The sequence below is a fragment of the Haemaphysalis longicornis genome, unplaced genomic scaffold (assembly GCF_048455015.1).
Source record: "Haemaphysalis longicornis isolate Haplotype H1 unplaced genomic scaffold, Haemaphysalis longicornis Haplotype H1 scaffold_3, whole genome shotgun sequence".
Classification (NCBI taxonomy): domain Eukaryota; kingdom Metazoa; phylum Arthropoda; class Arachnida; order Ixodida; family Ixodidae; genus Haemaphysalis; species Haemaphysalis longicornis.
This window is the reverse complement of record NW_027526335.1, coordinates 67,148,416-67,414,002: the sequence shown is the minus strand read 5'-3', so window position 1 is coordinate 67,414,002 and position 265,587 is coordinate 67,148,416. Positions and strand designations below refer to the sequence as shown.

At 47.5% G+C, this 265,587-nt stretch overlaps 3 protein-coding genes and 1 pseudogene across 5 annotated transcripts in view; 3 read left to right on the top strand and 1 right to left on the bottom strand.

Annotated features, from left to right (window-relative positions):
* Positions 1-9,106, top strand: part of LOC144174570 (monocarboxylate transporter 12-like) — a 33,984-nt pseudogene extending 24,878 nt beyond the window's left edge. Inside the window, exons 3-5 of the transcript XR_013323494.1 lie at positions 3,910-4,053; positions 5,320-6,640; positions 8,952-9,106. The product of XR_013323494.1 is annotated as a monocarboxylate transporter 12-like (transcript). The remainder of the gene's footprint in view (positions 1-3,909; positions 4,054-5,319; positions 6,641-8,951) is intronic.
* Positions 9,107-53,500: 44,394 nt separating this feature from the next.
* LOC144174569 (monocarboxylate transporter 12-B-like) lies at positions 53,501-111,528 on the top strand. Of its 2 annotated transcripts, XM_077703341.1 has the most exons (5): positions 53,501-53,689; positions 60,336-60,479; positions 63,543-63,564; positions 109,672-110,690; positions 111,118-111,528. In XM_077703341.1, the coding sequence occupies exons 1-5, from the start codon at positions 53,512-53,514 to the stop codon at positions 111,282-111,284; spliced, it is 1,530 nt and encodes a 509-aa protein (XP_077559467.1). In that variant the 5' UTR covers positions 53,501-53,511; the 3' UTR covers positions 111,285-111,528. The 2 variants fall into 2 exon arrangements, with proteins under 2 accessions (XP_077559467.1, XP_077559466.1); XM_077703340.1 differs by lacking the exons at positions 53,501-53,689; positions 60,336-60,479; positions 63,543-63,564 and adding exons at positions 93,289-93,512; positions 106,844-106,987 and having other exon boundaries at positions 109,650-110,690.
* Positions 63,874-65,189, top strand: LOC144173281 (monocarboxylate transporter 12-B-like). The gene is made up of 2 exons (XM_077701768.1): positions 63,874-64,583; positions 65,018-65,189. Exons 1-2 carry the CDS (start codon positions 64,133-64,135, stop codon positions 65,182-65,184), a joined length of 618 nt encoding a protein of 205 aa, XP_077557894.1. The 5' UTR covers positions 63,874-64,132; the 3' UTR covers positions 65,185-65,189.
* Positions 111,529-117,694: 6,166 nt separating the features above from the next.
* LOC144174567 (vascular endothelial growth factor receptor 1-like) lies at positions 117,695-220,308 on the bottom strand. The gene is made up of 17 exons (XM_077703339.1): positions 220,078-220,308; positions 159,342-159,481; positions 143,516-143,699; positions 142,152-142,463; positions 141,616-141,758; positions 140,085-140,277; positions 134,896-135,017; positions 134,657-134,804; positions 131,361-131,465; positions 131,129-131,248; positions 130,354-130,546; positions 129,004-129,280; positions 127,559-127,681; positions 126,426-126,496; positions 125,793-125,933; positions 125,588-125,693; positions 117,695-123,478 (listed from the first exon to the last, which is right to left on the bottom strand). The coding sequence occupies exons 1-17, from the start codon at positions 220,157-220,159 to the stop codon at positions 122,969-122,971; spliced, it is 2,970 nt and encodes a 989-aa protein (XP_077559465.1). The 5' UTR covers positions 220,160-220,308; the 3' UTR covers positions 117,695-122,968.
* Positions 220,309-265,587: the final 45,279 nt, after the last annotated feature.

Below are 265,587 nucleotides of genomic sequence, written 5' to 3'. Positions count from 1 at the left end.
CTGAATTTGGACACAACGATAGTTAAGCGCCCCCTCCCCCGCGTCATGTCCTGCGAAATAGGAGGGAATTTCGCATCCATTTGGGTCTAGTGGTCTAGTGAGTTCTACTTGGTTTAAGTTTAGATGAACGTCTCTAGCACTTCCGAAGCTGCACTGGTTTTTTTCTGTTTTTTCTATTCTGTTTTTTTTTTCGGACTTGCAGACCATTTATTTTTCTGTGGTTTCATTAACTGTCCTTGGTTCTTGCTATAAGTCGTGAATGTACACATATTTAAGGACCCTTGCCACTATGCTTAACATTTTCGCGGCGCCTATATTACTTTAAAAGACAAGTGTGGTTGTCAGGTATTGGGGTAGTCACATCCCCGAGACATTTTTCTGCGACGTATATATTCGAGGCGAAACCGCATTCGTTGTACGTGCTGCAAGACGAACCCAACCCCTCCCTCTGCCAGTATCACGTCTAAACGAGGCGAAAAAAGAATTACCTTGTGCCCGACGTGTTCGGGGGTGACAGTGGTGATATGCTGCTGCCGTCGATGACCCCTACATGCGAGAGCAGTAAGGAAGCGCGCAGAACCGCATCCCCCGATAGCTTTTTTTGCTAGCGTTCGAGCACTCTACCAAGCCCGCAGATGTTTTTTGAAGTACCCTAAACAGACTATTCGCTTACAGATGTGACAATAACACGTTGTGTAGGGCGCAGAGAGGCAAAAAAGAAGGACCAAAACATTGCACCCAGCCACCAAAACATTGTAAATCAGCCACCCAGCGCTCATGCTGTATACGCCGCGGAGGAGCGGCGGCAGGCGGCGCAGCCATCGCGAAGCTCGAGACGTTTACACCGAAATTTCTCGAAGAGGCTGTGGTACGCGTATTTCCGAGCTCGAAAGGCTGTGCTTCTGCTGTCAGTAACCCCATTCAACAAACCTTGGGCATAAACATTTAGGGTATTCTTTGCAAATTACTCAGTTATTCGCATGCCTGGACCTATGTTTTTACCGAAACGTCCGTGCACCAAGACGTCCACGTGCGGAAAGGATCGTGTGCTCAAAATACTCTACCGAAACGCCTTGTACCGAAAAGACGGTAGGCGAGAACGAGGCTTTTAGTGTATGACAGCTTTTAGGTCCAGAAAGCTTTCTCAAATACCTCTAGAAAAACAAAGAAAATGAATTGAAATGAAATCAAATGCTGCCAATCATACACGGCGAGGCTGCCCGTTCATCCCTGCCTTTCACGAGTTTATTACATTCCGTAGGCAGATGAGGTTGAGGTCCCGGCCGTAGGTTTTCGACGCCAACATGGGCAGCAGCTTGGTTTAACGGCGCCCCTGAAAGCTGTGGGCGCGGGGCTGCAGCAGCTCCTACCTTAATCCGGCACTGCCCGGATTAAGGTGGGGGCTGCCACAATGCCACAATGCCATAATGCCCAACTGCCATCAAACGAGAGATCTGATTGTAGGGTTTAACGCGCCGACTCAACGCAGGCGATGAGGAGCGCCGTAGTGGAGGGCTCCGGATTAATTTTGACCACGTGGGGATCTTTGCCGTGCGTCGAAATCTCGCACACACGGGCGTTTTTGCTTTTCGCTTGCATCAGAACAGCGGCCGCCGCGGCCAGGAATCGAACCAGGGAGATTTCCTGCACACTATGTGGTACTGCACACAAAATACCATCATAAAGAACATAACACCGAACAACATACCCACGGCACAATGGGAGGCCACCCTGCTTAACCCGCAAGCTTGCCAGAATAGGCTACCGGACCGGGCTGCGAGAGCAACTCGTCGGCCAACGGAAGTCCCGGACGAGAGGGCCCGGCCTTCCTCACTCAATAAGAAGCACAACGAAAATAAAGCTTCTCTCCCTCCCCCCCCCCCCCCCCCCCCTCTCTCTCTCTCTCTCTCCTCTCTCTCTCTCTCTCTCTCTCTCTCTCTCTCTCTCTCTCTCTCTCTCTCTCTCTCTCTCTCTCTCTCTCTCTCTCTCTCTCTCTCTCTCTCTCTCGGTCCTTCTTGCGCACACGTCGTCCTAATCGCCTTCGGGGATTCCCCCTTGAACTATTACAGTGATAGCGTGTTCAGAAGTTTTGTTTGCGGAGTATAGTTCAAGGTAGCATCGACGGGGCCTAAACAAAGACTACGCGATGGACCTTATATCTAGTGGTTCGCTAAAAGAAGATCTGTATTTCATTATTTGAAACCGTAAATAGACCGGAAATTCTGGTAAACGCTTCCGGTTGCATAGTTTCGCATTTGTTAGGAGATGGTACATATTCATGTATTGTTGCATTAGATATCAAATATGTATTTTAAAATGTATCAATGGAATTCATTCGTAAGGGGAAAACTTCGTTCGCTTGAGCTGATAGAAATTTCCTTCCTCCCTCAAACACTACTTGGAGCGAGTTATTGTGGCATCTAACGCAGCACACTAACGTCAGGAAACACTTAGTGGAGTCTTTTAACAGCAGAGCGGTTTAGTCCAACCCAAATCCGTCCGGCGGATACAGCAAACCCCGAGTGCACGTGAGCACGTGCCTCGCAGCGACTGCCAGGCGTCGTCCAGTCTTGTGCTTGGGCTTACGCCACATGAGGAGCTCCCGCCTTCGTCGTCGTCGTCGTGCAGCGACTGAAGCGCCATGGGTCTGCCTCGCCGAAGACGATGACGACAAATCTGTCAAGCCATCCCTTCACAATACATACATGGAGACGGCTACGTGATCAGCTGGCAAAGAAGTGGAGGTCTACCGAGGCGAGCACGCGCTACGAAAAGTTTTGCCCTACCCGGCTGCGTATTTACAAACGCTCCGCTGCACAGAGCACCTACGTGACATGTCTGTTTGCGCGATTGAGAAAGGTAATTAAACGTGGTCATTAGCTGCGTCCCAAACCTAAAGCGACATAAAACATATCAAATCACAATTATTAACAAAAACAACACGTAGATTTGAGTTAAGAGAAAAAAATTAATTTAGAAAAACATTAAGCAATAAAAAAAAACAAAGATATACACCTGCTGGGGCTGGAACCCAAGCCGTCTGGGCCAGTACTCAGTAATTTACATCGAGGCTACAGAGCCAAGACGGTGGGCTCGCTTTAGCAGGTGCTCAAAACAATAGCGGGCGCAGTGACATCACACATATCACGTGGTTGCTCTGTGCAGCGAAACATTTGGAAGCACACACCCTACCCGGCTGTGCCATCGGAAGATGACGACGAAAGGGATGGCGACGATTGATACTGAATAAAACACTGCTTACATACTTTAATGGTATTTGCTTTACAGTGCCGTCCAAAACGGTTTTCCTCTGCTTAGGTCCGGCTGCTCCCTCTCTCCTGGGATCCGCTGTCAGTGTGGGGAGAAGCTAGGTCGAACCCCAGCTCTGCTGTTTTTCGATCTTTACACCCCTAGTGCAAGCTGCGCGAATTTCTTTACGTGCACGTAGCTGACATACCATATGGGGCAAGTTGCAAGACTGGGTTTGAGTAGAAACCAGAGCACGGAATAGGAACAATTGAAAGAGACGATCGATAGTCGTTCTGTTGTCACCTCCGTTCCTAAGTGCACAGCCGGTTTCGTTTGTAGCCCAGGATTTTGAATTAATGCGTCGTTCAAAAGGTAAAAAGGTAAAAACAAAAAAGCAGTGTTTTTAATGCTGGCCTGGCGATACTTAGCAAGTGTTTATACAGGTAGACGGCAAGGAATTCAGAGAACTAAAACAGCTCTGCTAGCTATGATTCAACCCGACGTCTGGTCCATTAAAAGATTAATGGTCCAGACATTAAAGGTACGCTGCACCGAAGAACGCTTCCGTAAGACACGCGCTCTTATCAGGTTTAAGCCCATCTGGGCTGGAAGTTGTACAAAGTGTTTTTTATCAACACGACGACCTCCGTTTGCTTGCAGCTCTTGTCGGGGGAATTCTCGCGAGACACTTCCCCGTCTGGAAGATCACATTCACCGCTTGCATCGTCGCCGCCGTCGCGGTTTGTTCGTGCTACTTCGCCACCGGGGTCACCTACTTGGCCCTCGTCTACGGAATCGTCCAGGGTACGTGTACGTCAGCACGGGCTCTTCTACGGGCACTGCCCCAACAAGTTCGCACTGAAATGCCTAATATAGCGGCTGGAAAAATAATACATGAAGTGACCCAAGAGTTGGGTGTGGTAAGGTTAGCGACACACACACAAAACGAAGAGAAAACAAAAATTCTGTGAGACAGACAGACAGGTACGTAGGTGCTGACTAACTAACTGATTGAGTGACTGAGAAAGAGAGATACTTTTTAAGATGTTAGCCTTTCTTGGGCTGCTTAAACGCGAAAATTTCGGTCTGTATATCGCCCTGCCGGCCCATTCAGTAGCCCGGCCATATCAAATCAGGTCAAATGAAATATTTCTTAGGACATAAATACATAAGCCCACGAGGCAAGGCAAATGGAGATCCATACGTCTCCTGACGGGGCCAACGCCTCCGTTTGCCCATAGGACAGCAGTGTACAAAGTTGTTGTCAATAAACACGATACATCAATCTCGGCAACAGTAATAATCAATACGCAGAGATGAACAACTTGAACATGAACAATTTGGAAGAATTCTTGAACGAGACGTTTATATAGAAAAAAACATTGCCAAACAACTTAGCCTGGTGGGGATCTTTATAAATATCAACATTGCTGAGCAAAAAGAAAAGAAAGGGCAAATTTGAGGCAATATAGAGGCATATTTGTTCCGTTTATTAAAATGCATGGGTGCTTGATTCTTGCGACAGAAAATAGAAAATAAGCATTGGAAAAAGTTTTGATCTCATAATAATGATGATGATGATCAGTGGCTCTCCCTTTGAAACGGGGCGTCGGTTGTCAGCAACCGACTTACCTGTTTTATTACGCTTACTTGCCCTACTCCCGGCTAACCTAATAGATTTGCTTCCTTCCTCCCATCTCCCCCTCCTCCCTGTTTTAAACTCATCGCCCCCACCCCCCCTCTTTTCTCCCCTCGCTGTTCTAAATTCTCATCCGCTGTCCCGAATTCTCATCCGTAATACACAGAGGCTCGCGGCGCCCCCTTGTGGCAATGTTCCAAGTTCAACAGTAAGAAGAAAGGGTTCCAGCTGATGGCACGAACAGCGCAAGGTGGCAAAACTAAATTGGCTTGAGAGACCCTCTACTTTCTTTATCGTGGGAGGTCTTTCGACGACATTTGCAACGAAGTGAGCAGATACGCGGCCAATCTCGTTTTTATTTTAACACGTTTACCGTCCGTCGTTGGTCCCGTTGCGTTTGTCCTGCTCATCAGAGCCTTTTCGTTTTGCAGGGCTTGGCGTCGGCCACCTTACCTTGTCGAGCACGGTGATCAATCAGCATTTTACCAAGTACCGCGCCGTGGCATCGGGAATCAACATGGCGGGCTACTCCATCAGCGGCCTTGTTTTCCCTCCCACGATGCAGTTTTTCTTCGACGAGTACGGCTTCCGAGGCGCTTTTCTACTTTCCGGAGGCACCATGCTGAACGCCGCCGCAGGGACGCTTCTGCAACGCATCCCACCACCTGTGCAATCGGAGACGATTATTAGGCAGACTGCGCAGGCTTGCGATGAAAGGGACTACAGTGGAGACCGTAGGGTATCTGCGCGGGACCTTTCAGAGAGGAACCGTGTGCCGGCGTGCTTAAACGACACTGATATCCATAAACCGCAGGACTCGCGTGTTTGCGAGATTAATGACGTTGAGAAGCCAAGTAGTTCCAGGCTTGTTGACACCCACTATCGTGGATACAGTGGCGTGGATGGTGTGGTGAACGAGGGGTTCGAACCCACTGAGCATACAGATGGAAACCCGACACTAAAGCATCTTAGCGAGCTTTCATGCAAGGGAGGCTTTGTGGGGCTTATGAAAGATCGGGTCACCCACAAAAGAAGACGAGCATTGTCAACACCGGAAGCCGTTTTTTCCTATTCGAGAAGCCGTTCGCGTGGAAGACACTGTTTGCAAAGCAAGAGCATCCCAACATCCTGCGGAGCATGGACCCACAACAACCATACAAGCAGGCGCCATGTTTGAGCAGCAGTCGTCTCGTTGCGAAGACTCGGAAACGTGTGCTCAAGTTTCGGTTGAGAAGATAGCACGAAGAACGGCAGGAGGAATGAAGCGAAGGCTACAAGCCACCAAAGAGCTGTTGAGCTTCCTCGGAATCATTCAATACTACGCCGTCCTATTCTCTAAGCTGGTGATTGTCACAAACTCGGCATTTTATATGACGGTGATCATCGACTTTGCTCTCGACTGCGGCATAGACAGGTGGAAAGCGCTCACTCTCATTTCGGCGTACGCAGCTCTGGACCTGACGGCCAGGTTTAGCACAGGGTGGATAACGGACAGAGAGTTAATCTCCAGAAGCACGTTGATGGCCTTCTGCTTGACAGTGTGGACGGCCGCTGACTTTTGCTTAGCTTTTTTCAGCCCATACGCTGTGCTGCTAGCAGTGTCCGCCGTGGCAGGATGGTGCAATGGTTCGACGTTGCCAATGATCCCTGTCCTGTACATGGAAATAATGGACATCAGCCATTTCAGCGTCGCGTATGGGCTGGGCTCTTTTATTGCTGGCCTCACAGGACTGGCAAGGCCGGCCCTAACAGGTAAGTGATGCTAATGTCTAAGGTTCCTACTAACGCGAGCTTTCCGAACGGACGCCAAAAATCGGCCTGTCATTTACCCCTTGATTCTTTGTGTCTTTCATGCCTTATTCGCCTGCATCCGTCAGGATCTGACACGAACCTGATTCCTGAGTGTTTCCTCGCAATTATTTCTTGAGATCTTCCGCTTCTCGGTTATTTCTGTTTGTCACACTCAAAGGGATTCGCTTTCAACTACCAAGGACGCATATAAAATGGGTGTGGCTTTTTTTAGCTGCAACATATTTATTGTATCATGCATGCCGTAACGGGGCTTGAACTTGAGCGAGTTGGTCAGAACCGAACAGTGCCGGTGGAGAGAAAAGTCTCCAGGAGAGAAAAGTTTCTTACGTGCTTTGAAAGCGAAAGTCTGGGGTATTACTTTGGCGGGTGCCTTTCACATGCACGGGCGTGCGTCGAAACAGCAGCTACGCTATTTTAACGTCGTTCATCCATTTTAATCTACCATACTTCATCTTAATCTATCTTAATCCACCGTAATTCCCCTTAATCTACTTTATCTCTTTTAGTGGACGAAAATGTCTACCTTAGCTCATCTTAATTTCCCCTTACAAATTAATGTTATCAATCACGGATTAATCATTAATTAACTTTGGTAATCATTAATTGTCACTTTACACGACAGACATGCATTTGTTCTCTTCTGGACTTGCTTGCTTCAGTTTAGTTTTTGCATCATTTGTGTCAACGCTGAGGTCCTTCGAGGCCATCTTTATAATGAGACATAAGTGTTTTGCCTTTTAATAAGCACCAACGTACCACACTTCTGTTCTTCTGCACAGCTTATTGTGCCACATCGCGACCTCAACAAGCGGTGTGAAGGAATGTTGCACCGAGTGCGCCTGAATGTGGCCTTTACTCGGAGTTTTAAGTTTAAAATATGTTAGGACAATTCCCCCCTGTGCCGTACATGCGCTGTGAGTGAGACTGTATATCACTTATTGTGCGTCTGCCCTCGATTTGCTGCTGTGCGAAAAACTGCAGTAGGCTCCCTGTCTACTGTACGTCATGGAGGCAGGCTCGAACATCGTCATTTTCTTGGACCCTGGGCCAATAGCCCTGACAGTACCTTCGGTATAAAAGTTCTTCTCCAGTTCCTACGATACTCTAAACTGGACCAATCTCTCTAGATCATAGACAGCGCAAGTCTCTCACGATATGTACTGTTTGGCGCTGTGGTGTTCATATATTTATTTTTCTTGGGTTGGTGTTATTTTTTTTTTGCGACGTTTACTTTGAATTTTGATTCGGCGTTTACATTAACGATTTTCTTTTCTATTGCATTTGTCATGTAAGGACTCTGCTAGCGGCGTTCCCTTGTGTCTTTTATTTAACGTTTATTGTTTGGCTTCCTCCTTTCATACCCCTAATGTCCAAAATTCCCCACACCCCCCATCTGGCGTAGCAAGCCTTGTACCTAGCCTTGTCCAGTTTCCATTGAATAGCCCCCCCCCCCCTCCCCTCCCCCCCCCTCTCTCTCTCCCTCCCTCTCTCTCTCTCTCTCTCTCTCTCTCTCTCTCTCTCTCTCTCTCTCTCTCTCTATCTATCTATCTATCTATCTATCTATCTATCTATCTATCTATCTATCTATCTATCTATCTATCTATCTATCTATCTATCTATCTATCTATCTATCTATCTATCTATCTATCTATCTATCTATCTATCTATCTATCTATCTATCTATCTATCTATCTATCTATCTATCTATCTATCTATCTATCTATCTATCTATCTCGTCTGACTCGCATGCGTGCTGTCACCGGCTTCTTTTTCAGTCGCAGCCTCTTCCTTCTTGTCATCTTACTTTACCACTACACGTAACGGATAAAGAGGGGAATAGACGATTTTAGGGGAATCGCTGGTGGGGGGTAACAGGAGGATGATACAAGGGAAAGGGGGGGGGGGATGATGGAGGAAGCAGCATAGACAGGGCAGAGGGAATGTTACAACGAAGAAGGTTGAGAGGTATTCAGTGTGTTGGAGAGGTTTGAAAGGGGAGTGCGGCAGGGCAGAGAAAAGGGAGGAGTAGCAGCAGGACAAAGGGAAATAGATGGAGAGGGTTGGGAAGCGAGGGGGAAAAGGCAGAAAAGAAGAAAATACGTACAAGGAAAGGGTAAAAGGGTGAAGGTGTGAGGGGTAGAAGTTATGGAAAAGGACCGCCTATCGTTTTTTAACGCCATTTGAAGCATAGCAAGTGAATACGCGGCGAATATTTATTTTTTGCTAACCTGGTTGTCTTTTCCATCTGCAGGTTACTTCAGAGACATGCTCGGTAGCTACGCCGGCCTATTTATTCTTGTCGGTACCTGCACCGCCATTTCTGCAGTACGTTGGATCTGCGCTGCCTTGCAGGAGAAATGTTCACGGCACCGGCAGAAATAATAAACGAAAAACCCAGATTCTTGAAAACCGTGCTTGTGATCGCTGTTGTAAACAGATTCCTTTTATCCAAAACGGGTCTTGAGGCCTGAGGCTGATGCGTCATGACTTTGGACGTTGGAAAAGAATAAAGACTAGCCTGGGACCGCAAGTACGAAACTTGGTGAACACTGCGAGAACTCAGTTTGTTTCAGATGTCGCGGAGTCAAAAAGGTGTCGGTCTCACGGTAACAGGACAGATTCAGAAAGTTAAGAGGAATATTGGCCAGTTACCTCGTGAGAGAAGGCGTACGTTAGTTGAATAACTCGGCGCAGTATCGGGCAAACATTGTACGGTTGTTTTCACGCACATAAATAGTAACCACATCACATAGACTATTTCGTTTAATGCCAATGCGGCAAACGTACGTTCACACAAACGCACACAACGTCGCTTGGGCTCCGCTGAAGGCATTTCATGCCTAACCAAAATAAGGGTGAGGAGATAAATGCAGCAGAGCTCCGCTAACCCTGGGCTGCCCTGGCCGGCGAAAAGGGTGGGCATGGGGACCACGGACAGATCGCGGAGCCCGAGATAAGAAAAAAAGGTGTGGATGGCAATTGGTGCCTCACTTTGGAAACAAGAACAGGCAAAGAACGCGTCCTCCGACATCGTTCGGTTGGAAAATATATAAGACGATGTTGTCTCTAACAGGGATAGAATGTAACAACAAACAGCTGTACTCTTTGGAAGTGCAAAAAATGGCAAGGCTTGAGTTATACCAGGCACACTTTTTTCCTGTTACACGCTGTTACCTGTTACACGCTTACCTGTTACACGCTGCGAGCACAGTGTAATGAGGCATTTAGTTGAATTACTCGGAGCTCCGTCGTTTCGGAGAGAGAGAGATAACGATCTCTAATGAAGTCTGGCGATGTTAGCCGGGCTAAAATGCCTAACTTGCTGCGCCAGTTGATGACGTGATGAAGATGATGGCGATAGCCTTCGAGCGCACGGAGACGGTGAGTGATTCACCACGACTGGTCTAGACCTGTGTGTTGCAGGTACTCTGTCAGAGCTTTTGTAGCCCGTAAAGCGCGTTTGGGGCAAGCCCATGGTCCTAACACGTCCTTTAGCTGAACGTCCACGGGAAGCGGCAGTCCCAAAGACACTGCGAGGGACACTCTTTGAGCACTGAATCGAGCACATTCACAGAGCAGGTGCTGAAGGGTTTCTCGCACATCACAGTGCGGGCAGAGTGGCGACGTAGCTGCTTTCGGATAGCCTCAAGGCTGGAAAGGGAAACTTCTTTAGCGCGGGTAATTTATGCGTATCCCCTACTCAAGCCTTTTGCCTCAGTGCAAGGGTTGTAAGAAAGCAATTCTAACTTCTCCAAAGCACCCATTTTTTCTTGGAGGAATATTGCATTACGACGTGATTAAGGCTACGATCGAGTTTGAATAGTGTCGTCCTATCTTATGCGCAGCAACTATACTTTTGGGTTGTAGATACTTGTAAAAAAAAGCACTGCCTGACTGATAAGATGTCTGGTGAAGTAGCAGGGGAGCATGGTTGTCCTGCATCACAATTTCTTTATAGTCTTAATAAGCCCTCTAGGTTTAAGCGTGGCGAATGGTTTAAAACATCCCGACGAGCTCGTTAAAATTCATATTATCTTCGGAGCATATTATCGATTCATTTTGCTATCATATCTTGCACATGTGGGGTACACCGATCTGCGTGAACCGTCGCTAGGGCTCCGCAACAAACCACCGATGGCACAAGATGATGTGGGCCTAGTTTATAGGCTTTGTGAGGCTTTAGAAGGACCATGAAGACAAAATAACAGTTTGTTTTATTCACACGATTTGGTGTTTTATAGTGCCACCAACGCTTGTCCGGCCGCAAACGATGCTTTATTCACTGAAAAATTCAACATTTTAAGCCAAATTTTAATCTGTGTGTTTCTTGGCGTCATCGACTAAGTCCTATGGGATTGCGCCTAAAATGAACGTTAATATATTGAGTAAGGCTGCTGCGAACAACAAAACGCCTAGATTGCACCTTATGCCTTCATAGATGGCGCGGCGATACCGCTCAACGACCGCTGCCCGCACTTGCTCTGTTTCTGACCGGATTTGTGCCTGGGGCACTTTTGTTACGGTTGTTAATACTCGTTAAGGCGAACTCGGTTGTCACGAATTTTATGCTTGAGAAAAACAACACTTTTACTCTCTTAACGAACAAAATGCAAGAAACGTACGCTTAAGACGAATTTCTGATAACATGAACAAATTTTGACGGACCCTTTGAGTTCGCCCGAACAGGAGTTTACTGAAACCATTCATGAAAAATTGGGCATGCTCGCCAAATAGGGTCACGTAAATGGCGATGTTGCTTATGCCAGTTGGCCACTGTCCTGTCAGACAAGCCCAACGTGCTCCCGACGGCTGTGCCGCTTTGGCCAAGCACAGTGCGCGCAGTACGCACTGGTGCTTCCATTTTTTCGTGTTAGTTCGTTACTTTCATTGTTTTAATCTACCATCCTTACTGCTATAAAAAGAATGTGCCCTAAATTAAGCGCAAATAGCTTCTTCTGCAAGCTTATAATCACTGCTTAATTTGCGCTTGATTTTGCCAGCGTTAACCAATCGCAAGGAGCTGCCCATAATATGTCACGAGTGCAGTGCGGAAAAGTAGCTCGCGTTCCTATCCTATATTTTTCTCATTATACAGCTTATTTGAGTGAAGTTTGTGTTACGATTGGTGTCAGGGTTATTCCAACGAGGCAATCTTTCTAATGCACAAAACTTGCATTTTATCTCTACGGCCCCTTTCACACATGAAAACAAAGTTTTAGGGCCAGATGTGTCATGTATAACCACTGCATGCAAAGTGCCGCGTCGTTCTTTTATTCGGAGGTGTCTTTCTCTGCCAGCAAAAATTCGCCAGTGGCTATTGCTGTTTTGTTCAGGAGCTAGAAGTACCCACGTAGATGAACTGCTACAGCAGCAGGTTTCTTTTTGGCATAATATCGACGTTACGCATATTTGGACATAAAGCTTTGCGGTTGCAACATGGACATTTTCTTGCGATAACGGTCTCTGTTAGCACAATTCTTGTTTGGAACATTTAGATGAATTTCACTGACAGATCAATCAATAAGAAACAATTTAACTATCCTCAATGAACCAACACTCATCAAATTAATGCCTAATTTTAGGAATTGTGAACTGCTCAGTATACGTGGTAATAATGCTTTCAAGGAGAACCTAAGGGGAGTAGTAGACAGAAATTCATAAAGAACACAGAAGAACCGGACGAGAATCAGTGCGAACATCATAAAAAGTAGCAAAGGGTCAGGTATGGCTATAAAGACGGAAACGGCTAGTAGTATGCCGGTAAGGAATTTAATCACTTTTATCAGTGCGACTTTGCCAGACAGAATCGCAGCAGCGCATGGGTGTTTTAATCAACAAAGCAAAGTCAAGGACCGCCGGTTATAGCTTTGTATCTCTACGCTCAGAGACAACGACATGGCTGTACTTCAACAGTAGTGCGAAAGGCGTATCCTTAAATTCTTTTAGCCTCTTACCGAGTACGTGCATTGTTTTACGGCATTTGCTCCGATCTTTTACTTGGCCTTGTACAGACAAAAGGGACATGACTGATGTTTGCGTCGAGTGTCACTATATAGAGCTTGATTCTTGAGCCAGCCACGTCATACCGGCTGTGACAAGTTGAATCTCTGAGCCTACCTGTAAACCAAATTCTCGAGCGCTATACGCCGACGAGTACAGCCGAAATGTTTCGCCAATGTTGAACGTATGCGAGAAATTGACGTCATTTGACAAAAAAAAAACTGATCTCTCTTACTTTGACCTCTACATCCTCTGGACGCCGCACCCCTGGCCTCTCGTCCCTCGGGCAAAATGAGGCAGCTCACGCCGCCGCCCGCGTTGTTCCACAACGGGAATTTCCCTCAGAGACAGAACCCACGGTCCGGCCTCCTACACCTCCCGCTGTTTCATCACGCTGCCACGACATCCTTCATCATTAACGCAACCTTCGCCTTACCATGCCCCAACCTCACCCTCAACTAGCCAAGGAGGAAGCACTCATCTGGCGTCGTTTACAAACAAACACCTATTACAAAGCACCCAGCCTCCACCCTATTTCTCCTATCAATGCCTCCTCACCTGTCACTTTTATGTACCTACCACATGAAGTGGCCTTGTAAAAACACCCCATTGCTCACTACCAATCCCAGCCCTTCTCCCGAGCAGTGAGAAGTCCTGCTGACCGGAGCTCACCACTCTGGCCAGGTCATTCTGGTCACCCGCGCCAGGGCTGCAACCAAGCCGCAATTGTAACTGGGTAACTGTCAGTTCAAAGAGATGTGCAAATGACGTGTAGTTGCCAACTGCCCGGTTTTACTTTTTTGGTTACCTGGTTTCAAGTTGTCAAAATATAACCAAACGCCTCAAGAACACAATTAACATGTAGGAGATTCTTAACAAAAATCCCCACACTACTCACATTACCTACGCGCTCGAAGGGGTAGCAGACTGCTTTTTATTTTCCAAGCACCCTCAGGAAACTCCTAAAGCGACTCAGTAGAGCGAAGAATTGCTCGCACTGGCACTCAGCATCCCACTTTTAAGTCAAAGCGGCTTACTTTTTTCTTCGCAGTAGCATCACCAGATGTAGTGGAGTAGCCATCCCGCTCCAACTTCGCGCGGTTCGATCTCTGAGGGTTTGAAGTCACTCTTGAATATCACTCATTATTGCTTGGGCGATAGGCGTATATATGCTAGGCGTTATGGACACGTAATCACACGCACGTGTTCTTAGGAGGGCATCCAGGAAGGGTCTGCATGCAGCCGTTTCGGAGAATACAAGCCGCGACGACAATGGCCACAACGCGGCTGTACGCCGAAGTGCGCCCGCCTATTCCTGTCCACTATCAGGGCACAAAACGACTTCAGAGATAAGAGTGTTTTTGCAGGTTTTTGCCCTGGAGGAATTGTACGCCTTAGTACACGCGCCGGTGCCGTTCAGCGTCGCGAGCCATAGATTCGACGCGAAGCTGGGTTGTCGCGGGAGCCTGTTTCTGGATAAACGTGTTCGCCATACCGATGCTTGGAGCCTCCGGGGTCATCTACGTGAACATCCTGAAGACCTTTGACGTGACTAGGGAACAGGCCTCGTGGCCCGTAAGCCTCACCTCTACGTTCTACTTAATATCAGGTATGGGCACGGTTTGCATGGCAAAGCGATATACTTCTTTGGTCTTCGTGTTACATTTGACAGGGTAGGCTGACATGTCAGGCACTCTTGCAAACACCGATTTGATCTTCGTCTTGGCATTATCTTGGCCACGTACTCAACTGTCCCTTCCAAGAAAGAGTTGTGAAGGGGCTGCCTTGTCGCCATAATTCCTCAGACAAAACAATGTTCTCAGAAGGGGTAACTTAAGGAAGACGCTACACAGAGAGAGGTACACAAAGACACTTTGCGTCAGTGTAGCGTCTTCCTTAGCGCAGTTTACCCCTTCTGAGAAAATGCACCAACTCGCCCAACAACAAGTCCTTCTAGACAAAACAATGGTGGATCCGACGCATTGGCGGGAATCGACGTAAAGCGAAGCAGTGGCGAGGGCTCAGAGAAATTTGAAATGAAGCGAGCGAGTAACGTTCAGCGTCTTAATCGCCCTCGCGAACCCGTGATCAATCGCACCGCGACTTCTTCAAGTGCTCAGTGATGAGTAGGAATTGTGACAGCTAAGACGTTGTCCGCCCTAGAGAACTTTTCAGAGCATATGAGGGGCTCGCCTTGTTGTCGTAGCTCGTTCGCTGTCACAATGTTTAGCGACTGCCGAAATCAGGCGGTGTAGCGAGAAAACGTACCCAAGTGGAGCCCCACGGCGTTACGGCGTAACGTACCCAAACAAAGGCTTCGAAAAACAAGCGGTTTATATAGTCATAACCATTGGGAACTCATGAACCACTAGCGCTTGCCATACATCTACCTGTTGTTTAGCGCGAAGAAAACTGCAGGTACATCTGAGGCAAAGTCTGGGTATGTAACCGGCAGCCCCCGCGTCCTTTAGTTAAGAAGGCGCGTTGGGTTGGTGTTGACTAAGGTAAGCGAAAAAAGTGGCAGCCAAAAAACGACGCGGTCAAAACTGCGCAATAGGGCGCCGTCATGTGCGGGATGAAAGCAAGCACAACAACAACAGAACTCCCGCTCGCGCTGTTCCAGGAAGGGGGCGCGCAAGCACTGGGAAGGTAGGAAATTTGAATTGCATTGAACAAACCTCCGTTCTATTCATCAACAGAGGAGTGAGACAGAGAGGCGAAGAGCGTGATAGGTGGTAGCAGTGAGCGGATAATGGCGCTGCAGCCAATTATGGCGAATCACTGCTCTGCACTCCCGACAGCTTTCACGTTGAGTGGAACGGTTCTAATGTTTTTTTTATGTTGGCCTGTAACCACCTGTTTGCCGAATTTTTAAGGGCGGCGTTAAAAAATCCAATAAAAGCCAACGGTGTCATCTTGTCGTGGCTGTTGTAACAACTAATCACAGCCCCTGGTGCTTTGCACGAATCGCAGGTCGAGGATGTCCACAGATTTGTGTTTGCGATGCTGTTAAATTGATGTAAATAGCTGCCAAAGCGGCGTCCGCGTAGCCACACTTGACTCACGCAACGCACGCATGGCCTACAGCGTCGGAGGAAATGAATTCGACCTATCAGTTGGCTGGCTGCAACAAATTACTGCGCTGACTGCGAGATGTGCGGCAGTTTATTTCAAACGCTGGTATGGTGGCGAGGTGCCGGGACCCGTATGGTGCCTCCAGGGAGCGGCGGCGAAGGCATCGAGGTCATCTAAGGAGGTGTAAATTTCCTGTGTATTTATCCCATGTACAGTAACTCAAGGAGACCACAGCAGCAGCAGCACTTGAAAGGCTAGCGAAGAGGCAATAAAACGGTACAGTGAAAACAGACGAAGGACCGATGAAGGAAGCCAAGGACAGGCGCTGAATAGCAACGTCAGCACCTTTCCCGTGCTTCCTTCCGCCCTCCCTGGGCTGCCATCCTCTGTCCTTCGTCTGTGTTCACTGTGCCACTTTGCCACTTCAACGAGAACACCCACAAACCTGTCCGACTATCCACTTCGAGGCAATGAAAGCTTCGCTGTAAAAGGCCGCTGTTATTTCTCACAACCACCTGCGCACCCATAGCTGGCAGCAGTTTGGCGGCGGAGAGCCCGTGCCTGCTGCAGTGTGTACGTCACCGGTATCACGGTGAATGCACTGCCGAGCACCGATATAAATACTGTTGTCAACAAAGGACGCTTATTCTGTCTGTTGCTCCTTCTAGCTGCTTCATTAGGCTACTTTCCTGCTTGTTCCGGCTACTTCCCTAGTTCAGCTGCTTCCTTAGCTGGTTCAATGAACATCATCACGGATGATGATTCATGCATCGGCTATCCAAGTTATTAGTGCTCGCCATTAAACGCGATTTTTCTCTAATTTTTGCTCGTTAATTAGCTGAGCTGAAAATAAATTGCGCGGCGCGTTAGGTACTTGTGTAGCCTCGTAAACACATTCCCCATTATCCACTTGCCACCGCAATTCTAAGCTCCTTACACATGCAGGTATCCTGGGCGGAATGCTGAACAAGTATATCACCCTTCGAGCCATCGTGATCATTTCCTGTGCCCTCAGCGCTCTCCTCATGTCAGCCTGCTTTTTTGCTACGGGCATATTGTTCTTGATCATAATCTTGGGCGTCTTCATTGGTACGTGTCGTTTCGTTCAATACGTTTTCATAAACAAGGTGTGAAGGCACGCATAACACGACTGTAAAGAGTTTGTACAACACGAGCAAAAACGATTGATTGATTGCGGCGTTTAACGCGCCGACGCAACGCAGGCGATGAGGCGCGCCGTAGTTGATGGCTCCGGATTAATTTTGACCACCTGGGGATCTTTAACGTGTGCCGAAATCTCGAACACACGGGCGTTTCTGCTTCTCGCCTCCATCTTAAATGGCTTTCATCTTAATTATTTGAAAGTTAATAACTATAGAGAAGTACATAATGTCGTGTATCCGCCGTAAGAACACCAAAAGGCGCGTTCGGGCAGAGTTTCTTCTGGTCAGTCCTTGCTTACTCACCAGAAAAAGAAACAAGCGCGCATTGGAAGAAGAATGGAGTACGAGCTATTTTAGAAACAGGCACTGGTAATTAAATTATGAATATAAGGCGGACGCTTGTATGGTTGCCGGAGCTTGCCACACTGTATCGCCTATTTTCGCTGGTCTCTTTGTCACCCCTTAGCTGTCGTTTGTTTCGATGCTAGGTAACTTCATGGCTAACAGCAGCACATTTTCATTATTTCCTCTGATGCGAGCGACCCTTCAAAATTAGTTTTGTAAGTACCAGCGCAACGAGTTCTACCTCTATAGGAAGAATTAACAAGCATAATTTCTTTTGGTAAGACAGCTGTTTTTCCTAAAGTTCGAGTTATAAATAAATACTGCAACCTTCTAGACGTGCATATTTGAATATCTGCGCTACCCCGTACGCTCAGGCCGCTGCTGAGTGATAAAGCTTGCTAAAGAGCATGGAACTAATTTTAAGTGTGTGTCGGCGGCGTCACGTAGACGGAACGACGCAAGTTAAAAACCGCAAGTCATTCTGCTTGCAGCGCAACGGAGGCGGTGCGTTACCAAGCCAGACGAAATGAACGACGGGAAATTAGAGGGATTAGCTCTTCCCCGAGATTTGGCTCCACAGTGTGTAAACGTATAAACATTTGTACCTTAAAGACAGCGCGGCCCGGACTTCGTCAAACCGGCCCCCTCCTTTGCGCCTACAACGCCACTAGCGGTTTTACTCTTGCGCCGAGCCGTCAAAATATTCCCACCGCCAATCAATACCCACCGAAATAAAACAGCTGTTAGCTCGGCTTTTACGTTGCGTCCACGTTCACTGGGGGGCACCTCAACCGCCACAGGGGCTAGATATTTTGCTCTAAAACAACATACGTGGTCTAGGTTTCCAAGTGGCCTCCATAAGTTGCTGTCTCATAAGGGATCTCTAAAACAGATTTTTAGTTGCTACTAGAAAGTAACCAGTCATTTATGCAGATAGAATACTTGTGAAAGATTGAGCCCGCGTAAATATCTAACGCAACCACAACATCTAGGTTTTACCAGTTTTAACAATGTTTTATAACGCAAAACACAGAAGATCAAAATACTTGTAGGTACAGGAAGTGCTTGAGCAATGCTAGTACTATTCTGTCCTTCAACTGACCTCTCTAGGCACATAATGTGAAGGGCAGCCTACCAATGCACAAAAATAGACTTTCATTGCCTTTTCTTTTTTTCTTTCACAGGCATAGCGGTTGGCGGCATCAGGTTGACGTGTGTAGTCGTCAACAAGCACTTCCTGAGGTATCGAAGCAGTGCCTCGGGCATCAACTTAGCTGGTCTGTCTGTTGGGGGATTCCTTTTTTCCCCGCTGTTGCAATTTCTCTTCGACCAGTACGGCTTCAGAGGAGGGCTGCTCATCTGTGGCGGAATTTCACTCAACTCCGTGGCAGCAGCTCTGCTATGCGGTGATCCCGAGGAGCCGAAACCTCCGACTGAAACGGCTGTGGGTAATGGCACTTCATTCGATGAGGCGACAAATGGCATCCTGTACAATGGACACACCTCTGGTCTCCACGAAAAAGCGGAAGACGCAATAGATAACCACTGTAAAAGCGTTACTAAATCCGACTATTTTTCGCTGGAATTGGGGGGACGCACCTATTGCGAGCTTGGACGACCCACGAGCACTGCCGGAATTAGAAACGGGGTGTCCCCAATTACCACGACATTAAACAGACGCCAGGATCCAGAGGAAGACAACTCGATGACCACCGAACGCACATTTGCGTTTATGCTGAAGCCGCGCTTCTACCTCGTAGTGCTAACTCCCTTGGCAATATTCAACAACATGACTACGTGCCTTACAGTGCTTGTAGACTTTGCCGTAGACTTCGGTTTCCCCAAGTGGAACGCCGTGCTCCTGATGACCGCGTATTCCAGTGCCGATTTCGTGTCGCGGCTCTGTTCCGGTTGGGTGACGGACAGAGGGTGCATGTCCCGGAGCTCATGGACCGCCCTATGCCTGCTCTGCTGGGCCCTCGCCTTGGCAGCGATGCCGCTGGGACGCTCCTACTATGCCCTGTTCGTGTGCGTAGTTGTATCTGGCTGGTGCAACGGCTCCACCCTTTCGCTCGTCCCCGTCCTCTTTGCGAAGGGGTCCACATTCAACACTACGCCGTTTGCTTCGGAGCGGGTTCCACGCTGGTCGGCCTAGGAGGCCTCTTGAGGCCTTTGCTGATAGGTAAGAGACGACTGCTTCAGTTACAAATCTTCTTTTAGGGGCGAAGCACCTTAAGGCCTAGGCTTGTCCGGCGTCCGTGCTCACGGCACAGCACCGTGTAAATGGAAACATCTGTGAACAAAAGCTTCACAAAAGGTTAACAAGAACAAAATAAAAGGTTCGCAAAAAGTTAGAGAGAGAGAGGGATGGAGGGAGAGAGAGAGACGCACATCCCCATGTAAATCAAAACATCTGTGAACAAAAGGTTCACAAAAGGTTAACAAGAACAAAATAAAAGGTTCACAAAAGGTTAGAGAGAGAGAGAGAGAGAGAGAGAGAGAGAGAGAGAGAGAGAGAGAGAGAGAGAGAGAGAGAGAGAGAGAGACGCACAGCACCGTGTAAATCGGAACATCTGTGAACAAAAGGTTCACAAAAGGTGTGTGAGTGAGAGAGAGAGAGAGAGAGAGAGAGAGAGAGAGAGAGAGAGAGAGAGAGAGAGAGAGAGAGAGAGAGAGAGAGAGAAAGAGAGAGGGGGGGAGAGGGGGGGGAGCAGTTTCGCGTGGCTCCTGGAGAGCTGTGCGGCGCATGCGCGAGAAGCATTGGATAGGATACGATTGGACTGGATTGAATTGAATTGGATTTGGATTGGATTGAAAGGGATCGGATTGGATTGAATTAAATTGTATTGTATTGTATTCGAATTGTATATACTGTACACACGCGTTGTCACTTATTTACATGCGCGAGGGGCCAATGTCACGGGTGATTTACGGTAAGAACGATCCCCAGTGCTTCGCCCACTCGCCATAATTCACTGCGTGGAGATGCGTGAATTTTCCACTTCGTGGCGCGCACCTTACGACTATGACCCGGTTGCTGTTGTCCTTCTTTTACGACAGTATAAGCTCTTTGACTGAACCGAAACCAGGAATTTTGTTCGGGGAAGGGGGGGGGGGGGGGGGGGGGGGGGGCACTCGCTCTATAGGCCTTGACTATTTGAAGAAAGTACCAATTTTCAGTAATTATTTTCCGTAAAAATAGCACTATGTAAATTATTTGAGTTTTTAAGTACTATTCTACTCTTTTATGTCTTTAGTTTGGAATGTAATCTATACCAAATAGTACAATATTTTCATACGGACAATAAGTCTCAACAAATTCCGCTAATAAAAATAAAACTACGTTACTCTGGGCCAAAAATAAAACGACGAATAGCCGAAATATTTCTGTACGTTTTTTTATTTCTGCGTATAACCGGTTAAAACCACTGCGGCAGAAATGAAGTGGGTTGAGGTGGTGGAAAACGGGGACCGGTGTCCACTTCTTGGAGGTGGGGCGGTCTTGAGGCCGGCTCTGCGAAGAAGTGGCCAGGTCCTTCTTCCTTAAAGCACTGAAGAAAGGCCAGCCAGAGCCGAATTGCGTACGATGGGCCGATGTGCGATCGCGGATCGATGTGCGATCGCGGAGCAAACTCGACATAAGAAATGCTGATGCATTGTATATGCGTTCTATTACGCTCTCGCACTTACGTAAAATTGCACAAATCTAGAAAGCTTGCCTTCGGAAGCTTGTTGAAGTAGTTCATCAGTGTTGAAACTTGCGCCTCTTTTTTGTGCTCATAATGACGAACGCAGAGAACGCCACACATAAGAGGGCAAACACGCCATATATTCCGTCCCAAACACGGGCTGAACTGCAGTGCGTCTTGGCCTCCACTGCAAAGGACCTCGCCACTGAATTTGAGCCGGGGGCGCCCTGTGTCGCACCGTGTCGCAGATTTTGCTTGTTGGGGGCGGAGAGAGAGACAGAGAGAACAACATTGTTTAAGCTCAGGGATCAGGGGAAGGGGAGGGGCGGGCCAGAAGGCCGCTGCGATTGCCAGGGCCTGCACAGATGGGTGGTCACTGTTGTGAACCGGGGTAGCATGGTCGCGGTTGGTGTCGTGCCGGAGCACTCATGAGGACCAAGTAAAGGGAGAAAGAAAACTTTATGTAAAAGTATTTACATTCTTGACCAGCGTGAACAGGCAGCGCCGTAGTTCCGTCCACTTCCTCCCGCTGTTATTCCGAACGCACCAATCACAAAAATCCATGGCGCTCATACCCTCGCCCACACTCTCACACAGAGAGGGCACGTTTCCCTCTCGCACACGTGAAGGTCGGGTTGACTCCGGTGAGGCAATCTGCCTAAGGTCGAAGCCCTTCGGACCACCGATGTTGAAGCGTCGGGAGGACATCTGAAATCCATTCTGGTATTCTGGCATTGGTAGCTCATTGAACAACTGCCTTTACAGAGTCATCAGCCACACCGCAAAGTGCAGGAGAACGATGCGCGGCACGTCCCCAAAGAAGCAGACAGGAACGTCAAGCCTGCCGCCAAAAGTGAAGCGCCGCATGAAGCCTTTGTCGCCACCTCTTCGGAACGTTTCCGGTCATTAAGGCGGAATTCGGGAGCGCTTGGGTGGCCGATAGTGCCGCCGAAAGCGGATTATGTCCAGCAGCCGCGGCACGGGTCGCAGAAGTGTCATTGTGTAGACGACGGGATGTTCCTCGTCGATGAGTGGGGTGAGGGAAGGGGGCACTCGGTCGACGGCAGGCTTGGGTGGTCGACCCCAGGACGGCGAAGACGGCTTTCGCGACATCACCTAGACCTGGCTTGAGGCCTCCGGGTCGCTCAGCGCCGGCTGCCAGATGGATTGGGAGGGAAGGGGTCTGCTGCGCTCTCGCACAGAGAGTGAAGTGCTCGTCGAGGAGGGCGCCGCAGGCAGGACATGTTTGGGGGTGAAATTAATGGTGTGGGTGGTCCGAGCGGAAGAGCCGCTGTAGCGGCAAAGTCGGTATCGCAGCCGCCCTACTCTGTTTATCGGGCGCCGGCTGTCGCGTGCGGCTTCCTGTACTCTTTTTTGATGCTCCATGTTGCTTACGCGGCGTAGGACACCGGCAAGGAAAGATATGCTCAGTTTTGCACATGGTCATCTGCTGTAGACAAATTTCTTGACGCAGCGGGGTGCCGAAAGCCCTGCTGCTGAAGAAAACCCTCTCCCCCCTCCCTTCATAAAATTTTTTTTTGGGGGGGGCGGGCCCCTAGGGCCTAATTTGGAACGTGTCCTCCACACACACACACACACACACACACACACACACACACACACACACACACACACACACACACACACACACACACACACACGCGCGCGCACACACACTCGCACGCATGCACGCACGCACACGCACACCCACACGCACACACACACACACACACACACACACACACACACACACACACACACACGCGCGCGCGCACGCGCACGCACAAGAACTCGCGAACGCGCGCACACGCACACGCGCACGTCAACACACTCGCACGCCAACACTCGCGCACGCACACGCGCACGCACGCGCGCACGCACGCACGCACGCACGCACGCACACACACACACACACACACACACACACACTTATTGCGCGATTCGCTGTTTACACAGTGAACTGTGCCCAGAAAAGTGAGCTCTTAAAATCCGGAAACGGAAAAAATGGTCCCGGAAAAATGGTTCCGAAAAAATGGTCCCGGAGAAAATGGCGCCGGAAAAAATGGTCCCGGAATAAATGGTCCCACTGACCAACTAGAAAAAAATGGTCCCATGGCCAAGCCAACGTGTTTCTCTTCAAGTTAGTCGGATGAACTTTTTCGCGGTTTTATTTTGTCCCTTTGCGTTTTAGCTGAAGGGTTTGAGAAAGAGTTGGAATGCTTTAATATTTCTATAAGGGGCCGAATTAACGCCTTTGGAGGCTAAAATCTAACAAAGAAAATTGGGTAGACAGACAGACGGACGGACGGATGGTTTGATGGATGGATGGATGGATGGATGGATGGATGGATGGATGGATGGATGGATGGATGGATGGATGGTAGAGCTGAGCATGGATTAAAAAAAATTAATGCAAGTAGTTGGATTAAAACGGCACAAACAACTGCCAGGCCTGGAACCGTCCATACACACGTTAGCAAGATTTAAGAAAGATAGAAACTGCAGCTGTCTTCAAAAAGGCCCATTCTTCCTTCACGACGATATTCTAAACTCAAGAAAGATAGAAACTGCAGCTGTCTTCAAAAAGGCCCATTCTTCCTTTACGACGATATTGTAAACTCAGTAAGAAATTTACAGCTACCGACAACAGTATTTTCATGTTTATTTTACCGTCACAGCGCTGCCGGCATGAAACACGTCATATTTTCTGCATTTTGGGAGCAACATAATGTTTGTAAAGGTGCTGTCTTGCGATAGTGGGAGTCTGCCTTTTATTTAAAGAAAATTACTTTCAAAGTACATCGTAAACATCGGCTGATTTCCTTAGCTGATGTGTATGCGGCAAAAAAGAGCGAATATACATTATAAAGTGCTGCAGTAAATAAAAGGGTCTGCGAAAGAATTTAATTAGTTGGCTGCGTAATAAATGTTTCCTGAACAGAGTATAAACAAAAATATTGAAATGCTCAATTTTTGAAATAACTGGCGCAATAAAAATGGCATCAATGTAAATGTTAAAGCACTGCAGTAGATTATTGGGCTCCATAACCCAAGTTACGCGGAAATATAGAATGACTTTAAAACAAGTGAGCACGAGACAGTCGTTTCCCGGAAAGCTTGCGCACCGAAACGTGCATGCACCGAAATGTCCGTGCACCGAAATGTCCTAGACCCGAGCGGAGAGGGAAGGGGGGGGGGATAGCGTTTACCGCCATCGTATTTTGAACCCTCATCGAAATTATCGCAGCTAAGGGAAGAAGGAATAAAGCCCAGTGCTACTTCGCGAAAGCGGCAGACCCAATCTTCTTCTTGAAAAGATCGTCCAACTTTACTTTACTCTAATTAAAAAAAATTATATTCACTGAAAAGAAAAATTTCCCCGCATTTCCCCGAGGGGAAGAATGTGAAAGTGCGAATGCAGGAGTTGAATTTGCGCGGTTCGGTAATGTTCGCGAAAGAGAGATCACACACACACACACAACTACAAAGAAAGAAAGATGCATTTATTCACAGACACCTATTTGTGTTGTCGTTGTACTTGATTGCTAGAGCGGATCTCAGCTTTGAAATTTCGTGTCAGTACTCCTTTAAGTGGGTGCATTAGCCCTTCTCACGCCCGATTCCTGGCCAATCCCCCACGTGGGTATGTGGCATGTCAGCGGCCAGGCAGCGCGCGCCCATCTCCCCCCGTTGCGAAGGAAGACGAGGAGATTCCTGGCAAATCCCCCTCGTGGATATGTGCCATGTCAGCGGCCAGGCAGCGCGCGCCCATCTCCCCCCGTTGCCAAAGAAGACAAGGAGCGCGCGCACCCGCAGCTGTTGCTATGTGGACGGATGGCGGTCAACGGAATTCAGGGTCGCTTATAAAGTGCATTCGCACTTAAAATGACGCGCCGTAATATCCCCCCGGGAGAATGGGTCGGGGAAACTGGCATCAGGGCAAATGTCACGCGAGGATACTGCACGCGGGGCAAATGAGACACGGGACTAACGTCACGGGGTTTTCGCGGCGGGGATTCTGCGCGTGGGGTAATCGTGATACACCCCCTAAGAACATCCTGCTCATTAGTACAATAAATGTTTGTCTTTCTCTCTCTCTCTCTCTCTCTCTCTCTCTCTTCCTACGTTGGCTTTAAGACCATTTTTATGCGGGACTCATTTTTCCCGGGCCAATTTTTCCCGGACCATTTTTTCCTGGACCATTTTTTTCCTACCTTGGCTTTGGGACCATTTTTTCCGAGACCAATTTTTCCGAGACCATTTTTTCCGGGACCGTTTTTTCCTATGGTCCCGGAACAAATGGTCCAGGAACTAATGGTCCCGGAACAAATGGTTCCAACTTCAAACTAGGAAGAAATGGTCCCACCACTACTGCTCCTATGCAAGAGCGCCTGTATGAGGGAAGAAAGGGGGTCAATGTATTTATGTTTATATGTTTGTATTTGTGCACAATGTATTTTGCATCTGCTGACATATAATATATTTGCTAAGGTTGAATTTACTTGAGTGAAATGCGGTATACAAATTTTTTGTCGTACGTCCTCGCGTGCTTCCTTTGCTCGCCTTTTTTTGTTATTCCGAATACCAGGCAAACCAGTTGCAGACATTTAAATCAAAATCAGCGTGTACTGTGCAGCCCCCAGCGGGTGTAGGAAAAAATGGTCCCGGAAAAATTGGTCCCGGAAAAAATGGTCCTGGAAGAAATGGTCCCGGAAGAAATGGTCCCGGAAAAAATGGTCCAAAATCCAAGGTAGGAAAAAATGGTCCCGGAAAAATTGGTCCCGAAGCCAAGGCACAAAAAAGCCTTGTTCGAGTAAAGCCGGTTAATCGAACCAAGAACGTTTGTCTTGCTAAAATGAACGAGGTATTAAAGAAAAATATAGAAATGTTTAGTTTCTAAAAATACTCGGAAAAAATTGAAGATGGCACCAATCTAAAAATGCAAGCGCTGCGCTAGATTATTGTCTATAACCCATGTTAAGCGAAAATAAAAATATTGCCGCGAACCATACATTGGGTTTGTTTATTTGTGTTTTGCTTTTACCGCCCGGCTGCGCCGGTCTGTGTTATCTCTGCGCCAAGGGAAGCGCGTGTTCCATTCTTTCTTTCTGTGCCGCATCTGTTATCTGTCGTGATAGGGAGAGCATTCCGATCTAACGTGAACAGCCCAGAATAATCTTCTTGGATCTACTATGTTCTCGATGTGAATCGACGTTTCGAGAACCACGCGCACCGAAAGATAAAAAGCCTGCAGTGCGGACGCCGGGGCATTCGATTCTGCGACGCTCGCTGACGCAAGTCACTTTGTTGACCGCTGCTTCGCCGCCTCTGTATTCTTTTGAGTTGTTAGGGGAGCACAAGTTCGCTCCAATAAACTTGTTTCTCCTGCAAGACAACTGCGTCGTCCTTGGCTTCGTGACAATATAATGGCTGTTTCGATCAAGCAAGCACACGATAATTCGGTCGCCGAAATGTTTGCGCACGGAGGTGTCCGTTCAGCGAAACGGTATCCATACACCGATATGTACGTACACTGAAATATCCGTACACCGAAGTGTCTGCACCGAAGCGTCCTGCACCGATATGCCTTGCACCGAAATGTCCTAGACCCGGCACGGCGCTGTGCGCTTCTTTGATGGAGCTCCCACGGCTTCTTGTGCAATTTTCACCGATACTGACGAAACCTCGCAGCGTAGAGCTTCTATGACCTTCCAGACACTGAGGTGGCTGTGTTCGACTAAGCTACTAAACCGACGGTTCCAGGCCTCCCAGTTGCTTGTGCGGTTTTAATCCAATTACTTGCATTAAAATGTTTAATCCATGCTCAGCCCTACCATCCATCCATCCATCCATCCATCCATCCATCCATCCATCCATCCATCCATCCATCCATCCATCCATCCATCCATCCATCCATCCATCCATCCATCCCTCCATCCATCCATCCATCCATCCATCTATCCATCCATCCATCCATCCATCCATCCATCCATCCATCCATCCATCCATCCATCCATCCATCCATCCATCCATCCATCCATCCATCAAAGCGTCCGTCCGTCCGTCTGTCTGTCTACCCAATTTTCTTTGTTAGATTTTAGCCTCCAAAGGCGTTAATTTCGACCCCTTTTAGGAATATTAAAGCGTTCCATCTTTCTCAAACCTTTAGCTAAAACGCAAAGGGACAAAATCAAACCGCAACAAAGTTCAGATCGGACTAACTTGAAGGGAAACACGTTGGCTGGGCCATGGGACCATTTTTTCCTAGATGGTCACAGGGACCATTTTTTCCGGGACCATTTTCTCCGGGACCATTTTCTCCGGGACCATTTTTTCCGGGACCATTTTTTCCGTTTCCGGCCCCCAGCCGGTGTTTGAAGCGAATACAACAACGGGCTGCCATAATTTTCTTATTTAGTGGCTCTAAGTGAACTCGCTTCGGTAACATATTTTTTTGCTTGAGATGGCCGTCATTGCCCTCTTTAGAAGAAAATGGCCATGGTGCTGACTGTCGCGACAGCCTGGCTTGACCAGTGGCTCATCCGATGCTCGCGATCAGACGTCTGCATGTCTCGAGACTGTGCCTGTCATCAACCTCGCTTACTAGTGGCGTCCCGCGACAGGTGCGGCTTTCTGGGACCCGGCCGGACCACGACCGGCTTTATAAAGCCGGTCGTGGGCCGGACTCACAAACTCTCTTGAACGGGAAGGGAGCGTGGGGTCTGGCCGTGCGTGAAAATAGTTGCGGTGACAGAAAACTTCCGAGGGGAAGAGAGAGGGCAGAGAACTCACTACGCACGCACCCGTAAAGGGCTTGCTCACAAGAAACTAATGGCGCTTCTTTCTGAGGCATGCCTCTACGTATTCTGTAAATCATGGATGGAGCCGCATGTTTCCCACGTGGCTTCTTTTTTTCCCTGTGTTTGCAAGTAGCACATTCACTGATTATTTAGTGACAGGGCAGATAATTGAAATAAGGATATTTTAATAAACCAAAAGGTCGAAAACAGAATAAATGAAAACATTACAAAAATTCAATAACGAAAGAGAGAAGGAAGTAGTAAATATAAAAAACGCGAAGACAAAAATAAAAAAGGCCGGAGAAAAACTGCGGAAATATGAATAAAAAATTCCCCAAACGGGCCAATCGTGTAATGCCCTGCACTAGCACAAAATCCATGGTTTGCCGAAATACCGCATTTAATCGTTATAATGGCGTAAATTGAGATAACCGGTTTTGCTGAATCTGAAAAACAAAGAAAACAAAAATAAAGAACTAAAGAAATTATAAACTGTACTCCATCAAGATACAACAAATTTAAACAGAGAACCCACGTGGAGTTTTATAGAATCATTTTGCCCGGAGAGGTGCGTGGGACCATTTGTTCCGGGACCATTTGTTCCTTCTTTCGAGTTGGGACCATTTGTTCCGCGACCATAAGTTCCGGGACTATAAGTTCCTGGGCCATTTCTTCCGGGACCATTTGTTCCTATACCCACTTTCGCCCTTTGCTCCCAAATACAACGAGACGAGGAATTAAAAAAAAACTATTAGTGAAAGTAACGGCACTGGTAGTCTTTATTATTACAAAAGTTTCTTGTGCTAAAAAAAGCAACATCTTACTTTTAGAGGAGTTATTTTAGCCTGAACGCAGAAAATTTACTTTTCTGGCGATCCATGTTTATCTACGCCGTAGAAGCAGCGTTGTTGTGCGTTCGCATGATAGGTTTGGCCGTCTTAGCATTTCGCGGTTTGCCTCGGCTGCGAAACTAGAACGCATTGCCACGACAGCGGTACCGCAACACCTATTTCGCAGGTAAATTCGCTACCGTCATTTGTGTTTTCATGCTCGTTTTGCCGTCAATGAATTGACAACAACCTGCCCGAATCCAGTTCGAATGTAAATCATTTGCACTCAGCGCAGCACCAGCGCGCGTGCGACGCCTAGTTAAAAAGCAAACGTATTTTCGAACACCTTTTCCCAAGACGCCGCATAATGCGCCCACTAGTAAAGACGTACAAAAGAGATCACGGCGAGAACGAAACTGTCTGCGTGATCCAATCCTTAGTACTTTCCCCAAGGAACTAAGTGCCAATCCGAATATGCATCACGTCCGTTGCGGCGGGCGATTGCAGCGCCAGGATCCTCTCTAGGTGCAATTATATGAAACTCTATGGTCAGCACAGCAGGTTGAGCCAGTAAAAAGAAATCCATGCAAAGAATTGGGCGGAGCTGCTGCTGGAGTAATCAAAAGTATGTCATTTTTGAAATGAAGAATCCGACCACGTGCTCCCCCCCCCTTTTTTTTTGCAAAATAAAGATTACTCTCTCTCTCTCTCACTCTTCCTCTCTCTCAGTAAGCACCAACCACGAGTATTAGCCACTGGTTTTCACCGTAGGCAACAAACAACACTGAAAGAGTATAATTAAACTGCCCGCTGGTAAGAAAACATTGAACCATACTAGGCGCAGAACTGGGCCCATCGTATGAAGTATAATAATTTAGAAGGCGTCCATTTTACTGCGAAAGCATTGTTTATAACCCTACTTTTGGTGGCTTTCGGCAAATTCGTGAGGCCTGTTTTGTGAAACTTGTTTCGTGAAGCCTCATTCATGAATTCTCTTTCGTGTAGACTTCCGCACATTCCGATCTATAACTAGCGTGCGCGAAGGTTGCGGAGCAGGGAGACGCTGGTAAGGTGGCTACAACACCGGCATGCAACGGTACTACAGGTTAGGCCTAACGTCGCAGCTTGACGTCAGAGTCGTCCACCGGAACCAGCAGCTCGGCGTAAAATTAACTCTTAAATTAACAGGCGTTAAGCCCAAACGTAGGACGTACGGCATAACGTCAAACTTTAAGTTCTGACGCCGTCAGTAAGTAGGCATTCAAAAAAGTAAAACTGCGCACATGGACGGGACAGTGAAAACGAAGAGAGGACAAGCGCTGTCCCGTCTGTGTGATCAACTTAACGCCTAAGTATGAACAAACAAGTTGCCCGCCCAACAACATTCCTTATTGAAAAAAAAAGGACGGGCCATCTGCAGTAGTGTGAAACCTGGGCAGGGCGAAGCATGTAGTGTATAAGTGTATGCTGGCGCATTGGCGTTTTTGCCAACGGAGATGAAACCGTTGGTGGAGGGGGGGTAGAGGTATACAGCTCTGCTGTAAAAGTCTCGTGTGTCTGAAGCACGAAACATCCTAGCGCGAGGCGTTGGAAAACGAATGTCCCTGTGCTTTGGTACCACGACTACATGAAACGACGACGATGACGACGACGACAGGAGACGCCGGCAGCCCGCGTTCCTTGGGGCTTCGCCCCTAAAAAGGGCTCATTTTACTCACTCTACGTCATGGTGCGGGTGGCAGTTGATGTTGCAAGACGTAAAGTCCAAACGTTGGGCACATGCCCACGCATCTCTAATAGCTGTTGCAATCATTCTGGCAAAGTCATCAATGCCGACAAAGTGACGTCACACTCTCCCAGGGGGGGATCGGCCAATGCGTTATAAGAAATACGCGCCGTGCGTACGGCGAGGCCGTTTAAAGCGTTGTACAGAGTAGCACGTGACATATCGCTGTGGCGTACTGGATCACACTTTACAAGCAGGTATGCATGCTTCTTTCCCACGGTACTCCGTGGTTGGCGCAGCCGAATCATCTCTCCATTTCTTTGTTGTTTTCGGTTCGATAACTTCGTGCTCCCGATGTTTCCCTGCAGGTTACTTTCGCGACCAAGTGGGCGGCTACGGAGGCCTTTTCTACTTCTCCGCCGCATGCACAATGGCGGCGTCAGTCTTGTGGTTTTGGCTGGCTCTGCGCAGCTGTCAGTGCTATAAAACGCACAGGCCATTAGGAACTTCGGATGACTGCACCGATACGCGTTGAACTTTGCACAAAGAAAACCGGTGAAGTAAAATGGCTCTGGGCAGAAGCCGAACGACTCGCACGTGAGGTGCTTGTGGATTGTCCTTGCAGCGATACGCCGAAGCATCAGCAAGGATTTCAACGCCTAAAGGGCCAGACGAATGTGCGGGGAGCGACGCCTATCCGCACGCTTTTTTCCTCCCGGGAAACCGGTCCGGCGACCGCCAGGAGGAGGCATGAAGGCTGCAGAATCGTTTTCGAGGGAAAAAAAAGCACGTGCCGCAGCGCGTCGCTCTCCGCAGATGTGTCTGAAGCCCTTAACGGGGAACTGAAGTGAATTTGCCAAGCTCCCGCTTTTGCTTGCACTGCGTAGACTGGCTCAAATAAGCACACTTTTCATCGTTTATCCGGGCGATAAGGTGGTATATATTTTATAAAGACTGAAAGAAGAAAACCTACCACGCGCTGTTTGCGGCGGCTGCCCCAACTAACCGCAATGGCGTCAGGTAAAGGTGCTACGTGATTGGACGATGTCCAATTCAAGATTAGCAGGTAAACAAGTTTCGGTTTTGGTTCTGTGATACAACACGCTTGGCATCCGACGTTATCGTTGGATGGGTATTCTAGATATCTAAGTAATCACCATAACGCTGTTCTGCCATGTTGTCGGTGAAATGACTCATATTAACCTACCAGGACGGCTTGGAATCGTGGCAATCACTAGCCAAGGCCTACGCAGAGGATGAACGCCCTCCGCGTCACTACAGACGCTCCAATGCCATGCGCTTCCCCCCCCCCCCCCCCCTTCCCCATCTTTTGAGCTTGCCTCACTCATTCTTGTATCGTAAAAAGCGTCTGCGCACCAGGCCAAGGGTCTGCTGATTATGGCCTGTGCCCACTGCCCGCAAGAAGTCGGTGCTTATGGCAACAGCACGCCAACGAGCACTCGCTAGCGCGTCAGTGACAGTCTTCGCGCGTTCTGCGAAGTTGTTCGTGGAGCAATGAGCGTTACAGCGCAAAAATGTGAATTCAGTATAGAAAACATAGGCCGAAATAAAGGCATCAACTTACAAAATAAAGGGGGAGGGGGGTGTACGCTGGGGATTAGAAATTGCGACTTGCAAAATAACATACCTAGCGCTCCAGACCACTCGGCCAGTGATGTTCCGTACTGAGGAGAAAAATTCCCATTAGGATGTACGGAAATTCCCTATTTTTAGCATGTTTTCTCCGCAGGTTTGTCGAGAATTCCCTGCAAAATTCTCTTCTTTTTCTTTTGGCAGCTGATAGGTCTTCCTTGGTTTCCTGTTCGGCTGATGATGATGATGATGCTTAGTGGCTTCCCCTTTGTAACGGGGTGGCGTTGCACAGCGCCCTTAGTCGCAAAGCCACTGTACAATCACCTCGCCAAAAAAATACAAACAAAATAAATAAAAAATAATGTCAAAATAAAAAGAAAATACTTTTATGAAATTTTTGTGCTTGTCTGACTTCTTGGTTCGCACGTCTTCCCAGATTGTTCTCTGCTCTTTTCCCACCAACATTCTAACCTTCTTTTACCAACCTCTACTGCTGTCCAGTTCACTTTTCCGCTAACCTTAAAGCCAGGGGCTTCCGGAAGCTGGATGGCTCCATCACTGAGGACTGGACGGATACTTTTGCACTCCGTTACAATATGTCGCATGGTTTCTGGCTCATTTCCGCAGCCTGCGCATAGTTCTTTCTGTACCGGCTCGCGGATAAGCGTTTTTGTCCGCAAGCAACCCGCTCGGGCTTCTAAAAGCAATGCAATCCCTTTGGTATTATCGAATAATTTTTCCCTTGTGATCTCCTGCTTCCCGATCCTGTAGATATCTAAGGACTTCTTTGCATCCATCCTCTTTTTCCAGGTCGTTGTCTCTGTTTCTTTCACATCATTTTTTATTGCCTTGGTCGTTTCGCCTGCACTTCCAGGTTTCATATACTTTGTCCTGAGCTTTCTGGTTCTTTTCCTCCATTGTGTGTCCACGCTTTTCATGTAAAGATACCGTAACACTTTGGCCGCCCATCTCGGATCATCCATATTTCTAAGTCGTTCTTCAAGACATATTTTGCTCAGTGCTTCTCTCACTTCGAAGGATGCCCGTCCTATGCCTCCCTGCACTGCCTCATTTGTTGTTTTACTGTGTGCTCCTAATGCCAATCGACGTACGGCCCTCTGATTTACTTGTAGCCCTGATTGAATCTCTGATGTGACACACACTACTGCGTTTGAAAAGTTGAGTGCTGGTACCATTACTCCTTTACAGATTCCTCTCACTACTTCATATCTGTTATATCCCCACAGTGCTCTGTGCTTCATGATAGAGGCGTTTCTTCTGCCTTTCATTCTTAAATGCTCCTCGTGAGTTTTTAGTTACGCCTGACCTTCGTTTAACCATATGCCCAGATATTTGTATTCCGTTACCCACGGTATTGCTGCTTTTTGAACGAATACCGATTCGTTACGGGCGTTGTCATTAAAAACTAGAACTCCCGACTTTGCTGTGCTAAACTCTAACCCCAGTTCAGTGGCTTCTTCCCCGCAGATATCTGTGAGCTGTTGCAGACACTGTTTGCTATCTGCTAGTAGTACTATGTCATCTGTATATATCAGTCCCGGGATATCTTGTTCCACTACCTGTCCTTTGCGGCTATAACATAGATTGAAACCTATTTTACTGCCTTCAAGCTTTCTTTCTAGTCTAGCCATGTACAGCATGAACAGTAAGGGCGCCAGCCAGCGCCACCCGTGTCTACTTTACGTAGCGTTCCGGGCGCAGACGCCGTTCAGAGAATCAGAGTTCCAGCGGGAACGAAATTCTACTAAATTCTTCGCGCAGCAGTATTTGACTATGCACTTCACGTTTTATACCAAGAGAAAAAGATAACAACGCTCAGATTGCATGCTAGAGTGCCAAGTTAAAACTGCCCGTATGAAAAAGAACATGTTGGGAAATTGAGATAATTTTAGCTCAGCGCCGGGACTGCTGGCGTGATCTCTCGTTGACAGCACGCGGACTAAGGCGCACCCGAAATGCTTTTTGTATATTGCACAGGAATACATGCAAACAGGCTTCAGAACTGCAGCCGCTGCCGCTTCACGCATTACTAGCTCGTTGTCATGGGGTATTCGTTCCTCTGTGCTTTCTCCTGTTTTATTTACGCGATTGGAATAAGTCATTGATGCTTGATGATCGACACGAAACCGACGAATTGTTAAGGGATGCTTTTAAAAGAAAACAAAGTAATAAATAATGTGAGGTCCGGTTTACAGACATTATTTTTCCTTTTGCCTCCATGACGCCTAAAAATTCCCTACATCAATTAAAGATTCCTTTTTTCCCTTTTGTCTAAAATTACAGTCGGCAATCCCCCGTAAAAGGGAAAATTCCCCGCGCGGAACATCACTGCAATCGGCCAGGAGCCTCTTCTTTCTATAATGCATGAAAATTAAAAAAAAAACTCAGGCGAGACAATCAACACACAATACAAACACTAACAGACAGGAAATGGTAAGGACGTCAGTATAAAAAGATCTGCACCATTTCAAATCTCAGGCAAGCAAACACACGCATCCAAAAGAGGCAGCCACTCGGGTGGATCACTCTCCGCAGCATAAACCCTCCGCACAAGCGCCGCCTATTCCCTAAAAATGCACTTGGTCGGCCTAGGAGGTTCCGCATGCCGATCAGCCATGCGGCATTTCCACAAGCTAAACAATCCTAGGATAACAAAAAGGTAATATGGCACCCGGTTAACATCTTCAAATGTAAAGAAGCGAATGGTGTACGGGGTGATGTCAATGTCCGTTTTTAGTGTCTGTAGCAAAACGTCGCAGAAAAACATTGGACACACCAAATAACCTGCTGTACTGAGCATGGAATGCACCGGCAATATAAGTTGCTTTAGTATACGTAGTACCATTATATTGAATCTCAATATAATGGCGCTAGGCAAACACACACAGCGTACGGCTAGTGGAATAACTGTCAAAAAACCTTCGTGTTCTGGACCGAATTAAAGCCCCTTGGTATTTTTTGAGTAACACATTGCTGCAATTTCATCTATACTTGATCCCGGCATTACTGCCACCAGTTCATAAAGTTGCACCAATGTGCGGGAAAGTTCACGTACGTGAAAGCGTTTTAGAAACGCATGACAAGCTGACTGCATGGAAATATAAACCATAGTTCATGACTTCGCTAGCGTTCTTGATAAAACTGGTCAAGTTGATGTTATTTTTCTAGATTCCTAGAAAGCTTTTGATTTAGTTTCCTATGTTCATTTAATGCACAAGTTAAAAGTGATTGGTCTTCCATCATTTGTAACTAATTGGATCTCTTCCTACTTGTCGAACAACTTCCAATATGATTGCATCGATGAACTACTCGGTCGATGAACGATTCTCTACTCGGCTTCCTGTTCTTTCGGGTGTTCCACAAGGAAGCGTATTAGGCCCGTTATTATTTCTAATTTATATTAACGATCTTGTAACCCTTTTTAGTGATCCCGTGAAAATTAAATCATTTGCTGATGACTGTATCCTATACAAGAAAATAACATGCCCTGAAGATCAACAAATACTGATCACAAACCTTCATTATGTTCAGGCGTGGTGCGAGAAATGGGGAATGAAGCTGAATGCCAAGAAATCCGTTTTTATGAACACAAGTAAAAAAAGAATAAACTGTCCTTCCCTTACAATCGTCCGTCACAACCCTTAGTACAAGTATCAGATTACAAATATCTTGGCGTCACTATAACAAATACCTTGAGCTGGAACAAACACGTATCAAACACATGTGCAGCTTCATTCCGAAAACTTTGCTTCCTTAGACACAAGCTTAAAAAGGCCCCAGCAAACGTTAAGCTGCTCGCCTATACATCCATAATTAGATCGCGACTGGATTACGCCTGCACTGTCTGGGATCCTCACACAAAAAGTAATATTAATGCTCTTGAAATAATACAGCGTAAATCGCTCCGATTCATTTTTTCGAAATATCGTCCCAGTGACTCGCCGACAAGATTAATGGAAGGTCATGGCATTCCAACACTTCAAGCACGCTGTCATATTCAAAGGTTAAAATTTCTATTCTTGCTTAAAAATAACAAACTTTCACTTAAACCCAAGGAATTCCTTCAGCCACTACCCGACAAACACGGCATAGGCACCTCGAATCTCTGACTCCGTACAGTGTTCGAACTAACATTTTTAAGTTTTCTTTTTCCCGCGTACAATTACATATTGGAATAAACTAACTGAATCGGCTGTGACCAATATTCACTCCCTTGAACAATTGGAATTCTGAATGGCATTGTTTTTGCGACTTCGATGCGTTCTTGTGTACGTGTACAATCTATTTCCAACAGTGTGCCGCGTGTATTGCGGATGTTTGTAACTTTGGTGGATTCCTGTATTTGTTCAAACCAATTTGATCAGTGTACCATGTGTATTGTGCCTAATTTTTTTTCCTTGTGATGCCCCTCCTGCTTGGGTCCTTCAATGGGCTTGCAGTATGTTTTAATAAAAAAAAAATAAATATAATGTATAACCAGTTTACATTCTTATTTAGGTTCAGCATTTCAAGCAGCTTATATGAGCATTTGTTTTTAGTGGTCGTGCAGTCACCGTCCCTCAAATTTCCACAATATCTCATGTCTCGCAATTGCATTACTTAGACGGAAAATTTTCGCAGATGTGTGGTCGTGCTGCTGACCGCTGTATTTGTTCACCCAGCGCAAAAAAGTGCTTCCTGCACTTTATTTTTAAGCTGTACGGTAAAATTTTCGATTGATTTTATTTACTGAGTACACATATTAACCTCGTTGACTCTTCTCCCGCCTTCAATTGGCTTTAGATTTTCCTACTAGCGTACCAGTCAGAGAAGCGTCGCATGTGCGCTTGTGCAGCGCTTGTGTTGATCGACCAGGACTTGGAGTTTGATAAAGTGTACAAAATAACAAACTAAAGAAAGGCACATTCTTCCATTCACAAACCTGTCGTGGCTTAATTTCAACTGAGCGAACGAATTGAGACGACCCGTCGGCGGCCGGCGGACTAATCGCTGGGCCGACTGACTTTGTCGGAAGGTCGGCAAGCCGTGGAGTAGCGCAGTCAAGCTAAGCCATTTTTTTCCGACGGGATACAAAACGCCACCGAAAATGGGCGAGGATGAAGAGAAAAGGACAGCATTTTCGAATTGATTTTGGTGGGGAATAAAGTCACATAAAGGCAGCGACAGCGGCCGAAACATGGCCAACAGACTCCAGACTACAATTTGCGCTCGTAATCCCGCAATGTAATTTCCCAAGCTACAATCCCGCTCGTAATTCCCAAGCCCCAGTGTCCTTTCGTTGTCAATTTTGAACTGCGTAAACGTTGTGAAGTTGTTACTGCTGTGTGGGGATGTTGAACTAAATCCTGGGCCCAATAGCGATTGTAGCGACCTACCTGTTGACCTGTTGGCTGCTGTGAAAGCAATCACGCAGCACGTTGATGCCCGTCATGATGAGCTGAAGAGAATTCTGGACGATGTCAAATCTACACTCTAATCCTGGTAACCCATAATGTAACTTCTAAAGGGATGTAACCTATAAAATAAAGGTTACAATGGATCCATTTTGATGTTTTCTTCATCCCAGTCCATTCTAAGGGTTACAAGCGGGAAGTTAAAAGCGGTTTATAGGTTACATTAATGATTTATAGGTTACATCAACAAAATCTGTCATGTAACCTTTACGTTGTAACCTATAAAACGCCCTGTAACCTATAAGAGATGCTCGTCGCGCCTTCTCTCCAGGCGGCCGTTGATTTCTCTGTTGCATGACGGGATATAGAGAAATGGCGGCGCCCGCAGGTCCGGTGGCCGCGTTTTCGCGCCACTCGAGCCTTTTTACCGCTGTGATACCCCTACGATGAAGCGAGGATGGCTGTTACAAGACTTATTTGTCAGCGTGAGTCGCGGAGGCTGCGGCGAGCCCATTTGTGACTGGCAGCGCTACACGGCCCGTTCTTCTACGACCAGCGTCAAGTTCGCATGTTGGACCGATGCCCCGGCGCCAGTGAAAGCGAACTCGGTGAGTATACTCCCGTAACGGTTTCCGTGTTTTCATTGGATGTATCTTTTCGCTGGGGGCTTTTCAATTTGAAATTGCAGCATTCGAGAGGGATTTTCGTTACCCGACTGGTTGCTTCGCTGGACGTTTTCTGTTTCCCGCGACGGCAATTGAATGAAATCACGGGCTTGCGTTCGCTGCGTCAGATTAGAGCGGACGATCGTGAAAGCCCGTACATTATAACAGATAACGGCGCTCGTGGCCTGCTTTCTGCTCTGCGCGCCTTCGTCATGTGTTGAGCGTTTTGTTTACGCTGTTGGCTGCATCGGGCGCACCTTTTTCCCAATAAAGTCTTATATTATCGCGCTATTCTCTGGGTATTATCATTTTGTTTCAGCCATCGGGAAATATTCATTTTTCTCGCTGCATATATTCGGAATGGTGTCTAGTTTATTGGTCTTGTAGTAACACATCCGGATAAACACAAGGTGTGTGCTGCAGAAAAGTAGTCCACTAAATGCTGCCCGAAATTTCTAAACTCACTTCTGTCCAGCGCAAGCCTCTTTTTTTTTGTGAAAGTTTGCCTTACCGCACAATAAAAAGTTTTTATATCTATAACATTCTTCATTTTTGTCATTCTTTTCCTTGAGTGGGTAAATTTGGTGTTAGTCATTTTGAGGTAGCGGGGCATTGTCACCATGTTAAGTGGGTTTATTATTCCCATTCGCACAAAGCAGTCGTTTATTTATTCGCGTGGTATTGCAGGGCAAATGGTTGTCTCGCGTTATACTAGTGTAGTGCAGTAAAGCGATTTACAGAATGGTGGTATGTATGAGCCAGCATGCAGGCTGCTTGATTGTTGTTGTTTTTTGATGATACAGAAATTGTGACGAATCACACAGAGACAAGTGCAGGTGTAAAAATGGGTGCTGCACCCTAATCGGTTCCTGGCTGTTGGAAAAGTGTGGTTGCATCTGGCTACCTATGCTATGACTTATGAGCACTATTGTTTTTCTTGCAGGCAGTGTTCCTTGAGCTGACAACCAGAACTCCCCTGCACATGAGACAACTTGAAATGCAGTCTGATTTCCGTGGAAACAACGGTATGAAAATGCAATAACTAAAACTCATTCATTCAAATATTCTTTGTAAAGATGGCACCCAGGCCTGCGCAGACAAAAATATGATTCACTTGTAAAAATGCGAGGCCTTACTTCAAGTGTTACGATGTTATATTTCGTATCTTATTTCGCCTCATGTTTAATGACTCTTTCTATCAGTTCGTTACTACATGAACTTTATGAATTCACATAACGATTTCCCCAGCATGGAGCTTTGTAGTTTTTCAGTTTTTGCAGAGCCAACAAGAACTCTTTTCGAAAAGAGCTCTTTAAGAAAGCTCCAGTTGTTAGTGAGGGCTTGTGCTGTGTTCTTTTCTTCGTCTTGTCAAGTTTGGGGTCTTCTTTCATTATGAATGTATACCAACTGCCCAGCTCTAAAGCCTATTAAATTTTAACCCAAGTAACCCTTTGATTCATTACAGGTACAGACATCCCGGGAATGCCACTTGAAGATCGGTGCAAGTTCTAGATGTATCCTATCCCACAACACATTTCAACGAAGAAAAAATGTAAGTTGTCGATTCCTTTTTACGAATAGCCGAGAAAGAAACCACCGTTAGAAGAACACCTTACTGAAGTGAAAAACGTTTCGGCTTCCACGTGGGATCCTCGTTCAAAATGAAACTGCCAGTACAAGGGGGGGGGGGGGGGGGGGGCGGAGGCAGATGTTTAAGTACAGCGAAAAATGTGGCGCAGACGGCGTCAGCATCGTGAAAGCACGTTTCCTGGGTTTAGGGCGACGTTCGCTCTGTTGCGTGTAGTAGTGATTCCACATGAAGGTGCGGAAATGTTTTTGCTTTCTCTTTTGCAAACGTATGTCAGTTTATCTCGTAGCCCAAAGTTTCTGCCTGTTCTGGGTGAGCATGCAGAAACATTTCGCGAGATAAACAGGAACACGGCACGATTAAAATTCGGGAAGGTTGGCCGATATGACTATAGTGGCTTTGCGTTGTTGTGAACAATGAGGCCAAATTACTCTGTGTAACGATTACTGAAATGATGTGAAATTATTTTAAAGGCCCTAAATCACTCCTTCTCTGGTGTGGCCTTTCATTTCATTCTCTGGTCTCCGTCTTCATTTTCGTGCAATATAGTTTTCGTACTTCACATGCCTGTGATTTGGTTGAGGGGCTTATGGTACACTGGATTTTGTTCTTTTTCTGAAATTTTCTGTAGATGGCTCTTCAAGGTGGGGAAATCCAAGTGACGGCCCCTCACATATATACCTCCATCTGCGGCAGCAGGGAACAAGTCATTCAGATGACCTCGGGGAAATCTTCAGCGTGCCCTGATTTTGTGCCTGCTTGTGTACTACGTAAATTGCGAAGCTTATCTCTGAATGTTTCCAAGCGCCTTTTTTCATGCAGGAAATTATAGATCCCATTTAAAGTTTGTCCAAAAGACAGATTGCAATTGGCCTAGAAAGTTGTTAGTGCTGCATAAAAACCCATAACTTGGCGTGGGAATCACAACTCAGGTGGAACTGTAAAGAGGTACCTAAGAGGGAAGTGTAAAGATGGATTCGTAAAGACAAGTGAATTCCAGTGTAATATTAGACTCTCAGTGAAACAGAGAATGCAGGGAACATAGCCATAAACACTGCTTTGTATAAACAGTGAATTTGTAATAAATGTTCTTTCTACTTTCCCACATTCTGTGTTTTTTCTGTGGGGAACCATGACAATAACGCTGTACTGGGAAAGTGCACCTCTGAGAACCATCTTATATACGTAGCTCAAACTCGAATTCGTCTGAAATTGTTGAATTGCAGTACCAAACAATTTGAAATACTTTGCATACATCAAATATTGAGGTAAAGAATCTGTATATTTGGCCATGTTTGTGAAGCTGTTCACGTAACATTTATTAAATAGGTTAAATAAGGATATATGAATAAACCGAGTTTTACCTGGAAGTCTAAAGCAATATAGGAAACACCAGTTCGCCCAGGAATCCGCACTCGTCTAATATTCATTAAGGAACGATAATTACATTACGGTGGTTCGCAGCTTTGCTTTTTAATAAATAGCCCACAGGTGTTTCATAATAATAAATGTGAATGTTCAAAACTACTGATGCCAAACTTTTTAAAATGTGCTCCTGTTAAATGCGCAAATATGTGTGCATGTACTGCAATTCTCTTTTGATAATCATGGCCTAAGTTGTCAGACAAGAATTTTGGGCTTAAGGCTATGTTATAACTTTGGCGTCCTTTTGAAGTATGCTATCAAGTGCATGTTTCCACTAAAGCTTGGTTTCACTAAAGCCTGATGTTGTTTAACTAAAGCTAAAATTCATACCCGCAATTTATTAAAAGACCTATCATGCATGTTTGATTCTGGTTTCTTAAACGGCACAAAGCTGATGCGAACATTAAATTTAGTTATGCCTGTTTATAAGACTTAAGCGTTGCCAATACTCACAAAGATTTTTGGGTGACAACCTTGGTAACGATTATCGAACAGGTAATGCAATGCATATATATTAAGACAACATTTTCCAGCTTTTTAGTACCGCAATTTTAGGAATTATAAAAGTAACCTCTCTTTTAGCCGCAGCAGTGTGGCCGGCAGTTTGTTCAAGGGACGGACAAAAGACACCCGACGCAAAAGTTTAGACGGCGCAATGGACAGCATGGTCGCACATATCGTCTTCCACTAACGCGATATTTGTTTACCACGCGGGAAAAAGGCGCCTTTGGGGCGTCGCCGCAGCGGCGCCGGCGAAAGCGCTCCTGGCGCGCAACATGACACCTTCCAGGTGTGTGACCTTGAACGGCGGTAGATGTAACTTATATAAAGGTATACATGCTGAAAGCGGCAAAGTAACCGATAACTGAGTAACCCTTACGTGTATACGTATATAAGGGTTACGAAGATATAGGTTACATTTGTACCTTATAAATTATAGGTTACAAAAATTCGAAAATGTATACCTCTATTAAGGGCTACCCAGCTTAGAGTGTAGCCAAGAAACGCTAGAAAGGACAGTCGTAGACATCACAGCTAGGCTTGTGGCAGTCGAAACTAAGATCGCCTCACTAGACATTTCGTCAGGCCCTATAATGCAACAAGCAGTTGCTGACGCAGTCCACAGTGAGAATGCTGAATTGCGTTCTCGCCTTAATGACCTTGAAGACCGATCACGTAGGGAAAATTTACTATTTTACGGGATGACAGATTGTAGAACGGAAACATGGGCTCAGGCAGAGGAAGGTATTTCTGCGTTCCTGTCATCAACCTTCGAACTTAGTGTTCCTGAAAATGGAATCACGAGAGCGCATAGATTGGGTAGTTTTGTTCCGAATAAGTGTCGGCCAATAATTGTCAAGTTTCACTCTTCTAAACTGAAAGATTCCATCCTTGCTAATAGAAAGAAATTAAAAAACTCTGGAGTATCAGTAGCAGAAGAATTCTGTAAAGAAACGCGCCATTCACGTAAAAAACTAATAGAATTCGGGAAAGCCAGTGGGGAGCAGCATTCGTTACGCTACAACAAGTTATTAATCGATAAGAAATGCTTCGTATACTGCGCACAAACAGATGGGGTTTGTGAAATCAATCTTTCAGTGGACACTGTTTCCACGAGCGCGACGCCTCCTCATTCACCCCGTGCAAACGCATCATTATAGCAATCTGTGAATAATAAATATGCTTCCTGTGCCGATAATATCTCGTTTCTTTTTACGAATATTCGTAGCCTAATGAAAAAACGTGACGAGTTATCCTCTGCTATAGATGACTGTGCCGCTGATGTGGTTGTACTCACAGAGACTTGGTTATCAAGTAAAATACGCGACAGAGAAATTTTTCACTCCGACAAAGATTACAAAATTTACAGATCTGATCGCGAAGAAAGGGTGGGCGGGGGCGTGTTGATCGCAATATCAGCAGAATTTCACTCGCACGCAATTTCAATCAACAGCTCTTTGGAACTTGTTTGCGCATGCGTTCGATTTAACTATAAAGACACCATCATATGCGCTTGCTATCGCCCGCCCAGTTCACCGTCAACATACTGTGATAATCTTTATGATGCCTTGCACTACATTCTCACACGCTTTCCGTCATCTCCTATTTTCGTTTTAGGCGACTTTAACTTTTCGGATATAATCTGGGGCGATGGCAACACCAAGCCCTCGGCCCTACTCTCTGAAAGCTTGTTATTTCTTGACTTGTGCAATGACCTTAATTTAACTCAGATGGTAACACAACCCACGCGCGTCACCCCTTCTTCGTCGAACTTGTTAGACCTGGTACTTCCGACTAACCCTTCCATGATATCATCCATGACTCATCTACCAGGACTAAGCGATCATTCTATTCTCAACTTTCTTTAAAATGTGAAACCTCCCCGTCATGGGCAAAGCTCTAAACTATTTAGAGACTACAAAAACGCCGATTTCAATTCTGTGAACTCACAGCTTGAACTTTTTTGCGAGACCTATTTCAACTCTTTCTCACTGAGAACGGTAGAAGAAAATTGGAAAATATTCAAAAATAAGGTAGAAGAGCTAACCGACAGATTTACTCCTCTTAAAACAATTCGTTGTAGTTTCAGATCCCCTTGGTTCACGTCAGCAGTTAATAAGCTCCGCAATAAGAAAAAACGATTATACCGTTCTGCCTTGAAATTTGACAACAGCATAAGGTGGTCAGCTTATCACAAATCAGCGTCCGAGTACAAGCATGCGCTTAAGGAAGCAAAGCAAGCGTTCTTCTCTAACACCCTTCCTTCCTTGTTACGGACTAACCGTCGGAAATTTTGGAAAACTGTGAACGGACCCACAACGCAAAAGATCAAGCTACTTGATGAACAAGGTGGTGTAGTGCCAGAAAATGACTGTTGTGTTGTACTGCAAGACTACTTCACTCTTTCCTTTTCCAAGGACGTTTTATCAGCGGAACCTAACACCAGTGATAGTTCGTTGCCCCCCATGGACCAGATAACCATCGATTGGGTTGGCATTTGCAAATTAATTGAGAACCTAAAACCCACTTCGCCTGGCATCGATGGAATTACATCCCAATTTTTAAAATGCACTGCAACATGCTCGTCAATAATCTTGTCTTCAATTTTTTCGCAGTCTCTGGAGTTCTCTGTATTGCCATCTGACTGGAAGGCGGGGAGGGTGGTACCAGTGCCCAAGCAGAGCAATCCAAGTCAGCCACCCCACTACAGACCGATCACCCTCACAAGTATTTCATGCAAACTGCTTGAACATGTTATTTACTCCAGTTTAATTACATTCCTTGAATCTAACAATTTTTTTTATAAACTTCAGCATGGTTTCAGGAAAAACTACTCTTGCGAAACACAACTCTTGCAGTTTACTAACGACCTATTTTCGGCCATTGATCGGGGTTCCTATATTGACTGCGTTTTTCTAGATTTCAAAAAAGCTTTTGACACAGTCTCTCATCGCTTACTCTCATCGCTTACAAATTAACATTGATCCCCAAATTCTTAAATGGATTGAGTGTTTTCTAACCAACCGTACCCAATTTGTTAGAGCTAATGAGTGCGACTCACCCACTTCCGTGGTAACTTCTGGTGTACCACAAGGTTCTGTGTTGGGCCCACTACTTTTTCTTATATATATTAACGACCTTCCTAATCATATTTGTTCCTCAATTCGGCTTTTTGCAGACGATTGTGTTATCTACCGCGAAATATCTAGTACTAACGATTGCTTGCAACTACAAACTGATCTGGACAAAGTTTCAGCATGGTGTTTTGACTGGTCCATGCAGCTTAACATTTCTAAGTGCAAACTAATGCAAGTTTCTCTAAGTCGCCACCCCCCTTCTTTTTATCCATATGTAATTAGCAATACTCCGCTCACAAACGTTAACACCTACAAATACCTGGGCGTTCACATCAGTAGCAACCTTTCTTGGCAAGCGCACGTAGATTATGTAACTAACAATGCTAATCGCATTCTTGGCTACTTACGTCGTAACTTTCCCTTAGCTCCTGTTTCCTTGAAATTACTGCTTTATAAAACACTAGTTAGGACTAAACTCGAATACGCTTCAGCTATCTGGGATCCACACTTACTATCGCTCTCCTCATCGCTTGAATCAATCCAGAACCGCGCCTCTCGTTTCATTGTTTCCAACTACTCTCGGGCAGCTAGCGTTTCATCAATGAAAGCAAACCTTAACCTTTCCCTTTTAACAACTCGCAGGAAAATTGCACGTTTAAGCTTTTTTCACAAAATATTCTACACTAACCCAGATATTAAAACTGACATTGTTTCACCTCCATCTTACATTTCCCCACGCTTTGACCACAGATTAAAAGTTGCAGTCCCCAATTGCCAGACGAATTTGCGTTTCAATTCGTTCTTACCGAAGACAGCATCGGACTGGAACAGCTTCCCCGCCTCCATTGCCAGCAACCCTGATCCTGTTTCCTATAAGACGGCCATAACTTGCATTGTATAAACCTTCCCACTCCTCTCTGTAACGCCTTTCGGGGCTTTGAGAGTATTGAAATAAATAAATAAATAAATAAATAAATAAATAAATAAATAAATAAATAAATAAATAAATAAATAAATAAATAAATAAATAGATAAATAAATGTCCACCAATCGCTTCAGTGCCTCTTTAAGGGCGCCATGTGCCAGCACTTATTCGGAGAACCGTCGCCCACTCCTCTATCAGAGTTAAGTGACATGCCAGGCACATGACGGTCGAGTCTCACGCGATGGCTCTGTATAACCGCTATCGTGAATATAGGCGCTATATTATATAGGGTTGCGTGACACTATATGATATCTTTATTTTCACTCGGGCACTCGTACAGCTTGTCCAGCACAGCGGGTCCGACTGATGATCCAGTACAAGGCCACCTAGTTATTTAGTCGGTTGCTCATGCTGCGCGAGAGTTTTTATGGAGAATGGAAAGGGGCCATTTTATACACCCTTTTATGACAGCCTTCCGAGTTTCGCTACGCTGTTGTCGACAGAAAAACAAAAGAATTCAGCCACATTCGCAATTGAGGTGTTCTCACTAGCTTTAACATGGCTTTTTCTATAGCTGCGACTTTCAAATTTCTATAATTTAAACTTTGCTTTTCCATAGCTTTAGCTTCCCGCTTCCCTCGCCGACACTCCACTTCTTCCTCGAGAAAGAGCACTTCCTTAGGTCCGTCCACCTTACCCGCCGCGTTGGCACAGTGGCTAAGGCGTTGTGTTGCTGAGCATAGGGACGCGAGTTCAATTCCCGGCCGCGGCGGCAGCTTTTCTGATGGACGCGAAAAGCAAAAATGCCCGTGTGCATGAGATTTCCGCGCACGTTAAAGATCCCCAGGTGGTCCAAATTAATTCGGACACCTAGACTATGGCGCGCCTCATCGCCTGCGTTGCGTCGGTGTGTTAAACCCTACAATCAATCAATCCGTCCACCTTATCGTTGGATCGGACACTGAATCCTCCGAGCGCACACCATCCCGCTTAACTAAAACAGCTCACGTCAGTGCTTACGTCATAACTAGGCACAGCCAATCGCCGACGCGCGCCTCCGCCCCCGAACTTCTCCGCCGCGAAGCCCATTCCCCACCCCTGCTTGTCGGTTCCTTGCCTCCTCGCGACTTCCCCTCATTTTTCTCGGCCGAGAATTTTCCTCGTCTCCACTTTGTTGAGCGTATTTCTTGGCGACGATAAGAGTGTCTAGAAGTTTCTTCGAATTCCTGAAAAGAGAACTTACGTGGTGTTACATTGGTGAAGGCGTCTCCGTACCGAGCTCCGTCGCCTCCGTCATGTAGAGGTAGCGTGGTGGACGAGATGCGAAGAGCAGGGTTGCCTTGGTGTAGACGACAAAAAGCCTGGAGCAAAATTAACTGGTATAGTGCATGTCGAGAGATAAACAGCGACGGTAAAGGAACAGCATGAAGCGGACGGGTAGAGCGGCGCTCTTTGTTTAGCCCAAAATATGGGCTGACTGAGCCACCCAGAGGTTGGAATATATATATATATACAGAAGCGGAAATTGTTTCGCCTTCTTTCCACGGCTTTTGCACATGGCCCGAAAAGAGTACGGACGCACAAGAACACTCCCGCGTTTCTGAGAGCAGGTGCACGTTGAGTCTGAGATCTGAGAGAGGCGGGAAAGGACATCTCGGCGAGCGTAGTCTGCTCGCAAATTCAAGTCTCTACACGCCCCCGCTCGTCACCACTTCTTCGAGGGGGACAGGCTTTCCTGCAGCACACAAAGCTTCCCCGCACTACAGCAAACTTGCAGCACGCGCGCACAGGGTAGCGGTGAGCTGAATCGTAACAATTAACAGTCAATGCGGTGAAGAAATAGGCGTGTATTAAAAAACACAGCTCCGCCAGGTACTGTCCATTGAGTTCGGTGAAAAAGGAGGATCAGAAAGGGAGATTTGCAGGAATATAGTGTTGTTTTATTCGTAAACTTGCCCTGCACTAGAATACGGTGTCTATAGAACTGCGGGTAAATGTAGTCAGACTAGTTGCTTTAAGGAATACATTGTACGAGGCTGCAATGATAAGGCAAAGTAATGAAGTCGGGTGGACTGCCTCAAAGCAGTCCTACACTTGTTAATAATCGCTATTGGCAAAAAAATGCTCGTAAATTTTTTTCGAAACAGACGGGGCGCCCGAATTACAAGCCATCGACACCACAACAGCTAAAACACTAGATGTTCTCGCGGATCCCGTGGTCCCCAAGAGAATGTTGGTACTGCGATCGCCGCAAAGGCGGCACCCCGAGAGGGCCAAATAAATGTTGTGTATAGCCTGTGTGAGGCCTTAAGTCTAGGAAGCCGCACGAGGTCGCGGGTTCGATTCCCGGCCGCGGCGGCCACTTTTCTGATGGAGGCGAAAAGCAAAAACGCCCGTGTGTACGAGATTTCGGCGCACGATAAAGATCCCCAGGTGGTCAAAATTAATCCGGAGCCCTCCACTACGGCGCGCTTCATCGCCTGCGTTGCGTCGGCGCGTTAAACCCCACAATCAATCAAGTCTAGGAAGCCAAAGTCGTAAGCTGGCTACACCACCTACGCATAGTGCGCAGAGACACCCCATTAGCTTTATTGCGCAGCCATGGATGGGACTCGTCGGCGAAAATTTGCATCGACAAACCGCCGACACACAGCGACAGAAGTATGAACGACTGATCAAGTGCGGGGAGGGACGACGTTAGCCTGGACGGCTGTTTTCGGCTGGCCGGGTGCGAACGGAGAACTCATAAGGCGCCTAAGAAGGGCGGAATGGGAACGATGGCGACGATACCGACACTGGTGGACAACAAAAGGAGCGGCAGGCAGCCAATGCCACGGCTACAGCGAGCAAACACAACCACCGAGAAGGTTGGCACTGAAGCACGGTTAGCATCGTGTGCAAAGACCATGTGAGAAGTTCCGTGTTGCGGGTTTTCAAAGCTGCCGGTAGGCAGGTGCGTTAGCCAAGCATCATGTTATCGAGAGGGAAGGAGCGGGTCCTCAGGCATTCTTAAACATCCACCAGTCGATGTTTCCATAACTTTTATATGAAGTGCCTTTCTCAGTCACCAAAAGTTCAGTCATAGCTATTGTTCGTTGTGATATATTCCAGAAGCCGGCCGAATTCGCTTTTACGGACTACTGCGACAGCACCATTTTCGTGACATCGGTGGCGTTCTGCGTATTTAAGCTGAAAGCACAGTAGTTTTTACATGCATATTTACGTGCGACTATGCCTTCTCTGCCGTGACTGTCGCACGAGCGCATGGAGAATCATTCCAGCAAGGGTGGAGATTTAAAGAAGTCTCTACACTTCGTGAATGTGGCAATGAGGCTTTCATCCTTGTTTAGGCGATGGGTGAGAACTTTTCTTGCCACCCTTAATGCACCTGGTGTCAGTTCGATCCTGGGAGCCTGCCGCAGTAAATCATTTTGACTCCGGCGAATTTATTCGGCGAGCTTATTTCTAGCCAATATTATTGTGGGGTATATCATAAGTAGCAATCTCTGGACGTTAGCAACCAGCTCCTTATATGCCCCCGCCCTGGATACTACCACCCATTAAAAATCGTGGCCACGGTGCGCGCAAGGGGCACATTTTGGCTGTGCACCCTAAGGTTTGCAGCTCTTCATTACATCTCACACAAATGCAAAGTCCACACTAAAAAGTATACGCTAACAGGCGTGTGTCAGCCAAATTATCCACATTTGGGGTGTAGACGCCTTCACCACGCACCACCTTCACTGCTATGTTAATCTGCTGGACATCTACTGCTACAGAACTTGCGGCTTTGCGGGTGCCATCCACCTACATATTCGAGCAGCCCACAGGTGAGTAAGTTGTGTTCATGGATACTGGGGCAACAATTCAATGTATCGCAAGCCTTTCTTCCCTAAGGGCCAGTTGTGCTTGGTAGGTATCTATGCTCGGCATCTCTAACGTCCACACGCGCAGCATCATGCGCCTTTGAATGCTAGACGTTAGACACTTAAGTGGCTAACTATCCATTGTGGTGTGGCAAGTACCATCAAGGTTGACTTTGCCGCATCGATGACACATGACTTCCATGTTCTGGAGATACCGATACTATTCACAAGAAAATATGTTCCCGCCATTGTATCCAGGGTCGCATGGAACATGCAGCCGAGCATGCCACCACATACATATGCACTAGCGAGCGAAGCCCCTTAGCTCGGCTTATATCGCCAGTCATGTTAAAAATATATCTCTTTGTAGCCTATGCTGAAAGTGTACCACACATCGACGTCACTCACGCTAATAATAACTAAAACTCCTCGGTTGGAGGAATTTAGGTATTTTTTTCGTTCTTTTCTGTCTGCGATTGAATCGAGAATAATGAACTACCTCAAAAAATTCAGTGTTTTAACACCGCAACAGTTTGGCTTCAGGTCTAATTATTCAATGGTACTTACACTTATTGAATATATCAAGCAAAGTTTAGATAATCGCCTTTTCGAGGTAGCCGTATTCACTGATCTCACAAAACCATTCGACACCATCAATCATAATATCTTGTTGACAAAACTAGAATCACTCGGTGTATGTAGCCCGCCCCCTTTACTCATACAAAATTACTTAAGCCAGTCTGTGAAATTCCGCAGCGCCATGTCTGACCCAAGAATCGTTAACTTTGGTGATCCTCAGGGTTCTATCTTAGGACCCCTACTATTCCTTATATATATCAATGACCTCCCTACCTGCCTGTACAACAGTAGCTGTATCCTCTATGCTGACGACACGACAATGTTTTTTTGCGACAACGATATCCCAAATCTAACATCAAAGTTCACGACCGAACTTGAAAGGATTCACTACTGGTGCCACAATAGCCTGTTACAAATTAACAGGCTGAAAACCACTTTCATGATCTGTCATTCCGCTCACAAATAACTTACGAACACACCATATATCATTTTTCTTGGTGGAAAACAAATTATCATTTTTGACAATCACGTCACCTATTCATCAGATTCTACTACGTTTCTTGGAGTTATCCTATACAAAAAATCACAAATTTGACAAACACATAAGATCGATTACATCGAAAATTGCTTCCGCATTCGCGCCCTCATTAAAACCCGTTATTTATGCCAATTGTCCCTTCTACGATCGTTATATTTCTCGTTCATTCACAGCCACCTTACGTATTGTTTGTCGTTTTGGGGCAACACGTATAATACCCATCTTGCACCACTGCGCCATCTTCAAAATCAAGCGGTTCGTTTAGTCACATGCAGTGATTGCCGATCCACTGTAAAACCCATTTTCCACCACCTCGGCTTCCTTCTACTCTCTCTCGAACTAGAGCTTAAGTTATGTGTTCTTATTTCCCGTTTACGAGATAATCCTGAATTTCTCCCGTCCTTTGAAAGAACTTGTTTACTAAACACAAACAACAGCAGATTTTCAGTGCAACATAATATATTACTTCCAACTGTCCGATCCAACTATGGAAAACAAACACTGCTATTTTCTGCTGCAACTATCTGGAATTCTTTACCCTCTTCCCTTAAAGGAGCCGTGAAGACAAAACACAAGTTTGATTCATTCGAAAGGTTGTCTCGTTAGAATCATACTAACACCACTTTTAACGTAAACTTCACTCAAATAAGCAACATAGTTAGAAAAAAAGGGAATGGCCATGCGACCCACTAGCGCATTTCCCGCAACAAAACCTATGATGTCATATGAGCCCAGCTGTGCGATTGGCTGAAGCCAGCAAAAGCAGGCGCAATTTAGGCAGAGCTTATAAGCTTCTCGAACGAGCTATTTGCGCCAAAATTCAATGAATTTTCATTTTACAGCAGCAAGAATCATGCGGTAAACAACAAAAGTTACGAAAATGCACGTAAACATAGAAGTACCAATGCGCAATGCTGTCGGTACTAGGCGCACTATGCTTGTTTTAGCTACACAACCGTCCGACGCTTTGGAGTTGTCTTATACCACGATAGCCGATTGGCGTAAGCGACATTGCCTTACGTGACCCTGTTTGTTAAGCATACCCCATGTTTCACGAAGCGATTACTTTCTACCGTAACAAAAACAAGCCAGGTGTACATACGGTCAAAAACAAAGCAACAGCGGAGTGCTGAGTATGCTAACGCCACCTGGGAGGTTTGACGGCAAGCAAGGCTGCATAGCCTAATGGCGAAGTGGAAGTTTGTTTGTATACGCGCCGTTATGAATTCATTGTAGACGTCACCAAAACACACGACGTTGCGGGGGAATCAAAATTTCAACCTAAATTGATTAATTTCTGAGTCAATACGGCATCATTTTCTGCCGCGCGAGTGCTGGAGACGCTATAAAACACGAAATCCATGGAATAAAACAAACTTGTATTTTGTCTTCATGGCTCCTTTAAATCGTACCCGTCCCAGTACTCTTTTTATATGTCTGTATGAAAACACATATACTTGGTGCACTGTCGTAATCAAACTCTGATCGCCTGTTTCTTTCCCCGCTCAATCTCATGTATAGATGGTGCCTCGTGCTAACGGTACAAGAAATAAAAATATACATGATAACTTTACTTTTGGAACTACCTACTGCGCACATGCGCAGTACTCGAATTTACTACCAGTGTATACCTGTTTATATGAATTTGTTCCTTTGTGTGCTTTTTTTTATCACTGCGTATACCGCCTCCCTATTGATGTTTTTGTTTTCGTTATGGAAAGGGAGGTCCCACTGCCGGGTTTTTTTTTCATGGGACCCCCTTCTGTAAAACCTTGATTTTGTAAAAACTGTACTGAACTACTTAACAAAACAATGTCAATGTCAATGTCAGTGCGTAACCCGGCTGTTCAAAATGACGTGTTAAATACGCTTGCACTTCCATTTGGCCCGGTTTTATTTGAGTTGGTTATTTCAACAGCGAAGCTGTTCTTTCACGAAGCTTTCATGAGACAAAATGTGGTAACGCGGTCGCAGCGATGTGCAGGGCGCATGGTATAGCAAAGAGGAGAGCAACAGCCAACCACATGTGGAGCAAGTTAAAGAATGCTTAAAAAAGACCAACTGGCAAATACTTCCTAAACTACGAAATCTGGCGACAATGTGTTCACTTGCTAACATTGTTGAGCAAACAGAAAATGTTAAGCATACTTGAGGAAAGACATTAATGAATAAGTGATACCTACATTGTTCTTTTCAGTAAAAGACACATGGATGCTTGATTTTTGCAATAGTAAATAAAAATACGCCGTGAAAAACAATAAAAGCGATCGCGGCGTCCGCTGGTGGCAGTGTTCCAAGTCACAAACATAACAAAAAAGTCCAGTAGATGGCGTGAGCAGTTGAGCACGGCAAAATTGAATTGACTCGAACGGGAATTGGTTTGCTGACGAGAAGTTGCATGAAGTTTTTTTTTTTGTGACTAGGGAACGCCAACCAGCTTCGCTGTTAACATCCGCATTCGGTTCATGAGATTAGGTCAGTGAATCTGGGCTAACTTTTTTCTATCCGAAGCCATTAAAACATAAACTACAGCTTCATTCAGGAATATCATTATTATGTCGTCGATCCTTAATATATTCGGGTTACAAAAGCGTCTACTTAAAACGTTGATGACGTTTTTATTTTCCGAGCCTCCTAGGAACACTCAGAAACCTACTCTGGGAAATGGAGTACAGCTTGCAACTTTAAAACCCTATTGGCTGTCTTTTTCTTCGCGATAGTATCCCCACCTCAGTTGCATGTGCTAGCCAGGCGGGTGTCGTCCAAACTGGACGGTGTGACAGGTAATAACACAAGCACGTGTTCTAAGGAGTGCGTATACAGAAAGGCTCGGTATGAAGCCGGATCTACAACAAGGACACGCAAACTCAGGGAAAGGGAGCCTGCAATATACCGACATGGTCACGGCTATTCCTATCCACTATCGTGGCACAGGATCACACCACAGATAAGGAGTTTCTCACGTTTCACCCTGAGGGAATTGTCCGGCGGTGTCCGGCCCCGTTGCCAGCCATGGATTCGACCCGCAGCTGGGTTGTCGCAGGCGCCAGTTTCTGGATCTGCACATTCTCCTACCCGATGCTTGGAGCTTCCGGAGTCATTTATGTCAACATCCTGAAGACATTTGACGTCACTCGGGAACAGGCGTCATGGCCTATAAGCCTCACCTCTACGTTCTACCTGCTCTCAGGTTCGTATATGTACAGTCCTGGACAAAATGAAACGCGAACACGACAATACGAACCGGTACGAGGACTAATAATGGCGTGATATTGGTCAGAAAGCCGCGTTTCAGAACTTTGTTAAGGTAATTAAGTCCCGCGTCAATTCGACTTCAATAAAAACAAACGGCGCTATTTGTATGTTGTGGTTCATGTGTTCCTGATTGTCTTTCATTTGTCCAGGACCGTACGTTTCTAGCTGTAAGCGGTATTGTTCTTTGAGCTTCGTCTTTAATATGGTGGGATTGTCCGGCATACCAGAAACCCTTGCAAACACCAATTTGGTCATTGTCTTGCTATTATCTTAGCTTTGCTCACAACTGCCCGTTTTCCGGTAAGCATGTGTTGGCACTGCCTTGGCGCCCTAATGTTATATACAAAAGAGCTATTTTTTATTTGCTGGCGACGAGTTTAACACAGATGATGGTCGACGGTCAGCGAGGGCTTGGCTTTTTCGACGCAGAGTGTATGTTCGACATTGCGTGCACCATCGAGCACAATTACGAATGCCTTTGCCTCCAAAAGACAGTTACCCTATTTGTTGTTTATTTATTCTACACTTTATTTTGATAAACGTGCACCAACTCGCCAGTTTGTCGGTGTTATTTCGCTCGATGTGGAATTACCGCAATAGGCCAATAATAACTAGAGACCTTAACGAGGGCAATTACTGCATTATTAGTCTGATGGAAAATTACACGTGAAGAATATAAAGTAATACCACAGTCAATCAATCGGTTTATTTCCCAGAAATACATCTGGAGGACTCCATGGGCTAAAAGCAGACTTAACCTCTTGACTGGGCCCATGAACCGTTAAGCAACAGTGTCAGTATGACGGTGAGGAACTTTTATACAAACTCTAACAAAATGGAACATATGGATACACACTGATTTTTACACAATGTAATACACAGGAGGTAACAGTTTCAGTACACAATTTCGAAAAAATGCAATTTCACAAATTCCAACAAAATGCAAATATGCAACATCATAAAGTCCTGAAGTATAAAAACATTAAAATGTATAAAATGTATAAAAATGCACCAAGAAAATAGGTATGGGAGGGGAATGTATAAACAAGAGAAACACCTAAAGAAATGGGGTATCAGCAAAACGATTGACACTACAAGGAGTGATGTTTATCAATCAATAAATGGGTGTTTCCAGTTTACTCTTTGGTGGCAAAAAAGAATTTTAGCTGTCCTAAAGAAAAATTACCTGCGAAATCGTATCTATTTAGAATTAATGGCAAGTTGCCTCTAGTGACTGCAACTTGTAGTTATTGCGGAATTTTCGCTGGTGTCAGTTGTCTGTGTTAAGGGTGTTTATAGGGTGAGTTTGGGCCTGGAGTGATGCCGAATGTATGAGAAAGTTTTTTATTGGTAGTGAAGAAAAGTAGAAGGAGAGGAGAATTCGGAAGTAGTACATGATTTTTTCCTTGATTATGTTGTAACGTCAGAAGAAAGTCCGAGTGTAAGAAGAATAATGAAGGTTTGCGATATGGCGAGCGGCTTTCTTTTGTAAGATAAGTAGTTTATTGATGTTTTGTTTAGTTGTAGTAGTCCATACTAAGCTGCAGTAATTTATATACGATGTTTAGTAGATGTTCAGTAGACATTGTAGATGTTCAGTTTAACTTTTTATGGGAAGAATCGTCGCGTGCGCGCTATGGCGCCGGCTACAGAAGGGAGTTTATTACAGGTGTTATCTACATGTTAATTCCAACAAAGCAGGGATTGTAACGTAACACCGAGGATCTTGTGATCATTCACTAATTTTGCATTATGATTGGCATATTTGAGTGTATATTTTAGTTCAACCCTCCTGTTTTTAGCTCGGAATAAAATTGCTTTTGTTTTCGCCGGATTCACCTTAATTGTATTTGAAGTTGACCAATGAATTAAGTGATCCAAAACCGCGTTACATTTGAGCATTAGACTATTTTTACAGGACCAGAAAGAAGTATAGTACTGTCATCGGCATATATTTCAAATGCTGCATTAAATCAATGTGTGTAATATCATTTATATATAAATTAAAAAGCAGGGGACCTAGCACGCTGCCCTGTGGAACGCCGTTTAAAATCGGTGGAAAAATAGACTGTTCACCAGAAATATACACTGACTGCACTGTTACCTAGATGCGATTTCATAAGTGTTATGGGCTTCCCACGAATTCCTGATTGCGATAACTTTTCAGCTAAAATGTTATAAATTAGAGAGTCGAAGGCTTTACTTAAATCAATAAAAATTGCTAATGCAAACTTATTGTTTTCTCTATTTGACAATATGTGCTCTTTAATAGTTAGCAAGGCTGTTTCAGTGGACCTTCCTTTGCGAAAACCGAATTGTGCATCAGAAATGACGTTTCTTGCTTCAAGATAATTAGACATTTGCGAAAAGATTAATTTTTCTATACATTTGGGGAAGACTGGTATGGCAGATATGTGCCTGTAATTTCTAGGATAATTTTTATCTCCGTGCTTAAAAATTACCGTTATTCTTGCTAGCTTCATTTTGTCAGTAAACACCGCATTCTGAAGAACTAAATTGTAAATATGAGTCAGTATTGGGGTAATAAATTCTAGGACGTACTTGACAGGTTTAACTTGAATGTTGTCTATATCTAATGCTTTGTTTTTTTTTATGCTCACAAAAGTTCTGTATACTTCGAAATCATCAGTAGGCTCCAAAAAAGCGCTTCCAGTAGGACAACTAAGAGGTTTTTGGAGAGCAGTAGTTTCCCCACCTGGTACGTCATCTTTGTAAAGTACCTATTAAGTTTGGTATTTCTTTGTTCTTTAATTGCTTCTTGGTGATGAGGAAAATGCCACCCATGTAGCTAGAACCCATGTTGATTTATTGTATTTGTGTTTGTTTGTCTTCGTATTTTCTGTTTGCCTGTTGTTTTTTGCATAACTTTTTTTCCATACTTTTATTTTTCTGTTCTTTTTCTGTCGTCTTTTTTTGCTTGCTTGTCTTTTTTACCTCCTTATTCAGTTATCACTGTCAATAAGTGCTTTATACGGAAGTGAAGGCCGTTGTTGCCGGGCAACGCCGCACAAGCCCACATGCAGGCTTTGGCGGGCCCATTTTACCTCTGTACGTACTCCTTGATATAAGCAATTTCCAAGGAACACCAGCGTGCCCACGCCGGAGATGAACCCGTATTGATGTTCACTCAGTAACTCATGTTTTCTTACAAAAGTAGTCACGACACCCAATATGTGCTTTTCAAGAATTTGCGAAAAACAAAATGCAACCGAAATAGGGCGGCAGTTTGAAGGGTCCTTTTTTCCGCATTTATATAGGGGAAGCACGCGTGCGCAGTATAAACTGTCTGGCCAAGAGCAATGTGCAATTATGTTGTTCAGTAGAAACAAAATAACACCTTTTAAATACCCAATATTTCTGCAGAGATCGCCGATGTGTATGTTATCAAGGGCGGGTGATTTGTTGCGTTCAGTGACGGTTCTAATGGTATTGCATGTATTCTGGTGATGTGTTTTTTCTTCTATTGTGCCCACAACGTTTTTTTAAGAATGATAGTTTGCTCATTATCATAATCATCATCACCGCCAGGCTGATTATGATAATGGTGAATGGGAACTTACATATGTAGTCTTACAGCGGCAAACATCCAATGGTGAGTAGTTGACCGAGTGTGCACGAAAACAATTGTGGTAGCGCCGCTACTGCTGCGTGAAGGACTTCCACAATCGCGAAGGGCAGCCTGATATCGTTCTGTACAGGTTTCCCGGGCAGCCGTGGGAGAAGGAGCGTTGCAAGAAATGTATTTCGGCAGTACGAAGAGTGAAATAAGTAAGAAGGACACGACATGTTTTTGTCAGTGGAAGGAGTAAAATTATGAGTACGATTACCGTTTATGTGCAGTGCAGAGGCGAAGGGCCGTAATCTTCTGCCCTGTAATCAATCGCGCCTTTTCTTTCCCCCTTTCCTCTTCCCCCACCGAGTAGCATGTTAGTGTCGAAATTCCGGCAAACATCTCGGCTTTCACCTCTAATAAAGAGCCTGCTCTCTCTCTCTCTCTCTCTCTCTCTCTCTCTCTCTCTCTCTCTCTCTCTTTCTACTTTAATGCGTTTTGCGTACTCTGAACGTTGAGGTTTTTATTTTTAACCAGAGGATGGGGGAGGAGGAAATACTTTTATGGAGAATTCTGAACGGCCTGAACAAATTGTAACAATTAGCCGCCAAGACGACTCTAAGATTACTCACAAAAAAGAAGCCCAAACTAAACGTAATCTTCGTAAACAACCCGCAGCTCGATCCGCTGTATCATCAGATTTCACACTGGGTGGAACCGGGTTTTGGTTACTTTGTCATCAGCTGATAACGTTTAGAATGCGTTGTCAATCAGTGACAACACCAACCGAGCTCAGGAAGGGCCACAGAAAAGTAACTGTAGTGTGCTTGCGCGAAGAGAAAAACAACACAAACACGCCCCTGCCGTGGAGCGCCGTTGTATACGCTGGAGTCACTTTATTAGGCCGTGATAGACGAAAAATTGGTACTGACCTGGAGAGAAGCGCTTAGATACGCCCCCTTGCTGAGAATGGCACTTCGCAACGATGTCTGTCCCGTCAATTTCTTTCATGGCGTAGGCGTGCCCAGCAACGTACAATTTCTGTCACGTCTCGCGCACACGAGGCCGACACTAGTAGTACCGCTCCGTAATTGTCCGGAAACCACACAGAAGCACTTGAGACATGGGGAAACTATTCGCTGGAACAGTTTTCGAGCGCAAGACACCTTTTAAAACATTTGCAGAATCGCAAAAGCAAGCAACCAGGAGGTGTCGAACATATGAACGCGCGACGGCCGTCTGGCTCTCACTAACCTAGAGTTTGCTCAAGCTTGCGCGGGGCGGCGCTGGGTGTACTTATTTGTCGCGCCCTCTGAGCAGTGACCAGACTTTATATGCGTTGCTAAAGGCCCCTTGGCCTCGTAAAGCTGTCGTGAAATCTCTTTGCCAGGGAGACCTCTCAGAAAAAAAAAAAAAACTGGACTGAAAATATTCTCTTTTTTCTCGGGGAGACCGCGGATCACCCACAGGTAAATCTACGTATCCACAAAAACGGCTACCGAAAACTATTTTCATGTATCAAGCTACGCAGCAGCCCCATTCAGCTTCGATGTACGCTTTTACTAGAATCACTAGCCATTTTGCAATCTCAAAGGGGAAAAATTCCCCCGCATTTCCCCGAGGGGGAGAATGTGAAAGTGCGAATGCACGGTTGTCGGCCCGCTTGCGGCGCTTGCGCTCGGCCCCCGCAGCCCACCGCCTCGCCGCCTTCTCTTCCATCTCTTCCATCGGGTTTGTAGTATCACGTGTACACCACGCAGTTATCAAGCCGCTATAACGCCGCTGAGTCGCCAACGCACGCCGCTGACGACGTAGTTTGAGTGCGTTAAAGATATAAGGCGCGTTCTGACACCGATATCAGCGTCGCGTCCGTGGCTTATTCGGTAGAGCGTCGGGCTGCGGCCCGCAAAGTCCTCGGATCGAAACCTGGCGCCGGATGCTGTTTCTTTCTTAAATATAGAGGAGCACTGCGGACGCCGACGCCGCCGCCGGCGGTGGATGGTTTGGGGTCGCTTATAAAGAGCATTCGCTCTTAAAAAACTGAAGAGAACCATAGCGTAGTTACGTAGAGTATGGCGTCAGCCCGAAGCTTTTAGACGCAACGCATCTCATGCTCGCCCCTCTGTCCTTCCTGCGTCTGTCCGGCGTTGTCCGCACAGCTGCGCCTCTCCTCCTCTCCTCTCTCCGATAGCGAATACTCTCGCCCAAACAGCTGCGGGTTGGCGCAGCGCGCTGACTCCGTTGCTAGGCGCCGGTGGGCGACGCTGCGCTCGGCGCTGCGCGCACTGCGCATGTGCAGTACTCTCTCTCTCCGCGCTCTCCTCTCCTTCGGGCGCTGCGAATATAAAGCGGCATGCCGCGCTTCGGCGGTCTCAGTCGACGGTCGTCCGGCCACCTCCCCTTCGCGTGAGAATCCCTGCTATAAGCGTAATCAATACGATGGAAAACGCCAATGGAACCCCCATGAGATGCGTTGCATCACACCAGGGTTCCCGCGAGGGGAGGTGGGCGTAATTTTTTTTTCTTCTTTCTTCGTTACTTGTGCTGTTTATTACTTTGGCCCTTTTCATGTGTGGTCTTTTTCGTTTGGGGAGACACTTTTTCTTTGATGGGGACTACGTTTTCTGACACCAATCCCGGTGCTCGGTGGGTTATTCGACGTAATAAAGGGATAGAGGGTTACAAACATAGAATCACACGTTTTTACTTTTTTGTGCTAAAACTGAATAGCACAATTGAAACGTTGTTTCATTACTTTGCACTAGTAATTGGAACTCTAATATAATTATTTCTCAAGGCCAATGTTTGTGGTGTGATTCAATTACTTCTGAGCAGTTTTGAGAAAAGTAATTAGTAATACAATTGGTTACCTCTAAAAAGTAATTTTGCCATCTAAGATCGGTCGTAAACAAATAATGTAGTTAAGCTATTTTCCTCTGCAGCCTTCTGAAAACCTCCCCCGTTTATCCACTGCCCACCACAATTCTAAGCTCCTCACGTACACATTCAGGTCTTCTGGGCGGAATCTTGAACAAGTACATCACCATTCGAACCATCCTGCTCATCTGCTGCTTCTTCAACGGGCTGCTGATGTCCTCCTGCTTTTTCGCTACGGGAATATGGTACTTGATCATAATCCTAGGCGTCTTCAATGGTACGTATCATGTCTTTTGTATGTTTTTTGTAAAGGGGGTTTGTGGACGCCCATAAGAAAAATGTAGAAAGGTAGTTTGTACGACAGCGATAGCTTTTTTGATACATTCCAGTCGTCTTTCCAAAGCGGCGATATCCGCCCTCGGATACAATACTAGTTGGATCTTATAGCGTTCATCAGAAATGTTTGGATAATAAAGCCGCGTAGTACGGAATGTTGCGTAGCTACCGTGAAAGCCTAAAAGAACACATTTGTGTACAGTTTCTTCTGGTCTGTTCCTTGCTTACGTGCCACAAAAAACAAGCGCGTTGGATGAATAATGAAATACCAGCTAGACCTCATTGAAGCACCGATATTGTAAGTACGCCTACCTATTACAGTTTTATCCAAGCGTGGCACATTGCTTGAATTATGTTGCCCACTATTTTTAGATGCGACACATCTCTTGCTCTGGGTCATGTCCCTCCTTCGTCGGCGTCGGCGTCCGCACACCACCTGCGCATGCGCAACTCTCCCCCGTTCTTCTCTCCGACAGCTGTGCGTAACACTCTCACTCCGTCTCATTATCATAACAACAGCTGCGCGTGAGCGCTTCCCTGCTCTGGGTGCGCGCATGTGTGCGCGTGCGCGCGACTCTCCACCCGGATCCTCTCCTTTCAAAAGCGGGAATATAAGCGGGGGAGCGCACGGCGCCGGATCAGTCCAGCGCTGGATCTCGCACTTGACTTTGCTTGACGATACCTCCGTGCAAGATCTTCCGATGAAGACGTGATGGAAGCGACAGTCCCTTCAGCGAGTGGACTGACGCAATCCAATACCAGCGTCAGTACAAACGCTCCCCCCTGATGCGTCGCATCACATCAGGGTTCCCTCGCGGGAAGATGGGCGTAATTTTCTGGCCTGTAATAGATTATTCCTGTCCACTTATACAGGAGTAATGCATTCCACTGCTGGGTAACGTCGTAGCTAACAACGTCCCATTTTTTTTGTAAATATCCCTGAAACTAGCTGCGTAATACCACCGGAACAAGTATCGCGCATAACATATTGTCCAGTTCTACCTCTGTGGGAAGTTCTTATTAAGTACTTTTTGATAAGACAGCTGTTTTCTTTTTTCTGAAATTGTTAGATGAATAGCGCAACCTGCTTGACGTGCTTCTTTATTTCAACATTCTAAGACACTGAGGAATGTCTACGCTTCCTCATAGGATGTCCAAGAGCGAACGCTGCGGAACCTTGCTCAGTTATAGCGGCCGGCAACGGACGTGGACGCAATGCAACGTGGGGGAAAAATTATTACTGGCTCACGCGGCGACGCAACGCAGGTGCTGCACAGCTGCCTCCAGAAGTAACTGGACCACAGGGGCGGTGACTGAACGCTAGCGCAGCGCCATATAGCAGCACAGGATAAAACAAAATGCTGCTCACAGTACATGTGCGGGCGACGGCCCCATGGTCCCACTACACCTATGAGTGCCTTTTCGATCGTGGCTCTGATATATACAGCTGCGTGTTAACGGGTAAAGTGACTGGGGTGATGACATTGACACCAGACTTTCGTCGGTCGGTAAATCACTGATGGTTGTAATATCAGCGCTATCTGAAGCAGGGTACATGTTATTCCGTGCGCGTGTTACACAGCCTGATGCGCTGCTCCACATAGCTTTGATTCCGGCGCCACGCGCAGTTTATGTACGCGAGTTACAGCCCATATACGCGGCTCTGCTATCGTCGCCGCCGCTGCTGCCAGCGTGCTCACTCAAATGCACCAGGAAATGCCGGAAGCCACCGTAAAAGAAAACAGGCGCAGCTGGCGATTGTGTTGCAAGGGTGGAGCAACAGCAGATATATCGGCTCTTCGTCCTTGTTCGGATCCAGACCCAGCTGTTGCACCTCACATGAATTTCCGAACTTGCCGCTGAAACTCCCTCATGACTTACGGGCCGGATCGTTTCGTCAGCAGCTTTTCACATCTTTTAGGCTGCTGGAAATGGCCGCTGCAGCATGGGTCTCCAATGGAGTCCTGGACTGAGGACCCCAACACCTATTGCGATGCTCGTAATAAAGTGTATTCTTTCTCCCTCTCACACGCACGCACGCACGCACGCACGCGCACATACACACACAAACACACACACACACACACACACACACACACACACACACGCACACACGCACGCACGCAGCTCTCTCTCAAAGTGGACTGCACTAGAACCGGCGCGAACGGGCTTCGCGAACTCGCCGCCATTAGCGCGAACTCGGCATCTGTGTCCCCCACTTCAGACGCGAACTCACGTGAACTATTGAGTAGAAGTAAAAGAGCACGCGTGAGATCACGCCATGAACGCTGGGAAGAGTGTTATCGAAGGTCGAGCTGGCCGACGCCGGGCGCTCCCCACGAGGCGCACGCTCACGTGTGCTCGGTATTGTTTTCCGGCATTTTTTGCTGGTAACGTTATGCAGTGGAACTAAAAGCTTAACCAGGTCTCTCTGTTGTTGAGAAGAACACCGGAAGTCTGGTGGGGCCTTGGGTTCGACACGCGCGCAAGCCTCTCATGTTGAGTACACATTCGTTAACAGGCATTGCGATATCAAATGGGCTTTGGGTATTTCCTTTAAAAAACGTACGACGTATAGTTTTACCAGTTATTTCACTATGCTGCCTCGTCGGGAAGCCTTGGAAATGTTTCACAGACAGCTTCAGTCTAATAAATATTTGGCTTCAATAACTACGTCTAAGCTGTATTAAAACATGTCATATAGGGTCGGTAAAATAAGTGCTTAGTTGTGACTACAGAACGCAACCAGTCATCCTCTACATAGACTACTCAGGGAAGATTAATCTCCCTAAATATATATCGCGACCGCAATAGTAACGTCTTGCTAGACTTCGTAACGTTTATATCATAACAAGTGCAAGATCAAAACAACAGCATGTATGTTAAGGTATTTGACAAGTGCCTATCATAAGCTTGAGTTTGTCGTTGTAGATACCTTATCGTGACGTTTGCATGTGAATGAGTAAAAATGAACTTTCATGAACATCTTTCTTTCCTTTAACAGGCATAGCTGTTGGCGGCATCAGGTTGACGTGCGTTATCGTCACTAAGCACTTCCTGAGGTACCGAGCTGCTGCCTCCGGCATCAACCTGGCTGGTCTGTCTGTTGGCGGATTCCTTCTTTCCCCGCTGTTGCAATTTCTCTTCGACCAGTACGGTTTTAGGGGAGCCCTGCTCATCTGCGGCGGAATTTCACTCAACGCCATGGCAGCAGCTCTGCTATGCGATGATCCTGAGCAGGCGAAACCCACGACTGAAACGGCCCAAGAAAATGGCACGAAAATTCTGATACATAACATTAGGTTACAAACGCCATTCGAAGAGGCGGAAAATGGCAGCCTGCACGTCGAATTCACCTGTGGTTTCCACGAAAAAGCAAATAATGCCATCGGTAACCACGTGAAAAATTTTGTTAAATACCACGATTCTTATGTGAAATTTAGGGCATGCAGCTATTGTGAACTTGAACTGCCCACGGATGCTATTCACGCTGACGGAATTAAAAACAGGGACTGTGCAATTTCCGCGCCATTAAAAAGATGCCAAGATCCAGGGCAAGACGACGCGGTGACCGCCGAACATACCTTCGCCTTCATGCTGAAGCCACGCTTTTACCTGGTCACACTAACTCACTTGGCGGTCTTCAACAACATGGCTACGTGCCTTACAGTGCTTGTAGATTTTGCCGTGGACTGCGGTTTCCCCAAGTGGAACGCCGTATTCCTGATGACCGCGTATTCCAGTGCCGATTTCGTGGCTCGACTCTGCTCCGGTTGGGTGACGGACAGAGGGTGCATGTCCCGGAACTCATGGACCGCCCTGTGCCTGCTCTGCTGGACCCTCGCCTTGGCAGCGATGCCGCTGGGACGCTCCTACTACGCCCTGTTTGTATGCGTTACAGTGTCTGGCTGGTGCAATGGCTCCACCCTTTCGCTCATACCCGTCCTCTTCGCGGAAGTGGTCCCCATTCAACACTACGCGGTTTGCTTCGGAGCGGGCTCGACGCTGGTCGGCCTAGGATGCCTCTTGAGGCCTTTGCTGATAGGTAAGAAAAGACTACTTCATGTAAATCTCCGCTTGCCTTTACGGTGCCCACAGCTAGCGATCGTGGCCCAGGTGTTTCTGTCTCTTCTGTGAGGACTGTACAAGCCGTTTGTAGAAAGCCTGGGTCAACATTATACTCTATGACAATAACGAAACAAAACACCTGGAAACGAGAAAGGTTACTCTGCTCCTGGACTAGCAAGATTTTTTGTAAGACAATGTGCTAATAAGGGCAGCTGGTCATTCTTGTTTTCTCCGTATACAGTAAAATTGTCAGGATGACTTTAATAAAGCTACTGGCTGTAAAAAAAGTGCTAAACCTTGATAGGAGTGGTAAAGGGTAAGTGCCATGTGTTATAAGGGTAATAGTATATGGTTATTTGTTTCTTATTGATTTCGGTTCCAGAACTTTGTACTCTCGATGTTTCCCTGCAGGTTACTTCCGCGACCGCCTGGGTGGCTACGGAGGCCTCTTCTACTTCTCCTCCGGATGTACATTTGCGACAGTGGTCTTCTGGGTTTGGCTCGCTGTGCGCAGCCGTCAACGCACCAAAACTCGGAAGCCAATGGGGGCATTGGATGACAGCCCCGGTACGCGTTGAACATTGCAAAGGGAGACCGGTGAAGTAAAAGTGCTTCGGGAATCAGCGGCAGGCTGGCCCATGTGGTGCCCGTGGGTTGATGCTATCTGCACAGGTGCGCTAGACGTCAAAACTAATTTCTATATCGTGCACCTCTCATTGGAAAAAGCCATCGCCCACATTTCCCCTGTCACGTGACCGTCCAAGAACACAGCGTTCGAATCTCGCATTCCAGCGACCTATGACGTCATTGTTACAAAAAATGACATTTCCTGAGCTCTTTCTGTCTCTCTCTCACTCGATGATGGGCGTAAATGCTCTAATCCAAAGGCGTGAAATAGGCGTGCAAATTGTTGAATGCGAAGTGTATATACGCTAGACCATTCCAAGCAACAAAAACTGCTGCCATGGCTCATGACCGCCCACATTATTCAGCGCAAAGAAAACCTCATACTTATATGAAGCAAAATATCAGTACACAAACCAGAAAATCAGCGTTTTTAATTAAGAATGTGAGTTGAATTGACTTGTACGACAGCAAATTTCAGACTGGGAAATTGCGCCAAGGGAAATGAAGCCGTCTGTATGCCCCGTAAGAGGTATACGCGTGGCAGGGTCCAACTATCCACGAGTTTGCGTCCTTAGGTCCCTTGTGTGCTTCCTCTACGCATGTGTGTGCGCCGCCGTACCAGGGCCTGCGCATCTCCGTTGCTAAGGTGACTACGTACGCTCAGGACGTGCGCAGCGCACTCGGCCGCGACTCTTCCGTGTCTGCCGGGCTGACCGAAACGCAGTGTGTTTTCTAGTACAAGGCGTGTTCGAGTGATTCCATAACGTACGGTGCCCGTGCTAACGTTGGTTATGCAAAGAGAGTGCTTGTTCCGTTCGCCGGTGGGGCAACCTTGCGCTGAATTTCAACCCCAACTTAATTACGAGCGAGTACAAGGTGGCAGTGTTGTACGGAACGGCGTTCCAAGCAACTAGGTTCCTGGAACTAGTGCTTTTTTTGGAGTAACAGAGGGACGCTACCGTTCCATTAAGGGTCGATGGAACTGTAACGGTAACTCGTTAGGTTTTTGAAGGAACAGCAGGAATGGCGTTCCTTCTGCAAGCGTCCCATCGCTAGGAATTGGCTGTTTTTTATGCCAAGGCTCCAGTACAAAAATCCACAAGTCGCTATTGTGTTTCTCTTCCTATAAGCTGGCAAATTTGCTTGCCCTGATGCAGAACGTGCTTCCTCGAAGGTCAAAGGCAGAAGAATAACCACGCAGCGCGCCTCAGCTTTTGCTAGCTTTCATGCCGGTTGAGCTTACGTGGCGTTCGATGGGTGAATTGCGCAGCCGCGAAAATTCTTTTCAGCTTTCATCGTTTGTCTGGGGAGGCGATAGAATTGTTCCCTGCCGGAGAAAGGTTCCTACGTCTGAGCGGCGCTGCAGGTACCTTGTGAAACCACCTGTATTGTCAGGGCTAATTACCGCATTAGTGCGTGCGAGCCGCGGGTGCGTTGTTGTCGAGGGAGTAGCTCTCACTGTGAGGTCGTTAGAATGGTCACCGAGATTGCAGGGTCACCGGGTCACCGGGTCACCGGGTCACCGGGAATTGTTCGGGATTGCAGGTTTAGACCCCTCAAAGGAAAGCGCGAGCTCGTTGTCGCCAGTTGCGTAATCCCATGGCTTAAGCTATCACCGATCCCAGACAGTTCTATGCGAGACAAGGTGACCAACAACATAAAGACAGAGCTGGCTGCAGTGACAGAGCCACCCAGTGCAGAATGTGCCACCTCGTCCGCGCCCGAGGATTTCTTTTCCTTTGGGCAGCAAACCGTTCTAGCCGAGGCACAGTATAAGCTGTTGCGGTACCTGCTGGTACCAGTTGACTACCCGCTGTCTCAGATGAAGAACTTCGAGGGACTAAACCAAGTTTTCTTATAGTACAACCCGGCAGTACCCTCAAGCGCTTCCATGGAGCGGCTCTTCAGCATTGCAACCCAGTGACGGGGAGCGGACGACCCCTAGCCGGGTTGGCTACATCTGCGGTGACGACTCCGGCCAAGTCATGAAGACCTAGCTATGGGACTTTATTCGCAGGCCCCAAAGAAGTTTTTCCAATTCAATCGAATTGCCAACGAAGTGTTGAGAAAAAAACGGGTTCGTCTGTGTGACTCCAACATCGAGATGCAATTCTTGCTGAGTTCAGACAAGGGACTCTACTTAGTTGCTTCTATGCATTCGGACATGTTTTCGCACTAATTGTTTTCACATTTTTTCATTTATCCATTTGTTTCTCTTCTGCCATATCGTGTAACTTTGTTATGTACTTAACTTTTTTCTGCTTGAAGAACCAAAGAATCTGTCCTTTCTGTACCACGGAATGTGTTTTCTTGTTTTCTTGTTACTTTTTATTTATATGTGGTTGTTTCTTTCACTTTATAGTATCGCACTTTGTGTCCGACTATATTTTTTGTAGTGAAAATGTTTTTTTACGCACGTGTTTAGGCTACGTGTTATTTCCAGTGCTTTTCCCTTATGCATATTTCTAACCACCGCAACTGATTCGTGCGTCGCGTCTGCATACGTGGCTATCTTTGGTTGTTTCCTTTATCTACTACCCTGATTGTGTTCGGCATACTTTGTAATTCTTGTGCGTAAATTTCGTGTGTGACTGAGCTGTTGGCTTTTATTTTTTTCTTGTTATCGCATTCCGACCTAAACTTGGATTGCGAACCTCGTAGCCATTACTTGTTCTGCTGTGTTTTGTTACACAAACATTTGTGCTGAATGATCCGCAAAGCTTCACTTTTGTAACCCCCTTACTAAATTCCCTGCGAAGGGGCGTGTAAGGTATTTTAAATAAATGGTAATAACAAATCAGGATTCATTGAAAGCCTATGTATTGGTCCTTTTGACGCAGTTTCTAATTCAAGAAATTTAATTACGTTCCTGCATATGAGCAACTTTCGATTAGCATATCTGAAGTGCAGTAACCTTACTGCACATTTGTAAGACCAAAGTGGGAAGAATCATATGTGTTGCACCTACAATACAGGATCACCAAAATCGCAGTCGGGCACGTCTGGAGTTTGTCCGGTGCTCCCTGAAAAAAAAAAACTCCCACCTCCCCTCGCGGGAACCCCTGAGTAGATGCGACGCATAGGGGGTTCACGTTGCAGCGTTGGACAGCGGAAGAACGGCGCTGGAACGATGGAGCGGAGCGGCGCAGGCACCGCGTTTTATAGCGCGCATAACGGTGAGGGGACACGCCGGGGCCAGTGCGTCTGCCGCGGCTATGACGCAACACAACCCAACACAATCCACTTTAATCCAATCCAATCCAAATCCAATCCAAGCCAAGCCAAGCCAAGCCAAGCCAATCGAATCAATCCAATGCCCCTCGCGAGAGAGTGTTCGCTATCGGCGAGGAAAGGGGGTGAGCAGCGGAGAGAGTAGATGGCGCGGCGAGGAGAATGGGGGAGGGGCGGACGCCGACAACAACGCCGACGACGCCGGATGCAGGGACAAGGCGAGTGAATGAGATGCAGTCGCATCTAAACAAAATCGTCTAGGAGCGTTTCTTTGGATTATTTTTATCTACAGATAAACTGCTGCCGGTGGTGTTCATATTCCTATAATATACGTAGTTCGATGTGAGTTTTAAATTTCACACTTTATTTCGCCTCAGGAATCCGACACGACATTTTAATTTAAAAAAGGAAATGTAACGTTAATGTAACGACACGTTCCCATGTTCGGTGTGGAACTAACTGTAGCACGTTCCTTTCGCAACAAAGGAACTTGTAACGGGAACTCGTTTCCAAATTTGGAAGGAATGAAAATAGAGCTTTCGTTCCTGATTTAGAGGAACATGTACAACACTGCAAGGTGGTCGTGGCTCAAAGGCTGCAAAGTGAGCGCCGTCGTAGCGCTGCTTCTCGTATTGAACTGCACTGCCACAGAACTCGCAGTACAATGATTTCTGCCTGTTTACGTAAACCTATGCAAAGGAGATCGTATGTTGAAGTTCTTAATTGGAGGGATAGGGCGTGTTTGAAGGCTTTACGTATGACACTCATCATATGCCGGTAGATGACGTGATCTAGATTAGCGGCATGCTTGCGACATTTGGCGAGAGCTTCTTGTGGCTTCACGGGTTGGCTATCGCGGTTGAGCTTCAGGTTAGGCGTGCCGTTGTAAGGCGGAGGAGGAGAAGGAACATTTGTTTGTAGGAACGTGATGTTTGAGTCCTGCATTCGGGAATCATCGAACGTGCAGGAGCAGTCGCTTAAAAGTGTGGGTCATATTCCGGATATATTCTCCTTTGCTTGTCAGATGATTTATACGGTAGCGGAGGAAATTTCATTTTCTCTGTGTAGTCAGTGCGTTTTGCAGTTTGTGGTAGTGTTAAAGCCCGCTCTCTTCACTTGGGGATGTGGCGTAATTTCCCGCCTGTCGAGAAAGAATAAAAATTCTGCATCAGGGCTTCCAATGATGGCGCTTCCGTTTCCATCTGTGTTCCCATCTATGAGCTTTCGAGATTGATTTGATTTTTCATTTATTGATTGAATGTTTATTAGCATTTGTCACATGAAGTTTACAAACACTGATTGGACCCATAGCCAGAGGCTAGTGCCGGGTCCGATAAGAAAAGTAATGGACAGAAGAGGGAAATATCAATTACACATAATACAGATGTAGCTATACAGACACTGTAAATATATACTTCCACGTAATTATGAGCATACTCATTTCAGAGTAGACAAGTCTTTCTCTCCCTAAACAATCGGGTCACAAAAAACAAAACTACACGTGTGCATACAATAAAAAAGTTATGAAAGATCACTTTGTGGACACACCCAGAAACACCAGTTAAATACAAAAAACACTATAACTATCACGGGTTTTAGGAAGAGTAAAAAAAGGCTAGGTTTACAAGATTCACCAACGTATAATTATACATATATAAGCGTTTAACCACCAAAGAAAAAAAAAGAATCAGTTACAGCCGGATCAAAAATTTATTTTTTAGTTTTACCGCAGCATTGTGTGATTTCTTCAATTCAGTGGGCAAACTATTCCATATCTTTATCCCTGTGAATTGCAATAATCTCTCCCATAAACGTTATTTTTTGGTGCCAAGTTAAAGTTACCGAACGTGATACTTCTAGTAGGGCGAGAAGAGGAATAAAATAACGAGACATCAAATGGGTTATTGTATTTTATAATACTATTAACACAAACAGTCGTCTTGTATTCACGCAAAAGATCGAAGGGTAGTATTTTAGCGATCGAAATAACGGCCGCCTTGGCTCGTTGTGGTTATTGTGACTTATTATACTTATGGCACGCTTTTGTAACCTCCGAAGGGGATCCAGATAAGAATCATAAGTCCAGGCCCACGATTCCATGCAGTAAGTTAAATGGCTATTGATGAATACGAAGTAAAGCGCCCGCAGAATGCTTTCATCGAAATATCCTCTAGCTTGTAAAAGCGCCTGACAGCCGGAAGGCAGCTTTACACCAACGGCATTTATTTGACCTGCCCAGTGAAAGTGATTATCTAGTATAATCCCGGGGTATTTAAACGTGTCCGTACGTTGCAGTATGCAGTTGTAAATTTTAATCTGAATATCTTCGTAACTAATTAATTTCCTGCGGGAATCGAATATAATGTACTTCGTTTTATTGGAATTAACCGTTAACCTGTTAGTAAAAAACCACTGGGAATTTTTTTTCAATTCTGAGTTTACTTGTGTTTGTATTCAAAAACATTGTCGGCCGTACATATTAATGCTCTATCATTGGCATACATAATTTCGGAAGAGCTTAATACATGAGGCAAGTCGTTGATATCAAGTGAAAAGAACAGCGGCCCGCGAACCGGTCCCTGTGGCACCCCTGTGTTCAGATATTGCAGTGTGGAAGTAATATCGGTTATCACGACAGCCTGCTGTCTGTTTTTGATGTAATTAGAAAATAACTCATAGGATGGATTACGTATACCGTAGTGCTTTAATTTATGCAAAAGAATTGAATGATATACCGTATCGAATGCTTTTTGTAAGTCAAGGAAAACAACTCCCACTAGCTTGTTGTTGTTTAGGGCCGTGTTAATCGATTGAGCCTATGTCAACACCGCAGATGACGTAGAATAATTAGACCGAAATCCATGTTGGGGGGGACAAAGCACCATGCACTTGTGTGAAAACTTATTTATGCGGTTTGATAGGATTTTTTTAAAAATGTTATTTACAACGCTAAGAACAGATATCGGTCTGTAACTAGACGGATCGGAAATGTCACCGGTTTTGTAAACTGGGATTACTTTTGTAATTTTAGTATGGATGGGTGAGTTTCGTTTTGTATACAATGATTAAATAGATTGCATAATAAGATTGGGCCTAAAATATCTACGTTTTCTTTTAACAACCGTGCTGTAACTTGGTCTAGTCCAGCAGATTTGTTAGTTGAAAGATTTTTAATAGTGTGAACACCTTCAGAAAGTTCAATATCATACATCACAAACGTATTGACAACTGGTTGTGACGTAATGTAGCTGTCTAAAGATCGGGGAATTTTGTCTGCCAGAGCTTTGCCTATACCAGAAAAGAAGGTGTTGAACGCTTCGACGGTGCTGTTGTCAACGCTGTCTGGAGTAACGCGCTGTGATTGACGGCCCCCAGTAACCTCATTTATGATACCCCATATTTTGCGTGTATCGCGAGATGCCTCCTGGATGCAGCGTGAGTAGTATTGTTTTTTGCGGGCTATGGTTATCATAACGCATTTATCGCGTAGTAGCTTGTACTGACCTAAAAAGTATCTGCTTGTCTTTTGACGTTTCCATTTATTGTACCAGAAATTCTTTGTTTTTAATAGTTGCAAAATCTCTTCATTCATCCAAGGGCAGATTGGTAATTGATATGAACGTGCAGGAAGTACGCGACAGCACTTATTAACTGCGTTTTTAAGAACTCCTATGAGGTTCGAAAACTCAGTATTAACATCATGGTCGTATATATCGCCGAAACTGACTTGCAAGAGGCTCTGTCTTAGCATCGTGTAATCTGTCTTGATAATATGTCGTCGATGTCCCTTCTTATTTTGGATTAAGTTATTAAGTACAATAAAGATTAGAAGGTGATCCGCAATGGGTTGATTGAAAACGCCAGCGTGAACGTCGGTATCTAAATTTGTTAGTGCGTGATCTATAATTGATGAAGATACACTTGTAACACGCGTGGGGGTGGTTATAACATTTCTGAAGTTGAATGACTGCAATAGGAATGAGTAAACCTTATGGGCATCATGACTAGTATCAAGGTTAAAGTCCCCAACTACCACAACGGGATCAGTGTACGCTATTGATATCGTCATGAAAATCATTTCCAGTTTAGCAAGAAAAGCGGGTAGACTAGAATTTGGAGGGTGATAGATGACACCAACAATGAGAGGGAATTCTAACTTTACGAACAAGGCTTCCATAAAGAACAACTGCACGAAAGTGATGGGAAGGATGTGAATGAATGAATGACATTTATTAAGATGGGGGAGGCCACATGGCCGTAGTTGGGGAAGGGGAAGGATGTGAAAGAGAAACTTTTATGAACGAAAAGGGCGACGCCGCCACCGCGATTTTGCGACTCTCTTGGCTGTGAGGTAAACCTATAATCAGCGATTACGACCTCCTCACCTCTTTGCAGCCATGTTTCCGTGATTACAACGACATGAAACGGTTGCACATGCTCAGACAACTGTGCTACAAGTAAATCTAAGTTCTTTCTGATACTTCGAACATAGCAATGAAATATTGACGAGCTCGTTTGGCCAGCAAGTTGTTGAACCTGAACATTATTCATTGTAAAGGTAAGCCTTGGTGCCTTAATAAAGTGTAATAATATGGATGAGTTTGGCGTCAGTACGAGGGGTGTGATAGGTAGTTGCTAATGTTAGAATTTTAGGTGCGAGTTCCTGAGGGAGGTCATTTATCCAGGCAGTAAATGTCTAGGCGGGGTCAGCAGGGCGAACAGTATGGGCCTTACGTAATGACTGCCACTATGTAAGCCTGGACGTCCCTAAACGGGCCTTATATTCTTGACTGCCTACAAGGAGTTGAAAAGTGTCGTGATCTAAGCAAATACTTGGGTAGGTGGAAGACCTCTTAACATCCAGCGGGCCTGTAAGTTGAGAGGTCCAGGGGCGTGTCACAACGTTCGCATGGAAGTGTCATGGCATTCGGTTGGGTAGCTTGTGAGAGGGGTGCTTAATTTCGGAAGGTTAACGAACGAGCTCTGTCGCATCCGTGAAAATCACAAGTTGAGATTGCTCCAGCCTAAGATGTACTATAATCGTCGAAGCGTAACACATTGCTCTCAGTTCATAGAGGATTGATGGGGATCTTTTAGTGACCTTGTAGTAAGTAGTAGGCATGAAAACAGCATGTGTAAGGGATCACGACTGCCGTCTTGACCAGTCAGGACTGGACGCTTGTGTTGACGTAAATGACATTTTGATTAGGACAGGGTGTGTTTCATTGCAGCACGACTAGACCGACCAAGATGCTTGCAGCCAATCAGCAGTATTAGGGCCCACTTAGGGGCTCGAGTGGAAAAATGGGCGGTGTGTTAGACTGAAGGCTTAAAGAGACGCATACGAGCGCTTAAACGACCGTGTCTGCCATCGCTGCTGAGCCAACCCATCTACAGAGCCACCCTATAGTGTAGGAATTGGTGTTCAACAGGATTGCAAGAATGATCATTATCGCTTCTCTATGGATGATCTCTAGATGAGCCCAGACCACCCTTGTCTTACCATGTAAGATGGTGTGAGCGCTGAGTATTTTCATCAAGTCATTGGCCGGATTATTTACCAACAGGCTCCAGCTATCTGTGCTAGAGTTGGGGAAATCAGCTTTAATGAAATTCGCGCCAACTTTTTCTCGTGGTGCTGCCTTCATCCACCCGACACTGAGCAAGAACCGAAAAACGTAACATGCGCTGCGATATGTCGACATCTTCGAGACAACACAGAGCCGACAGGTTAAGTTTTTTTTTCAAAAGCTCCGTCACCCGAGTCTGGTTTTCTCCACAGTAAATATCTAAAAATCTGATCGGTTCCACCACCAGTGGTAAGATGCACACCTTTGAAGGTGTTTTTCGCTGTGCTATTCATATCGGCGGCCTTTGGTGCGCTTACTCCCTCCTTTGTAGGATAGCTGCAAGTGGTAATGGAGCCTTGTCGTTAGGATCCGCTGAAATAAATGACGAGTCGGTTAAGGATGACAGACGATTGCCGTCCTTGTGCGGCATAAAACGCAATGCTCAATTTATACTTGTACTGAGCACACATTAAAAATAAACACCATCACATACACTTGACATTTATTATTAAATTATATATTCTTCATATCGACTCTTTGAAACACATGTGCGTACAGCGTTAAGATTGAAACACCAACGTCGTCGAAGTAGGTACAGGTCTGTCGCTTTGCAACCTGCTGTACTCGTAGTGACTAGCTCACAGCGCGAGAGGAGAAAACACAGTTGAGCATACGGGACAGGTATATGTCATCGCGTTCCCGATGAACGCACAACCACAAGAACGAGCGTGATGACGGAGTGAAATGAAATAAACATATCGGAGGTCGTCATGAATACTGCTGTTGTACTTTGCGCATGTCCACCACACCACATGGATGCACCGATAGCGAACAAAGCTTGAAACAAGGCAACAAATAGCGCCAGGTTCACAAAGATCGTGATTGGTCGGTATCTGGTCTGATTTCACTTTTCTGAGCAGCGATTCCTCAGTTTTATAATTGACGAGGCATGGACAAAACTGGACAGGGCTCATTGACGAAGTCTTTTGAGAATCTGTAACCTATAGTCATTGCTTAAGACGAAACTTATCTCTGTGCCTGGACAGTGCCTGGGATGTCACTGTTAATACCTCTTTTTTAAACGTTTTGGGCGGGTCAGACTGGTGACTGCATTTTTTCAGGGCAAAAAGGACGAAGCACGCTGGCAAAATCACACAGTCTCATAGGGTGCCCGTGAGGAATAACGGCTTTCACTATGCCCACCTCTGAAAGAACCTTTCACTTATGTTTCAGCTTTGCGTAACTGCTGTGCGAACAGCCCTTATTTACGGGTTAAATGCACAACCGGTGTAAGACGTACAGAAATTGGGGCCTTAACGGGCAACACCGACAGATAATTTACCGGACAAAAATGACGCTTTCCGTAACGACACGCACAGGTTTCGTGCAGAGATCCATACACACCTATTGGCACTGTGCAACTGACACTCACATTTTCATGCCATGGACAAAAAACCATACGTACAGAGATAAAGGGGGACGAAAAACATCAACAAAAGACAAAGGAACACGATCTGTAACAATCTTATGTACAGACTCAACAACGGTACCGGATAGAGGTAAGACTCAGAACAGTTCGCATTCACGATGTCGCGCACCCACGAAGCGTGTCCAAGTGTCCAAGACTCGCTTGAGACACATAATGACGAGAATATTCCCAACCAGGTCACATGTAAGTTCATCCACTAGCACGGCTAGCTATGTGTACGACTGCTTCCCTGAAGCCATTTAAAGTGCCACGAATGGCTCAAACCTTCGAAGCACATATGTCTCAGCATACTGCTATCCGATGGCCACCGCAAGTTCGTGTGCATGCAGAACATGATGGAAACTACGTCACACTCCTGCGGAACGGATTTTAGGTGCGCAGCATTCTTTTCCGAGTACCCCCACAGCCAGCAGCGTGAAACGCCCTGCATTTCAACAATATCACAGATTTCACGAAAGTTCCAAATGTAATCGTCAGAATAACGTAAACGGAGATAATTGATCGAGTGAAATTTTGAAAAACTAAAAAATAACAAAAATATAAAAAATATTGAAAATGTGAAAAAGTATACCGTATGGCATTTCCACAATAATGTAGATTTCGCAAAAGTTCCACCTGTCATCGTTATAATAGCGTAAATGAAGACAATTGGTGGAATGAAAATTTCGAAAACTAAAAAAATATTTAAAATATAAAATAATTACGGGAAATGGCGAACCATGTAACACGCTGCATTTCCACAATATTGCAGATTTCACAAAATTCTAAATGTAATCGTTAGAATAACGTAAATTGATGTAATTGGTCAGGCGGAATTTTGAAAAACTAAAATACAAAAAAATATTTAAAAATTGCCGAAAATAAGAAAACGTATAACGCATGGCATTTCTCCAATATTCAAGACTTCGCGAAAGTCTCTTCTGTAATCGTTGTAATAGCGTAATTGAAGATAATTGGTCGGACAGGATTGAGAAAAAAACAAAAATTTGGTTGGAAAGAACTCGCACTCAAGACAAGCGCCAGAAGAATACAACGCATTAGTAGATAATTCTGTGAATTTCCGCAGATTTTTTTGTGAATGCCCAGACATTTGGGCCCATTGGAAACTGCAATGCAGGTTAGAAAAGGCAGTGGACATTGAAATTCAAATTCAAAACCAGAAAAAAAAAACTTTTCGATGGTTTCCCATTATCCTCGGCATGCTCGTTTCGGTTACAATGTGACCATCTGACCGCATCTCTAATTTGTGCAGGAAGTTCATGTATTTGCACACACCACGATAATATACCGCCATATCTTTCACACCGCCATGATACCGCTACCGTCGACGCTCAAAACAGTGTTTGTACGGTGTTGCGCACACATCACTGACGTCGTCTGACGCTCTCGCCTCCCCGGATGGGTTGCCAGGCGGCGGGAAGAGCGGTGCAGGCACGTCTAGGAGTTTGCCCGGTGGGTTGCGCAACTGCAACGTGGGTCCTCCGACGTTCACGCAGCTAGTGGCAGAGTTTGGGGCCGTCGCCTGGACGTCGTTGCCACATGTTTAGTAACTCGGCATGGCGCAATAATTTCAGAACTGTGCCCTTTGGGCCCCCTATAGAAAAGAAGTGTTACTTGGCGTGAGTGTGCTTTAAAATACATACACATCGCTTTTTGTGGTGAAGACTCTGTCCATGATCGACTCAATCGCGGTCCATTCCACAGGCAGGAGGCCCTGCAAAGCAATAAATCGGACAAGTTTGAAAGCTAGCAGGCTTCGAATGTGTTGGTTTAGTGATCATCACACCAGCGCTTCTAGGCCACTTGGCACTAAGCACTTTGCTTATATAACGGACTTATTAGGTGTTAACTGACGCTTACCGTGTGCCCGGCACTAAAAAAGAAACAAAAATACAAACAATGCTGATCAAACGTCTTGTATCACGATGGTAACCAGTAAATTAGGCCACCAAATTAGTCTAGCGACCGTAAACGCAGCAGCACTTTTTACTTATAGAAACTGTACAAACGCTTGTGTTTCCTTGGATTATGAGCGGATGAAACACAAATAAGCAAACCCCAGCCCTAAGAAAAAAAACTAAAAATTCAGTGCCCTTCTACTCTGTGAAGAAGGATGATCAGCGAAGTTGGACGCAGTCCAAGGAGTGCACGAAACAAATCACGTTTGTTTGGGATTCGCGATTAAGCATAGTTCCTAGGTGAACTATGAAACTCAGATGAAACTCGGAAGGACTAGAGTTTTATTCTAGCGGACAAACTTGGGGTCGTCCTTCCACTCATAAACAGGGCAACCGGTGATGTACCCGTGCTTATATGTGAAACACACCGGCCAATACGTCGTACCGGAAGCCCTTCAGGCTGCACCGGAAAAACACCGGCCAAAACGTCCCATCGGGAGCTCTTCAAGAAGGAAACACAAAATACTAGCTCTTCGGCGTACTTGCGCTAATTAGCTTGATACATATACGGCTATATATTGTTAAAGGGACACTGAAGTGAATTTGTCAAGCTCCCGTTTTTGCTTGCACTGTGTAGACTGGCTCAAATTAACACACTATTCATCGTTTATCCGGTTGACAAATCAGTAATTATTTTACAAAGCGCGAAAGAAGAAAAACTACTATGCGCGGTTTGCGGCGGCCGCACCAACTAAAGGCTGTGACGTCAGGAGGGGGGGGAACCGTGATTGGACGATGCCCAAGGTTAGCAATCAAAAGTTTCGGTTTCGGTTTCGGTTCTGTAAATCAACATGCTTGACATCTGATGGCGTTGTTGGATGGGCATTCTCGATTTCTCAATTATCGCCGTACCGCGCTTCTGCCATGTTGTCGGCTGTCAAATGTCGAAGATAAACCTCCAATCACTAGACGAGGCCTACGCAGTGGATGAACGCCCTCCGCGTCACCGCAGACTCTCAAATGCCATGCCCTTTTCCCGCATATTCGGAGCTTGCCTCACTCATGTCTGTTCGTAAAAAGCTAGTTCGCACCAGGCCAAGGGTGTGCTGATTCAGGCCTGGGCCCACTGCCCGCAAGCAGTCGGTGCTTGTGGCAACAGCACGCCAACGAGAACTCGCTAGCGCGTCATTGTCAGTATGCGCGCATTCTGCGATCTCGCTCGTGGAGCAGTGAACGTTACGGCCCAAAAATGGTGAACTCAGTTCAGAAAACATCGGCAGCATACGAAAAAATCAACTTATACATGTACCCTCGGGGATTCGAACTTGCGACTTTCAAAACAAATTCCAGCGCCTCAGACCGCTACGCTACGAGCCGGCGCTGGCCGGTTTGGATATATAAGGTTTATAATGTATGACCAGTTTACACTTTTATTTATTTTAAGCATTTTAAGTACTTTATGTGACTATTTGTTGTATATCACTCCTGCAGTAAGTGTCCCCCAAACTTCCAAAATATCTCACGTCTAGCAATTGGATTTCTTTGACGGAAAAGCGTTCGCAGATGTGCGGTCGTGCTGCTGACCGCTGTGCTTGTTTACCCAGCGCAAAAAGTGCTTCCTGCTCCCTAGTTTTGCGCTGCACGGTAAAAGTATCATTTGATTTTATTTCCTTAGTACCTATATTGACTTCGCTGACTCTTCTCCCGCCTTCAATTGGCCTTAGATTTTCCTACTAGCGTAAAGTCAGCGAAGCGTCGCATGTGCACTTGTGCAGCGCTTGTGTGGAGCGACCCGGACTCTGAGTTTGACACAGTGTACAAACTAACAAAGTAAGGAAAGGCACATTCTTTAATTCACAAAGGTGTTGTGGCTTAGTTTCAATTGAGCGAGCGAATAGCGACGACCCGTCGGCGGCCGGCGGACGAAACGCTGGGCCGACTGACTCGATCGGTAGGTCGGCTGGTCGGCGAACCGTGCAGTAGCGCAGCCATTTTCCAGCTCATCTCCTGCTGACGTCACACGTAAACGCTACAGAAAATGGGCGAGCGTAAAGAGAGGAGGACAGCATTTTCGAATTGATTTTTCTACTTAATAAAATCGTGTAAACGCGGCCAGCGTGGTCGAAACAATGCCTACGGACTCCGAACTACAATTTGCGCTAGTAATCCCGCAATGTTTACAAATCACTTCAGTGTCCCTTTAATGTCCACGGACATATTCTTGTTCGAGAGCCTAGTCACAGACAACTGCCCTTTAAAAGAAGCGGCTTCCGCAAATGGTCGTTTATATTCATTTTTTTCTAAGTAAAACTACAAACTCGATCGCCTCCCTTTTTGCCGATTTTGCGTTCTGAAATGGAGGAAACTGCTTCGGGATTGTTGGAGGTAGAAAAGACGCGAAATATGTAAATAAGTACCTAATTTAAATGTTGTCTAAAGGTTGAATAGCATCAATTGGGCTGTAGTAAAAAGTGACTCACAGTCCCAGCAATCGGGTGAACTCACGTCTACCTTCTTGACGTAGTTGGAGTACTTGTAGCAGTCCCTGGGGAGGCCGAAATCGCATATCTTCTTCACAACGTTCTCCGAACTCAGCAGGACGTTTCTTGCCACCAAATCTCGGTGTATCAACTGAAACGACAAAAAATAAAAACGATGAGGTGAGAAGTAATGCTTGAGGAACTGAAAACTAAGACCTCATTCACACAGCCGTCACCTTCTCCGCCACGGCACCGTCACGTCAAAAAAAAAAAAAAAAAAAGCGACGTAGACGTAGCGGATTAGAGTTCGTACTGAAGTTCTCCGTCAGAGTACATGGTCGTCTGCCTAGTGATCAGTTTAGCCTAGAATTAAGTGTGCTTAAACTGAAAAGTAAATAAAGAAAATCGCTTCGATTTTTACATTTGCTCACTTTTCGCTAAATTTAGCCGTAAAAACTTGTTTTCTGATTGGCTGGTTTACCGCGGGGCGTGGTGCCGTCGTGTTGACGGAACGGAAACGTAGAGCTCGGGCTCCCGTCACCGTCGCACCGTTTTCGGCGAGAAATCGCCTGAGAACCCGTCGCCCATGACGGAAGGCGGTGACGTGACAGCGACGTGATGGGGTGAAAAACGGCTGTGTGAACGATGCCTAACACAATTTGCGTTTACAAGAGTATTGCGAAAGCTTCCCGCGTGCATCCAGGGTATATGCAGTGGTATAGTGAAGCGAATATTTATTACGACTTGAGTGATCGTTAACGCTCAACTGTCAAGATTAGAGGAATAGTTTCGTGCTCCTTTCTGGCTTACTAAGCAAGAAGAAACAATCCTCACCGTCATACAAATGCGCGAACTAACAACAGCATTCATGCATTATTCAACTTTATATCAACAACACAGCCGTGTCCATAGACGATTTTTGTTGCCGAGACAACCCCCCGTTGAATGTTCAGCTTTGCATTTACTGAGCTCAAGCGGCAGCTTAACTATGAAGAGCGCCACAGGGAGGGCTACGGATTAATTAAAAATACCTGCGCCTCTTTAAAGGGGGCATGAACACAAGGTACAAATTCGGTTCACTAAAGAGACCGCCACACAGCTGTGTCGCCTCAAGGCCGCGGGTTTCCCGGAGTCGGTTATGAACGTTGTAGCGGAGACCTTACTGAAGAAGCTTACAGTCAGTGAGAGAGCGGGTACGACAGAGGAGCAGCAGATAGCCAGCAAGCCTCAGGTCATACCTTATGTCCACAGAACCTTCCATAAACTTAAAAAGGTCGCCAACAAGTACGGGATTAAACTGGTAATTTCGGCCCCGGGGAAAATTGCAGTCATGTGCTCACGCATCGCAAAAGAAAAGAAAAAGCGTAAAGGGTGCGGCAAGAAGCACGCCAAACCATATGTGGGCTTCAAATTGGGTGTGGTGTACTAAATACCATTGAAGCGTGCAAAAGTCTACTTAGGCAGACTGGACGCTGCATCAATGATAGTATGCGTGAGCATGACCTCTCTGTCAGAAAAAAGACTAATGCCCCCTTGCCCACTCACTGTCTGGCCTGCACGAGTGGGGAGTGTGAACCACTGTTAAAAGAAGTTAAGGTTCTGCGCAGGTGCAGCGACATGAAGGCACGGGAAATTTTAGAGGCCTACCATATAAGAAAGAAGGGAAAAGAATGCGTGAGTGACAGATCGGTGTTGCTTCATAAACAAAAGATCTTGGCACGTGTATCTAGAGATGTCATGCAGCTGCTTTTAAAAACTGCTGTGGTTGTACGAAATGCGCATGAAGGATCTCATAACAAGTGTACTTATATTTGTGTGATCCGCCCAATAAAATTTAGTTGAGAGTTTGCGCTTGGCCCATCCTTTCCTGTATGTGTTGTCATTCTCGCGCAAATCCCGTGTTTATTCACCAGAGACTGTTTTTTCCCGATAACAATGACGCCAACTTTATCGCCAACTTCAAACAAATAATAGAGCATTGAGGAAACGAGACGAAGCAGTGGCGCCGATCCACAGCTACTTTCCGGTGACGTCTCTACGTCCCGTTCTCCCTGGTGCGAATTTCGCGTGCGAATTCGCAGCTGCGGCGCCGCTCGTGCGGCAAAACGACCTATTTACCTATTTTCCCGGCCGCGACAAATTGCCAACTGCCAAGCGGCGTTCACATGAAAGTTTTACTGTTCCAAACATTTGGCAATTTGCGACAGCAACGATAATACATCGCTTTGCTGCGCGAGCGGCGCAAAACCTGCGAATTTGAGCGCGAAATTCGCACCGTGTAGAACGGGCGTATTTATAACGCCGCAGAATCTTGTTTGTGGTATTGGCAGCCTCAGACCAAAGACACCGCTAACAAACGTGACTGGACGAAAGTAGTTGGGCCTATAGCCTCGTTTATCGTATCAATTGAATGCTGACTTGCAGCTAACAGATTGATAACCTCGTTACAGGTGCTTGCCCGTATTACGCCACGACTGCCCATTTTGCGTCACTGCATGTAGCACGCAATTCGTAAGTTTCCTGGACTCTTTCGGTAAAAAATTATCTTTCGCGGCGGAAATGGAGCTGAGTGATTTACCAAAAGCTAGTTCTTCCGAAGCGATCAAAGTTCTATTTTGTCTTCATGGTCCCTCTAACGACCGCCGAAATCTGGACCCACACGGTCTCTCTCTCATTTATCGGCGCCATCAGAAAAGTGGCCACCGTGGCCAGGATACGACCCCGGTCTTGATGAGTAGGTTTAGCCTCAAGAAATGGCGAAGGTGCGCACCTTTCTCGATGCCAGGTACTCCATTCCGCGGGCACACTGGAAGGCGAAGCAGAGCTGGTCACTTGTGGTGAGCGCCTCGTCGCGGAGCTCCCCGTGGTCGCAAAGAGACGAGCCGCTCATGAGTGCCGCGTGGTTGCCGCTCTCCGGGAAGCCGCCGTCCGTGGCGCTCCCGGTGTCCGAGACGGGAAAGGTGAATTCGTTGCCCTGGCTCGAATGAGTCGCGCTCATGGCCAGGTCGGCGTACTTCAGCGTCGGTGTCCTCTGCTGCCGCTGCCGGCTGTGAAGCAATCGTGGAGGCAGGGTACCGTATGCGCTCCACTTTAACGGTGGAGCGTTTCCGCATGCCGATCAGCCATGCGGCACTTCCACAAGCTAAACAATCGTGCATAACAAAAAGGTCATATGGCACCCGATTAACATCTTCAAATGGAAAGAAGCGAATGGTGTACGGGGTGATGTCAATGTCCTATTTTAGTGTCCACTGCAAAACGTCCCAAAAAACATTAAACCCACCAAATAACCTGCTGTAATGAGCATGGAATGCACCGGCAATATCAGTTGCTTTACTATACCTAGTACCATTATATTGAATCTCAATATAATGGGCACACACACACACGCACACACACAGCGCACGGCTAGTGGGGTAACTGTCAGAACAGCTCCGTGTTCTGGACCGAATTAAAGCCCCGTGGTATTTTTCAGTAACATATTGCGGCAATTGTCCTTCATTTCTGCCAATTTCATCCATACTTGATCCGGGCATTACTGCCTCCAGTTAATAAAGTTGTACCAAGGTACGGGAAAGTTAACGCACATGAAAGTGTTTTAGAAACGCATGACAAGCTGACTGCATGGAAATATAAAGTATATAATTTATAACCAGTTTACATTCTTGTTTAGGTTCAGCATTTCAAGCAGCGTAAATGAGCATTTGTTTTTAGTGCTCGTTCAGTCAGCGTCCTTCAAATTTCCACAATATCTTATGCCTAGCACTTGCATTACTTAGACGGAAAGTGTTCGCAGATGTGTGGTCGTGCTGCTGACCGCTGTGCTTATTCACCCAGCGCAAAAAAGTGCTACCTGCACCCTAGTTTTAAGCTGCACGGTAAAATTTTTGATTGATTTTATTTACTTAGTATCCATTTCTCCCGCCTAGTACACTTCTCCCGCCTCCACTTGGTCTTAGATATTCCTACTAGCGTACCAGTCAGAGAAGCGTCGCATGTGCGCTTGTGCAGCGCGTGTGTTGATCGACCAGGACTTGGAGTTTGATAGAGTGTACAAACTAACAAACTAAAGAAAGGCACATTCTTCTATTCACAAACGTGCCGTTGCTTAATTTCAACTGAGCAAACGAATTGAGACGACCCGTCGGCGGCCGGCAGACTAAACGCTGGGCAGACTGACTGTCGGAAGGTCGGCAAGCCGTGCAGTAGCGCAGTCAAGCCAAGCCATTTTTTTCTGCCTTGATACAAAACGCCACCGAAAATGGGCGAGGATGCAGAGAAGAGGACAGCATTTTGGAATTGATTTTTGTGGTGAATAAAGTCACGTATAGGCAGCGAGAGCGGTCGAAACATGACCTACAGACTCCAGGCTACAATTTCGCTCGTAATTCCGCAATGTCTACCAATCGCTTCAGTGCCCCACAAGGCCTCATGGCCTCTCGTCCTTAATAAAGTATTTCACTCACTCACTTCAGTGCCCCTTTAAGGGCGCCACGTGCCAGCACTTATCCGGAGAACAGTCGCCCACCCCTCTATCTGAGTTAATTGACCACCAGGCACATGCCGGTCGTGTCTCACGCGATGGCGCTATATAAGTGCTATCGTGAATATAGGCGCTTTATTATATAGGGTTGCAAGACACTATATGATATCTTTATTTTAACTCGGGCACAAGTACAGCTGGTCACAGCGGGTCCGACTGATGATCCAGTACAAGGCCACCTCGTTATTTAGTCGGTTGCTCGAGCTGCGCGAGAGTTTTTTATGGAGAATGGAAAGGGGCCATTTTATACAGCCTTTTATGACAGCCCTCCGGGTTTCGCTACGCTGTTGTCGACAGAAAAAACAAAAGAATTCAGCCACATTAGCAATTGAGGTGTTCTCACTAGCTTTAACATGGCTTTTTCTATAGCTGTGACTTTTAAATTTCTGTAGCTTTAGGTTTGCTTTTCCATAGCTTTAGCTTCCCGCTTCCCTCGCCGACACTCCACTTCTTCCTCGAGAGAGAGCCCTTTGTTAGGTCCGTCCATCTTACCCACCGCGGTGGTTCAGGGGCTAAGGCGTTGTGTTGCTGAGCATAAGGACGCGAGTTCGATTCCGGGCCGCGGCGGCCGCTTTTCTGATGGAGGCGAAAAGCAAAAACGCCCGTGTGTACGAGATTTCGGCGCACGTTAAAGATCCCCAGGTGGTCCAAATTAATCCTGAGCCCTACACTACGGCGTGCCTCATCGCCTGCGTTGCGCCGGCGTGTTAAACCCTACAATCAATCAATCAATCAATCAATCAATCAATCAATCAATCAATCAATCAATCAATCAATCAATCAATCAATCAATCAATCAATCAATCAATCAATCAATCAATCAATCAATCAATCAATCTGTCCACCTTATAATTGGATCATACACTGAATCCTCCGAGCGCGCACCATCCCTCTTAACTAAAACAGCTGTACGTCAGTGCTCACGTCATAACTAGGCACAGCCAATCGCCGATGCGCGCCTCCGCCCCGAACTTCTTTCCCGCGACGCCCATTCCCCACACCTGCTCCTCGGTTCCTTGCCTCCTCGCCACTTCCCCTCATCTTTCTCGGCCTAGAATTTTCCCCTTGTCCCCTTTGTTGAGCGCATTTCTTGTCGACTCCCGGCACGACTGACTCTCAAGCCTGAACAGCTACGCTGCAAAAAGATGACTTCTCGTATTCTCTGCGCATGCTCGCAGCACTCTAAGGATAGCGTGCTTGAGCCCGGTTTATTAGTAGTGGGTAGGCTTTTAACCAGTGTTGTGCGATATCATTTGTTTTGTTTACCAGACTCTGGTGGCATTTAACCTGTGCCGTTGGAAACAATGATCTTCTCTTTTGGCGCAATTTGCTGCAGAAGCATTTCATCTTAGTAGCACGTTCAAAGGGGCCATGAGGACAAAATACAAGTTGGTTTTGTTCAAAAGATTTCGCGTTTTGCAGTGCTCCTAGCGCTTGTCCGGCAGCAAATGATGCCGTATTCACTGAAAAATTCATGAATTTAGGTCAAAATTTTGATTCTCCCACCGAATCGTGTGTTTTCGGGATGTCCGCAATGAAGTAATAAGCTCGCGTATACAAACGAACTTGCACTGCGTGATTCGGCTGCAGCGCTCCTTGCCATCAGACTTGCCAGATGGCGCTACCATACTCATGCACGGACCGTTGTCTGCCTTTGCTTTGTTTTTTGACCGTATTTGCACCTGACTTGTTTTTGTTACTGTAAAAAGTAATCGTTTCGTGAAACATGGAATATCCTCAACACACAGGGTCCCGTAAAACAACGCCGCTTACGCCAAGCGGCCAGTGCGTGTAAGACAACTTGTAAGCAGCGGACTGCTGTGCAGCTAAAACAAGCATAATGCGTGCATTACGAACAGTATGCATCGGAACTTCTATGTTGACGTGTGTTTTCCTAACTCCCGCCCCTCTTAATGCTAATAGCTCAACTGTACTTTCTCGAGTTAGAAATATGTCTGCATCGCATTTTCACCACCGATCCTACGATCGGATTTTGCCTGGAAATTCAGGTCTGTTGTTGCAGAAATAATCTGCCGAAAAAGCGGCTGACGTAAGTGTCTTCGAAACAGAACGCTGTAGACGAGCTTAGTAAATTTGAAGTGCCTTCTGTAAAGGGAGGCTTACCATGTGATGTGCCAGACTTTTGCGCCATCATAATTTGTTAATGATCACGAATAGAACAAAAATTGACTGGGACTTGTTTTCTGAATGCTTCCCATGATATGAGTGTCTAGAAGTTTCTTCGAATTCCTGAAAAGAGATCTTACGTGGTGTTACATTGGTGAAGGCGTCTCCGTACCGATCTCCGTCGTATCCGTCATCTAGAGGTAGCGGGGTGGACGAGATGCAAGCGGGAAGGTTGCCTTGGTGTAGATAACAAAGAGCCTGGAGCAAACTTAACAGATATAGTGCATGGCGAGAGATAAACAGCGTCGGTACAGGAACAGCATGAAGCGTACGGGCAGAGCGGCGCTCTTAGTTTAGCCCCAAATATGGACTGAGTGAGCCACCCAGTGGGTGGAATATATACACATAAGCGGAAACGGTTTCGCCTTTTTTCCAGGGCTTTTGCAGATCCCGAGAAGAGTACGGACGCACAAGAACACTTTTTCTCAGAGCCGGCGCACATTGAGTCTGAGATCTGAGAGAGGGGGGAAAGGACATCTCGGCGAGCGGAGTCTGCTCGCAAATTCAAGTCTGTACACGCTGCTTCTCGTAACCACTTCTTTGTGGAGGACGGGCTTTCCTACAGCACACAAAGCTTCCCCGCACTACACCAAACTTGCAGCACGCGCGCAAAGGGTAGCGGCGAGCTGAATCGTATACATAGCTCCGGCCAGGTACTGTCCAATGAGTTCGGTGAAAAAGCAGGAACAGAAAGGGAGATTTGAAGGAATAGAGTGTTGTTTTATTTGTAAGCTTGCCCTTCACTAGAATACGGTGCATATACAACTGAGGTTAAATGTAGTCGGACTAGTTGCTTTCAGAAATAAATTGTACGATAAGGCAAAGAAATGAAGTCGGGTGGAATGCCTCAACGTGGTCCTACACTTGTTAACAATCGCTATTGGCAAAAAAATGCTCGTAACTTTTTTCAAAACAGACGGGGCGCCCGAATTGCAAGCCATCGACACTACAACAGCTAAAACACTAAATGTTCTCGCGGATCCCGTGGTCCCCAAGGGAATGTTGGTACTGCGATCGCCGCAAAGGCGGCACCCGAGTGGGCCAAATAAATCTGGTGTATAGCCTGTGTGAGGCCTTAAGTCTAGGAAGCCAAAGTCGTAAGCTGACTACACCACCTACGCATAGTACGCAGAGTCACACCATTATCTTTATTGCACAGCCATGCATGGGACACGTCGGCGAAAATTTGCATCGACAAACCGCCGACACAGAGCGGCAGAAGAAGTATGAACGACTGATCAAGTGCGGGGAGGGATGACGTTAGCCTGGACGGCTGTATTCGGCTGACCGGCTGCCGGCTGCGAGTCGAGAACTCATAAGGCGCCTAAGAAGGGCGGATTGGGAACGATGGCGACGATGCCGTCACTGGTGGACAACAAAAGGAGCGGCAGGCAACCCATGCCACGGGTAAAGCGAGAAAACACAACCACCGAGACGGTTGGCACCGAAAGCACGGTTGGCACCGTGTGCTGGGACCATGTGAGAAGTTCCGTGTTGCGGGTTTCTAAAGCTGCCAGAAGGCGGGCGCGTTAGCGAAGCATCATGTTGGCGAGAGGGAGGAAGCGGGTCCTCAGGCATTTTTAAAGATCTACCAGTCGATGTTTCCATAACTCTTATATGAAGTGCTTTCCACAGTCACCAAAAGTTCAATAATAGCTATTGTTCGTTGTGACATATTCCAGAAGCCGGAAGAACTCGCTTTTACGGCCTACTGCGACAGCACCATCTTCGTGACATCGGTGGCGTTCTGGGTATTTATGCTGAAAGCACAGGTGTTTATACATGCATATTGGCGTGTGACTATGCTTTCTCTGCCCTGATTGTCGCACGAGCGCATGGAGAGTCATTCCAGCAAGGGTGGAAATTTAAAGAAGTCTTTACACTGCCGTGAGTGTAGCAATGAGGCTTCCATCCTTGTTTAGGCGATGTGTGAGAATTTTTTTTTGCCAGCATTATAGCGCCTCGTGTCCTTATTTCGATCCTTGGAGCCTGCCGCAGTAAATCATTTTTACTCCTGTGAATTTATTCTGCGAGCCTATTCCTAACCAATATTCTTGTGCGGTGTATAAGTAGCACTCTCTGGACGTTAGCAACCGTCTCCTTATATGCCCCCGTCCTGGATACTCCCGCCCATTAAAAATCGTGGCCATGGTGCGCGCAAGGGACACATTTTGGCTGTGCGCCCTAAGGTTTGCAGCTCTTCATTACATCTCACACAAATGAAAAGTCCACACTTAACTGTACGCTGACAGGCGTGTGTCAGCCAAGTTATGCACATTTGGGGTGTAGACACTGTCACGTGAACGGATAGTGGGGTTGTCTTTACTAGTTCAGAGACGGACGCAGGAAAGCCGTTGGCAGGTTTGACATAACACCCATTTAATGCACACTTGAAAAACCCTAACGAAAAGCACTCAAAGTTAAACTACACACAAATGATAAACACTCAAACCTTTTACAATCCAAAAACCCAAAAGTCTACAATAAAGTTCTGCACACCTAGTTTATATACACTCATTACACTGAGTCCTAGTTAATGTCTTTTTCACCACAACTCCTTAGTTGTGCCCTACGACTATGTCCGTAATGGACTGGCCTACCCCGCTGTCGTCGGCGCTGACGTGTCGCACCCACTGCGTGGCCGCGACTCGCTGTTAGACGTCCTCGTCTCGCTTCAGTGCCGACGTTCGATGCGCGCCGTCACTACTTGGACGGCGTGGGCTCCGCGCGTCCCGACTGGTTCACTTGGTGGCCACACCCTGGTAGCCGCTGCCGCTGGAGGTCCTTGATGCCGGCGTTCCGCGCGTGCGGTCATTCCTTGGGTGGCGTGCTTCCTCGGTGGCTACCCCCTGGTAGCCGCTGCCGCTGGAGGTCCCAGGTAGGTCTGGGCACAAACGCAGCCTTTCGGGGCCGTCGAGACGAAGGTGGACGGAGCGTGGAAGTTGGCCGCTGGTGCCCGACCGATGCCGCTGGGGCCACGAAGACACAGGTTCGTGGTGCACTTAGGATGACGGTGCCGATGCGAAGTCGGCCCGCTCCCGTTCAGGCTCGGATGACATGGTCAAATGCCTGGCCGCGTCCCCTGGCTCGTTCCTTGAAGCGCACGTGCTCCTACCGCCTCCTGGTTTCTTCGGTTTCTTGCCTCCCCCTTCTCTTTGTGCGCCCCGCTTTTATCCATATATGGCCATGACGTCACTGGTCTCCTGCGCGGTATTCTCTGATTGGATGACCAGTGCGCTGCCATATTTCCCCATGATGCCTCGGTGTTTCGGCGCTGGCGTTCGCTCATTGGTGGGCTCCAGCGCGCACTCCAATTTCCGTTCCTTTGTTTTTTCCTTTCACTTTTTGGAGGGTTTTGGTGCATCTGCCCTCCGGGGGAGCCCTGACACATGACAGACACCTTCACCACGCGCTACTTTCACTGCTATGTTAGTCCGCTGGACATCTACTGCTACAGAACTTGCGGCTTTGCGGCTGGCATCCACCTATATCATCGAGCAGCCCACAGGTGAGTAAGTTGTGTTCATGGATACTGGGGCAACAATTCAATGGATCGCAAGCCTTTCTTCCCTAAGGACCAGCGTGTCCGTGGTAGGAATCTATACTGGGCATCTCTATTGTCCACACGCACATCATCACGCGCCTGTGAATGCTCTACTCAAGTGGCTAACTATCCATTGTGGTGTGGCAAGTAACGTCAAGGCTGACTTTGCGGCATCGATGACACATGACTTCCATGCTCTGGAGATACCGATACTATTCACAAGAAAATATGTTCCCGCCATCGTATCCAGGGTCGCATAATACATGCAGCACCGAACCTGTGCTGACGCTTCCGGTCACTACGTGCCCCTTTGTGTGACCCATATTGTCACTTCAAGATTCTGCCTAGACTCTCGAGGCACCACAAAGCATTACTATATCGCAAGTGGCTGAATTTCGGCCACAACCGCCGCGGTGGCTCAGTGGCTACGGCGTTGCAGCTGAGCAGAAGGGCGCGGGTTCGATTCCCGACTGTGGAGGCCGTTTTTCTGATGAAGGCCAAAAGCAAAAACGTCTCTGCGTTCGAGGTTTCGGCGCACGTTAAAGATCCCCTGGGAGTCAAAAATAATCCGGAGCCCACCACTACGGCACGCCTCACCGCCTGTGTAACATCGGCGCGTAAACCCTACAATCAATCAATAAATGTCGCCCACACGCGAGACTTCCGCTTCGAGTTAAAGCTGCACGCTACGTCACTCCAACCTAACTGCAATGTACGCAAAAACCACGGTCTTATCTGTGAATGTGCACGATTCCCTGCACAAAGAGCACCTGTCGCAGCATCTTTGGGACGGCCGCTGTCGGTGCGTCTAGATTTGAGAGCATTTTACGACCATGGGTGTGTTCTAAACGTTGCTCACCCGCAACTACTGTCTGATGACGTATTGCGAGACACATCTTGTCCAGACATCGCAAATAACTGAAGGCGTGCGTGCACAGCATCGCCATCACTGTGATCACCATAATCGCCGCCACATACATATGTACTAGCGATCGAAGCCCCTTACCTCGACGTATATCGCCAGTTTGTAAAAATTATATTTCTTTGTTGCCTATGCTGAAAGTGTGCCACAAATCGACATCACTCACGTTAATAATAACCGAAAACTCCTCTGTTGAAGAAATTTATGTATTTTTTCGTTCATCTCTTTCTGCGATTGTATGGAGCTTAATAAGCTACCTAACAAAATTCAGTCTTTTAGCACCGCAACAGTTTGGCTTCAGGCATAATTATTCAATGGAACTCGCACTAATTGACTATACCAAGCAATGTTTAGATAATCGCCTTTTCGCGGGAGCCGTATTCATTGATCTCACAAAAGCCTTCGACACCATCAATCATAATATCTTGTTGCAAAAACTAGAATCACTTGGTGTATGTGGCCCGGCGCTATTACACATACAAAATTACTTAAGTAGCCGAAGCTAGTCTGTGAAATTCGGCAGCGCTATGTCTGTATTTTGTCTTCATGGCTCCTTTAAATCGTACCTGTTCCAGTACTCTTTTTATATGTCTGGGCGAAAACATATACTTGATGCACTGTCGTAATCAAACTCTCATCGCCTGTTTCTTTCTCCACTCAATCTCATGTATAGATGGTGCCTCGTGCTAACGGTACAAGAAATAAAAATATACATGATAACTTTAACTTTTTGAACTACCGACTGCGCACGTGCGCAGTACTTGAATTTACTACCGGTGTATACCTGTTTATATGAATTTGTTCCTTTGTGTGCTATTTTTATCCCTGTGTATACCGCCTCCCTAAAGATATTTTTGTTGTCGTTATGGAAAGGGAGGCCCCCTGTCGGATTTTTTCCATAGGACCCCCTTCTGCAAAACCTTGATTTTGTAAAAACTGTACTGAACTACTTAATAAAACAATGTCAATGTCAATGTCAGCGCGTCACCTGGCTGTTCAAAATGACGTGTCAAATATGCTTGCACTTCCATTTGGCCCGGTTTTATTTGAGTTGGTTATTTCAACCGCGAAGCTGTTCTTGGTCGAGGCTTTCATGAGACGAAACGTGGTAACGCGGCAGCAGCAATGTGCAGAGGGCATGGCCTAGCAAACAGGAAAGCAACAGCCAAGCACATGTGGAGCAAGTTAAAAGAATGCTTTAACGAGACGAATAGGCAAATACTTCCTAAACTACGAAATCTGGCGACAATGTGTTCACTTGCTAACATTGTTGAGCAAACAGAAAATGTTAAGTATACTTGGAGCAAGACATTAATGAATAAGTGATATCTGCATTTTTTATTGAAAACACATGGCTGCTTGATTTTTGCAATAATAAATTAAAATACACCGTTAAAAAACAAGAAAAGCGCACGCGGTGTCCCCTGGTGGCAGTGTTCCATGTCACAAACGTAACAAAAAGGTCCAGTATATGGCGTGAGCAGTTGAACACGGCAAAATTGAATTGACTCGAACGGGAATTGATTTGCTGACGAGAAGCTGCATGAAGTTTTTTTTTGTGACTAGGGAACCCCAAGCAGCTTCGTTGTTAACATCCGCATTACGTTCATGAGATTAGGTCAGTGAACCTGGGCTATTTTTTTTTTGTGTCCGAAGCCGTTAAAACATAACCAACAGCTTCATTCAGGAATATCATTATTATGTCGTCAAACCTTAAGATATTCCAGGATACAAAAGCGTCCACTTTAAAGGCTGATGACGTTTTTCATTTCCGAGCCTTGTAGGGACACTCAGAAACCTACTCTAGGAAATGGAGTACAGCTTCCAACTTTAAAACCCTATTGGCTGTCTTTTTCTTCGCGATAGCATCCCCACCTCAGTTGCATGTGCTAGCCAGGCGGGTACAAGTCTGCGCGATCTCACAACTGAGCCTGCAGTGCATTCGTTTATGGTGCTTGCGTGATGGGCGTCGTCCAAACTGGACGGTGTGACAGGTAATAACGCAAGCACGTGTTCTAAGTAGTACGTATACCGAAAGTCTCGGTATGCAGCCGTATCTAGAACAAGGACACGCAAACTCAGGGACAGGGAGCCTGCAATATACCGACATGCTCACGGCTATTCCTATCTACTATCGGGGCGCAAGACGACACCACAGATAAGGAGTTTCTCACGTTTCACCCTGAGGGAATTGTGTACCTCAGTGTTTGTGCCGGTGTCCGGCCCCGTCGCCAGCCATGGATTCGACCCGCAGCTGGGTTGTCGCAGGCGCCAGTTTCTGGATATGCACATTCTCCTACCCGATGCTTGGAGCTTCCGGAGTCATTTATGTCAACATCCTGAAGACATTTGACGTCACTCGCGAACAGGCGTCATGGCCCATAAGCCTCACCTCTACGTTCTACCTGCTTTCAGGTGCGTATATGTACAGTCCCGGAGAAATGCAAAGCGAACACGACAATACTAACCGGTACGAGGTCTAATCATGGCGTGATATCGGTAAATTTAGAAAGCCGCGTTTAGGAACTTTGTTACGGTAATTAAGCCTCGCGTCAATTCAACTTCAGTGAAAAGAAACGGCGCTATTTGTATGTTCTGGTTCATGTTTTCATCATTGCCCTTCATTTGTGCAGGACTGTACGTTTCATGCGGTAAGCGCTATTGTTCTTTGGGCTTCGTCTCTGATATGGTGGGGTGGTCCGGCATACCAGAAACCCTTGCGAGTACCAATTCGGCCATTGTCTTGCCGTTATCTTGGATGTGCTCACAACTGCCTGTTTTCCGCTAAGGATGTGTTGGCACTGCCCTGGCGTCCTAATGTAATATACAAAAGAGGTATTTTTATTTGCTGGCGACGAGTTTAACACAGACGATGGTCGACGGTCAGCGAGGGCTTTGCTTTTTCGACGAAGAGTGTATGTTCGACATGGCGTGCACCATCGAGCACAATTACGAATGCTTTTGCCTTCAAAAGGCATTGTTACCCTATTTGTTGTTTATTTAATCTACACTTTATTTTGATGAACGTTCACCAACTCGCCGATTTATCGGTGTTATTTCGTTCGATGTGGAATTACCGCAAATTGGGCAATAATAACCAGAGACCTTAACGAGGATAACTACTGCATTATTGGTGTGATGAAAAATTACACGTGAAGAATATAAAGCAATACCACAGTCGCATGTAATATAGGCAAGCTATCTGAGGGCCCTTAACCATTTTTACGATTTGTGCATGCGAGAGCAATAATGTCCAATATTTGAAAGCGCTGAGTGTCAAATTGAATGTCTGAGAACCGAGCTCGGAACACCTGTATGTATTTTTCTTGTACTATGGAATCACTGGGCACACACCACTGTCCGTCGCACACGCTGCACGCAACTTGCAATAAATGTAGGATGCATCATTGATCGTTCAGTTCCCGACCAAAACATCAGAGATACGATAGAAATTAAATATACGCTTAGGAATTACATTGATACATTTTCTCGTAATTTTGACCCCCTGTATTAGTGACCGGACCCAAATTATTACAGTTTTTTAAGTTGGGAAAACACACAGTGCCTGCGTGCCTCTCTCTCTCTCCTCTCACTATGTGTTTCCAATCTGCGAAGCAGTAAGCGATACCATCGACAAGTACGGCGTAGTCCGCTTTCGGAATTCACGTGGTACCGACATTTCAGCCTTTCTTGAACTGTGGAGGTTCTACTTACGGTCCACATTCGTTGAGTATGCTGGGGACCGATACATCCAGAAGGAAGGCGTCTGTATTGGATCGTGCCTGGCTCCTGTATTGAGGGATTTTTTGCTTGCCAGCGTGGACAGGCAGTTGCAGAGTGTCATTCCTCAACATGGTGTTATCAAGACATTTCGCTTTGTTGACGATTTTTTGGTGATGATTGAGGTCGACAAAAAAACGATCAACGAAGGGGCTAGGTTTGAGTCCCATCTGGAGGCTTTTGGGCTAACCATGGAATTACCCTCTGACGCCCAGCTAAGGTTCCTGGACCTTGCGTTGACGTTAAGTAATGAGCACACCTGCTGGGAATATGCGCTATTGTCCCAAAAGGGCCTTTTACCGTTCAGTTCGGCGCACAGCAAGCTCGTCAAGAGGGGAGTTGCCATGGGGGTTCTCGCAAATACTCTCAACAGGTCCTGTCCCCATCAGGGACAACATAGTTTCGACGCTCAGGTCCGCCGCCTCAAGTCTGCCGGCTACCTGAGTAACCTCATGAGCGCTTTGGCTTCGAGGTTGTTGCGCGCGCTTTTCTAAAGGGTTCCAGAAAAGAGCCCTCAGAAGGAGCGACAAAAACAGCGGTGATTCCGTACGTCCACGGTGTCAGCCATGCCCTCAAGAAGATTGTGAGCCAGGCAGATGTTCGGCCCGTGTTCTCTGAGCCTAAAAAACTGGGGCGATTGTGCAAGCGTGTCAATGCTGAAACACCGAAGTCAAGCGCATATGTAAAAAAAGCATATGACATGGTATGTTCACTGTGTGAAAAATGTCCTTTACGAAATTCCATTGTCGCAATGTGGCCGCAATTACGTCGGGCAGACAAGCCGCTGCCTCAATGATCACCTGAGGGAGCATGGCAACAATGTGAGGTCGCCATCAAGTACCACCTTGGCTACGCATTGCGCTTCCTGCGGCTGCGCCCCACTCTTCCATGACTGCGTGATTCTCGCGCCGTATCCAGGACGAAGAGAGCGGGAAATATTTGAGGCGTTCAAAATCAAGAAGAAAGGAGGTGCTTGTAATAGTGAGCCGTCAATTTCACTTCTAGAAAAAAAAAATTCTGTACTTTATCTTGAGCATTTGACTCTGCATCAGCACGTGGCGAATTATGCTTTTTTACGAGACATCGTTTTTTCGATGGGATATATCTCTTAGGTTTTTATCGGCCCCTTTGTTGTTTTAGTTTTTCTGTATACGTTTTCTGCTGCAATAAAGCGCTCAGTTGTTCATCAGCGCCTGTGGCTTGGCCATCCCTTTCTTCGTGCTGTCGTTTGCGCTGTTTTTTGTAGTAGAGATCGATCGAATTGGTCGAACGAAATTTGGAAAAACTGAAGAAATAAGAAAAATATAACATTATTACGGAAAATGTCGAACCGTATAACACCCTGCATTTCCACAATAATGCAGATTCCGCAAAAGTTGCAAATGTGATCATTATCATTACGTAAATGGAAATAATTAGTCGGACGCAATTTTGAACAACTAAAAAATAAGACAAATATTAAGTAATTACGGAAAATTGCAAAACGTATAACGCATAGCATTTCCACACTAATGCAGATTTCGCGGAAGTTCCAAATCTAATCGTGATAATAACGTGAGTGGAGATAATTGGTCGAACGAAAATTTGAAAAATTATAAAATAATAAAAATATAAAATAATCACCAAGAATGGCGAACAATGTGACGCCCTGCATTTGCACAACAACGCAGATTTGGGTAAAGTTCCACCTATGGTCGTTATAATGGAGTAAATGTAGATAATTACTTCAACAAAATTCTGAAAAAAAGCAATAAATAACAAAAATACAAAAATACGGAAAATGGCAAATGCTATAACGGCCTGCATTTCTACAATAATGCAGATTTCGCGAAAGTTACACTTCTAAACGTTATAATTTAATTTATTATTCAGGAGTTCATACAGAGGTAAAATGGGCTCGCCAAAGCCAACAGGTTGGCTTGTGCAGCGTCACCCGGTAGCACCGGCCTTCACTTCTCTAAAAAGCACTCATTGACACCGATAACTGGATAGCGAGGTAAAACAGTCACAAGCAAACAAAAAAGAGAGGAAAAAATAAAATGGGAGGAAAAAAAGAAAGCAAAAAACAAACAAACAGAAAAGCCGAAAAGAAGCAGACATACAAAAATACAATAAATAAACATGGGTTCCAGCTACACGGGTGCCATTTTCCTCATCACCAAGACGCAAATTAGAGAACAAAGAAATAACAAACTGTCACCGCACGCACGTACATACTTCAGCGGAATTGTAATGCTAGAATAGCAGCACGCAAGTGTTTCCACGTAGTTGAAGAGAACTATTCGTCATATAATTCATTGAAGATAGCAGGTACATAATAAGGCCTTGCAGACGTTCCGTAATGGGGGCGGACCGTTGGCGTCATATAGCGAGGTATGTGCCACAGAGGTATAGGAAATATATCTGGTGTACTGGTGTACGGATTACCGAACTCCCAATGTTAAACCTATACCTCTGTAGTAAATACCTCGCTATATGAGGCCAAGGGTCCGTACCCATTACAGAATGGCTGCAAGGCCATATTATGTGCCTGCTATCTTCAACGAATTGCCTGACGAATAGTTCTCTTCAACTACGCGGAAACACCTGCGTTCTGCTGTTCTAGCATTAGAATTATGCGAAAGTATGTATGTGTGTGGTGACAGTTTGTTATTTCTTTGTTCTATAATTGCTTCTTCGTGATGAGGAAAATGCCACCCATGTAGCTAGAACCGATGTTTATTTATTGTATTTGTGTTTTCCTTCGTGTTATCTGTTTGTTGTTTTTTGCTTTATTTTTTTCCCTCCCTTTTATTTTGTTCTGATTCTCTTTTCTTTCTTCTTTTTTTTGTTTGCTTGTCTTTTTTGCCTCCCGATTCAGTTATCACTGTCAATGAGTGCTTTTGACAGAAGTGAAGGCCGTTGCTGCCGGGCGACGCTGCACAAACCCATCTGTCGGCTTTAGCGGGCCAATTTTACCTCTGTATGTACTCCTTGATAATACACAATTTTCAAGTAGCACCTGCATGCCCGCGCCGGACCCGTATTGATGCTCACTCAGTAACTCATGTTTTGTTACAAAAGGAGTCATGACACCAAATATGTGCTTTTCAAGAACTGGCGAAAAACAAGATACCACCGAAATAGGGCGGCAGTTTGAAGGCTCCTTTTTCTGCTTTTAAACAGGGGAACCACGCGTTCGCACTTTTTACTTTCCGGCCAAGAGCAATGTTGACAGGCAGACAGACAGAACATCTTTATTTGGCCACAGCTGGGGAGATTAGGCCGGCGACGTCTTTTCCGTCGTCCGTCGGGCAGCAGGGCCCCTGTTGGGCAGGGGTCCGGTGCCTTCGGCCAAGCGGGCCAGGCCTTCTTGAATTTGGGGGTTTGGGTCACGCAGGGCGGCCTCCCAGCGCGCCTCGCTGGTGATAGTAAGGAGAATGGGATGGGATAGGTGCCTGGATAGTGGGATGCTATCACAGGCCCATATGATATGGGATAACGATGCGGGAGGGACCGAACAATACGGACATGCGTCTACGTAGGTGTCGGGAAAGATCGCAGACATGATGGCAGGGGTGGGGAAGGAGCGGGTCTGGAGCTGCCGATAGATGACCGCCAAGGATCGGGATAGAGATGGGTGAGCAGGAGGAAAAATGGCACGCTCCAAGCGGTAATGGGCGAGGATGTCCCCTTATGTGTGCAGCCTGTCCCGTAGAGTGAATATCTCACTATCATTGGCGGCGCCATCGAGCCCTCTGAAGACCAAAGCTCGAGCAGCTTCGTGGGACGCTGAGTTCCCAGGTAGCGTGGTATGGGCGGGAGCCCAGAGGAGAGTGAAAGAGCGGGATCGAATGTTCTGTGCCTTCAAAAGGACTGATAAAGTTGCTGGGGAAACTCTTGCGTAAAGGAAATTTGGGATGGCTGATTTGGAGTCACTGATAATAGTTGTTTTAAGGTGGGGACTGTGGGTCGTAGCCAACTCGATGGCGATCTCTTCTCCCGCCGGGGGGGATGTCGTAGGCAAGGACGCGGAGACGAGCTGGACTTGTTTCGAGTCAACCACCGTGGCTAGAGCAGCCGCTCTGGTAGGATAGGTTGCTGCATCTGTGTATAGCGTGGGGGAGCCTGGAAGGTGCGCCTTTTCAAGGGCTTTCGCGCGAGCCAGTCTGCGATCCTCATTGTGTACGGGATGCATATTTCGCGGAAGAGGTTTGATTCGGAGCGTCTGGCGGATGGAAGGGGGGATGTCTACCAATTGCTGATAGTTGGAGGTAGGTGGTGAAAGGCCTAAAGAAGCAAGCAAGTGCCGACCGCTGTAACTCTTAGTGAGTCTTTCTAATTGGCGGTGCGTTGCGCCTCAACTATCTCGTCAAGGGAGTTGTGGACACCCAGTGCAAGGAGGCGGTCGTTGGAGGTTTTTGGAGGGAGTCCGAGGGCTACCCTGAAACATTTACGTATCAAGCCGTCAATTTTGATTCGTTCACTTAGCTTCATGGTTAGGAAGGGGGGTCGAGTATGCTATTCGGCACAGGACAAATGCTTGTATGAGTCGAATGAGGTTGCCCTCCTTGACACCCTTATGCTTCGAAGCTATTCGAGATATTAGTCTCGTACTTTGGTATACCCCACGTTCAAGTTATCGGATAGTGTCCAGGCTGTGTCCCTTGCTCTGGAGGCGCAAACCAAGGACCCTGAAGGTGTCGACGGTAGGTATGATGTTGCCTGATTGGGCGGTAATGGAGATGTTGGGGGGGGGGGGGGGGGTAGGGGGGGGGTCATGTGCGTTGGGCCGAAAGAGTAAAAACTCGGACTTTTGTGGTGAGCAGGAGAGGCCGCGGCTAGATGTGTATGTTTCGATCATTTGGGTAGCTGTTTGAAGGGTGTCCTGAATGTGTCCGTCCGAACCCTTGGAAATCCAAAGAGTGATGTCATTTGCGTAAAGGGAATGGTGGAGGTCCGGTAGGGTCGATAGTAAAGGAGGAAGGTCTTTCATGGCGATATTGAAAAGAAAGGGTGATAAAACCGAGCCCTGGGGAGTGCCAGTGCTTCCCAAACAGATTGAGGACGTTTTGATGGGACCCATGTGCACAGTGAGCGTTCTGTCCGATAGAAAAGAACGAATACAGTTGTAATTCCGCTCTCCCAAATGTGAGTTCATTATACCCGCGAGAATTGCCGAATGGGAGATGGTGTCGAATGCTCGTGTAAGGTCCAAGCCGAGGATAGCCTTCGTTGTTCGCTCAGGAGCAAAAGCCGGGTCAATAATATGGTGCTGGAGTTAGAGCATAACATCCTGGGTGGACAAGTTAGGGCGAAAACCAAACATGGAGGGCGGAAAGAGATGTGTCCGTTCGGCAAAACTAGTTAATCTGGAAAGGATAACATGTTCGAAGAGTTTACCCAAACACGATGCCAGTGATATGCGGCGAAGGTGATCTACGTGTGGTTGTTTGCCGGGTTTAGGAATTAGGATCGTTTTGGCAGTACGCCACCGTTCCGGGGATAGAACCAGACTCCCAGCATTCGTTGAAGAGTCGTGTGACATCCTCCCCTGATAAATCGTCTAGATTATGTAACATTTTATTTGTTATAAGGTCTGGTCGAGGGGCCGATCTGGTGTTCAGCCGCTGTATGGCCGCATTTACCTCGTCCTCAGTTATGGGGGAATGCAGTCCGTCGTTTGAGTTGCCTTTGTATTAAGGGTGTTGAATGGGTGGACTCTGTTGGACATATATCTTAGTGATGTAGTTCACAAGGTCTTGCTCTGATCCTTCAAAGTTGTGAATTAGGTATTGTATGGATTGGGATAGAGCTGTTTTAGTGGTACTGGGATCAATTAGATGGCGGAGGATGTTCCAAGTTTTTTTTTCGAATTGAAATTGGCGTCAATAGACTCGCATGTGGCGTCCCAGTTTTGAGCCACAAGTTTAAAAGAGTAATTTTCTATTTCTCGATTGAGTCGGGCGATCCTTCTTCGGAGGTTCCGGTTGTGTTTCTGTTGGGAGAGGTGTTTTTGCATGCTAGATTTAGCTTGCCACATATGACCGAGGCGTGAATCTGGCTGAGACCCGCCGCGGTGGCTCAGTGGCTAAGGCGTTGCGCTGCTGGGCATGAGGTCGCGGGTTCGATTCCCGGCCGCGGCGGTCGCTTTTCTGATGGAGGCGAAAAGCAAAAATGCCAGTGTGTACGAAATTTCGGCGCACGTTAAAGATCCCCAGGTGGTCAAAATTAATCCGGAGCCTTCCACTACGGCGCGCCTCATCGCCTGCGTTGCGTCGGCGCGTTAAACCCTACAATCAATCAATGAATCTGGCTGGGGGAGATCCGCATCGATTTCTAATTCACGTGTGGCCGATTTAACGCGATTGAGCAGACCGTACTCTCACTCAGAAAGGGTGTCCTTAGTGAGACGAGGAGATTGTTCCGTATGTCTAAAGGCGTCCCAATCGACGATGGTGGCAGATTTCACCTGCCGGGACATGTGTTTAAGGGGGACTGTGATATGCAGTATTTTGGGATCACTGCCTAGATCCTGTTGCGTGTTTACCCACTGGGCTAGGGGATTGGCATAAATTCTGAAGGTTAGGTCGGGGGTCGTGTCTCCTTAAGAGACACAGTTCATCAGCGAGTTTTGTTTTGTGTGAGCACAGATTACATTTTTTTGGTTGGTATCAATATGCGATAACGGTAAATGCTCGCACGTATTTCAGTGGCGGTTCTCACGGTATTGCATGTATCCTTGTGATGTCTTTTTCCTTCTATTTTTCCCATAACCTTTTTAATGGTAGTTTGCTCATTATCATCGTCATCATCATCATCACAGCCAGGATGATATTGATAATGGTGAATGGGATCTTACATCTGTAGTCTTACAGTAGGAAACAGGCAACGATGGGTAGTTGACCGAATGTTTATTAGTGTTTCCATGTACCTGTTGTGCAATATTTGTATGTTTCGCTTGAAACGTTTATTTTTGGTTCCGCTCCCTGTCGTCTTACACTGGCCAGTAGAAAGGATTCGGGATGGAGGAAGGGTACGTGCTTAGGTGGAATCGTGGGGAAAGTTGTTCAGTTCGTCGGAATGGAGCACGACGTCAACAAATGCACGAAGTGTCTCCTCCCGCTCACATCGCCCACTACCGGTGTGGTCCACCCACACGGACTGAATGGGCCAAGAGAAAGAAGAATTTGCGATGTTTTTTTGCGCACGCTCATGTATCATCATCATCATCAGCCTATCTACGCCCACTGCAGGGCAAAGGCCTCTCCCATTATTCTCCAATTACCTCGGTCCTGTGCCAACTGTGACCAATTTATCCCCGCAAACTTCTTAATCTCACCCGCCCATCTACCTTTCTGCTGCCCCCTACAACGCTTGCCTTCTCTAGGAATCCACTCTGTTACCCTTAATGACCAGCGGTTATCTTGCCTTCGCATTACATGCCCTGCCCACGTCCATTTCTTTTTCTTAATCTCTACTAATATGTCCTCAACACGTGTTTGTTCCCTGACCCACTCCGCTCTCTTCTTGTCCCTTAATGATACACCTGTCATTTTCCGCTCCATTGCACGCTGAGTCGTTCTCAATTTAAGTTGAACCCTCTTAGTGAGCCTCCAAGTTTCTGCCCCGTAGGTGAGTACCGGTAAGATGCAGCAGTCATACACTTTCTTCTTCAGCGACAATGGTAGGCTGCTATTCATTATCTGAGAATGTCTGCCATATGCACCCCACCCCATTTTGATCCTTCTAATTATCTGTGCCTCATGGTTGGGATCTGGGGTCACAACTTGGCCTAAGTAGATATATTCGCTTACCACTTCCACTGCCTCGCCACCTATCTCAAACCGCTGTGCTGTACCGAGGTTATTGATCATAACTTTAGTTTTCTGCATATTAATTTTCAGGCCCATGGTTCTACTCTGTTCGTCCAGTGCGGAAAGCATGCTTTGCAATTCGTCCCCCGAGTTAATTAGCAAGGCAATGTCATCAGCAAATCTGAGGTTACTGAGGTATTCTCCATTAACCCTTACTCCCACACGTTCCCAATCCAACGTTCTGAATACTTCTTGTAAACATGCTGTGAATGACATTGGAGAGATTGTGTCTCCTTGTGTGACACCCTTTCTTATAGGTATTTTACTGCTCTCCTTATGGTGGACGATGGTAGCTGTGGACCCATTGTAGATATCTTCCAGTATTCTTACATAATGCTCATCTACCCCCTGGTTCCGTAATGCCTGAATGACTGCTAGGGTTTCGACCGAGTCAAATGCTTTCTCATAATCTATGAAGGCTATATATAGGGGTTCAGTATACTCAGCGAACTTCTCTATCACCTGATTGATCGTGTGAATATGGTCCATTGTTGAACAACCTTTACGAAACCCTGCTTGTTCTTTAGGTGGAGTGAAATCTAAGGTTGCAGAAATTCTGTTAGCGATTACCTTGGTAAGTACCTTGTAGACGACTGACAGTAAGCTGATCGGCCTGTAATTATTCCAGTGCTTCATGTCGCCTTTGTTATGGATTAGGATGATGTTCTCGTTCTTCCAAGATTCCTGTACACTTGCGGTCATTAGGCATTGCGTATACAGGTTCGCCAGTTTTTCAAGTAGAATTTCTCCGGCATACTCCAAGAGGTCTGCTGTTATCTGATCCTCACCAGGTGCTTTGCACCCTTTAATTTCTTTCAAAGCCTTCCTTACTTCTTCGGTCGTTACTGGTGGGATGTCTATCTCCTCTGAACTACTGTCTCGTTCGGCATTATCCTGGAGGTCCCGGCTACTGCACAGGTCCCTATAGAACTCATCTGCCACTGTTACTATTTTATCCCTATTTCTAATGAAATTGCCTTGCTTATCTTTAAGTGCATACATCTGATTTTTCCCCGCGCCAAGACGCCTCTTCACTGCTTTCAGGCTACCTCCGTTCTTTACAGCGTATTCGATCCTCTCCATATTATACTTCCGTATGTCAGCTGTCTTAGGCTTATTGATTAACTTCGAAAGCTCCGCTAGTTCTATTCTGTCAGCTGTGGTAGAGATGGTCATGGTTTTCCGTTTCCTAATTAGATCTTTCGTCTCCTGTGAAAGTTTGCCAGTATCCTGTCTAGTCATAGTGCCCCCGACTTCTACTGCACACTCCGTGATAATGAGTGTAAGGTGTTCGCTGGCTTCCTGTGTCGTAAGCTCGCCTTCATCGTTAAGAGCTGAATATCGGTTCTGCAGCGCGATCCTGAATTCTTCTGCTTTACGTCTTACTGTTAGCTCATTTATCGGCTTCTTTCGTACTAGCTTGTTGCGGTCCCTCCTCAAATCTAGCCTAATTCGAGATCTTACCATACGGTGGTCACTACACCTTACCCTTTCGAGCACTTCCACATCCTGCACGACGCCAGGGTTATCGCATAATATGAAAACTATTTCATTTTTATGCTCCCCATTCGGGCTCCTCCAGGTCCACTTTCGACTCTCCCGTTTACAGAAGAAAGTATTCATTATGCGTAGGTTATTCCGTTCTGCAAACCCAACTAGTAGGTCCCCCCTGCTATTTCTACAGCCCAGACTATAGTTCCCAACTGCCTTGTTTCCTGCCTGATTCTTGCCTACTTTAGCATTGAAGTTCCCCATAACTACGGTATACTGTGTTTTTACTTTAGCCATTGCCGATTCCACATCTTCATAGAAGCGTTCCACTACTTGGTCGTCGTGGCTGGATGTGGGTGCGTAGCCCTGCACCACCTTGAGCTTGTACATCTTATTGAGCCTAATTACAAGACCTGCTGCCCTTTCGTTAATGCTATAGTATTCTTCTATGTTGCCAGCTATGCTTTTAGCGACTAGAAATCCCACTCCCAGTTCTCTTCTGTCCTCTAGACCCCGGTAACATAGGACGTGTCCATTTTCAGCACCGTAAATGCTTCGCCTGCCCTCCTAACCTCACTAAGCCCTATTACATCCCATTTAATGCCCTTAATTCCTCGAGCAACACCTCTAGACTCGCTTCGCTAGATAAGGTTCGCGCGTTAAACGTTGCCAGGTTCAGATTCCATTGGCGGCCTGTCCGGATCCAGGGATTCTTAGCACCCTCTACTGCGTCACAGGTCTGACCGCCGCCGTGGTCAGTTGCTTCGCAGCCGCTGGGGACTGAGGGCCGAGGGATAATTGGCGTATTCATGGGAGGTATATGTATATGCGCTCATGTATATGCGCTGCTAATGGCCCCTTGGCCTCGTATAGCTGTCGTGAAATCTTTTTGCCAGGGAGACCTCCCAGAAAAAAAAAAAACTGGACTGAAAATAATCTTCTTTTTCTGCGAGAGTCCGCGGATCACCCCCAGGTAAATCTGCGTGTCGACAAAAACGGCTACACAAAATTATTTTCATGTATCAAGCTACGCAGCAGCCTTATGCAGCTTCTGTTTGCGCTCTCACCGACAAGCCATTATGAAATCTTAATGGGGAAAAAAACGGCCACCATCCCGCCCTGCGAAACTGGATGTCCAGCGAAGCTGTCATAAACCACTACAAATGCTGATGAGGGAGGGTATGAAATGTTCCTCATTGTCTTGGCGGGCTTGCCCCTTGCACTCGGCTTCTCTGGCAGCAAATGCCGGGTCCTGCCTAGCCTGACACATGAGCTCGCCCTCGAATGACATCAACCCCCCTTTTCGAAAGCAAGTGCAAACATAATTTTTTTCAGAACACATTGGAAGGGGGGGGGGGGGGAGGATGGGTCCAATGTTCAGTTCGCAGGCACGTTATCATTTACCATACGGTTTCGATGCTTCATTTGTGTCTTTTTTGCAGAAATACTGAGTTCTTTGTTGTATGCCTGATTAGCCTGACCCATGCACTCAGCGTCTTGGGCTAGAACTTCTGGGTCCTGCCTGGGTTTTTTTTTCTTACGACACGAAATTCTCCGACTAACGAGGGGCTAACTGCTTCGCTGTAAAAATTGAAGACAACCATAGCGAAGTTACGTAGAGCATGGCGTCAGCATGAAGCCTTTTCTTGCTTTTTATTTTGTTACTTGTGCTGTTTATCACTTTTTGTCCTTTTCATGTTCTCCCTTTTGTAGCGTGAGCTACACTCGCCTAGGTTTAACAGTTTCGCGTGGCTCCTGGAGAGCCGTGCTACGCATGCGCGAGGAGTAGTGACGTCACACGGCGCACACAACGTTGCTCGCTGCCCGGCTTCTCTCACACACCCCACGCGCCCAACGTCTTCCCCAAACTCCGTTCCCCACGTGGTGGCCCAGTCATTTGATGAACATGCGAGGGGTAACCGGGTGTGCAACCGATGGCTCGTGCGTCGCACCAACACCGGCGTGCTCCTCTGGAACCAGCTTAGCTCTGGGGCGATTGGTGACGCTGCGCCGGAGCCGCTTGATAAATATACCTGTCACATAATGCGTATACCGTGTTTGTGTCATTGAAGCAGCAGTAAGCATGATAATCAAGCTAATCCTAGACAACCAGGAAAGCTAAGAATAACCGGCTGAACCTTAGCTCACGCTACGTATATCCTGGCATAGCCGAGCTAAGCCACTGCTAATGTTTTCATTTGGGGAGACACTTTTTCTTTGAAGTGGACTACGTTTTTAGACGGCAACAGTGTTGCTCGGTGTGTTGTTCGACGTAATAAAGGGATAGGGGCTGACAAACATAGAATCGCACAATGTTTTCCCTTATTTGTGCTAAAACTGAAAAGCAATTGAAAAGTAATTTCATTAATTTGCACTAGTAATTGAAATTTTATTATAATTATTTCTTAAGGCCAATTTTTGTGCTGTGATTCGATTACTTCTCAGCAGTTTTGAGAAAAGTAATTAGTAATGTAATTTGTTACCTCTATAAAGTAATTTCGCCATCTATGGTCGGGCGTAAAGAAATAATGTACGCTATTTACCTCTGCAGCATTCTAGAAACCTCCCCCATTTATCCATTGCCCGCCACAATTCCAAGCTCCTCACGCATACATTCAGGTCTTCTGGGCGGAATCTTGAACAAGTACATCACCATTCGAACCATCCTGCTCATCTGCTGCTCCTTCAGCGGGCTGCTGATGTCCTCCTGCTTTTTCGCTACGGGAATCTGGTACTTGATCATAATCCTCGGCGTCTTCAACGGTACGTTTCACGTCTTTCATATGTTTTTGTAAAGGGGGTTCGGGGTCACGCGTAACAAAATTGTAGAAAGGTAATTTGTACGACTGCAATAGCTTTTTTTATACATTCCAGTCGTCTTTCAAAGCGGCGACATCCGCCCTCGGATACAATACTAGTTGTTCATCAGAAATGTTTGGATAATAATATCGCGTAGTACGGAAGGTTGAGTATAGCTGCCGTGAAAACCTAAAAAAATACATTCGTGTACAGTTAGTTCTGGTCTCTTCCTTGCTTACGCGTCACGAAAAGCAAGCGCATTGGAAGAAGAAATAAATACCAGCTAGACGTCATTCAAGCAGCAATATTTTAAGAACGCCCACCTATTACAGCTTTATTCGAGCTTGGCACATTGCTTAAATTATGTTGCTCACTATTTTGTCTGGCCTGTAATAGGTTATATCTGTCCACTTATGCAGGAGTCATGCGCTCCACTGCTGGGTAACCTCGTTGCTAACAGCAGCCCATTTTTATGTAAATACCCTTGAAACTAGTCCCACCGAAACAAGTATTGCGAATAACATTTTGCTTAGTTCGGCTTCTGCGGGAAGTTGTTTTAAGTACTTTTTGATAAGACAGATGTTTTCGTTTTTATGAAATTGTTAGATGAATAGCGCAACCTGCTTGACGTGCTTCTTTATTTCAATATTCTAAGACACTGAGGAACGTCTACGTTTCCGCATAGGATGTCCAAGAGCGAACGCTGCGGAACCTTGCTCAGTTATGGCGGCCGGTAACGGACGTGGACGCAACGCCACGTGGGGGAAAAATTGTTACTGGCTCTCGCGGCGACGCAACGCAGGTGGTGCACAGCTGCCGCCAGAAGTAACTGGACCACAGGAGCGGTGACTGAACGCCAGCGCAGCGCCATATAGCAGCACAGGATAAAACAAAATGCTGCTCACAGCACATGTGCGGGCGACGGCCCCATTGTCCCACTGCGTCTATGAGTGCCTTTTTCGATCGTGGCTCGCGACCAAAGTGACTGGAGTGATGACATTGACACCAGACTTTCGTTGGTCTGCAACTCGCTGATGGTTGTAGTATCAGCGCTACCTGAAGCAGGGTACTTGTTATCCCGGGCGCGGGTTACATAGCCTGATGGGATCTTCCACATAGCTTTGATTCCGCCCCCATGAGCAGTTTATGTACGCGAGGTAAAGCCCATATACCCGGCTGTGTAATCGTCGTCGCCGCTTCTGCCAGCGTGGTCGCTCAAACGCAGCAGGAAGTGCCGGAAGCCACCGTAAAAGAAAACTGGCGCAGCTCGCAATTGTGTTGCAAGGCTGGAGCAACAGCAGATATATCGGCTCCTCTTCCTTGTTCCGGATCGTTTGTCAGCAGCTTTTCACATCTTTTAGGCTGGTGGAAAAGGCCGTTGCAGCATGGGTCTCCTATGGAGTCCTGGACTGAGGACCCCAACACCTATTGCGATGCCCGTAATAAAGTGTAATCTCTCTCTCTCTCTCTCACACACACACGCACGCACGCGCACAAACACACACACACACACACACACACACACACACACACACACACACACACACACACACACACACACACACACACACACACACACACACACACACACACACACACACAAACAAACACTCACACACACGCACACGCACGCACACGCACACGCACGCACACACAAAGACACACACACACACACACACAAGCGCGTGCGCGCGCACGCACGCAGCTCTCTCTCAAACTGGACGTGGACTGCACTAGAACCGGCGCAAACGGACTTCGCTAACTCGCCGCCTGTAGCGCGAACTCGGCGTCCGTGCTCCCCACTTCAGGCGCGAACTCACGTGACCTGTTCAGTAGAAGCAGAGTCCTTCAATGTAAAGCATTGAAGGACTCTGGTAGAAGTAAAGGAGCACGCGTGAGATAACGCCATGAACGCTGGGCAGAGTGTTCTCGAAGGTCGAGCTGGCCGACGCCGGGCGCTCTCACGAGGTGCATGATGACGTGCGCTCGGTATTGTTTTCTGGAATGTGTTTCTGGTAACGTTATACACTGGAACTAAAAGCTTAACCAGCTCTGCTGTTAAGAAAAGCACCGGAAGTCTGGTGGGGCCTTGGGTTCGACACGCGCGCACGCCTCTCATGTTGAGTACACATTCGTTAACTGGCATTGCGATGTCAAATGGGCTTTCAGTTTTTTCTTTAAAAAACGTATGATGTATAGTTTTACCAGTTATTTGACTACGCTGTCTCGTCGTGAAGCCTTGGAAAGGTTTCACAGACAGCTTCAGTCTAATAAATAATTTAGCTTCAATAACTACGTCTAAGCTGTATTAAAACATGACATATAGGGCCGGTAAAATCAGTGCTTAGTTGTGACTACAGAACGCAACCAGTCATCCTCTACACATACTACTCGGGGAAGATTAATCTCCCTAAATATATATTGCGACCGCAATAGCAACGTCTCGCTAGATTTCGTAACGTCTATATCATAACAAGTGCAAGATCAAAACAACAGCATGTATGTGAAGTTATTTGACACGTGCTTATCATAAGCTTGAGTTTGTTCTTGTAGATACCTTATCATGACGTTTGCATGTCAGTGATTAAAAATGAACTTTCCTGAACATCTTTCTTCCCTTTAACAGGCATAGCTGTCGGCGGCATCAGGTTGACGTCTGTCATCGTCACCAAGCACTTCCTGAGGTACCGAGCCGCTGCCTCCGGCATCAACATGGCTGGTCTGTCTGTTGGCGGATTCCTTCTTTCCCCGCTGTTGCAATTTCTCTTCGACAGATACGGTTTTAGGGGAGCACTGCTCATCTGTGGCGGAATTTCACTCAACTCCGTGGCAGCAGCTCTGCTATGCGGTGATCCTGAGGAGGCGAAACCCACGACTGAAACGGCCCAAGAAAATGGCACGCCAATTCTCATACATAACATCAGGTTACAAACGCCATTCGAAGAGGCGGAAAATGGCAGCCTGCATGATGAATTCACCGGTGGTTTTCCCGAGAAAGCAAATGATGCCATCGATAAACACGTGAAAAATTTTGGTAAATACCAGGATTCTTATGTGGAATTTAGGGAATGCAGCTATTGTGAACTTGAACAGCCCAGGGACGGTATTCACGCTGATGGAATTAAAAATGGGGAGTCCGCAATTTCCGCGTCATTAAAAAGATGCCAAGATCCAGGGCAAGACGACGCTGTGTCCGCCGAACATATCTTCGCCTTCATGCTGAAGCCACGCTTCTACCTGGTCACGCTAACTCACTTGGCGATCTTCAACAACATGGCTACGTGCCTTACAGTGCTTGTAGACTTTGCCGTGGACTGCGGTTTCCCCAAGTGGAACGCCGTAGTTCTAGTGACAGTGTACTCCAGTGCCGATTTCGTGTCGCGGCTCGGCTCCGGTTGGGTGACGGACAGAGGGTGCATGTCCCGGAACTCATGGACCGCCCTGTGCCTGCTCTGCTGGACCCTCGCCTTGGCAGCGATGCCGCTGGGACGCTCCTACTACGCCCTGTTCGTATGCGTTATAGTGTCTGGCTGGTGCAACGGCTCCACCCTTTCGCTCGTACCCGTCCTCTACGTAGAAGTAGTACACATTCAACACTACGCGGTTTGCTTCGGAGCGGGCTCCACGCTGGTCGGCCTAGGATGCCTCTTGAGGCCTTTGCTGATAGGTAAGAAAAGACTACTTCATGTAAATCCCCGCTTGCCTTTATGGCGCCCACAGCTAGCGATCGTGGCCCAGGTGTTTCTGTCCCTTCTGTTAGGACTGTAGAAGTCGTTTGTAGAAAGCCTGGGTGAACATTATACTTTATGATAATAACGAAAGAAAACACCTGGAAACGAGAACGCTTACTCTGCTCCTGGAATAGCAAGATTTTTTTGTAAGGAAATGTGCAAATAAGGGCAGCTGGTCATTCTTGTTTTCTCCGTATGAAAATCCTAAGGATCACATTAATAATGCTGCTGTAAAGAAAGTTCTAAACCTTGATAGGATCGGTAAAGGGTTAGTGTCAGGTGTCATAAGGGTAATTGCATATGGTTATCCATTTCTTATTGATTTCGGTTCCAAAACTTTGTATTCTCGATGTTTCCCTGCAGGTTACTTCCGCGACCACCTGGGTGGCTACGGAGGCCTCTTCTACTTCTCCTCCGGATGTACATTTGCGACAGTAGTCTTCTGGGTTTGGCTCGCTGTGCGGAGCCGTGAACGCACCAAGACTCGCAAGACATTGGGGAAATTCGATGACAGCCCCGGTACGCGTTGAACATTGCGAAGGGAGACCGGTGAAGTAAAAGTGCTTCGGTAATCTGCTGCAGGTTGGCCCATGTGGTGCCTGTGAGTTGATGCTATCTGCAGAGGTGCGCTACGCCTCAAAACGAATTTCTATATCGCGCAACTCTCACTGAAAAAAATCCATCGCCCACGCCTCCCCTGTCAAGTGACCGCCCAGGAACACAGCATTCGAATCTGGCATTCCAGCGACCTACGACGTCCTTCTTTTTAGAAAAAAAAAATATTTCCTGGGCTCTGTCTATCTCTCTGTCACTCGATGATGGGCGTAAATGCTGTAATCTAAAGGCGTAAAATAGGCGTGCAAATTGTTGAATGCGAAGTGTATATGCGCTAGACCATTCCAAGCAACAAGAACTGCTCCCATGGCTAATGACCACCCACATTATTCAGTGCAAAGAAAACCTCATACATATATGAAGCAAAATTTCAGTACATAACCCAGAAAATAAGCGTGTCTTAATTAACAATTTGTGTTTAATTGGCCTGTACGACAGCAAATTTCCGACTGGGAAATTGCGCCAAGGGAAATGAAGCCGTCCGTATGCCCCGTTAGAGGTATACGCGTCGCAGGGTCCAACTATCCACGAGTTTGCGTCCTTAGGTCCCATGTGTGCTTCCTATACGCATGTGTGTGCGCCGCCGTGCCAGGGCCTGCGCGTCCCCGTTCCTATGACTACGTCTACGTACGCTCAGGACGTGCGAAGCGCACTCCGCCGCGACTCTTCCGTGTCTGCCGGGCTGACCGCGACGCAGTGTGTTTTCTTGTACAAGGCGTGTTCGAGTGATTCCATAATGTACGGTGTGTTGCGTTAACGGTGGTTATGCAAAGAGAGTGCTTGTTCCGTTCGCCGGTGGGACAAGGTTCCAACTGCATTTCTACCCCAGCTTAATTACGAGCGAGTACAAGGTGGTCGTGGCTCAAAGGCTGCAAAATGAGCGCCGTGCAGCGCTGCTTATGCACTGCCACAGAACTAACTGCATGAACTGCACTGCCATGAACTGCACTGCCACAGAACTCACAGTTCAATGAGTTCTGCCTTCTTACGTGAACCTATGCAAAGGAGATAGGATATTGTATGTTGAAGTTCTCAATTGGAGGCATAGGGCGTGTTTGAAGGATTTACGTATGAGACTCATCATATGCCGGTAGATGAAGTGATCTAGATTAGCGGCATGCTTGCGACATTTGGCGAGAGCTTCTTGTGGCTTCACGGGTTGGATATCGCGGTTGAGCTTCACAGTAGGCGTGCCGGTGTAAGGTGGAGGGGGAGAAGGAACATCCGTTTGTAAGAAGTTGATGTTTGAGTCCTGCATTCGGGAATCATCGGACGCGCAGGAGCAGTCGCTTAAAAGTGTGGGCCATATTCCGGATATATTCTCCTTTGCTTGTCAGAGGATTGATGAGGTAGCGGAGGGAATTTCATTTTTTTCTGTGTGGTCAGTGCGTCTTGCAATGTGTGGTAGTGTTAAAACCCGCTCTCTTCATTTGGGGATGTGGCGTAATTTCCCGCCTTTCGAGTAAGAATAAAAATTCTGCATCAGGGCTTCCAATGATGGCACTTCCGTTTCTATCTGTGTTCCCATCTTTGAGCTTTCGAGATACGGAGGAGTTTGGAGTCAGTACAATGGGTGTGATAGGTAGTTGCTAATGTTTGAATTTTAGGTGGGAGTTCCTGAGGGAGGTCATTTATCCAGGTAGTAAATGTCTAGGCGGGGTCAGCAGGGCGAACAGTGGGGGCCTTACGTAATGAGTGCCAGTTTGTAAGCGAGGCCGTCCCTAAACGGGCCTTAATTATACTCTTGACTGCGTGCAAGGAGTTGAAAAGTGTCGTGTTCTGAGCAAATATTTGGGTAGACCGAAGATCATTTAACGTCCAACCGACCGGGAAGTGTAAGAAAAGGTCGAGGGACGTGCCACAACGTTTGCGGGGATGTGCCCCAGCATTCGGTTTCATAGCTTGTGAGAGAGGTGCTTAATTTCCGAAGGTTAACGAACGGCCTCTGTCGAATCCGTGAAAATCACAAGCTGAGATTGTTCCAGCCAAAGATGTACTATAATCATCAAAGCGTAAGCCATTGCTCTCAGTTCATAGAGGATTGACGGAGACCTCTCAGAGGCCTTGTGGTGGTAGGTGTGAGAACAGTATTGGCGGTGAGATGTTTTAGTGGCGCCCCCGGGCTCTGACATCGGCTTAGGGACTCGCGCCGCTGTCGTCTGCTACACTCCGCTTGTGAGGGGCAGCAGTGCCTGTGCTCGAAATCGCCCTCTTTGATGCTTTAGTGCGATAAAAAGCGTATTTTTAGTAATTCAGTTATTTTTGCCAGCTTCTGACACATATGAATAATTTCAAGCTGTATCCCCCACAAGTTTTCCGCACACGAGGAGAGAAAGAACAACTTTCTTCTTGAAGAAAGCTTCTGACCGGTCAGAAGCTCGTGTTAAACCAGTTATTTCTAGCTTATTCGCGAGGTTCAGCGCACAGATAAGTATTCAAAATGCGTTGGCTTCCCTACAATATTTTTAGGTGCTCTTGCGACGATTCAACAGTGCCGCGCTACGTAAACGCACATCGCACAGCAGGAAATAGAGCGGCTGTCTTCTATGTTTTTCGTTGTTGACTTGCATCAGATGAATGTTTTTTTTTCTGTGCCCAACGCATTATACTTAATTAAGAATTAATTTATAATAACCGTCACAAACGTCTTATTAGTAGGTTTGGCGATGTTTGGGAGGCTCACAGAGATCGTGAGGATACTTTCTTCAGGCTGTATGCATGGCATACATTTCCATCTTCACAAATTGGCTTACGTTATGGCTACTTGCAAGAAAGCGCATATCCGCAGCGTTCGTTGTTTATTCACATGCAAATACAATGTGAAGGTTTTTGCTACGCCACCGCGATCGCGCCCCAGGCAACGTGGTCCACAGTACTCGAAGGCGGCTTTTATGCTCCGAATTTATATTGTAACCATTGTTATCATAACGAATCAACCCGGACAATCATGGCATGTTTACGGTGTTTAAGGCTTGATATACTCGCTAACGAGTGCAATAAATAGTATACGTGCATATATATGACAAGAATCGAAACCAATGAATATTTCCAAGGGGCTCTCTTCAACTCTTTTCAACTCTTCCAAGCTTAAAGAACAAACCCGGGAGGGTGAACTTATAATTGGAAGAAATTACTCTTACTCATTTGTCCTGGACTGAGGACCCAGACCACTAACCAGCTCGATTTTACTGTTAGAGTTTTCTGCTCCTCCCGCTCTTCCTTCTCCTCCGCCTCCTCTTGAGTGCAGTTTACCTATAACGCAAATCTGAATACTGGGAAGACATGGCTGTGGGGAATGTACTGAAATATCCCTGCAAGTGTGAACAAACATAGTGTTACTGTATCTTTATCGTAGAAGTGACTCGTTTTCCTCAATAAACCTCCATACTGGTTAGGAGCGTGGTATAAATCCGGAACGCGCCTATGCACACAGTTGGTTATTCGGAACTCAAACTCCAGTTCTTGCAGCTCCATAATGCATGTCGGCATACTTTCATGCCATAACAACGTAACGTGATGTAATACAATACTTTTGAGCGTTCGGAAAGGTTGCAAAAACTCTTACTTTACATACGATTACCGGGAATCGTAATGCCTTCTGCTAAAGCCGATATCCCCGAAGGGCTGGTATTTGTTTTGGTCTTGCAATTTCGCTGTTGTCGGTTATTAGCAGCTGGATGTTCCAAGATTGCTTAATACAGAAGCTGACCCCTAGCTCCGACTCTTCGCGATCCGCACGGGACCGGCTTCCCAAGGAATGGGGCGACGCCGGAAATGTTTCTTCCGTAGCGGTATCCAAAACTGCACTTTAATCACGCCTTGAGCTAGTGTATGCGATTTTATGTCTATTATTATGATAAGTTACGCACATGCCCAATCTGGTGCGGACAAACATCAGAGGTCAACAGACCCCAAGGAAACATCATGGAGAGCGAGCCCGAGTGAAGCAGACGACAATGCGAGAATCCCTAAGCCGACGTCACGGAGGCGCGCGTCGCAGCTCCGCCCGTGGTCGCGCTCACCGCCAATAGGTATGTTCTCACGACTACCGTCTTGACCAGTCAGGACTGGACGCTTTTGTTGACGTAAAGGTCATTTTGATTAGAACAGGGTGCGTTTCATTGCAGCACGACTAGACCGACCAAAATGCTTGCAGCCAATAAGCAGTATTAGGGCCCACTTAGGGGCTCGAGAGGAGAAATTGGCGGTGTTGGACTGAAGGCTTAAAGAGACGCATACGAGCACTTAAACGATCGTTTCTGCCATCGCTGCTGAGCCAGCTCATCTATTGCGTTCAGGACAGAGTCCTCCTATACGCCCCGAGCTTCGCGATAGCTGCGCCGCCCTCCGCCGCTTCTCCGCGGAGTTTGCGGGATGGCCGCTGCTCAGCTGGTAGCGGCTCATGCAGTATTTGCGTTCTCTTTCGCTTCCTTCTGCCTATCGGCGCCCTAAACATTTTGTTATTGTAATGTCTGTAAGCAAATAGTACGTTTAGGGCGCTTCAGAAAACAGCTACTACCTGATAGAGCGCTCGAACGCCAACAAGAGCTATCCGGGGACGCGGTAGTGTGCGCTTCTTCGCCGCTCTTACAGGCGTCGGCGACGGCAGCAGCCTATCACCACTGTCACCGCCGAATACGTCAGGCGCAAGTGAATTCTCTTGTCGCCTCGTTTAGACCTGTTACTGGCACAGTGAGAGGTTGGTTTTGTTTTGCATTGCGGACAACGAATGATGCTTTGTTTCGAATGTATACGTCGTAGAAAAATAGGATTCGGGGATGTGATCAACTAATACCTTACAATAACATGGACCTTTTATGGGAATAGAGGCCACGCGAAAATGTTAAGTCTATTGCAAGGCTCTGCGTCATGAAATATGAGCCCATTCACGCCTTTTAGCAAGAACCAATGTGGGTTAATGAAACCACGAAAAAATGTATGGCCTGCACCTCCACAAGACACAAAATAGCTCGTACGGGAATAAAAAAAAAAAAAACCAGTTTTGCTTCGAAATGCTAAAGAAGTTCGTCTAAACTAAAGCCAGGTAGGACTCACCAGACGACTAGATGCGAAATGCAATGCTATTTCGCAAGACATTGGGGGGTGGGGGGAGTGCTGGAGGAGTAAACGTAATGGTCGTTGTGTGCAAATGCGGAGCGAAATCAAGGAATGGATGCTCTAGTAATCCCTCACACACAAGCTGCACGTTTAATCTTTTGTTTTTCGACTTTAACGAACAGTTGATCACTACGCGGACGAATTTTTCGAAGTATACAGTACGAATATACGTAGTCACAAGCGATAAAAGGTGTCGTTGGAAGAGTGTGGTATCTGATAAGGCCCTCTCATTTCACCTAATTTTTTACTAGATTCTGAAGGATGCCTATGTCATATGACGATGTTTTGAGGAAGCGTTTAGTCGCGGACGCGGCTAGAAGCGGAGGATATATGTGTAGCAGATGATGAATGTTTGCGAGTGCTCACCACACGACAAGACGACCCAGCAGTAAATTCTTTGTTGTGTGCTGATTCCGGCATGTAATTTTGCATTATCCATCGTATTTATTTCGTAGAATGACCATGAAATTTATGCCACGTTCGCTTGTTCAGGGTACGGATCAATATCATGACATATGAAGCGTAACTGGCGAGCTGTGCTCCGTTAGATTATGTAAGCGCAGGAAACCTATTTACCTCGTAGTGTATAGCCGTAGCATGAGTATCTGAACGAATGCTGCGTAGGGAGGTACTGTTAGTAGATTTCAGGGCCGTGTAATTACAATAAGCTTCATGCATATGCCGTTTTGCGAGGCCTGCCTGGGACACATACCTGGCGCTTATGCGGACCGAATGTACCCCACCAACATCGCGTCAGAAGGATTTACACTCTCGTAAATTCACCACATTGGCGAACAGAGTTACTTCTACACATAAATATGGATTTCCAATACATATAAACGAAAAACATCAGCCGCGAATGTGCCGCAAAAACAACGGCGACAGTGGTGAGTGGGCCGGAAACTCCCGCGGCTGCTTTCGATACGGGCCGCTAGGGGGTTGCAGTGGCGCCCCTACAGGCAGCGCTCGAGGCGTTTAGTGTAGGAATTGTTGTTGAACAGGTCTGCAAGAAATGATGATCATCGCTTCTCTATGGATGATCGCTGGATGAGCCCAGACCACCCCGCCTGTCTTACCTTGTAAGATGATGTGATCGGTGAGTGTTTTCATCAAGTCGTGGGCCGGATTATAACCAACCGGCTCCAGATATCTGTGCAAAAGTTAGGGGAATCAGCTTTAATGAAATAAGGGCCAACTTCTTTCCCTTGGTGTTGCCTTCATCCACCCGACACTGAGCAAGAACCGAAAAACGTAACATGCGCTGCGATATCTCGGAATCTTCGAGACGACACAGAGCTGACAGGTTAAGTTTTTTTTCCAAAAGCTCCGTCACCCGAGTCTGGTTTTCCCAAGAGTAAATATCTAAAAATGTGATCACTTCAACCACCAGTGGTTAGATGCACACCTTTGAAGGAGCTTTTCGCTGTGCTATTCATATCGGCGGCCCTTGGTACGCTCACTCACACCTTTGTAGGATAGCTGTAAGTGGTACTTGGGCCTCTTCGTTAGGGCCTGCTCAAATACATGACAAGACGGTTAAGGATGACGAATGGTTGCCGTCCTTGTGAAACAAGAAACGCAATGCTCAATTTTTTTGTACTGAGCACACATACAGAAAAAGCACCATCACACACACTTTATATTTATTATTAAATTATATGTTATTCATGTCGACTTTTTGAAACACATGTGCGTACAGCGTTAAGAACGAAACACCAACGTTGTCGAAGTGGGTACAGGGCCGTGGCTTTCAAACCTGCTGTACTCGTAGTGACTACCTCACAGCGTGAGAAGGGAAAACATAGTTGAGCATACGGGACAGGTATATGTCATCGCGTTCCCGATGAACGCACAACCACAAGAGCGCATGTCCACCACACCCCATGGGTGCACCGATAGCGAACAAAGCTTGAAACAAGGCAAAAAATAGCGCCAGGTTCAGAAAGCTCGTGATTGGTCGGTGTCTGGTCTGATTTCACGTTTCTTAGCAGCGATTCCTCAGTTTTATAATGGAGGAGGCATGGCCAAAACTGGACAGGGCTCATGTACGAAGTGTTTTGAGAATCTGGACCCTGTAGTCATTGCTTAAGACCAATCTTACCTATGGCCTACGTGGAACAAAATATGAGGAAATATACTGATATGCAACACATGACGAGCGAACGAATAACAGTGCCTGGAATGTCATTGTTAATACCTCTCTTTTAAACGTTTAGGCAGGTCAGATTGGTGACTGCGTTTTTTCAGGGCAAAAAGCACGAAGCACAGTGGGAAAATCACGCAGTCGTATGGCGTGCACGTTAGGCATTGCTGTTTTCACTATTGCCACCTCTGAAAGACCCTTTCGCTTATGTTTCGCGCTGTGTAACTGGTGTGCGAACAGCCCTAATTTACGGGTTAAATGCACAACCGGTGTAAGACGTACAGTAATTGGGGCCTTAACGGGCAACACCGGCAGATAATTTACTGGACCAAAAATGACGCATTCCGCAACGGAACGACAGCCACAGCTGCCAGTAAACAACATGCAGAGATCCATACACACCTATAGACCTTATGCAAAAACTGGCGCCCTATTGCGGGAACCGCGTGCGCTTCCGCCATGTTGGGGCATTCCCGGATCTCCGGACACCGCAGTATACATGATAGCCCGGGGTTAGCGACGCGCACGTCGCCGTTTATCTTTATCCAAGATGCTTAAATACTGCCGTGTAACTTGCTGTGCACAAATATGATACGAGGACGACTACGGAAATAGCGTACACATCTTTTTTTTTTATTTCTCAACTGAAGCATCATTCGAGCTCTGCGTGAAGTCGCTTGCGGGTGTCGACTTTCCCTCGCGCAGTAATATTATAGCTAGATCGCATGCATAGTCACGAAACGAATAATATGTGCAGGACTAAAAACGTCCCAAAGTGAGCTTTTTCCCAGCCCTGTATTCACCGCCGAGCACTCCTGCCTGCTGGTAGTTATTAAGGCGCACGGCATCGGTAAGATCGTACTTTGTCGTGTGGGATGAGTTTTGAGTCTGCCGTTCGTGCTTTGCGCGCCCGTGTTTTTTATTTTGCGCGTTCGGTGGGCTTTTATGAAAGTACTACGAATTCTTTCGTTTGCCAAACGTTACAGGAAATAAGGGATCCGCGAGAGTTGAAACCTTCACGTAGCGCCATGAGTAGCGCAAGTAACACACGTAGTAACCCGTGTGTCGGTCATTTACCGCTCGTCGTCTGCTGTTCGACCGTAGCCTATTTTCCCAAGATCAAAATTTTCCAGCGGAATGTTCTAAGCGGTAGTGTGTACCCAGTTTTGTTGTCCAGGGCGCGAGCAGGGGACGCTCCGCGGTCCCCGCTAGGCACGCGCTCACGAGCGTTCGGCATTTTCTCGGTCTTTAAGATTTTCGCAATATTTTGTTTTTTTGCTAAAGCCTTTGCGTGTGCCGGGGACGCTCGACGGTCGCCGCGAGGCACGCGCTCACCAGCGCTCGGCAATTTATTGGTAATTTAGTTATTCACTGGCAAATTATTCGCAATTTATTGTAATGTTTAACTCGTTACACGCCACACGCGTTACGCGCTACACATTACGACCAGCTAAAACAGCTCCGCTTTAAAAAAGGCCAGGTATGCTATTTATTTTAGATGCGACGCATCTCTTGCTCTCGGGTATGTCCCTCCGTTGTCGCGGCGTTGTCCGCACGCTCACTGCACATGCGCAACTCTCCTCCGTTCTTCTCTGCGACAGCTGTGCTCAACACTCTCACTCCGTCTCATTATCATAACAACAGTTGCGCGTGTGCGCTTCGCTGCTCTGGGTGCGCGCATGTGTGCGCATGGGTGCGACTCTCCACCCCCGGCTCCTCTCCTTTCAAAAGCTGGAATATAAGCGGGGGAGCGCACGGCGCCGGATCAGTCCAGCGCCCGCTCTCGCACTTGACTTGACTTTGCTTGACGATACCTCCGTGCAAGATCTTCCGATGAAGACGTGATGGAAGCGACAGTCCCTTCAGCGAGTGGACTGACGCAATCCAATACCAGCGTCAGTCCAAACGCTCCCCCCTGATGCGTCCCATCACATCAGGGTTCCCTCGCGGGAACATGGGCGTATTATTGTTTCTTTTTTGTTTTGGTTTGCAGGTTTCCTCTGTGTCCCAGAGGATCCTAGCGTATAGCTATATCGCAGAGTGCCCCCCCCCCCCCCCCTCCCCATGTCAACCTCAGGGCAACCCATCGGCTCGAAGCGCTTCAGGAACGACCACTTGAGAAACCCGCAGGATGCGAACCAGCACAGATGTACTTTCAATGTTTGCGTTCTCAAAGCCAAAAAAAAAAGAAGAAATGCGACAACCTCCAAAATCTTCCCGTCCGGCGCCTCCTTGACTGCTTTTTCGATGCATACTGCGTATTTACGAAGTCGCTCGCAAATGTGGGCAACAGAGAAAGGTCCACAGATCACTCGTCGCTCATTTTGCTACGCTTAAATTTGAATATAAAAGGGCCGCCAAGCCCAGAAAGCCCATCACACGCGCCGTACCAAGTAATGCCGCGACCGCCATCCCCCAGCATGGCGTCGCGTGCTCGTTTCGTTTTTCTTCCGGTAGATGGCGGCACTTTTGCATAAGGTCTATTGGCACTGGGCAACTGACACGCGCATTTTCCTGCCATGGACACAAAACCACACGTACAGAGAGATAAAGGGGGACGAAAAACGTCAACAAAAGACAAAGGAACACGATCTGTAACAATCTTATGTACAGACTCAACAACGGTACCGGATATAGGTAAGACTAAGAACAGTTCACATCCACGTTGTCGCACACCACCGAAGCGTGTCCAAGTGTCCCAGCCTCGCTTGAGAGGTATAATGACGAGAATCTTCCCAACCAGGTCACATGTAAGTTCATCCACTAGCACGGCTAGCTATTTGTACGACTGCTTCCCTGAAGCCATTTAAAGTGCCACGAATGGCTCAAACCTCCGAAGCACATGTGTCTCAGCATACTGCTGTCAGATGACCACCGCAAGTTCGTGTGCATGCCGAACATGAGGGAAACTACGTCACACTCCTGCGAAACGGATTTTAGGTGCGGAGCACCTTAGGACTGCACAATGTCCGTCCGCGTCGGTGCGCATAGCTTTTACAATCGCAAAACATCACACAGGCACCGCCAGGATTCGAGCCTGTGTGTGGTAGGCCAGACAGAGTTAGTGTCCGTCGTCTTACCCATTGGGCTACGACCGTGAGTTTGTACCCGAGAATCAAACGGCTTACGCCCTCGCCTGTAACGGTGCGGAGTACCTTAGGACCTCCCAATGTCCGTCCGCGTCCATCCCTGCGCACACCACTATAAAGCGAAAATCAAGCGAAATTCGATTTGAGCCGTGAGCTGCAATTTCATTTAGGGAATAATCAAGGTGCAACTCACGGCTCAGATCGAATGACGGTCGGGGCGCAAATCGGATGTCACTCGGGGTGCAACTTGGATGCAGTTTCGAGTCCCCGTACTCCGCACCCTCACCACCATTCACGGAGTGGAGATGCTGACATTTTGTTTAATCCGTATCATTCTTTGCCGAGTACCCCCACGGCCCGGAGCGTGTAACGCCCTGCATTTCCACAATATTGCAGATTTCACGAAAGTTCTAGATGTAATCTTTAGAATAACGAAAAGACAGATAACTGATCGAGCGAAATTTGGAAAATCTAAAAAATAACAAAAATATAAAAAATACGGAAAATTTCAAAACGTATACCCTATGGCATTTCCACAGTAATGTAGATTTCGCGGAAGTTTCACCTGTACTCAGTATAATTGAGTAAATGGAGATGATTGGTTGAACGAAATTTTGAAAAACTAAAAAAATAAGAAAATATAAAATATTTATAGAAAATGGCGAACCGTGTAACGCCCGCGGCATTTCCACAACATTGCATATTTCGCAAAAGTTTTAAATGTCATCGTTAAAATAACGTAAATGGAGATAATTGGTGGGGTGGAATTGCGAAAAACTAAAATATAACAAAAATATTAAAATATTGCGGAAAATAACAAAACGTATAACGCATGGCATTTCCACAATATTCAGGACTTCCGAAAGTTTCACCTGTAATCTTTGTAATAGGGTAATTGGAGATAATTGGTCGGACAGGATTTAGAAAACACCAAAAATTTCGTTGGAAAGAACTCACACTCAAGATAGGCGGCATAAGAATGCAACTTATAAGTAGATAATTCTCTGAAATTCCGCAGAATTTTTTTGTGAATGATCAGAAATTTCGGCCTGTTGGAAACTGCACTGCAGGTTAGAAAAGGTAGCGGACATTGAAATTGAAATTCAAAACCTGAAAAAACCTTTTCGATGGCTTCCCTTTATCCTCGGCATGCTCGTTTCGGTTACAATGTGACCATCTGACCGCATCTGTAATTTGTGCAGGAAGTTCATGTATTCGCGCACACCGCGATAACATACCGCGATATCTTTCACACCGCAATGACACCGCTACCGTCCACGCTCACAACAAGGTTGTACGCGGGGGGCGGTGTTTCGCACTCATCACTGACGTCGTCTGGCGCTCTCGCGTCCCAGGATGGGTTGCCAGGCGGCGGCAAGAGCGGTGCAGGCGCGTCTCGGCGCTTGCCCGGTGGGAGGCGCAATTGCAACATGGGTCCTCCGACGTTCACGTAGCCAGTGGCAGAGTTTGGGGCCGCCGCCTGGACGTCGTCGCCACACTTCATCATGGGCGCCATTTCCATGGAGTCATCCACTGCGGCGCTACCATCGGCAGAGGCTGTGGGGGAGGTCGCCATGTTGGCGTAGTGCGGAGTGGAGGCTGCCTGAGCACCCGCTCGGCTCGTGTTAATGCATTTTTCGTCATCGCACTTCATATCGAGGAAGTCCGGGTCCGGCTTGCCGCCCATGGTCAGGTAGTCCGTGGTGTTCTTCATCAGCATGTTCGCGTTGACGTAAGGGTCGTTCAGCGTTATGTAGTACTGCGTAGGAAGAGTCATACGAAGCTTGTAAGTACCGCAGTCAAGCGGAAAGGCGGGAAGCCACAACACTTGTCTTCTCGTTTGATTTAATATTCGATACAGCAGTACTCTACACCAGTTACGTGAAGAAAAATTCAAATTTTTGGTGTTTAGAGTAACGAAGCTGCACCAGTTACGCGAACAGCAACTACGCCCGCTCTGCTGTGCTCTGTCGCTTCAAGAGACGAACAAGTTATAAACATCGCATAATTACTTCACCACCTTAATGTATAAAGCGTGTAGCCCGTCTGTTCTTTCATTTGAATAAATTTTGATTAAGTTGTGTTTTTAACATGAGCCTCTTAGTGAGCCTCTTAGTGAGGCTCACTAAGAGGGTTCAACTTAAATTGAGAACTACTCAGCGGGCAATGGAGCGGAAAATGATAGGTGTAACATTAAGGGACAAGAAGAGAGCGGAGTGGGTCAGAGAGCAAACTGGTGTTAAAGACATATTAGTAGAAATTAAGAAGAAGAAATGGACGTGGGCAGGGCATGTAATGCGAAGGCAAGATAACCGCTGGTCATTAAGGGTAACAGAGTGGATCCCTAGAGAAGGCAAGCGTTGCAGGGGGCGGCAGAAAGTTAGATGGGCAGATGAGATCAAGAAGTTTGCGGGGATAAATTGGTCACAGTTGGCACAGGACCGAGGTAATTGGAGAATAATGGGAGAGGCCTTTGGCCTGCAGTGGGCGTAGATAGGCTGGTGAAGATGATGATTAACATGATAGGCACATTTGAAAGTGCCTTCTCATATATTTGGTCACGCGACCATGACTCGAGTCTAGCCAGTGATCATGGGATTTATTAGTTCCCAAACGCGTTTCCGCAATATAAACAATGTGCATACATTGTTTGTATTGGGTAAACAGAGGCGCAGCACTCGCTGTACCTCTGAGAGAGTGTTGTACCTCTGTAACAAATAATCAGTATTATACCTTAAATGATTCGATAACACAAATTCTGAAGAGTAGCTTAGGCGAGGCGGTCGCGTCGACGCTCCATGTTGGCTCTGCTTGTTCGCTTTAAAATAAGCTAAGCCCCTGGACTTAACTTCTCGCCTACAGTGGATGGGATGCATGTCATTGTGGCAGTTGACAGATTGTGGTGTGCTGTTTGGCTGGGCAACATCCATCAATGTTCGTTTTAATTTGTGAAGAGCCTTTCGGTTCACTTGGGTTTGTGCGAGGCGAGAGTTTTGGCTGTACACATTAAAAAATACAGCCTACCTCACATGTATTAGACCGATTTTGGAATACGCATGTCCTGTGTGGGACCCGATGCAGGCGAACTTGATTGATAAGCTCGAAAAAATACAGAACAGAGCTGCGCGGTTTGGTTTAGGGCGGTACAAGCAGAGAGACAGCTGCACTGCTATGAAAGCTGAATTGGGTTGGGAATTGCTTTCTTTGCGCAGGAAAAAACTGCGTTTGAAGTTTTTCTTTTCTGTCTTTCATGGGAAGACTGGAATTGACCGTCATGACTATTTCAGCGTACCCAGTTACGTATCTAGTCGACATGACCACCGACACAAAGTGAAAGAGTATCGTGCAAGAACAACCATGTTTTACAATTCCTTTTTCGCGATGTCCATTAGAGATTGGAACCGGCTGTAAGACAAGCAAGTGTGCTGTATGAAAGAAGAATTGTTTTATTCCAGTCTGCAACCCCCCCTGCTGTAACGCCTTCGTTGGCAAAGCGGGGCACTCACCGAATAAAGAATAAAGTACACAAGCGTAACTATTGTTTCATCTAGACGAAATGCTAGCAATGGCCCTGTGATCAGGCCCACAGAATCTGTCTTAATGATTAAGGCTTCAGATAACCACCAATTAATTTGGAAAGAAAAACAATTCTAAATCTTAAATTTTTATGAACTGTAAATTTGGCCAACTGCTAAATGGTGAAATAAATGTTAATGTGTGTTGAACCAGTGCAAATCCAACCGGGCTTCTATTGTTCTGCCTTCTTTGGCGCAACTCGATCTCCTGCCTTGTAGGGATCATTGTCAGAAAGCAGCAAAAGATTCGCCTCAAATGCATCAGCCATGAACAGTAACCGTTTCCAACTTACATCTCTTACTCCGGCCTGCAGAAGGTCACCGAGGCGGCATACCAGAGTTGAGAAGTCCGGTCTCTCCTTAGGCTCGGCTTGCCAGCAGCTTTGCATAACCTCGTACCTGCGCGCGTGGGAGAAGTTCCCGTTATGTTCCTTCGCGTGGTAAGTCTGCAAACGCAACGCAAACGGAGATTTCCGCATCAGTCGTCGGTGTACATACACATCGTCGGGTGCGTAGTCCGGCTTTTCCATGCGGTAGCCGTTCTTGAGTCGCTTGTAAAATGACTCGTCAATCACCGCACCGGGATAAGGGTTTCCTCCAAGGGAAAATATCTCCCACAGCAAAACTCCGTAAGACCATCTGGGAAGAAAACGACGGCGGCACGTAAGCCCTGGGTCAGTGCGAGGCTAAGCTACATTGACTACAGTACAGCCTGCCATTTTTGAACGGCACTGCAGAAAGAGCGCAGAACAAGGAGATACGGGAGCGCCTTATCACCTTTGCCGAGATTAGGCACGTGCGTAGAAAGGTAACTGCACTACGGCCAATCTTCGTGTACACTCTTTTTTAGCTGTGCTTGTATACCCGGGGCAGAAAAGGCGGGCAGATATTTAAGAAATAAATGCAACAATTATAGTAGTAATAGTAAGAGGTAGGCGTTCTGATCCATGTCTCCATTCTAGGCCATGTCGCTGTACCCTCGATGGGTTAACGCATAAAAGCACCTGTCTTCGCACCGTGCAATGCATGTTTAGTAACCCTGCATGGCGCAATAATTTCAGAACTGTCCCCTTTGCTGCGCCTATAGAAAAGAAGGGCTACATGAGCGTCAGGGTGCTTTAGAATACATACACGTCGCTTTTTGTGGTGAAGACTCTGTCCATGATCGACTCAATCGCGGTCCATTTCACAGGCAGGAGGCCCTGCAAAGTAATGAATGGGCGATGTTGGACGGCTTGCAGGCTTCGAATGTGTTGGTTTAGTGTTCATCAGACCAGCGCTTCTAAGGCGCTTAGCACTAAGGCACTTTGCTTATATAGCGAACTTATTAGGTGTGAACTGACGCTTACCGTGTGCCCGGGACTAAAAAAGAAACAAAAATACAAACAATGCTGATCAAACGTCTTTTATCACGATGTTAACCAGTAAATTAGGCCACCAAATTAGTCTAGTGACCGTAAACGCAGCAGCACTTCTTACTTATAGAAACTGTACAAGAGCTTGTGTTTCTTTGGATTCTGAGCGGAGGATTAAAAAATAAGCAATCCCCGGCCCTAATTAAAAAATAAAAATTTAGCGCCCTCTACTCTGTGAACAAGGATGATCAGCAAGATGAATGCAGTCCAAGGAGTGCATGAAACAAAACACGCTTGTTTCTGATTCGCGATTGAGCCTACTTCCTAGCTAATTAGATGAAACTCGGAAGGACTAGAGTTTTATTCCAGCGGACAAACTTGGAGTCGTCCTTCCACTCATAAACAGGGCAACCGGTGATGTACCCGTGCTTATATGTGAAACACACCGGCCAAAACGTCGTACCGGAAGCCCTTCAGGCTGCATCGGAAAAACAGCGGCCAAAACGTCACATCAGGACCTCTTCAAGAAGGAAACACAAAATACTAGCTCTTCGGCGTACTTATGTTAATTAGCATGATACATATCTGGTTGTATAATGCCAACATCCACGGACACCTTTTCTTTCGAGAACACAGCCATAGACAACTTCCCTATAAAAGAAGCGGCTTCCGCAAATGGTTGTTTACCTATATACATAATTTTCAAAGTAAAACGATAAACGCGATTCCCCCCCTTTTTGCCGATATTGCGTTCTGAAATGGAGGAAACTGCTTCGGTATTGTTGGAGGTAGAAAAGACGCGAAATCTGTAAATAAGTACCTAATTGAAATGTTGTTTTAAAGCTTGAATAGCATCAATTGGGCTTTAGTAAACAGTGACTCTCAGTCCCAGATATCGGGTGAACTCACGTCTCCCTTCTTGACGTAGTTGGAGTACTTGTAGCAGTCCTTGGCGAGGCCGAAATCGCAGATCTTCACAACGTTCTCCGCACTAAGGAGGACGTTTCTTGCCGCCAAATCTCGGTGTATCAACTGAAATTGTAGGGAAAAAACGAGGGGATTGGAAGATACGCTTGAGGAACCGCAAACTCACAAAACTTTAGTTTACGAAAGTATCGCGAAAAGTTTCCCGCGTGCCGCCAGGGCGAATGCAGTGGTAGTGACACGAATATTTCTTACGAACTGAATGATCGATAAGACGCAAATGTCAAGATTAGAGGAATAGTTTTACGCTCACTTCTGGCCTGCTAAGCAAGATGAATGAATCCTCACAAGCAGACAAACGCCCAGTCTTACAACAGCATTCAGGCATGATTCAAATTTATATGGACAACATAGCCGTGTCCCTTGCCGATTTTTGTTGCCGAGACAACCCCCGTTAAATGTTCAGCTTTGCATTTACTGAGCTGAAGCGGCAGCTTAACTATAAAGCGTGCTACAGTGAACGGCTACGTATTATTCAAAAACCACCTGTCGCTCTTTAAAGACGCCATGAAGACGAAGTAAAAGTTTGTTTCACTAAAGAGAATGTTGTGTGACGATAACAATGACACCGACTTTATCGCAAACTTAAAAAAAAAAGAATGCAGTAATAAGGAAACCACCCAAAGCGGTGGCGCCGATCCCTAGCTATTTTCCGGCGACACCCGTACGGCCCGTGCGATTTCGCAGCTGCATGCCGCTGTTACGGCAAAACGACCTATTTTGCTACTTTGACTGCTGCGACAAATTGCCAACTGCCAAGCAGCGTTCACAGGAGAATTTTTACTGTTTGAAACATTTGGCAAGTTGCTACAGCAACGAGAACACGTAGTTTTGCTGCACGAGCGGTGCCGAAGCTGCGAATTCGCACGCGAAATTCGCAATATGTAGAGCGGGCTTATTTATAACGTCACAGAATCTTGCTTGTGTGATTGGCAGCCTCCGACAAAAGCCACCGCTAACAAACGTGACTCTGCCAATGTAGTTGGGCCTCTAGTTTCGTTTTATCGCATCGCTTAAATGCTCACTTGCAGCTAGAAGATTGATAGTCTTATTTCAATTGCTTGCCCGTATTAAGCCACTACTGCCCATTTTGCGTCACTGTAGCGCGCAAATCGAAAGTTTCCTGGATTCTTTCGGTAAAAAAATTATCCTTCCTGGCGGAAATGAAGCTGAGTGATTTACCAAAGGCTGGTTCTTTCAAAGCGAACAAAGTTCGCTTTTGCCTCCACGGTCCTTGTAACGTCCGCCGAAATCTTGACCTGCAGGCGCTTTCATTTATCGCCGCCATCAGAAAAACGGCCGCCGTAGCCAGGATACCACTCCGGTCTTGATTAGTAGGTTTAGCCTCAAGAAATGGCGAAGGTGCGCACCTTTCTCGATGCCAGGTACTCCATTCCCCGGGCACACTGGAAGGCGAAGCAGAGCAGGTCGCTTGTGGTGAGCGCCTCGTCGCGGAGCTCCCCGTGGTCGCGCAGAGACGAGCCGCTCATGAGCGCCGCGTGGTTGCCGCTCTCCGGGAAACCGCCGTCCGTGGTGCTCCCGGTGTCCGAGACGGGAAAGGTGAACTCGTTGCCCTGGCTCGAAGGAGTCGCGCTCATGGCCAGGTCGGCGTACTTCAGCGTCGGTGTCCTCTGCTGCCGCTGCTGGCTGTGAAGCGAACGTGGAGGCAGACATCGTATGTGCTTTAATTAGCGATGGAGCGTGTTTCGGTTGTAAAAAAGGCAGCATTTCAGTTCATTGGCGTTTGCAGGCCATAGCACCCAATCCAAGAGTCATTGCACATAGCAGCATATGCGTGGGAGGGGTGGTGAGAAACAAGGGCAGCTTTCTGGGACATCGATCACAGTTTCGCAGTATGTTGATGAATTTGAGTATGCCTGCAGCGTTGGTGGCTCTATGAATGCTCTTCTTTTACACTTTGGCCACTTAAAAACATTTCACTGTGGTGCAATCGGGCGTGGATAGCTTCATTTGGAAGATGAAGCAATGTCATAACCACAATACGGCCTTATGGTTCCTCAGGGTTCCTCGGTCTGGGATTAAAGGCTGATTGGCACGTGTGTAGGTACATATTTTCATTCATTCATTCATTCATTCATTCATTCATTCATTCATTCATTGCTGTTGCATCGGGATAATGACATGCATCATGTCAGCATCGGATCTAACGCATCTGTGTAATACCACGAATCCAATTTTAACGCTGCAGTTAACAGATGCTTAAAAGTCAGTGTTATTTGTAACAGGTGGAAGACATTCTGCGTCATACTCCCTTCAATGCGTTTCCTCACCGAGCATTACGATCTCCTTTTAAACACCATAACGACTTCGTAGTTTACGTTCGGTGTATTAGCTTCAAACCCGAGGGCTTCGGAATGCGGGCGTTTCTCAGACGTGGATGTGTACTATAACATTCCAATATATGCAGTCGTTCCTTCTCTACTTGCTTTAACTTCCTGCTCTAGCTCGATAAAGCCAAACCGTACCGTTAAAGTTATCGTAGGGATTTATCTTCCTGATACTGCCGCCCCCTGGCCTTGCACTCCAATTTCCAGGCTTTCCGCCACCTGGTGGGACAATTGGGGAGCCTGATTGTGCGTGCCAAGGTGCTGCCTTTGCTCAATGCTTGCTGTCTCCATTTCGCCATGCATATGCGATTGTATGGAGTTCAAGCACACCTTCGTTACCCACGTGCTCGGGTTGCCAGTGAAGACGCTCACCTGTAGACGAGGTTGGAGATGGCGAACCGTGGACGGCCACCGGGCGGCAGGGGAGACTTTGGGCTGTAGCACATGTCCGGGTCGACGTTTCCGGTCTCAGGGTTCAGCTGGTTGACGAAGCGCTCGCGGTGCCTCAACAGGTAGTGCCTCAAGTTGCCGAACTTGCAGTACTCCACGATCACCATCAATTTCCCTGTGGTGAGGCAACACAACGTAAGAAGCGCCACCACGGTACTTATGCTCCCGAACAAGCTTGTTTGTCCGGCCATTGTCCCTTTTTTTTATTTCTTTTTCCCCTTATTGCCTTCCTTCCTTCTCTTTCCCTTTTTTTTCTTCCTCTTTCGTCCCCACATAAAAGCCTCAACTGATCCTTACTTGCTCGAGCCGGTGCACCAAAATGTCTAACACCAACGAGGATACAACTGAGCTCCCTCAATCGGGTGCGTTCTAGTAGCCTCAGCGCTGCCACATCAGTTCGGACCGAGCAAAATCAGAGCGACTTGTAATTGTCGTCCCTAGCTACGCTGTACGGTGATGCCTACACCTTAACAAAGGTGTAGGCATCATTTCCTTAAAAGGCATTCCTTTGGAAAAAGCTGCGCGTTAAAGATGCATGCATTAAATAAATATTTAATAAAGTAATAAGGATCTGCTAGCTACAAGAAAAAATACGCGATCTCTTAAATTCAGTGAAGACACTTCGCTGCCATGGAATGACAATGCCCGGGCGCCCACCCGTTCAAATACAACTAAAACGTAACTGCGCAATTCTTACCTTTGGCGACATCCTTCGTTACAGCGCCGAGTATGTTCACGATGTTTAGATGCCGGCCCAGATGAATCAGTATCTTGAGCTCGGCCATCAGGGCTTTGCGTTGCGACACGTCGGATCGCTCTAAGAACACAAATCGAAAAGGTTTTGGTCAGATTTAGGAAAACGATCACGACTTAGTTGCGCTGCGTGCGAAAATGCGATGGAGAATGAAAGCACGTTTTAGGGCGTTTACCTTTAAGCATCTTGACCGCCACAGTAAGGGACTGTCCGCGATCGCCGAGACCGATTGCCTCAGCCTTGACAACCCGCCCGAAAGCTCCTTGTCCCAAAGTCCTTCCTTCACAGGGAGTAAATAAAATAAAATTGTAAAGCATGATAGGTGATTTGTACGCTGTGAATTTGCATTTTGCTGCGTAAGCCGTACAAAGGTGTTCGTCCGGGCAGCGCACAAGCGTGACGGAATACTGCAAGCGTGCTTCACTGAGCGCCCGCACGTAACGCAGCGAAGCTCCGCCCCGAAGTCGATGCAAGGAAGGCTGTATTACAGCGAAGCTTTATTTAACTCTCCTCCTAGCTTTCCAGAAACCTGATCCTGCTGCTTTCTGGCAGAGTGTGCAGCGTGATTTTATCTTACACCAGATAACGATGTCCTCCGCAAGCAGCACCCGTGAGGCCGGAGAACCGACTGATGGGGGACGCCCTGGAAAGTTGCAGCAGATAACGCTGGCCTTCCGAAATTACGTCCGTGGGGCCAGAAGGCGCCTGGCGGTGGGGAAACCCCGATTCGTGCGGGTATCACATTCTCTAGACTTGGAGCTGGTAGCGTCTAAACAGCGTGCTGGCCCACGGGAGGGCATTCGCTCTGCAGACCGCGAATGTAAACTAGACGAGCGTCGTGCATCATATGGGTACGACACTTCTGCGCGACGTTTTGGACAACGAGGAGCTCTACACCTGTTGTAGAAACGTCCAGGCGATGACGTTAGTGTAGAAGTACACGTTTAAAGCTTCCGTTTCACGTCCATCGCCATTTATGACGAGGATCTGCCTTGCTTTTCTGATAGACGCAAAACGCAACAAGAAAAATTGGCTGGCGACCACGTTGACTTGACGCGAATTGACAGTGCTGTTGCGGTTTTGCAAGAAAACCACGTTTGGTTTCTCTTGGTGTCTATTTTTGCTTGTTCTGATCGGTTGCCACGCGCATGTCTAAATTACAGTTGTGTACACCACTACAATTGTCTATGGCGTGCTATCTGTAGCGGTGCTAAATTGTTTCTAGCGTTAATTTGTTGCTTGCATTTTATTATTTATGCCCCAGTATTAAGGCCAGTCGCTGTTGCTGGGCGCGTGAACCCGCAAGATTTATTATATCATTATCTTTCTTACCTTTCCCTTTTCTTGAATGATGACGTCGTGCTCGAGAGCTTACCGCGAATGTACTCTAAAATCAAGCCTCTTAATTGAACGCCGCATGCTTTCCTAGCGAAGGCAACGTTTTAGTGCGCAACCCTTTGGCTCCCGTTACAGCAGTTTTACGGCCCCGTTGGCCTCGTTACTCATCGAACGAAGGAGGAACCGAAGACAGTGGGGTGAAAGTGTGAGGGGGAGGGTTGTATGCCGATCAGGCGCGAAATGCTCCGCGGCGGCGACGTATGGTGAAAGTGTCAGGGGGCGGCAATGACACATGGTGGGCGGTGGCGAAGCGCTGCGAGATGACGCCATAGCAGCGCGTGCCGACGTGCGCTTGACGATGACGCGTTCAGTTCCTGAGACGCAGTTCGCGGTCCCTTCCCGAGACGCAGATTGCGATCACTTTCTGAGACGCAGTTAGCACCGCCGACGCAGAGGATTGCCATCACTGAAATTTGCGCGGGATGTTCAAACACGACTCACAACATGCTTGGCAGCGGCGACGAGCTGCGAGTAGCGAAAGAGGCAGGGTAGCCCGCGCCTACTTGTGTTAGAACCCTGCGGAGGTCTGATTTTAAGGCCCGAGCACGGCCCGAGCCCGCTTTGTGAAACCCGATCCCGACCCGGGCCCGTAACACCGATCCCGGGCCCGGCCTAGGCCCGGGCATTCATAAGTGAACCGGGCCCAGCCCGGGCCTGTCGTCTCAAGCCCAGACCCGGCCCGGGCCCGGTCATTTATGTTTGAGCCTAGGGAGGGCCCACGTGTGTGTGACCAGGCCCGGCCTTAGACGCTGAACAAAATTTGTTTGTTATATTTGGTCCAGTGTCTTCGTAGCAGGCAATCAGATGCCGAATCTATTCTGTACACTGACGTCATGAATTGAAACGCAAAAAATAAGGCTTTAAAAGTGCACGTAGTTTAGCTTACACCGTCTCCAGCTCCCGCCACACCGGCGTAATAGCTCGTATCCATACACGAAACGCCATCACCTTTAATGACCAGACTCTTGGAACTTCACGTGGTTGTCTCGGCCGCAAGTTGGTATCGCTGAATTTTTTTTGCTCCCCATTTGAATCCACGAGTTTGTGCGTGCGTTGAAATATTTTACCTGCAGTGGTTGTTAAGCGGTGGTGTTTCTCTAGCTCGCGAGTTTGATTCCCAGCCACGGCACCCGCATTTAAATTGGTGCGACATCTAAAATACAGGTGTACATAGACATAGGTACACAGCTCCAGGTTGTCTTAATTAATTCCTTCCCCGCTAGGGCATTCCTTGTAACCGTATCTTTGATGTGTTATACACCAAAATATAAAATCTTGATGCAGTAGATGAAATGTCATTAAAATTACATTATTTTGACTATCAGACCTGGCAAAACACGTTTTTAAAACAATGCGTACAACTAACATCAAGAAGCGCGTAAAAATAGAATATTTGAAGCGCGTGAAAATAGAATAAACTCAGAATATTCACTTTTATGCTCTTTTCTACACCACGTCGGAACTATTAACGGACGGGCCTATGAATTCAAGCCCGAGCCCGGCCCGGGCCCGCTGATAATCGACTTAGGGCGGCCCGGCCCGGTCCGCGGCAGGGTCGGGCCCGGGCTTTCTGGCCGGCCCGGGACCGTGCAGTGCTCTACCATGTGTTCGCTCATCATGGGTTCACTTCCTGAGACGCAGCTGCAGCTATGCGCCGTGACCAATAAGACTGCGGCCCCGCTGCGCACAAATTTCGCATTAGGGAGGACAGCAATCGTCAGCAATTTTTTAAATACCTTTTTCATCTTGACATCACAAGCGCTTCGGCTAATATTTCAAGGAAATAACAATAGACTAAAACTAAATAAGATACTACTTCAGTCCGATGAGAAAAGACAAGGACGCCGACCACAAGTTAGTAGAGTTGAACTCCGGTCCGAATCCAGTCCAACTACATGTCTGTCAAATTTAAACACTCCGTACAGGCTTGCGGCAATTCGCGGCAGCAGGGAGAAGTTTCCTGGACTAAGCACGCTCAATCCTTCGCTTTAATAATTTTAGGCAACCAATGAATCACGCAATCTATTTGCACAATGAAGAAGCTCTCCGCGGTGTGCGCTGTGCTCGTCATACCAAGCTTGAGACGGTTCTCCGGGAACTCCCAGCGGTTATCGTAGGGCAGCAACTCGACTTGCTCGCAGAGAGGGAGGTCGGGGTTGACCATCTCCGCCTGACCCTTGTCGAAGAGGGTCTCGCTCCATAGCTTCATGTCATCTTGTTCCTGCACCATGGGAAAAGGAAGTCGTCGGATATTAAACCAGCTTCCCGTGAGTCGTTACGAAAATGCATGGTGCAATGGCGCCGGAGCTCACCATGTCCGCGCGATATCTCTTCCAGTAGAGAAACGATCCGACGAGCAGACAGGTGAATATTACGCAGAAGACGGTGACCAGGACTATCTGGGGTGTGGTCAGCGCAGCTGGCGACATCCCCTCTGAAGAAAAAAAGGAAGAGCGAAGGTGGCTTTGGATACGATACGGTTGAAACCTGGTCGGCGTGGAACTTTGGAAAGTCAAGAATTTCGTTAAATCGTGAAGTACAAGTGTGTCATAAGCCGAATGATTGCAGCACAAGCGTTTTAATCCTCTTACGCATTCTGAAGCGCGAAAGCCAACTAGTATTTGTCTCGTCGCATTTCCCTCGTAGAAACATGGTAGCTGCTGATCAGATAAATGTGGGTGCTAGGGGAAAGCCTACTGCACAAACATTATTTAAGCAATCCTCAGCTTAGCAGCTCAACGTACTGCAATCCAACAAGTAAACAGCAATGTCCGATGTGACGGGGGTAGGCCTCGGCACATATGCTTGTTATTTGTAAGTTTCGTTGCATGTTCTCATATCCTAATATGCCGGTCAGTCATAGTGCCTTTCTGCAAGCTCTACAATCCCACCTAGAAAATATATCATAGGGTACCCTTATAGTATCTCGAAAAGGCAAGAACGGCATTGTGTAAATGATAATGTCATGTGCATTTGAGCAGTTCGTCGCAAAACATCCCAGAAAAACACCGCATCCCGCCACAATACCAAGCAACGATTTTTCTAGTTGATTAAGCGGCAATTGTCAGACCAACAGATAGAGGTTGCTTCTTCTAGCGAGCATGTTTTCATTAAAACTTATGTAGGCAGCTCAAAGACAAACTTTTTTTGCGTCCCCCAAATATCCACAAATATCTTATCACTAGTGACTGTGCTCTTTAGGCAAGAAAAAAAATATCGCAAATGTGAGGTTGTGCTGCTGTCCTCTGTGCTAGCTCATTCTGCGCAAAAAGTGTTCCCCGCGCCTTTGTTTTACTCTTAACAAAAAAAAGTACTTGTCGATTTTTTCTGCTTATACCCTACATTAAATTCGCTGAATCGTCTTCCCCTTTTTATTGGCCTCAGCTTTCTACTAGCGTACCATTTCCACGGAAGAATTCAGCTTACAGCTCCTGTGAAGCCAACTCAGCAAAGCCTCGTAAGCCAATATGCGTATTGCATGTGCGCTAGTATAGACTTCGACTTTTTACAAACTAATAAAACAAAGCCACATTCATCTGATTACAAATCTTGTCGTGGCTCACTTTTACCTGAGCAAATGAATTGCGAGGCCCTGCCGGCTACCGGAGTTTATACTGACTTTGGAGGGCAGGCGAGCCGCGCAGTAGGCGCGTAGTCAAGCTAAGCCTACAAGAGTAAGCGTCATTCGAAACGCCATATAAAATCGGCAAAGAGGATGCAGAGATTACGAAAGCACATTCAAATTGATTTTTCTAATACCTAAAGTCGCGTTTACGCACCCTGAGTGGTGGAAACCTGGCTCAGGGATTCCAGACTACAATTTTCGCAAGTAATTCCGCCAAGTTTACAAATTACTTCATTGTCCTCTTAAAGGGATCCTTCAGACAATATACATGTTTGTTTTATTCGAAAGATTTCGTGTTTCGTAGTGCCCGCAGCGCTTGTCCGAAAGCAAACAAAGCTTCATTCACCGACAAATTAATAAATTTAACTTAAAGTTTTGAATCTCCCGCCAAATCGTGTGTTTTCGTGACGTCTGCATTGGCATCATATGTACTGGTGTTGCTTACCGTTAGTCAATCTAGATGGCACCACCATACCGCTGGTCCGTTTTCTGCCTATGTTTCTGACCGTATTTGTCCTTAACTTGTTTTTGTTAAGGTAGAAAATAATAGTTTCGCGAAGCATGGTGTTTGCTGGGAAAATACGGCCACGTAAGACACCTTCGCTTACGCCAATCGGCCAGTGTTGTCTGAGAAGTACAGTCATGGAGAATTCAAATACAAACCGCGAAGCGCGCGGCTGAAGAAACCGGTGCCGTCACCTGGCAGCGGCCGTTAAAAACGCAAGGACATGCGCAGTAGAGCTGTCGGGTGCGAGGGTGCGTGTCCCACGGCGTTATGACGCTCTCTCCTCTCTCGCATGCTTGCCTTGTCGCCATGCCGCAAGAGCGCCGAAAGCACTGACAGTACTACAGCCGCTGCAGCTGAAGGTGTTGGTCTCGTTGAGAGCAATGCGGCGCGTAATTTCCTGCAGCTGCGGCCAGTGCTTGCGCGTGAAGCGCGTGCACGCTCTCGTAAAGCATACTGTTGAGCTAATCATGCTTTCCCGAACAAAACCAGCGCACAGAAATGGAGACAGAAATAAAGGCATGCCGTTTAACTTCTGATGGCACTGCATTGTTTTGCGTCCGTTGTGCAAAGGCTCGGGAATTGAACAATGAGCTGGCCGCCAAGAATGCGGAGCCATGGCTGAGTCATTCCGCGGGTTCGATGCTTGTAGCAAACAATAGATATACCGCCAGAATTCGTCTCCAATGATATACATTACTGCAAGCATTGTGTGGGCTGGGAAAATTACTGGCAGAATTCTAATGTTCACAAAAATTAAGACAGGCAGGTCCAACCATTGTATAGCCCAGTTGCCCTTGCACGACAATTTCGGCGGCCCGATTTTTTCGTGTTTTTTTTTTTGGCCGGCACCTCAGTGCTTGTAAAAATCTGTGGAGCGGGCAGCAGTATGCATGGTTTGGGCGTGACCCAGGTGTCCATTGTTTTATCCTCAAGTTATCGCACCCCATACGCAAAGCTATGTCGGCAATGTGACTCCGGCACACACGGGGAGCAGGCGCTCGTTTGAGCCGAGCACACAGTGGCCGCAGATACTATCTCGCCAGACATCGCTAACAATTGCTTTCAATGCTCTTGCGGTATGGCGGCAAGGCAAGCATGCGAGCGAGCAGAGGTTAGCATATCGCAGTGGGACAAGCAGCCTCGCTCCCGACACCTCAACTGCGCATGTCCGCGCGTTTTCCACGGCCACTGCCAGGTGACGGCACCGGTATCTTCGGCCGTGCGCTACGCGGTTCGTATTTGAATTGTCCATGACTGTACAACCCCAAAGCGCTGCAGTGCTGTACAGCTAAAACAGCATAGTGCGCGGAGTGCCAACCGCAGCATGCTTCGGTACGTCTATGCTTACGTGTATTTTCTTAACTTTCACTGTTTACCCCACTATTCTTACTGATATAAAAATAATGTGCCCTAAATGTAAGCTCAATTAGCTCGTTCGGCAAGCTTATACGCCCTGCTAATTTGTGTTTGCTTTTGCCGGTCTCAGCCAATCGCACAGCTTGACATATGACATCATAGGTTCTGTTGCGGAAAATGAGCTAGTGGGTCGCATGGGCATTCCCTTTTTTCCTAATTATGTAGCTTATTTGAGCGAAGTTTACGTTAAAAGTGGGGTTAGTATGATTGTAATGAGGCAATCTTCAGAAGGAACCCAACTTTGCTTTGTCTGCACGGCCCCTTTAAGGCATTTTGACTTCCTTACACATGTTGAAGTGTATGGCACGACGTCATAACAGATGGTCCGTATATGTTTATGGTCATTGCTCTTGTTAAGACTGCATGTCCTACTCTCCGAAAAAAACATTCATTTCTGACACATTAGAATGCTTGAAGGATTTGGTGGGTATTCGCAATCCTCGGACAACCCCGTGGCGAACAGAAATCACACAGGTATTGCATACCGCCCGCTAAACCATCGAATACGTGCTAAGACGTGCCACAGACCGCCGCAACCCTACCACAAATATGCGCCTTCGCCTTTTACAAGAAGTGGACAAAAATGAATCGCGAAGCTTCGTCTTGGAGCTGCAATAAAGAACTCGCTAGGCTTCCCCCGAGCCGCCGTCCGAACACCGTAACAGATGGGTGGCATAATTCCACAGCTCTGACGCCCTTCGGGTTAATGTCCCACCCTTATTTAACTTACTCGGTTTTTTAAAAGAATTAAACAATCACCGAAGAACCAAACTGAGACTTCCAGGCTTTATCCATTCACTCTGGTGAGACCGGTATAGCACGCAGTCTTGCGCAGGATCGAAAGGCGGCACAGAAAAATCGGGCAATTTCGGATATTTATAAATAGTTCGGCTCCCTGGCAGAAAGTGTGAAATTATCTGAACGGTATCAAGGTTACTCGTGCACTCCCCATACCCACCTAGATTATAAATGAAAATAGCAAAGTGCACAATTAAGCAAGCAAATGTTTGCAGTTTCCATTTACGCTTGCCGAAGTGCTGCCCGTTTCCATGCGGCGGGAAGGAACTAGAGTTCGTACTTAAGAAAGTGTTATTTATAGATAGGGGGTTGGCGCGTTTTTACTAAGAGGAGTTTAACAAATCTCGCAAACCCGCACACAGGCACAGACAGGCATAAAGGAGAACTCAGCGCATCCGCAAAGAATGCTTGTTGTGGGCGTTCTTCAGTAGATACGACAGTGATAGCATAAATCTCGTGAACTAGTCATTTTATCTTCGTGAAGCTGTTGTTCAGCCATAACGTTCCTGACAACGTGGAAAGGCAAATGCCGGGGGTACATTTCAATTTAAACTATCGTACACATGTATGTAGGCAAAGTGATATATTCGCCCCTGAAACGCAGACGTTCTCGTCATTATTTTCCTGAATTGGGTAGTGAAGGTGATTGTAAAGTGCTTCGGACGTTCGTATAATACGGAAGAGTCTGAATATCCGCCGAGATGAAAGGTCCACCGAGACGGAAGATCCAATCAAACCTAAATAACCACCGAGACGAAAGATCCACCGAGACGGAAGGTCCAATCCAGCCTGAATGTCCAACGAGGTGAAAGATCCACCGAGACGACAGATCCACTGTTGAACCTTCCGTATCGTTGGATGTTTCGTCTCGTTGGACCTTTAGACGCTCAATTACGGCGGCGGCGGATCGGGGGCGGCCCGTACGCGGCCTCATGACGAAGAGGAGGATGTATGCACGCACGTAGGATGTCCGTGAGTTTGTTTAAATGCTACCTTAACACTAAGCATGTCACAATTATCCGGGTCCACAACAGGGGCAAAATATTTTTTTAATGAAATCTGGCGCAAAAACAAATCCCACATCTCTATACTATTCTTGGTTAGCTAAATCCTGCGTGAACGGTAGAAGGCAGGTGTTCCTAGTGCACTCTTACCGTAGAGGGAGATTAAGACGGAGTGGTTGTACATCTTTCCGTCGTAGTCCTGGCAGGAGCACGTGTACCAACCCTCGTCGCTGCTCTCCGTGTCGCTAACAGTCAGCTGTGACGTCCACACGGCCAGCGTGACGTTCCCCTGGACGAAATTCTTGTCCTGGCGGATGGCCTCTGTTTCTTTGATGCGCGAACTCTGAATGGGGAGGGCAGTACAGTAAGATTAGGTTTATACCTTATCGAGCGCTATCAACTTCATTCGAGTTAGTGTCTCCTCAACACAACGACAATTAAGCAGTATCAGTCGGCTAGGTCTACTCAGTCGATATTCCGGCGTTGGCAGACGGCGTTGGCAACGTGGAAAGGCAAATGCCGGGGGTACATTTCAATTTAAACTCGTACACATGTATGTAGGCAAAGTGATATATTCGCCCCTGAAACGCAGACGTTCTCGTCATTATTTTCCTGAATTGGGTAGTGAAGGTGATTGTAAAGTGCTTCGGACGTTCGTATAATACGGAAGAGTCTGCGGTATAGATGAACTTTTAATTTTTACAAAATAAAGTAGGGGGAGCAGACGAGACGGAAGTAATGGGCAAGACAAAAGGCGCTTCGTTTTGTCGTCGTTCATCTCTGTCCTGCCTGAGCGATGTCTGTTGTTCTGTCCAGTGTTTCTTCTCAGTTTACTTGCTTCCCCGTTTATTTGTTTTTTTTTCTGTGTGGTTGTTTGTTTGTTTGTATGATTTGTTGTTACCCCTGTTGCTGTTAAAAATTCCTAATTGGTGCTCCAGAGTACTGAGAGTCTTAATCAAGCTGACGAAGGAAAGCGCTCTGCAGGTGAAGCAACTTGCCTTTTTTTCCACAGTTGGTTGTTTCAGCTTTCGTTGTATGAATTGCTTTGAAAACGTTGGCGCTGCAGGGATAAAGACTCCCCTTAGGTTTCAGCTTCGCGATTCCAAGAAATACTGTAATGAACGCTTGTAAATAAGCCTGAAACTGGATAAACTCACAGCGTAAGATGTCGTACGAAGCCATTACTCTGCTTGCTACAGCGAGTATGAAAACTATCTAAAATGCATTTCCAATACGCTTAAAGGCTGGACCTTGCAGAACACATGAACTAAAATTTTCAGGGAGTAAGCAGTGGCAAAAATTTGTGTGCCCCAGAATAATTGTCGCTTACTCGCCGTTACCTGGTATACGGCGTCACTTACTCGTGGTGCGATTGGGCTCTCTCGATGCTGAAAAACATCCAACAGGTCTTTGAAGAGCTACGAAGAGCTTTCTCTAACCTGCTCCCATTCCCTTGCATTCACGCTGCGCATAATAATTTGGTTGTTGCGTGTGGCTCTGCGCATAAAGCTGCCAAGAGTTGCAACATTCTTCAGCGTCAGAAATGCGCATGGCTGAGCCTTCTTAATCATTCATTATTTCGCACATCATGTCTCCTAAAAATGTGCTAGGGAATTAGCTTAAAATCTACACCAAGAGCTCCAAGTAGGAAGCAGCCACAGGGTACCAAGAGGCAACTTACATTCTTGTTGGGGTAATCCCAGGACGTGCGGAACCTGACGCCTGTTTGCATGGTGACGGTGCAATTTAGGGTGAATTTGTCGTTGAGCACTGGGTGGAAGCTTCTCTCCATTTCGATCGTCACGTTCGGCACCACGTCCGGATCTTTGGATCAAGAGAAAACCAAAAACAAGAGCGAACATTTCCTGTTGTTCGTGAACACAAGAACAGTGATTGTTTGAGAAAACCGCTAACCAAGGCACTCCCGTAGTGTACACTCCCGTAGTATAACTGTAATAAAACGCCGAGAAGTTGACCCTCGCAAGTGTAAAGTGATCGAGTCTCGACCACGCGTGAATTTCACAAATTTTCACAATTTCTGACTCCGACAACATGCTTTGAAGGCGGGTCTTACTGTAAATGAGCAGCAAGGACGTTTTGTAGTGCGTGACTCGCCACAGCCCTCAACGCTGGCATTCGGAATAACATGCTTCCTTGAGGAGAAGGCGAACCACTCTGGCGAGTGGGGCATCCAGAAGACAACGAGCGCGCACTCACACAGGTAGTCCATTTCCACGTCCATGAAGGAGGCGTGGTAGACGCGTCCGGGCACCGTTCCGTTGCAGATGAAGCGTCCGGAGTAGTAGCGGTGCGGTTTGTAGATGATGAAGCCGCGCATGGGGTAGAACTCGACGTCTTGCGGGGCCAGGGCCACCGGCTCCATGTCGTCCACTGCCAGGCGCTTCCAGAGCTGGACCTCGGCGCGTGAGTGCGTCGGCAGGCAAGGCACCACCGACCGCTCTCCGTGCTTCACCAGAACGTCCAGCCACTGGCCCATCTCCTTATCCGGCTGGAACAGGTAGTACTCGTCTGCGCCGCACACAGGAAATGTGCGTGGGAGGAACAGAGAGAGAGAGAGAGCAATTAAAAGGGGTGCGCTCCGGTATCTTCCAAACAGTGGCAAAGCAAGAGAGAAAAGTTTGACATTGTTTTATTATACCTGCCAAATGCTCCTAGAGCCTGGTGAAAAACTGTTTGTTTAAGGATACGACACAGCATTCACTGAACAGCGAATCCTTGTTTAGAGGCCTGGTGTCATCACCACGGGTATACATGAATGGTACAACGCACGTGGTTATGTCACACCGCTAAAACAGCAGACGAAGACGCCACAATAGACAGGCTCCACGGGGTTTCTCTCTGGTTCCGCTTGGGTGGCCCGTTTGTGCTCCTCTGGGTATTTCCTACATCGTTATGTTCTGACACCTGTTTGCTGCAGAGACAAGGTGCCCGGACGTCCTTTTTTTCGTCTCGGTCTGTGGTAGAGTACCAGTTGTGAAATTACCAGGGGTAAGTCACAGTGCGATGCAGTTGGGTTATTTTATGCTCTTCCCATTGTGGGCAGGGCCGCCCCGCATCAATTTGTGATCGGTTTACGAATAGTTTACGATAACACCCGACCATATACCTCTCCGGCCTTAATTGAATAGTTTGCAGATCCCAGCAGACGTGATATAATTAAATTGATTGTGGCTAGGCACCGGGTGGCCTGTTTAGCCCTGCTCATGCTTTTCAAAGGACCACCTACACAAACCCAGTAGGTTATAAAGAGCGTCATATTGCACAGCGGCGCAGTCTACTAGGGCCAGACATTGTTAGCTGTCTTTATGTTTTAGTCATTTGCGTTCGACAAGTAAAACCGTGAAGTTCTTTGTGAGATATAAAGATATTGGGATAGGATGGAATAATCGAAAATAGCGTTAATTGAATGCCCCTCAACCTATCGAAATGGTGGTACCTCCGGAATGTGACCCTGACATTCCCTAAGATGGAAACTACGCAAAAAAAGTATGCTTATCCTCCTCAACTAATGCAGAAATCTCAATACGTGCATGCAGAAGGGGATGAATGGACTGAATTACCATTAACGAAAACGTAGACTGAAGTGGAGTTGCCCGTATTGGTGAGATCAGTTGTGCCGTTGTAGTAGCACGTGTAACGGCCCAGGTCCATGACGTCAGTGGTGTTGAGCTCGAAGACACTTTTGAACGTGCCCAGGGCTTTGCTTTCTTCGTCGTATATAGAAGACCGCAGAGACACGTTGTCCTGCAATTAGATAATGTTCAGCAGCTGTGAGAGTAAATAACACTTCGACAGCGCGTTGTTCCGACATACTAAACAATGGCGCACAGAGAAGAATATTTTTTATAAGAATACATCTCGCTTGAAGCAGCTTTAAGAGTCAAAATTTATTTAGAAATACGTCTGCATACACCCGATGAGGTTAGCACAACGGTCAACGACGTATTTGGCTGTCTATAGCTGCCGTAGTTATAAATCAACTCACTCATTTGTTTTCTTTCGCTGACTCTTGGTAGTCATTTTGTTTAAAGCATTAAAGAGAAGTATTACGAACTTTTGTTAGGTGCGGCTGCAGTGCCATTCACGTCTATATTTTTTAATATGTTCCGAAAATATTCTGCCTTATACGCTGAATGCTCTAGCGCATTATTCTGGCATTCATGTGACCCAGTTGGTTCAAAGTTTTAAGATAAATCTTTAGCTATCTGAAATACTGGCTGATAAAATTGTTGAGTATTCTGAAAACCACGAACAAACATATTCGTAAAATATAATAAGAAATAAGCTCCAGGTATGAGGACATTCTCCCATGTGGAATGGGCACTTTTCAGGCGATTACCCCCTTCCTTGTGATCCGCGCTCCCGTCTTTTAGCCCGGAAATCTCTCCTGAGAAGGGACACACGTGCCCTAATTCCCCCGTGTGTCTGCTCCCTGCCCCCTAATCTTTCCCGGGTGGAGGAAGTTTCTCTCAGGAGGCTTCGGGCTGGGGTGGCCCTCACACCTTCAGTCACTTGGACTTGGGGGCACTCACAAGACGACCCAGGAACGTGTCCCAAGTGTCCGTCTCCGGCGGTTGAAGCTGACGCCAAGCATCTTTTGTGGACGTGCGCGGGAACGAGGACAGCTCGAGACCATGCGCTCAGAAAGGTTGGTCTCCGGTGGGATAAACCGGATGACTACAACCGCTGGGTGCAGGACGATAAATACTGCAGGTCGCTGATGGACTTTCTGCACGCCACTGGACTGCATGCATACCTGTAGATTTGAACACCTGTCGGTTTCGTGACCTTCTGTGCTCTTGGCAGCCCCTCTCTCCCTATTTTCTTCTCTTTCTCTTTCCTTCCTACTTTTTGCTCTACTCCCATTTTTAAAACGCCTCTCTTTCTCTTTCCTTCGTACTTTCTTATCTACCTCTATCTTTAAAACGCCTTCCATATGCCGCGCGGCAAACACTCGTAATAAAAAAAAAAAAAAAAAACAAGTCTCTACATTCCGTTTTTCTTGTTGCTTCGACACTAGATTCTAAACCTATCAAAACTGTTTCAAACACTCCACAGTTACAAGCACGTATATTTAGTCTGGTTGTTCAACAGGGCTAATTAACGCTCAGATGGAAACATAACAGTTAACGCTTTAATAATTGCAGCATTATGTAGCGATCACGTTGACAACTGCAAATAGGAACTCTGAATATAAATGCGATTGGTCGTTGTCCTCGTAATACGTACCCACTTCGAATGAAATCGTGAGATGCCGTGTGCTGGAAAAAAAGTTAGCAGTGGCTTATCTCGGCTATGAGAGGATATACGTAGCGTGAGCTAAGGTTCAGCTGGTTATTCTTAGGTTTCCTGATTGTCTAGGATTAACTGATTATCAGGCTTACTGCTGCTAAAACGATTTCTATTCCAATCCAATACAATTCAACTTAATCCAATCCCATACAAACCAATTTAATCCAAGCCAATCCAGTCCAATCTAATCTAATCCAATCCAGTTCAATCCAATCTAATCCAATCCAGTCGCGGCGGCAGCGGGTCCGGCACGCCAGCCGTGCGCCGTGAGACGTCACTGCTCCACGCGCATGCGCAGCCCGGCTCTCAAGGATCCACGCAAAACTGCTCAACCTCTGCCAGTGTAGCTTATGCTACAAAATGCATGCTTGAGACAGAGGCCTCATGCGGTTTGTAGACTAAATCCACTGAATTTCCTTACTACCAGACATAAGCTCCCGAAGGCCATTTTTGATATCGAAACCAAGAGCCCTAAAAAACCCTAAATTCAGCATCTCATAACAAGAAATACACATAAAAGAACTTTTTAATAAGCTTCAGTACCGCGCCGGATTTTACTCACAAATCAGCCCCGCACCGTATCTGGACTCATTCCGTGGGGGCCGTCACCATCCACGCTTATCCACCAATCGGCACACATTCCAACTTTAAGTGTCTCGCAGTCCCTAAAAGGGCCTAATTTAACATCAATTTAACCGGAAGCAACTCCTAGACAACCGGAACCTACACTCTGGTAAATGAGTGCAGTTTCAGTTGAGATAAATAAATCGCAAGCAGAAGCCTGCCGCGAGCGAACACATTGCGAGATATTTGTGGACCGGGTCCTTGTTTGTCATCAATGAACTTTGCTCAAGTCTGAGCCCTGCTTTTAGGGGATGCATCGAATAGTGAAGCCTGAGTGCGCATCTCAATGTCCTACCCTTTAGTTTCGGCGATTCTCCAATCGCCTGACCAATACCCACAACAGATGCATTTTAACCTTGGACATCAAAGGCGCGTTTGATAACATCCGTCATAAGGCCATCCTCCAAAGTCTAGCTTCCATTGACTGTGGACAGCGCATGTACGACTACGTCGCAGCCTTTCTAACCGACCGTACGGCAAAAATTAGCATCGGACACCTCCGCTCAACAAAATTCAATACCATTTCCCGAGACACTCCCCAAGGCTCAGCTATTTCCCCGCTCTTATTCAATATTACTTTGAAGGACCTTCCTCCCGTACTGAAAGATATCCCACATCTTAGACATGCTCTCTATGCGGACGATCTCATCCCGTGGACACCAACAGGATCAATAGGGGAACAACAAGATGCTCTGCAAGCAGCCATAGATGAAGCCGAGCGTTACCTTCACGATAAAGGGCTCGAATGTGCTCCGGAGAAGTCGGCTCTCCTCACTCTCGCATCGGGACGGCGCACCAACGAAAGCGCAGCTTTCCCGACCCGGAGCTTACCATCAACGACCAGACAGTGCCAAATGTATCTAAACTACGCATCCTAGGTCTTACACTACCAAAAAATGTATCAGGCCTTCATACAGTTGCACCGCTTCAACAGACACTCAATCAGCTAATCCGCCTCATAAGACGCGTGTCAAACCGCCGATTTGGCTTGCAGGAGTCAGACACAGTGCGCATTGTCCAAGCCATACTCATAAGCCGGGTAGCTTACGGAACCCCTTATTTGTCCCTGAAAACATCCGAAAAATCCCGGCTCAATGTCATCATTCGACAAGCATATAAGACAGCCTTACGACTGCACCAAAAAAATCGACGAAAAGATTATTGCATCTTGGACTACATAACACATAGGAGGAAATACAGGAGCGCATCATAGCTCTCAACTGGAACGCTTACGTCTAACACCAACGGGACGAGTGACACTGCGACGGCTGGGATATGACATACCGCCACTGCAAGACCATAAGGAGCGGGTTCCACTCCAACTCAGACAAGCCATCAGGGTAGCCCCCATCCCAAGAAACATGCACCCACTACACAACAAAGCTCGACGCATAACAAGAGTACGAGTCATGAATAATAAATACGGCGACAATCCAACAACAAGGTATACGGACGCGTCTCCATAGATAAACAAGCCAGCCCACGTCGTGTGTGTCGCCATCGCAGCAGGGCAAGTAACAACCGCCCTCACCGTCCGCACAACATCAAAGGAAGCTGCTGAAGAAGCCGCTATTGCCCTGGCCATCACGACGGGAAAAGGTGCAATTACAATTTTGACGGATTCCCAGGCGGCGTGCCGCAGTTACCAACGAGGCCGGATTAGCAAAACGGCACTTCAAATTCTTAAGAATACTGCCCACATACCTGCCCACACACATGAGCCCACATACCGGCTCATCTGGATACCTGGACACGAATCTCTCGAAGGTAATGAGGCGGCTCACGCCGCTGCCCGCGCGCTTATACACCGGGACATTACCATAGAGGGACAAACACCGCTTGCGGCCCCCAAAACAGAACCGCTTGTCAGGTATGCTGAAATTCTCATTTCCTACCGTCAAGGCCGAAAAACTTTCTCGACTCCGCACTCCCAATTAACAAGAGCAGAAGCGACCATCCTTTGAAGACTACAGACAAATACGTACCCCCACAGAACCCTACTCCATGCGATTTACCCCACCCAATACCCATCTACCTGCAATTTCTGTCCTACGCCCGGTACACTGTACCACCAGATTTGGGAGTGCCAGAAGACCCCAGGCCTTGCCCCAATAACCTCCCCCTCCTACAAGCAGTGAGTGAACCGCATGACGATCCCGGACCTTGGGGTCCAGCTTGAACTGGTGAAGATGGCCTGGACAGCCAGCCGAGCTCAGGGTATCCCGGAATAGGGAAGCCCCCCACCGGGCGGGTGCCCTAACATCTGCACCAGCTTGACAAATAAAGATTTATTCATCATCATCATCATCCAACCAGCAGCCCAGTTCGTTTGTCTGCGTCATCATTGCAGATTGAAAAGTGCGGTAGCTCGCGTGCCACCACCGTATTATACCGCAGAGCAAACTTTCGGATAAAAAAAAAAGAGCGAGTTGAGGAAACATTTTGTCAAGCGGTATAGCGGTAGCAGCGAGGCCCTCCCAAGCGCCCGTGACTGTTTTATTACTAAGTATTATTTATTTAATTATACCTAGCGCTGCGTACGCATTGCCAGGCAGCCGTTTTTATTTTTTTATTAAAAAAAAACAGGCCTCTGGACTCTGTTAATGGACTCTGGACTCTGCTAACAGTCCCATACCCCTTTTTTGTGAATGTGAACTTAAAAACTCTAAAGTGAGCTCTAAACATTGTCTAATTGGTTTTTGAGGCTAAAGTCTCTAACTCATAGGGCTTTAGAAGGAAACATACGATGATGACACACCTCGATTTCCAGCAAGACGTACTCGGCTGCACTGTCCTCAGCGGCTCCATGGGCCTGCCCACTTTGCTTTACAGCATAACATACGAGATGCTGGCCTAGCTTCTTGGATATTGTAACCCCGACTAGCTGCACACTCGATAAGCCCCGAGGCCACGAGATAAACGGAACCACAACAACAACAAAACTCGCAGTCCTCGCTATAAGTTTTTACAGCTGATTTACACCCATTCTCTAACGCGAAAAGTTTGTTTGAAAGGGCTGTTTCCCTCGCACCACCGTCCCGGATAATCTGCTGACGTAGGCTATGACGACACACTGACGAATCCGTGGGGCAAGTTGGCTCTGCTGGGAGCAGAGGGAAAAACAGCCTACAAAATAGAGCTTTAAGTGCTGCTCTACAGTTTCTCAGTGTTTCATGGGCTTCGCCGGAATACTCGGCGGGAAATTCAATGGCAGGACAATCGCGATGATTCTCGATGCGATCAAGCCACATGTTATCGCATACGCATAAAGCTTTCAAAGTACGAGCTGCATTACTTACAAGGCTGAAATTAGCAAGGCACAAGAGGCAACAATCACAAGCAACGTCGTTTCTAACGGATGCGAAAAAAAGAAAAAAAGAAACGCCCATGGGCCGAAATTTTGGCGAGAGTTAAAGATCTCCAGGTTCTCAAAATAAATTCTCAGCTTTCCGCTGTGGTGCGCCTGATGCCCTATGTACAGCTTTGGTACGAAAAACTGACAAATTCTAGAAGGAACGTCTGCATGGGAGCGGAAAAAGCAGGAACAGGCGGCTCGACATTTGTACCAGGTCGATACCCAATTCTTCCAATTCTTTTTCCATATTGGCCCCTCCCAAAAATAAAAAGAATAATATGGGGAACAACACCCTCCCCAGAAAGGCTATGGCAGGTTTACAGCCAATCAAAAATAATTGAACAAAGGTTTTAACCCAAACATACTTTTTTCCGAAAAAGCCGATTTGCAGAATGCGAAAATAAATACCCCCACATATTGGTTCACTTTCCGCCAGTTCATAGCCCTTCGGCCAGTTCGTACCCGCACGGCCACGCACGTCCACCTGCCCGTCCACGATGAGAGTACACCATACTAAAATCCACTATTACATGAGAGGGTCACCTATCCGGCCGTGCCCACCCGAATGCACGGGAACACCGCTTTCAAATCGCGAACGGCACGCACTGCTCCACCACACGGCTGCAGGAGCACAGCACTAAGGAGCGGCGTTCAGAAGAACCACGCAGCGGATGACAGTACAAAACACAGCAACCCCACGAACGTCACAAAAGTTGTAGAACATGAGTTCACTCATCACTACAGTCTTTGCCTTTAGGCTTCACTCAAAGGTCGTAGGGGGAGGCAGATGTCATGTGCAAAGCATACAGGTACCGCCTACTTGAAGGCGCTGTCACGAAATGTCCGGCATGCTATTACCGGCAAACTCCACGAGTCCTATCAAAATTTTCACCGCTTAGTCGTTGTCTAGTGCCTGAAGCAAATGAGGGAGAACGACGACGACAAAGAAGGAGCGGTCCGTTTGTGTTCTTCCCCTGCTCGTTGGTTTCGCCTGAACTCGTGTTTATCGGCTGGGTTTTCGCCTGCAGTGACCTCTCGGGTTCCTCCACGGTCCGACGGCAAGCAAAAGGATGGCCCTTCGGGGTTTTCGTCTGCATTAGATCCCGCCCACCGGCCGCTAGGCCTAACCACTCTGTCTCTCAGTCGCTGGCGGGTGCGACGAAGTGCACCTATGTCGCGCACCTGTGCACCTATGCACCTATGTTGTTTCGGCAGTAAACCCCGGAGAGAATGCCGAAGGGTAGAGGAATGGATAGAGGAATCCCGGCCGAAGCCTGACCTTCGACTCTTACAACTATGGGCCCAGCGCAAACAAGCTGAAGAGCCTGCCTCCCGAGATCCATCGTCTGTGGAGGCCTGAATACGCTTACAACGTCAAGCTGCGGCTGCCAGGTGTCACGAGAAGCGTCCGTCAAGGCAGCAATGGCTGAGCTGGTGTGAATCGCTCGGCCCATCAGCGACTACATCATCCATCTGGGGCACCTTTCGTGCGATGGAAAGTGAAGCCCGCAATCCAGATACGGCAGCCAGTGCATGTCTCACATCGGACAAGGATCCTGCTCAATTTACTACCAATGTTCCCCGCGCCTTGTTCCCTGCCTTTGACATTCTTCCAGCCAGCAACCCGTGCCCGTTTCCCCTGCCGAGTCACGTCGGTTCCTATCCTCCTGACGACGCCGTGCGTGGAATTCAATCGTCTTTCACTATAGCCGAGTTTCTTGCTGCGATTGATCACGCCAAACATCGGACCACTCCAGGGCCAGATGGCTTTACGTACGAGGTGTATAAGAACCTCGACGATCCAGCCCTCAGCAATCTCCTTGACTCCGTTAACAAGGTATGGCTCTCTGGTCACATACCAGAATCTTGGCTCCTCGTCCCGATACCGAAGCCTTCTAAGCCACCCGATCAGCTCCCTAATTTGCGTCCAATACCCTTGACGTGCACCCTGTGCAAACTGTTGGAGCGCATTCTGGCAACCTGGTTTCAATGGTTGATTGACACTCTCCGGTGGTATCACCCGGTGCAGATCGGGTTTAGGCACGTTGAGTAAGGAGGATGGGCTTGACCACTTCTCGTCAATGGAGTTAGTTGGCAGCCGATCACGCAAAGTGCGCACAGTGCTTGCCATGGACATACAAAAAGCCTACGACAACGTTACCCATGGAGCCACCTTGGAAATTCTCCAAGGCCTTCTGCTCCCGGACAAGGTTTGCTCATTCCTCCGGAACTTCCTCACAAAAAGATCTTTTCCGGTTCGCGTTGGCGGCACGAGTTACGGTCACTTTACGCCTGTCTGCGGAGTGCCTCAGGGATCGGTAATCTTGCCCTTCCTTTTTAGTATTATTATGTTACCGCTGGCCTCGCATCTCGGCTCTATGCCTGACATGCACTTTCTGATGTACTCGGATGACATCACAGTACACAGTACACTCAGACATGACTCGGCAAACTACGTGCCTCCAACAAGCCTTGTCTGACACGCAGAAATGCTGCGAATATGCTGGACTGACACTTTACGTCTCAAAGAAAGCTATTCTGCCTGTGGCCAGTGCTTGGGGCCGTCGCCGACTGGAGATGTCTCCAATCGCATTACAACTATGCGGCCGACCTGTACGCACTGCCACCTCACTGCACGTGCTGGGATTAGAAATTTATGCGTCTGGGTCAGCGTATATGTGGATACGTTCCGCGCGTCAAAAAAGCTGGACAGATGCTCCACCTCATCCGACGCATCTCACAGAAGTGTGGTAGATCATGTTCCAAAATGGCCCGTCTATTGGTGCGGTCTGTACTCCAGCCTCGGCTTGTTTACCAGGCACAATTCCAACACCTGAACCAGATGGAGTGGGCCCGACTTGAGGCACTTTACCGAGCCGCAATGCGTGCAATTACCTGCCTCCCTAGGATAACACCAATCCCTACTCTTCAGGCTGAAGCTAAAGTTAACACCTTGGATGCGCTTATCCATCAGCGTCGGTACGCCCGCAGGCATACACTAGATTTGTTGCTGAGGCAGTGGCGTTAGGAAATTACATGGGTCGTTCACTATCCACATCTCCAGCCTGCGTCGTTACCAGGCCACCTTGGCTATACCACCAGGTGATCGACAACAGGCCACTAACGCGACTCCACAATCGATGCAACGGACATACTCATACGCTTTTCGCGATCGCTTAAGAACTGGCGGCTCAGTCTCAACCCCAGGTAGTGCAGGAATTTGTGGACGCTGGTGCCAAGGACGACGTGGTGACGACAACACTACGTCCTTCCCACCCAGAGGCATGCCAAACGTGCTTCTACGAAACACACCACACCCTGCGGTCTATGCTGGTTGAGCTTCCGGCCATCCGGGACGCTTGCAAGCACTAACTCCTGCTTTTCATCAAGCCGCTGGAGGTACTACTTTAAAAATTTATACAGATTCCACGGCGGCCATACATGATTTACGTCGAGTGAATAACAAATCGGCTATCTCGAGGAACATTCAAAACATACTGGATACATACCCCTGCTCTCTGCGGCTCTCGTGGGTACGGCGAAATACACTTCCCGCTCACATTGCGGCTGGTGCTGCCTGACACACTGCATTTGTTCCACGACCATTGCCTTTACTCACACTAGATACCCCACGGCACTTCTTACAAAGGAAACAAGATCTTCGTCGCGCCACATGAGCTCTCATTCCACCGTGTGGAACGGACCTCCCTAGCAGATTCGCTCGGTGGGAGGAGGTCTTGCTGCGAAGACTTCGTGTTGGTGTAGCCCTCTCTCCCGCTGTTACCTGGTAGTGGCCACCACGCTACCATGCCCCGTTCGACCAGAACCGCCCCTTTTGCGTGGATCCAGCCGAAGATTCGGACACAGAACATTTGTTGTGGACGTGCGCTTCATTGCAAGCGCCCAGAACAAGACACCTTCGAGGCACAGGCCTCAACCTTGGCAGACCACTTCACGTTCATCGGTGGATATGGGGACCCCACCACCACTCCCTTCTTGCGTTTCTTCGCAAAATGGGAGGTAATCTATACTTGTAGCATAGAATTTACGCCAACGGGCATACTAAAGCAATTAAAAAATGAGGACGCTCCAGTTGGAGGCGAACGACGCGGCTCAATCGGGACACAAGGGGAACTGTTTTTGCACAATCCAGGAGATAGTGACTGACGGAAGGAGCGCTGTGTCCGCAGTAACACGTTTTATTGTACAGCAGGTCAACCCGGTGGAAATATAACGGAAACCGTCCATGTCGGGTTAAAATTTGGGCGAGTCTTCGAGGCGGAGGAAAGAATTGAGGTATGGCCAGAACACTTGGTACCCATCGAAAGGACTCAGAGTCTGTGTTGTCGGAGCTCCACCTACGCTGCCCCTCCAGCCGACCTGCCTTCAAGAGCCGTGATCTTACAATCCGCTTCGAAGTACGCCCCTCCGATTCTTCACCCCTGGCTACCGCACTTGTAGGGACGAGATCGGCGAGCTCGTTGCCCCACACCCCGGAGTGGCTGGGGACGTGGAAGAGGGAGACTGGAACGGAAGAAGCCAGTGATTGATAGCTTACTTGAATTTCATGAAGAGTTTCTGAGGGGTTTAAGGGATCTCCTAAAGCCAAAAGTATGGACAGACAGTCAGAATAAATGAAAACGGTACAGCAGGGCTCGTTGGTGTTGAGGTAGAGGAACAACCGGTGTAAGGCGATAGCTTCTATGCCACAATAGCTGGTCTGTGGCAAAATTCAAAATCTTTGCGTCACCAAAACCTCATCAGACGAGCTGAACAAAACGAACGCTGCACTGGCAGATATCGTGGTACGAGAACCGTCTGTGTACGCATGTAAGCCAGGGCTCAAGATTATCCTCGCAGTTATACGGGAGTCTATCCTGCGGTATGCAATCGCCAAGTGCAGAGCGGGATGACAGCAGGTCCAAAGAAGAGGATGGTCCGCCTCGCCCGGGGAAATTCGTGTTCCATGTAGTTCAATGAACCGCCGCAGGTTAAACAATTCGAAAAGACCTGTCTCGATGTCCAAGGTGATCGACAGGGGAAGGGAGTTTGTCAATACTTCCACCGCCGTGGTTCTGGTTGTGGTGTAAGCTCCAATGACTACAAAAAATAACTAAGGCATCAAAGAGTGAATTTTAGCTTTTAACACATGGTGCTGATGGTCACCCCATCATGCCGCTGCGGCATGAGTTACAGCTGGCAGAATTGCTCTGGGGTAAAGAAGGCGAAGGTGACTGCGGTGCAGAAAGGAATGAAGCCGCGCAAAACCGATGACGGCGGCGGACATCTCAATACGGTTCCGCAAATGATTCTTGTGGGCAACAAAGGTCAAGTGACTATCAAACACAACACCCAAGATCTTCACCTCAGTGACTTGCCGCAGAGGAAGAGGAAGGCGAAGATCGCCATCGTGCAGCGTTCACATCGGTTCCGTTCTTTTTCACAAATTGCGCCGGTTAATTGAACCTCAACTGTTTGAAAACGCATCTACCGGATGTATGAAGTCGTGTGGACCACCAGAAACCCATATTCCGAGGTAGGGAACCACTTCTTTCAAATTTAGAGGACTTTTTTGTGCCCGGGAGGAGCTAAGCCTAACGTCGACTTCGGCCTCGGCCGGGGGAGTGGTACGCCTAGCCCAGGCCTAGGCGAAGCCGCCAGCGGAAAACCGAACCATCGGTGATTACGCATGTGAGCATTGACCTAACATGGCTGCCGCTATGCGTGTAGAGGTGAACAGCGTGGAAATTTCGCCGGAACAGTGCACAAGATCGCATGGCTGGAAAACTGCCGGCGACAGAGTGAGGCAAAACGGCGTGGGCCAGCTAACCCTAACGCCCGTACTTCGAGGTCCACTTTATTCCAAAGCCCGGCAAGGCCCTCACGATAGACAACATGCGGCCCATCTCCCTCACATCTTGCGTGGGGAAGGTGGAGTGCATGGTTCTTCGCCGGCTGCAGAAGCACCTCGAAGAAACAGATGCCGGAGACGATGTACGGCTTCAGACACCATATCAGCACTCAAGACGTGATGGTCCAACTCCACGAGCTGGTGGTCAAGCAGGCAATGAGGCACGCGCCGCGCGGGATACTCGCCCTCGACCTGAAACGAGCGTTTGACAACGTGTCCCACACAAGCGTGTTGCAGAATCTGAACAAGACCAGGTGCGGCCGCAAGACATTCGCCTACATAAAAGATTTTCTGTCAACCCGAACGGCGACCATCAGGATAGGAAACGAGAAGTCGGACCCTGTCGAGCTCGGTGATACGGCACACCTCAGGGGTCGGTCTTGTCGCCCCTGCTCTTAAATCTGGCCCTCCTGCCTCTGGCCGATCTACTCAAGCAAATCGAAGGCGTGGACCATGCGTTCTACGCCGACGACATTATGGTGTGGACGGCCCGAGCGGAGTCCGATGCCTGGGTGGAGGAAGCCTTGCAGCGGGCGGCAACGACCGTGCGCGAGTACGCCAAGTCGTGCGGACTGAGCTGCGCTGCCCAGAAATCGGAGCTTCTCATGATCCAACCGGGGAAAACTAAGAAGGAGCCGCTGCCGAATGTGACCATCACCATCGACGAAACGGCCATCAAGCCAACTCAGCAGATTCGGATTCTCGACCTACTACTTCAGAGCGACTGGAAGGCACACGCCCACGTCACAAAGATCAAGACTACATCCAAACAGATACTCAGTATGATTCAGAGGGTATCTAATAGAAACCGAGGCCTGAAAGAGGACGATGCCATGCGCCTGATACGCGCGTTCGTCGTGTCGCGGGTTACCTACTCCGCCCCGTATCTCCAGATGACGAAGGCGAATAGGGACACCCCAAAACCCGATGCTTCCCAAGGCAACGAACCGAGCACTCGGCATTCCCATATGCTCATCCACGGAAAGACTGCTAGACATGGGCGCCCACAACACGGTGGAGGAGCTCATCGAAGCCCACCTTTCGAATCAGAGAATCCGGCTCAGTCACACGGAGCACGGACGAGCCGTCCTACGCAAGATAGGTTGGCAGATCGAGCCAGTACCCATCAAGGAAGCCCTTCCGGAAGACTGGAAGATAAGCATTCAGACCAAACCCCTTCCGAGGAACATGACGCCGGGCAAGGACGATGAGAGGCGCACCGCGCGGGCAAAAGCAATGGCCCGGAAGCTGGAAGAGAACCCCAGGTTCCTCTACGCGGACGCCTCGCTCCGAAAAAACAGCGACCGTGCAGCGGCAGTAGTTACGTCCAGAGGCCGGCTGATCGTCAGCGCGTCCCTGAAGACAACAGGCCCCGCAGTTGCCGAGGAAGTGGCCGTGGCCCTGGCACTCGCACAGCCGTGCGTGGACACCGTGGTCACCGACTCAAAGACAGCGTACGGAAGCTTCCGCAGGGGGGTAATCTCCACCGCGGCCCGAGCCTTTCTTTCTAAGTTCATGCCACCGGGAAAAGCCATAGAGCTCGTGTGGGTCCCGGCTAACTCGCGGGTAGCAGGCAACACCATCGCCGACTACCATGCACGAGAAATGTCAGTCCGGGCCGCGCACGAGCCGGAAGAGCTACCGCACCTGGTTACCAGCTTTCGGGACATTACCCAGATGTACCGAGACGAGAGGTGCAGACTGCCGGAACCTCACGCCAAACTGACTAGGTAACAACAGACGATTCTGCTTCGAGCGCAGGTGGGATCGCTTGCGCATCCCGTACAGATGAACCGCATGTATCCTGCGGAACACGATACGCTCTGTCCGTTTTGAAAAAGAGAGAGGGGGCACCCGGCCGCACATCTTGGCAGAGTGTACAAAACTCAAGACCCTCCCCCTCCTTCCCTTCCCCACAACACCCCCAATCCCCAACCCCTTGAGCGATGGGAGACCTTGTTGACCAGCCCCGCCCTCTGCCGACTCAGCTCGCACTGACAGACAGGGGCCAGGAGCTGCTGGGAACATATGGATCCCGTAACTAGGGAACCACCCCGTCTGGTGCCAGCGTGCCCCGCCGATTTCTTTTTGGCCTCACTAAAAGTTGATTCCTCCTCCTGCCGCAGAGTCGTGCCGAACAGCTTAATGGTCGACTTCCGCTGTGCCCCAACTGTCCCCCTAATACCAGCAGGCATATACACTTGGTGGGGTTCAATATTAACTTCGCAGCACGCGTTCATTTTAATATTCTCTCTAGGGTGTCGTTGCCGAGCTTCTAAAGCGCCCGCCGTGTACTTCCCTTGATTACGACGACTGTATCTTCCGCGTAGGCCTGGATATGCACATTAGGTGGTACAGGAAGGAACAGTCGGTCACGAATCGCGATGTTCCCCAATAGCGGGCTCAAAGGTGAGGCCTGCGGGCTAACCGTCGTTGTCTGGACACTCACACTCCCCGCATAACTTCTGTAGTGCCCCGACCTTCCATGTAGGAATGATTCAAGCAAGCGGTAAATGTTAGAAGGGCAGCGGTGTGCTTGCAGGAAGTAAAGCAAGAATGGGTGCCAAATGTAGTCAAACGCTCCTTTAAAGTCCAATGAAATGAGCACAGCTAATGATCCCTCATCCCGGCAATCCCGGAGATGCGAGCGCAAGGTGTGCAACGCCGATGTTGCACTCTGTCCCTCAGTAAAACCATACTGGTGTTCATGCAGTAGGCTGGACGTGTGCAGGAAGAAGTAAAGTCGACCATTCAGCATGCGTCCCAGTAGCTTACCGAGTAGAGATGAAATGCAAATGGTGTGGTATGAAGAGGGGTCATGCGGCGGCTGTTTCGGTTTCAGTAGAAAAATAACCCTCGCTCCTTTCCACACCGATGGGAAATGGCCAAGGGATAGGCGTGCATTAAACACGTGCAGCAAAAACGAGAAGCATGCCCAACAAGAAGGTCAACATACCTGCCGCAATTCCATCAGATCCAGGCGCGGAATTTAAATTTAAATTTCTAGCAACCAGTGGGAGTTCATTCATAGTGAATTCGTGATCCGTGGTTGCTTGCGCGTATGCTGTGCGGCGTATCAGCATCCTCTTAGCCCGATGGGCAAGGGTATCGCCTTCAGAATCATCGGTTGGCAGAAGCGTTTGTAGCAGTGACGCTGCCGATTGCAAAGTGGAGGAAGTAGATGAGATGTGAGAGGAGTGAAGCGGGGGAATACGGAAGGAGATGAAAACTTCTGAAAAGCAATTTTGAAGGGAATTGCCAATACATTCTTACGGGAGGCTATAGTGCACTTCTCCTGACGGCTTCATTCTTTGCTGCTTCGACGTGCCTTTTGTACACAACGAGTAACATGTGATACCAAAATCCGAGATCGGCACGGTGGAGGGGATCACGACACATCTGGCATATCCTCCGAAGCGTTTCTCTCACAGACGAGCATTCCCGAGCCAATTCATCGGTCCACCAAGCATTTCCCCTGTGGCCTTTTGGCAGCCGCTCTAATCATTTGTGCAGGCAGTCGACCTTCACATAAAACACATTGACGATGCCTTCCTGACCGTCCAGAGATGTCATGGCAGTAGAAGATACAGTGGGGAGCCAGGGATCCTGTAGCATTTCCTCGACTATATAGACGAGACTCGGAAGCTCTGGTTAACCGCTTCTTTCGCTCAATTGTAACATATTAGATGCCAAAGAGGATGAAACGATGATCCGACAGGGTCGGGGTGTCCCGACCTGTCCAGAAAACCATAGAAGACCCCACTGCTCCGGCAGTCAATGTGACGTCAATCCACGTTTCTGTGTAGTCAGTGACGAACGTAGACAGAGAATCCGGATCATTCAGTGTCCGCAATTGCCGCGAGATAATGCACTGCGTCAACTGCTGCCCCCGTCTGTTCACCCCAACATCACCTCACAACGCGTTCCTCCCATTAAAACCGCACGCAATGACAACATTGTCAGAATGCCGTTTGTGTCAAAACAATAGAGGTTATCGTGACTCGAAAAACGTCGCCCTACGGCGCTATCGATTAATGTATAGGCGGCAAAGCTGCACACACCCAGCTAATAAGGTGTTGGCGAAGTGATCGTAATCTGCATCCGCGCAGTTCCTCTCCGAAGCCCCAGGTAAGTGTTCCGCGCCAAATTTTGAATCGGCGCCTTTGCGGTCTCATTGACCAATTTCGGGGACACCGTCACCTACCCCCAGCGGTGGCAGGGCCCAGGCGAGCGGGTACTTCCCATAGCAGGTAATGCGCAGAGTGCTGTTGGCCGGAATGTCGATGTAGGAGCCGTTGACGTCCAACCACGGCGGCGAGATACGGGACACTCCGGATGTTGGACCTGCGAAGCACGGATGTCGGGTCCTTGAGGGCGCTACACTGATATGAAAGCCCCTGGGAAGCCCGCAATCTCTCCTTCTCCAGTATTCAGCTTTGCGGATTGAAAATCATTCCTAGGAATTTCGAAAGGAGAAAAAAAGAATGTTTTTTATCATTACTGTCTACTATGTACAATCAGACTGCCACTACGGGTGAATTCGCAAACATTTTTTTAATCAACAATAAAAAGTCACAAGCGAATAACAGGGTGGTGTTATCAGGCATACATCAGTGTATAGCAGTGTCATCCCACACATTAAGGGTAGCTTGAAATAAACTGCAAACAGGCCTACTTTATCGAGTTGTCCATAGGCCTACTCTTGTCGTATTTTGCTGTGTAACTATCTATGATATTATGTCATAAAATTCCACAACTTCGTCCCATAGACGAAGCTGTAGCAGCTTAAGAATACTGCCAGTTCAGGTATGTGTTCTGTTGATATTTCTTATTACGTTCCTCTTCTAATTACAGACGATTCGCGTTTGTAAAGCGGGTCACAAATTCGCACTTTCTTCAGAAAGGCATCCACTGGCAATACACATGTTCTACGAATTTACCCATCGTTATCATCATCAACCATTTCCGGTCTACTGCAAAATGAAAGCCTCTCCCAGCGACTTCTAATCATTTAAATCTTGCATGGTTGTGTGTACGCACAGAACCAGTCAACATTTTCGGTTTTATAATGGATAAAAATATATCAATAAATAAATAAATAAATAAATAAATAAATAAATAAATAAATAAATAAATAAATAAATAACAACAATCCGCCTATTTTTCGTAGACCGCAGGACGAATGCGTCTCCGATATGTTTCCCACCAGAAAATCTTTCAATACCCGAATCCATTCTTTCCCTCGAGTTTTCTTAATTCTTGATCCATACATCCCAATTTACATCCAGTTCCTTCTAAAGGGGAATAACCTTGAACTTGTTCTTGCTCTGACCTATACAATGTCCTCCGCCCGCTTTGATATGTGATCAGCAATTATTTTTCGCGCTAAGTCGGCCTCAGCATGGCAACGAGGAAGGCAGAGGATGCACGCGAAGGGCGGGGACCTGGTGATAAAGGATCAGAGAGAGCGAAAGAAGGGTAGCTTTGGGAGAGGAGGAAAGGTGGCAGTAATGCTCTCCCTACCGTTGATGGCGAGAACTTCCGTCCACGATCTTCTTCAGTCACGTCTATAAGCACGCTCACGCGACACGCAGAATGTTCCGACATAAAATGCGCACGAAAATTCCGCGCCTAGACTTTTTGGCATGCTGTACTCAAAATATAAGCCCGTCAGCTGCAACACTTTCCGTTTATAAGCCCCTTTATGCTGAGTCGACTCAGCGTTTGAGTTCTGCTGAGTCCCAATTGATTGGATGAAGTCGAGGCCGGGTCATCCGCTGCGGGAAATAGATTGGCGTCATCGCCAATCGCAATTAGTCAAGCTCCCCGCGGCATAGCTCAGTGCGTCCTCCTGAAGCGCGGGGTGCGTATGAAATTTCCATGAAGGCAACGCAGTCATCCGCAACTCCGCCATTCGCAGTAAGTAAGGAAGGAAAAAGGAAAAGGAAAGGCAGAAATATTAACCAAGCTATACTGCATAGTATGCTATCCTACACGCGGGAAAGGGAACGATGGTGAAAAAAGTGTAAAACAGAAAAAGAAGGGGAAAAGTAAGGACAGAGCGTAAAGTGGTGCGCCCAGTCGTAGGACACTATAGACAAAAAAGTTTAGTGAGTTCACAGAGGGTAGTATTTTGTGCTACAGTCTTCTGTACAAGCCCGTCGTTTTTAGAAAACACATCAGCGCTTTCGTCGCCTTGTGCGCAGATGACGGAGAAGGCCAGTGGCCCAGGATTTTCTCCTCGAAGAACGGCCGACGAGAGTCTAGCTTCCGTAGAGTTCAAGAGAGCTGGCTTATTTCCGATGAAAAACTTTGACACGCGCAGAGGGCATGTCGTATGGTCTCTGGAGTGTCACAGACTTCGCTAGCCTCACTGGCTGCCATTCGGATCAAATAGGAGTAAGCATTTGTGAATGCGACTCAAAGCCTGAGATGACAAAGAATGGTTGCATCAGACCGTGGGAGGCCTAATGGAAGTGGGCGCTGAAGATCCGAGTCCATGGTATTAACACGAGCGCTCGTGAACACTTGGGTAGTCCATTGGATAGCGTGGTCTCTTGGACAAGTTTTCGCAGAGTCCTAGCTGCATCCGTCCTGGATAACGGAATGGATATGGTCTGTTTTTTTATGTGGCGGGCGGGTGGCGGCATCCGCACTTTCGTTTCCGACAATGCCGCAATGACCGTGAAGCCACTATAAGGCAATGTCATGACCCGATTGGGCGGCATGGTCGTACAATAAAGAGTCTAATCTCGGCCATTAGCTGTTGAGGTCCACGGCAAAGGGCTGACTGGAGCGATTGAAGCGTAGACTTTGAGTCGCAGAAGATCGCCCATCTTAGGCATGAAGATTACTCAATGGCCTGAAGGGCGCAATGGATGGCGGTAAGTTCTGTAGCCGTGGAAGTGCTAAGATGGGCTATTTTGAATTCTGTGGACATGGACAGTCGTGGAAAAACAACGGCGCCGGCAGAACCAGATGTTGTTACAGAGCTATCGGTGCAAATATGAGTGCGGTCACTGTATCTCTCGTGTAGATAAATGAGAGGAAGCCGCTGTAGTGCTAGCGTTGGAAAATCTTGGTTCTTCGTTAAGCCTAGAATATTAGGGCATGCTCGAGGCTGCGTCGTACTTAAAAGCGGGAGTGGCGGCATCATCGCAGGCGTATAGCTGGACGGCATACTAGGGATGTGGGCAGCTACAACCTTTGCGAAAGACGCATGGCGGCGTTTACACGGCATACTAGCGAGGTGAGGATCAGGCAGTCTGGCTAAGTACCTAAAGAGCGCCATGAGTGTATCAAATCTCACGTAAGTAGACAAGGGGTGATCACGAGCCACAGCAATGAGTGCAGCTGTTGACGTGCACCGTGGTAGGCCAAGGTAAGTTCGGAGGGCCTGCGCTTGTATGCCTTGAAGTTGCTGAATATTTGTACGGCACGTACCTGAAAGTACAGGCAGGCTGTACCGTAGGGAGCCCAAGAATAGTGCCTTGTATAGCTCCAACATTGACTTTATAGGTGTTCCCCACGTCTTGCCACCAAGAAACTGGAGATTATGTCCCTCTGCAGACAGCCTCTTCTTCAAACAAACGGGGGGGGGGGGGGGGGGGTGACTCCAAGAAAGGTCTCTGTCGAGAACCACGCCGAGAAACTTGTGATATTTCACATAGGACACCCTTTCGCCATTAACTGGCAAAGGGTAGTGTAGCATATATATAGTCGGGATGCACCAAAGTGGGCGCTTTTACTCCGCCCCCGAGGCGGTAGCAATAGGTCCTTCATCGTTTGGGCGGGCAATGCGATTCGTTTGGCCATATAAGAGCGAGGTGGGTGCACAGCAAAGGTAAGCCGTGGAGGCTGAACGACGACTACCCCTTCCCTCGGGGTTTCGATCGTTCCGATCTGCGTCCATCGTTTGAGCGACTCGTCTCGCTCCGGAGGCGGAAGGGGGGGGGGGGGGGAGTATCGGAAGGAGCGGTGGCGGACACAATAACAACTTAGGTTCGGGTCGCCAGCTTCGGCCTACACGATATCAGACCAAGTACGCGGCGGCCCATCGGAAGGCTAAAGAGCTTTACTTCGAAGCACAGCGCGCTTCTTTTTCCTTTTTGTGGTATTTAAGTACAGAATACTATCTTGAAACGGCCGTAACCCTGAGAAAACTGACAGTTAAAGGAGCTGGCAAGGCGGAGCTTTTATAAAGGATGCAAGGGCAAGAACATGGGACAAGAAAATGAGAGAGAGAGAGAGAGAGAGAGAGAGAGAGAGAGAGAGAGAGAGAGAGAGAGAGAGAGAAACGGAAGAGGAAGAAAAAGCGCATGTAACAAGCATACCACCAGCTTATGTGGGCGTTTAGTCTTTCAGACGACTTATTATTCTGGCTGTGTCGTTTGGGGAATTATCTTCTGCCTGACTTCTTCCATCGACCGCTAAATCCTCTGCTTCCTGGGAACTGGACTAGGTTTTAATCCTTTTCTTTTTACCATGAATTTAAGCTCTGGCAATCTACGGTGAAAGCTTCCTGCCGCCTCCCTCCCCCCTCCTTTAGTTTTCTTTCGTATTTGTCGCGTCCTTGAAGAGAATATACAGGCTGCAAGCTACAGAAACCCGAATCTTGATTTTGTATACCCAACACGTTTTTAGTTGTAGTTAAACTGTACCGCGGCGCACAGAACCCGGCTGATATATATCAGAGGAAAATTTACCCTATTTTAATGAAGAGCTTTTTTTTTGCAATTACCGCGACTTTATTGAGCTCGCACAAGTCACTTCACCGAACTGCCTTTCTTTTAGGTTACCATTCATTCACCCGTCCAGTCTTCGTTCTCGGAAGAAGACAGCGAAGCAAGGTCGCATTAGTGGCCCCGTGTATTTCTATCGCTCTATTTTCCTAACGACTACAGTCAGATTGTAGAATTTGGTGACCCAAGTTCAGCATTTGTGAATTTTCTCCTTATTCTCACTTCGGTTGTACCCACTTATCAGTGTATAACATTTTCTCGCTATTTGTTTCAGATAATTTGGAACGTGCTCTACTCAATCGTGTACTTTTCATAACCCAAAGCATATAATCACAGCATCGTAATTGTGCATCTCGTTATCGTGTTATAAGTGCTCCGAATACCGACACAGACTTCATTTCGCAATCATACTTTTTGTAATGTTTGTAGTGGAAGTTCACTTCAAAATACGGCTGTGTATCTGTTTATTCCTCGCGGATAATCCAGCGAGTTCAGTTCAGTAAAACTTTATTGAGGTGGGGGAAGGGATTAAAGGGAGAAACTTGGGTGGAGTCCTCTTTCCAGGGCCCCAGAAGCTTGTGCCCCGGCCCAGGCCCCGTCGATCAGCTGGCGCTGGTCTTCCAAGGCCTCGCTGGCCAGAGTCGCCTCCCACGTTTCTAGTGAATGAGGTGTATTGTTCTGTCTTACGAACCGCAGCGACGAGGACCACTCCTACGCCCTTCCACCATACGAAACCTACGGAGAACGTCTTAAAAGAAAAAGACTTGAAAGGAGAACGCTACCCGCTCCTCACATGGCCCTAAACGCCCACGATGCACAAACACTGAGAAGAATACAAACCAACACATTCCCACACAAATCAAGGCTGGCGCTTATGTTCCCAGACAGATTTAGTGAGGACTGTTATGAATGCAATGAAAAAGCCACCCTTTTCCACACCATATGGAATCCAGCGAGAAAGTATAGGCGCACGAAGCTAGGAGGCTTCCCAATTAACCTTTCAAGAGGCTACCTAGGTCCCAGGATAATATATTAAAACCGCGCCGACGAGCACTCACGCAAACAACCCCACACGCCAACCCCTGGTAAACCTACAACACAACAGAGGCAGGGACACGGCTCAAACGAAAAATGAGGGCTGGCGAAACGAACTGGGAATAGCCAGCGGCGAATGCAGTCGTGTAAACTATTACGCGGAAGCCTGGCTTGCCGACCTCGGTTTTAAATTTCAATGGGCATGCCCTGCTATGGCCCGGTGACGCCGACAATTACTTGGCATGCTACCAATTCACCGCCGACCACACTATCTGCCAGAGCAGATTCATTATTTGGTCGATCCTAAGCCCGAAAGCCAGTAGGCAAGCTCGCTCAGCACGTACGCACATTGGGTTTTGTTGTTGCTTTGTTTTGTTGTTGTTTTTGTTTCTCGCTGTGTTCCTTTTATGCGGTTTACGAAATAAGCGCAGGCAAACTCGGATTGTTCACCAAATAAAACTTTTAAATTAATTTTTTCAACTACATGATCATTGACACAAGTCTTGAAGCGCCCTTTTCCCACACCTGCCTAAACTAATTGGCTGCGCTGCCAGCAAAACGAAAAATAGTAAATCCCGGTGCGTTCGGAAACCAACTCTATCGAGCTGTACTGTACTCGTCACCTGCAACGCGCACCAACGCGGTACGAAAGTGATAAGCCATCAATATGCTGCTGCATTTGTTGTCTACAATGCGCTCCAGCTCGCTCCGCCGTGTTTCCCGGCAGAATACTAGATCGTAGCAAAACTCATTTCTCACGTTTGCGCACGTTGCACCCGCCATTGGTCCTGCGCACCGTGTTCTCTCATCGGATTCCCCCGTACGGGCGCGCATCAACTGGCGATCATTTCAAATGTTCCACCGCGCTTATCTAGCGCTGCCGACGCTCCGAGACCATTTTGTCGTCGCCCCACTCAAGTCGAGTGCGCGACAGCTGCAGCCGTCGCGGAAACATGAGTGCGCCCAACGACTTGTCGAGAGCTGCGCTTGCCGTGAGAGAGCGAGGCCGCCGCCTAAGCCTTGTAGGCGCTCTTGTACTTTCACGTCCTATCTCTTGCCCCCATGTCAACTGTACCTATTTATTTCTGTAACTTATTGTGGAAAAAAAAGCCGCCGTCATCTCTTTCCCGTGGCCGTCGCAAGAGTTCGTGCACCGCGACGGCCGCCAGTGCGCTATCGGTCGGCGGCAGGACGCAGCGACGGGGCAATCCCTGCACATCCGCGGCAGAAACAGCGGCCTAACCAGGAACTGCAATACAGGTGGAGCCCTGGAGACAGCGTGGCGCTGTATAAAAGGGCGCGAGACGAGCGGACCGCCAAAGGATACTCGCTCACTGAACACTCGAAAGGTCACAACTGTCTAGGCGTAACTCTGTATGCCGTAATGATAATAAGCCAAGATCGATCTACTTGTTATGTAGGGGTAACACTCTATACCGCACACTAAACTTTTTTACACCCTATTTGGCCGAAAAGGGTGTAAAAATCTTGTCCCATGGCTAACACCCTTAAAAGGTGTTTTAGCAAAAAAAAAGTGTACGGAAGATAAAGGGGTGTTGAGCTCAACACACTTAGAAAAGGGTGTTGAGGATGCTCAACAATCTAAAAAAAGGGTGTTGAGCCTCACAATTATTTTTAATGTGATGGCATGCGCAGTGGCAATGTGAATCGGCGGAGCGCGCAGCTTTAAACACAAACAGTTAATATGCACAAGTTACAGTTGGAACACAAGTGAATTGAGCAAGAAAACAAACGGGATGCAAGCGGAAAAGGGAGTGCATACTCACTTATTAATACATGTGGTGTTCTTTCTTTTATATCCAGCAGAGGAAAGCCCCCCGATCGAGTCGGTGGGCTTGTCGCAAAGAACAGATGTTTTAGCGCTAATTTTGCAAGTATGCATTTTACTATGAGAATATACAAATCAACACGTAGATTTGCAAAAACGTTTTAATTACGAGGTAGTTTTTGTGTTTCATAACTTATACAATTTCATCAAATACCAAACAAATCTTCCCCGCAACCTCAACCCCCTTCAAAAATTATGTTGATATTTCAACACCCTTTTTCTTAGACGGGTGTAAAGCTACAAATTCGGGTGTTCGAAACTAAGAAAAGCGGCGTAAAGAAAAAAGGGTGTAACAAAAAGGGTGTGAGAAAAGACCGCCAACTAAGAAAAAGGGTGAAGAGACCTCCAACTTTTCAGGCATTTTGTACCTGTTTACACGGGTGGACTGAACATTTTCTACAAGCGGGGGTGTTTTGTACCGCACGATGTTTAAAGCAATATGAATTGGCATAATTTATTACCAGTGAAACTCTTTAAGCTTGAGCTAGTTTTGGTGGCGTTAGCAAAAAATACAAAGAAAAAGGACCGCGGCACCTGTAAAGGGTGCACCACCGCAGAGAGGGTATTATAACAGTGAAGTCGGCTTTCGAGCTTGTTAGAGTGTGAGCACAAGGGGCGTATGCGTATCCGCACCTCTTACCGTACCGTTTCCAAGGTACTAGTCTTCTTTGGAATCTAAAAGGCAAAAAAATTGGCGCAGCTTGCAATAGTGGTACAAGGCTGGAGAAACAGCATAGCTGGGGGTCGACCTAGCTTGTTTCCCCCTTGGGTCCCCTGGCAGGGGGGGGGGGGGGGGGAGACACACACTTGAACAGCCTTGTGAAATCCGGTTAAACTTGGCCTCACCCCTCAGCGGTTATCCTAGCTTAGCAAGAACATTGCAAAGCTTAGCAAACATAAGAAAACTTAGCAACACCGGAAGAAATTAGGTCGAACCCCAGCTCCGCTGTTCTTTTTTACAACTGAACCCCTATTTTACACCGTTTCAACAACCTACAGAAAGCCAAGCGTGTTGCATTCGGTAAACACCCTTATCACCACACGACGATAGTCTTTAAATTTGAGGGTTGAAATTGGTGTTTCACGTGCCAAAGCTAAACTTGGGGCATGAGGTGCACCGCATATGAAAACGAGCGATCATTGCATACGAGCAATTATTTTTTTGCGTTTGAAACTTTTTTGCGAGTAGAGGAGTATATGTGGGGATGTCTTCTTCTTTACAGTGCTATTATGCATCCAAACATGCCCTTATCCAATGAACAGCTGAACACCTTTTCCACACCCTTCCAACACCCTAAGAAAAACCAAGGGTGTTGAAGTTGATCAACCCCCTTTTTTCACACAAAATGGGTGTAGAGCTAGGAAAAGGGTGTTGAGATTCAAGTAAAAAGGGTGTAAGGCCTCCCAACACCTTTTTTCCACTTATGCTACACCCTTTCTGGCTAAAAGGGTGGAAAAATGTTTAGTGTGATGCGGGATGATAATAAGCCAGGATCGATGTACTTGTTATATTACTTCAACAACAATTTGCGGTGGCTCGGCGGGTAAGGTGCTACTGAGAGCAAGGTAGATGGTTGGAGTTCTGGCAGCAGTGGTGGTCTCCTCCTTGCCAAGGCAAATTTATGTTATAAACGTGCATTTTCTGAAAACAACTAGCTCGGACTTGGTCTTTCTCAGTACTAGGTGGTTGTAGGAATACTTCTTTCGTCGTGAAAGGTGTTTCGATGAAACTCAAAAGAAGTACTTCGTTTGTTTGTTCGTTCCTTTATTCTTACACTTCTCGTTGGAGCCCATTCGAGCAGTGTTAACCGAAGAACGACCGAAGCGAGACCTGAGCCATGGCTGCCCGTTACGGGGATCATCACTTTACTCGCACGGTCTATCTCCATGATGATGATGACGATGAATGGCGCGTACCGAGCGGGAGATTTAACATCCTCCCGCGCCCGAGATAATCGATAGGTGCACAATAAATCTGCAATCCTAACATTTTGTTTTTTCAGTCTACAAGGTCAATCTTCGCGACGCGGTCAGGGAATGCTATCCACACTTTCGTTTCCACCAGTGCTTGCGCCGTCGTGCAGACCTCACGACCGCCAAGGGCCGCCAAGGTAATTCGGACGACAACCACTGTGTGTCGAGCTGCCTCAGAAGGTTGCAGTTCTTTCGCCGTGCAGTCATATTGGCGAAATGGATGTCGTACAAGTCCAAATATCTGGGGGAAATAGCTACTGTGGTGCAGGGAATCTAGCAGTGTTCTCCTGCCGGCCTTGCACTTGCCTTCTGTTTGTTTTTCTACTCCTGACGAGGTCGTTTTCTAACTTCTTGCAAGCTCAATGTATGGTTCGGAAGGTACTCCACCATGCCTTGCTGCCTCCTCGCACGCGGCAGACGTGACTGGATAGGGTTTCTCACCTTTCCCAACTTCCCTGAGATGGAGCAACTCAAATTCGTGGCTCGGTACAACCTTTACCAACACTTTGTTGACTAGAGCTGGTCGTCTTTTCATTATTTCCGGTAGGCGTTCGCGCTTCACTGTGTCTGAAACGAAGATACGTTCGATTTCACACGGTGGTGGTTCTGCCTTCTCTTTAAGGTCCTTGGCATCTCCACGGTTTTGGTCGTCTGCTTGGAAGGAAGCAACTGCGTCGTCGTGGCCTGCGACAGGCATAATCTCGTGTTCTCCACGTTCGTCTTCCGTTGGGACGCTCGACGCTGTCTTGTAGCTGGCTCCCAGTTGCATGCCTTCGCGCTCAGCCTCGTCTTTGGCATTTTGAAATGCTGAATCCTGCGGTACAACGACAGCTTGATCCTGTACGGAGACTTGAGAGACGTTTCCAGAAAAAATAGCCTTTATTGCCTTCACTCGTCCTGTTTGGGTCGAGAAGCTCTTCTTATCACACACCCGCCGCGGTGGCTCAGTGGCTAAGGCGTTGCGCTGCTGAGCACGAGGTCGCGGGTTCGATTCCCGGCCGCGGCAGCCGCTTTTCTGATGGAGGCGAAAAGCAAAAACGCCCGTGTGTACGAGATTTCGGCGCACGATAAAGATCACCAGGGGGTCAAAATTAATCCGGAGCCCTCCACTACGGCGCGCCTCATCGCCTGCGTTGCGTCGGCGCATTAAACCCCACAATCAATCAAATCAAATTTTCTTATCACACGTCGCGTTTGGCGGAACTGAATTTGCTTGCATCGCCGACCTAGAGCCGTTGCAGTCCAATGAACGTCCTGTCCTCATGCTATCAGAAGCCGACATTGCAGAAAGCGTGGTAGGCGTGAACGTCGACGTATCTGGCTTCTGCATGTTGTCAGTATGGGGAACGTTCAGGTAGATGTAGGTCGTCGCAATCAACTTCGGCAGTACTACTCGCAAGGTGGACGTGTGCGAGCCGACGTGGCAAGAGTCGTCTGGACGGGGTGAAGTGCCCTTGCTGGTACATTTATAGCCGGGTGCCCGCAGGTCGTTCAACGTCGATCGCAACCGACTGAGGGCCCCGCATATCCTTTCCTGATATTGCATTACATAGTAAAAATCATGTTCAAACTCATCTCCTTCGAGAAGCTCACCTATCGCCATGTTCAGCTCGTTAAGTTCAGTGTCCTTCTTTTCCAGCTCGTTAATAGCCAACTGCAAGTTCAACGCAGACGGTGAGGGAACTTGCCGGAGCTCAGTCGCTGCCTTTAGCCGCCTTGTAACAGCAGCGCGCAGAACCTTCCTCAACGAACGCAGGGCGTCCAGGTCATCACCAGCTTGGTACTCGGGGGAAGTACAGTTGCTCCCAAGCGGGATACCCTGGACGTGACGGAGCGTATTTGCGTCCCGTTAGAGGTTCCGGTCAGTCGTAGGTGGGTGGTCAGGGCCAGCCATGGTGACCTCCGGCTGAGGGTGGGGCAACGGCGGTCAACGGCAGTCATATCACGGGGTTCTACGAACCTCAAGCCGAAGGGGACGTCGGTGGTCTCCTTCGCCGCCCGTGTTCATTCTCCCGGGTTTCGGCCCCAAAATGTTAACCGATGAACGACCGAAGCGAGACCGAAGCCATGGCTGCCCGTTACGGGGATCATAACTTTACTCGCACGGTCTATCTCCATGATGATGATGACGATGAATGGCGCGTACCGAGCGGGAGATTTAACAAGCAGTCTCCAGAGCGATGCTCGTCCGTGAAACCCTCCGACTCGTTTTCGTTTCCTTTCTCACGCCTCGGCGGTCACCAACAGCCGGGCCCCTGCTTCGCTTCCAGGAATTCTCAGAGCGGCCCCCTCCCCCTAGTCCTGGTGTCCCGTTACGGCCAGAGTCGCTTCCACCCCGCCGTTCTATCGCCCCTGCCTTCTCCCTCTCCGCGACAGGACGGAAGGTCCGCGCGCACTTCTAACAGTGGTAGCCACGTCTCCTTATTCCAGATAACCTATCGCTGTGGCTTCCGTCTACGCCCGGCTCACCAGGCTCTTGAAGTAATATAATTTTCAGGGACGACAAACTTGAGATACGGAGAAGCTTAGCGTAAGCGAAATGGCTCGTTTCTGGCGACTCGGCCAATCCCCCAAGAGGACACGTGACTGTTGGTGCAAAGTTTTTGCGTCTATGTTTGCCGATTCCCTGCGGCGAATGCGTCATCTCATCGCTCTTGCGGTCCGGAGGAGAAGCTATAATTTTTTCGTCGGCATTCGACTGCATCCGATGCTCTCTTAAAAATCGCCGCAGCTGGGCTTCACCATAACACTCCAGAGTGACCAATCGTCGCGACCAAATGTGCAAGTTAGGCGAATGACGAGGCCCAGCGTGCGGTTAGAGCAAAATATAGTATCTACATGGTGACAACAGCGCAAGGCGCGCACTACCTGTGCTGCCGTCACAGCACAGATACTATATTTTGCACTAATCGCTTGGTGGGCCTCATCATCCGCCTAACTTGCACATTTGGTCGCGACGATTGCTCACCCTGGATTGTTGTGGTGAAGCCCAGCTGCAGCGATTTTTAACAGTGTACATCACGGACACAGAAATCCAGGCTCTAGCAGCTTGCACTCCAAAACATAAACAATGCCGATAAACGCGACATTTACACCATATTGAAGATTCTTAGGTTTTCTGAGTTCTTCCTTGTTAACGCAGCCACTCGTCAAAGGTGAACGTTAGTTGCCGGTTGTCAGCCGTGGTCACATCACGCATAAATGACTGAATGTCATGGTAAAACAACGCGATTCCACGGATTTCCCTATTTCAATTCACTCAAACAGTAATGCTCCCAGATTAAGTTCTTGTGGAGTACGCTCCGCAGTTTTCTAATAGTTTTCCCAGAGAGCTGGTAAAGTTCACTTTGCAAATGCTCTTTACCACGCCGAGCTCTGACGCACGTAGAAGAAGCACTGCCGAGCCCATAATACGCACACTAAACTTTTTTACACCCTTTTAGCCAAAAAGGGTGTGCAATAAGTGGAAAAAGGGTGTTGGGAGGCCTTTACACCCCTTTTCTTGAATCTCAACACCCTTTTGCTAGCTCTACGCCCTTTTCGTGTGAAAAAAGGGTGTTGATCAACTTCAACACCCTTTGTTTTTCTTAGGGTGTTGAAAGGCTGTGGAAAAGGTTTTCAGCTGTTCATTGAATAAGGCAATGCTTGGATGCATAATAGCACTGTAAAAAACAAGACATCCCCTCATATACTTCTCTCCTCGCAAGAAATTTGTAATCGCAAAGAAATAATTCCTCGTACGCAGTGATCGCTCGTTTCCAGATGCGGTGCACCTCATGCCCCAAGTTCAGCTTTGGCACGTGAAACACCAATTTCAACCTTAAAAATTAAAAAGACTATAGTCGTGTGGCGAAAAGGGTGTTTACCGACTGCAACACACTTAGCTTTCTGTGGGGTGTTGAAACGATGTGAAATTAGTGTTCAGTCGCAAAAAAAAAAGAACAGCGGAGCTGGGGGTCCTCCTCGTTTCTTCCGGTGTTGCTAAGTTTTGTTATGTTTGCTAAGATGTGCAACGTTCTTGCTAAGCTAGGATGACCGCTGAGGGGTAAGGCCAAGTTGAACTGGATTTTACAATTCTGTTCCAGTGCATCATCCCCCCCACTGCGAGAATATCCAAGGGCGAAACAAGCTTGGTCGGCCACAGCTATGCTGTTTCTCCAGCCTTACACCACTATTTTAGAATCTAAAAAAGACTAGTACCTTTGAAATGGTATAGTAAGAGGTGCGCATACGCCCCTTATGCTCACTCTCTAACAAGCTCGAAATCAGACTTCGCTGTTATAATACCCTAGCTTCGGTGGTGCACCCTTTACAGGTCCCGCAGTTCTTTTTCTTTCAATGTTTTTGCTAACGCCACAGAAACTAGCTCTAGCTTAAACAGCTTCACTGGTAATAAATTATGCCAATTCATAGTGCTTTAAACACCGTGAGGTACGAACCCCCCCCCCCCCCCTCGCTTGTAGAATATGTTCAGTCCACCCATGTAAACAGGTACAAAATGCCTGAAAAGTTGGAGGTCTCTTCACCTTTTTTCTTAGTTGGCGGTCTTTTCTTACACCCTTTTTATTACACCCTTTTTTATTTACGCCCCTTTTCTTAGTTTCGAACACCCTAATTTGTAGCTTTACACCCCTCTAAGAAAAAAGGTCTTGAGATAATCAACATCATTTTTGAAGGGTGTTGAGGTTGCGGGAAAGATTTGTTTGGTATTTGATGAAATTGTATAAGTTATGAAACACAAAAACTACCTCGTAATTAAAACGTTTTTGCAAATCTACGTGTTGATTTGTATATTCTCATAGTAAAATGCATACTTGCAAAATTAGCACTAAAACATCTGTTCTTTGCGACAAGCCCACCGACTCGATCGGGGGGCTTTCCTCTGCTGGATATAAAAGAAAGAACACCACATTTATTAATAAGTGAGTATGCACTCCCTTTTCCGCTTGCATCCCGTTTGTTTTCTTGGTCAATTCACTTGTGTTCCAACTGTAACTTGTGCATATTAACTGTTTGTGTTTAAAGCTCCGCGCTCTGCCGATTCACATTGCTACTGCGCATGCCATCCCATTAAAAATAAGTGTGAGGCTCAACACCCTTTTTTTAGGTTGTTGAGCATCCTCAACACCCTTTTATAAGTGTGTTGAGCTCAACACCCCTTTTTCTTCTGTACACTTTTTTTTGCTAAAACACCTTTTAAGGGTATTGGCCATGGGACAAGATTTTTACACCCTTTTCGGCCAAATAGGGTGTAAAAACGTTTAGTGTGTGGTATAGAGTGTAACCCCTAGATAACAAGTATATCGATCTTGGCTTATTATCATTACGGCATACAGAGTTACGCCTAGACAGTTGTGACGTTTGGAGTGTTCAGTGAACGAGTATCCTTTGGCAGTCCGCTCGTCTCGCGCCCTTTTATACAGCGCCACGCTGTCTCCAGGGCTCCCTGTATTGCAGTTCCTGGTTAGGCCGCTGTTTCTGCCGCGGATGTGCAGGGATTCCCCCGTCGCTGCGTCCTGCCGCCGACCGATAGCGCACTGCCGGCCGTCGCGGTGCACGAACTCTTGCGACGGCCACGGGAAAGAGATGACGGCGGCTTTTTTTTTTCCACAATAAGTTACAGAAATAAATAGGTACAGTTGACATGGGGGCAAGAGATAGGACGTGAAAGTACGAGAGCGCCTACAAGGCTTAGGCGGCATCCTCGCTCTCTCGCGGCAAGCGCAGCTTGCGACAAGTCTTCCGCAACGGCTGCAGCTGTCGCGCACTCGACTTGAGTGGGGTGACGACAAAATGGCCCACCGACTCGATCGGGGGGCTTTCCTTTGCTGAATATAAAAGCAAGGAGAGCACATGTATTACTAAATACGTATGCACTCCCTGTACCGCTTGCATCCCGTTGGTTTTCTTGATCAATGCATTTGGGTTCCAAGTGTCACTTGTGCATATTGACTGTTTGTGTTGAATGCTGCGCGCTCCGCCGATTCACATTGCCACGCGTAGCTGCTGGCCTGGCCACACCCTTATTTTAGGGTGTTGAGCAACCTTACACCTCTTTTTAGGGTGTTCACACGAACACCCGTTTTTCATCCGTACAACTTTTTTTTCGCCAAAACACCTTTTAAGGGTGTTCACCATGCGAAAAGATTGTTACACCCTTTTCGGCCAAAAAAGGTGTAACAAAGTTTAGTGTGAGCCCTTACGGACTGCCGAAGCGTTATGGAGCTTGCTTCGATAGTAGTGCTAGCCTGACGAATGTTGCCGTCAATATGTTTCATAAAGTGAGCGTGTTTAACCGTAGGGCACATTAAAACATACGATACACGCTTGAATATACGACTAGTGTATTGGGAGCATTAAATTCCGCTAAACATCACGCGCACCGATTTTGCTACTTCCTGTTCTTTACTAACAGCACAATTAGGCGCGCGTTGGGATTGCGGAATAATAAAAACTCAATAATTATTATGCCTGTTTCCGCACACGCCACATACCCTCCGCGGTGACCCAGTGGCTAAGGCATTGCGCTGCTGAGCACGAGGTCGCGGGTTCGATTTCAGGCCGCGGCAGCCGCTTTTCTGATGGTGGCGAAAAGCAAAAACGCCCGTCTGTACGAGAATTCGGCGCCCGTTAGAGATCCCCAGGTGGTCAAAATTAATCCGGAGCCCTTCACTACTGTGCGCCTCATCGCTTGCGTTGCGTCGGCGCGTTAAACCCTGCACTCAAATCAAATCAAATCACTACGCCACATGGTGGCGACGTTGGAATCACATCACGTTGAATTCTCGTTACTTTAAATGTATTCTGCGCATAATCGGCTACATTGTGCGAAGCATGCGACTACCCGTATTGCAAATAAAGCGGCCTAAATAGGCGTGTACCTTATCGGCATGGATCGTGGGTGCGTGGCTTTGGATTTTGAAAACCACCCCGAAAGCCCACCAGCACAGACCTTCACCAGCACAGATCGAGATTGAAGCTGCGCTCAGCTGAATCCCACTGTCCAGTCGGCAAGCAGGAAGGGGCTCACATCCGCCCCGACCGTGAATAAGGAACCATGCACTCCGACGGAGCTAAAACGGCTCCATCGCAACTCTTTTGCTAACAATAAAGTTTATTCTCTCTCTTGTCATTCAGAATGTCAGCGAAGCGTCTCTTGCACTTATCGTCAGGCAATTTAAGAGCTAATGAGTCATGCTGAGTGGCAAATGAAGTTCGGAGACGGGCACCTCCATACGTAAGCTACTTGCGATAAATCTATGAACCGCGGCAGTACAGGAATAAGACAGGTCATTCGATATAAACAACCAATCTTGCTTCCCCTTCTTCGGAACTTACCACAGGGTACATAACTTTCGAAAAAAAGTGCCCGCCTTTTCGCGTTCATCTTCCTCGTCAGAACATTCACTTCAGTGCTATGCGGTTACTTACTAGTTTTAGTCAATTATTCTCTTCAGGGCTACGATTATCCTGGAGCTTTTTCTCTGAACCTCGTAACATCACGTTCCTGCGGAATCAGTGTTGGCGAAACTCTTATGAATGGTTTAATTAAATAGCTCGCAAAAAACAATTGTGAGAGCCCAGCATTTGTGGTCCGTCGATGGCAGATGTTGTTTACAGGGGCGAGGAAAGCAAAAAAAAAGCAATTAATGCTTAATGTTTGTATTAAACGGTGTTAAAATGCAAAAGAAAATTCTGTCTAACTTATCATGAAAAAATGTCTACCATAGCGTTATTAACGAGAGCACATAACTGCGATCAAGACTGCAAGACTCACGTCTCCTAATCTGACTTGAAGCATGCAACAAAGAAAACTTTAATTTCACGGGTGTGTCAACCACGCCAAAATTCACATTTCCAAGTGAGAGTAACTGCATTACCTTTCAAACTCATCCCACGTTTCCCACGACAGCTCGTCACCATTACTTAAGTTTAATGCTGCTCTTAGCTACCACATGCTTCAGGGAACCCAATGACCGAACGGTACATTGGTGGATTGACGAGGCCAGTAACGCTCGCTTTGGAAACGCTGTTTACCACGCCGAGCTCTGATGTCTGTAAACAAGCACCACGAGCCTACACGCTCGTAAAAGCACACGCGACGCTGTAGGAGGACACTGTCCCGAAACAGGTATTAAAACTCCCCCAGAAAGGTGCGTGATGGGTGCCAACAGCAACCCATCATTACCGGCGCAACTGGCTGTACGAGAAAAAAAAACAGAAAAGCCTTCGCCTCCTCCTACGACGGCCACAAGGCGTTTTCACGGGTCCTCCCCGCTCGTTCAAGGCGATGGGAGGGATTCTCGAAGTGGTGGGCTCTGCGCAATTGATGAACAAGTGGATAAACAAATGAACGAAGAGAAAAACAAACAAACAAAAGAATGTAAAAATTTGTATCATTATTACAAGAAAAATTAAGAACATATCCTCCTGGAAAACAATTACTTTGAAGAATCTTTAGGTACTAGGCTTCTTTATAACGCGCATACACTGGCAGTGAGTCCTATCTTCCTCGATTGTATAGATGCATACTAATAAGTTGTCCAACGTGACATACCCGCGTATCTTGCAGTACAGCTCTTGACTTTTGCCCTGGAGTCTGTTTTTTAACTGTTGTAGACTGCGCCAGCCGAATCCTGCGTTTCCTTGGAGCATTACGCCCTCCCGTACCTCTTAGCTCCTGTCCTACATTAGTGCAACCCGTTCTCGCGGCAACAAAATTTATTCTTCGCCACCACATTACGAGGTGTACAACTACATGTTTTGGGTATCCTCAGAAAATTACCGACCAAAATTAACGATGATGTTTTTATTTTGGCGAAAGCTGTCGAGAAGCACTCGTTTACCATATGCTTCGCGAGGATAACACACACTATAAGTACGGTTACTTACACGGTGATATCACTGCTTGGAAATTTGTCCAGCGTCGTTAGCATGGTTTTATGATCACTACAGGTAACACCCCCAACACCAAGCGCCGTCAGTGCAGGCCAGAAGAAAACTCAATGCACCGAATTCTGGCAAAGGCCGCTCAGGCATTCTTCGCTGATACGAAATCTCGTGGCGGAGCTTGTCCTTTCACCGTGACAACTCCAGCTGTGCTCTGCTCGTTCAACGACGCTATAAAGCTCGCGACAGATGGAGGACCTTCGCTGTAGCAACGTATTTTTGAAATAAAGGAAATGCCGTGACGCTTTTTTGTGCATCTTCGCAATTATTACGGCACATCTCTCGCTCTCCATATATATATATATATATATATATATATATATATATATATATATATATATATATATATATATATATATATATATATATATATATATATATATATATATATATATATATATATATATATATATATATATACATATATATATATATATATATATATATATATATATATATATATATATAGATAGATACACACAAGTAATCGCATCCCCGAAGGGACATCCCAACAACTATGAGACGTACCTCCACCGATAAGGATAAACATCGACGTTACCCCAATACCTCGCAAGATGGGCCCTCTTCTCCACGCAGGAGAGGAGAGGGAAGAGCGCGCGCTTTCGACAAACGACACAGGGACCGAGACTGCACGGTATCCACCGTCGCCGCCCACTATGCCAGACCGGGAGCCATGACCACCGTTGTCGCTTCAAATGTAAAGCTCATCACTACCATCATTTTGCTCTTCACAACCGCTGCACAGTCCGAGGACGCCGCCATCGCTCTGGCCATTTCCCATAAAAAATGCGGATGCCCAAGTAAAAAGGCCCGGTAGAAAGGCCTCGGCTTTTCGAGCCGCATTCCCCGCGTGGGTCGTCTACTGCGGCTGCTCCCGGCCCGTGCTTCCGAGGGCACTTCAGCGTGCACCAGCGTGTCGGACGTTTGAATTGCGTCAATCCTTGCTTTGAATTCGAGTCAAGGCTCCACGCAGCGATACAGCGACTCATGTCGGCGTCTCTGCCGCTCTGTTGGGCAGGACAGATCCTTAACACCCAGCCATCCGCAATGGCTTTTTCTGGCGGCCTGCTGCTAGGTCACGTCATTTTGCAGCATGAAGCGCCCTGCGAAGCCCGAGGCTGGCGACCACCTTGCCGGTGGGGTCAAGCCTCGAGAACCACAACCTTTCCCCTCCGGGATGGATGCGCGATCCCACGCCGCTAGCGATGGAAGAGTGTACGAGCCCATCTCTATGCGCCTATTTATGGACGCCACGAAGACGGCACTGCTGGCCAAGTACCGGAACCTGCTGTCCATGATGGGGGCGTCGGCGCATTGCGCATTATGGTTTGCAGGCCTTCCTGCATGTGGTTCTTCTACATCTGCCCCTCTCCGCCTACTAATTTCCTCAACGTCCTTTTCGCGTTCTCCGCCGAAAGGGTCGCGGTCAGCGTTCCCAAGGCGGCCCATGCACCGACGTTGGCCCCGAGTGAGAACCAGGCGGCAGGGGCGAATTCCGCTTACCCCACGTTTCCCGTCAGGGTTGACCTCGCACGCTCATCGCGGTGGACATTTTCTTTCAAGCTGCCTTTCCTCATGTGCTTTCACTGCGAACGCCGGCAAGGTCCTTATCGGAAGACTCGGAGACTCTCAGGCCGGCGCTACCTTAAGATACGTTGAGTATCATTGTATCCTGTGCATGATTCAAGCCCCAACCTGTTTCAGCTTTGATTTTACTAATGGCGAAAGGCACGGCGGACACATTTCCCCCAATTCAGGCTGCGGGTGTCGAGTTTTACGTTCTTGTTTTCGTTGAAGGAAACATCTTGAAGACATTCATTCCTGTGTTTTCGTGTTCCGTCATTGGGTCTATCCACTCCGAGTTACCCAGCAATATCACGGCGGGGTCATTCTTGCTAGCCGTTGGTTTGAGTAGACTTAAAAGCAACGTACACTTTCCACTACATGCAATACTGTTGCGCGGATAATCATATTACAGTGGAATCTCGTTAATAAAATCCGGCATATTACGTGTTTCGGCCTAACACTTTTTGTTTTCGTTCCCGGCCAAAGTCCCTTAGAAATTATACATTTTCGTGCGCTTCTTACGATCACATTTTTGCCGAAAATTGGATAATACGATCGCGAAAGCGGATCTCTACCGACATTTCTAGTAATCTTACGTTTATTCTTCGCTATATATACCAGCTGAATCCTCACTCCAACAGGCCACGGCCTGCGCGTTGCAGAGACACCGAGGGAGCGGAAGCACCGGTTCTGGGGCAGAAACATTACTGCAATTCGTGGCCGTTCCGTGCAAGGCTGACGATAAGTCAGGCGATGCACCGCGCCATGTAGCAAATCGTATTATTCCAAAGGAAGTAGGTGCGCAGTGCTCGCCGCAGCCGCGACTTCCCTTTCCGACTACTCCCATGGGCCGTGCTTCCCGCGCAGTGCTTTGTTCTCTTTTTGCCTTGCTTCTATGCGAGGTCGTGTTTCCGGGCTTGTGACAACGTCAAAGACATGCAAGACGCAAATGGAAATTGCGCACCAATTCGGAGACAACACAAAGAGTAAGTGCGTAGAACTTTCAAGCGAGCTCTGTTTGCCAGCGTCAACGCTCAACAATATTGTCGGTCAGCAAGAGTAACTTCTACATAAGCTGCAAGTTTTTGGACCTGGTTTAAAACAAAAGCCAGCAGCGAAGCATGAAAAAAAACACCATGCATACATGGTTCAAGGAAGTTTGAGCGACAGCAGTGAACGTCGATGGGTTCTTACGCGAAACAGTTGAGAACGTCACGCTCTCCTTGGGTATTCAATACTTTCAAGCATTCGGAGGCTACCTTCACCGATTTACTGCACGACGCGGATTGTCGTACAAGACAGTGTCTGCCAAAGCAACGAATACCGGCAGCTTCTTTTTGAACGTTTTAGAAGAATTTACTCCTCGGCATTGAAAAGAATAAAGGGCATCACAAATTAAGCAGTCACTTCAATTTTGCTGCATAAAAGTGAGTTGCTGACGGAGCATGCATATTTCCCTTCTTTTTGAACGTATTTGGATAATACGATTTTCGGATAACACGTTTGATTTTCCGGTTCCAGTGAAAAACGTATCAACGAGATTTTACTGTACATAGAAATTCTTTGCCAGACGTGGAAGCGGGGCTTTCGAGAATGATTCTAACAGTCGATGGCTGCCTGTGGAGAAGTTCGATTTCTAGCAGCTTGCTACCAATCTTACAGAAGTAGAGTCGCTGGCAGACACACCAAACTTTCTTACACCCTTCTTTGCCGAGAAGGGTGTAAAAATCTTGTCCCATGGCGCACGCCTTCTAAAGGTGTTTTGGTTAAAAAAAGGGTGTACGGACAAAAAGGTTGTTGGTGTGAACAACCTTTTTCACGCGCTTTCATCACCCTACAGAAAGCCAAGCGTGTTGCAGTCGGCCACCTCCTTTTGGCCACACAAATATAGTCTTTTTTTAATTTCAAAAGTCAAATTAATGGTTCACGTCTCACAGCTAAACATTGGCCATCAGGCGCGTTATGTGGTAACGAGCGATAATCGCAGACGAACAATTTATTCTTTTTCCATCTGGACATACCTCACGGAGTGGAGAGGAGACCATGCGGAGATATCTTGTGCTTCACAGTGCGACTATAAATGCATAAATGGCGTTAATCAATCAAGGGCCGAACACCTTTTTCACACCCTTTAACACCCTACAAAAACCAAGGGTGTTGAAGTTTGTTAACACCCTTTTATACACAAAAAGGGTGTACAGCTATGAAAAGGGTGTTGAGTTTAAAAGCAGGGATGGAAACCTTTTTTCCGCTTATGGTACACCCTTTTTTGGCCAAAAAGGCTGTAAAAAAGTTTAGAGTGCCCCCTTTTTTTGACCCTACTGAAGTGGTGGTACTTACGCATTCGCATTCTTTAGCAGGTGTACAAAGTCCACCGAACTTCCCAGCTTTGCAATCAATAACGCATCTGGAGGTCTCACTGGTAACTTAAAGCATTAGATGCGTGGGAATTAAAGGTGGGTGACTTTGAGGCGTTCGTATTAATATCGCACCGATCAGAAGCGCTGCCCGAACAGCGCACAGCTCAAAGGAGTCGGGCCTGATGACCAGTTTAAGGTTGGCTATATTTAGTCGTCGTCATCTAAGAGGACGAAGTGCCAATAACATTTTGGAAAACGGGTAAAGTAACTGCAGTTCCTTTATTGAGGGATAAACATGCTAGGCCGCGTAACGCAGTCTTGGCAGGAAATAGAGAATTTACAACGTATACAACTGTTAACTTACTTAAGTGAGCAAACTAAGTCGTTCGTGAAGGATGTTGTAAATCGTGTTTAAAGAGGCCATGCAGGCAAAATACAAGTTTGCCTTATTTGAAAGATTTCGTGTTTTATAGTGCACTCAGCGCTTGAACGGCAGGGAACGATGCCGTACTCACTCATTATTTACTTAATTTAGGTTAAAATTGTAATTCTCCCGCCAAGTCTTGTGTTTTCTGGACTTCAGCAGTGAAGTCATAAGTGCGCTTATCAAAATAACTTCCACTGCGTCATTAGGCTCTGCAGCCTTGCTTTACCCCAGTCCTCCCAGGGGGCGCTACCATACCATTGCTTTGTTTTTGACCGTATTAGCACCTGGCTTGTAATAAATAGCTACTGTAAACAGTAATCGCTTCGTGAAAATTGGGTATGCTCGGTATGGTCATGTAAGACACCGTCGCTTACGCCAATCGGCCAGTGTCGTGTAAGGCAGCTAAAACAAGCATACTGCGCGCAGTACCAACAACAGTGCGGATCCGTACTTCTATGTGTACGTGTATTTTCGTAGCTTTCATTGTTTACCCCACCATTCTTACTGCTGTAAAATGAACATGCATTACATGTATGCGTAAATAGCTAGTTCGGCAAGCTTATAAGCCGTGCCTAATTTGCGTTTGTTTTTGCCCGCCTCAGCCAATCGCACAGCTGGGCACATATAACATCATAGGTTCTGTCGCGGGAAATGATCTAGTGGGTCGCATGGCCATTCCTATTTTCGATTAATTATATAGCTTATTTGAGCGAAGTTTACGATAATACTGATTTCGGTATGATATTAATCAGGCCCTCTTTTGAATGAACCAAACTTGTGGTTTGTCTTCATGGCTCCTTTAAGCCTTCCGCTGAAAAGTCGCGTGCTTTTGATTAGTCCTGTCACGCGACGACATAGGGTGTGCGCGCACAACACCGCGGGTGCGGGGGTGTCTGGGGTTTTGTGCGTGTGAGTGTATGAATTTTGGGGAACCACACGCTCACTGACATGGATGCACGCTTTTAATGCGAAAGCATTGCTTAAGTCGATAGGTACAACATACTGACGGCACACGAATGGCCGTCAGCTTAAAGTATAACAAGCAGGGCGACTGACTGAGTTGACTGAAAATTTGGGCAAATGTGGGCCTGGGTGAGATGCGGAAATGGAAAGGGATAAACGTGGACCTATTGCTTGTATTCACTGGCAAGGCGCGCATGAATGCAACCATGTGAGTGCACCGCAATGGTTACATCAGGCTCCGCCGGCTGGCGGTAGTTGTCCGTGCTAAGATGCATAACTGTGTTGGGCGAATGCGCGTTCCTTACTCTACCTCAACAAACGATAAGTAATGCCTTGAGTCCAATGTGAGTGCGATTAATAACACCCCTGTTGACAGCACCGTTTAGAATCGCTTTGAAACGGAGCAGACGACGCATCGCCGGTGTTTTTTTTCTTCGGCGTGCGGGCGCAGTGGCACAAGCCGCGCCATGTCCGTGGCGCATCGGCCATGTCTGTGGCCGTTTCCAGTGTTGCCAAGCGAAGAAATTGACAGCTAAACTTCTCAATGAATACAACTTATAGAGAATGCGTTCTGGCCTTTGACTTAAAGGGGACTCGCCTGATCACATTCCCATGGGACTTTCGAATTCACGGCCCACGGGCTTCAAAGACAGCGTGTACCAATACGAAACGTTTTACAAACCCGTAGAAATGTTCAGAGTGGCCTAGTTCGCTTCTTTTAGAATTATATCTTCTTAAATCAGCTGTAAAAAATAAACAACAAACACATTTTCGTCTATCTAGCGTTCACTTGATGCGCCAGATGTCTAGCAAGCGAGTTTTATTACTTTATTTCACTTCAGAAGGAACATATTTCTAAAATAAGCCATCTAGGCCGTTGTGAACATTTCTTCGTTTTTGTAAAACTTTTCGTATTGGTGCCCAGTTGGTCATGAGTAGTCAGTCCCATGGGAATGTGTACAGGTTAGTCCCCATTGAAGTATCGTGTGTACTGAGGTCGACGCGAGTTTAATATGACCATGCTAATTGCAGATGTAGCAATATAAAGGCGCGGCAAAGTACGTTCTAAGTAAATTTTCACTAAGCGTGGCAATGCAGAAGCGGTTATGCGATGCGACTTGCATAACCCAACAGAAGAAGAAAGAGACGCAATAAAAGGCATTCGCGAAGGATCATCAACAGCAGTCAATCATTCTCGAAAGGATAACGATAATAATGGCAGGATATTTTCGCCCATTAGACACTGATGCTTTCGCGATGCCTACATCATAAGGATTGCTTAAATAACCACGTAATTATTGCGTATCCTTTCTCCGGCCATGTTATAGAAACCGAAGCGCGGTGTCCCTCAACGTTCATGGGAGCTGAACTCGCGGTCTCCGAGTATCGCACGCAGTACGCAGCAGAAACTTCCTTGGGGGCACCGAAGTCTGCAGACAGGCTTTGATTGCGAGAGCGTTATCGATTCCCATGGATAAAGGACTTCCTTACTTCTACATCGTGATTTCATCTATTCCTTCGCTTTGCTTTCTCCGTCTTCATTTCTCAACAGACCGCAGACAATACCGAACTCCGTGCTGAAAAGCCACGAACCTGACACGAGGCGCGGTGCGAATTACTTCGACAGGAAGACTGGTGAACCTTCACGTCACAACTTCCCCAGAATCAAGGTTCTCAGCGAAGAAAACGTTGATTCTGGTGAAGAGTATATGACGCCATGTGAAGAGAAAAACTGTTCTCTCCACATGAATTCACAAGCGCTCTCCGTGTGATGCGCTCCGCGAAGATTTTTTAACAGCACCGCTGTTTAGGCAGACATAGATCGCTCCGGTGCAGACAGAAAAACCCCAGCGCACGTGAGCGCGTGCCTCGCGGCAACCGCCGGGAATCGTCCAGGTTTGCGCTTACGCCCCATGAGGAGCTCGACCGGTGCGCCACAGGTCCACCGCGCCGAAGATGGTGATGACGAATCTGTCGAGCCATCACAATGCACACGTGGAGACGGCCACCGGACCAGCTGACAACGAATTGTAGAGGTCTACCAAGGAGAGGAGGCGCTGCAAGAGGATTTGCCCCGCGCGGCTGTGCAATCGGAAGACGATGACGAAAGTAATGAGGACGATTGCTTCTGAGTAAAACACCTACACACTACAATTGCCTTTGCTTTACAGTGCCATTCAAACCGCTTTTGCACTGCTGGGGATTGGCTGCTCCCTCTCTCCTGGGATCCGCTGGCAGTATGGGGAGAAGCTAGCTCGACCCCCAGCTCTGCTGTTTCTCCGGCAATGCACCACTAGCTGCGCACATTTTTTTTATACCATCTGCTGCTGAGGGCCAACGTATTATTCATGTACTGCTAGGCATGTAAGGCTTCCACCTTATATGCACGCGCGCACACGCTGTCTCTCTCTCCCTCTATCCCTCTCTCTCTCTCTCTCTCTCTCTCTCTCTCTCTCTCTCTCTCTCTCTCTCTCTCTCACACACACACACACAAACGCACACGCACGCACGCACGCACACGCACACTCGCACGCATGCACATGCACATGCACACACACACACACACGCACACTCTCCCGCACGCATATGCGCACACACACGTCCGCACGCACACACACGCACACGCGCACGCACACGCACAGATCAAATAAATCAGTTCGGCTTGCTGCTCTAAAAAGAAATAAGAAAGTGCATCGCAAACAAAAGCAGCAAATAGTGGATATACTGTCAAAAAACATAAAGAAAAATTGGAGGCGTGCTTCCAATCGCCTAGTCACCCACTTACCACGACGCTTGGATTTTCCGCGCAGTACGCCTTTTTGAAGATGCAAACAGCGTGATTAATCGTGTGCCACCCCTTTCGCCACCAAGTGGTTCTACGTGGATGCTTTGTAGCCCGCCTCATTGCAAATAAACAACGACGACCTGCCACAACCAACTTCACGCCGTTGGCCAATGACGACACTAAAGGTGAGACCCTGCTTACAAACTAAGCTCTGCAGCTGCTTACAACGTCGCAGTCCAACAAGCGGTATCCTGCACCAAGTATGTCAGTCAGTCAGTCGGTCGGTCGGTCGGTCGGTCGGTCGGTCGGTCGGTCGGTCGGTCGGTCGGGGTCGGTCGGTCGGTCGGTCGGTCGGTCGGTCGGTCGGTCGGTCGGCCGGCCGGTCGGTCGGTCGGTCGGTCGGTCGGTCGGTCGGTCGGCCAGCCAGCCAGCCAGCCAGCCAGCCAGCCAGCGAGTGAGTGAGTGAGTGAGTGAGCGAGTGAGTCAGTCAGTGAGTGAGTGAGTGAGTGAGTGAGTGAGTGAGTGAGTGACAGTCAGTCATTCAGTCAGTCAGTCAGTCAGTCAGTGAGTGAGTGAGTGAGTGAGTGAGTGAGTGAGTGAGTGAGTGAGTGAGTGAGTGAGTGAGTGAGTGAGTGAGTGAATAAAAACCCAATTTAGACAACTAAAAATGGTCAGAAAAAGTGATGGCAGCGCCCTGCCACCGAAGTTTTGTGTGAAGTGCGATGAAAACAATAGTCCGCTTTTTTACTGCAATTATACACACTTATAGCCAGGTAAGCTTAAGGAATCGTGTTGCACTAAGTAATAGAACAATTACAGCGACGAAAAAAACGTAGAGCGCAAAGTCAAGAAGGCAAGCACCAAGGGCGGCTTCTGCCGCATTCGGCTGATTACCGGAGTCGTTGTAGCTGGTGTTGTGACCAAACGGGTGCGAGATATTAAATGACGATCATTTTGAAATGGCGAATAACACATATTTCTGCGACCTAATGGCCGTAATCCTAGCAGTGTTACATGCGGTTTTGTCCCGGCGTATAACATGCTGTATTTTGTTTTCGTATATTGATATGAAAACTTAATTCATGGTCGCTTTAAGTGGCTTTATATCACTCCGATAAAACTTTCAGTTGCTAATTTTCTTTGGTTGGAAATAAAATGAAAGTCGGTGCGATTGCAGAACCATCCTTGTGGAAATGGTAGACAAAGTTCAGATTTGCACGCATCATAGTGCTAGATAAATACAATTCCGAGTTTTAAGTGCCGAGCACTTACTGGGCTCGCCTTGTCGCCGAAACTCGCTCGCTTGACCAAAGTAGAGCCCCACAGCGTTCTGTTAAAGCGCTGTAGACGCGGCGTCCCACAGAGGCTTCGAAAGACAGGCGGTGTATATAGTCAAAAGCGTTCGAAATTCGTGAACCGCTGGCGCCTGTCATAGGTGTCCCCGTTCTTTATCGCAAAAAAAAAAACTTGAAGAACATTTGACGTAAAATATACGCAATTGACCGGCAGCGCCCGCGATCATTTAGTTAGGAACGTTCATTGAGTTGGTTTTTAAGATAGCAAGCGGGGGAAAAAAGTGGCACTGCAGCGCCGGGCCCCGGCACGTGCGGGAGGAAACGCATGCACAAAAAGAAGAGAACTCGCGCTGGAGCAGTTTCAGGCAGGGGGCGCGCGAGCACTGCCAAAGCGGGAAATTTGATTTGCATTGGGTGGTTGCAGTCAGTGCATAATGGTGCTAGAGTCCATTATGGCGAATCACTGCTCTGCACTTCCGGCAGCTTACACAGTGAGTGGAACAACTTTAATTTATATCCTACTTTTAGCTGTTGTGCATATGAAAGAGTTCACGCGCATTTTACAACCCTGAACTAACCATCGACATAGAAGAAAGTCAGCACAGAAAAAAAAAACAATGTAATTCATTTTAAGGTACTTATGATTGTAAAATTTACAACAGTTTATCGGGACGATACTCCCGCGACTATACAAACCCATGCGAACCATGCCACCGAACCCATCGTAATCTTAATTAGCCTCATCTCCATAAACTCTGCAAAGTGGGGCTCATTCGGTCTCTTCCGTGTCATAAACGACTGCCTGTGGCAAGATATGTGCGCTATTCTGGTGCATAGCTGGAGAAAATGAGGTGCCGGAGAGGGAAGTTTTGATATCCCTCACTGGAGAATAGGATGGTCCAGTTCCACGTTAACAACAAGCGGGAACTTGGGAGCACAGTCTGTTTCCGCGAAATAAACACGTTACATTATTCTGCCGAAATCGATAGCACTGGAGAAAAACAAGTTTGGGATAAAAAAATTAAAACGAGCGCAAAGGACGAGGACACTGAAACACAGTAGACGGGACGAGCGCTCACTACTAACAATTTTATTTCGAACCCTCCTCTGCATATAAACGTCAACACCACAGAGGCGCGCCTGCGCACAGACCACCTGAAGCGCAAGCCACATGCGCGCTACCGATTGCGACATAAAAGGCGGAACTCGCTCTCCCGCAAGCACACCGACGTCGTACTGACACAATCTGTGCCCCTATTTTTGATTAAGTAGGCCTCCAAAAGTTCGCGCGCCACCGTGTCTCTGCTGTGTCCAAGCACCCTCAACTCATGGAACAACGGCACGCGTCTGCATTTTGCGCAGTGCGCACGAAGACTCGCACCGCTATTGCCGCTATCACTTGTGAGTGATAGTTCATGTTCACGGGCCCGGTCGTTGATACACCGGCCGGTTTGTCCTATATAGGACTTGCCGCAGTTTAGTGGCAACTCATAAACAACAGACACTGCACGGTCCACATAGCGCCTGGCGTGCTTGTTACCGCAAGCCGCCCCTTTTCTTGCATCCCCGGGGATGCGCGCACACAACTTTGACAGCTTTCGCTGCGCTGAAAAACGACAGGGACATTGTGCCTGCTCGCCACCTTGTTAAGGTTATGTGTCACCTTGTGGATATATGGAATCACTTCGGGCCTGTCGGTGCTCTTTTGCCTTTCTTTTTCCCTCACCCTGCCTTTTAGTTTCTGTAGCAGGGATTCCGCAGTCACAACCAGAATGGTATTAGGATACCCTGACGAACGCAACCTCTCAATCTGTTGATGAAAACTGGTGGGGGCCGCATGTTCGCGAGACTTTTGGAGGGCGGATTCTAGACAGAGCGTAGCAATTGCTCGTTTTACCGTCTTTTAGTGGGCCGAATTGAATGGCAGCAGTGGTTTGCGGGAGCGTGGGTTGTACGCCTAGCATACATGGGTTTGCAGCACAGAAAGCTTAAGATCTAGAAACTGCAAGTTCCCCTCGGCAGGCAGCTCGTGTGTGAAAGCCAAGCCCTGTCCCATCTCATTAAAAGTGACCAACACGTCTTTCAAACAATCGCTATAGTCATTGAAACCATCACTAAAATCGATAAAATCCAGCTTCTTAAAAACAACTAAAAAATCATCCACATATCTAAACACCTGAAGCACTTTGCTTCCATTGAAAGCACTGTGCAGACGTCTGTCTACAGCCGACAAAAAAAATATTGCACAGTACCGGCGCCACACACTACCCAATGCAGATACCTCGTTTCTGAACACATAAATTGCTGTCAAAGGACACGACCGTGGCACCTAAATAAAACTCCCAGAGTCCATTTTAGGTGCCACGGTCGTGTCTGTTACGGGAGTCAACCGTGTTTGCGGGAGTCGACTGCGTATGCGCAAGAGTTAGCGCGAACGGTAACTGACCGGCACAGGCTTTACCGTCGCCAGCGAGCTTCTTGAACAGACAGAGTGGACTTTCGCATCTTGGTTACAGGAAATGCAGTCTGCTCGGCGCTTGATGCTTGGTACAGCCGATAAAATTAATCTTAGTTGATGTGGTTCATTCCATTTTAGGGGCGAAGCTACTATTACTCGGGCCCTGTCCCTTCCCTCGTTGCTGCTGTATACGGCACGGCACCATGATGATGATTGTGGCAGTATCCCCCTAGGGATTGGCCAACCAAAGATTGGCCGAAGAGGGCAAAACGTTCAACGCATTCGTTGCTACCCAACAAGGAGAACAGGAAGAAGAAGAGGTGGTCGTTTATCGCCTGCGAGCTCAAGACACGTACGGGGGTACACGACACAAGACGGTCTGCAGAAGGCGACAGCCAATGTGGCTAAAATGTCATACACCGAATTCGCCAACTTACCCATGGCGATTCTCATCGTCCAAAACAACCCCTATAACGACCACAAACGTCGACGTCGTCGACGGGCTTATCATGAGAGCGGTGGAAAGCTTAACGTGTCGAGTATGTATATGATGTGCGGGCGATTGTTTCACGGTTTTACCGATACACATATTTGCTGCGCCCCTCTCATCATCATTCACTTCGTGGAGATGGCGGGATTTTGTTTTTCTTGTTAAATGATGCTCAGGAGAAAGAAAAATGACTGTTTCTCTCAGATCGACGCGCAAAATGGCCGCCCCTGCTGGGGCTAAGCCTCGCCCTCCTCAAATAATTTGGAAAACTTTCTGGGCTCGCAGAGTGCTTTTAAGCTTCCAAAATTGTGCGGGGCACGGTAGTGTACGTTATTGAGGTAATTACTACAATATATTTTGTTCATTCCTTGCCGAAATATTTAGTGTGGGTGTAAATTCTAGTTTACCTTGATTTCAATTCTACTCAGTAGGTTGTGACACCAACATCTTTTCTTTTTTTTTAAATCTGTACAGATGACGCCTACAGCATTCTCAAAACAGCTAATGTTATTGTGAACGCTTCATCCGGAAAGTGAAACATTCAAGCTACTTTAAACGAAATCAAATAGATATGTCGAACAAAATTATGCGTGGTCTGCTTTGAGACTAATTCATCAGATGTCGCTACCTGGACAACGGTCGCCGGAATACTCAAACCGTATAGGTGGTATTCAATGAAAAGTTTAGCGGGCGATTTCTCCGCCTGGCAACACTGAAAACCGCCATGTCGGTGGCCACCATGCCAGCGCATCCGCTTGGCGCCCGGATCTCGAAGAAAACAAACACCAGCGTCTACCGCCTGCTGCGTTTCAGCCTGATAATCGGTAGTGGCGTCAACACGTGTAATATTAATCGCACTCACATTAAGTGGTGGTGCTCTACCTACCCTCGCGCACTTCGAATCCACGGAGGATGAAACCGCGGCTGCGAACGGCGCGTATAAGCAGCGTAAGTCCTACGCTTCAGTTGGCTGCCGCCGCGGATGTTGACGAGAGTGCAACCGCACCGCATCCACGACTTCATGTCTGTTAAGTGCCCCCTAATACGTGGTTGAGTGCAAAAACCGAATAATTTATTTATATAAATGGTTCACGCGTACACCGATTGAGCGCTGGCTTTCTCGTGCGCTAAATGTTCACACTCAGCAATACAACTCACGTCTGACGTTAAAGCGCGGCTGGCATTCAGCTGATCTGTACAAGTCCTTGTACGGAGACGTGTCTCGAACGGGAGACGTGGCAACGGCGTGCGATATCAAGTTCCCATACACGTTAGACACGAGACTAACACCGCAGTACTCGCCGTCCTTGCCGCTTCGAGCAAACTAGTACAGCTCGCTTCAAGCGCATGCGTTCGGCATTGAGCGCGGAGAGATAACACCTGCGGGCGCACGCCGACGGAGCACGACAACCCCCGACTAAGGAATGCATTCGCATTTACGACGACGACGACGAAGGCAGAACTACGAGGCGCGCGCTCACGTGCGCTCGCGCTGGAGGAATGCAGGCGCACGCCGCTCGATGGACGCAAGACAACCCCCGACTAATAAATGCATTCGCATTTAAAATTTCTGGGTTTAAGTAGCCCAAGAAAGACTATCGTCTTTAAAACTAGTGAAAGTACGCTGCTTGACGGGCCTTTCTACCATTGCAGGTCAGCAGAAGCCATATCGCGTCTCCGTGCCACTCTCACTGGAATCGCTAGACTACCAATCGATTTGGTGGAAATATAGAGGTCCTGGGATGAAGCATCGGCGAACTTCTCTAAAAATACTTATATATATATATATATATATATATATATATATATATATATATATATATATATATATATATATATATATATATATATATATATATATATATATATATATATATATATAACACTGAACTAGTGTGAGTTGTTGATCCTTAAGTTACTTCTTGAGTAAGCGTATACTGTTTTGCGTGCTTTTTGTTGCCATGTTTTTATTTCGGTTAGCTCTGTTGCTGTGTCGTTCGTGTGCCATTTAAGACCCGCCGTTTTGCTATTGCCTCATTTTTCCGTGTTCATGATGCAACTTCCGTCATACCTTGTGCTTGTTTATTTTTTTATCAACGCATCTCACCAGGTAAAATTTACCTATATTACCATTTTTGACTTCTTACCAGCATGGTGCTTTAGTGTACTTTAGCACGTGTCTGTATTGGAATGTTTTCACGCAGTCCCACGTTTTTATTGCACTTCTTTTAAAGTTCGGTGTGAGCCGATTTGTGCAGCGTACGTCTTAACGCGGAGGTCGCGCTCACGCGCAGTAAAATTATTTTTATTACGCATTTTTTGGCGAAGCACGCTTTCAAAAGCACCTGACCTTTGGCTTTTTGTGCACGTAAGAAGAAAATTCATCCAGAGCGGGGAAAATAAAAACATGGCAGTATGGCAACGCTCACTTTGGCAGCATTAGTACCACCCCTGCTCTATAACCCTCACTTCATTTGTAAGGAGCAGAAGGCATGGTCGTGCATGACTGCGAACCTTTTTGTGGGTGTCGAAGAAAAAGTCTATAGAATTCACGGACGGTATGCAGACCGTCTAGCTTATTTGAGCTGTTTTTATAATGATGAATCATTACTGTGGTGTATGCCAAGGTTTTATCAAATGTCATTGTATTCTATTTAATATCCGCTCACCATCCGGTCCTATCATTTAAATTACAATTCCCTGTGAACCGTATTTTCCGGCGGCTGCTGTTATTCAGGCGTTCCTGCGCCTTCATTTTTCGGTACGCTATGAATTATTCGGAAGCAGGACCACGATTGATTTGATTGATGGTACGGTTTAACGCGCCCAGGCAACGCAGGCGATGAAGCGCGCCGGAGTGCCGGGCTCCGAACTAATTTTGCCTACCTGGCAATCTTTAATGCGCACCGTAATATCGTACACACCGGCATTTTCGCTTTTCGCCTCCATCAGAAAAGCGGCCGCCGTGGCTGGGAATCGAACCCACAATCTCGTGCCCAGCAGCACAACGCTTTATCCACTGAGCCACCACGGCATGTGGAAGCAGGCCCATGGAACATGTACTATCACAACGCACTAGTAAATGATACACACATTTAATAGACGATAGATAGACACGCCCAAAAAAAATGGTGAAGGGGTTGCGAAAATTTGTTTGTAGTCATTCTACCTCTGCGCAAACAAATCGCTCAGTGTGTTTTATGTTATTGATTTCTTTTGTTGCGCTCACGGGCGAGGCCGGAGCACCATGTATCGCATGCAGCAACCTATGCCTCGTCAAATAAATATGGCGGGTTAGTTCCCAATGAAAACTTCTTGAAATTTACAAACTCAGCAAATTATATCGTACCGCCGCGGAAACAAGGAGTATGGCCTCTTCGCAGAACGCCCACAAAACCCAGTTTTGCGAGTGAAAGCGGCCTATAACCGTAAGTGGTTTTGTGGTCGGCATCTGAACACCATTCCTGCCCAGAAAATTCAGGAAACCCCTCCAATAAGACGAACATTCGCTCTTTTCGCCACGTCTTTCGTGGGTGCCCGGCATTAAATCTTCATATATTTGTTTCCCTACGTCTTGAAAGGTCATATGTTAAAGCAGTTATTTGCACCGCTGTCTGAAGCCCAAGAAAACTAACAATCGCGTACTCCGAAGGTTCGTACCCTGACGTTGCGTCCTATAGCGGCCCCGCTTGCGCTGCTGAGCACAAGGTCGCGGGTTCGATTCCCGGCCGCGGCGGCCGCTTTTCTGATGGAGGCGAAAAGCAGAAACGCCCGTGTGTACGAGATTTCGGCGCACGATAAAGATCCCCAGGTGGTCAAAATTAATCCGGAGCCCTCCACTACGGCGCGCCTCATCGCCTGCGTTGTGTCGGCGCGTTAAACCCCACAATCAATCAATTAAAGCGGCCCCGCGACTAAAGTAGGCCCTTAAATCAAATAAAAATGTGCAAGCTAAGCCGTAAAAGCCTTTAACTCTTCGGGACAGGTTTACACTTGGCGTCTCCAGCCTTCATTTCCCAAGTAGCAAAAATAGAAACTCAATGTTTACGACTACCGCAGGAAATTACCCGTGGCTTTAAAGAACTCGCGAGGCTGAAGAACTGGTGGCGAAGCAATCAGTCACCGGAGCTTGTAAACAAACTGCCTCGCTTCCTAACTGCTCCGGGTTCTCTTCCGCGAAATACGCTTTAGGCCTTCTTAGAACAGGACGCAAATCACACATGCGGACTTGCTAGAATCGAACGCGCGCTTCTTACAACAGGACACAAATCACACGTGCGGACTTGCTAGTATCGAACGCGAGTTGAAAAGGAACGTGGTTTGTAGTTTCAAACCTTTGCGTGAATTTTGATGAACCTAGGTATTCTTCAAATGCCCTCATTCAAAACAATTCTTAGAGTGATCCGGTTATCAACACATTCTGGCAGATGCAACTCGAAGCAGAATAAAGAGTCCTAAATACCTTTTCAGCCACTGGTATCGCATTTAGGTGCACACAAACAACCAGCAAAGTCCCTTAATTTTTTACTCTTTACAAATGAACGTGATAATTGGATACCGTGGATTCTATATAAAAGTTCTGTTTTACTAAAATTATCTGCCACTGTATCCCGAATGTTATAAGCAAATCACTCAGACTCGTCAGCATTATAAAAGCGCGATAAAGCGCCACTGAACATGAGATGATAGGAAAAACATACAAAGGTGCACCGGCAACTGCTTTTAAATGGTATTGCTTGACATAAAACGAGTGTGAATTGGGACCACTGAAGCAGGCGGAATTTGGTCACGAGTAAACGTTACCATCAGCCTCGTGAATATACATGCGCATACCTGTTGTCTCTTAACCAAAGCGGGATAGGAAGGGAAAATGGGGCATTAATCCCATACAACAATCTTCGGGCAAGCCGATTACACAATCTGTGAGAATAGGCAATACTTCCACTGGCGCGCTGAATGGGCTTCTTGCAGGTTGTATGAGATTGTACTCAATTGAAACAAGCAATATCACGCTTGAAAGTGAACATTTCGACAGACTTCTGTCTGGTTGGGAAGTTACTGAACTGAGATTTAATTAGGCTCCAACCAATACAATGCAAAAAGGCAAAAAACCCGACGTTTCGAAGCCGGCTCGGCTTCTTCTTCAGGGGTGACAGTGGCCACGCTGCAGCTGCGTCTTATAGTCACATTTGCTGGCCTCGCACAAAGCCCCTCGCTGCGGCACGTAATCCGTGTGTGTACACCGAGGGGAGAGTGACAAGCGAGCGATTAACATTCCCAGGTGTGCGTTGAATATGCCACGATTCGAGGAAAAGCCGCTTCCTCCAGTTCGTTTCCCTTTCGAGGATGGCCGTTCCGGAGAAGTCAATTTTGTGGTCGGCCACTTCGCAGTGTTCGGCGACTGCGCTGCGGACTCTATTTTGTTTCCGGACGTCGTTCTTGTGTTGTCTAATCCTCTCCGGCAGGTTTTTGGTCTCACCGATGTACGAGGCGTTGCACCCCGCGCACGGGATGCGGTAGACGACCCCGGGTGCCTTCTCTATTGTCAGCCGGTCTTTGGGGCGGGGGATTAAGCGGCCTATAGTTGTCGAAGGATTGTGGGCTATTTGTACTCCTACCCCTTTGAAAATGCGGGCCAAGGCCTCGCTTGTTCCTGGGATATACGGCACCGGCACGCGTTTCAGGGGTCCGGCGGTTGAAGTTCTTGGAGAGTTTGTCACCCTCTTCTGCTCTTTGCGGCGGGTCACGGAGTGAATGAACTTTTTCGGGTAGCCGTTTTTCTTGAGGTCCGCAAATACAAGGCTTACTTCTTTCTTACGTTCTGATTCGGACGAGCAAATTGCATCAGCTCTGTTAATTAAAGACGACACAACTGAGGCTTTGTGGTTAGCGGGGTGGGCCGAATTAAAATGAAGGTAGCGGCCGGTGTGCGTAGGCTTCCTGTGAACGGAGAACACCAGGCCCCTGCCTCCTTTTGTCACTTGGGCGTCAAGAAAGGGAATGGAGCCGTCTCGTTCACATTCAACCGTGAACTGGATGGCGGGATGAACTGAATTTAGGCGTTTTTTCAGGCTGTCAACTGCGGAGGTCTTCACTATGCAGAAGCAGTCGTCTACATACCGAAGAAAAAGTTTTGGTTTCGGCCGGAAGGAGCTCAAAGCCTTCCCTTCCACGTGTTCCATCGTCAAGTTCGCCATTGTTACAGAGATGGCGGCCCCCATTGCGGTTCCAGTTTGTTGTTTGAAAATTTGCCCATTATGCGAAAAATATGTGCTGGCCAAGCAGAACTCGAATAGGCGGCATATCTCGTCGGCAGTGAGCGGCGTCCTTTCTTTTAGGGTTGCGTCATTGTCGAGGGCAGTTCGGGCCGCGGATACAGCCAGCGGTACAGGAACACTAGTGAACAATGACACGACGTCGAACGAGACCAGGCTCTCGTCTTCGTCAATGCACACCTGTGACGCAAGTTGCACGAAGTGTCTGGAGTTGCGTACATGAGTCGCGGTCTTCCCGGCGAGGGGGGCGAGGATGCGGTGCAGGAAATTTGAAAGGGCTCGGCACGGGGATGATGTGAAGTCTACGATCGGGCGAAGGGGGGCGCCAGGTTTGTGGATCTTCGGTAATCCGTAGAAACTAGGTGCGGAGCCATTTCGACAGATCAAGCGAAGGTATAGAATTTTTTGTTCCGGGTGGTTCTTGAAAATCGCCGCGAGTAACTTGTTCAGCTGCGTCTGCGTTTGGTTTGTAGGATCCCTCTTTAACTTCGTATACGCGTCTCCGTCCAAGAGAGCCGAAACCTTCCGGTCGTAGTCCTGACGGTCTAACACCACCGTCGAGTTGCCCTTGTCGGCAGGTAGGATGACAATGCTTTCGTCTTTTCGAAGTTCCTGGAGTGCTCGGTTTTCCTCTGCGGTCAAATTTTTTCCCATTTTAAGCGGCAATTTCGATAGGAGGCCAATCGATTTAAGTCTTATTTCATCTCGGGCGTGCGGCTGTACTTGTTGAACGGCTTCCTCTACCGCGGCAACGACCTTTGCAAGGGGGGGGGGGGCTCGTAGCCACATTGTAGCTGTGTCCTTTGGCCAGAACAGAAGTTTGCTCTTGAGTGAGAGTGCGGGATGACAGGTTGGTCACAAAACCTTGATCTTGGGCAATTTGGGGCGAGGGCCTTATCGACAAACAAGAAAGTTTCTTATCTTGCGTGATCCGGTGCTTGTCCGCAGTCGATGCCGCCACGCTGTCAGCAAACTCGTCGACGGAGGCCATCAGTCCGGGGATGCGGTGCTCCAGTTGGCGCTTGGCAAAGAACAGGTCCAGTTCTTTCTTCCTGATGGCGGCGTTGCATTCGTGGAGGCGGGCATTGACGAGTCGATGTTCGGCTTTAGTGATGATATTCAGGCCCTCGGGGGTCGACACGGGCCGTTTCTGGCGCAGGCTCTCAGGGACGACTTTCCTTTCTTTACAGGTGCGGTTGAAGTCAAGATGAGTTTTGAAGACGGAGATTCCTTCCTTGATGCGTATGTAGCGCTTGACGAGCTGCATGGTGTCATGGCCAAAGCCTTGGCTGATAGACTTGAAAGTGAACATTTCGACAGACTTCTGTCTGGTTGGGAAGTTACTGAACTGAGATTTAATTAGGCTCCAACCAATACAATGCAAAAAGGAAAAAAACCCGACGTTTCGAAGCCGGCTCGGCTTCTTCTTCAGGGGTGACAGTGGCCACGCTGCAGCTGCGTCTTATAGTCACATTTGCTGGCCTCGCACAAAGCCCCTCGCTGCGGCACGTAATCCGTGTGTGTACACCGAGGGGAGAGTGCCAAGCGAGCGATTAACATTCCCAGGTGTGCGTTGAATATGCCACGATTCGAGGAAAAGCCGCTTCCTCCAGTTCGTTTCCCTTTCGAGGATGGCCGTTCCGGAGAAGTCAATTTTGTGGTCGGCCACTTCGCAGTGTTCGGCGACTGCGCTGCGGACTCCTGCACCGCATCCTCGCCCCCCTCGCCGGGAAGACCGCGACTCATGTACGCAACTCCAGACACTTCGTGCAACTTGCGTCACAGGTGTGCATTGACGAAGACGAGAGCCTGGTCTCGTTCGACGTCGTGTCATTGTTCACTAGTGTTCCTGTACCGCTGGCTGTATCCGCGGCCCGAACTGCCCTCGACAATGACGCAACCCTAAAAGAAAGGACGCCGCTCACTGCCAACGAGATATGCCGCCTACTCGAGTTCTGCTTGGCCAGCACATATTTTTCGCATAATGGGCAAATTTTCAAACAACAAACTGGAACCGCAATGGGGGCCGCCATCTCTGTAACAATGGCGAACTTGACGATGGAACACGTGGAAGGGAAGGCTTTGAGCTCCTTCCGGCCGAAACCAAAACTTTTCTTCGGTATGTAGACGACTGCTTCTGCATAGTGAAGACCTCCGCAGTTGACAGCCTGAAAAAACGCCTAAATTCAGTTCATCCCGCCATCCAGTTCACGGTTGAATGTGAACGAGACGGCTCCATTCCCTTTCTTGACGCCCAAGTGACAAGAGGAGGCAGGGGCCTGGTGTTCTCCGTTCACAGGAAGCCTACGCACACCGGCCGCTACCTTCATTTTAATTCGGCCCACCCCGCTAACCACAAAGCCTCAGTTGTGTCGTCTTTAATTAACAGAGCTGATGCAATTTGCTCGTCCGAATCAGAACGTAAGAAAGAAGTAAGCCTTGTATTTGCGGACCTCAAGAAAAACGGCTACCCGAAAAAGTTCATTCACTCCGTGACCCGCCGCAAAGAGCAGAAGAGGGTGACAAACTCTCCAAGAACTTCAACCGCCGGACCCCTGAAACGCGTGCCGGTGCCGTATATCCCAGGAACAAGCGAGGCCTTGGCCCGCATTTTCAAAGGGGTAGGAGTACAAATAGCCCACAAGCCTTCGACAACTATAGGCCGCTTAATCCCCCGCCCCAAAGACCGGCTGACAATAGAGAAGGCACCCGGGGTCGTCTACCGCATCCCGTGCGCGGGGTGCAACGCCTCGTACATCGGTGAGACCAAAAACCTGCCGGAGAGGATTAGACAACACAAGAACGACGTCCGGAAACAAAATAGAGTCCGCAGCGCAGTCGCCGAACACTGCGAAGTGGCCGACCACAAAATTGACTTCTCCGGAACGGCCATCCTCGAAAGGGAAACGAACTGGAGGAAGCGGCTTTTCCTCGAATCGTGGCATATTCAACGCACACCTGGGAATGTTAATCGCTCGCTTGGCACTCTCCCCTCGGTGTACACACACGGATTACGTGCCGCAGCGAGGGGCTTTGTGCGAGGCCAGCAAATGTGACTATAAGACGCAGCTGCAGCGTGGCCACTGTCACCCCTGAAGAAGAAACCGAGCCGGCTTCGAAACGTCGGGTTTTTTGCCTTTTTGCATTGTATTGGTTGGAGCCTAATTAAATCTCAGTTCAAATCACGCTTGCGTGTGTATGTATGTATGTATGTATATATACATATATATAACACCGAAATAACAGTTGGCAGTCAAGAAAACCTCGGAAAGCAAAGGGGAGGATGTGGTAGGTAATTGAAACAGATAAAGAATTTGGAAAAAAAGAAAGAAAGTGGAGAAAAAATGCCCGCCAGGCGGGATCCGAACCCCCGACCTCCAGAAATAGCCCCGCCGGTAGCGTAGCGCTTATCGCACCAGGCCGGTATTCTGGAGGTCGTGGGTTCGGATCCCACCTGGCGGGCATTTTTTTCTCCACTTTCTTTCTTTCCGAGGTTTTCTTGACCATCAAACTTTATTTCTGTCATATATATATATATATATATATATATATATATATATATATATATATATATATCATTAGCCTAAGTTAACTTTATAGGTGGATCGGTTGGCCGATGTCGACCATAGAAGAGATGATCCGATGAAACGAGGATTGCTGGCTCGTTGGCCGACGGCACATAGCCGACGACGGTCTACTCCAAGTAAACTCAATATGTACAATATGTACACTTTATTTACACTACGTATTTACATCTTTCGTGGCTCGTGATCGCAAGAAAGAGGTCGTGCAAGGTCCGCGTCGAGCGGGGGCTCCCCGCTCTCTCCTCTCCTCTCTGTCCGATCCCCCCAATGCATCAAACTCCTCGTTTTTACCACTAAAATCCCGCCTACAAACGGGACGCCACAACTTGAGAGTGAGGATGGCTGATTCATTAGCCCATACTAGGCCACTGATTAGCCACCGTGATAACAAAGATACGTGGGTTCAAAATAGTCACGTGACCCCCCTCTCTCCCTCTCATGCGCACACCCAAAGGTATTCCGCAAAACACAAATATAACAGAAATGAAAACCAACCAACAAAAAGCAAACCTAGCGTCGGCCAGCGGTCTTAAAGTATTGTCCATACCGTGCGCGCCAGAAAACTGGGCCCAGGCCGCCCTATTTCCTTTCCTTTGTACACTCATGGAGCGCCTAACAAATCCTGGTCGCCTATCTAATGACGCATACCATTCGCCAAGTTATCAGGTTCAGACGTGTGACAAACGGGAACTTCGCCGAGTAGCTTTGTGCAGTGCATCTGTCGTAGACAAAAAGTCTGGTGTCCTCTTCCTGTGTTTGACCCCTTGACTGACCTACAGCTCCTGTCCGGTTCGGGGATGCTCGTGGCGGTTATCGCGGTCATTAAAATGTCAACGGTCCCCCTCCGCTGGCCTCTCAAACGAATGCAAGGAAATCCTTCTTCGAAAGCTTACATCGCTTTCAGCTAATATGGGGTGACCGACGCGTTTGTATGCGTTGTCTCCGGGCCCGCTCGTCGGGTGGACACAAAATCGGGGCGAATAACAAAGAGGCCTCCGCGGTTTCTCCTTACGTCCCTCGCGCGCAACTCAACTCGGCCTGCGTGAAAACAAACACCCTACAGGTAAACAAGCTAACCCCGGAGAAAGATATCTAGTTGTTGGGTGGTATTGAATAAATAAGTGAGATGCGCGAATTTAACAGCCTATCTACGCACACTGCAGTGCAAATGCCTCTCCTATAGATTGCCAGTTATCCGGGTCCTTTGCCATAGAGTAAATACTACTGACTCTAGAGGAAAAGCTACCCATGCTTAACCCGAGCGCAGTGATGATGCTGATGATGGTGATGATGGCTTGGTGGCTGCCCCTTTGTAGCGGGGGGACACTCCTGAGGGCATATATAATCACTCCAGCGTCGAAGCCTCAAGAGTTTTGTACGTCGTCACCTTTCCTCACGCTAACGGGCGTGTCTTCGCCATTCCTCCAGTCGACGCTTCATAGTGCCGACCGGATTCGGCGCCACGTCACCAGTCACCCACCCCGGTGGCGCTCCACTCGCATCCGTGGTGTCGTCCGTGCCCAGTGTGCTCCCTGTCGGGGGATGCGTAATCAAACCTAGCACATCCGCTGTGGTGGTATCACTAGGGTGGTGGGGATTCAATTGTTCGCAACGCAACACAATGTGTTCTGCCGTCTCCTCTTCCTCACCACACACCGCACACATCACCTCCTCCGCATCATCCCGCTTCCGCCTCCACATCCGCGTCCTCAGCACCCCAGCCCGCGCTTCGAACATCGCACTTCCTGGCAAGTTGTCGTAAAAAGGACCCATCTCCCCGCGAGGGGGACTCGAGTAAATGCGTCGCATAGGGGGTGGGTGTATTGCGTTAACGTTTAGTGTTTGGGGAGTTGGTGGTAGTGAATACGTTGTATCAGCAGCTTCTTGACGTAGTTTGAATGAGTCAAGGATATAAGGCGCATTCGTAGCCTTTCATTCTGTGTCGGTTTTGTGGTGCAGTGGGAAGAGCACCATGTACCTCGCGTTCCGCCTACAGGTAGTGAATGCGTTGTATCAGCAGCTTTTTGACGTAGTTTGAATGAGTCAAGGATATAAGGCGCGTTCGTAGCCTTCAATTCTGTGTCGGCTTTGTGGCGCAGTGGGTAGAGCCCCATGTACCTTGCGTTCCGCCCGCAGGGTCGTGGGATCGAAACCAGGTGCCGGTAAGTATTATTTTTTTATGTAGTGTAGGGGGAGGGGTGCGGACCTGTTGTTGAGAGCGAGGAGGGTGGCGTGATGCGGGAGAGGAGTGGGGGAGACGGCGCACCTGGAACGGCTGTTGCGGACACCAAGGCACGCCAACGCCGGGTGACATCGTGAGTTAAAGAAATGCTCTGCATTTAAAATGCTCCTGTGAAGTGGTGTGTTTGTATGACGCGTACAGACGGAGACATGGTTTCGCCGCGGCCTCTTCCGCCCATCTTCTCCTTTCCGCAGCTACCACTCGCTCCCGCAGCTGTTTCCCGCTCAGGCTGGTCTCCTTGATGTTATTTAAGACAGGTAGGTGCACCTCGTTCTTGTGGGCCAGTGCGCGCACTCTTTTCTTCCACCTTGTGGCGTCACCTGCGAGCAGTATACACCAGCGAACCCGGTGTACCCAGAGCATGTCGCTTAGCGAGCGTGCGCGGATGTCGAAACCGAGCTTGGCCACGGCCTCTCGAGCCTCAATTGAGGACCAGCCTACACCCCCTTGGACTGCATCGTTTGTTGTCGGCCGGTGCCACCCTTACAGCGTTGCCCGCTGTCTTTTCGCCTACTAAAGTTGGCGGCAGTAATGGGTATTAAGCTAGCAACCAACGAATTCCACCATGGCAGCCTCCATTGCAGTGAATGCGCAGGGACAACTTTAGTGTCTAAAAGCATTGTGTGAAATTTTTCCTGTAGGAGGCGGCGAACTTTTGTGCCATGCTAAAGCGTTAGACGCCGTGTTGAATTCTCCGCAACGTAGAAAGGAAGCGCGCGGAGTAGCGCGTACTTCGCACGCTTGGAGGTAGCTTTTGCGGATGCGTCAGGGGAGTTCGGTCGTCACTTCGGAGTTCAGTGGAGGTGTTTTTTCGCGTTCCTCTGCTTCGGAGGGACTTCGTTTCGACGGCCCATTGTCAGCGCGGGCCGTCGCCGTGGATTTAGAGGTCGCCCGGCTTTCGTTCTGCTAGTGTAAGCAGTGAAGTGCCAGCTCCCGCTTCCCAGTAGCCGTCTGTTGGTATGTAAATGCACTCCCAGTATGTAAATGCACACGATTTCAGTGAACTCCGAAGTGGTCGGGACCCTCGCAGACTTCACTCCTCGTCACAGCAAGCTCGCCTATACGCTACACCGTTCCCGTCGAGGCTTCTTGTCTCCCAGACGCAGCCAGGGCAGCTGCAGTGTCCTAAGTGTGTTGTGTGCGACGGAATCAACCACAATGGAACTGCTCTTGTCTACTCTTTCCTTACCTTTCTAATCTTTACGTTTCTCTATCCTATCCTATCCTATTTCAACCACTATTCCCGCCTCCTGGGTTAAGTGCAGGTGAGCTCCCATGAGAGCTCAATGTTATCCCGTCCATTCCTTTTCCTACTAACTTTAAAAACAAATCGCGTCCCTCTAATCGCTTTTTTCCCCCTGATTTTTTGCCGGATTACTTCGCTCGTGTTTGCGCATGCGCGGTTTCTGTAAATTTTATTTCGTGTGTGGTAAAAGAATTCAGCTGATGTCCGGCGCTAGACCTGGGCGGTCTCTTCTTTGTTGTCCCTTTTCGACCGCGCTATTTTAACATGTGTCAAACTCCTCCCCCCCGCCCCGCCCCGCTTCCTGGTTCGTCAGCTGATTGTCTCTCCGCGCTCCGTTGGATGTTGTTTAAAACAGCTTGCGTTCTTAGCCAACACAAGTTTGAACGGGACAGTGATACAAGAAATGCGTGAGCAAATGCTATGCCCCAGTCGCTTTGCTTCGCATGTAATGGTTTTCCCTATCACGGAAGGTCACGGGTGGTGAAAAAAATGGGCCCATCTCCCTGCGAGGGGGACTCGAGTAAATGCGTCGCATAGGGGGTGGGTGTATTGCGTTAACGTTTAGTGTTTGGGGAGTTGGTGGTAGTGAATGCGTTGTATCAGCAGCTTCTTGACGTAGTTTGAATGAGTCAAGGATATAAGGCGCGTTTGTAGCCTCCCACTCTGTGTCGGCTTTGTGGCGCAGTGGGTAGAGCACCATGTACATTGCGTTCCGCCCGCAGGGTCGAGGGATCGAAACCAGGCGCCGGATAGTATTTTTTTTTATATAGTGTAGGTGGAGGGATACGGACTACGACTACGAACGTCAACGCGGGTGACATCGTGAGTTACTGAAATGCTCTGCATTTAAAAAAAGCTTCGTGTTGCGCCAAAAAGTCCGATTTAGCGGATGAATATCGAGCATTTCATGTATGCATGTACAGTGAGGTCCACTGTTAAAGGCAAACTGCGAGCGCGTGGATGCTGCCCTCCGCGAAGCGCCGGTGCCGACAAGTGGCGAGTCAGAGACAGCCGGCACATGCGCACTGACCTCATGAGGCGGCAGAAGCGGCTCTGTCGTCTGCTACGGCGCTCCGCTGCACTTCTCAGCTTGCAACAGCTGCGAGATTTCGCCCTCGAAGGATGTCAGCGGCGCAGAAGAGCGCCGTAGCAGACGACAGAGCAGCTTCTGCCGCATCATGCGGTCAGTGCGCATGTGCCGGCTGTCTCTGATTCTCGCCACTTCTCGGCACCGGCGCTTCGCGGAGCGCCACGCGCTCGCCGTTTCCCTTTAACAGTGGACCCCACTGTAGAATGCACCGATTTGAATGCGCTGGGAAAGATTGGAACCACGTCTTTTTCAAGACCTACTAAAAATATGTGTTGCATTAATCTGGAACAAGTACCATGTTAGTATGTAGTGGCGGGGTTCTTTCAAGATTATACTCATTCTCTTTTTAGTGTGGGCGTTGAAAAAAGAAAAGTTTATGGACTGCATTGAGAAACGGCGCAAGTTTTGGAGAGTGGTATAGATTCTAACATCGGACCCAACAAACAGTGGCGGAATGCAACAAGTTTCAATGTTGTATGGAATATCAGTGTAGAGTAGTATGTTCTACTCCGAATTTTATTCTTTTGTTGACAATAAAACAAGTAACAATAGAACTCTTGTTTTACTTTATGTTCTTCAACCGTAAGGAATCTAGTAAATGTTATTGCACTTCATGATGAACAAATACGCTTTTACAGATAATGTAAATGTTTTCCTCGACGCCCCTGCAAAAGTCAAGTCATTTACTCCAATTTAAATGCTTTTAGCCAGTGGCCCCTAGATTAACTTAGATGCAGTATTCACCAAATGCCCAAGCCTCATACGAGTACTAAGCTATGTGCATCAAGAAACTGACTCAAGTGATTGTTCCTCTATCTATGAAAGCTTAGAAGATTTGGAATTGGTTGTATGTTTGGGGTACGTTATACAAGCCATATTATCACTGTTCCTGGCTTGCTTTAAGTCGAAATTCACGTATTTGATAGCAACTTTAAAAAATCCCAAGAAAAGCAAACCAGAGACTAGAAGGGCATCATGCAAAACATGCAGTACCATTCTGGGGTGGTCGTAAGTATGGCTTTCAGTACTTCCAAACACAAAGAAAGTAGTGCACGTGTTTATTAGTTACACTGCAGGGCTCTGTATCATTTAAAATTCCATGTCCCCCCTCTTCAATAATAAAGATAGAGGCAAATAATGAGGGGAACTAACTTGCTCCAGCAAAGCTACAACAGGTTTAAAGCCGATAAACAGACAGGGCTAAAAGCCAGAAAACCTTTTTGAAGAAAAACAAATTTCAAGATAAAAATACCTTGTACGCTGAAGTACAGCGTAAGAACGAAATAAACTAATACAAATAGAGGCAGAATAATAACGCAGAAAATGAACAAAACAAGTGCAATTTGACGAGCCAGTTAGGCGCAGACACTTTCAACAAAGGAGCAGCTACACTTCAAGAAAAATGAACATGATGTACTCTATTTACATCCTGTACAAAACAAATCTGTCATATTGCAGCTGAAAGATGAAGCTGAAGCAGTCAAATAAATTGCCTTGACGGCGGCTGAAGTGCACCAGAGAGAAAAACACAGAGAGGTGCTTAGCCAGTGTGCAAATTGTTTGCCAATTTTATCGTTTGTCCTGCTTATTTTTATGCCGTTACTTTTCCTTTTGTCCGTGGTATTGTTTTCGTACTTGCCATTTGCACGCCGTATTTTAGATACGACTGCATCTCATTCACTCGCCTTGTCCATGCAGCGTCGCGTTGTTGTTGCCCACCCCTCCCCCATTCTCCTCGCCACGCGAGCTGCGCTCTCCGCCGCTCACCCCTCTCCTCTCCGATGCCCCTCTCTCGTCCACACCCCCCCCCCCTCTACACTATAAAAAAATAATAGTTAGCGGCACCCGGTTTCGATCCCACGACCCTGTGGGCGGAACGCGAGGTACATGGTGCTCTTCTCACTGCGCCACAAAACCGAGACAGAATCAAATGCTACGAACGCGCCCTATATCCTTGACTCATTCAAACTACGTCAAGAAGCTACTGATACAACGCATGATGGGGCAATGATTAACACTTGCAATAAAAGAAAAGAAGCTCCCACTTGCAGTAACAATGATGGAGTAAAGGTCGTTGCGACAGCGAAGACCCAAGCATACCACTTAGAGAGATTGACCAAGATTGGCCAATAAAACATAATAATAATCATAAAACATAATAATCATACCCGTTCCCGACACGTTTCACGCGATTTCAGAATCAATCCAACGGAAACACCAAGTGAACCCCACGATGCGTCGCATCTGCACAGGGTTCCCCTTGCGGGGAGGTGGGCGCAATTTTTTTTATTTTCTCCCCAATTTTCTATCCTTTATTTTATACCAGGCCTTTTTTCCCTTACAAGTCCCTTATGCCCATTTCCATGTGTACCGCAGCCAGCCGTACAGCTCTTTTTCTCCTTTTTCCTTGGTTGACCTATCTACCTTTCTTAAAATGCGTCTTCCTTTCTTTCCACTCGCACACAAAGTCATCTTAGCATTTTTGTTAGACAAACTTTCCTAAAGGCCTGGTGTGATGACTAGCGCTGAGATAAAATTTGTTGGATGAGAATCGCTCGTAGATATGAGCCCCTTGCCTTTTCTGTGTTTCTTTGTGCTTGCTCTCGCAGCCAAAGAGTGATGTGCTATACGTGCTGTACGTATGAAAAGCAATTTAGTGTATGTGTGCAGGATTTATTTGGGTTCAGCTTGCACAAATAACTTCTCATGTCTAAAACAAAACCTGGGGAAGAATGGGAGAGCATGACCGCGAATGCCAAATTTGTCTGTCTTTGTTTCGTTGCTGGAATTGCAACGCGGGATATGTTTTGTGGTGTGAAGTTCATGGTATGCAAGGGCTGATGGCGTTATGAGGCCCCCATTGTTTTTAATGACAATAAGAATGATGGTGGCCTCAACCAGAATGAACGTTTGCCGAAACCTTCATACCCAGCTACAGCTTTAATGGCACCCATCTCTAGTAATGCAACTTCGTCACCATTCTTTTTATGAGCACGCTGGGATGGATGCGTGTAAATTCGTATAAATATGGCATGACATCCCTGTGGCCACCGGTTTGTTTTTGTCATAAATAATAAGGCTGCGCTACGCATTTCGAATGGCGAGGCGGGTGGTTTATTATTCCTTCCTTCTATCTTATGTATGCACCTCAAGAACATCTCCAGGTCGTCCTGCCTGAACCGATACGTGCAGAGGTAACTGTCGCAAACAAAAAAATCAGTTTAATTTATTGACGGCCACCTTAATGAAATCTATATGGAAAACATATTAAGGTCCCTGAATAGTCTACAGGAGCGAATGATGATAGTCCCATGATAAGCAATGGAATTAACTTGCCATAGTCATATATTTAGCAGCTGTTTCAAAATCAATTACTATGATTTAATTTAAAAGTTGCAATTAGTAATTTATAGGTACACTCGTTCATTTACTTGTGAAGAGAGACATACCCTTGTCCGGCTTCCCATTGCACAAAATAAACGAGGGGGGCATCGCGGCCCGAGAACGCGCGTATGGACGTTAGCACAGGAGGCTTCCAAAGTGGTTTTTATAGAGAGTGAGATTTCCGGCCAAACCGCAGGCACTTCAGGCAACACCACCCTTAAAGGGGATGTTCCTGTTTACCGGTCGTGAACGGAAGCGGCCGTTTCCATTAATTAGCGAGGGCACACAGGTAAGGACAGAACATTTTTTTTAAACCCCCATGCGGCATGAGAACCTAGGGCTCGCATGCATGAAGTTTACTCCTCCTTCTCTGTGCAGGTGTATACGTGGGCCGTATAGGTTGTATTCATTGAGAAGTTTAGCTGTCAATTCCTTCGCTTGGCAACACTGTAAATGGCCACAGACATGGCCGATACGCCACGGACATGGCGCGGCTTGCGCCACTGCGCCCGCACGCCGAAGAAGAAAAAAACACCGGCCTGCGTCGTCTGTTCCGTTTCAAACCGATTCTAAACGGTGCTGTCAACAGAGGTGTTATTAATCGCACTCGCATTGGACTCGAGGCATTACTTATCGTTTGGTGAGGTAGAGTAAGGAACGCCCATTCGCGCAACACAGTTATGCATGTGCTTAGCACGGACTACTACCGCCAGCCGGCGGAGCCTGACGTAACCATTACGGTGCACTCACATGGTTGCCTGCATGCGCGCCTTGCCAGTGAATACAAGCAATAGGAGTGAGAGTACAAGTATACGTAAACAAATGTAACTTCGCTGATCCCTCGAGCATCGGTGATGTGTCATGACAATTATCAAGAGGAGTGCATATGGGTGAGTGTGAGAGGGGAAAGAAGTTCCCAGCCTGCACCACATATGTATCGCACGGTGCATATGGGTGAGGTGAGGTGACTGTGAGAGGGAAAGAGGTTCCCAGCCTGCACCACATATGTATCGCAGGGAGAGAAAGGGAATGGGAGGGGGTAGAAATATGGGTTGAGGTAGTGGTACAAAGGGAGTTGCGGCAGGAAAAGGAAGGGGTAATGGGGAAGAGAAGATAGATCAGCGACCACCGCCCGGGAACGGGAAAATTATCACCGGCCTTTTTTTTTTTTTTTGATCATGAAAGGAAAATTTCCTTGTTTGAAACGAAAAATCACAAAACTCGACAAGTATTAAAAGAAAAATAACAAACACTAAACCTTAAGAACACTTCGTTCTAAAAATGGATCTTCACTGTCGACTTGGATCCTTGGTAGACGTCTTGTCTTGGTTGTTCTTGATCTTGAACTTTACTTGATTCTTGATTCTTTGATCTTGGTTTGTTGATCTTGTTCTTCATGATTTGTTCGTGACCTGACTTGACCGGGTATATAGATCTGTTACGCCTGATGGTTTGTGATTATGTGTTGTTGGTGTTCTGCTTGGTTTCCTTGTGTTGTTATGGTGTAAGAAGGGAATGACTGGAGATGTGGGCGGAGGAAGCCTCGCCAACATGGCGTTTCTGCTCCATCCCCGTATCATATCCCATCTTTTATATTGTCGTGATTGATCGTGTTTGTGTTCTGTTATGTTTGGTCTATTCTTATGCTTGTAGAATGAATTCTTAAATTTTTAAGACCATCTCTTCTAAAATTAATCTTGTTTCCTCTTTCTTAATTATTTCCGGTTTTCTGTTCTCTAAGTGCTCTCCTAGTTTTTTAACGAGTCTTTTCCTTTCATTTATTAAGAGTGGGCATTCTGTTAGATAATGATCAAAGTTCTCTATATCCTTGCTACACTTGCATGTAGATGCCTGTGTTATTCTGAATCTTGAAAAATAAAACGGGAATCTACCATGCCCTGTCAGGGCTTGGGAAGAGTAGAAGTTTGTAGGAAAGTGGTCCGGAATTAGATTTACGTTCTTAATCCACCTATAAGTATAACTTGTTTTGCCATCTTTATGCCACACCTTATTCCACTCCTGGTTTAACTTGGTATATAAATGTTTCGAAATGAATGATTTTGTTATTGGAACATAAGTTGGTTCTCCGTTTCTTGCGGCTTCTTTCGCCAATTCATCTGCAAAGTTATTGCCTATTGAGGAGCTGTGTGCATTTACATAACTGAGTTTTATACTGAGTTTTATAACTGTATTCTGGAAGCTTAAATTTTTCCGTTCTTGCTATTTGGTTGTTATTGTTAAATATTACAAACGCTGCTCCCACTTCTTTTTCCGTCTTTGAACCATCCGTATATATACGGTAGTCGACTATTTCTTCTGTGGGAGTGATTTTAATGCCGCTTTTATTTGCTGGGTGATCTGTCCAGAGATCGTATTTTTTCATGATTTGATTACTTGTGTATAGCTGTCGTCACATAAAAATGTTTTGCTCTCTTTTAGTACTCCATATTGTTCAATTTCTTTTTCAATTGTTAGATACACTGGCGGGATTTTTGCCATAATGTTTAAGGACAGGTTTGATGTTGTTTTAAAAGCTTTCGTTATCATTAGTAACGGTAACCTTTGGATCGCCTGTAGTTTCCTTAAAATAGTATATTATTACACCGAGTAACTTCATTTAGTTGACTGTTCTTATTCTGCTTGAACCTATTTGGAGTACAGGTGGATGCGTTCCATACTGTTTTCCTATTATCATTGCTTGTGATTTGTCATTATTTATTGTTATTCCTTTGCTTACAGCCCAGTCATTAGTTATTTTTAATACTCTGTTTTGTCTTCTGCATCTTTTCTTGATTTAAACTGAACGATGATTACTATATCATCTGCGAAAGCTTGTATGTGGGTTTCATATGGGAGTTCTTTACCTAGTAAGTCAGCTATGGTGATATTCCAGTAAAATGGGCTAAGTGGTGAGCCTTGTGGCGAGCCCACGTCTAATGGCTTAATAACCGTAATATTGTCAGATTCGTAGACAATCTTCCTCCTTGTAAGTAGACTATGGGTTAGTTTAATTAAATTACTGTAACATTTGTATTCTTTGAGTTTTTTTTGTTACTATAACTGGGTTAATAGAGTTGAATGCGTTCGTAATGTCCAAAGATACGATTAAGGTGTTGGTTTTGTCTAGTTTCGCCCTTGTAGCCCTCTTTTTTATTTCTTGTAAAGCCTCTATCGTTGATGTATTATCAGTAAAGCCATACTGATATTTATTAAAAAGGTTATTTTTATAGAGGTGGTAATATAGTCGGTCCTTAACTAACTTCTCCAGAACTTTACCTAGGACGGAATTAATAGCTATTGGGTGAAATTTACTTTCCTCGCATGTCTCGTCTGGTCTTGCTTTGGGGATAAGTATTACCTTTGATTCCTTCCATCTTTCTGGAAAATAACCCTTCATAAAGCAGGCATTAGATAAATTAAAAAAAAGCTGCTTGTGTTTCCTGAAGATTGCTTGGATAACAGTGGTTTTAAGCTTGTCCGGTCGTGGTGTTATATCTTTCCTAAGGTTATTCACAGGTAATGTTACTTCTAATTCGGTAAATGGGGTGGCGCTACTTCCAGGATGTTCTCCGTCCCCTGGACATTCCGTTTGACTACTACTAGTATTCTTATCCCCTATTCGTTTCACCGTCTGGTGCTCCTGGACTTGTGGTGTTTGTTCTGGGTACAGTTTCCCTAGTAAGATTCTATTGTCTCTTCGAGAGTTTTTGTTATCTCTCCATCTTCTTTTACTATGATCTTAAAGGTTACTTTAGTCTTTAACTGATTTCGTGCGATTTTGTATGCCAAGTTGAAAGAATATTTTGTTAATTTTGACGTTAGTGCTTTCCAACTATTCTTTTTTGCTAGCTCTATCATGTTGTTATAGCATTCGTGCTCTTTGTAGTATTCCTTCTTATACTTCTCTCTCGTCTTCTCTAGCGTTTTGGTATCTTCTCCTACATGCCCTTACTCTTTTGCGTTCAATCTCTAACTCCATGCTCCACCACGGGTTGGGTTTTTGTTTGGGTGGTTTTTTCTTTTTACTGTACTTCGCTCTCAGTATGTCAAGCTTGTTATAAAATGTATTAATTACGTTTTCTATTTCTTCTGCCGTTCCAATCCTATTTTGTACTTCTTCGAACCATACGTCGTTTCCGATTTCATCTATCATTCTAGCTTCACCTTTTAATGTTAATTCATATACTTCTTCTATTTTGACATTTTCGATTATAGTTCTTATATATCTGTGGTCACTATTATTGAAAGTCTTTAATACCTTCCACTTTTTAATATCTCTCGCTAAAACTGCGTTAACTATTGATAGATCTATCCACCCTCTTGCCCTACTTGTCCTAAATGTGGGGGGGGTCGAATCTTTCTTATTTAGTATTGTTAAAGCATTAGTGACAATAAGCTCTAAAACTCTTTCCCCTCTTTCATCAGTTGTCTGGCTGTCCCAGATTTGATTTCGCGCGTTAAAGTCTCCACCTATTAATACCTCTACTGACATATGTTTGTACTATTTCTTCCATTTTTGAAAGTTCTCTGTTGATGTCTGTGTTTGGTGGGCAGTAACAACTTATTATTAGTATTTCTCTGTTCCCCTTTGTTATTTTAGCTGGTACTAAGTTTTGAGCTATAAAAACTGGGAACACTGAGAGGTTTTTGTGGATTATGATGGCAGATTTTGGGTCTTTGCTGGCTGCGATTATGATATGTTTAGGAGGAAATCCTATTATTTTATTTTTGAGGGTATAAGGTTCTTGTATTAAAGAAATATCTAATTGTTCATCTTGTTGGAAATTAACGAGGGATTGATTTGCTTTGTATGCTCTAGCTAAGTTAACCTGGAGTATGTTGAGTTCCATTTGTGAGTTAGGTACTACGTTTTCAGTTATGCTAGTCATTTTAGCTAAGGCGAGTGATGATCCTCTTACGTTCCTGTTCAATCTTGTCCCGGTAGACCGGACAGTCCCAGGACATCATTTCGTGGTCTCTGCTTTGCTCTCTTCCAGCCAGGTCACAGGCGTGACAGTGGGGGTCCTTCCTGCATTCGTCTCTCTTGTGGCCCCGTTGCCCACACTTAACGCAGCGGATCGGGGCTTCACAATCTATAGCGTTGTGTCCATGTTCTGCACACCTGGTACATCACGGTAAGAAGAAATGATCAAAAACTCGGCATCCGTTTCATCCGATGTACAGGGGTGACCGTTTGTTCAGCGCCTGGTGTCCCTCTTTGTTAAGTGCCAAAATTGCTGTTGTTCCTTGTCTTCCTTTCCAGGTTTTCTTGACCTCGATATCTCTAGTAGTGCAAGGTAAGTTGTTTTGTTCAATAATCGTTTGCACGATCGTTCCTGCTTCCTCTTCTTCGTCAATTCCAATCACCTTTATTGGGTATCTATTTCCCTTAGGTCTCTTGATTTGAAGGTCCTTTGTTTTTTCCTTGGAGGTGCGTCTCAATCTTCGCTGAGCCTTCCTTCGATGTGGTGGTGATTATTACACCTTCCCTCCCAGGTTTGATTTTAGCGTCTCGGAGACCAAGGTCAGGTGGATGGATGCTCTTTTTGATTAACGATGCCACCTCTTGTTTGCCCATTGTCCCTGAGGACACAACCAGGGCGTAGGTTGTCTTCCTCTCTTCTGGTTTATCTGGTTCGTTTTGGAGAGTGTCTTGCTCTCTCTTGCTTTCGTACTGTTTTTCGAGTTCGCTAATTCGTCCTCTTTTGTAGGACAGTTCCTCCCGTTGACCCATAATGATGCTCTTAAGTCTGACCTGCTCGGTTAGGATGACAGCTACCTGTTCTTGCAGCTTCTCATTGTCTCCTAACATACTTGCAATTTGAACGAGGGCCTTTGTGATTGCCTTGTCGGCGCGTGAAAGTTTCGTAAGGGACGACTGCCTGTCCAGTTTCTCTTTCTGAACTTCTTCGTTAGTCTTGGTACCTTCGGAATCTCTTGGTTGTCTTCTGAAAGGTTCCTGCGCTCCTCTGTCACCTTGTTCTTCTTGTTCGTCTTCTGTTGATTCGTCCCAAGAGTCCTTTGTAGCTACTTCCTTTGGTCTGTGCACAATATCTTCGAAAATTTCGGATTGCGTGTTTGAGTGTTCGAAGGAGCATGCATCAATCGAAATCTTGTACCTTCTTGCTTCGCCTTGTTCTCCTCTAGAAAATCATATATTTGGCGAATAAAAGCGTCTTATTATTATTACTTGCCGCTTGTTTTATCTCTCACTCAAAAAAAAAAAAAACAGCGTTCAGTCAGAGTATAACAGTACACGGAAACAAGAACCTATTTATACGCTAGATGTCGAAAAATCTTTCAGACGTTCGTTTGTTCTTAATTTACGAATCCTATACACTCAAAGGGAGCCGATCTGCCCAGTAGTGTCTCACGTAATATGACATTACTGCGTGACGGCTACTGCGTGACGGCAGCAGGCACTCCTGGGCACGTAGGAAACGGTATCCTTGAAGACAGGCGGATGCCGGGCTGCAACACGGGGGCCCGGGGTAGATAAGACAGTTTCCGCAAGCGTCGAAGTGACACAGTACACGACACCATGGTGTGCTCGAGTAACGCTAGATAAGATACTCCCACATAACTGATGCTCCTCAAAAACTTCCAAAACTAAATTTCCCGCCTCAGCCCCCATTTGTTTTTTCTTTATATTTCATTTATTTTTGTTCAACAAACATGAATTCGTTCAAAAAACTTATAAAAGGCACGCAATCCGTAGTATATAGGCTAAGTTTGTCCCATAAAAGTTGCCTACGTGTAGTTTAGGGGCCGGATTTGTGCCTGATTTGTGAAACTTAGGCGTTGCGCTGCTGAGCACGAGGTTGCGGGTTCGATTCCCGGCCGCGGTGGCCGCTTTTATGATAGAGGCGAAAAGCAAAAACGCCCGTGTGTACGAGATTTCGGCGCACGTTAAAGATCCCCAGGTGGTCAAAATTAATCCGGAGCCATCCACTACGGCGCGCCTCATCGCCTGCGTTGCGTCGGCGCGTTAAAACCTACAATCAATCAATCAATCAATCAATCTGATTTGCGAAAAATCGTTAACCGTATCTTCAACTACTGACTTGGCAAGATCAGCGGGGCATCATGGCGGCACCCGTCTTTAGACAGCTTTCAGGGCCAGCGTTACCCCCCTGTCCTCCTGTCCTGTGCTAACTGCGACCACTTTATTCCCGCATATATATATATATATACATATATAGCGAATCAGAATGGGAAATGAGGGGCTCGTTTAAAATAAGACAGAAATAAGAGTTGGCAGTCAAGAAAACCTCGGAAAGCAAAGGGGAGGATGTGGTAGGTCGCTGCATGCATAGCGAGGGCCTCTGTTCTGGCAGTCTTGATGCCACAAGAAGCTTAAGAGGGTTCAACGCTGGTCGACCACTCTTGACATGTCGTAGACACTTGACTCACGGCCCGGGGATTAAAAAGAAGGTCCCCTTCACCCCGTGTAGTCCGAATGGCGCTGGCTACCACCCCCAAGCACAGGAAACAAAAATACCTCAACATAAATACCCCAGAAAGTGGAGGGGAAAATCGCCCCGCTGGTAGCGTAGTGGTTATCGCACCAGACCGGTATTCTGGAGGTCTTGGGTTCGGATCCCACCTGGCGGGCATTTTTTATCCACTTTTTTCCTTTCTTTCCAAATTCTTTATCTGTTTCGATGACCTACCACATCCTCCCCTTTGCTTTCAGAGGTTTCTTACTTTATATATATATATATATATATATATATATATATATATATATATATATATATATATATATATATATATATATATACATATATATATATATATATATATATATATATATATATATATATATATATATATATATATATATATATATATATATATATATATATATATATATATATATATATATATATATATATATATATATATGTATATATATATATATATATATATATATATATATATATATATATATATATATATATATATATATATATATATATATATTGTAACGAGAAGAGTTAACGCTGCACAACAATATTAGATGCCGAAGCGCCATTTGCCCGATCGGGTATGCCCTGAGGATTATCATGAAGACGACGAAGGCCCGACTCGGTCGTTCACGCTCACGAGCTGATACCGGCTGGACCTACGCTCGGCCCGTTGCCTTACGCTACGCCTCAAATAAACCCACACGATCAACTACCATTGTGACTGCTATTCCCCTTTACAAGTGGTGGAGGTCCCATCCTTCTTCTTCACAAGAACCACGGGTGACGCCCAGGGACTCTTGGAGGGACGAATAATGTCACGCTGAAGCATGTCATTCACGTGGTCTTCAATGGTGCGTCGCTCTGCCGGTGATACACGATACGGTCGTTGTCGAAGCGGGGCATGCGAGCCAGTATCGATGGCGTGGCTCACAACGGACGTACGGCCAAGAGAACTTTGCCCACTATCGAAAGACGAAGAAAACTGGCTCAGAAGTGCAGTAAGCTGCGCTCGTTGGGTGGCGTCCAAATTTTCGTCGATTGAGCGGCAGAAAATCTCGGGACATGTTTCGTCCCGTGTGCATGGCGTAGTAGCGCTCAGCTCGTCGACTTGGAGATGGGGCGCATCATCAAGAAGCTCCGTAACAAGACGGGGATCGACCGGCTCTACAAAGCCGAGTGTTTCGCCTTGTAAAAGGGCGTACGAAGTCGTCGACTGGTTCGTAATCATCATTGCACTCGCGCCATTGCGAATCGTCAAAAGGGCGAGGGGTAGCGGAACACATCTGCGGCGGAAGAAAATGTCGGACGGCGTAAAAAGCACCGTGGCCTCAGGAATAGATGTGCAGCAAAGAGGAACAAGAACGGAAGAACGGGGTTGGACGACAGTGTCTTCGGCGATGACCACCTTGGCGTTAGGAGCACAGAAAGAATCTTCCAAGAGAGGCGAAAACTCGACTTCGGCAGGCGCACACCGTATGACGGCATGATGGCGCGACAAAAAGTCCCAACCCAGGATTACATCATGAGAGCAAGACGGCAACACGACAAATTCAACGGTGTAGAGAATATTCTGAATAACGACACGGGCCGTGCATGCTGCTATGGGCATAATCTGTTGTGCACTGGCGGTGCGCAAGGATAGTCCGGAAAGTGGCGTCAGAACCTTTCGAATTGAGCGGCATAGGTCGGCGTGAACGACAGAAACAGCAGCCCCAGTGTCGATTAGGGCAGTAGTGGGGATACCTTCAACAAATACATCAATAACATTTTCGGGCGGAACGTGAGGACTTTTAGCTTTCGAGGGCGACGCAGCTCTTGCCTCGGGAACTGCGGCTGTTAGTTTTCCTCCCCAGTGCTGGCAGAGCGGCGCCGCATAGGCGACAGCGAGCGACGACGTGGAGAAGGAGATCGGCGGTTGGTGGACGTAGTAGAGCGGTCAGGCGGCAGCGACGTCAGCGGCGGATCAGAGGCGACTGGATACATTGGCTGCGGAACAATATACGGCTGGGCGTAAGCGGGGTCGTAGTACGGAGCCTGTTGGAAGGTGTTCGGAGGCGGCGTACGACGGCGGCAGTAGCGAGCTACATGCCCAGCGATTCCGCATACAAAGCATATAGGACGATTGTCCTGCGTACGCCACGTGCGCGTGGGAGGAGGGCTACCCACAGCCGTTTGAAGACGACTCGCCGGCACGACATTCGGAATCAGAGTGGTCTGCAACGGACGCAGTGGCACACCAGGCTGGGCTGGTGGAGCAGGCGGGTGCATCACTCGAGGGTTGACCGAAGCAGCAGGCCGCAGAGGTGACCTCCATGCAGCTTCGGCGTACGTTATGGGACCGGCGACCGGCGCCTGGTAGTGGGCAGTTGGTAGCGCCTCAGCGACCTCTTCTTGTACCACGTGCCTCAGTGCTGGAGCTAGAGGGGACGACAGTTCCGTGGTGTACGGCAGGAGGGACACCTGGCGAGCCACCTCTTCCCGAATAAAATCCTTTATCCGGGTGAACAGCGTCGGGTCGTTTGTGTAGGTCGCAGCCAAACTCGACAGGGGCTCGGCTTGAGCGCAAGCTTGCCGAGTTAGGGCCCGTTGCTTTCGAAGCTCGTCAAAGCTCTGACACAAACGTACGACGTCGGCTATCGTTTGGGGATCCTTGGACAGCAGCATCTGGAACGCGTCATCGTCCACTCCTTTAAGGACGTGCCTGACCTTGTCCGTTTCCGTCATCGACGGGTCGACCCGCTTGCACAAGTCAACCACGTCCTCGATGTAGCTGGTGAATGTTTCCCCAGCTTGTTGGCCGCGTACACGCAACTGCTGCTCGGCATGGAGCTGGCGTACAGCTGGGCGGCCGAATGCTGCCACAAAGCGGGTGCGGAAGGCAGACCAGGTAGAAATGTCTGATTCATTGTTCGCGTACCACCGCCGGGCGAGCTTATCAAGGGCGTAAAACACGTTATGCAGCTTAGTCGGATCATTCCATTTGTTGTAGGCACTCACACGCTCATAGGACGACAGCCAGTCTTCGGCATCAGTGTCGTCCTCTCCAGTGAATATGGTTGGGTCCCGCTGTCGCATCGCGCAAGAGCAGATCACGGGTGCGCCCGACGGCGCAGGGTGCTGGCTGGTCTCTCGGTGGTTCATCTCGGGCAGTGTCCGGTTGCGAAGCTCCAGTGTGGAACCGAGACCCTTGACCTCCACCACTTGTAAAGGGGAATAGCAGTCACAATGGTAGTTGATCGTGTGGGTTTATTTGAGGCGTAGCGTAAGGCAACGGGCCGAGCGTAGGTCCAGCCGGTATCAGCTCGTGAGCGTGAACGTCCGAGTCGGGCCTTCGTCGTCTTCATGATAATCCTCAGGGCATACCCGATCGGGCAAATGGCGCTTCGGCATCTAATATTGTTGTGCAGCGTTAACTCTTCTCGTTACAATATATATATAAATATATATATATATATATATATATATATATATATATATATATATATATATATATATATATATATATATATATATATAGGGTTTGGAAATAAGGGGCTTGTTAGGAAAATACAATACAGAAAGAAATGCCGGCAGTCTACAACGCCAAAAGAAGGCATAGGGGGGAATGGTTAGCCTATTTTTTACCGTTAGTGACGTTACATTATTTTTTTTAATAATTACACGAGAATGAAAGAAAGAAAAACACGCGCCCAGAGTGGGGACCGAACCCACGCCTTTCGATTAGATCTCGAATGCCTACGTAACCACTGAATGCCTCGAATGCCTAGTCTAACCATTCCCCTATGCCTTCTTCGGCGTTGTAGACTGCCGGCATTTCTTTCTGTATATATATATATATATAGATTTCGATGAGATTTCGATGATATATATATATATATATATATATATATATATATATATATATATATATATATATATATATATATATATGGCGCAATTATTTTGTGTCAGGGTTCCCGGTCAATATGCCGCCATAGCATGTCTGGTTACATCGTGTCCTCTATAATGACCATGGGACCTGTTTACGTTACAATGAATGCTTCTTTCTTAGTAACCGACAACATCGCTGGATATCATTTATTTCCCTGCCATATTAGGGCGCACATTTTTCCCCTCATAATCAGTGGAATTTGGAAATATAATCACAAATGCACATATGCCTTCCCTTGAAGTTTGATTTTAATTATAAACAAGAAAACGCTCGCTACATTCATAAGGAGAAAAAAAGGAAAAAAAAAGAGAATTCTAATGCTGCTCAGCTTAACGTTTTACGAGGTGTTTGTCTTCTTTTTTTAACGATAACGGAGCCTGAAAAGAGTGTTTCTTAAGCTTTGCCGAGGTACCCACGTCGGAGGCGTGAAGTGGATACATTCATGGACGGGTTGGTTCTGAGTGGTTTAGTCAAATATAGGCAGCGTACACGGGCTTCCTTAAAGAGCGGTCACCATGAATGGCGAGAAATAAAATGGCTAACGGACGTGGTGTGTGGCTGTGATTAGCAGTGTAGTGATATCGCATATATGGTCAAACAATACAAACCAACATAGCTACGCTTGAGCACATTTCGAGCTGACTGTGTGGCGCATTCTTTTGTAAGGGTGTTGTGAATCGACATGTAAACACGTCAAAAATAATTTTAGAACAAAACATCCTCGCATTCGATCTGCGCTTTGACAGGTGAAGGAACAAACAGACAAAATGGGAGGAAGAAATGTGGAAGATGAGATTACTCACGATCTGTGACATGTGATGCGCGGCACAGCAAGCACAGTTGTATGAAAATCCACGTTTTCGCTGTGCCTGTACATGATGTCATCCTGAAGAAGTGGGACGCTGGCAATCACGGCCGAATACAAACGTTGATTGCGCACTGCGGCTTTGTCGCACCCCGAGACACCGCAACACATACCGCTCCCTCGGAAGCGTAGAGCGCGGACCGCGCGGGCGGAGAACTGTCGTTGAAATGCGGCCGGGATGGAGTAGGGGAGCGCTCGGGCTGCCACCGTGATAGCGGCACTGATTAAACAGAGCGCGCACACCACAAAGAAAACCGACGACACGGACGATTCGTCGTTTAGTCCCATATACTCGATAAGTTTTGGAGGAACGTATGTAAAACTAGCTTTTTTTCACCAATAACATCTGACCGGTGTCACGAAAGGTTCCAGAGCAGAGAAAATTAGCAATAAATCAACCGAAACCGAAACTGCGTCTAGACGGCGCTTTAAAGATCACGTGAGCTTTTATATTTTTTTGCGTATTTTGCCGCCGGCCTTTTTGTCCGAAAGGTGCTTGTACACTACTCGCAGGTGAGGTGTTTATGGACATGTTTGCTACCGTTTAGACGACAATGGGATGCATTTTTTTGTATAGACAAGAGGAGCTCGGAACGTGTTGATTCCAGACGAGTAATGTTCCTGTGCTTGCCGGACTCGTATTCCCGTTGTCATGGGACTCTTTAAACGTTACCTCTCATTTGTTGCTTAATTACTATTAATTCGGGGCGACAGCTTGAGGAGGCAAGTTAGAATTGAAGGTGTCTATACACAAAATTAGATGTGGATGAAAAATAATCTAGGAAACAGTAGTGCCCGGTGTTCGATTCCGTGATTCAGGTCCATTCAAAGCTGGTGTTTGTTGCTGCACGTTACGTCATGTTCGCCTGAGTTAGTTTAGGCCGTAATAAGTGCAGTTTTCAATGCAGTAAAGAAGAGAAAAAAAAAACCGTGCCCGTGGTTAGGCATGAAAAGGTAAAAAGCGCGACTTGGACAACGACAGTAGAGAAGGACGACGGGACAAGCGCTCACTTTCAACTAACATTTATTGAGGCATCGTCTCATATTTATACATGTACCATATCTCATATCTCATATCTCATATACATGTACCATATCCCATCGTCTCATATTTATACATTTATACGTTGTCCAAGTCGCGCTTTTTACCTTTTCAAGCATAATGCACCAACTTGCCCAACAGATTTGTTTAATGAAGTGGTTAGGCATTTTATTTTGCAAGTCGCAAGTTATAATTCCCGAGGGTCATTTTTTTTTTGTAAGTTGATTTTTTTTTTCATTTTTGGCCGATATTTTCTGTACTGAGTTAACATTTTTGGGCCGTAACGTTCACTGCTCCACGAGTGAGTTCGCAGGACGCGCGCAGACTGACACTGACCCGCTAGCGAGTTCTCGTTGGCGTGCTGTTGCCATACGCACCGACTGCTCGCGGGCAGTGGGCACAGGCCAGAATCAGCAGGCCCTTGGCCTGGTGCGAACACGCTTTTTACGATACAGGCATGAGTGAGGCAAGCTCCAAATATGGGGAAAATGCGCATGGCATTTGTGCGTCTGCGGAGATGCGGAAGGCGTTTATCCACTGCGTAGGCCTCGGCTTGTGATTGCAACGATTCCAAGCCGCCCTGGGAGGCTTATCTTAGGCATTTTACATTCGACAATATGGCAGAAGCGCAGTGCGGCGATCATTGAGACATTGAGAATGCCCATCCAACGATAACGTTTGATGTCGAGCATTTTGTTTTACAGAACCGAAACCGAAACTTGTTTGAATGCCAATATTGGAAATCGTCCAATCATGGTGCACCTCCTCCCGACGTCACAGACTTTAGTTGGTACGGCCACTGCAGACCGCGCACGGTAGTTTTCTTCTTTCGGGCTTTATGAAATAATTACCGACTTATCAACTGGATTAACGGTGAAAAGTGTGTTAATTTGAGCCAGTCTACGCAGTACAAGCAACAACGGGAGCTTGACAAATTCACTTCAGTGTCCCTATAATAAATAAGAAGATATGATGTCGATGCCGCCATCAAGTAGGAACAATTAGTACGAAGTAATGCTTTACCAAAATTCACGCCTCCGCTAAATATATCGACATGAAATGAGTATGATGTATTGTAATAATTCCGGATTTACACCTTGCCCAACACGATTTTAAAAGCGCAAAAGAGCTTTGGTAGTTTATAAACGCATCTGAACCATTGGAAGCGTGGGAGGCTGGAGTAAAGGAAGGAGATTTTGCTTGCTGTTCTGAAAAAAAATGTCCTTTTTCGCGCTCCTGATCATCATTTAGCAAGAACGTAATCAACAACATCAGCTAAGATTACTTGTTTGCAGCACCGAGTGCAGTACATTTGCTGTACCGTAAAGTTCCGAAAGAACGTTCCACCAAAAGTTCAGTGATATCAAGAAAAAATTCGAGACGGGCGAACTTTCGGGTCGATCGCGGAAAGGACGAATAAGTGACCGCACTAACACAGGAATAGATGATTCGCATTTACTATGTTCACTCATCGGTTCTACAGCCTTCGATTTTATGGGGTGAGCGATCTTTGGAATCTTTCACTAAATTGAATATTTTACCCGTGAAGGGGGGTTGGCGATGTTTCGGGGGAGGACGTTCTCTGGGGACTTTACGGTAATCTAATGAAGACGCGAGCGTATATTTCGCCCGAGCACGGAGCTCGCTTTACAGTCGCTAGAAATTATACTCACTGTATCACTATGGAGTGCCGGTGAAAGTAAGTTACCGTTCACGCAGTCACTTTCGCGCATGCAAAGTCCACTCCCGCAATCACGGTATACGGAGTAGCTGCTCAAAGTCCGTAAGAACTGGGAAGCTAGCTCAAAAATAAACATTTGCTCCAATCCACGCTGTGAAGGTGGTTGGGAAGCAAAGCTTTAAACGACACCCTCAACGATTTTCCATGCGACGTCACTTGAATTCACACACGTGGCCCTACAAAGAGCGAAACCAGAGATTCTGCGAGCCGTTACCTGAGATTCGCGGGGGCGGAGCCCTGAACGCAGCAGGAGCGCCGGCCACGGCCGGGCTAGAGCGGCGGACGACACCGCCGCTGTAGCCCGGCCGTGAGTCGGAAGAGAAAAAAAAACGGTGAGGAGCGTCTTTCGAAGGGTGAGACAGCGGAACCTACCTATCCTGAAGTGCTAGCTTGGGGCTACACCAACCGCGCGACACAAGCGCAGACACCGAAACAATTCGTCATGTGAACTTAGTGATTCCCATTTATACTGATTCAAACTATAGTTAGTTTAGTAAGTTTGAGAATTGCGAGAAAGCAGAAAGAACTTTAATAATTGCTATAGAACAGAACCAGTTGCTCCTTCAGCCGCCTTTTGTAATACTTTTATTTATTTATTTATTTATTTATTCATACTGTAAGCCTAATTAAAGGCTCATACAGGAGTGGTACAGTGCAAAAAATACGACACTTTAACAAATCTCTTCAAAGGTGTTAGCATACAAGGGCTAGTAATGGCGATGTATGTTTATATTTCATAGGTCAACACACTTTCATTATTATTGAGAGTTATACAATATTTCAACTTTAGCAACAAACATGTCCCCAGAACGCGCTTCAACAATTTCACTAGGTAATTTATTCCATGATTCTATGGTTAGTGGAAAATAGGAAAATTTGAATGTGTTACTACGAGGAACAAAAGGCCTGATATTACAGCTATGGCTGGTTCTACGTGAATGATAAAAAGGACGCCGGATATACGAGTCTTTGTCTATGTTTAGGGCGCCGTGATAAAGAAGATAAAGGAACTTTAAGGATGACACCTGTTTGCGGCATTTTAATGTTGGTATGCAAGCTTGGTTGCGGAGTGCGGTTATGCTATCGTACCGTGAGTATTTCGAGTAAATGAAGCCGAGGGCCATATTTTGTATGTGTTCTATCTTATCAATGAGGTATGCCTGGTGAGGGTTCCATACTACGCTCGCGTATTCAAGAACGGGACGTACTAGCGTTGAGTACGCTGCTAGTTTTGCTTTAGGGTGGGCCGCTGATAGTTTTCGTCGCAAAAATCCTAGTTGTCTCAATGCTTTAGCGCATACATTGTTTACATGTATATTCCACTTTAAGTTTTTAGCAATTTTTACACCTAGGTATTTCACACTGTCCATCTGAGTTAAAATATGACCTTCTAGATCGTAATTAAAGCATAGGGGCTGTTTTTTCTGGGTTATAGTGATACTTTTTGTTTTGGTTGCGTTAATCTGCATCCCCCATTTTGCGCACCAGGTAGAAATGTTCGCTAGGGAAGTGTTTAGTTTCATTTGATCATCAATGGTCCGCAAAGCCGTATAGATTATGCAGTCATCTGCGAATAACCTCAGTGTTACGCAACCTAATTGATATTCACCAATTTAGAAAACGGAGTCCCATTCGTGGCAAGCAGTGCGCAAAAGATAGCGTTTCTCTAGCAGCCAGATGTCTGTATCTGGTCTCTACATTTTGTTTGCCCACCTTGCAAACCATTCCTTAACGTATCTTAGCCGTACGACCACTTAATTGCGTCGGGTGCGGGTTACCCTGGAGGTACTGTCGAGCAAGTCAATCAAGCCGTGCGGAGGAAGCGCGCAATGTACACGAATAACGACAGAACATGCCAAAGAACAAGCGTCCCTAAAGCAGACGACAACGTCCTCCCATAGCGCCCGCCGGTGCGAGCAGGGAGCTGAGCGCGGGGAATGCTGGGTAATAGCGTCCTATCGCCGCCGCGCCATCTGCACTGTGCTCCGGGAGAGAAAACCGCCCTCCTCCTCCTTATCCGTGTTCGGAGTTTGTTGTCCCGCACTCCAGAAGGAATCGTTGGCTGGTAGAGGTAGAAAGCTTTGCTTCAAAAAAAGGGCCTCGTCGTCCCATGTGCGACCCACTCGCTGAAGTAACCATGGTAACAACCAACTACGCTGTAAACCAACGCGGGTAGAACCGCCGCCGTCAAAAATCGCGGACATAGAAGCAAATTCCGGCTGCCAACGAAGAAATGACGGCTTCGCCTCGGACGAGGTCGGACTTCTACGTCACCGGAAGCCGCCGAGCCAACAAATAGCTCGGTCTCGTCGGCGTAATAGGTGTAATAGGCGTAATAATAACTAGCTCACGCTTTTGTTAGCGTGAGCGAGTATGCTTACTATTTTTGGACTTGTTTCTACAAGAACTATAGAGTTGATTTCTGAAACAAACAAAACCACTTTGAAATCCACCTCAGGGCCCCTTTAAGACAGGAACAACAACAACTAAAGGAGTGCAACAGAATCGTGAATGTGGTAAAGGAGCTCTATGAGGCAGATGACGCAAAGGAGCGGAGAAGCCAACAGGACCTCAAAAGGCATCCCCCTTTTTCGCCCATGACCATTTGTCAGAGCTACTCAGCTACAACTGCCGTGCAAGGTAATCGTGGCAATGCATGCCTTTCGCCACCGTCTACAGCACAAAACTCAAAACTACGCGACCGATACAACGGTACAGCAAAACAAAGTATGACTGTATTACGACTCCTTGATAAACAAACATTTCATACGTACACTTACGAAAATAAAATCTGTGACAACGTTGAAAACCGCACATACCCGAGCACTTATCTGAAAGATAACCTAGAGATAGCAAGCTCACAGAGCAATCAACAATTTTCTGTAGCTTCCCTTCTTTACATTCAACTACAAAATTGTGTTGGGGTTACCATTACGCAAGACAACGAAACTGGCCCACACTCATACCTCAAAATTCAAACAGAACGTAAACACGTTGTACTAAACGCGCCCACTTTCGGTGTCTATACAAAAACTTTGTGCACTTCATGAGGGTGAGGCGAAATGAACACCGACACGCATAATACGCCTACCTTACGCTGTATTCGATCACGAACAATAACTCTTCTCCAACGCCAAAAAAAAAGGTTTAACTACGCGGTGTTATATCACGGACATTAAGCACTACTCCAACAAAACGCAAAAATCACGCTTACTTCACGCGGTGTTAAACCACGACAATGGACACACTGCTAACCAAAACAAACGGACGCTTAACTTCACCCCGTCTTACGAAAACACAGTAAACACTTAATTAACAAAACAATGAGTAAAATACGCAATTTTACAAGCGCACGCGGATTCGTCTGAACATCCTAAGCTCCTGTCAAAACAGACCCTTCTGGGTGCAGTTTCCAGAAACGCAGCTGCCACTTAGGCCAACCTGCTCTGCTCATTTGTTGCAAAGTACACCGCAAAGTGTACGGGACACGTCTTCGAAACTTGAGGGGAAAACGCATGCAACGACTGCAGGTAGTCCTGAAGTGAAGGGGCTCAGGGAACAATGGGACATTCGACATCACGAACGTGTTGGCCGTGAACCCACTCTCCCCGAAACGCTTTCCCTTTAGCTCTCCGAGAATTCCTGCGGAACCTAGTCACCCCCTTCTGCCCTTCCTGGCAGAAGGCCCCTCAGCCTTTGTCACGGCTAGAGAGCGGCCTCTTTGTTTCCCTCAGACGTCTGAGTTTTCTGTTTGCTCTGCAGCTTCTGGTCAACTTAGCCTTGAATGTCGCAAAATAAGAGGGTTCGCCATCGTTCTTTGGCTTTTCATGCTGACTGTTTCTCGGCTGCCTCTTTTTGCTTCTGTTGGGTATCGCGGCACATTCTAGCTACAATGCGCCGATCCCAGCAGGCTTAGTCCAATTTGTGTGGCATGTAGCTGCCACTGCTGTCTGGCTACCCGGGCTTACAAACGCTTCTAAGCTGGCATAGCCTAGTTTCCTGTGCTGAGCCGGTGCTCGCACTGAGCATTCCTTGCCGTACGGATCGCTAGGGTCCGCATCTTTTCCGCATTTCTCTGCTGAAAACAGCGGGCCTGGGAATAGCCCCGCTTGGTGATATGGGTCATCCTAAGCTTCCGCTTTCTCCAAAGCCTGGCCTATGCCCACACCGGTGGGTTGTGGTCTAGGTTGTTTCGTCAGCACCCCAAGATCTACGGCACCACTCGCCTTCGTCTTCGGCCCGCCCCTGTCTGAAGCCGCTGAGCCTTCCACATTTTCGTGGAGAGAGCCCCGCGTCAAACAAGTGTTCTGTTTGACGACAAGCGTCGCCTTCTCAGCGTTGCTAAACTGCTGGGATGTTTCTGACGAGGGGGCCAAATCTGCGCTTTCGTCACGGTCCGGACACTTTACGTGTCGGTTAACCGATTCCCTGCTTTTGTCTCGCACATTGCGATCTACCGACACAAGCGGCACGCAGCCAACCTGGCTCGCTACTTATGTGCGCGGCTACGGAGTTGGCTCGCTATTCGCGATCTGCCGACGCGACCGACTCGCTTCTTTCCTGCGCGGCTACGGAGTTAGATCGCGGTTTGCCGACGCAATGGGCTCGCATCTATATCGAATGGCTACGTGTTCAGCTGGCGCTACGCGATCTACCGACACGATCATCTCGCTTCCATCTTGAGCGGTTACGGGTTCGACTCGCATTGCGCGATCTGCCGACACGATCAGCCCGCTTCTATCCTGAGCGGCTACGCGTACAGCTTGGGAATCGCTATCTGTTGACCCGATGGACTCGCTACTACCTTGTGCGGCTACCGGTTCAGCTCGCGCTTCACGACCTGCCGAGACGGTCGGCTCACTACTTTCTTGAGCGGCTACGTTTTCAGCCACTGCACCTTCTGCCTGTTGCATGGGCGGCTCTTGTAATAGCGCGAACTCCGTGTTCTGGGAGAGTAAACACGCCTGCGAGCTCATCGGCACCACGCGAACAGCTTCGCTTGAAAATGAATGGCCTCCTTCTTTAAGAAGTCCAGTATGTTTACTTGAAATAGGGACAAAAACTGCGCATTGCAAGCTTTCCAGCAAGGGTTTCGTCGCCAAATTCGCACTTTGCTCCTCGTTGCTGGATATATAATATCTTTCCTTGTCTGCTGCCTGTCCCTTAAAGGAGCCATGAAGAGAAAACAAAAGTTTGTTTTATTCGAAAGATTAGGTGTTTCATAGTACCCCAAGCGCTTTCCCGGAAGCAAACGATGCTTTATTCACTGAGAAATAAGGCAATTTAAGCCAAAATTTTAAATCTCCCGCTAAAATTGAACATTCCGTGACGTGTACAATGGCGTCATAGAGCCGGTCCATGAAACAGATACTTAGTATGTCGACTTAGTATGGCAACCCAGATACTTAGTATGGCAGATACTTAGTATGGCAACCCAGCGGCGGCGCGGTGGCGGCCACCGTGTCTTCGCTTCATGTAGTTCATCCCGACGAAGATACGGCGTCCTGACGCGGCAGATTTTCCGCCGCGCGAACTTCGTCGTGGAAGATCGCACCATGTATTCTGGCCTTAAAGCGATGAACGGCAGATGAACCTGCAAGTGGCACTATTTATTATTTATTTACACAATACTGTCAATCCCCAAGGGGATTATTACAGGAGTGAGCATATAGATTCAAAGTTACAGAAAAGATGCGCAACTTCCGCAGGCAAATCACCAGGATTATTGCAGTACTACAGTGCACATTCACAGTAGGCACAATCAAAATAATACAGTAAGAAGAAAACAAGTATGCATACTCAAACAATGCACACACCAAGATGCATACAAGCATCACATTACGTAGATTTCAAGGTATTCAGGCAATTCACATAGTAATGACGCACACCAATTGTATACGGTAAGTATGGACACCATCCATCAAGATACACAATCTAGTACACTTTTTTCAGCAAGTTCCGAAAATTTTTCAATGGTTGGTTGTTGAGTAATAACAAGGCCTAATGCATTCCATTCCCGAATGGTGCGTGGAAAAAAAGAATAGCTGAAAGTGTTGTTATTAAATGAATACTCTTCGAATTCCCAAGAATGGCGTTGCCTTCTTGGTCTAACGTCGCGAAAGGTCAAGAAGGAATCAGGGTTTATTTTCAATGATTTGTGGATTATTTGATATAGGAACTTCAGTCGAAGAAGATGTGCGCGACTCGAAAGGGTGGGTATCCCTGCCCGACGTAATAGTTCAGTTGGCGAATCAGTGCGTCCATATCTGTTGTAGATAAAGCGCACTGCTTTGCGTTGAACCCTCTCCAGAGTTGTAATGTTAGACGTGGTGTGAGGGAACCAGACAACAGTTGCATATTCCAAGAGAGGCCGTATGAACGTGACGTATGCGAGAAGTTTGGTTTCGTGGGTGGAAAAATGAAGTGCCCTTTTGATAAAAAATAATTTGTTTAATGCTTTCTTTGTGATGTAGCGGACGTGGTCCGTCCAGCCAAGATCGGAAGATATCGTCATGCCTAGGTATTTATAGTGGTTTACACTTCGAATTTCCATATTGTTAAAACTGTACGAGAAATGTAATTTGAAAGTCTACTTAGTAATGGACATGCACACTGTTTTGTCGATGTTGATCTTCATTTGCCAGTCGTCGCACCACTGAGCTATCTTTTTTAACGAGTTATTTAGTTTCAACTGGTCTTCAGGGTGCTTTACGTGGTTATAGAGAATGCAGTCGTCTGCAAAGAGCCTTATTGGAACGTCGACTTGGTAAGCTAAGTCGTTGATGAAAATTAAAAACAACAAAGGTGCTAACAACAACAGATCCTTGGGGTACTCCTGACACAATTGGAGCCAAATCGGAACGATGGTTGCCGCACTGTACAAATTGGTGGCGATCCGTTTGAAAATTACGTATCCAACGGAGAACCGGGCCATCCACCAGTAAATTATTAAGCTTGAAAAGTAATTTAACGTGCGAGACACGGTCAAACGCCTTAGAGAAATCAATGAAAAGTACATCAGTTTGCGAACGCTCATTTATTCCTAGGGCTAAATCATGCATTGTTTCGACAAGCTGAGTAACTGTGGATAATCTGTATCTAAAACCATGCTGATTTGGGTGGAGAATGTGGTTTGATTCAACAAAATGTGTTAGAAACTTTAGCACAATGTGTTCGAGAATTTTGCTGCAGGTAGAGGTAATCGAATTAGGGCGATAGTTAGCAGGGATCGATTTATCGCCTGATTTGTGCATTGCAGTTATTTTAGCTATTTTCCAGTCAGATGGAAGGCAAGAATCCTTGATTGATTTCGAATATACAAGACACAAGTATTTACTAACAGGTTCTGCGTACCGTTCAAGGAAACCATTTGGAATAGCATCTGGACCGCAGCTTTTCCTTTCGTTTATGCTCAGAAGGAGTGAAAGTACTCCCGCTTCTGATATGACAGGCGCGTTTGGTAGCGTTACATCTTCATTGTACCTGACAATGCATGGCCTGATGACACTGTTATCAGTAGTGAACACTGAGTAAAAATAAGCATTGAAATCCGCTGCCCTGACTTTGTCCTCTAGACCATCTGATAAAACTGGTGAAGTGCTCATTGAATTAATATATTGCCAAAATTTATGTGGTGATTCTGTCATAAACGTCTGTAGCGTATGTTTGCAGAAATGTTGCTTAGCGGAACGAACTTTATTTTTGAGGGATTTAGTCCGAGCGTTTATTTGGGAACGGCAGTTTGGAGCATTCAGGTGTTTATTAGTTTTTCTAAGCCGTTTAAGTTTACGTTTAATATGGATTATTTCACGCGTAATCCAAGGGTTGCACTTTTTTGTTGTTTTTCGCACAGTAGGAACAAAGTTTTCCATACAATACGCAACATGAGACTTGAATTTTAACCAAACCTCGTCAATGCTATGGCTTTCAGAGAGGCACATATCAGAAAATTCGTAGTTCTCATGCGCAAGGTATGTCATTATAGTAGCATCATTAGCTCTATTAAATGCTGGTAGTAGTTTTACTGGACCGTGTGGCCTGGATTGTTTAATCAAAGGCAGTGTGCATAAAACCATTTTGTGGTCAGATAACCCATCGAGTATCTATTTTTGTTTCTTTTTTTTTTTTTGAACATCTTTACTTACAAAGATTAGATCCAGTATTGAAGACGAGGCTCCTTGCACGCGTGTTGGTGCACGAACAAGCTGGTCAAGATTCAGTGTAAGCATTATATCTATTAGAACACTTTGCGTTTTAGTTTCTGTGCTAAGAGAACACCAATCGATTTCGGGAAGGTTAAAGTCACCGGCGAGTACGATTGTCCCCCCCATGAACATTGGAGTGGGTGTAGCCATAAAATGACTAAAGATACGTATTTTCAGCATTGGGTGGCCTATAAACTACACCAACTTTTGCGGTTTTGTCTTTGAGATACACATTACACCACAATGCTACAACATCGGCGACATCGGGCATGACAGAAAAGCGTATTCCTTCTTTTAAAAGGAGCGCAACACCCCCACCACGCGATCCTCGGTCTTTTCGTACAATCGCATAGCCCGGTGGGACAGCGTCATTATCAGAAATACTAGAATGTAGCCTCGTTTCAGTGACAGCAACAATATCAGGCGCTAGACCCAAAAGTATTGCTTCTAACTGGTCTACCTTATTGGCACGACTGCGAGCATTCACGAGGAGGAAACTTGCCGACTTCGGCTTCTCGTAATGCGCACTTCGTTTGCCGGTTGTTTCGCTGCAGCCTCCTTGTTGGCGTTTTTTGTTATCTCTACCATGTCGTTAAGGCTTTCATCCCAACGATAAACATGACCGTTGACATTGACCTTATCGTACACAAGGCGTACTTTTTCATTACGGTCCCGGTTTTCTTTCGTGCGAAGCCACAGCTTTTTTCTGACATCCCGGATAGCCTGTAAAAATTCTTCGCTGACTGAAAACTCAGATCCTTTCAATTTCGGGCAGTTTTTCATGACACGTTCTTTGTTTCGGAAGTCAAGCAACTTCATTATTACAGGCCTGGGTTTGTGATCAGGCCCCTGCTTTGGTCGACCAAGACGGTGAATCCGCTCGACACCCGATATATTTACGCTAAGCACATCCTTAAAGATTTCTTTGATAACAGCTTTCTCGAGATCTTCCGTAGTCTCGTTATCCTGTTGATTGATTGATTGTGGGGTTTAACGCGCCGACGCAACGAAGGCGATGAGGCGCGCCGTAGTGGAGGGCTCCGGATTAAGTTTGACCACCTGGGGGTCTTTACCGTGCGCCGAAATCTCGTACACACGGGCGTTTTTGCTTTTCGCCTCCATCAGAAAAGCGGCCGCCGCGGCCGGGAATCGAACCCGCGACCTCGTGCTCAGCAGCGCAACGCCTTAGCCACTGAGCCACCGCGGCGGGTCGTTATCCTGTTCGTCAACACCATATACTGTAAGGTTCGAACGACGACTCCTGTTTTCAAGGTCGTCAAGTTTTTTAGCCATACTTGCAAGGCTACATTCCAATTCTGATACTTTGTTAACGCAGTGCGTTACTTTTTTCTCGAGTCCAGTAAGTTTTTCTAGTTTTTTATCAATTTCATCCAGTTTTTCATTGGCCGCTGTTTTGCCTTCTTTAATAACCTTGATATCCTCAGCAATTGCTGATCGTTTCTGCGCAAGTTCTTCAAGAGTCGGTCCCGGGTTGGACTCAATGTCACCACCCAGTAAGAGTAAAAATCGCATAGACAGTAATAATCACATAGACTTCACGCAGCCTTCAGTTCTCGCTTGAGAACTGAAGGCTGCGTGAAGTACGACAAAGTCTTCTGAGACAGCTGGCGAGAGTTGGCCTCACGGTTCCAACCTTGCCTAAACTGCACGAGCTCCAGACACAGGCAGCACGCGCTACGGCCGGCGCGCTCACAAACTAAATAACGCGTGAAAAACGGTGCACCGCCTGCTCACCGGAACTCTTCCATAATCACCCCGATTACGGAAACGCAAGCGAAGCTCAGTGCATTTCTGGCGAGATCATGAACACCCGCTGCTCTGACACCGAGCCAATCTACGAGCTATATCACTAGATACCGGAACTTTAGGCAAAATGCCTTTTTTAAGTGCAATGCACTTCTTAAGCGACCCTGAACCTGCGTCCACCGGCGATGTCCGCGCACGTGGAGATGGGCGCGCGCAGCCTGGCCGCTGACATAGCACATACCCACGTGGGGGATTGGCCAGGAATCTCCTCGTCTTCCTTGGCAACGGGGGGAGATGGGCGCGCGCTGCCTGGCCGCTGACATGGCACATACCCACGTGGGGGATTGGCCAAGAATCGGGCGTGAGAAGGGCTAATGCACCTGCTTAAAGGAGTACTGACACGAAATTTCAAAGCTGAGATCCGCTCTAGCAATCAAGTACAACGACAACACAAATAGGTGTCTGTGAATAAATGCATCTTTCTTTCTTTGTAGTTGTGTGTGTGTGTGTGATCTCTCTTTCGCGAACATTACCGAACCGCGCAAATTCAACTCGTGCATTCGCACTTTCACATTCTTCCCCTCGGGGAAATGCGGGGAATTTTTTCCTTGAGTCCGTATCAAGCCTATTTGACATATCAGCATGGACTAAGGGAAGGGGAGCATTTTAAGAAATAGTTTATGGTGCCTGTCGGGCATTTCGACACACCAACTGGTGCGGTCCCTGGGAAGAGAAGCGCGGAAATGAAACGCGCGTGTCGCGCGGCGCCTTGACACGCCGCGCATTCCGAGGAAGGCCACGCCTGCTCGCACCGGATGTACTAACGGCCACCACATGGGGTTGGACCCCCACGAAGGACTCGCTTTTCCCTCTACCCCGGCCCCCAGCGGCAGGATGAAGGGAAGATGAAGACAAAGAGACACCGCAGCTCTCGGGCCGTCGTCTGCGGGCTCCACTCGAGTCCTGTTTCTTAGCCGCCCGTCGGGCTGTAAATAAATGTACAGTTTTTGTATCGGAAGCTCAGTTTGTCGGTTGAAGATACTCGGGGTCAGCAAAAACGCCCGTGTTTACGAGATTTCGGCGCACGATAAAGATCCCCAGGTGGTCAAAATTAATCCGGAGCCCTCCACTACGGCGCGCCTCATCGCCTGCGTTGCGTCGGCGTGTTAAACCCCACAATCAATCAATCAATCAAGATACTCGGGGTCACATCCTCAGCGCTGCTGCGGCTTGGAGGAGAAGCCCCGGGGAAAAGAACATCAGGAAGATAACTGTGCCTATAATTCCTATTTTGACTATATGGGCTTTTTAGCACCTATTTTGACTATATGGGCCTAAATGGGCTCTTTAGCCCCTAAAAATGCTTTTTTTGTGTTATATGTGCTTTCTTTTTTTTTTTTTGAGTCGCTAGTCTGCACGTACTGTTCTCGCTTCAGGAACCCGCAACGAAGTGTTTATCGCACCCCATTCGCAAAAAAAAAAAATAATAAAAAACGCGAGCCGTGTCAATTACACGCCCAGAAACGCAAACCGTGCACAATTCACCGCCACCTAGGCCTCGTCACATCGTCCGAGCTGCCAGAGGTCCGTACGCAGCGAACCACAGCCAGCCTTACCCCAACGTCACCATTGTCCCCACGAGCTCTTTTGTTCTATGTCCTTCTGACTTGCTGTGTCGCCGGACCAACGGCGAGAACTTTTGCCCATGTGCCCCCTCCATTGTTAACGCAATAAAAACCACGGCACAGATGAATCTATGGGATTCAACGGTTCTGTGAAGATCTGGGTAGGTCAGGTCGTATCTGCTCTGTCAACGAATAAATACCTGCAGTTAAGATCTTTCTTCGGTTTGCAGTTGTATCTTCAAGCAGCAGTTACCGATTGTGCCTCTTCCACCACATGTCCTAGCTATTCCTACGACTTAAAAATTCGGCTAAGGGCGGAAATTTACTACAAATACACTCGCCGGTACTAATAACATCATTGCAGACGACAAAAGCGTCGCATCCGAAATTATTTACACCACACTACACTTGAACGTGATTTGGCAAATTTGTGTGCTTATTTCACTTTCTTAGCAGAAATAATTTCCGCAGGTAAGAGATTTTGCGCCACTCTGACTAAGAATGCTGTGCTAATTTCGAAGGTCCAGGACTTACCCGCCACAATCCCCAAAGGACCGGTTTCCGAGAGAGCCATTCCTGTCTGACGATCTGCCATTCTGTCTGACATAAAATTCCTGGATTCCTTGTGCTAAAAGAGCTGCCGACGGTTCTGACCACCAAATATAATTATATTCTAAATAGAATCATGAAGAGTCCCGAAGAACAAGCACGCTCCACCAACTTCAGTGAACGTTGCGTGTTGTTTTTTCGCACACAATTATCGACCAAAATGAGGTACAACTTCAGGCCGCAAATAATTGAGATGGGTGTGCCTTTCCATGGCTTTTAAGCTTTTCTTTTGTTGTCGAATCACCCTGCATTTTACGTAAATCTGTTAAAATAGCAACTCTTGTGTGGCTGATTTTCACGTATAAAATAAAATTACTTTCCCACTGTACAAGACTTAAATTGTCTGCTGTTTTTACTGCAAGTGATAAATTTGTCATAAAATATGCTGCTGAAGTAAATATGAATTGAGCCTATATGTGCCCTAAACAACAGTATTTCGTGCCTATAAATGCCTATATGGCACTTTTCAGCGCCTATTATAGGCGCCTAAAACTGTCATTTTTCGGGCCTAAAGTTCCGTTCTCTATGTAACATCACCCACGCGCACGTCCTTCCAGCGACGCGCAAGGTACGCCGCGCGCACGAGCCAGAACTCAGCATGTGCCTGGCATCCGCTCTTCCGGGCAAGACCTACACGAACGAAACGCTCAGAGCGCGGAACGCAAAGGACCCAGTACAAACGACATTTTCCGCACGTGCTGTCAGTGCCCCAGTCCACGCAACCAACGACATCGGACCCGCATTGGTCGACCTTGCCACGACGAACGAGACGCACGGCGCACGAAACGCATCATACGTGGCGAATGACAGCGCACGAATGTTAGCGGAGTTTCCCATGACAAACGAGACGCACAGCGCACGAAATGCACCAGAGTTGACGAACGACATCCAACCCGGACCGCTGCAGATCCAACCCGGACGAACGACATCCAACCCGGACGCGAGCAAGCCCGCACACACACACACAAAAAAAAAACGCTATTCGCGACATCCTCCGCTCTCGCTGCTGCTATCTGGACTTGACCAGCGAACATCACAACCGCAGAAATCAACCTTGCCACAAGCAACAAAAGACACAGCACACGCGGTTCAAGCCTACCGGCAGACGGAAAACAAGCGCTAAATAAAAACACAGGACGAGGAGTGGACGGGACAAGCGCTATCCCGTCCACTCCTCGTCCTGTGTTTTTATTTAGCGCTTGTTTTCCGTCTGACGATGAACCAACACGCCCAAACCTTTTCCCTTCTCAAGCCTACCGGAACGTACGAGCTTTCCGGCACCCGCTGCTCCAGCCCTAGTCCAGCGAACGAATGGCATCACACTCGTGCAGGTAGGTCTGTAAACAAGCAATGACAGCCAGCGCATGTGGCACATCCGAGCCGGAACGAACGAGATCCCCGGCATCCGCTGCTCCTATCGAGACAAACCAGACAAACACCATGAGAACGCAACCGCTAGCAAGCGGACTCGGAACGAACGGAACGCTTTCGACCCTGCTCGCACGGGAGAGATACTGACCTCAGCATTCTCTAAACAACGGGAGAAAAACCAGAGCTCGAGCGACGACACAGACACGGCAGAAACGACAGCGAATGAACCTGATCCAGACGAAGGCATCGAATGTATTTCTTCGGCTATTTAACGCAGAATTTTTGGTCTGTCTGTCTGTCTGTCTGTGACTCCATTCAGCCACCCGCCCAAAGTAAAGAGAAAGAGCGCAATAGTCTTATATACCCACAGATAAATCTAAACGTCTGCGTCCGATGGCAATCTTCATACTTGTCAACACTGTTGGCCAAGAACAAAACATTACGCAAATGTGAGCCATAAAATCAATACATAAGTGATATTTGCAGTATTCCTTTATTTAAAAAATCATGGGTGCTTGGCTCTTGCGATATCAAATGAAACATTACATCAACTGCAAAACATCGTCGCCCACCGTTGTTAGCGTCACTATAGCTCCTGGCGGAATTTTAAGAAATGAAATTGCAACAGAAACGGAAGGTTCCACTAGATAGGTTGATTGATTGTGGGGTTTAACGCGCCGACGCAACGCAGGCGATGAGGCGCGCCGTAGTGGAGGGCTCCGGATTAATTTTGACCACCCGGGGATCTTTATCGTGCGCCGAAATCTCGTACACACGGGCGTTTTTGCTTTTCGCCTCCATCAGAAAAGCGGCCGCCGCGGCCGGGAATCGAACCCGCGACTAGATAGGTTCCACGTTCCGTTTGTAATGCATGTGAAGCAGGGCAACGTGCTTCTATAAACATCGTAGTAGAGTGCCTCAAAGCACGCGAGTCTCCATCGTACGGCAAGGCTGGCATCGATGCATCCGGCCTGGAGCAGTAAAACGCGGAAAATTTAAATGGCCTTGAGCCAACCTTGAGCGTGTTAGCTTGGGAGGAACGAGACGGGAGAGGAATAGCATGAGAGATGAGAGGAATAGCATGAGAGGCGAGCGGGAAAGAGGAGGGAGGCGTTTACATGGCAGGTGCGCCAGTCGACTATCGTCGTTAGTCGACATTTGCAACGAAAGGAGCAGATACGCCGTATTTTTTTTATTTCCACTCACTCTCGGCTTACGCCGGCCGGTGGAAAGGGTTTGGGGAGGGAGGAAGGGTAGGTGCTTACATGGAAGCGGGGGGGGAAGCATGTGGTCCTGGAAAAATGTAGTTCAGCTAGTCGGAATGGAGAACGACGTGAACAAATGCACGAACTCCCTCCTCCCGCTCACATAGCCTGCTACAGGTGGGGTCCACCCAAAGGGCCTGCAGTGGCCCAAGAGAAAGCAGAATTTTCTATATTTTTTTCGAACGCTCGTGTGTAGGCACTGCTAAAGGCCCCTTGGCCTCGTAGAGCTGTCCTGACATCTCTTTGCCAGGGAGACCTCTCAGAAAAAAAAAAAAAAAAAAAGATTGGATTCAAAATATTCTCCTTTTTCTCTGGGAGGCCGCGGGCCGCGGATCACCTCCAACGAAACAATTTTTTCATCACAGTGCGGGGGGGGGGGGGGGGTGAAGAAGGGGGGGGGGAGGTGGGGGAGTACGTGCGAGACCGGTAAATCTCCGTATCCACAAAAACGGCTACTGAAAATTATTTTCATGTGTCAAGCTACGCAGCAGCCCCATGCAGCTTCGATGTGCGCTCTCACCAGAATGACTAGGCATTTCGCAATCTCAATGGGGAAAAACTGAATGGAACAGTCGCGAAGTTACGCAGAGCATGGTGTCAGCACGAAGCTTCTTTTTTTTTGCTTTTTACTTGGTTACTTGTGCTGATTATCACTACGGCCCTTTCCATGTCTTACCTTTCCCGTTTAGGGAGACACTTTTTCTTTGAAGTGGACTAAGCTTTCTGACGCTGGGTGCTTCGACTAATAAAGGGATAGAGGCTTACAAACATTGATCAGCGCAATGTTTTTTTTTTCCTTTTTGGGCCGAGACTGCATATCAATCGAAAAGTAGTTTCATTACTTCGCCCTAGTAATTGTAACTCTAATGTAATTACTTCCCAAGGCCAGTTGTTTTGCTGTGATTCAATTACTTCTCAGCAGTTTTGAGAAAAGTAATTAGTAATGTAATTTGTTACCTCTAGAAAGTAATATCGCCATCTATGGTCGGGCGTAAACAAATAATGTACGCTATTTACCTATGCAGCGTTCTAAAAACCTCCCCCGTTTATCCACTGCCCACCACAATTCCAAGCTCCTCACGTATACATTCAGGTCTTCTGGGTGGAATCTTGAACAAGTACATCACAATTCGAACCATGCTTCTCATCTGCTGCTCCTTCAGCGGGCTGCTGATGTCCTCCTGCTTTTTCGCTACGGGAATATGGTACTTGATCATAATCCTCGGCGTCTTCAACGGCACGTATAACATCTTTTATATGTTTTTGTAAAGGAGGTTTGGGGTCACGCGTAACAAAATTGTAGAAAGGTAGTTGGTACGACAGCATTAACCTTTTTGATAAATTCCAGTCGCCCTTCCAAGGTGACGATATGCACCCTCGAATACAATACTAGTTGGATCTTATAGCGTTCATCATAAATGTTGTGATAACGTTTTATCGCGTAGTACGGAAGGTAGCGTAGCTGCCGTAAAAACCTAAAAACACACATTCGTGTAGAGTTTGCTTCAGTCTCTTCCTTTCTTGCGCGTCACCAAAAACAAGCGCCGTGGAAGAAGAATGAAATACCAGCTAGACCTCATTCCAACACCGATATTGTAGGTAAGCCGACCTATTCCAGCTTTATCCGAGCTTGGCACATCGCTTGAATTATGTGAACTATTTGCACTATTTTGTCTGGCCTGTAATAGGTTATTCCTGTCCACTTATACAAAAGTCATGCGTTCAACTGCTGGGTTACCTCGTAGCTAACAGCCGCCCATTTCTATGTAAATACCCTTGAAACTAACTGCGTAATACCCTCAAAACTAACGTTGCAAATAACATTTTGTTTAATACGACATCTGTAAGAAGTTGTTATTAAGTGCTTGTTGGTAAGGCAGCTGTTTTCTTTTTCTGAAATGGTTAGATGATTACCGCAACTTACTGCAGGTGCTTCTTTATTTCAACATTCTAAATAATAAAGGAATGTCTACGCTTCCGCATATCATGTCCAAGAGCGAACGCTGCGGAACCTTGCTCAGTTATAGCGGCCGCTAACAACGGAAGGGGACGCAATGCCACGAAGGGGAAAAATCGTTACTCGCTCTCGCAGCGACGCAACTCAGGCGGTGAACAGCTCCCGCTAGAAGTAATTAAACCACAAGAACAGTGACTGAAGGCTACCGCAGCGCCATATAGCAGCACAAGATAGAACAAAATGGAGCTCACGGTGCATGCGCGCGCGACGGGCCGATGGCCCCACCACACCTCTGAGTTCCTTTTAAATGCAGAGCATTTCTTAGCCTCGCCTCTTCCTGCGTTGGACGGCGTCCACAGCTCCGCGTCCGCAGCAGGTGCGCCTCTCCTCCTTCCCTCCTCTCTCTCAACAGCAGCTGGCGCGCGCATGCGTCGTAGTCAGCCCGTTCGCTCCGTCGCGGTCTCGGCGTAACAGGTGCGTGATAGCAGCGCGGTGGGGCGTGGAAGGGCGCGCGCTGCTTGCGCATGCGCGCTCTCCCCCCCGTACTGCTCTCCCTCTACTGCGCGCGCTGCAAATATAAAGCGGCTAGCGGTCGCTCGTGCTTCAGTCACTGCGTTGCTCCTTCCTTCCTTGGTTGACGCTCGCTCCAACGTTTACTCGTGTCTGCTACTCTAGCATCATGGAAGAAGCGATGGAAGCAACACTGCCTTCAACCAGTACTGAGGCCCCAATGCTCTGCATTTACTCGTGTTCCCCTCGCGGGAAGTCGCGGGAATTTTTTTCGATCGTGGCCCTGATATATTCAGCTGCATTTTAGCGGGCAAAGTTACTGGAGTGATGACATCGACAGCAGACATACACCGGCATAGGTGGTAATGAGGCTGCCCACCACCAAGCCCGAGCTTTGACACACCGGGCAGGCGCTTCTTTTACACCTACACCCGGCGTTCCCGAGATGTCCCATTCGGTACTGCTCACATACCGGGACATCACCCAACATTACCGCCTCCTTCGCAGACAACTTCCCCCTCCCCACCCCTCCCTCACCGCCGAGGCTGCCCACATGTGGCGCCTTCTTCAGACTCACTCGTTTCCTCACCGCACTCTATTAATGCATACGCACCCTCACCTCTTTTCCTCTCCCAACTGCCCCTTGTGTGACGCACCGGACACGCTCTATCACTCGCTCTGCGAATGTCCGCGCGATCCTTTCCCACCTCTACCCTCCCCCACCCTCTGGGAACAGGCTCTGGGGTGCTCGGACCGCGACCTCCAAGAACTGGTCACCGGTCGTGCCCTCGACGTCGCGGCGGCCCTATGGGCCACCGCCACTCCCCCACCCTAAAACCAGAGTTTCAATAAAGTGGATTCTCTCTCTCTCTCTCTCTCGGTCTGCAATTCGCTGATGGTTGTAGTATAAACGCTATCTAAAGCAGGGTACATATTAGCGAGTTTTAAATGCAGAGCATTTCTTTAACTCATGATGTCACCCGGCGTTGACGGCGTTGGCGTGCCTCGGCGTCCGCAACAGCCGTTCCAGGTGCGCCCTCTCCCCCACTCCTCCTCTCCCGCATCACGCTACCCTCCTCGCTCTCAACAACAGGTCCACACCCCTCCCCCTACACTATATAAAAAATAATACTTACCGGCGCCTGGTTTCGATCCCACGACCCTGCGGGTGGAACGCAAGGTACATGGTGCTCTACCCACTGCGCCACAAAGCCGACACAGAATGGAAGGCTACGAACGCACCTTATATCCTTGACTCATTCAAACTACGTCAAGAAGCTGCTGATACAACGCAATCACTAACTGTGGGCGGAACGCGAGGTACATGGTGCTCTTCCCACTGCGCCACAAACCCGACACAGAATGAAAGGCTACGAACGCGCCTTATATCCTTGACTCATCCAAACTACGTCAAGAAGCTGCTGATACAACGTATTCACTACCACCAACTCCCCAAACACTAAACGTTATCGCAATACACCCACCCCCTATGCGACGCATTTACTCGAGTCCCCCTCGCGGGGAGATGGGCCCTTTCTTCATTGTGCGTGTCGCAAATTTAGCTGACCGTCTTTCACGGTCCGCTCCGCTCCGATAGCAAGCGGGAACGCCATTGCGCATGCGTGGTGCCCTTGTCCGCGAACGGTATTGGCTCCGGTTGCGCTGAGCGTGCCGCCGATACCGGAGCGGACCGTCGAAAACGGTTCGCTAAAACTCTGCGCGTGTTACACAGCCTGATGCGATGTCCCACATAGATTTGATTCCGCCGCCATGTGCAGTTTATTTACGCGAGGTACAGCCCACATACGCGGTTCTGCTATCGTCGCCGCCGCTCCGGGCAGCGTGCTCGCTCAAACGCAGCAGGAAATCCCGGAAGCCGCCCTAAAAATAAAAAATTGGCGCATCTCGGTGCAACGCTGGAGCAACAGCAGATATATCGGCTCTTCTTCCTTGTTCGGAGATCCGGCTGGTGCATTTCACATAAATTTCCGAACTTGCCACGGAAACGTCTCCATGACTGGCAGGCCCGGATCGTTTTGTCAGCAGCTTTTCACATCTTTTTCTTGTACAAGGCGCGTTCGAGTAATTCCATAACGTACGGTGTGGCACGTTAACGTTCGTTACGCGAAGAGAGTGGTTGTTCCGTTCGCCGGTGGGACAAACTTGCGCTGCATCTTAACCCCAACTTAACTACCATCGAGTACAAGGTGGTCGTGGCTCGAAGGCTGTTGTGCGTCAGCGGTTGTGCGGGCAGCAGCAGCAGCAGTATTGTGTCCCATCGAGCTCAAAAGCATTACCTCGACGTCAAGTACTGCTTCGCGCAGCGTGCTACAGCCTACATGTTGCAAGGCACAAGTGAAGCCGGTGGCACAGGTGAACTGATTGCCAGCCACCGTGTTTTGGTATCGACCACAGATAGCAAGCGCCTCCCCCTGCGGCCGCTCGGCCATGTGGCTAGTCTCCGCGACGGAGTTCACTCGGTTCACTTCAGCTGGCAGGTGGGAAAAGCCATCGGGAGGAGACACGCGGCGCGAGTGGTGGCTTTTTTGGGTGGCCACAGGCCTTTGCGGAAATGACGTAGGCCGGGAGCAAAGGGAGGTAGCTAGATCGGTGAAGATGGGCGCGGGCAAACTAAAGGGGCGACGACGGGGTGTAAAGAAGAGGGGGCAGAACTGAAGATCGTGCACATAAACATGCATGGCGGCAGGAAAAGGGAGAAGTGGATGGAGATTCGTAAGCAGCTAGAAGAGGAAGATATCCGGGTATACGCCGTGACCGAGACGCAACTACGGGACCTAGACGAACCTTCAGTAATCGGAGAGTATGTATGAAAAGGCTGTAACAGGACGGCTTGATGGAGAAAAGGCAGACGAGTGGGTATGCTTATACGGCAGGGAGCGAATCGGAGGAGAGTGAAGGAAGACTGTAAAGAACATGTGCGTGTGAAAAGGATAGTTGGGAGTAGGGAGGTGGCTTTAGGAGTGTTGCTCCTGTGGACGAGTAAGGAGACCAAAGAACAAAATCAAAAACTGGGGGCGCGATTTAAAAAGGAAATTGAGGATTTGAAACGATTCCGCAGGTATTATTTGTAGGGGACATAAACGCCCACATTGAAGATACAGACGGGTACACAGACTGCAACGGAAATATAATGTTAGATATATGCCAGGACCTGAACCTGATCATAGCAAATAGAAAACAAAAATGCGAGGGTCATATCGTGTGGGAGTGTGGTAGGGGGCAGTCGAGTATTGACTACTGCCTTCTCTCAGAGGGGCTTTATGAATGGTTGGATGGAATGAGCATAAATGGGGAAGAGGGTCACAGTCTGGGCAGTGAGGGGCACAGTCTGGGGCACAGTCTGAAGGGCACAGTCTGGGCACAGTCTGGGCAGTCTGGTCACAGTGGGCAGTCTGGGCAGCTTATAAAACTGAGTTTTGGGGAACTGGGGGCGCAAAACTGGACCGACCGGGGCAGTATACAAAGCTAAGCCGTAAAAAAATTGCGGTTTAGCCAAAAGCATTCAGACTGACATAGAAAGAAATCCTGGGGAAGAATGCGAGTATGACACCCTCACCAAAACTATGCAGAAAAAATAGCCAAGGCAGAGAGGGCAAATCTGGGGAGGCGAAATAACGCACCCAGAATCTGGAGGAACAAAGAAATCCAAGAAGCGATAGAGGTGCGTAAACAGGCGTCTAGAGAGCGCCTGCAGGCCAAGAGGGCAGGGAGATATCAGGAGGAGGTGGACCTAAAACAGGAACGATATAAGCAAAGGAAACTGGAAGTGCAGCAATTAGGGCAGGCGAAAATAAAGGGGAACAGCGAGCGATGGGTAGCGCAAGTACTATGGAGGGGTAGAGACGCGCCGAAAAACCTTTTGAATCATGCGCGGACATCAGGGAAATGCACAAGTCCCACCAAAAATGGTACTTTATAAAACGAGCTGGGGCAGATGCTCAAAGGTGAGCAAGCATTGGCATACCTTCATGAAATTATCCCGGAGAAATTCCGTGAGGAGGATACAGAGATGTCACTGTGGGGAGGCCGGAATGTCTGGAGATAGATGGCGACAAGCTTAAATGAAAAAAAAATTCCCCCGCATTTCCCCGAAGGGGAGTATGAGGAAGTGCGAAGCACGGGGTGATGCTATGAGGGGGAGTTTGTTGAAGTTTGGTGGCATTTTGCCCGTTAGTTACATTAACACCCCCTCGTGATCACGTTCGGCTTAACACGCCTCGTTTGTCCCTCTGCGGAAATCTTGGTGAATTAACGTGTATGTTCGAGAGGAGGAGCGCACCGCAGCGCACCGCAGCTGCGAAGCGCCGACCGGAGTGAAGGGAGAGGAGGCGCAGTCACGTGAGAGAATGCAGAACTAGCGGGTTTGTAGTATCACGTGTACACCACGCAGTTATCAAGCCGCTATAACGCCGCTGAGTCGCCAACGCACGCCGCTGACGACGTAGTTTGAATGCGTTAAAGATATAAGGCGCGTTACTAACACTGGTATCAACGTCGCGTCCGTGGCTTAGTCGGTAGAGCGTAGCGCTGCGGCCGCAAAGTCCGCAGATCGAAACCTGGCGCCGGATGCTGTTTTTTTTATATAGTGTAGTGGCCTGGCTGGCGCGCCGAGAGAGGGTGTTGCGAGCTGGAGAGTAGTAAAGGGGCTTTAGGAGAGTAGGCGAGGGGGGAGAGGAGGCGCTATGCGAGCGCGACGATTCAGGCTCGCTTAAGAAGTGCATTCGCACTTATTCCTGGCCAATTTCCCACGTGGGTATGTGCCATGTCAGCGGCCAGGCAGCGCGCGCCCATCTCCCCCCGTTGCCAAGGAAGACGAGGAGATTCCTGGCCAATCCCCCACGTGGGTATGTGCCCTGTCAGCGGCCAGGCAGCGCGCGCCCATCTCCCCCCGTTGCCAAGGAAGACGAGGAGATTCCTGGCCAATCCCCCACGTGGGTATGTGCCATGTCAGCGGCCAGGCAGCGCGCGCCCATCTCCCCCCGTTGCTAAGGAAGACGAAAAGCGCGCGCACCCGCAGCTGTTGCTATGCGGACGGCGGAAGGTTCGGGGTCGCTTATAAAGTGCATTCGCACTTAAAAAAAGCAGAGGAAAATGTCCCCGAAATACCGCTGTAGGCATGGATGGGATACCGGTGGAGTTGATTAAACAATTAGGATCAAAGAGAAAAGGAAAGCTACTACGGGCCATCAGCACAGGGATAGAAAAGAAGGCAATGCCGGACACGTGCACATGAGCCCGATGAACTTGATGTTCAAGGGAAAGTGAGACAGGACTAAACCGAGCTCGTACAGGCTCGTACAGGCCTGTCAGTGCTGTACAGGTTTGGAATGCAGGCAGTGAAGTTTGAACTAGAGCAGTGGGTAGAAGAAGATAGGATACTAGGGGAACTTCAAAATGCGTTTCGAAAGGACAGAAGACTAGATGACAACCTATTTGTACTAAGCCAATGCATAGAGGTGGCGAAGATGCAAAACCGACTTTTGTGGTTAGCCTTTCTGGAAATTAAAGCGCCGTATGATACTGTAGACAAGGATCGGCTATGAAATATCCTGAAGGACGAGGGAGGAGGGGAGAATTTATTAACTTACTGAGGAAGCTTTACCGAAAGTACCTGTGGGTATGGGAGCGGCACTGCTGTACCCATGGTTGACATCTTTTGCCTTCGTCTTATTCAGGTTCTGGCATGGCTTGTTTCCTGCCTGCGCGGTAGCACAGTAGCTGCAGATTCGCCGTTCGCTATCTCGGGGGAGGCCGAAAGCAGCGGAAGTGTCTACCGGAGCGCGCATGCCGAATGCGTTGTCATCAGACCCTTTCTTCAAGTTCCATCAAGAGCCACATCGTTTGAAGCAGCACCTTTCTCTATGGCAGCACCATCGCAACAGGATATAAGCAGCCCCTCGTCTGGCGACACTTCAGTGGGCATGGGAGCGGCACTGCTGTACCCATGGCTGGCATCTCTTGCCTTCATCTTGTTCAGGTCTGTAGCAAAACCTCGTTACATGCGAAGCGTTCTAGCAAACATAGTTTACTGCTGCTCCCATGCCCAAGTGTTGTGTGCGTTGTCATTAAAGAATGTTCTGATATACTTGGCCTACTACTATTTTCTTGCGGAGACATTGAAAGCAACCCTGGTCCCAACAAGAAACATGCCGAAGTACGAACTTCAGACCCAGATTCAGAATTGCGTAAAGAAACTCTTAAACACCTGCGCTACCTAAAACAACAATGAAGTGTCCTCGCGCAAGGCCACGATAATATTTTAGAGACCGTCAACGAAGTTAAGACCGCACAGCAATCCCTTGCATCAAAAATTCTGCCCATTGATGACAGGTTGTCTAAAATTGAGGCTAGATCTGCCTACATCGACAATATTGAAACAGGTATGCGAACAGTCCAAGAATCTGTTGGGGCAATTACCGAGCAAAACGCTGACCTCCATTCTCGGTTAGGTGATTTAGAAGACCGTTCCTGCCGTGAAAATTTCATTTTTTATGGGGTTTCTGACGAAACAGAATCATGAGAGGAAACTGAAAAGAAAATTGTTGACACAATAAACCAAAACATGGATTTTAGGCTGCCTTGCGAAGCAGTTGAGCGTGCGCACCGTCTGGGTGGTCCCTACCAAGAAAAAAAGTGCCGACCGATTATGGTTAAATTTTTAAGCTTCAAAACTAAAGACAAAGTCATCGCACAGCGTTCAAAGCTTAAGAACTGTAACGTAACGGTCTCCGAGGATTTTTCACCGGCCACTCGGCTCGCGCGCAAGAAGCTGGTGGAATTCGGTAAAGCGCTTCCAAATTCACCTGGTTCCAAACTTCGACATGACAAGCTAGTTGGGAACAAAAAAAGATTTGTCTATGACCGTTCAGTCGACACGGTTCACGAAATCGCTCCACGTGGTACTGATAGTGGTAAAAAACGCTACCAAAGCCTGCTTCTAATACTCGTGCACGTTTCAGTCGCCCTCCTCTTTCATCCAGTCCGTCAAGTTCCGCCACCTAACAATTAGCGAGGGGTAGGGATGCATGCGATTCTTTTTCCTGGTCAGTATCGTTTGTTTTTTTCTAATATCAGAAGTGTAATGAACAAACGCGTTGAACTCGGCTCTATTACAAATTCCTGTTATGCTGACGTAGTTGCATTAGTCGAGAAAAGTGCGCAGTAACGAAATGTTCATGGGCGATAAAACTTACGAGGTATATCGATGTGACAGAGAAGGCAGACACGGATGCGGAACACTGGTAGCTGTATCTCGTAACATACCGTCGTTTTGTATTAACGTGGCCTCAAAGTTAGAAACAGTATGGGTGTGCATTGCCCTCAAATCTACAAAGTTAATACTGGGTACCTGTTACCGCCAACCTGACGCTGCACCAACATTTATCGATGGGCTACATGACGTTCTTAAAACGGTTGTGTGCCGTTACCCTTCCTTGCCGACTTTCTTGCTTGGCGATTTTAATTTCCCTAACATTGCCTGGTCCCCCAATGGTCCGACCCTTGAGCCTTTTTCTTCGCAGTCACAGGGTTTTGTAGAATTATGTATCTGTTTTAACTTAACGCAGCTTGTGTCAAAAACGACCAGATGTACCACTCAATCTCTGGTATCACGCACCTACCCGGCCTAAGCGACCACTCTATGTTGCACTTTACAATGAACGCTACTCCTGTACGCAACCCCTGCACTTTGAAACTAATCCGTGACTACAAAAACGCTGACTTCGACGCTATAAACGAAACATTATGCGCTTACTTGGAGCCTTTTTCAACAAACTTTGATCAGCACACTGTACAAAAAAACTGGGAATTGATTTGCGCCTATGTGGATGAGCTATCCAACGCATATATTCCAATTCGCCCTGGTACAATAAAAATCTAAAGAGACTAAACAATATAAAGAAACGCCTTTTTCGCGCTGCGAAAAAGCGCGACACGAACGATAACTGGACTGCTTATCAGGCTGCTGAAGAAGATTATTTGAAAGCCGTTTCTGACTGCAAAAAACAATTTTTTGATAATACTCTGCCCAGCTTGTTGGCACGTGATCCAAAAAAGTTTTGGAACATAGTAAATGCTAAGGAAGACAGGACGAACCAGAGCCTGAAATCGGCCTCAGGGCGGCCCGCACGTCGGAACCAAACCCCAAGAGACGGGCTGTTGACGGAGCCAAGGACCGCATAATTAACGCGAGTTTGGACAAACTGGAGGAACGGATGGACCGGGTAGAGTCAAACGCCAAAGTCATCAACCAGCGTCTCACGGCACTCGAACAAACGGCCCAGGTCACCAACTAGCGCCTCACCGCACTCGAGCAAGAGGTCCAGGGCCTGCAGAACGCCTTCACGCAAATGCAAGCTCAAGCACAAGCTGCACCAACGCTGGAAAGATTCAAGGAAAGATTCAAGGATTCAAGGATTGGAAACCCAAATCATTGCCAAACTGCAACAATTATGGCTGGGACAACGAGCAGTAGTACAGCAACAGCAACCACAGCAGCAGCAGCCCACCCAGTGCCAATAAAGGACCTCCTGGTCTGGCCCTGGAACTGCAATGGTTTCCTAAGGAAGAAAGTGATACTAAAACAGCACCTACAGCAACTAGCAAGAAAGCCAGACGTCATACTAATCCAAGAAACACACTGCTAATAACCGCCGAAGCTCCCTGGTTACCGCGCACACGCGGGCCCACCGAGCGGGAAAGGGGCGACGCGAAAAGCAGAGGACACAAGGGCAGAGGCGTCTGCACCTTCGTCTGCAAGGGCATTACCTTCGTCGAACACGACCTGGTGACCAACAGCAGAGTCGAACACTGAGCCGTGGAAGTGATAACGGGCAAAAAAAGAAAGGAGAGCACGTTCATGGTTAACGTCTACAGCAACCCGGCCCACAACCGGCAGAAATTTCGGGCACTTCTACACAAGGCAAGCAGAATCGCCGGAAGCAACACGCTCGTGGTCTGCGGAGACTTCAACGCTCCGAGCCACGAGTGGGGCTACGTCAAGACGACGGTCAAAGGAAGTGAACTAATGCAAAACGCGACGGACGTGGGGCTGCACCTCGTGACGGACCCGGCGTTCCCCATCAGAACGGGCACGTCGGTAACGAGGGACACCACCCCGCACCTAACGTTTGTCAAGATCGGCGTGGCGTGCTCGAGAGAAGCGCAGTGCCCCAACACGGAGGAAGACCTCGGCAGCGACCCCTTAGTCGTGGAGGCCATGGAACTGCTCTCGGGCTACGGCAACTACGACAAGAGAAAGCATAAGATCACGGACTGGGACGCGTTGTCAAGGGCACTGCCCGACGAGCAACCGGACATCGAAGGCATAGAAAAGTGGACGGACGCCGTAACGAAGGTGGCGGAGGAGGCGACCACGGACATCGAGGAGGACGACGACATATACAGGATGGATAGCCGACTGGCCCATCTCCTGGAAGCCAAAAAGTCCATGAAAGAGCGCTGGCTGAAGCAACGCACCAACAGACGGCTGCAAAAGAAAATCGACGAGCTCAACAAACAGATAGACAAGCACTGCAGGGTGTTGTGCGCCCAGCAATGGAACCAGACCTACAACGAAGCCGACGGGCAAATGCACACGAGTAAGACGTGGAATATGCTACGGCATCTCCTCGACGAAACCCAGACCAAGGGAACGTAACACAACAACTTCGCCAGAATACTCCACAGGGCCGTCAAGGAACTGAGAGAACACGAGGTCAAGAAGCGACTGGACGCCAAGTACCTGCCGACCACCCTGAAGGAGAATCACCCGGGGTACCGAGGCAAAGAAAACGCGACGCTAGACAGAGACATAGAGACGTGGGAAGACCGTGACGCCCTGCAGAATCTTAATAGAAGATCCGCCGCCGGCCCCGATAGGGTTACCAACAAGGCGCTCAGGAACCTCAATGACGCGGCTGTGGAAGCCCTCATGAAATACTTAAACAAGTGCTAGAGAACCTCACACTGGTCGGAGGTTCTCTATACCGGGTGGCTTGCCGGGCTTCGTGATTAGAATCGTCTTGGCCGTCTTTCACTGTCTTCCACCTCCCAAACAATGGAAGACGGCCAAGACGATTCTAATCCCGAAGCCCGGCAAGCCACCCTGTATAGAGAACCTCCGACCGATCTCGCTCACGTCGTGCGCTGGAAAAGTCCTGGAGCACGTCCTCATGAACCGGTGGCAACGTTACCAAGAGACTGGAAACTGTACCCGAACTCCATCATAGGGTTTCGGGGCAAGTTCGGAACACAAGACGCCATGATTCTACTAAAGCACGAGATCCTCGACGACGAAACGAAGACCAAGGACAACAGGGCCGTGCTCGGACTGGACCTGCAGAGCGCATTCGACAAGGTTCCACACTCGGACATCTCAGCTCAAGTTTCCCGGCTCGACATGAGCCAAAGAGCATGAGCCGAAGGGACTTTCTAACGGACAGGACGACCAAGATCTGTGCGGGTGAACTCCAACTACCGGAGAAGAGGCTCGGCAGCGTCGGTACGCCGCAAGGCTCGGTCATATCCCCGCTGCTGTTCAACCTCGTGATGATCGGCGTGGCCAATCGGCTGGAGCGGGTGACGGGTGTCCGCCACACCATCTACGTCGACGACGTCACGCTGTGGGTCACGGGGGGAAGCGACGGTCACATAGAAACGACGCTGCAAGAAGCGGTCGACGCCACAGAAGAACAACTGTAAGGGTCGGGGCTAGTCTGTTCCCCGTCCAAGTCGGAAGTACTGGTGCTCCCGCCGAAGAACGCGGGCAGAAAGAGAAAGTACGACGAAGACAACGACCACGCTAGCTCCAAAACCACCGTGCGCACGGAAGGCGGGCAAGTGATTCCGGAGGTCGACAAGATCAGAATGCTCATCGAGAAGAATCGCGTCAACGACGCAACGGTCACCAAGCTAGCGACGAAAGCAGACGCGGCGATGCGCCCCGTCAGAAGGGTCTCCAACAGAGAAGGAGGGATGAAGGAAGAGAACGTCACGAGGCTCGTCCAGTCCTTCGTCATTAGCCACATAGCGTACGGCGCCGCCTTTCACAATTGGCGGCCGAGCGAACGCGCAAAGATCGGCGTGGCGATACGCAAGGCGTACAAGACGGCGCTCAGGCTCCTGAGGAGCACAAGTACGGACAAGTTCGCGGCCATGGACGTGCACAACACCCTGGACGAAATAGCAGAAGCCCAGCGAGTGGCGCAGCTCAAGAGACTATCTTGAACCAGAACGGGACGACAGATATTACTGCAGCTGGGCCTGGTGCCCAAGGAGAGCAAGACGACGAGCGGGGAACCGTTACCCGAAGGGGCGGGACATGATCCCCTCGGAACATGAACCCCGAACACAAAAGAGAACGGCGACTGGCAAGACAAAAGGCCCTGGTGGACCTGCACGCCGACGACAGCGGTGCCACATACGTGGACGCGGCGAAGCACCAAGACCAGAAAGAAGCCTACACAGCGGTGGTGATGGAGGCGACGACGGGAAACCCGAAGACGACGGCGAGCATCCGCGTCGGGAAGCTGCACCAGGCGGAGGAGGTGGGCGTGGCCGTGGCCATCGCCGATCCCGGCTGCACGACGGTGCTGTGCGACTCCAGGACGGCGGTGCGGAACTTTGCCAAGAACAGTGTGTGCAGTGAGGCCGCGCGCATCTTGCGCAAGGCCGAAGCCAACGGCAGCAGTGGTGGTGTGGTGATCAAGTGGTTCCCGGCCCACATGGGTAAAACAGTGGCGGGCCAGGGGGGGAACGCGAACAACAACGAGACGGCCAACGCCGTATCGCGAGGACTTGCCAGCCGCGTGACGACTAGCCAGGCCGACTGCGACGACGTGGTCGCGGGCAACGACGATGATGGGGCCAAGGACACTATGACCAGTTACAACGACGTTGTGAAGTGGTACAGACTCAATAGAAGGACGATGCCGCCCCCTCACCCGAGGCTCACTCGGGAAGAGGCAGTGCTATACAGAAAGTTGCAGACGGACTCCGTGATCACCCCGGTGCTCGCGAAAGACATGCCCAATGGTGTACGAAAGTGACGTGTGTAGTCTGTGCGCGAAGGAGCGAGCTAGTGTCACTAGATAAGCTACAGAGTACCGTCACTGAGGCACGCAAGTGAGCAACGGCGGCCATTTTGGTGCTTATCAGTGTTGCCAGACTGCCACTTCTGCGGCTTCACCGCTCACTTTGACGAGGTCATTTGTAAACAACCCTGCCAAAGATGCCGCAACACCGCATCTTCGGACACACTTCTGCAGCCGAAATGCTGCGAAGCGCGTTATCTTTGAATCACGTTCGGAACGACGGCAGTCGTGCGCAGCCGCAGAGCAGGGCTGACAAGCTGAGAATACCGCAGTTGACCGACATAAAACGCATAAGCAACAAAATGCCGGTGCCCATGAACCGTCGCAGTGTAAACAAATGTAACGTGATGCGAACTGACCAATGATCACGGCGGCGGCACAGAACAATAGGAGAAAAGAGTGCCGATACTCTGTAACCTTATCTAGTGACACTAGAGCGAGCCACGCTGGCTCACATCCTGTGGGACTGTAGCGTTAACGCAAGAAAGGCAGCCAGGATGACGACGATCCCGCCGCAGCTAGAAGCCGCGACGTGGACCTACGACTACGACATTCAACTCCAGGCCGTCCAGCAGGTCTCGGCGGCCCTAGAGAGGCAGCGACCGAGTGACGCCGAGGGTTAGGAGGGTGGTGGCCCTTCCGAACTCGTGAGGCGGAACTCGGGAGCAAACCTCGGGGGGTCGGCCGGGACGACGTCCAGGACGCGTCGCGGCGAAGACAAGTCCTCCAAGCTGAGGAACGTCTAAACCGATCTGCAGGTGATCTCAATAAAGTTGTTCTCTCTCTCTTTCTCAATCGGGTCAGCCCATACCTCTCGCCGAATGCCCGTCAATGCTGTACAATTTCTTTTCAAATTTCTTTTCGCCCGCATGTTCCACAAATGATTGCCTCAGCCTTCCACAGACTGATTTTGTTCTAATGCTTCCTATTGGGATTGAACCGGCCGGAATAGTGAAGCTCATAGAATCCTTAAAGTTGTCATCGTCCTGCGGGCCCGATAACATTACCTCAAAATTCCTAAAACAAACCAAAATGTCCATCCTGGTCCATCTTCTTATCAAATATTTTCCACCAATCATTACAATGAGTTTCGCTTCCGAAACATTGGAAAATCGGAAAGGTGGTCCCTCTGTTGAAAACAGGTCACAAACGATCTCCGTTTAACTACCGCCCCATTTCGTTAACAAGCGTACCTTCCTAACTATTGGAGCACGAATTGTACACCCAACTTTTCAGTTTTCTCGAATCCAATTATTTTCTTGTTTCATCTCAACATTCCTTTCGGCGTTCATATTCATGCGAAACAGAGTTGCTCTTTACACACAACTGGCATACAATACTAGACAAAAGATCCAGAGTAGACTGTGTTTTTCTAGATTTCTCAAAAGCCTTTGATAAAGTTGACCATCGTTTATTATTGTTGAAACTCTCCACTTTGAAAATAGATCCAAAATTATTAACCTGGTTGGAATATTTTCTCACTGACAGCTTTCAATACGTTTCCTTAAACAATTACCATTCCTCTTTGATTTCTGTAACCTCAGGTGTACCACAAGGCTCAGTTTTAGGTCCACTACTGTTTTTAATATATATCAATGACCTTCCGAAGTGCGTTTCATCTAGTATCCATCTCTACGCTGACGACTGCATCCTTTGTCGAGAAATAGGGAATAATACTGACCAGCTTTTGCTGCAGTCAGATCTAGATGGTATCCTGCGGTGGTGCGAAATTCGGAAAATGCAACTGAACGCTGACAAATCCAGACTAATGCTGTTTTCTCACCAAAACGAACCACCTTCAGCTTACAACCTCAGTGGAACCCAGTTGGAAGCCGTCTCATCTTATCGCTACTTAGGAGTAATCATAACTTCAACTGGTTATGTATTGGATGTGTGCTTTCCATAAAGCACACATCCAATACATAACCAGTAATGCCAACCGCACATTAGGCTACCTCCGGCGAAATTTCCACAAAGCTCCGGTTTCATTAAAGCTGTTATTCTACAAAACTCTTGTAAAACCAAAACTAGAATATGCCGCCTCAATCTGGAATCCGAATCAAACTTCTTTGCAACACACCCTTGAACTTGTTCAGAATAACGCCGCCCGGTTCATCTTTTCAAACTACAATATAACTGCTAGCGCAACACAAATGAAGTTAACTCGGCAACTGCCGCTGTTATCCTTACGAAGAAAAGTTTTCCGTCTGTGCTTATTCAATAAAATTTATCACCACCAGTGTTTAGCCTGGTTTAGAGCTGGTCGCAGCGGTGAGATTGAAATCGCAACAACGGATAGGGCGTGTTTGAAGGCTCAACGCCGCCTGTATTAACATTGCCTGACGCGTCGCGCGCTTTTCAATGGGAAGGGTAGGGACGCTTAGTTCAGGCACTGATCCGCTATGTGGCGCGTGCCGGCGGACATCTCGCCTTACGTCACTGCTCGCGAGTCGCGAACGCTGCACCCGCTTCTACGACGTGTGTCTGTCAGCTTGCCTGTTGGGCTTCAAGGGCCGTTTCGCTTATATCTTAGCCGTGACGGGGCGCTAGTTCTGTGGCGCACTGGGGTTCTCGTTCAACGTGTCGCTCGCTTCATACTTGCTATACACGGGCCTCCCGAGAACGAGACCTCCGAGTCTCTCCTCAGTTTCAGGGAAATTACCCTTCATTACCGCCTCCTCCGCCGTACTCTCCCACCCCCCATCCACACCTATCCCCCGAGGCTGCCCACATGTGGCGGATACTCCAAACGCACACGTTCCCTCATCGTACTCAACTAATACATACACATCCACATCAATTCCACACACCCCACTGCCCCAAGTGCGGTCAGCTGGATACTCTGTATCACTCTCTTTGCGAATGTCCTGCTGACCCATATTCCCCACTCCCCTCCTCATCCCACTGGGAGCAGGCCCTGGGCAGCTCCGAGGAGTCCAGCCAAGTGCTGGTCACCTGCCGAGCTCTGGCGGTCGCGGCGGACCTCTGGTCCTCCGCCACGCCCCCTCGCTAACCCGGTTTTCTTTTCTTTTAATAAAGTTTTGTTCTCTCTCTCTCTCTCTCATACTTGCTGCATTTTTCCAAAGATAAAGACGGAGGCGGACTGAAATAGTCTAAGAACATACTGATTGTCGGGTAGACATATAGCTAACAGAAAAACGATATTTTCGGATGGGGCAGCCATTATTTTACTGATATTTTTCTTTCTGTAGTATTTGGAGAAGAAAAAATTGCGTGCACGTTTTTTGTTCAGGCGCTCACTTCTACGATTACTTTCCAATAATATCACGTGCTTTTAAACTTCAGAAAATTATAGGAAACAAAAGGATAAGCAGCTGCGATCCTGCCACGCTGTCCGGGCGCTTCTACAGTACAGTCCTCAATTTTAGAAGTGCGTACCGATGCGGAGTGCGAACAGGGGGGTCAAAACAATACCTAAATGCGGAGGGGATAGAGGGGGGATGCCCCACTCAGATAATTTCAGGGCCTGTGATCCGAGTAGATAAGCGCGCAAAGCCGGCATCAGCCTGCGGCAGCGCAAGGGATTTTGCTTCGTGACAAAGGAAGTTTTATCAGTGACAGACCAAGACAGACAGGCATGGTGAAAAACAAGAAGGCGTAGGAGCGCCGCCTCGGGAACGCTGAACAAACTTTCCACTATTTTGCATAGTTTCCGAGAAGCGGCGCTGGCTGGCGGACACGAAAGCACGCTGGAAGGCTACGGAGCGGGGAAGGGTAGGAGAGAGCAACAGGAGAGTGGTTGTTTGGCCATTTTTCGCTCACGCGTTAGGCACTGTTTATACAGGCGGCGTTGGAAGGCTTTACGTATCAAAAGGGGTCAAAGCCATCTTATCGCTCTTCATGTCTCGACCACACCTACAAAGTCGCGAACATTTGTTGCCACACAAACTCATTTTTTTAATTCTTTCTTGCCGCAAACCTCGACCGAATGGAACCACCTTCCCGGCGATATGGCATCAATAGCCGATTCAAATCTTTTTCGCCGATCGTTGTTTGCCTTTTTCGGGTGTAGTGATTCCACATGATATTCTTTTTGTGCGTGTTGTTTTTATTGCTTGTCGCTTATTTTTATTCCTCTTGAATAACTGTTGTTGAGCGCATGTTTTCACATTTCCTTTGTAACACTGCGTAAACTGTATAGTTTGCTTTGTAGCCGGCAAATTCTTTCCGCTTGTTGTTTAGAACGCGAATATTTCTACACATCCGTGCAGAAGAACCACTAGCGCGTTTTCTTATGTACTTTTGTTGTCTGTACTACCAGCATATGTAGTCTGTTACATTTTTGCCGCTTTTTTACTTGTATTTTTCCCCTAAACCCACTCCCCTCGTCAATGCTTGTGTGACTGAGGGTACTTAAAATAAATAAATAAATAAATAATAAACCAAGTGCAAACAGTGTGGAAGGGTATAACACACAATAGGCCTGTATCCACATATACGACGGTTTGAAACAAGGATGTCCTCTCTCTCCACTGCTGTTCATGATCTACATGGCGGCATTAGAAAGGAAGCTAGAGGGCAGTACGCTGGGGTTCGACTTATCATACATGAAAAACGAGCAGGTGGCGGAACAATGGGTTCAACGGTTATGTATGCAGGCGACATACTGTTGATATGGCGGACAACCGGGTAGGTATGCAGGGCTTGGTGGGTATATGTGCGGTAAAGAAGCGACGCACCTAGGTCTTTCCTTTATAAAAGAAAAATCAGGGATCGTGGTCTTTAATGACAACACGGAGCGGCAAACAGTATCGGTGCAACAGTTAAACGAGTGGAAATACCACGGGTACAAGATTATAACCCTTTAGGAGTGTGGCTTCACGACAGCGAAGATTACACGCATGTGCATGAGGGTCACATTAAAACCGAAGGAAGATGGAACGCGGCTGTAATCAAGCATAGAGCCCTCTGACGCTACAACAAATACGAGGTGGTAAGGGGAGTCTGGAAAGGGGTCATGGCACCAGGATGGCAAGGAGGTATATCAGAGGGCGGTAGGCAGATTGTCCCTAGGGGCCCACAGCAAAACTACGAACGGAGCGGTACAGGAGAATATGGGCTGGTCGTCCTTTGAGGCAATGGAGGCGCAAAGCAAGATAAAATTTGAGGAGCGAATTCAAGACATGGAGAACGAAAAATGGACCTCGTGAGTGTCTAAGTACCTGTATATGAGGAGTAGGGATACCTCGTTGAGACACAGGACCACACAGCTGACCAAGCGGTACGGAACAGTTAAACAGTACACAACAGTTAAAAAGCAGGTAAAGGTAGCAGGCACGGCGAGTTTGGCACAGAGAATGGAAGAGAAAAAAACCCTAAAGACTTAAAGGACAGAGAAACTAGAAATCAGGTAGGAAGGTTTCTATGTTAATACGAGAGGCCGTGCATTGCTCCTTGAAGCACGGGTGGGGTGTCTGTGAACCCGGACATACAAGGGCATCTACAGGCACCCGGATGAAACATGTGTATGCTGCGCCAGAGATCGGAAAACTATAGACCATATGGTCATGATATCCGTGCTTGCAGGAAACTGGGCTGCAGCGTAGGCATTTCGTCCGTTGTGCCGCTTTCTTTGTTCTTTGGCAACCGTGGTATCATTCTCCGGTGGTGATGCGGAGTTCCCAAGGGCAAGTACAGCATAACCATAGGATGCAACTCCGGCTGTTCTTCATCTGTTGACGCCACGGCCGAGGATCGGGTGGCAAAGGCGCAGACGACGGGGCCTGTCTTTTTTTTTCTGCGAGATCCGCACTCATGCACAGACGGCTGGCACTGTCATGGCGGTTTTCAGTGTTGCTAAGAGAAGAAATCACCCGCAAACCTTTAGTGAATACCATCAACAATAGTCCGGGGAGCCATGTGCCTGCCTCGCGTCCTCGAACGGATCACAAGACAGTTGTTTATGTAGTCGACAGCAGGCCAACAAGTTGGGGAAGAGTAAGTGGAAGGGTTAGGAGATTTGTATTGTTATCAGCCTTCATGACGTTGTGTTTGGAAGTGTACCTGCCTTATGGGATATTTGTATGCAGCTGGATATTGGGAGGAGTGGAATAAATGCTGTGTGGCTGGATAGTCGAGAGTGCCTGCTTATACTTATTTCTCGGCTCTCACTGAGTATGGCGTGGAGCGATAGAAGGTTTGGTGGGTAGAGAGAGAAAGAGAGAGAGAGAGAATAACTTTATTTCTGATGAGGCTTAGTCCTAGCGAGTGTCCCTCAGGTGAGGGAGGCGCGCCAGGTAATCCTTAGCTAGAGTTCCTGTATATCGCGTAGCGCAAGAATTGCGCGTCTGATTTCCACATGCCGCGGGTTCCAGCTTGACACAAAGCCCGCTTTCAGTGCTGCGCACAGTCAGTTCTACTCAACTGGGCATCGGCGGTAGCGGAAGCGGCGGCAGCGGCGGCCGCTCATCTGATAAGCGGTCCAATATCGTGCGGCGGTTTTTGCCCGGCCGCTCCTCGCCACTCCTCCTCGCCGCTGCCACTGGCGCGGCGGCCCGGCGGCAGCTTTTTCACGCGAGTAGGGTGGCTTTCCCGCATGACCCGGAACTCAAGATGGCGGATGGACGCGCAACTCTGCTCCCCTAGGGGAGCTATATACAGGAACTCTATCTTGAGCCCTAGTGGCGGTCAGAAGCTGAAGCTCGGGCGAGGAGCTCCCGGTCACGTCCAGCCAGGTAGTGGGAAGGTTGGGTAAACGGAGCGGGGGTAAAGCGGGGCATTCCCAAATGGCGTGTGGCGTGGTATCTCGAGCGCCACATGCCGGGCAGTTTGGGCGGAGATATAATGTGGGATAGATGTGGTGGAGGACCTGTCTGGTGGGGAGGGAATGAGTCTGTAATTGCCGCCATAATCTGTCCAAGGGTGAAGGAAGAGACGTGTGAGGGGGCGGAGAGCGATAGAACGGCAATCTCTAGGAGGTGAGAAGAGGCGTTCCGCCCTCTGAGCCCTGTTTCGTGCGGTACGTGGGATCTCGAGCCTGGTACCGAGCAAAGTTGTTGCCCTTTGGGGAGGAGTGCGCTGGGGTCCACACAGTGTCTATCCGGTGTTTTGGATTGTGAGGTGTCCTGGGAGCCGCCAGGTCAGCCTAGAAGCTCCGAGAAGCTGCTTGGGAGTCAGTTAAGATCATCACTCATCGGGGAGAGCGGTGAGGTTGGTCTGGACCGCACGTGGTCAGTCCAGGCAACCTCACAGCGCGGCCAACGTGTATTCGGGTGAGGCGGATGGGCTCAATTGCCAGATGGTATTCAATAAGGTCTGTGTTGTTACGTAAGCCTACGCAAAGGAGTTTGTATGTTGAAGTGCTAAATTGGAGTGTGTTATGACCGAGTTGCGGACCCGGCACACCCAGACTCAAATGCCGGCGTTAATTAGCGCGTTTTCGTAGCCAAGCACCGAACCCTCCGTGCCACGTGCTGACTCTTCGTCCGTCAACCCTGCGGTTCGTTGTCCCCGCCCGTGCACCTCAGAATTAAAGACGACATTAGCGTAACAAAGGAGACGACTTCGGCAGCGCGGGACATAAAATCGGTAATCAGCGAGCGTCGTGAGTCGAGCACTCAGGTGTGCGCCACGCTGGGACAAAAGGCCTCACCGTCTCAGCGGCACCCATCCCTTTTCTCCCTCGTGGTCACGTGGGAAAGCAACCAGGACTGCTTCGAGCGGTGACGGAGACTTTTGGGAATGGAATTCCCTAGAACTCTAGAAACGTTTGCTTGAACAAAAAGGTGGTATTGCAAGCCCTCGAGTGTTGCAGGCTGTGCAAATTCGTTCGAGGCACAGCATCCAAACTTGTATCCATTACGTACTATCAGCATCAAATGAAACGCGAACACGAAACTATGAACCAGAACGTGCAAAATTGAAAAATGCTGTTCGTAGGGTTCATATAATGGCTTGCTATTGGTATGTTTTTAAATTCACTTTTCCCAAGTCTTGTTTTTGTAACTTAGCCACGCGTAATTTTGGCTTGCGTGTAAAGAAATCGCGCTATTTCTGTGTTCAGGTTCATATTTTCGTGTTCGCGTTTCATTTGACGCCGATAGTACACACTTGTATCAAGTTTTTCTCCTTCATTAGCAAACCTCGGTTCCCTGATCAACGCCTCGGGACACCAGTCACGCTACCAAGATGGATTCTCGAACTCGGGTATCACAAGAGCTGGTCGCAGCGGTGAGATTGAAATCGCAACAACGGATAGGGCGTGTTTGAAGGCTTTACGTATGACACTCATCAGAAGCCGGTAGATGAGCTGATTCAGATTTAGGGGCATGCTTGCGACATTTGGTGAAAGCTTCTTGTGGTTTCAAGGGTTGCATATCACACTTCAGCATCAGATTAGGTGTACCGGTGTAAGGTGGAGGGGGTGAAGGAACATCAGTTTGTAGGCACTTGATGTTTGAGTCCTGCATTCGGGAATCATCGGACCTGCAGGAGCAGTCGCTTAAAAGTTTGGGCCATATTCCCGATAAACTCTACTTTGCTTGGCAGAGTATTTATAAGGCGGCGGAGAAATTTCCATGTTTTCTGGGTGGTCAGTCTGTCTTGGAGTTTGTGGTAGTGTTAAATCCCGCTCTATTCACTTGAGGATGTGGCGTAGTTTCCCGCCTGTCGAGTAAGTATAAAAACTCTGCATCAGCACTTTCAATTATGCCGCTTCCGTTTCTTCCGTTTCCATCTGGGCTCCCATCTTTGAGCTTTCGAGATATGGAAGAGTTTGGAGTCAGCACAAGGGGTGTGATAGGTAGTTGCTACTGTTGAATTTTAAGTGCGAGTTCCTGAGGGAGGTCCTTCATCTAGACCGTAAATGTCTAGGCGGGGTCAACAGGCCGAACAGTTAAGGCCTTACGTAATGGCTTCCACTTTGTAAGCCAGGACTTCCCTAAACGGGCCTTATACTCTTTACTGCGTACAAGGCGTTGAAAAGTGTCGTGATCCGAGCAAATACTTGGGTAGGTCGAAAACCACTTAACATCCAGCCGGCCGGTAGGTTGAGAAGTCCAGGGGCGTGTCACAATGTTCGCATGGAAGTGTCACAGCATTCGGTTGGATAGCTTGTGAGAGAGGTGCTTAATTTCCGAAGGTTAACGAACGGCCTCTGTCGAAGCGGTGAAAATCACGACAAGTTGAGATTGTTCTAGCCTAAGGCGTACTATAATCATCAAAGCGCAATACATTGGTCTGACATCGCAGAGGATTGATAGAGATCTCTTAGTGACCTTGTAGTAGTAGGCGTGCAAACAGTATGTGTAAGGGCTCACGACTACCGTCTTGACCAGTCAGGACTGCACGCTGGTGTTGACGTAAAGGACATTTTGATTAGGACAGGGTGTGTTTCATTGCAGCACGACTAGACCGACCAAGATGCTTGCAGCCAATAAGCAGTTTAGGGTCCACTTAGGGGCTCGAGAGGAGAATTTGGCGGGGTGTTAGACTAGAGGATTGAAGAGACGCATAACAGCGCTTAAACGATCGTTTCTGCCACCGCTGCTGAGCCAACTCATCTATTGCGTACAGGACAGAGTCCTTCTACAGTGTAGGAATTGGTGTTCAACAGGAATGCAAGTAACGATCATCATCGCTTCTCTATGGATGATCTCTGGGTGAGCCCAAACCACCCTTGCATTACCTTGTAAGATGGTGTGAGCGCTTAGTATTTTCACCAAGTCGTTGGCCGGATTATAATGAACAGGCTCAAGATTTCTGTGCTAGAGTAGGGGGAATCAGCTGTAATAAAATAAGCGCCAACTTTTTCTCGTGGCGTTGCATTCATCCACCTTACAGTGAGCAAGAACCAAAAAACGTAACATGCGCTGCGATATCTCCACATCTTCGAGACAACAGAGAGCTGAGAGGTTCCGTTTTTTTTTGCAAAACCTCCGTCAGCCGGGTCTGGTTTTCTTAACAGTAAATATCTAAAAATCTGATCGCTTCAACCACCGCAGCGGCATACCGCAGTGGTAGGAGCATACCTTTGAAGGGGCTTTTCGCTGTGCTGTTCATATCGGGGGCATTTGGTGCGCTTAATTACTCCCTCCTTTGTAGGATAGCTGCAAGTAGTAATAATGCCTTGTCGTTAGGGCCTGCTCAAATACATGACAAGACGGTTAAGGATGACGAACGGTTGCCATCCTTGTGCAACAAGGGACGCAATGCTCAATGTTTTCTTGTACTGAGCACACGTACAGAAAAAACACCTTCACAAACACTTGATATTTATTATTAAATTATATCTTCTTCATATCGACTTTTTGAAACATATGTGCGTACAGCGTTAAGATCGAAACACCAACGTCGTCGAAGTGGGTACAGGTCCGTCGCTTTCAAACCTGCTGTATTCGTAGTGACTAGCTCACAGCACGAGAGGAGAAAACACAGTTGAGCATACGGCACAGGTATATGTCATCGCGTTCCCGATGAACGCACAACCACAAGAACGAGCGTAATAACGAAGAGAATTGAAATAAACATATCGGAGGTCGTCATGAATACTGCTCTTATACTTTGCACATGTCCACCACACCTCATGGGTGCACCGATAGCGAACAAAGCTAGAAACAAGGCAACAAATAGCGCCAGGTTCACAAAGCTCGTGATTGGTCGGTGTCTGGTCTGATGTCTCGTTTCTGAGCAGCGATTCCTCAGCTTTATAATGGACGAGGTATGGACAAAACTGGACAGGGCTCATTTACGAAGTGCTTTGAGAATCTGGACACTATAGTCATTGCTTAAGACCAAACTTACCTCTGGCCTACGTCGAACCAAATATGAGTAAATAGACTTGAGATGCAACGCATGACGAACGAACGAATAACAGTGCCTGAAATGTCATTGTTAATACTTGTTTTCTAAACGTTTAGGCGGATCAGATTGGTGGCTGCATTTTTTCAGGGCAAACAGCACGAAGTACACTCACAAAATCACACAGTCACATTGGGGTGCACGTTATGCATAGTGGCTTTCACTATGCCCACCTCTAAAAGAACCTTTGCCAAATGCTTCAGCCTTGGATAACTGGTGTGCGCACAGCCCTAATTTACGGGTTAAATGCACAGCTGGTGTAAGACGTACAGTAATTGGGCCTTAACGGGCAACACCGACAGATTATTTACTGAACCAAAAATGACGCATTCCGTAACGGAACGACAGCCACGGGTTCCAGTCAACAACATGCAGAGATCCATACACACCTATTGGCACTGGGCAACTGACACGCGCCTTTTCCTGCCATGGACACCAAACCACACGTACAGAGATAAAGTGGGACGAAAAACGTCAACAAAAGACAAAGGGACACGATCTGTAACAATCTTATGTACAGACTCAACAACGGTACCGGATATAGGTAAGACTAAGAACAGTTCACATTCACGTTGTCGCACACCCACGAAGCGTGTCTAAGTGTCCCAGACTCACTTGAGACATATAATGACGAGAATATTCCCAACCAGGTCACATGTAAGTCCATCCACTAGGACGGCTAGCTATTTGTACGACTGCTTCCCTGAAGCCGTTTAAAGTGTCACGAATGGCTATAAATTTCGAAGCCCATATGTCTCAGCATACTGCTATCCGATGGCCACCGCAAGTTCGCGTGCATGCAGAACATGAGGGAAACTCCGCCACACTCATGCGAAACAGATTTTAGGTGCGCAGCACTTTAGGACTGCACAATGTCCGTCCGCGTCGGTGCGCATAGCTTTTACAATCGCAAAAAATCACACAGGCACCGCCAAGATTCGAGCGTGTGTGTGGTAGGCAGACAGAGCTAGTGTCAGTCGTCTTACCCATTTGGCTACGACCGTGAGTTAGTACCCAAGAGTCAAACGGCTTACTCCCTCGCCTGTAACGGTGCGGAGTACCTTAGGACCTCCCAATGTCTGTCCGCGTCCATCCCTGCACACACCACCATAAAGCGAAAATCGAGCGAAATCCGATTTGAGCCGTGAGTTGAAATTTCATTTAGGGAATACAGTCTAGTCCAGTTATAAGAATATTCAAGTGCCAAGGAAAGTTGATTGTTATAACCGATAAATGTTATACGCAGTTTGCGAAATAAAAAGACGGAACAGAGCTCAAAACATTTTATTCGAATGCCAGCAACGTCGTACTGCTATAGAAGCCACAGTCGGTCACCTTTGTTTGCCGCGTCTGAAGCTAGCGCAAATCTTTTCCAAGAGCACCTATAGGTGCTTCACCTAGCTGAGGTATAAGTCCTTGGCGGAAACAAAGTCCCCGAGGGACTGTGCCACGCATTGGGCCTCCTACGAAGTCACTACCTGAGTAGGCTGTGCAACCGCGTAATTAGAGTCATCACCTTTGAACTTTTGGTGCACAATATAACCGGATTGAATCGTTATATTCGATATCGGGGGACTGGGGCATTGTAATAAGCGGTTTGTTTTACCATAGAAAGAATACAAAAGTTGACGGTGCCATAGCTGTTCATCGTTATATCCGATGTATGGTTATAAACGGTATCGTTATAAGTGGACACGACTGTAATCAAGGTGCACGGCTCAAATCGAATGACGGTAGGGGCGCAAATCGGGTGTCACTCGGGGCGCAACCTGGATGTCGTTTCGAGTCCCCGTACTCCGCACCCTCACCATCATTCACGGAGTGGAGATGCTGCCATTTTGTTTAATCCGTAGCATTCTTTTCCGAGTACCCCCACTGCATGGAGAGTGTAACGCCCTGCATTTCCACAATATTGCAGATTTCAGGAAAGTTCCAAATGCAATCGTTAGAATAACGCAAAGACACATAATTGATCGAGCGAAATTTGGAAAAACTAAAAAATAACAAAAATATAAAAAATACGGAAAATTTTAAAAAAGTATACCGTATGACATTTCCACAGTAATGTAGATTTAGCGGAAGTTCCAACTGTACTCCTTATAATTGAGTATATGGAGATGATTGGTTGAACCAAATTTTGAAAAACTAAAAAAATAAGAAAAATATAAAATATTTACGGAAAATAACCGTGTAACGCCCTGCATTTCCACAATATTGCATATTTTGCGAAAGTAAGTTTTAAATGTCATCGTTAAAATAACGTAAATGGGGATAATTGGTGTGGCCGGAATTTCGAAAAACTGAAATTTAAGAACAATATTAATATATTGCGAGAACTAACAAAACGTATAACGCCTGGCATTTCCACAATATTCAAGACTTTGCGAAAGTTTCAACTGTATTCGTTGTAATGGCGTAATTTGATA

Excerpts from the sequence above, each read along its gene's own strand:
- LOC144174569 (XM_077703341.1), top strand. The coding sequence starts at position 53,512 with ATGGATTCGACCCGCAGCTGGGTTGTCGCAGGCGCCAGTTTCTGGATC. Across the intron at positions 53,690-60,335 it reads TACGTTCTACCTGCTCTCAG|GTCTTCTGGGCGGAATCTTG; the intron begins GTTCGTATATGT and ends GTACACATTCAG. Across the intron at positions 63,565-109,671 it reads ATAGCTGTTGGCGGCATCAG|GTTGACGTCTGTCATCGTCA; the intron begins GTTGACGTGCGT and ends CGGCGGCATCAG.
- LOC144173281 (XM_077701768.1), top strand. The coding sequence starts at position 64,133 with ATGCTGAAGCCACGCTTTTACCTGGTCACACTAACTCACTTGGCGGTC. Across the intron at positions 64,584-65,017 it reads CTTGAGGCCTTTGCTGATAG|GTTACTTCCGCGACCGCCTG; the intron begins GTAAGAAAAGAC and ends GTTTCCCTGCAG.
- LOC144174567 (XM_077703339.1), bottom strand. The coding sequence starts at position 220,159 with ATGACATCATGTACAGGCACAGCGAAAACGTGGATTTTCATACAACTG. Across the intron at positions 135,018-140,084 it reads CGTCTTAATCTCCCTCTACG|AGGGGATGTCGCCAGCTGCG; the intron begins GTAAGAGTGCAC and ends TTTTTTCTTCAG. Across the intron at positions 127,682-129,003 it reads AGTACCTGGCATCGAGAAAG|TTGATACACCGAGATTTGGC; the intron begins GTGCGCACCTTC and ends CTACAATTTCAG.